The sequence below is a fragment of the Mchenga conophoros genome, linkage group LG16 (genome assembly GCF_057382185.1).
Source record: "Mchenga conophoros isolate Kocher_MC1m ecotype Shallow Benthic linkage group LG16, M_conophoros_male_GT1.1, whole genome shotgun sequence".
Taxonomy (NCBI): Eukaryota; Metazoa; Chordata; class Actinopteri; order Cichliformes; family Cichlidae; genus Mchenga; species Mchenga conophoros.
Window position 1 is genome coordinate 34,842,039 of NC_140541.1, and position 270,411 is coordinate 35,112,449.

The 270,411-nt window shown below is 40.5% G+C and overlaps 5 protein-coding genes and 2 non-coding genes across 7 annotated transcripts; all 7 read right to left on the reverse strand.

The window, feature by feature from the left end:
- Nucleotides 1–2,923: 2,923 nt before the first annotated feature.
- On the reverse strand, nucleotides 2,924–7,829 carry LOC146557211 (C-X-C chemokine receptor type 2-like). Its single transcript, XM_085249095.1, has 2 exons — nucleotides 4,622–7,829; nucleotides 2,924–4,521 (listed from the first exon to the last, which is right to left on the reverse strand). The coding sequence occupies exons 1-2, from the start codon at nucleotides 4,626–4,628 to the stop codon at nucleotides 3,446–3,448; spliced, it is 1,083 nt and encodes a 360-aa protein (XP_085105221.1). The 5' UTR covers nucleotides 4,629–7,829; the 3' UTR covers nucleotides 2,924–3,445.
- A 150-nt stretch (nucleotides 7,830–7,979) lies between these two features.
- On the reverse strand, nucleotides 7,980–11,900 carry nabp1a (nucleic acid binding protein 1a). The gene is made up of 6 exons (XM_085249096.1): nucleotides 10,835–11,900; nucleotides 10,478–10,616; nucleotides 10,307–10,378; nucleotides 9,824–9,908; nucleotides 9,570–9,639; nucleotides 7,980–9,038 (listed from the first exon to the last, which is right to left on the reverse strand). Exons 1-6 carry the CDS (start codon nucleotides 10,926–10,928, stop codon nucleotides 8,836–8,838), a joined length of 663 nt encoding a protein of 220 aa, XP_085105222.1. The 5' UTR covers nucleotides 10,929–11,900; the 3' UTR covers nucleotides 7,980–8,835.
- A 562-nt stretch (nucleotides 11,901–12,462) lies between these two features.
- trnas-cga (transfer RNA serine (anticodon CGA)) lies at nucleotides 12,463–12,544 on the reverse strand. The gene has a single exon. It is a non-coding gene; the product is annotated as a tRNA-Ser (tRNA).
- A 1,447-nt stretch (nucleotides 12,545–13,991) lies between these two features.
- On the reverse strand, nucleotides 13,992–36,675 carry cavin2a (caveolae associated protein 2a). The gene is made up of 2 exons (XM_085248804.1): nucleotides 35,899–36,675; nucleotides 13,992–18,043 (listed from the first exon to the last, which is right to left on the reverse strand). Exons 1-2 carry the CDS (start codon nucleotides 36,493–36,495, stop codon nucleotides 17,198–17,200), a joined length of 1,443 nt encoding a protein of 480 aa, XP_085104930.1. The 5' UTR covers nucleotides 36,496–36,675; the 3' UTR covers nucleotides 13,992–17,197.
- Nucleotides 36,676–45,532: 8,857 nt separating this feature from the next.
- trnas-aga (transfer RNA serine (anticodon AGA)) lies at nucleotides 45,533–45,614 on the reverse strand. The gene has a single exon. It is a non-coding gene; the product is annotated as a tRNA-Ser (tRNA).
- Nucleotides 45,615–49,032: 3,418 nt separating this feature from the next.
- Nucleotides 49,033–184,036, reverse strand: LOC146557216 (tomoregulin-2-like). The gene is made up of 10 exons (XM_085248842.1): nucleotides 183,114–184,036; nucleotides 169,546–169,655; nucleotides 131,686–131,815; nucleotides 115,821–115,847; nucleotides 81,519–81,615; nucleotides 68,357–68,505; nucleotides 62,744–62,800; nucleotides 62,441–62,567; nucleotides 51,919–52,077; nucleotides 49,033–49,641 (listed from the first exon to the last, which is right to left on the reverse strand). Exons 1-10 carry the CDS (start codon nucleotides 183,301–183,303, stop codon nucleotides 49,545–49,547), a joined length of 1,143 nt encoding a protein of 380 aa, XP_085104968.1. The 5' UTR covers nucleotides 183,304–184,036; the 3' UTR covers nucleotides 49,033–49,544.
- Nucleotides 184,037–219,492: 35,456 nt separating this feature from the next.
- Nucleotides 219,493–221,996, reverse strand: LOC146557217 (uncharacterized). The gene is made up of 4 exons (XM_085250187.1): nucleotides 221,592–221,996; nucleotides 221,004–221,345; nucleotides 220,055–220,847; nucleotides 219,493–219,982 (listed from the first exon to the last, which is right to left on the reverse strand). Exons 1-4 carry the CDS (start codon nucleotides 221,994–221,996, stop codon nucleotides 219,537–219,539), a joined length of 1,986 nt encoding a protein of 661 aa, XP_085106313.1. The 3' UTR covers nucleotides 219,493–219,536.
- Between the last annotated feature and the right edge of the window lie 48,415 nt (nucleotides 221,997–270,411).

Here is a 270,411-nt window from a genome sequence, read left to right on the forward strand (position 1 = left end):
ACCAATGAAACAAATATTGTAGGAATCCTTAAGTATTTAGTAGCAAAGGTAGCTGAGGTGGCGTCAGAGGTGCTAACCTGTTGGCTGATGTTGGCTAGTATGTCGCATAATCCCCCCCCCCCCAAAAAAAAAAAAAAACGTAGCAAAACTGTGCACATTGTTTTCAGAAACCATAGATCATATATTAAAAAAATATTAACGTGAGTGTTAATGTTGCATAGCTTGCCCTCCAGTTGGCACTTCCAACGCACAGGACTTTGTAACATCTAGTTATGGTAGACCTTAAACAAGTCAATTTATTACGGTCACAAATGTTAGGTCAAAAGAAAAAATATCTGTGGGTTTATCGGAATATCTGTTTTTTTAAATCACCAAATACTTCTATCGGTGTTGTTCTTAAAAATCCTTTAGTGGCTGGTCTTATTTTTCTATTAGTCATTACATTCAGTTTGCCATCTGTAATTTATGACTGATATTGAGTGTTATAAGTGTTGATGGTACAAAGTTTGCCCACCAGTGGGCCCTCTGGAACTTCTCTGTTGGCAATACACATGTTTGAAGTACCTGACACGCACTGTGGAAACAAGTAACTACACGAAACAAATGGTGGAGACATCTGTTCATGATTGATGTGTCTGAATCATGGACTTAACAACTATCAGCTGATATTTCCCAGGATATTGGCTTTTTAAATATCAATTTAATATCAGCATCTTAAAAAGTCTTTATCAGTCGAGCTCTAATTATCAAGCCTGAAGTTGCATTTGCATTTTCAGCATCGTAAGTTTGCCTTGGAAATGTCGACATGCCCTAAAGCAGACCTTCCCAAAGTGTGGGGCCCGCCCCCTAGGGAGGGGGAGGGGCGCAGAGCCATGGCAACAGTATCCCACATTCTTGATTTTTAGTTCACAAACACTTGTTGTAATGACTACTCCTGACATTTTGGAGATGTTAGCGCTTTATACAGTAAAGTTACAGCGGGATACAAATAACATCAGGCTGATCCTGCCACGATTTGTCACAAATCACAGACAAACAGTATCCCACAGTTGTTGGTTTTTAAACCCATTTTGCACAGAGAGGCGTTTTTTTTTATTTGATAGCAATGTTGAATATTATTACTCAGGGAAAAAAACAACTACACAAACATAATCACACTGTGACGCCTCTGCCTTTGTAAATGGAGGGACAGTAGCTGCCTGTTTGTATGTAAGCTGTAAAACCTGAAGATAGTCAGATTAACAGAAACGTATTTTGTCTCTATCTGCCATTCTGCAATTCATCTCATGTAAACAAAAACGTGGCGCACAGCGTGACGTGAAAAAGGGCACATACCTTTGACGTTGCCTGGCGAACTCTGTATTCCTTGTTCACATGTACACGCAAAAAAGGAGTTTTAAAAAGATCTCCGTTTTCGGTGATTCAAAACGCTGTTCACGTGTGAACGAAACAGCTGCGTTTTCAAAAATAGCCGTGTAAATGTGGATGTAGCGTAAAAGAGTTAGTAGTTTATTTTCTTACTACCTGTAATTTATTGCAGATTACTTGTATTTGGTTAATTGTTTACTAAATGTTTGAGTTGTGAAATAAACCACAATGGAGCAAAATATGGGTGTGTGTGGTTGGAGGATGTGTGCGTGCGCGCGTGCACGCGCGGGGGGGGCGAACATTTTTCTTGTAAAACAAAGGGGGCCTAAAGAATTTATTGTTTTGTTTGTTTCTTTATTTTATTTACTAATGTTCGATGTTTATCAAACAAATGGTTTACTTAATAAAGTTTAACATGAGAGACTTATGACTCTGATGTCCAACACTCTATAGACAAGGAAATAAAGTTAAACCTTATAAAACTGACACAAAAACTGAATCTGGAAGTGGCTTTCCATCAACAAACCCAAATTTAAGTTGTATAATCGTGTATATAATTGTACTTTTATCACAAACCGTGCCCAAAACAGCTCAAAAAACCTGCGGTCTCCCAGTATTGCTACACATTTAGTGCTAGCATGCTAGCTTTGCACATGTACTTGTCCATTTATATTTATATGTATATTTATACCTATATCTCTATCTTTATCTCTTTATCTTAATATTTATCTATCAATATCTCTGTTTTACACTCATTTTATACGAGTGCCTGATGTTTGAGATATATTTGCTGCTATGACAACTCAGTTTTCCTCCGGGATTAATAAAGTCTCTGATTCTGATTTACAATATACATGAATGCTGAAAGAAGCTGCAAACTTCAGCTGCAATGAAAACAAAAAAGCCTGACATACATGGAGCAGTTTTGTTGTAAAAAAGGACAAAGCTTGTAAGACCTGGGCAGTGAGAAAAACATGAACCTTTTAATTAACCTCTTACACCTGGTAGGAAAAAAGGAAAAGCACAAAACCCAAGAAAGCAACGTTTTGGGCTGTAAATGTTAGATTAAAAAGTTTGAAAATCCACTTTCATAGCTTTTGCATCCTGGATTTGTGAAAACTATTTAAAGTTAGACACAAGTTCAGCAGTAGCAGTTGGTTAGTTGCACACCTGCAAGTTCTTCCCGGCAAAATAGGAGTTTCTGTGGATCATCCAAACTGGCGCTATTTCTGCAAACCCAACAGCCAGTGCCAGTATTGAACCAACATGCTTGTCAGTTATCAAGTAAATTAGATGTTTTTGATCATTTTGTAATCAAGAGGGAGTAGATATCGCTCCTCCGATCTCAAATATGGCTGCATTTCTGTGGCTGCAGTCATCAAAACTTCTGCTTTTTCTCCCCTATACAAGCAAAGTTCACACCATTAACCCAATGGTGGGAACCTTGTGGAGGGGGGGGGGGTTTCCCATCATTTGACTGTGGTGTCTCAGCTGATCAATGAACACGTAAACCTCCAATGACTCTGCGGTGTCATATCAATCACAAACAAAGGAGCAAAGTGGATGGTTTTATTCATTTCTCATATATACAGACGTTGATGGCAACCATATACAGATACAAAAATGTGAATGCATTTCTATAAAAATAACTCAATGTTATGTAATTGATGAACTGATGTTTCACAATCTACCGCCGAATTGTTGCAACTCAGAGTTCACTGGCAAGGGCTCAGTGTTAATGTTGTAATGCTGCGATGTCGTGTTGAAACGCGACATTTTTTATTTTCTCTTTCTTCAGAATCGTCATTGAAGATGACGGGGCGAATTTAACAAAAAAGTGTGTGCAGCAAATCAAAGTTAAATAATAATAAAATAGAATCTAAAGTCTTAAAAAGTATGTACACTAATAATATTATTACACAAATTATTTAAAAATATTTTGAAGTCTTTCTTTGACAAATATTAGCTGCAGTACAAATATGAGGATTATCAAAACTAGCAGTTTTCCACACTTTAATCCCCACATTAAATCTCCCTGATCAGCTGATCTGAGTAGTTTCAAGTGTCTCTGGTGTTCTCACATGATTGTAGGCGTGAGCTCCGATGACAGCGAAAATCTGCTGCTTCTTGATGTTGACGATCTTTCAATGATTCCTATCTTTGCCATTAACTGCCGTAGCCTCCTTCTGAATTTCTCTCCCAGGAAAGCGTACAGCACTGGGTTTAAACAGCTGTGAAGCAGGGCCAGACTCTGGGTGACAAACATGGCCTGGTCCACTGCTGTCCTCGCTGGGCACTGATACTCTACTATCTTTGCCCTGAAAAATGTGTCCACTATCACTACTAGGTGGTACGGCGTCCAACAAAGCAGGAAAGCAAGGACCACGAATATGATAACTTTCATGGCTCGCTGGCGTTGAAACCCCCCACGGATGTGAAGGAGGCGATGGATGGTGATTCCGTAGCAGGGCAGCATGATGGCCAGGGGGATGAAAAAACCCAAAGTGTGGCGGAGAATTCTGGTGGCCAGTCGCCACTCATCAGCAGTGCTGGGATCGTATTTTTCAGTGCACAGTACGTGACTAGAGTTGTAAGAGGTGAAAGTGGAGCTGAACAAGCCCGGGAGGGACAGAAGCGCTCCGACAATCCAGACGGCGGCACAAACTCCCCAGCTGACCAGCTGTCGATTAGTCCTACGAACCTCCATGGCGCGCACAATCACAGTGTACCGGTCCACACTGATGCAAGTCAAGAAGAGAATGGTTGAGTAGAAGCTCACCTCTTGGAGGACAGTGACTATTTTGCACATGGCTTCTCCAAATACCCAGCCCCGAGTAACCGAGGTGGCCCAGAACGGGAGGGTGATGGCGAGCAAGAGGTCTGCGATCGCCAGGTGGAGGAGGTAGAGGTCAGAAGGGGTCAAAGGTTGCTTGCTTAAGCTGATCACCAGCCCCACCACCACGTTACCGGGAAGTGCCATCACAAAGATGAGGACATAAAAGACACTGACAACGATCATCACAGTATCTGAGATGGTGTGAAAGCTACAGGGCTGGGTGGCGGGGTCAAGTAAAAAGTCTGTGTAATTATAGCTAAAGTTCAGAGCATCGTAAATGGCACCAAAATCCTCCCAGGACAATGATGCGTTTGGTTCTGAGGACAAAAAAGAAAAAAAGAAAAGAAAGCATTAAATTATTACAAAGACTTTTCCCAAACAGATTTAAGTTGATGAAAGGAGGATGAAAAAACTCACCAGTCATTGTGATGTCTTCTCAGCGGGACGCACTGAATGTGTCACACAAAGGCATTTGTCTCCTAAATGATGTATCCCTCTAGACCCCTCCCACCAGGTCCATTTTCCTGTTTGCGTCACACACACAGACTTTGATTTGCTCAAGAATCCAAACATGAAGGAAGTCTGTTTCCAGTCCCATTTACATTTACACATAGCTGCAAGCATATAGCACAACGTCACTGTCATTTATTTCTTTTTACAGCTTCATGTGTTGTTGTTTTTTCTTTTTAATACATCATTACAGAGTATTTTTAATAGTCTTTTTTTGTTGTTGTTGCTAAACCACAGTGCTTCCCCCAAAACAAACCCAGGCCCATGATGTGAATCACTGTGTCATGGGATTACTGTCACACTGGAGGCAAAATTGAAACAGAAACCACTTGTTGATGTGGTCTGTGAAATCTGTGAAATAAAAAAACACTGTTTGTTTTGTTTTGTTCCATGCATCGCGATCGTGTAAGCCATATACAGAAAAAATGGGAAAATAAGGAAAAAAAGCCTGGGGTACCGTTCAGCCTGTCGACAGTAGGATCTTTAGGAGTTGCCAGATCATCTTTTACCGCAACCATCAACCTGTGCCCTGGCCTGAAAATATGAACAGTTACAGCAATCTGACAGCAGAAGGGTTACCGTCATGATGATAATTCAGTGATTGCAGATTGGGGAAAAGCCTTGAATGTCGTGCACCTGAGTGCACAGTGATGCTGGTATAGCTACAGGTTATACATGAGTTGTATCAGGGTTGCCAGATTCCCAAAAGAGATTGTCAGTAGATGCAGTGAAGCTGTCAGCATGTGAGGCTGATAAGAGATCCTTCTTTGTAAATAAACCAATGGTGTGGCTTAAGAAAATCCTACGTGGCCTGCTTCTAGAGCTGTTGTGCTCAAAAGATTTCCAGTAAACTTGACAATAGCCTTTCAGGCCGAGGGGTAAAATACAAAATGAAGCAAAACACACCACAACATTGCTCCACCTTTTCCGACTCAGTTTAGAATCCTATACAAATGATTTTGTATGTGTTCAAAATTTTTTTAAATTAGTCGATATGTTCAAAATTTATTGATGTAACAGGTTGAAATCCTCATGTCGGCTTCTGTGGGTACAAATCTAAAATATGACAAATCACACGACGCTACTAGACTTCTGATGAAACACTGAGGAAGTTCCCAGCTCATCACATTCTTTGTCAACACGAGTGTCTAAGATCACATTTCCTGCCACACTTCTCATGTGTGTGTCAACTTCCAGTGTCACAAGCTCTCGGCTTTTATCATAAACATGTTTTGAACATATGGTTCTTTGAAAAAAATAATAAAATAACTTTAAAAAATAGTTCTTTGAAAGGTGCTCAGCAGTGACATGATTGCAAAAAAAGACTAAGAAAAAAACACATCTTGGTAAATAAAAGTAGAAATATAGAGTTACAGTAAAATGAACAAGTGATTACAACACATGAGCAACACAGAAATGAATTCTGAAACAGTGCTTTAAATATTTGAAATGAGCCTCGACCTCTGATTGAGAACAGGATTAGTGTATCAGGAGCTGTAAAAATAATCTTTTGGATTAGGGATGTTAAAACTGATGGGTTGTTTGATTGGATTTACTTTGCAATTCTGGACCAGGTCAACTTAGATGCTCTAAGATACAGTGGGAATGTGCAGCAGAAATCTAGACTCACTAACCCGAACACTGAGCCACACTGAAAAAAACCTGCCTGATATCAAAGACGACAGACAGATTCTCACTTTTATCATCTGTGAGACGGGATTGTATTTGCAGGATCTTATTGTGTTGTGAAGACTTTAATGGGGGGGAAGGAACGTTAGCCATTAACATCAAAGTGTACTTGGCACGCCAATCTAACTTGCATGGTGTATTGCAGGGGTGTCAAACATAAGGCCCAGGGGCCAAAAATCATCCTGGTGAAGATTCCTATCCAATCACAGCTTTTCCCCACACATAAAATCCTCCCCAGCGGCCATTTATACTAAAGTAATTAAATGATAAATTTTACCCATTTACTTCTTACAGGCCAAACAGTCGTGCTGACAGATATCTTCCTTTAGAACTGGATGCAAAAGCAGAATCATTATGAAGAAGTGCTGTGTGTTTGGAAACTTTTTTTTTTTCAAGGTCACACAAAAACAGAAGTTTAAAAATTTGAATAAACGTTATTTAAACTCAACAGATTTTTCTCCACGGGGGGGAGAAACTCTTGCAAATGAAATTTGCAATTTTAGTAAAGACAAGTTGGATGTGCAGTGCTAATGTATTTAAGAGCTGCTTATTCAAAGGGGATTTTGTGCATTTCCCACTTTGCTGAAATTAAAATAAAGACATTCAGTGGAAAGACGATGATTCGGGGACGGGCATATTTAAATTTATCTTTATGCAGGTGCTCAGGATCTAAGTTCACCCTACAATGAGGTTTGATACCCTAAATTTGTCTTACTTTAAATATGACGTGAAGTCCAGCTGTTTAGACTAAAAAAAACAAAACACTCCTACAGCTGCTTTAGGGATCTCTTGTAGTCCCAGCAGCACACGGATCAAACAGCTGGCCTCTACAGGCAACTACACTTTTGTTCCACTTGTGCACACAGAAGACAAAGGTGGTGTCCCGGTGTTTTTGTGCAGCTTGAAGTCTACATGTACGTAAACTAACGTGAAAGGCCCTTTCACCTTTTGACAGAGAGTAAGAATCAAACAAAAAAAAATAAAAAGAGAAAAACCACAAGTGCGTCAGAAAAGTGAGACTGGGAAATTGCGCCATCCTGAGGCCATAACGTTTAGGTGCTTGGTGCAACAGAGGATATGAAGACAGGGTTTTGTCGAAAGCAACACATTGCTTCAAAACAAAATTCTTAATGCAAATGCTTTCATTTGTACAGACATAAGGGTCCTAACCCAACTGTGATAAAGGAAGTTAAACAATAAAACTCCAGTTCCACTTCTGCTTGAGCAATCTCGCCAAAAACCTGAAGTAAAGAAAAGTAAAACGGTAAAGTAACCATTGTCTGGGCAAAGCAAATCATGCGAAGGCATGTCCAAAAATAACATAATTTATCAATCTGGGCACTAGATGGTGCTGTAGAGTGCAATGATGAGCAGAAAGGTGGTTTATTTTGCCGTTGGTGGCAGTGTGGAGCTTTAATAGAGGTGGCAGCATGTTTACAGGACGATGAGTCTTTTGGGGTGATGTGCATTCAGGCCCCTGAACACTTCTCATGTAGGCTTTAAACTGCAGTGTAAGAATATATCAGCGACAGTACGAGTAACTCAAGCTCTCAAACAGACTACAGAAAAGCAAATGTGACAGAAAATTGCTCTAAAATTTATTTGGTGAACTGTTTTTGCCAGTATTTAAGTGGTCCCTAAAGGTACAGTTGATGGCCAACAAAGAAAAAAAGAGAAAGAAAGAAAACAACAAAACATGTCTTATTGAAAAGAAAAAAAGAAACCGTTCACTATCAGTCTACCTACCAATAATTAAAACTCAAAACTAACACCTTTCCTTTCACACAGTCACTTCAGAAAACAGTTTGGTTTGAAGAGTTTCACGTGGGCAGTCAGTTCAACTACTTATTTTCACAACTTAAGGCCTTTTTTTTTTCCTCTAAAAAACTAAATAAAGCAGAAACTGATTTCCTGAATTAAATGACAGCTAAGCCTCGACATAAATTAAGAGAAGAAAGTGCATCAAGTGTTCAAGTAGGGTGTATAGTTTTAAAGAACATGAAGAGGGCAAGGGTTCAGGTTGGTGTTTGTTTGGGAGTTGGGGGGGTAACACTGGCACAGAACTGGCAACTTGAAGAAGAAGGGTGCAGACTGGGAAGCTGCCCACACCTCAGCCACACCAGGTCGCGACTATCTAAGAAGCCCTGAAAACGCATAAAGTGGTAGATCATAATCACACTGTGCTGCTTATGAGAGCACTACCTGCACTACGGATGACAGACGACACATCTGATCATGTTAGCCTGGATTAAAAAAGAAAGAAATTCTGCAAGTAGTCAGTTGTTTGGTTTTTTTTTTTTTTTTTTTATAGCCAACACAGGCTGTGATGAAGACGGGGCAGACAGGTCGGAAAGCTGTAAGAGGGGGGGTAAATGGTGACGTCCATAGATTTCTCACATACCACCCTCCCCTGCACCTTCTAACCCCCAATTTCATCTTTTGGCACGTCGTGGGTCCCTGCCGTTGCTAATTGTAACTGAGGACTTTGTAGCTGGTGGGGCTCCAGCAGCAGTAACCGAAGGGGCACCGTTGCCAGGCGACCGTCCATTGGGCCGCCCGACGTTCCCAAACGTGGGGTCACGGGGTGCACCAGGTGGTTGATTATTGTTGGCATATGGCGGCATGGCACCGTTACCTGCAGGTTAGAAACATGAGTCAGTCCTCACTCATTTCTGTTTTTTGTCTCACATTTGTGGGTGCGACTGAAGTGTGTTTTGTTTTAACATGTCACCTTCTTCCTTTTAAAATCACAACATGAGTCATTTGTTAGAAGCAAGCTCATGATTGCCACCTCATGTTTGGTGTATTTTCTTTATTTTACCACCAAGTTGTGTTTTAACTCTAGTTAAAACTAAACTAAGTGAGAAAATTACATAACCCTTGAAATGCCAGCCTTTTCATCCCTTAAAAGATTATTAAGCACATTTGTGAATAATTCAATTGATGACAGACGAACTTCTTTTAGCTGCTTCGCCTTATGCCAGTCCCTGTCTGGAATCTGAGTTTTTGAGGCTCCATCAGTACAGACATAAAGCTTTGTAAATGCAGGTGACTACAACAACAAACCCAATGTTAGCATCAAAGTGTACAATTACATAACACATGCACACAAGTCATCAGTCAGCTTGTGGTTAACTCAAAATTTGCATTAGGAAAATACACTGACCTGGTGGAGCAGATGTACCTGAATTCTGATTGGGTGGAGAGTTCCCCCTCTGATTCTGGTCAGGCTTCCCCTGGTAGACAAAGAGGAAGGCCACCTTAAATATATTTTCACTTAGACTGAGGCATGCAGAAAGCTTGCAGAAGATAGTTTAGCTTGATTTATTTGGGGAAATGCACAGATCTGCGTGAGAACAGGACAACCAAAGTGTTCTTGAGGGGTCTGCACCAGCTGGCCAGTTTCCTAAGAGTACTCACAGACTTGTTTTGCTGGTTTGCTTGGGCTAGCAGCTCTGGGTTTGGTTCACTGAAGTTGGGCACTTCTGAATACACCATACAGAATCTGGAAAGATATTAGAGAACATTTAATCATCTTGTATGATCGTTTCAGCCATCAGCTGTATTGCACTCATCCTTATGAAGAAATGCCCCACTATTCACACTTTATCAGCCAAGGGAAAGCCAGACTGTAACAACCACAAACTGTACTGTAGTAGAGGTCAGTGTGCAAACTTATAAAATGAAATTTTATTCGCTTTAGAAATAAACTTCAAAAATGCTCCAATCATATTTTGTGAAATGCATTAAAATGCTTGACTGTGTTTTAAAACTGCCTAAAACTAAAAATGTTTTACCATTACATTTTACAAAGCATGACTCTGGAACAGAGTGATACGCTAAGCAGAATTCCAAGAGGGACCGGAGCATTACATAAATAGATGTGTGTGACCATCTACTTACTCTCCAATCTTCTGTAGATCTCCTCCTCTTCCAGTGTATAAGGTCAGGCAGCCTTTCCATATAGATGCATAGCTAGCAGAGAAATACCAGGTTAAACTGGTGCAGACATACAAAATATGCAAACACCGATCTCTCTGGCAACATTGAAGATTTCTACATCCGCAGTCTTACCCTCTGGTTAGCTTGATGATGTCCCCTGGCTGAATAAGGCTGCCGAGTTCATCCCAAACGGAGATAGCTATGCTACCGCTCTTGTCTGCCACCTTGCATGAGCGCACCTCATGGCCATCTTTCGTTTTGGTTACTCGACCTAACAAAAAAAAAAAAGAAAAAAAGACTCAAGGTACAAATAGCTCTACCAGAGGCCAACTCTCAACTTTCACATAGAACAGTATTAAATCAAAGCCTCACTGTATTTAGGCTGTATCTCTCATGGCTTTCACAGCAAAGCTGCCGGTCCCTTTAAGAAAAAGGAGCACGAGTTGATGTAGGGAGAGACCGCTATAGCCTCACAGTCCAACTACTCACCTATTTCCAAAACGATGAACACGATATTCAAATTTTTCGAGCCAGGCTTCACATCCTTTATCAAAAACAAGGCCTCGTTTGTTGGTGCTGCCATTATTAGTGTCGAGGGTGGAAAAAACGGACCACTGATGTCTCTCTTCCTGTCACTCAAACTCAGCAGCTATAACTGTCGTTACTATGTAATGGGGAGCTAAAACCGTTAGCTTCAGCTTAGCTAACTAGTTAGCCTGTCAGCCTTGCTACTTCTAACACGTATCTTAACTGTTTATAACATAAAACACAGGGGACCAGCGCCTTAGATAACCCACATTAAACTTAACACAAACGCTTGTGACAGTGGTGAAGGACAACTATACTCTTTACAGCTAACTGACACTAGCAGGGTGACAAGATAGCTCCGCTAAGGAACAATTCGCTAAATGTTTGCTAGCTCCCAGTTAGCTACCTTATTTTAGTTTCAGAATACGAGTGTCTGGATATCTCGTTTTTCGCGATTATCGCCATAATGTCAGCTTCATTCTTCTCATAAAATTAGCTAACGTAGAATCCGTTGCAAAGTAGCTGTCAAGTACTCAAAACGATGTTTCGAAATCAGATACCAATAGGCTGACAAATCCAGAATCCCTGGTTCAATCTGAGGTTCCTGTTTTAACAAATACCACTCCACTGACTGCAAGTTACATTACAGCTTAATGTGCTGCCTGTACTTCTAGCCTTTTTTAGTAGACCCACTCGATCATTTAGACACTTCTTTTTAATGCTTTTAAACTAATCGACCGCATTTCCTTTGTGTGCCTTTTGTAAGTATAAAGAACTGTTAGCCTTGTTAGCGCGCAGTCTGGCCAAATGCTTTGTTATACGACTAGTGTGTCTATTTTTAACTATCTGTAGCCCCAGTAGCGTTGCTGTTGTTCGAACAACACTTATTGTTAAACGTCCGAGGTATTAATCCCTAAATACTACGGCCCCCAAAACGCTGTTTTTAAAAAAAAAAAAAAACTGTACACACTGCCAACTACACGGTTTAACCTTCCTGAACAATGCCCCAAAAACTACGTCAGCTGTACTGCCGGTCAGTTTTATCTCCACCGGACGATTCCATTTTTCTACACGGCGAAGGGGTATATTCGTAAAAGTATATTTTAATGTGATTTTATATAGACAAATCAATATATAGAGAACAATTGTATAGTTGTATTCTTGTAAGATACTGCATCCAAAACCATAAAAAGGCACAAAACCTAGCTGTTTAGAGTTGCAAATGAAAGCAGTTGGTTTTTACCATAGCAAATGAATTCCATTCACAAACAACGCGAGACGAGAGGAAATGTGAGTTTACTATCAACCGTAAAACGAACGGTGGTTTGCTTATTTATTTATTTTTAATAATGTCGCATCCGTTTTACTAATCTCGGTTTATCGTTGTTTTTGTCTTCAAGGTGTCCCAGTTTAAACACAGATTTCACTCAGAGTGTAGAATCCGTCATTTAGCACTAGGTATCGTGGGTAACCCTTCGGGGACACACATTGTATTAAATCAATAAATTGGGTCCAGTTTGACAAGTTTCTGAACGATTGAGTGTGAGCGTGTTTTATAAGAAGAAATTTGTGGCAATCAAAAGTTTTATCGTCACGAACAGGATTCGAACCTGTGCGGGGAAACCCCATTGGATTTCGAGTCCAACGCCTTAACCTCTCGGCCACCGTGACTATACAATCTGGTCCCACATATCTTTTTCACTATAAACATAAGCACTGCCGAGCGTTTACGTTACATATATATTTGGCTGAATTGTGCAAACAAACAGTTGCGTTTCCTACCGTGCTACTTACTACTGTGCAGTGAACGAGAAGAAGGATGGGGCGGTGGAAGAAGCACAGGGTGTTTGCTTGATTTCGGACATAGGAGGGAGACAAACACCATCAAAACACCCCGCTCGCTCGCTCACAAACGTCGGAGAAATAAAGCTCATTAGACGTTTTAACGATGTAAGCAAAAGAGCTGCGTAAAATATAGTGATCTTAAATAAGTTTTTTCTTGTGGATTTTATAAACGTTGTATCGGACAGTAATAAAAGTAAGGTTACGACTGCTGTGGAAATTTCCTTCCAAAGTTTATTGTTGGCAAAGGAAATGCCGGTATCGATGTCCTCTTATTAACAGGAAGATTCCCTCACTTTATTGGTAGAAATCAAAATTAAAATCAAAAGGGTTTTTATTGCGAATCGCTTCTACAGAACATTTTGGTTAGTCTCCGTTTTAATTGGATTAAACTGTGTTAAAGGAATAATGTGATCTTATGTTACTGTGCAATCCAAATTAATGGAAATTTGTATTTCTACAGTATCTGATTACTGATCTTGCTACTCAGTGCTAGTGTATATAAAGTCAATGGTTAATATATAAAGTCAATAGTTAGTGCTAGGGATCGGGGGTTAAGGTTGGTCTAAGGTGCTGCGCAACATTAAACCACAACCAACCTGGATTTTGTTGTTTATATAGAATGAGAATGAATAATCTGATCTAATCTCTGTATCATGAATCCACACTGTGTAAATAAGGGTTGAGTAACCTCGCCACTCCTTTCAGATATGGGTGATACACAGCCCTGTCTGCTCTAAAGTGTACTAGATTCCAGCCCTATGACAAAACTAAACAACCATACAGCCCTGTCAGCAACAAGCTTAACTAGCCTACATGTTTTCTACGCAATTTTAGGTCAAAGGTATTGAATTAAAGGAGACTTACTACTAGGACTCTACTAGCTTTGTAGGATTCACATTTCACAATAATGCATATTCATCTTATACTGGGTCATATGGAGGCCCTTAATACATTCTCTCGCTGAAAAGGGTAGCTTGCTTCTGAATGGCCATCTCCAGGTGGTTTGAAAAGCAACTTTAAGCCTGAGCTATCTATAAACATTTAGGAATACTTGCTTTTAATGACCTCATACAGATCTAAGAGCAAGGATTACTTGTACACACTGCATACCTCATTATTTACAACTATAGTCGTATTTTATATGTGCATTCACACAAGTTTGACAGAAAAACAAGGAAAAGCACAATAGATAATCTTTACCTACCTCTATGTAAGATCTACACCATTATCGTGTTTAACCTTAACATAGATTAAAAGAAAACAAACAAAACAATTTCAGTGTTATAAAATGTTTATTAATGTATACAATACTAAAGTCTGCAAAGGAAAGGTCAGCATGTTTACAAGATTGGTGAGGGGAGCACATTTAAGCCCTCAAGTGATGAGTAATCTTCTGCCATGAAGGAAACTTCTTTGGTTTAAGTGGTTATCTAAGTCAGCCGGCTAAGAAGCAAAACCAAAGGTTATGTTAAACACAAGATCACTACCTGACAGTGCTCAAAGTGTGTAGCACACCGTGGTCCTCATAACTCGTAGATTTAACAATGCAAAGAACGAAAAGAAGACTTTTGAACAAATACACATTGTATACATTTATTTTTTAGCAGACCAGATATCACCAAGTAGCACATTTGCATGAATAAGCAGAAAGTACACATACACCTAGTGTTCAATCCATTTTCATCTTGGGTGATTTATATGAAAAATGTAAATGAAAAGCAAAGGTTAAACACACTCAAGTTGTTCAAAAGGATACATATCAAATTGCTTTACGCATTTATTCTTAACAGATCTTATTCAATAAACGTGCAGAGTATTGCTGTAACACACAAAGCACTTTCTTTTTCTCCAAATACTGTAATACCAAAATGTGCTGTGTTTGCAGGGACTGTTATTTGGCTTTGAATTTTAGTGAAAGATAAAATTCTTTACTTTTACTTCAACCTACAAACCGTTTTGACGGAAAAAAAAAAAAAAAGCTCTGAAATGCAAGCAAGCTGCAGAGGCCATTTATAAAAACAGAGCCATGAATACCCTTAGATTACTGCTTAAACATAGTAACAACAATAGTTAAACAGCATATTTAACAATTAACATACTTTATTTGTTTAGTTGTATTTCAACAGTGGATAGTAGGTTTTCCCCCACGTGGTGTAAACATACAACACAGTCTATACAGCTTTGCTGTAGTAAATTCTCTATTTAATCTGATATCTGATGTATACATAAGATTTTTTATATTGCTGTTCATTTCCCATGTTAAATATTCCCATTGATTTTCCACAAATGAAGCTAAAACAATACATATGTTCCTGCATAAAACATACTGACTGAATACAAGTGTAAGAACTTCTTTTTTTTAAATTTGTTTTTATTTTTAAAATGTGGCACATATATGAAGCGAGTCACCTGAATGATAATCTTAAGCTCAACTATTATTATAATTAGGAATGTGTCCACACTTTTAATAAATTGATCTTTAATGTATAGTTTAGATTTTATTTTTTGACTTAAGACTAAAGCATTATTACTCACTTCAATCAGAAGCACTGTAACACATCTGGTTCCCACAGTTTAAACACAATCCTACTAAGATGCACATACTGTTGCTCAAAGGCAACTTTAGCATCTTTCCCAACAGCTCAAGTTCTATCCTAGACATCTCACCTCGCCCTCCACTATGAGCTCATGCCCAGGAGCCTCTGCCGGGGCATAATACCTGTGGCTCCACGTACGCTGTTCCTCTCTCTGCACTCCCAATAAGGAGGCCAAGGGCATGAAAAATGGGCTGAGAAAGAGTCATCCGTCAAACCTAGGAATGCTGCCTTCTGCCTTTATCCACTTCTGTGACCTCTCTGGATCCACTGCACTTGGTTGGGCTTGCTAAATTATTTTTAGGAAGTCATGGCATTGGACAGCTTGGGAAAAGCTCCAAGGAAGAGCAACAAGAGAAGGGTCACTTTACAGGAACTTGAAGGAATGACTTTCAAACACAAAGTTGATGTTTGCACCTCCTTTAAAATGTCTCATGGAGTTAATTTCAAAAAATTAAAAACTCCACGGAATTTCCGGCATGGTTTACTATCACTCTTATATACAAAAAGCATAGTAATCCAAGCCTACTGGGGAGCAGTTCCTTATACCAGCTGGTGCATGATAAAGACACTGCAGGTGAATGTCTGTGCAGCAACAAGACAGACGGGCTTTAGTGATGAAACAGTGTTTACATTTTAAACATATGAATCCCAGTAAACATTTCACCATGAAAGTTAGGAACGCCTTCAAGACAAACACTTTAGAATCACCCAAGTATCACATAATGACAGAAATCTCACAGATACATTTAATTTATGTACTGAAGGCAGTTATCGCATAGCAGTGTGCCTCACATAGAAAAATATAATCATTTCTCCAAAAGAGACACTTAGTGTCTCAGTATTAAAACGATGTCTTCTACATTTCAAGCAGCTTCTATACTGCAGTCGTATGCTTTATTTGCATCAGCGTGACTGAACTCAAACTTAATTCAACCATAATAACCACAATTTTTTAAGGATGTTCTGAGGGTTTTAAAATGTATCTATTACATTTCATTTCTATGTGATGCAACAGATAATTGTTAGAAGTCAAATGGCAGCAGTATGTAATTCAAATAGTGTTTCAGATAGTCAATGTTTAAATTGTTAGGAATGACGAAAGTGGATCTCACTATGGGACTATATGCAATGCGTAAAACCCGAAGTGAAGGACAAGAGGCAAGACACAACCACCTGTTAGTCTACATCAGGTCAGCATAGGCCTAAGATTTCAGTGAACAAGCTCTAGTCCACTACTTAAAAAAAACAAAACAAACAAAAAAAACCCACCCCAAGACCTTTTCACTAAAAAATGCTGAAAAGTCCCATTCCAACTATTGCACAACCTGGCAACACACTGCCTCACCAGGCTGTGGGCAGAACCACGGTTGGCAAAGATTTACTATTTTTCACAAAAACACAAAGAACAAAAGAAGCTATCTGTCAGTGAGGAAGAGCGGGCCAGGAGCAGATAAACACAGCAGGAGGGAGGTATTTGGTCCCGTGCCCAGGAGATGTGCACCTATTGAAGTGGTAGGCACCAGCTGAAGAGAGTAAATTCTGCAACGTTGCCTTATTTGGACAACTTAACTACAGAGTTCATGGAGCAGTTGCACTAGAAGCTTCAATCTGAACTCTTCACAACAAGTACTGTCCGGGGTTGCTGACCACATCAGGGTTTTTAGACTTTTCTGGTGATAATTAAAGGTAGTGTTGTGGGAAAGGTTTGGGGGTGGACTACCTCGAGAGGTCGAGAGGACATTTCTAGTGTAAATAGGTGCTAAAGACGAGAACATGAGACAGTTTGCGGTGGAGGGATAATTTGTGCCTGCTGTGTGCTCAGCAATCGGAGAAAGAAAAGAATAAACGGGCAACTAGAGCTTGTGATCAAAATTCAATCAGATTAAGAAACTTGCTCCAGAGCAACTGCCGCTGCGGTAATCTGGGTATCTGCTGCCGTCTCAACAGGAGTTTTCTGTTCCTCTTTTTTTTCTTCTTCTTCTTCATCCTCTTCATCATCCACACCAAGATCATCTTGCTCTGGAAGTGCCAGACCAGCAACATGATCACCATTAATCTCACTTGATGCTTTTCCATTGAACTCTGCCTTCAAGCTTTCTGGGCTGGAAGGGCTTAGCATCTCCTCCACAACCCCCTCATGGGTATGCACTTCTGCCCGGTTGAGCTTGGCATCCATGCTTCCCAAAGGAGGAATCTCTACGTGGGCTCCTCCTATAGACTTGGGCACATCTTGTGAAGGAGACTCCCCGTCTCTGACCTTCTTGACATTGAAGGTCATGGGAGACACCTTAAAAGAGGAGCTCTTGGCAGTTGGGCTCTTGGGGTGGTTAGGGGTGAAGCTCTTCTTGATCTTCTCACGTTTCTCTGGTGGCACAATCTTGGTGGTGATCTGGCTCATCTTTTTTTCGATGCTCTGGCGTGAGAAGGCCTTCTTGAGGCTGTCGACCTTTTTCAGGCTGGACCGTTTGAACCTGTCAGACCTTCTCTCATAAAATACGGAAGTGGCCCCTAAACCTTCACAATCCAGACTATCTTGTTCCTCGTGTGTTGGAAGCTCATCGTCGGAGGACAGGTTAACGCTCTGGAGGACCTCATCTTGGGTATGGATGCCATCAGTGGAGCCTGTAACAGATGGAGCAGGCCGGGTGGATTCTGCATCATACTGGCTTGGTTGTGGGGTCTTGAGGGAGTCCTTGACTGACACAGTGGTAGGGATCTCATTGTCTTCCTGGTGGAGAAACAGAAGGATAGAAAGAAGTTTATCAAGAGGGCAATCATTTTGATGAGTAAAAGAAAACTATGAACAAGGGCAAGTCTGACAAGCAATGCGCTAATGCTGTCTGGATTGGCTATGGCTGGTTTATACTTAAATCTACTGATGATTGCTACCACAGTCTACATCCTGACAATTTAAGTACAGAAGGTGTGCTTCAAACTGCACTTTCAAGCACACATTACTGTGTACTTTTTGGTTAAGCACAGTTGTTTCTGATTCATCGGAAACTGACGTCTGTGTTTAATATTCTCAGCCTGCTGAGGACTGAAGAAACGAGTCTCTGCATGCCTCCCAGATTTTCTCCTCAAGGTGCCTGAGGAATTCCACCTGTTTCTTTGCAGCAGTCAAACACTTCATACTGTCTTTTATACCGCCGACCTCCCCATCCATAAACATACCGATAACCACTAACCCGGTAAAATAAGAAGCAATCGTTTCCATATGCAGACATTCATTTTGTTCAACTCTCTTTTTCTATGAGCTCCCCCGCCTCCGTTTGACTTCGTCCCCACCCATCTGTGCACAAACATGCTATCACACACATACACAGCCAATGTTCTCCTCCACTGGGGATTTATGAGCCTCAGTGCCCCCCAACCCCTGCCCCTATCCTTTCACACCCAGGAGTGAGTGCAGAGTGAAGGTGAAGCTTCAGTGGTTGACATACCCCACTACACATTTGAAATGCTCATAAACAAACCCTCCCTGGAAGAGCCTAAATATCGCCACTGTATTCTCATCTTTGAGCTAATTTAATGTAGCACAGTGTGAAGTTTGAAATGCATTTTAATGCTTTACAGTCCATAACACATGATGTATGAGCTGACTGACTAAATTAACTTCTATAATTTCTTGAAGCAGACCCATTATGGTTTTGAGTGCTTTTCTTTATTTTGTGACACACGCACGCACACACACACACACACACACACACACACACACACACACACACCCTCTGAGCCAAACCCTCAGGTTTCAGAGTGTTCTGAACATATTTTAAGACACCCTTTTCTGCTCCTCAATCTGTATGATGTCAGAGTGGATGTTCCTTATATGGTAATTTCAGCCACATGAAGCCCCTCCCACGTTCTGCTCAAAGGACGCAATTACGTGTACATTAAGTTGATCGATTTCTTTGAATATGTGAACTTTGTGGGAAATCTGTCACTGTAATGTGAGGTCACAGATCAATAGTGGAGGAGCACATTTTTGAGATCTTTAACATCTACATATATAAGTTATAATAACCAGTAAAGGTGCCATTAACCTTTATAGCTGACTAAAAGTAAAGCTGAACTAAGCCAAAAATAAAACTCTGGCTAGAAAAAAAAAAAAACTTACAATATTAAATACAATAAAGATCTCTTTCTAGTCTTTGTCGGTTTTGGTCATTTCTTTTCCAAAAGAAAGAAAGAAAAAAAAAAAAAAAAAAAAAAAAAAGGGCCCGAGGAGACCTTGACAAATCTTTTTTTATTGCAACTAGGGTGACTCAATAAAAAGACAAGACTGTCAGTCAAGTATTTGTGTTGCAGTTCCTCTTCTGAGCTTCTTGAACATTGCCCACTGCCAAATACCACTCATATTATCATAAAAAACGAAACCACTAGCTTTTTCTTTGCATCTTGCACGTAAGAAAGAGTCTTCATTCAAATATGACTACACTTTAAAGAATGCTCTTGGGTATTATGAGAACGCTTAAAGCATCAGGATGGTTTGTTGTTGAATGCCACCATGCATCTTTCTTGGAGTGGACTGGGCCAACCACACTGGAACAAGGCCAACAACAAGGTCTTTGAAATGCCTAAAACGTGCCCCATTCTGTACAATTCTGTAGCCCTTTTGTTGATGCATAAAAAAGATGCAAAATGATAATAATTATAAAATGAGTCATGATATAAATAAATTTTGCCTTAATTAAAAAGCCCAATCAGTTGCAACAATATAAATTACTGTGATTGCAGTGTTTGTATGCAAAAGATTTAACTCTTTATTTGCAAGAAAACATCCTCACATTTTCAAGGTCATTTCTGAATTCGTCTGATCTTCTGCACAAACTCAACCAAACTGGGTGACATGAAATCTGAAATACTCCAAAACACACCATTTGCCGCATGCTCGTAATTTCCCAATGTTTAAAATGTATATGGCCCATTTCTAAACGTATTCATGCTCTGCTGTCATTTATTGCATCCTTTGTGGGAAGGAAAGTGAATTTCATGAAGCCTTAGTGAATTCTTTCAGCTGTTTATCTGTCATGCCATAGCAGATAAGCATCAATCTCTGTCATCGGTAGATGACAACTTCTTTAGGAATAGGCAGATAGCGGCCGGTCAACGATATAGCAGTGTTCACCTGAACTGTACATTCCGAAAAAATGAAGACAGGCTATGTTCTGCTGCCGTAGCTTTTCCGAGCACCTAAACTACAACTTATGTAAAGCTTTTGTGAAATGGTAAGTAATGCCCTCCTGTTTTTAACCACCTTGCAGATGCCTGATATCTCCAGCTTCATCTGAAACATGCAGCTGTGATTCGCAGTTGAGGTGTGCCAAGCCAATAAATCTGTCAGCATGTTATATAAAGCACAACACCCAGAAAACCCAGGGACACATTTTTTAAGGTGAAGGAAAAGAACAATGCATGTTTTACAGCTTCAGAATATAAAATGCAATATAGACAGAGTAAAGTTGATAAAGCAGATTCATTTCAGAAGTGCAAGCCAGTTACAACAGCTTCCAGAAATCATATGGCAATTTCTAAAGAAATTACACCTCATGAAATTTCTTTCTGGGATGTTTCTAAGAAATACAAAATCTCAAAGAAATCATGATCTGAGAATGTAGAAAGTCTTTATTCACCACCAACCAGTGTTAGGTGTAACCCTTCACAAAACACTGTTATTCTACATAATAGTTATAGTTACTTTTTAAATGCTAGTAATTATTTGCAAGTAAGGTGTCACTCTGAGGAAAATAACAAGCTTGACGCTGGTTATGTGGTGCAGAAAATGCTACAAATATCAACTTACTATGCAATGGGGTAAAGTCAGTAGACTCAGAGTTAAATATACAGTAGAGTAGATAACCTGCTGGCTGTGTAACCAACCTGTGCAAGAAAAATGCACTTGGGTGTTTACTTTTCATCACGCAACTAACCAGTTACTTATCGATATGTAATGCTGTAATTTTAAAAATTACATTTTAATAGAAGAATTCTTTCAATGCAACCCAAAACGTTTCTTTAAAAAACAATATCAGCCCAAAAGTGCCCTCAAAAACAAATGAGGGTTGCCATCTGTCCTACAAATTGGGAACTGTGATGCACTCTGGATTTTGGGCTTGAAATCCCCCCAAAAAAAGACAAAGAGTGGCACCTTGGGGAACAGCTCTGGTTACCCGCTGCCTCTCAGTTGGTTTAACTGTAATCTCTCCCTTTCAGTTTTGTTCTCTGTGGCACTTCATTGTTGTTCGTGAATGGGCAGAATCTGAATGCCCTATTTTGGTGCTGGTCTGACACTGCAGGACCGCCACAGAAACATGTTCATGCAGACACAAATCAGAATAGCCAGGAGCTCTGAGGGTGACAGCTTAAAAAAAAAAAAAAAAATCAAACACATTAGAGATTACAGAGAAATGCCAGAAATCTCACTTCTAGGAAGATGATGGTGCTCCAGGCTTTGTGCTTATCTCCTCTGTTCGTGTGTGTACACTTCAGATTGAGTTGGGCAGTTTTAATCAGCATGATGTATGAGATTTCTTAAGGGTTAATCACCCATCTAAAATCTGACCAGCTGTGATTAGCAAAAAAATCAGAGCCAATATGGCCTCTCCTGACCCCCAGTGGAGCATTTCCTGGTAATAAACACTAATCTTCCCTGATTGTTCTGTGCAGTTAAGGTTTCTAAAGATTCAATCTTGACACCTCTGCACCAGTCTGGGCACGTCACAGACTTTGTGATTTGGCTCAAACATGTTTGGGGTAATCAGTGTGGGTGCTGAAGTGTGTGTGGGAGGCAAATTAAACACAGAGACTGAGTTCTGAGCCCACCTGTGACTAAATCTACAAGAGTTTGTTCAGTAACACTGTTATTAACTGAGACATGCATTGCTCAAAATGTATGGAGATGGCTTTAAATCCAAGAGATGTACATTGCGCTATATTTATGGGACTCTCTATAGAGAACAACAGGGTAACCAGTGCGATTGCTTAATCTAAAACAACTAAAGTTGTTATGAAGGGGTAAACTACCTATGGAGGACAATCCAGTGTTTGTGCCAGGCTATAAACATGCTTGTAGTGCTTCTAATGTAATAATTTTAACCTGGGATTTGTGGGACAATTTGTCAGCACATAAGGGTGAAGTAGCTTTTAAAGAAAGGATCTTTTTATTACTTCGTGAATCAGAAACTACCGTCTACATTTTAGGCCCTACATGTTATTTGAAAACTTTGTGAATATAGATGGGAATAAAAGCAGAAAGTTGGGTGGATTTACACTCACTAGTCACTTCTTTACTTGCACCACTAGCACTGGGTTGGACCTCCTTTTAAAACCGCCTCAAATCTTTTTGGCACAGATTCAACAAGGTACTGAAACATTCCTCAGAGATTCCTCAAGTCAGCAACAGCCTGTGGCATTTAGATGATCAGTTTGTACTAAGAGGCCTGACCTTACCATCTGAATGTCGCAGCAGAAATCAAGACTAATCAGACCAGGCAATGTTTTTACAATCTTCTGTTGTCCAGTTTTGGTGAGCTCGTGCAAACTGTAGCCTCTAGTCTGCATCTAGTGTGGTTTTCTGTCGTTGTAGCCCATCTGCTTCAAGATTTGACGTGTTGCGCGTTTAGAGATCCTCGTCCGCATACCTTGGTTGTAGTAAATGGTTGTTTTGAGTTACTGCTGCCTTCCTATCAGCTCAAAGCAGCTTGGACACTCTCTTCTTAAGTCTGACATCAACAAAGCATTTTGCTCAGAGAAGCTCAGTGAAATCTTTGTCTTTTTGGACCAGTCTCCAGAAATTCTGCAGATGGGTGTATGAGAAAATCCCAGCAAATCAGCAGTTTCTGAAATACTCAGAGCAAACAATAACCATGGCGCATTTAACGTGATTAAAATCACCTCTCTTTCCCCATTCTGTTCAGTCTGAATTTCATCAGGTCATCTTGACCATGTCTACAGGAGCAGAGTTGCTGCCATGTGACTCGCTTATTAGACACCAGCATTCAAATGCAGATTAATGGATGTATGTAATGAAGTACCTCATAAGAGCTACCAGAGATGAAATTTGAGATATAACTTTGGTTTGTTTGGCTGCCCAAGTATATTAAAATAGTGTGATATTAGCTTGCCCTCAGATTAGCTCCCAACAGTGTTAGCAAGCAAGCAACAAACAAAATTTCCCTAAATACCATTTGACCCATGAGTGTCCTGTGTGTGTGTGGACCTTGCATTCTGGTACAGGGCTCTTGGGAACCCTCTTAATTAATGCACCATCTAAGCAATCGCTCATTAGCCCCCGAGAATGCGATACAGCATGTGTGTTTGAGTGTTTGTGTGCAGCCATGTAGGACGCCAACCATTATAATTAAAATATATTTGGAAGCAACCACAAAACAAAGTTAATTTAGTGTGACAGGCGGTTTACTGTACATTACAGGGCACACACTTCAAAGATATCTTGTACTAATAATTATATAATGTAGTTCAAGAGCCCATGTAACTGTTGCATGTAGGCCTGTCAAGATAATTATTTCATTGACTGAATATATGCACATGAACACATTTTTTTCTTCGTATTGTTGACCACACATTTGTTTATGTCAAATTACGAGCAGCCTTTTAGCCTACACGATGCCACAATGCACTACAGGATTTTCACCACCCTTCTACGACTTGGGGCCGCGCCTACGCGGGATGAACGGGAAAAGAACATGCCGAGACACGTTTTTCTCTCATACCTTCCCATACTGCTTATGTTTTTTCCCCTCCTTCCTTTCAGTCTTGTTTTCAGACAGCTCCTCCACAGACATGAACACCACACACCATAGTAATTCACGGAATATTGCCTATAAAACAACAACTGTGACCTTGGGCACATTTTGGATGATCCATTAGGTGATCACTTTGTACAAGTGTAGAAAGAATAGATATTCTTGTGAACTGTGGACAGATTACTAGATACTTTGCTATGACATGAGCTCATTGGTATTTTGGCTAGATGAGCTAAAGACAGAATTATCCATTATGTCATCGATTGTTTTATTGACTCTGTATTTACAGATTTACACTATTATTAGTGCAGCCTAGACTTAAAACTAGTAGTAGATTAAGAATAAAATTCTGCACGTCAGTCAACAAAACTGAAGCACAGACTCCCTGATTACATTAAAATATGTCAAAGGGCACCAATAGCACAAACAGGGTTAAATGCCAAGGGTAAGTAAGTAAGGTAAGCATGTTGACTCACTATTGAAGTCAACCTCAAGTCCTAGAGAAGCTGAAGAGACATCAAAGTAGGTGCAGTGAAGATAACACATTACCAGTACCTAAAGCTCATGTTTCTTCCCCTCCCTCTGTCAGCTGCCTATTTCTACTCAGAAAGTTGAAAAGATTGGGTTCAGAGCTCTCCACATCTCTGCTGTTTTGCATTAGAGCCAAATGAAAGAAGAAACATCATTTTGATTTTGTCTTTGTTACCTCTATCAAGGCAGCTAGGTTTTAACTGCCCAGTCAAAAAGCAGGACTCAATACATTTTGTTATCAAGGAGTGGATTAGAAGGAGTTTTTCTTAATTCAACTCTTAATTCACCACCAGAGACAACTGAACAGGCATCCACAGAGGCCCTCTATAAGCAATGTTTGATAATTCACTGCTCTTTGAAAGGTTGTATTAATTCATTAACATGTCACCCATGCTACCAAACAATACGGTTTTTCCTGGGACATGTTTTTTAACAAAAGTAGCAATGGTGACAGGACAAGTTGGAGGGTAGAGTTACAATCTAATTGCAAGCATGCAACATGTTGCTAAGCTTCAAGAGTCACTTGCTGTACTCAGATAAAGAGATCAGGGTGGGGAAAGGCAGAGTTGCAACTGAGTGAAAGAAGTGAACTGGGCTCGCATTACTGGATGAGTGACTTCATGTTTACACCGCATGCACCATGACATCCTATACTGTTTCTTTTGTATCTCTTCTCTCCTCTTAGTTTACATATGCGTGCACGTGAATACAAACATCCGTTCACATATTCAGAAAGCACAGGATGGACCTCAGAGGACAAATCCAGTCTTTGGCTTTCTCGACATTCACATGAACCTCAACTGGAGTTTCTGTTTAGAACTTATTGGCAAACTTCACCATTAATAGCTCACGGAAAGAAAATAATCAGGACACCAAAGCACACAGCAATTAAATGTGTGTTTTTCTGGCTCTTCAGCTGAACGGGGTTCCACCAGGTGAGGCTGGAGCAGGTGTGCTGGTATAGTTAGTCAGGTGGCCTCCTGGGAACAGCAGCAATGAGAGGGCACAGCATCACCACCACTCACACAGAAATCTCTGTTACTCTTGTAATTTTAGAATGAGGAAATCTGGAAGTTTATTTTAAAAAGAATAAACAGACGAGAGAGCGGAATGACTCTGTGCTGCTCGCACAGAATGGACAGCTCCAGATACAGAGATTTTTTACCCCCTTTTTCGACAGTCAAAACAAAAGGTCAAATACAAAGTTGTGAAAGATTTCCATCTTCCCACTGTTTCAAAATTTGCCAATCCTCACCATCTGTACAATACCACTGTCCATTACACCACAGCCACGCTCGTCGATTCCCAGAACAATAGCAGTGTCAAGTCCACCTGGAACTCACATGATTGCGCACATTTGCAGTCACTTTCACCCCTACCCAGCTTTTTCCAAAACCTCACATCCCGTCTACCCTCCAACCCAGTGTGAATGAAGAGCCATCTGTGGACACAGGAAGGAAATGAAGAAAAGGAAATTGAATTCTACTATTCTGACTGTAATTTTACCAAGAGACCTGATAAAATACCACTGTGCTCTACACATTCACTTCTGAATGTAGAAACAAGGACTGTATTGTAGCCCGTCATTCCAAATATGTATCAATTATGACAAACATGATCATAAAAACAGAAGAAAAAAAAATCTCATCAACGACTTTGCTCCAATTTTGAATCCTGCCCCTTGGCGTAATACCCACAGAGCTTTGCAAACAACTCGGAGCATTCTTTTGCATTTGCACCCCTCCCATATCTGCCTCACCAAAAGAAAACAGCATGTTTACTGGGCCTGCGAGCTTGTGTAATTGCACAATACAATAACCAATTGAGCCACGATGTCATGCTTACGTGCTGGCAGAATGGAAGCTGTGGCAGTCTAGAGAAGCTGCCATTATTGCTGTTGACATAAATGATGATGTTGAGGAAACCTGTTGACACAACCTATTATTTACAGGACAACCGTGAGTGCACTTTGGCTGCTGATGCGCTTCATATTCTGTCACATAAGCTCTCCAGTCCTAATTAATTCACCTATGGCCTCGTATCCATTATACAAACCCATTATTGACTTGATCTCTGGAGCCTTGTCGCTTATTGTACTTCCTCTGTATCAACCAGATCCCAAAGTTTAGCACAATCTACCCAACAGAGAATGATGCAGAGTGCTAAATAATATCTTCACTAGTTTGCACTCTTGTGTTAACCCCCCTTTGCTTTTTTGTTCGAATCTCTCAAGATCCTTCTTCACACAAAGCTCATTGTGTGCGTGTGTATCAAAACCATTGTTTGATAAGGGCTGTGGGAGCATTTTTGATAAGGCTCTCTATTTGTCACAATGTTTACTCCATACAAAGGTTAAAGGGCACATGTGTCCGCAGTACAGACAGGAATGCTAACATGTCAAATTTTCACATTCCGTTTAAGAGCAGAGGAATGAGAACAAAATAGTTATTGTTGTCTCTCTTCCGGGCATGAATGTAGAGGCCTAAAAGAAGGGATTAGACAGATCACAAAAGTCAGAAACGGCAAACGACTCTTTACCCCTCAAAGGCCTACTAGGAATAACGCTACAAGCGCTTTCCTGAACTCAATTATTGGATTTGCAATGGAAGCAAAGCTACTCTTGGAAAAAATAAATAAATCTACAGTAATGTCATCACACACACGTTTTTGCTGACATTTAGTGACATGTCAAAACCTGTCAAAAAGGTGGCATTACCCTTAGTCTGTACTTAGTTCAATGTGTGGGCAGGGTGGGGCTTTACACACATTGTGAAACAGAGAGCAGAGGACACAAGTGGCAGCTTTGGCAGCCAGCCATATAAATTAAATAAGTGCACATTATTAACAAACCAAAATGTTCCGTTTCTTTTGTATTTAGTTTTTTCCCCCTCCCTTTTAATTCGATTAAGTAGAAGAGCTTCAGTCTTTCCATGTTTTACACTGATCAGCAGTTGCTGAGAAGCTTTTGCTGCACTAGCAGTGAGATTATAAGGCAGTTTCAACTCCAGTAACTTCCTCCTCACTTCAGTGGTCTCTCCTTTGCTCTACATGGACATGATAGAAGGTGATGGGCATCTTGTAACAGAGCATATCATGAAACTGACATATACACACTGAAACCAAGAGCACAAAAACTAGTGAAACTGTACACCGCACAGAAATTCAAGAAGTGCACACAATCCACTTTTTTGCCTTCAGTTTCCTGGAGGGATGTCCAACTGGGAAGATGGGGCACCCTTCTAAATCCACGGTGGTGGAAACACTGAGCTTCATTACCTTATTAATAATCTGAGATATCATGGAAAATGCTCCCGGCGCTTCCCAAATAAAGACGTGCATTGCATCATGCAATACACTGAGAGACTACTACCTTTGTTGTATGTCTGCAAGCATGACTTTACTGCAAAAATATCATAAATTAAACAGTCAGACCAGATTATCAGTCATACAGTATCAGTCAGTTGCAGATACCCATCCAGGCTCTAATGTTACCACCTCTTTTCTGCGTTATTAAAGCTGTTACAGATGCTATTTTACTCAAACATTCTGCGGTTGCAAACTTGCCTTTGCCTCAGAGGCTGAAACTGTTGAGCCGACTCGTCAAACCTGAATGTTACATCAGGAATAAAAGTAAGCACTTAAGGTAATAGATCCCCATTCTGATGCATGGGGTTTGCTCATTTACAAACTTCTGTATAATCTCCACACTCGTTCTTATACTATCATTAACTGACAATTGCAGGCCACGTATTCACTTTGCCTTTTTTTCTGACTTCCTATCATTTTTCACTCTATATTTATCCCTTACTCGCAGTTCTGCCATTTTTATTTTTTGCTGTCAGGAAAAAGCCAGAGGATTATCTGAGGAATGAACCCCAAAGGAAAAGAAAGAATGATAACAAAGCGAGAACCCATGCTGTAAACACAGTTCATTATTCAACTAGAAAGCACGCCTTAAAGGCTGCACACCCATTTGAGACTATTATCACTGAGACCAGTTTTACTCTTTAGAGTCTTGCTTCAAACAGCACTTTCTAAAAATATTCCTAACAGAAAAAAAAAAATCTCACTGTAGAGGACACAAGTCATACTCGTGATCACATGATTCCTATCTAGAAATGTCAGCATTGTACATGTGGTCTAATTCAATTTACAGCCAAATGTAGCCAAAAATCTACATTTTGTGCAAAATGCATTATCACATGTTGATTCGTAAGAGGCAAAAAAACGCACACATGTAATTTGAGTCATGAGCTTTATTAATCCATTTCCTATCTGTTGAACTGGAACATGATAACAGATCTTATCTGTCAGTCACATTTAAAATCAGTTCTGTTTAAAGTAACTTTTCCACAACTGCAAAGCCACCACACCCACCTGTTGCTTAAAGAAATGGGAAAATAAGACTTTGATTTTAAATTAAACTTGTGCTCAGCTTGAGTTGCAGTGTTACTCGCTTACTGTTGAGTATGAGCATGTATTATACAATAGAACAGAATAGCTCTTTATTGCCCTTTATCATCATTGTACATGTATAACATTACTAATAAAGTCACTAATGGAGCAATTTGGAGAAGATGTATTGTATAGTTACTTGTGTATTATGTAACATTAGATTACAGCCATCATCTCCGTAAATAGCTTCAGATATTCTGCTGGTGAGCCAAGCAAAGAAGCACAATCCTCAGTATTAGTGAGCTTCTGACGAGCCTTTTTATTAAAGTGATTCTATGAAAGCACAAGAAACGTGTGTATGTAATTACAATAATTAACCATAATTATTCAGCAAAACTCATGATAGTTATACTAATCAGCCATACAGAGTCATTGTGTTGGGTTTAATATTAAAAAAAGTACAGTTAAAGGATAAACCGGAAAACTGGTTGAGAACTAAGCCAAACAATGGACGCAATACATCCAACAGCTATTTAAGCCCCATTCCTCAACCAAGTACGATTCAGAATAAAACATTAATGCAGGTTTGCAAATGGTTAACTTTAGGCCTCAGTCACAAAGGCCTACAGATGTGCTGATGATCATCTGGCAACCACCTGTTCCTAGGGAATGCGAGTGGTTGCTAGTAGTTACTAGCATGAAACTGGTTGCAAAGAGGTGTATGGTGCTGCATTGGTGGGTTGCAAGCAGAGTGGTGTGGTGGTCAGTAGTTTGCATGGAAGAAGCTTATTTATCTGCAAACACTCAAACTACTTGGTAAGAGGCACTAAAACTGAAATGTGAAAAAGTAACAACATTTGTCTTCAAAGTAAAAGTTGCACGTCGGTTGTAGCACAAGGTCCAGCACATTCTTTGTGACCAATCGGCAAACGATCAGAGAATACACTTGTGCCCGGGGTGTGACGGGGGTCTACAGGGCTACCTGACTGAGGCCTTAATAAAACTAAAAGGACAAAAAATGTCATCACTTGGATCTTCCGAGATGTGAACTCATCTTGTGACTGAACGTTTGCGGTTCCATCTTCAATCTGACAAAAAGTTCTGAACTTACACTATTAGTTGCTAAGAAAGCCAAATATTACTTCAACCTCCTTTCCCTGCACTGTAGATGATTTTGTCTTTACCCATGGCTGCATAAAGTAACGTAACTAGTTACTCACTTTAACTACACCTTTGCTGTATTCAACATCTGCGGCATGTATGCACAGCAGGTCTGAATGCACTGAAACAGCTAGCACGGCTTTCAGCCATAACGTGGTGAGATCGACCACGTCAAAGAGGGAGACATACAACAAACCTCGACTGTAGCCTGCAGACAGCTTCCTGCTCCAACCTGTAAAAATACTGTGAACATACACAATACGTACTCCAGTTGCACTCAAATATCTAATTACTCTTGTTAGAAAACAGATTTTATAAGGAAAGCTAATAAGAGAGCCACCCTGAGTTCAGCTTGAAGGTTTTTTCTGTTCACTTGAATATACAATTTGGGACTTGAATAAGAGTTTAAAGTTGTGCACTACAACTACTACCGTTTTGATTTTTTTCCAACCCTGCTCATTCAGCTTCTTTGAACTACCAGTACAGTTACAGTGCAGGGCTTGGAACGTTACCTGTTTTTCCTCCCTTTTAGAGAATAACAAAGCAAAAGAAAACAACCTTTTCTTCCTGTTTGGAAAGCTGAGATTAAGTCACAACCTTGTGTCGCTGTATAAAGGCTCCAAATCAACCGGTAGCAAAGCAAACAAAATGAAAATGACAAACTCTAAACCAATCAATCAAATGGTAAAAGGTGGTAAAGAGGTTTCTAGCCGATGCGAAAAAGAGTGAATATAACTACATGAACGTTTTGTCCAGTTGACAGCAGCAAAACACAGTAAGTGTGTTTATTCTGGCCTGAGAGCCTGTTTGTCTTTCCTCGCAGAGCAATATGAAGGTTCTTTGATAGGTCATGTAAGTGTGACGGTGTGAGAGACGGGGCTTCTGTTGCTCCCACTGGCTCTCTGCGATTAGCGATCCTGCAAACCCAGACAATCGCCGAACATCCCCTTTCCCATCCCTTCGAGGAAAGAAGCACAGCTGTACTCTCGCTGCTAAATATACAGCAAAGCTCTGCACACATGCAAAGTGACAGAACAAATAAAACCCTCACGCCGCTCAAATTCAATTTGCCACAGAGGTTGACGTGGTTGTTGCAAGGCTATTCCACAGTGAAATAAACACAGATGGGAGCGTTATGATCTACTTAGAATAAATGACTTTTCTGTCGCAGCAAATTAAATTCCAAATACAGCGCGTTTCATGTAGCGTGCCACAGAGATGCAAATTCAGATAAGCTATAAGATCTCCAAGACCCCTCAGGTAATGAGCCTTTGAAGCGCGCCTATGTGACGAATAATAGGAAAAGAAATTTTAGCGATCCAACGTTTTACCTCTCCAAAGAGAAATTACCAAAACAGTCTTGACACTGTACACAGCGGAATCTCTGATGACTTGGAACTCTGTCTGTTTTGCGTGTGTGCATGTGTGTGTGCACACAGCAACAAAAGGCCTGGAGATGGGAGGGCGGTGCGGAGACAGGAAAAGCACTGATGCACAAAACAAACAAAGCCCAAGCAGCAGTAATTAAGACCTCGTTAGTCCTCGTTATGCGCAGGAATGCAGCAGAAATCGCTGCCATTTCTGACCGACCGCGGCCAAAGCTAGTATGGGACCCCTGCTCCGTGCAACTGAGGGCATTTAACCAACAGCCCTCTGTGTTTCCGCCTCATCTAGCACGTACAGGGTTTTGGATCAATTCTGCAGAGCAGGGAGGTGAATAGAAGAAAGTTTGGCTCTAGTGTGGGCGGCAAAATATCAAAGAGCAGCGTGAGACGTGTGGCATGTGCTTTAGCGAAGTTTCAGGGAACCAGGACAGGTGGTTTGACCAGAGAGAGAGAAGGGGGAAAAAAAGGTGGATTTAGTTTAAAAAACAGAAACCGGGAGTGAAACAGAGCAGATAAAAAGATACCAGACAAAAAACAGAGTACAGCACTAGATGGAGAAAATATGGACCTACTGGTACCAAATAAGAGAGATTAGGAGAGGTGTAAAGCGATGGAAGAGTCAAAACAGGTGAAGGAAGAAGGGCTGCATTTAACTTCTTTTACTACCCACTCCCCTGGGGGCACTCTGAGTGTCATTTACAAGCTCTGGAGCTGTATACACCTGACCCAACATATCAGCATGACATCCACTGGGCAAGTTGCAAGAATGCACATGTTTTGCACACACGCCCTTAAGGTCATTCCTAGTCTTTCTACACCCATCTGCAAACACTCCACCTCTTAGCCTGACGTGAAATTGGGGGGAAAATGAAGGAACATTTTAAGCAGAACCCAAAATAACAACAGAAACTCTACTCGTGCTCATTTATATGCTGCTTAGGTGAGAGAAACTCGAGCACATGCAATTTGACGGTGCATCGAAAGCCAGCAGCACTGTCCACTCTCATTATCTCCAAAGCAACAAGTCACTCCCTTCTAGCACATACATACTAAACGATCTTGGCACCTGCTGCGTTTGAACAACAGAGCCTCAGTACCTGGGAAACCAGATAACAACAGCGGTTAAAAGCTTGCCGAGGCTCTGGCTGTGTCAACAGTGCCCCCTCCCACCACCCCCCCCTTTTCACTACCTGGGCACAAACTAGTACACACATGCTCACAGGTACCCACGCACACGTGAAAAACCATGCACGAAGACTCCCACAGCCACGCGGCAATCATCAGTCGGCGCAACAATGTATGGAAAACAATTTTCAGTTCTTTTAATGTTCCTTGATAAGTGAGGGACGGTTTAGGTGAAGAACCATTAGTCATAGTTTTCACTCGAAACCATCTCCTGGAATTACAGAAAGTGGAGAACTTTTTTTCCTTGCCTGAGTACAGGTGTGATATGGCAGTAAAAGTGGGAAATCCATCCAAAGAAACCACTTGTCTCTCTGAATTATGACTGTGGGGTGTAAACAGATCCACTTAAAGTCAGAGTCTGAGCCCTCCTCTATTATCCTGTGCAGCTCCATTCCCAGACACACCCTTCTCCTCACAAACAGGACTCAAATGTACTCGAAAGGGCCTCAACTCATAAATAATCTGATTATATTTTGCGTTGGTTTTTCGCTCAGACTTCTTTTAATGTGCACACGTGTTTGTTTAAAAGCCTGCTCCGCAAGTTTTGCAGAGCTGAAAATGAAAATGTCGCAAATCACTTACGACTCGTCACGTGTCAGTGCCAACCAGGCACATGGCGAGTGTGCACACAACCAAACACACCCAAAACTGCAGTCAAATGTAAATGCAAATAAAGCCAACACACACAAGTTCACTCATCTACCTTAAAGCAGTAGTCCAACCATTGAACACTGAGTTTTAAACAATTTAAAAGGTTACTCGAGTTACACTGAAGATGTTCTCATTTTTTCCCTCCGTTTTCCTTCTAGGAGCAGGTCTCACCACTCTGCCGCCATCTTGAAATGTATCCAGACACTTGTTTAGGCAGTTATTTTGGAATATTACCAGGTCATAAAAATGGCACGCATAGGAACCACAAATTTGTCAAATCTGATAAATAGTGCTTAGAAATCTGCCGACTTTACCCCCAAAATAAAGGTTATAAAAATGATTTTTTCCCCTCCTTTTGACATTTTCCTTCCAAACCATCTTTGTTGTTGCTGAATTCATGATGCGTTTAGTGCTACGTCTCCCTGCCTGATCATGTCTCTGTTTGTAACGCCATATTTTGCTCTGCTTCAGATACTGTTTTAAACTGACTGGTTTTAAACTGCTGACGTCACTATAACGCCACCAGCGTTACATTTTCAGAGTGTGCAGTATTCCAGCTCATGCAACTAAATTAACTGTCTGGCTGCGTTTACAGACTTGGACTTAGAGTTTGTGAATAAAACGAGTAGTGATGGGATTTCCGGCTCTTTTTTTTTTTTTTTTTTTTTTTTTTTTTTTTTTTTTTTAAATGACATCAGAAACAGCAGTATGCGACATTACGTGATGGCAGAGCTTCAGTTCATCCTTTGTCATTTTTTTTTTTTTTTTTTTTTTTTTTTTTTTTTTTTTAATAAATAGGACAGGGGGAATGAATGAGAGAGAGAGGGGGAGAGAAAGAAAGAAAACCCAAGGGGAGAAGAGACGGTGAGAAGGGGGGGGAAGAGAGACAAAAAAAAAAAAAAAAACTCCTGGGTCACCTGTATGGAGAAAAAACAAACAAACAAACAAACAAACAAACAGAGGAGACAGCAAACAACAAAGAGCAACATAATAATAGAGAAAACAAAGCACCATCACAATAAACTAGCTAGTCATAGATATCAGTATTTACTAAGTAATAAACAATATTGTGCAGCACGCAAGATAGACAGCGCACAGTGTGCTTTGAGGCAGCAGCCAAGAAAGCTTTTCCGGCTCTTTTTAGAGATCCGGCTCTTTTGGTTCGGCTCACTAAAAAGAGCCGGCTCTTTCGGCTCCGAACCGGCTCTTCAGGTTGTTTTGTTGCTTTAATTAATTTATTATTAACAATAATATAAAATTATGCACAAAAGGAATTACTAACATAAAAACAAGTGGTTTTATTTATATATGTTTATATATAAATATATGCGGTGGCCCCTAGAGACAAAACACGTACAAACTCCAAAATACATTTCTAGCATGAACTGAACTTCCAAAGCAGAGCTACTAGATCACTTAAATTACACAATTGAAAGCATGTGTGTATTGTTTGTGTATTTATACACAGGCACTCATATATATATTCAAATAATTTAAAAAAAAGTTCATTTACCTGTTATTACCACACACCAAATCCGGTCGTTGGTACTTGCTGGCTTGTGTAGCCACAAGATAACAAAGGCTCAACACTGCGCCCAGCATCCTGGAGCACTTCTGTTGTCTTTTGTACGTGTTTTGAGTTTTTATGTGCTTCTGAGTTTTTACGTGCTTCGGAGTTTGTACGTGTTTTTACGTGTTTTGGAGTTTTTACGTGTTTTGGAGTTTGTACGTGTTTTTACGTGTTTTGGAGTTTGTACATGCTTCAGAGTTCGTACGTGATTTGAAGTTTGTATGTGCTTTGTCTCTAGGGGCCACCGTAAATATACTTTTATTTATTCACTCCACATAAAATGTAATAAATAAATCATATAATACAAAAATCAACTATTCACATTTCAAGTTTTAACTATTTAAATTTTCAGCTTTTTCCTTTCACAAATTTAAAGTGAAAAGAACACAAAACACTGCAAACCACAACACAATTAAATATAAATTATAATATGAAAACTAAAAGAACATGCATATTCTCTGTCGTATGGACCTGCATGAATAAACTTTCTCAATCCTTTATCATCTGCAACTGAAAATAGTTGTGGATGATTACTATACCTTTCTAATGTTGTTGTCCCTGCCTCTCTTTCTCTCTCTCTGGCTCTGTTCCTGTGCTACTGAGTGTAACTACCGCCCCTCCCCCCTCTGCCCAGCATAAAGCACAAGGCTCGCGTGCAGAGTGAAGCGGAAAAAAGTGCGAGAGAGAGGCTGAGAGAAAGAAAAAAAAAAAGAAAACCCACGTGACGGCTCGCGATAAGGAGCCGGCTCGCGTCGTTCACGTCAAAGAGCCGGCTCTAAGAGCCATTTCGTTCGCGAACGACCCATCACTAAAAACGAGCTTCATATAAAAACTCGGGGGACTGCACCTTTAAAATTAGCACAAAGGGGCGTTTATTCTGGCTGGAATGCTGTCTGTGCGTCTTGGACACAACGTTAGTGTTTCTTTGTGCTTCCCTTACCTGGAAGATGAGCACTTTGAAGTGGTTCCTCTTCAGCAGGTGGCTGTGGTTGTTCTCCAGCTTCTTCACCTGCACCGCCTGCTTGTCCAGGCGCACCCTCACTTCCTTCAAGTGCCCGCTGGTTTTGCGAGAGCGCTCCAGCAGCTTGTCCACGTTTAAGGCGGTGGTGAGGTGGTTCTTGGTCAAGCGGGTCACGTCGCCCTGCACGCTCTGCACCGCGTTCTCCAGGTCGGCCTGCCGCTGCTCCATCCGCTGCTGGTTGTCCTGCACCGCCTCCATCATGTTTACCAGCTTGTCCAGCAGCGCCACCACCGTTATTGCGCTCACCTGTCCGCGGTCCACCGGGCTCCCAGGGGCGACCGCGCCCGGGCTGGTTGGCATTTTAAAGCCGAACCTGGAGAGGGTACCGGTCGGGGTCGGGGTCGGAGAGGACGAGGTGGGCGGGGAGGACGCCGGGCAGAAGCTCGGGATGAGGAGCTCCGGGTTCTCGGACTGCTGGCTGCTCTCGGGCTGGGGGCTGCCCTCGGGCTGCGGGATGGTGTGGGTGCTGCCAGAGGCGCTGCTGCTGGGCTCGGCGTGGGGCGCTTCTTCTTCCATGGCTCACGGGTGGTCGTGTGTCCCGCAGTGACTGCGTGTCTTAGAGGCACACGGGAAAGTTTTGCAGACTCTCGGATGCTGCTGCTGCTGCTGCCACTTGTTGCAACTGGAGAGAGGTGTAAACTAATTCCTGCACTTTTCTCGGCCTCCACGCCCCTTTGCCTCTTTCTCTCTGCACCCCACACACGCACAAACACGCCGTGAACTTTCAAAACACCTCCCCTGCAGGGAAGGAGGGAGGGGCCAGGCTGCTATGGTAACCGTGAGGGCCTAGCCCAGTTGACAATATAGAGGTAGAGTTGCAGTGTGTATGTGTGTGTGTGGTGTTTTCGTGTGACTGCCACCCATTCTACATTGAACAAGCCTGGCTGCATTTGAAAAATATCTGTGAAGGCTACTATTGTTTACAACAGTCAGGTGGTGTGTGTGTGTGTGTGTGTGTGTGTGTGTGTGTGTGTGTGTGTGTGTGTGAGATAAATCACATACATTGTTTTGTCTAAGCCAAAGCCTGGCATGTGTCTCTATCCTTATATGTTGGTGTATGATTTGGTGTGTGAGTGCCCCGTGTGCCCCCTGCTCTTGTTTTTGACTTTGGCCAAACTGACATGGAAATGTGGAAATCCCTGTTTCAACAGTGAGCTCATCTGTTGCCTGGCACGCTGCCCTGGCCTTTGTGTCAATCAGCCTCTTTGTCGCTGTGACTGTAAATCTTACTTTAACAGTAACACAATTGCCTAATCTGCCTTAACATGTTGTATCAAGTAAATATGCCACATTTATTAAGAATGTGTCACAAAACTAGAGACAGAAATTTGAATAAGAGCAGAGAAGCAAGTGTGTTCAGCCAAGTCATTGGTTCCCCCCCCCCCCCCCCCCCCCCAAACAGAAAAACTGCTGTACATCAAAGCTAATAAAACAAGGTAGTCAAGCCCCCGCCCGAGTTTTATTGGATTCTTCCTGATAGAGTAAAGGCTTGGTTGGTTTGGTTTTCAACTGTCTCATCTAAGATCAATACTGTCCCACCCCTAAGCTCAGATTAGGTTTTCCACAACTACTGTAGCTCATGCAAAAAGCCACACCTCAAAACAAGCATAAAAAGAAAGCTGGCAGAGGCCACCGCCAAATCACATTCATAAAAACAGTCATCTCTCTGTTTTTGATAACAATTATTACATCTCTGTTACTTTAATATGCTTATTTGCTGCCTTGGTAAGGGTTGCATTTGAACATGTGGTTCTGCTTCTGTTGTGCATTTCTGTAAAGAAGAAGCTGCAGTCAGGGCTCAGTTAGCTTAGCACAAAGATAGAGTTGTAAAATGCATGTCCAGTGTTTGCAAAATATACCGATCAGCGCATGAAACTTCATTCATTTATCATCCATTAGCACGTAATTTGTTTGTTCATTTAAAACCAAAGAGTACAGAATGACATCATGGAATTTTATGAGGGAGGCTGCAGCATGGACTATATTTTGACCAGGTGCAGTGACCTGGCCATAAAGGAGGTATGCTAATTAGTGAGCTTTCAAGTCGCTTTGTTTGCTTCAGTCAACTCTGTGTCTCCAAATAAAAAGCAAAGGGAAGAGTGGCATCTGTCTGCTCATCCAAGAACTCGTTCATTGCCAGCATTAACGCATATCGTGGGTGTTCCACTCACAAGAGAACAGTACCTCTCCACATCCATCTTGTGTTAGCACCTATGATCTATCCCTACTATATGCAAACAAACTCATTTAACATATTATTTGAAATGTCCGAGTCAATCTGTAGATTCTATCTTCTGTTCCACCAACAGCACTATAGCTCAGAAGCTGCCAAAACTAACGATTGTACCTGCGATTAGGCTGCACAGCCACTCATGCTGTGCCCTGCTTTCACTTCCGTAACTGATCAGCTTATATTTGCCTTTATGCAAAACAATTGCTAATAATTGTCACCAGCAGTAAAAGCATTTTTGGAACAGCTGAGCATTCAGTGCCTCTGATCCCATTACTGCAACCCCCCCTCACACACACACACACACACACACACACACACACACACACACACACACACACACTGTTGCCAAGAGCTTGCTCATTGCATCTTTCATACTGAGCTCCCTGCTCAAGATTGAATGACCCTAAAAATTCGACAACTTCTGCTCTTTCAAAAAGAGACTGCTGCCTTTATTTACAAGACAACAAAAGTTTTCCATTTTCCTGTTCCAGCTCCCCGTTTTCAGTACATTCAAAGGTGACAGATTCCCACGCCAACATCCAAGACCAACACCTCTTCTCAAGGTGACTTGCCCAATAAGCCTAAGAGCTGTCAGAGCAGTGTGGAAGTGCTAGACACAACTCGCCCAAACAAATTTCCTTCCTCATCTAACTCTGGACTCCAGTTTTTCCTACCTCCTCTCTCTGTCACTTCTTCCCCTTAGAGATGCACACTTTAATCAACATAAAAGTGTGACCTCTTGTTCCTAGCTTTTGAACTCTGATTTTTTCCCACTTTCACCCAGGGGACAGAGTGAAGGGAATGGTAACCCCATCCTGTCATTTTTCCAGCTGTCCCCTTCCTTTCCTTTGCTGTCCTTTCCTCTGTTCCCACTATTCCTCCTTTCCTCTTTTCTGTGATCTCTGTAACACGTATGCTTTCCTGAGTCCCTCCAGTGTTCTTTATGGTCAAATATACATTTCACACTTTTCCTCTGTTATGTGAAGGAATTTTGCGTTGCTTATTTTTGCCTTTAGCTTTCCTGCAGATAAGATGGAACCAATAAAGAGGTCTTTATTGGAGCTGGTGGGAGTATATCTATACAACTTGATGTATTTGCCCTCTGGAGGCTGCAAGTGCATGACCTATTTCTGACCATTCAGTGAAGGTTTTTCCTACATTACAACTGGGCATTTTTTATTGAATTGAAAGGTGCAGTTTCGGTTAGTATTTTCCTTGTTTTTCATGAAAAAAAATTTCCCATAATCAAACTTTTAACTGCAGAAACAAGCAGTGGTTGAAAGTACTGCAGAAAAGAATCATAGTCCCAATATCCAATCCTTTGAGCAAACAAGCCTCTGCAAGTTATATTGATTAAACGAGCTTTGTATCCTTTGTATCTGGGAAACATACCTGGAGTTGCTTGAAAACCAGCAGCAGGGGGAGTGGCTGTAACCGTTGGCTGCTGGCAAAGTATCTGGGTGGATGACTAATCATTCAAGAATAGTTGATGAACTAGTTTCATTGAATCTGACATGCAGTTTCATGCATGGGGGATCATTTAGAATCTCTTTGCAAAAAAGTCAGCAGTTTTGGTTCACTTTGCTCTTTTTCTAAAGGCAACGTAACCAGTTTGATTACCGGTAATTAAAAATGTGCCTTTTTGTTTGCAGTGGTGACAGACATTGACTTTGATGTTTGCAGACAATACTGTAATCCATAGTGATAGTGGAGACGGGTGGAAGAGAGCCTAGAGAGGAGGAGGTATGCTCTGGGGAGAAGTGGAACGAAAGTCAGTAGAAGTAAGACAGACAATATGTATGCAGAAAAGAGATGAAGAAGAGAGTGCAGGGTGGGGTAGGTGGAGATGAGTAAAAAGGAAAGTTTACAAGATAGTGATAGTGACACCTGTCGTGATGATAAAAAGACAGGAGGCTAAGATGAAGATTTTCACTGGGAGAGACCAGGATGGACAGGATTAGAAATGAGAGGGACAGCTCAGATCAAGTGGTTTGGAGACAAAGCTAGAGAGACAAGACTGAGATAGTTTGGACATGTAAAGAGGAGGTGGTTATACTGGACAAAGGATGTTGAATGTGGAGTTGCCAGGGAGAAAAGAGAAAGACCACAGAGAAGATTCATCTATGTAGTGAAGGAGGACATGCAGAGGGTTTGCTTGATAGAATAGGATGGATCAGGTGAGATGGAGGAAGATCATTTGCTGTGGCGACCTCTGCCACAAGAAGAAGAAGAAGAAGAAGCCTGTTTCACCTTAACATTGTACTTTTTGACAGGGATAGCTTCTCAAACAATGGAGCACCTCTAATCTTTCTTCCTGCTTTTTTGTACCGTGCTTCCTTGTCATTGTTAACTGTATCAGTTTGTCAGCTTTGAAAAATGGCGCCCATCCTTTGCATGTTGTTTCAGGACATGTTTGTGGATGCAAGAATGCAACTGAAAGACCCTGAGGCAGAATTTGTACCACATTTAATGACAGACTCTTGTATACTCTCAGATATTATGCTCTGAAATGTCAAGTGTTCAGCTCTCGTGTCGAGCTTTTCTGACAGATAGTTCAGTGAATCTTTGCTTTTATTTAACTGCTGCATGTGCATTATGGATACTGAATTCACAGTGATGTTTAAGTCTGGGACCTTTGTCAGTGGATTAAACAAAAACATTACTCATCATCTTAAATACACGTCAGTCTACTTTTTAGGAAAACCTGCTCCAGCATTAGCAAGATACAACACACTCTTCTATTTGCTCAGTTTTTTGTCTTGACTTTCTAAATCCATTTGATCATCACTTTGGTGTTAATTACTTCGGTGACCAAGACAAGGTTTTGCTGCCCCACCGAGAATGGATTTTGCAGGTCCTAAATTCAAAACAACAAACAAAAAGAGGCTAAAAAAAGTTGCGTAGAGATAAGGAGAACAGTTGGGTGGGGGGATATTTTTGTTACCAGCAAGTTGGATTTTTAGAGCAACATCTGCATGAGACAGTATTAAATTATTAGCTGACGATAGGAAGACTTTCCAGGTTTGTCACCAGGACAGATACTGTCTAACTGGTGCTTAAAAATATTGGATATAATTTTGCATGTTATATCTATAACTGCATCTAAATTGCTCCAAAGGGCACCAACAGAGTTGAGTGCTAGTGATCATGGAGTCCAGTTAGTAGTTAGACCTAGAAGACAAATTGCACCTACAGCTGCCTGTGTCAAAACCTGCTGTCCCACCAAGTTATTCATGAAGACAAACCTTAAACCCTTTAACAAAATTTAAATGGGTGAGCTTGGGAATTAGCTATAGAGACCAAAGCTCAAGACCAAGACAAAAGACCTAAATTCCTACCAAAGTAGGACCAATACACAACAGGACACAATAGATTTGTGCTTTTGAACTAACTCATATGTTGGAGATAATTAGGCATTTTGAGGCCTTTAAATCTCCCAAAACATAATTTTGGATTAACAGATTTTGATTTTTTGGAAACCACAAAACTGATTTTCCAGCAAATCTGCAAAAAACAAAAAAAACCCAACTGTATTTCAAATCTAACCACCCATCTGTCTACTCAAACTCCATAGTTAGTTTTCTCTGGTTATGTGATATTTGCAAGAACCACAACAAACAGTCCCTGATCAGTGTTTAAATGGGACCCCTAATGTTTGTGATTACCAGCAACAATCCCTCACAGGTGGGCATACCTGTGATGATGCGATGAATGCCCGGCAGTGTTTGATTTGTATAACCAGCTATGACTGGATGTCTGGTTGCACAGTGGGAAGGAAGGAAGCAATGTTACCCTTTTGTCGTTAAATCAAAGGCCCCCACAGAGGAGAAAATGGCATGCTGGGACCGTAACAGATGGCGATGGATCTTTAAATGACCCTTTTTCACAGACCAGCGTGTGTTAGACACACGCTCACTTAAAGGTGGCCTTGTACGTTGCTAGAGTGTGTGCGTGTGTTTTCTTTGGTGTGTGTTTCTGCGATGCTATCAATTCTGGAGCTAATGGACCAATTTCCAAGGTGGTGAGCTTTACACACATGCCCTCAGAATGTGAGGGAATGCCTGGCATTTGTGTACTTCTTCGTTGGTCAAGTGTGCATGTTTTCATGTGTACAACACCATCAATTTTCAAACCAATGAGCCAATTCTTCCCTGCAAAAAGTGGTTGAAATGCCATTTGTTGATTGTAAAATCAATGTGAGGGCTCTCTTGCCCAGTCATTCAGCTTGGTGCTTCCCCCGAGTGAGGGTTCCTGAAACACAGCCACGTGCCTCCTAGCAAAATGGTTTGATTTCACTGTTTTCTTTTTAATTCATCACGGGTACTTCTCTCAGCACCGCCTGTAATTTTCCAGAGGGAGATCTTCAAGTAGAGAATATGTTATTATTATTATTTTTTTTAGTGGTATGTAGATTATTCGTGTTTCATTACCCTGGAAAGCAAGACTGCATGTTTGAACATGCTGTTTAAAAAAGGAGCAAGATGAGGAGTCACGCATTTCTAAGAAAGGTGTCAGATTCCAGTCCTGAATGCGCTCTGGTCTACAGGGTTTCTTTTTGATGTGCGCAGGTTGTTATGAGGTGAACATAGAATCAAACCGTGGGTGTTATTGTCCATTTGGGGTCTTTGTTCAGACTCACATTAAATTTGAAGTTGCATCCACAGTAAAAATTGGCAGTGTCTTCTTCCTCCGCTCCACTATTACGGCTGCAGCTCAGAGGGGTTGTAACGGGTGAGAGAAAACAAAACTAGACCTGACAAGCTCAAATCTTCTGCAGAGTCTGCTGACTTGCAAAGAGAAACAGGAGGCCTTTAAATGCTTGTCAATGCAAATAGGATCAAACAGTTTAAAGAAGCGGGAAAATAAATGTTCTGTTCTTGCATAATCTTCCTGAAGAAGATGAAATCAAGCAGAATCATTAGTTTTATAACTAGGCTCTTTACAATAGAAGTACAAAGCACCAAAACTTAATGCTTAGACACTGTATGGAGTGACACATCAGTGTCCAATGTGGTGCTTTATGTGCAAGTATACCATCAACACTGACACAAATACAAGAAAACAGCCTTTGAATAGCTGTTCAATGTAGTGACCACTATGGGTGAGAGGGTTAATTACTCCCCAGAAAAGTAATTTGATACACTACTCATTATATTATTTTTTGTGTTACACATTGCCACATAACTTCCAGTTAGCAACACAAACCTTAGACTACAGTTCCGCACACAAACACAAATCTCTGTGCTGATGAGAACACGCATCTTTCTCTTAGTTTTTATGTATGAACACAAAACTAACAATGCAAAGCAGAGATGAAAACCAACCCAGAGAAACTTCAAAGCAATCGTCACAGTGATTCAAGTAACAATGGAGGCTATGCTGGTGCAATGCTGACCGCTCATCACTGCCTTTGTTACCTGCTGAAGTTCAGGCTCTGTCTGCTGGCCTGGGGTCAGCTTATACTCAGCTTTATCATCACTCTGGGATCTTGGCTTGCTTTGTGTTAGCATGCTGTCTGTGCAAATGCTTGCAAAGAGCCTAAGTTGTGTTATCAGTATGAAACTGTTGGTTCTGTCCTGGACGCAGTTTGCACTTTACCATCCAATGAAATAAAAGTAATGTTCATATCACTTCTGGTGATAAAACAGACAGTGCATGCAATACAGAGCACAGGTTAAAGAAAATAGTTTCTTTATTTTTACTGTATCTGTGCGTAACCGAACAACAGGTGAATGCCAAGAGCAAGAAGAATTGTAAATATTGGAGGGCGAACTTGTTATCAGCTGTAGCATTTGCCAGACTCCAGGGTCTCAGCTGAGAGCAGATACTCAGACATTCACAAAGATTTCCTTCCTGCTCCTCCCTGGCCTAGAGCCCATTGGATCTGAGCCTAAAGCTGCAGGGGGAGACAGGAAACTGACAGGATTACACTGACTGGGTCCTGCCAGGTTCTGTGCAGACACATAAGTGGGTGTACCAATGACTGAACTGCAAGAAACCATGACTTTTTACTTTGTAATTTCAGTGAGGGTGAAGGGTAAAGTGTGTACTGTGACACTACACAATTTCCATTATGAGATACTGATACAACAGCAACCTTGCTCGCCCTTCCTTATAGGTTTAAAGAGGTAAAGTTTGTTGCAAGTGGGAAAATGGAGGGAAATGTGAGTGCTATTAGATGTTGTTGTTCTTTGTATACTTATAATTACTGCTACGTGAAATGTATCCTTTCCTGAATATTCCATAAAAAACTCTGCATAGGTTATGTAATTGTTTAAAGTTATTAGTTCTATCAAAATGACCCAGGATTTTCCAGAGCAGAATTCTAGGATTGTTAACTTTTCCTTTTTTGGGATAGTCTTTTGCCGATTCCCATAATAATGTGACTTTGATGTTCTTAATGCACTAGGTGGCGCCTGGAAGAAGTCTCAAGAAGTGTGCATTCTACAGTTCGCCCTTCAACAGCCCCACAGGAAAAAAAAAAGTAATTTTGTAACTCATTCTGTAAAAAATCGGTGGTTTAATCAATACTTATAGGGTGACCAACCATCCTCTGTCTTTTGCATTTGTTGACTTGGAAAAACCTATATGACATTTTATTTCACCATTCACCATCAGAGAAGGCATTGTTTAAATATGTTAAAGTTTTCTTTAAGCAAACAGTATTATTATTAAACTTCATCATGACTGGGCCAAGTGTCCTCTTCTTTGGAAATCAAAATATGGTCACCCCATAGAACCTATTATCATATTAGATATCTGTAAAAAAAACAAAAACAAATAAACAACGCCACCCCCCCCCCCCCACCCCAACTTGTAAAAGCCTCAAATATGGAGGACACAGTTAAATCATCTGTACAGGCAACAAGAAGGCTACACGTTAATCGTGACTGGATGAGTCAGGTCCAAAGGAAATCAGCTTTAATCCTCGAACAGACCTTTTTCCATGCAGCAGACGTTTTGACATAAATAAAGACAGGTGTTACTAATCACATTTATTAGAACTCTGGGCTTAAATAGAACAGCACCTACAATGAGGTTCAGTTCAGTTCAGTTCAGTTCCTTTTTATTTCAAACATTTCAAACATGTGCCTTCACAATCATTACAAAATATCATTCCATTATTTGTTTGAAAAGGAGTAGGCTGAAGTATTTACTTATTTGTCCCTACCCCCTAGGTTATTAGTAATGCCAGTGTTTTATACTATTTAATGTCAAACAGGTGCCGTGAAATTGATACAATGACAGAGAAACATAGCGGTTCTAGTAAGCAGTAATGATTTCCTCACGTCCCTATTACCGGTTTTTAAAACATCAATTCGTTGTCGGCAGGATTCGAACCTGCGCGGGGAGACCCCAATGGATTTCTAGTCCATCGCCTTAACCACTCGGCCACGACAACTACACAAACAGTTTCGATATGAGAAATGAGTTCTGATGAGTCCGTGATTCCACTTTTTAGCACAGCTCGTCAAACACACACTTTCTCAGTGATGTTACCGCATCTGTGACGCGGCTGTGTACAGAAGAGGCGCATGCTGAGGTCAAGTTCCGGTGAATGCAGCGCCATCTGGTGGCGGCTGACACCTGTTGCACTGTGGTTACCTGTTACTGTTAAAACAGTTTTTAAAAAGTGCCCGTTTTAACCCAAGGTTTATTTTCGTCCTTTATTATCTAATTGGTGATTCAATGGAAAAAAATGGAGAAGATCAGAATTTTACAATAATACAACAACACGTGAAACAAAGTCATCTCCTCAGTAAGCAGATTCACCAAGTTTCTGATCAAACTGACCACAACTAAAATAAATAAATAAATAATAATTACACTTAATACATATTTATATATTCACAGTAACAAAAAGTAACAAAAATATTTTTTCTCTCCTAGTTTTAGTTTATAGTTTAGTTTTAGGAATCAGGTGAAAAAAATCCCAACAACAACAGCTGAGCAAACTCGCACTGAATTCATTGTAAGTGTATATTAATATAATGTTGGCGTATCAAAAGTAAATGCATTCAGTGCAGAAAGGAACTCATGTAAGAGTAATTAACACCATCAGTAATTATGTTCATGTGTCAGTAGCTGATGTAGCACTGTATAGTACTACTGTTGTGGCTGGATAAGGTGGGTGGAGCCTAATTTACTACAGAACCGCATCCCCTTCTTACCATATGTGTTTAATTAAAACTCAGATTTTAGAGTAATTTAGAAAATTAATACCCTCCTCAAAAAACTGAAGGGCACACTTGGCACTCTGCACCAGAGACAAAGATGTTTTGATTCCTAACTGAGCAGACTGATATTCCTGAAGTTTAACTGACTTTGTGATCATCTAGTTTTCACTTAATAAAAAAATAATAAACTTTTTAATTAGTTTATAATACCAGATATAGCGTGGAATAAAATTTTATGAAAGTCATAGATATGTAATTTATTCAATGCAAAATAATTCCAATATGACTTATAGTGTAACTGTAAAAAAAATTAAAAGGCTTTATGTTAAAATTTGGCTTTGAGCTGTGTTTGGGGTTTTAAATTCCCTGCTTCACAAAGATGCAAAGCAGAGGGTTGCTTCCCCTCATGGGAGTTCAGCTCTAAGAAGCAAAGCGCCGTTTTCATTCTCCTAATGCTGAAAAGGCATTTTATTTTACCCCACCTCAGGTCTTTATTACTTTCTTGAAAGGTAGTTTAGAGATCCTTCCACCCATCAGCACTTCACAGTGTTTTGCCATCTTTCTTTAATTCTGTGTGATGGCTTTTTTCTCTGTCTCATCAGAGTTTGATGTATTGATGTCGGTGTGTTCATTTTTGATCTGTCTGCTTGTGTTTTAGATAGAGCTGATGTAGTCTCCACAGTGTTACAGAGTTCTGTGCACTACCAAGTTAGAAACTTTCAGTCTGGAATTACAATTGTTCTGAGCCCAGACACACCAATGTTCTGCTGGAAGTTTGAGGCAGATGAATAATGACTGCAAGCTGATTTGCACGAATAAGCCTCTGATGAGTCGATCAAAACCACCGTTATCAGTCATCTGAGTGACATCTGAATAATGGAAGGGCAATAACTCACGGAAATCTAAGCTTTTATACAAGGAAGCCAAACCAAAAGAAATCATGCAGACCCTAAATCTCTCTATGCCATTTCCCCCTTTCTCCTCAGGGACAGCTGCTCCTCCCTGAGCTCAGTTCAGAGGTCAACTTAAAAAGAAGTTCCTCCTCCGCACATTTGACAGGCACATGCTCAGATTTGTCTTAATATTAAAGTTTTTACCTCTTTACCCTGCAATATAAAGTAGTATGAACTGGCAACTTAGCCTTCCATCCTCTGTTGCTTCTCCCGGTCTGGGTTGTGGGGACAGAGATACCCAGGCCTCCTTTGTCCAGCCACCTTCTCCAACTCCACCTGAGAGACATAATCTCACCAGCACGTCCTGGATCTAGCCCAGGACCTTTACCCATTTGGAGATGCCCAAAACAGCTCAACTGGGAGGTGTCCAGAAGGTAATCCTAGTCAGATGCATTGAACCACCTCAACTTGCACTGTTGAGTAGTCTACTCTGACTCCCTCTCAAAACACTGAGCTCCTCAACCTGTCAACTTGTTTGGTCACTACCCTCCACGTGCAGCCATAGATGTGGGTGAGAATGCTGATCTGATAGTGAAGCTACAGCTTCACTTTCGTGCTCAGCTTTCTGTTCATCATAACAAACCAACACAAGATCTGCATTACTGCAGATTACTATTTACTCATCCTATAGAACTGCAATCACAGCACAGGTTTTTGTGTCACTTTTTCTATGTGGTACAGCTGAGTGTGAAGCAGCTGGTTTGAGTTCCTGTGGCTTTGGTCTTATGCTTCAGAATGGTGGATTCACTGTTAAGGATAGAAGGCGATTAAATGTCTCCCAACCTTACCTGACTGATGATTACCTGATGATACTGATTCCCTGACTGAGCAGATTGGTGTGATGTCAACAGTAACTCGGATCATTGTGATGAAGAAACAGCTAAAACAAAAAGTAAGGCTTTCAATCTCTGAGATTATGTAAGTTCCAGCCTCCATCGATGGCCATGAGCTCTGTGTGCAGAGTCTACTTCAGCTATACCACAGGGCCAGAAGTGGGGTATACCTATATCCATCCCATATTGACACAAAACAATCACACAAATGAAACTGTCACATGAGAAAAAGTGAGATCCAGATCATATGCAGTATGTGTATGACCAATCCATCCTTTAAAATTGACTTAAACTGGCCTATTTTAACTAAGTCTGAATAAGGTAAGAGTGATGTGTGTAGGTGTGGAACTAGACTGTTGCTTCATGTCGTAAAGAGCCAGGTGAGGTGATTCCAAAATCCAGTCAGGATGCCACAGGCATTCTCTCCTTGGAGATTTTCCAGGCATTTCCACCTGGAAGGGGGACACTGGTGTAAACCAATAACTCACCGTGCCTCAGTATCCCCCTGGAGAAACAGGAAAACACTGAGAAAAATGGATGGATGGTGATACAGATTATGATTATGACACTAATAAACACTACCAACATGTCATTGCTTCAAAACAGACAAAGACCGACACAGAATATGTTACATTTCGTGATATAAATTATTTATTTACATTTACAGAAAAATTACCCCATCAAGACAACGTAGTAATAACTATTGGAAATAGAACCCAAGATACAGTAGCTGACGTCATCGTCACAACCGAACAGAGAGCTCTATAATAACATTGTGCCCTCTGTCAAAGGTCTCCTATAACACAAGGTGCAAGGCATCACGTGTAGCCCCCAAACCCCCCCACCCCCCTCCCAGGCTGAACACACACCTCATTAAAAGCCAGATACCCTGCTTTGCACTACCCCGATTTGCTTTGTACCCCTCATCTACAAAGAACAGCTAGCCCACCTCTACCAAAGTGCACACATCTAATACACATTCACACACACACACACATTCAGTATCCTCCGCACCCCCCCCTCCCGAGTCCTCATAGTTCGTGTTTTGTTTAGTTTTTTTCAGGAAAAACCTTCAGAAAAAGGTGCAAGGAGACACATGGGCATGGGTAGGGGGCTGGCGGCGGCGGTGACTGATGACAGCATTTCTCCAATGTGTAATCATTGTCACCTCACTTGTGTGCCAGCTCTGTCTTTGCTTTGCCACCATCCTCCATGGACATTCTTTGAGTTCATACTGGGAGAGAGGGCGAAGAGTGATGGGAAGCAGATGCTAATTTTCAGGGTTGGCCTACTTGGGGGCGGGGAAGAAACATCTAACGCCACAGTGCTCCGTAACGTGGAGAGGGGACTCTGTCTGGTGTGTCTGGGCTCAGATCAGTCGGGTGGAGGCGCGCATGGTATTCTCTGAACTGAAGTGGACATTGTTCTGCTTCTGCCGGTTGATCCTGTTGGTCCGTGGGCACTTCCTGAAACACAAAATCACGAAGAAGATGAATTACTGTTTTAATATTAATCTAATAACTCAGACTTTAAAGGGAGAAACATGGATGGCAGACTGCTGCTTTAATACAATACAATACCTCTGCTTTAATACTTTAAAGCAGAGGTCCCAAACCTTTTTCATGTAAATCACCTGTCAGGGACACAGATGTTAGCACACGATTATAATGACCAAAAGAATTCATGATACACGCAATATGACTGAAAAATGAGTAAAAATCACCTTTTTTAAAAATGACTACAGTTTAGAATGTAACAGCACCAACAAATTGAGTATTAAAAAAAGAATACTAAAAATAAAGTAAAGCTTAATTTGTAACCTTAAACAAGCATGAAGAAAAACACATTTGTAAATCACAGTTAGAGCCTGCTTCTTTCTTTTATGTTGCATATGTTCAGGTTCACTGTTAATAAGTCTGAGTTTGGGATTCATGTGCTTGCTTCTTTGACTCGTGCAACCCCCAAAGGCCACATCCACCAGGCCGAGAGACCGGAGAGTCACACCTACTGAAAGGTTTGCATTCCGCGATCGATTGGCGAGTGGTTGTTGGCAGTCACTGAGAAATTTGTTAAAGCTCCAGTCACGCCAGGGACCAGTTAGTGGCCCCCTGGCAACCACAGGTTGCTAGGGAGAAATGTATTCCCTGACAACTGGAGACTGAGCAGCCTCTTTGCGATTTGTTTCAGCTGTGTCTGATTGTGTGACTGCAGCTACACTGATGTATGCCGCATTCACCTCCAAATGGGGAACATAACAAAGATCCCAGGGCATTGGAAGGACTTTCAAGCACCTCTGATCCCAATTAGACTGCCAGAAAAAGACCGATCCATGGAAGCCCCACCCAGCAACCCCACAGCATCCAAAGGATCTGTGCCTGACGTTCTGGTGCCAAACAACCCAAAGCACTCCGTGTGATTCGGAGTACATAGCCATGCTATTCAGCAATACTCAGCGTTGCTTGCAAAACTTATTGCTGCAAAAACAAAAGAAGCATCTGAAAACAAATCAGATGAACACCTGTTTGAGACTTTTGTAGCGGGAAAATGAGAGGACAATCTGTAGAGAGATGATTTTCTTTTTTAACAGAAACAGAAAATAGCATTTCATAAGATGCTGAATTTGTAGGAAATGACTAACATCTTCATCTTTGAAAAATCAAACAAAATATTGTCTTTGCCAACAATTTCATAGGAACCAGAGGGCTTGGGCTCCACAGAAGAAGTTCAAGTTATAAAAGCCTTGTTTGTTCTGTTCATTTTATAAGACAGAAGTAACGAATAATAAAAATAAAATGGTGGAAACATGGTATTTTGCAGGGAAGTCCTTTTGAACAGACCTTTTCCAAGATGTCACAAAATCTCTTACACAAGAGGCAAAGCATAGGGATGACCTTTTCCACTTCCCCCTGTTTGTCCTTTAACTGAATGGCAAATCTTTACAACAAACAGAAATCACATAAAACTCCAGCAACATTCATAAAACGCAACAAATGACGCGCAAATTCGATCGGCTTGACAGAGACGGAGCGAGTCAGTAACCGCTGAAACGCTCGCCTGCGTCGATTCGCTTGGAAGTTCATTCCTTTCGACTCGTAGAAGAATTTTCAAGTATGTTTTTGTGTTAAATGGATATCGCTACGCTGCAGGACACATTAGTGTTGCTGTCGCTGTATTTCGTGTTATAAATTCTCTCTTTGCTTCTTTATCTCCTCTCCTTACCCTCTCACCCTGCTCCACTTTCTCATTTCGCCCCTCCTCCTCCTCCCTCCTTTGCTCGGAGGAGCAGTTTTGTCTCGGTCAAAACTCCTTTAAAATCTTTTATTAAATGTCATAAATTGCTTAGGTCAGCCAGAGGCAGACAAGCTGCAGGCTATATGTGAATGTGTGTGTTTGTGGCTCTGAGTGTGGGTGGGTTTTTATAGTGAATACAAAATGCTTATGTTAAAACACAAGTGTCTGTGTGTGTGTGCATGCTGGACTATACAGATATGTGTGGGTTTCTGTGCTTGCATACACACCTGCAGGTTTTCAGATATGTGTGTGTGTGTGTGTGTGTGTGTGTGTGTGTGTGTGTGTGTGTATGTGCCCCCTGAGAACGTGACAGTACTTTCTATGTGTGCCCAAAACCTCGGTGACCTTTCAGCTGTTGCCTACATGCTCAGGAGTCTGTAACTCCCAGATACACACCCAGGCTCATTAGTAGGCTGTTTTTGTATATGTGTGTGTGTTCGAGCATGACTCACCTGGTAATGCAGAGCACCACCACACAGATGATGACCACCTGGAGTGCTCCGATGATAGAGGCGATGAGGACATAGTGCAGTTTGCCGGAGCCTGGCACCACATAGAGGACGTTGTACTCCTTGATGTCACAATGGGGGCCCCTAAAACCCGAGTGACAGCTGAGATCACGCACACACAGACGCACAAACGCACAAGAGTGGGGGGAAAGTGAGAGAGAAAGCGAGTCATTCCTGTGCACGGAGTGACAGGTTCATTATTTTTAGCATTTCTAATTGAAACGTCACCGAGTGTTTGATAAAGACATTGCGGTGGAACGCCGCATTTCTGTGACAGTGTGGTGACTTTATTTTTTCCTTAGCTGTAGCTGTTCAGATGAACATGACTGATGGGGTTTGCGGTTAGCGGCATAAAAATGCATAATCTTCTCTTTGTTCTAGGCCTGTGGGCATACTAATGCTGCCATTATAGATAGTGTGTTAAGCTGTGTGTCTGTATAGAACATACACATGTAGCTGCCACAGTGAAGTGCTGAAAGCAACCAGATGAAAACGTCAAGTAGTGCGATTGGTCAGGTTGGGCTCCTTGTGTTTTCTCTTACAAGCTTCTGATATCAGGAGATTAATAGGGAAGACACTCAGGGAATAATGGAATGTAAGAACAGTTACTGCAGGGACTATAATTAAAGCATGATGCAATTCGGTCATGATACATCCATCTTGTGGTGCGGCGCTGGTATCAGTGTGTGAAATCAAACACTGAACGATTAATCAAAGCTTTCGCTGTGGGGAGCTGTGGCGCTCGAGCTGTCATTGACACCTTAGGACAAAAATAAAATCCAGATTTTATTTTAGAAAATAGAAAATCTATAGAAAACCTTCTCAGGAAATGATCTTCGGGGTGGATAGATATTAACTATTTGTTATCTGGGGTGCCAAACTCATTTAGCTCATCCCAAGTAGGTCAAGCCACTTGAGCCACATTTCAAGAAAAGCCACATACCATCTTAAAAAGAGAAAATCTAAAATGTGTCCTTTTTTGATGTAAATAAGGACATAGGTACATATATTTAATAAACTATCCGCTTACAAAGATCAGTAACAACAGAATAAGAGATGCAAAAGCAGCAATAGGTCCCAGCTTTTCTACATTCAGTTCATTTTCTGTCATTATAAAGAACACCTGCTCCTTGGATTCATCACTTTACTTGTTGTTTGTAGCGCTTTCTTTGTGCATAGGAATTTGCTAAGAGTGCTGCCCCCTGGTGGAGGCTAAAGAATCTGCATTTTCAAATGTGCACATTGAAAAACAAAGATGCAAACACAGAGTTTTGTCTTGCAGGTTATGGTCGGGTGAGCTGGTGAGCTGGTTAGTACTTGGATGCGAGTCAACATGGAAAACCTAGGTGGTGCAAAGTTGGGTGACGTAGTTGGTTGAGTGGTTAGGAGACAAGACACACCTTTCTGTGTGGAACTGGTGTGCCTGTGTGGGTCTTTGCCAGCATGACAGCAGTAAGTATGCCCACTTCCACAGCTCAGTTTCTATGTATTCAATGATATTGTCTCATTTTTTATACTGTATGACAGTTTGAGCTTTGCTATCTATAATTAGGCATTTGACATCTTTATACAACCAAACTCTGAAAACAATGGATAGAAAGCCTGTTTGGTGGCATCCTTGTCACATTTTAAAGAAATATAATTTACTTAGTTTTGAGAGATTTATTCATTTGTCTTTTCTTAACTTAGTTTTCAAATGTATAAACAGTCTGGGTCCAGAGTGTTTTTCCAGACACGTTCAAAGAAAAGACAGTGATAGCATTACTGGGAGGCAAGGTGTGACTGTGAAATACCACATCACAGATCTAAAGTTGGACAGCAGCAAGCCACAGCAATTTTAAATACATCATAAATCATAATTTCACAAAGATTCATACCCTCTAGCATGTATACATGCTAGAACATACCTGAAAACATGCACAACCAATGTGCATTTTACAACATATCTAATTTATACTAATCTTTTCCATATGGGTGTTGAACGTGTGTCAAACCCTGAGTCCCAAATATTGCTTTGAATGACACCAGCTCCTACTTGAAAACATGTTAGCGTGGCTGTGAAGAGCTCTAGACCTCAGGCTGGGGCGAGACTGACAGCCTTCTGGGCCAGATGTTTGGCTGGATGGTTCCAGCCCACTGGCTGTATGGTTGATACCTCTGCGCTTATTTCGAGGGTATTTTCTGACATCTGACAAAACAAAACAAAAAATACCCAAATTTCACCACCCTGCAAAAAAGTGAAGTCAAAATGAACAATGCTGGGTTCATACCACAAGTTTGTTTTGCTACGTTTAGTCCAAAATTATTTCAGAATTTAAAAAAGTCCAGCAAATATCAAAAGTGTAAATTAGAGTCCAAACAACAATGACCCAAAACATCTTATTGAACTTGTTACTCTCACCAAAAAACCTGATACAAAAGAAATGAAGACAGGTGTTGCAAGCTTGGCTACACTGTTGCCTTTGTGTGTCAGATACAGCCTGGCTTCCATACAAGGACATGTGGGGTAACACAGACAAAAACCCTTTTGTATTTAGAGCATTTTGTATTTAGAGGTAGTCTTTTACGGATGCAATCGGCAGCATAATACTACAGGTTTTGCCAGCTTGGTGTAGACCTTGAGTGGGAAAACACACACAAACACACACAAAAGACTAATGGAGATGATCTTTGTCCTCAGAGACGAGCTAAAACAGTCCCCCTTTTAATCTCCCCTTCTCCTCCATCTCCTCTTTACCTGCTTTTCCTGTCTCTGGGGAGGTTGTTACCCACCAACACCTGCACATCCTTGTTTGGCACAAACACACACACACAAACACACAACCTGCTTCACATTCTCTATCCCTTCGACCTGACAGCGTACGAGATGAACATTGCAACCTTGTTCTGTTCGGGGGTTGTGCTTGGTTTCCACACTCGTGTACCGCACAAACACACACACAGTCACAGACATGCACCACTCCCACAGAGACCGCTGCGCTTTCCTTCACATTAAGATACAGACTTTGCCTCGTACAGCCATCAGGGGGCAGCAGAGACCCTCCGCACTCCCTGGCTGCTCAGCATGCAAAGAGAACGTCTGGGATGATCGAGGTTAGAGAGAAAGTAGAGAGAGATAGCGCCAGCGAGAGACACCGAGACCCCCTGGCTGCTACACTATCAGGCTGTAAAAGATGGCAGACCTGAGCAGCACACATGTATACTGGCTTGGTGTGTGGGTGGTGGGTTTTAATATCATTCCTCAGTGTGCCTTTTTGTAAATGCATATCTCTGCTGCCTGTGTTAAGTGTATTCTGTGTGCCTGTATGAATATGAAATTTGCACCTGTGTGGCCAATTCTCAGCTGGTGTGTCTGTCGGCAAAATAGGGGCACAGGGGTGCACAGAATTCACGGTTTCGCATGAACTCTGGTTTTAGAGTGACAGCTTGATACACACAGTGAATGCATCAATTTATTTTCAAAAAAGGAAAATGCTCTAAAGTTTGTAATTGTCCGTAATTCCAACGTTAAATGCTGAAGCAACTAAATGCTGCACTCTCTCAGTACAGAATTGGACCTGTTTCTTCTGTGACGGTAAAAACATAGACTGTATATAGTAGATGGATGTATTTAAACCCACCTACTACCATTTTCAAACAGCTTCGAGAATTTTAGCTGTGACTGTTTTGTTATTTAGGGCCACAAATGATCATACTTAATTTCCAGCTAGATAGCAAGCTTTTTTAACTAAGAGTATTGGATTCGTTTTTCAGTCCTGGAGGTTACGGCTTGAGTAAAAAAAACATTATGGGACATAATATACTTTCAGCTTCTCTCTTGAATGGACCCAGATGTTTGACTTGGTACATTATATATTGTATCATAAGCCACGACCTGAACACATACATGAAAAGATATTTGCCCTCTTCCTGATTTCTTCGCACTTAAATGTTTTAGATCGTCAAATAAATTTCATTTTTAGACAAAGGTAAGCTGAGTTAACACAAAAATACATGTTTGAAATGATAATTTAATTTATTAAGGGAAAAAAGTCTCTTCAAACCTACCCGACTCTGTGTGAAAAATTAATTGCTGCCATTGTTAAATCATGAATTAACTGTGATTATCCACATATTTTGCAAAGCTGGGTTTAATTTCAATAGGTACACCCAGGCCTCATCACTGCCAGACCTGTTGAATTGAGAAGTCACTTAAATAGAACCTTTCTGACAAAGTAAAGCGGGCTAAACAATCTCAAAAAGCAATTCATAGTCCTACAATCTCAAGAATAGCAGAGAAGCAAACTCACATCTATCAAAATCATTTCTAAGGTTCTGGGACTCCAACGAACCATGACGAGAACCATTATCCAAAACTGGAGAAATCTGAAACAGTGGTGAACGTTTTCAGGAGCAGGCAGCCTACTGTTGAATCAGGAGGTCACAAGAACTGCAGAGTTCATGATTCAGCACAAGAAAGAGACGATGATGATCCCCAATATGTTTGGGAAAATACTCTGTGGACTGTTTAGACAAAAGTTTTACTTTTTAGAAGGTTTGAGTTCCGTTATCTGGCATAAAACTACCGCGGCACTTCATAACAAGAACATCATACCAACAGTCAAACATGGTGGTGGTAGTGTGGTGGTCTGGCGAGCTGCTTTGCTGCTTCAGGATCTTGAGGACTTGCCACAACTGCTCTCTGTCCGACCACCAGTTCATGCCCTGAAACTAAAGTGAACTTGGATTATGTATATCTGAAACACACAGCTCTCCGTCTGAATGACTCAACAAACTGATGGTTTTGGACTTAAATCGGATGGAGATGCTTTGGTTTAACCTTCACCACCTCCAATGTGGCATCGCTGTGAGATTTGAAAGACTCATTAGCAGTTGCAGTTGTCAAGGGTGACACAATGACTTATTTCATTCAGGGGGCTTTTACTTTAAATTTAAATTACTAATAAATTACTAATAAAGTCGATCATCATTTGAAAACTGTATTTTGTATTTACTTTAGTTATGTTTGCTAATATTACAATTTATTTGATGACATTTTTTTGTCTGTAAATACCAACTTAAAAATCTCAAACACTGCACGAATCTTTAAATAATTCATAGTTTCCTCCTTCCACATATAATATGTTTTTTTATAAAGATTTGACTGAGCTGGCACAGAATGACTTGCAGCGTCTGTCGCTTTGCTGTCACTTTGCAGATTTTATCAACAATAACAAATTTAATAATTCCAGCAAATACGCAGTAATAACAGGATAAGGCTTTCAGGGTTAATAAAAATAATAAATCATTTAAATTGATCACTTTTATTCAACATCATAAATGAACATGGATGAAGCAGGAACGCCAGTAAATCCATCTGCATTTATCTATGATTGAATGTGAGAGTTTCTTAAAGTGTCTGTTATCAGCAGCTGCTTCAAGTTTCTGCTTCAGTTCATGAATCCCCTGCAGCCATCCAAAGGCAGCGGCACAGATATGTTGATACATCTGCAGTTTATGATTAGAGCACAGCAACACAAGAGCGCCGAGCTATTACGCACACTTGTACACAGTTACATGCAAATGACACTAGGCTGCTACAAAGTAACCACACATCCCCACAAATCACTGGTGTAGTACTACATGATTTACTGCTTTATACCACATCTGCACCAAGAAGATGCCTGGATTTCTCTGTAGCTGCTTAAAATGCCCCAGGATATGTCCTCCCTTTCCTTTATTTTTGGGCTATATTTTTGTCACAAAGAAAATGGGCAGGTAGACACGAGCATTGTACTGATCAAAGTTCAGGCAACAGAGTAGTCTGTGTGCATAACAACTACAAAACTGAGTGCTTCAGCTGTATGATCACACCCAAAGATGGAAAACTAAAAACTAAAAATGTTTGTATATAACAATGTGACATCTCCATCCATCCATCCATCCATCCATCCATCCTCTCATGCTTCTCTAGCTCTTCTGGGGGCATACGAAACCATTCCCAAGCCAGTGTGTTCTGAGTCGGTCCAGGGACTTCTCATAGTAGGATATGTCTGAAACACTTCACCTAGGAGGTGCCCAGGATGCATCCAGATCAGATGCCCACAGCATTGTGATGGAGTCCTTTCGTTGTGGAAGAGTAGTAACTCTACTCTGAGTCCCCCCCCCGAATGTCTGATCTCTTAGGTTGAGCTTCTACACCTTACAGAGGAATCTCTTTTCCACCATTTGTTTCCATTCTCATTCTGTCCATCACCACCCAGATAACCTGACCACAGGTGAGGGTGGGATTATATCAACTGATAGACTGACGGCTTTGTTTTCATGCTCAGCTCGCTCTGCAACACAACAGACTGGAACAGCTTCTTCATCACTGATGACTGTGCTAATTCATCTGTCAGTCTCTTGTTCCATTCTTCCTTCATTCATGAACAAGACCCCAAGATACTTACATAAGATATTCATCTGTTTGGGGTAGCAACTCAAGGGCAACCAGTAGTCGGCACTCCACCCTTTTCCGGCCGAGAATCATGGCCTCAGACTTGGAGATGCTATTTTTTACCCCAGATGCTTCACACTTGGCTGCAAACTGCCCAGTGCAATCTGGAGGTAATGGGTCAATGAAGCCAACAGAACGACATCATCTGCAAAAAGCAGAGATGAGATCCGAGACCGTCGTACCCGAGACCTTCCAACCCTTGGCTGCACCCTAGAAAATGGTTTGAACCTGCAGGGGTCTCGAGGCGCTCTGGCTTTCTCCCAAACTCCAAAGACATGCATGCGAGATTATAATTGGAGATTCTGAAATTGGTGTGGATGTGAATGTGAAGATGACTGGTGACACTCACACTATGACAGCTACAATAGGCTCCTCCCCTCTGCGACCCTGAACTGGATAACCAGTTGAGAAAAATGGTGGATGGAAGGATTTTTTGACAGAACTTTTATTTGAGTGATTTTGTTTTGTTTTGCAAATGAACAGAAACATGATAATGGAATTAACTATTATGCTAATTTACCCAGTTATTTTACTTCAATTTTCAAGCAGACATTAAACTATTAAAAACTGAACAGTTTGTGACTAGTTCTAGTCAAAAAATATATATTACACTTGTTTAGAGCGGCACATTGTCAGATGTAATCCACCTCAATTCTGATAAGATGGCAGTTTGCAGACTAGCTCATTAAAGAACCAAGAATAAGAGGCCATCGCCGGCCGATACTTTCAGAATGCTGCAACTGGTGCTTCTTTAGTGCTCTACAACAGCAGCATTCTCCCATATGATATAAGCATTTGGAATTACACACTGAAAGTCAATAACTATATGCAAATAAGAGTATAGTTAGTTTACGACCAGTTATTGTAGACTTTCAGACTCGTAAATTGTTATAGAATATGTTGGATGTCAACAGCTGTCAGACCATTATAGCTATTGAAAAAGTGGGACATCTATCTCACTTGGCCTGTATATTCTGGGTGTTAGGGAGTTTGGTGTTTATGAGGTGCTGCTCCATCATTGGCGTATACATTACTGCGAGGGAGTATGCCTACTACAGTAAAATAGACTACACCACTGCTCCACATACAGTACAGCAAACTGGTCTGTTGGGACTTTTCATTCAGGTTATGATCAGATACTGGATTAAAATATTTTTCAAATAAAACCTCCTTTCCAACTCTCTCTTTTAGTAAAAGTTAAGCACGTTGCAAAGCAGTCATGGCTGTGTTACATTTCATGACACAATGTAACCATTTATGATGTGAGCTGGAGTCGAATTAAAACTCAAATCGCATCCTATAACAAGTGATGCAGTCGTATACCGCAAATTACTCTGTTTTTTTACAATTAATTTTTTACTGTAAGTTTCTGCCATCATTATACAAATACAGTAAAACCAATAAAACACACGCCATCTGCACTTCTGTGGCAGTGCGGGCTTAGGCTGTGCCTCTCTGCGCTGTGCAGACAACAATATGAATTCCCAGAGTGTCTTTGGGATTGTTAAGGTATTCAGGGTTTTTTGTAAATGCAGGCTATCCTCTCGAACCACTTTCGCTGTGAGCCAAAGGAAAATCACTGGCATTCTAATTAAATTATTTTTCTAAAGCGTTTTATTAATTGGGCTCCATTTACTCAAGCTTAATAACCAGGATATTTAGAGCGCCCTAGGGTATTATTTTCAATACTGTGAAATCTTGATAGGTTTTTGTTTATCAAACGACTAAAAATAGCAGGAAATGCACTGATTTCTGTCCAGTGAGGTAAACCAGACTCACTGCCTTTATTATAAGTGGCTCGCTCATCCTCAGGAGTGCACCTCCCCAAAGGCTCATTCTAAGCTGAGAAAAATCCCTGCCTGTCTGTGAATAGCACAGCTGCAGCAGAAGCTGACACTTAAAAAAAAAACAACTATAATCACAACCCTCTCTGATATGTATATATCCCCCTTCAGCCTCTTACTGTGTGCTGTATGGATGTGAACCACAGTCAAAGGCGTGATTGCAGATGGCACAAAGTCTGTGGGTCCAAGACCCGAAGCCCACCGCACACCGCAAAATAAGACCCTAGATCATAAAGCATGGGGATGGAAACACCAGCATCCTCATTAAGCAACAACAAACCCAACATGGGATTAATTTGAAGCAGTGCAGCATATTTGACTGGTCAACAGCCCGTCCTACCATTACAGCAGGAGGGATCTTAAACACATCTCGCTCTCAGCGCACTGGCTTATATTCATTTAAAATAAACAAGGCTGATTAAAAAATAAATTTGCTCCAGCACTTGCCAAGGAATTTCTAAATTTTACAGCTGATTAGCCGTCTTACATTCCACACTTCCTGTTAGTGTCTGCAGATCACACAGAGAGAGAGGAACAACAAATTTGTGATAAAAAAGACAGAACGGGCCTCAGTCATCTCGCTTCGTGTAGGGTTTGTTTGTTTGAGTGGAAACCTAATGAGTACGGTATGCTCGACTGATAAGTAGAAAATGGCCAACGCTCTGATCGTAATAGTTAACATAAATATAAAATTGATGATGGGAAGCTTTTTAAAATCCATTTCTCTCATTATAAATAATAGTTAATACCATCTACAATCCAGAATACTCTGCTACAAGTACATCATATTTAGGAAACAATGGTGGGCTGGCTAGCTTTTAAGTCAGAATGTCAAACTTGTGTTCAAATGTTGCAACTTGATATGTCACATGTGTATCTTTGCTTAAGACGCAAACCACATTTGTTGTCAGTCTCACAACACACCACCAACAGGCTTCCTCCACTGGCTAACTCAGAACTCAGAAGCCTGTTGTCATTGGTAACCAGTGATAGAGAGTGACCAGTTTATGTGGGAGGCATCTCGTGGTCATGGGAAGACACGAGATGCCTGGCTTTTGACATGGCAAATGTCAAAAGCCAGAAGCCAGACCCTCACAGAGATAATGAGACAGTGGTCAGCTACGTTAGGCACCGACACTAACCTAAAGAACGCCCAGAAATGAAACCAAACAAGTGCAAATATCATAATTTGACATCAAAAATTAAACAGCCTTTTACCTGCTCTGTGCATTGTCTGTGTGACCTGTTGTGCTCATACAACAACAGAGCAGGTAGGCGAGTGTCTGGCTTGTATACTGATCCTGCACATCTTACCTGTGACTTGAACAAAGTTATGTTTTTTTTTTGTTTGCATTCAGGGACCAATTGCAAGTAGTTGCAGCAGTTAACTGATCACCCAGAGGCCCACCAAGTTATTTTATAGTTAAATGACCATCCTGCAGCAACTACATGACCATGTGTGGAGAATTTCTGATATTTTTTACGTCTTCAGATCTTTGGGATTGTGGTTGGCTTCTGAATGTAAGCGGTTAATGTGAATTTCTGTGCAACAGATTTGCAACAGATGGCAACAGATTTGCGATTTTTATTTTTTTATCACACTTAATTGCCGTTTTATCACCCCACAGATTGCCTGTAATTGCCAACTTGACCCTATTCAGTGCAAACTAACAGCAGACGGACTCCATCTTACCGCCACTTTTAAGCGTCATGTCGCTGCACCAAAGTCGCTTTGAAGACGGCAGCTGACTGCGAATGGTCTTCGAAGCAGCTAATTCAAAAGCAAAGAGATTCCGAGTTCACTGCACACAGACCCAATGATTTTGGTCATGCCTATTTTCACTGGTGTGACTGCAGCATTAATCAAATTCCCAGAAGTGAGAACGCATCTGTGAAACAGACTATCTCCTGCAGTGTGCTGCATGTGAGAAAGAAGGAGCACGAAAAAGCTCCTGATTTAATTCTCCTGACGTTATCCTCTGTTCATGTGCGAAAACATGTATTATCACTTTGTAATATCATTGTCGTTTTTCTGTTTCCCCTCTTCCTATGAACCTCTCTACAACTGTGTGTGTGTGTGTGTGTGTGTGTGTGTGTGTGTGTGTGTGTGTGTGTGTGTGTGTGCGCATGTGTACATGTGTACCTGCAGGAAGGCTGAGCCAGGACGCTGGGGAACTGACACTCTCCATGGACGCAGTAGTTTTTATAGCGATCTGGACAGGGGATGGACAAACCGCGGGCCAGTCCGTTCCTGGTCTCCTCTTTCTCCCCTACAAACACACGAGACCCTTAAAATCTGCCACTGCCCCTCAGGAAGAGATGAATTATAACAAGTGGGAAACATGAAAGGATGACGAACAGAGGAAAGTCTGGGAGCAAATCTAATTCATCTTTGAATGACAGCACATGTTATGTGCTTATCTGCCACCATCATGGAAGCACTCACCCGTGGGGTCGGTCCGTGCGAAGTGTCCATCTCCGCCTTTGTTCCCAATTATGTCATCTGGAAAGGCCAAAGACACATTAAAGCTGAGCTCAGGTCACCGCAACCTGTCCTACAGCTCCATCGCAGGTTACTCATGCACAGTGATGCTACTGCAGGTAAAGAGGACTGAATGTGAATTATCATCTCAACAAAAGGTTCATGTGCAGTGTGCGCCTGTGTGCTTAATGCGTATAAATGGGAGCCATTCTCTTCAAGTCAGAAACCGCCACCCCTAATGTATTACACCGAACAAAGGCCAGAATGGAGCAGAGTCGGGTGGAAAAGATCAGACGGAATAATGCATTTTTGCTCACCCCATTGACGCTGCATCGAGTTCTACTTTTCACAATGGCTAGACAAAATCACCTTCAAATCATTATCATTTTATTGCGATTGATTTTTTCTTTTTTTTCAGAGGTCAGTACGATCGTTCCCTCAAACAGAAGCTGTGAAAGCATTCTTCAGATTCATGACGCAAGACTTGTGGCTGGATCTGTGACTTAGAATTTACTTCTTATTTTTCTTCTTTTATTTATTTCTTTATTCACAAGAACACCCGAGGCACAGTAAAAGAAAAGAGACTCAGAAAGATTTCAGTGAGTTCAGAAGCTCAAGTCCCGTATGCGTAACATCCACTTAAGAAAAATCAAATGAAGAAAACAAATGAATTTTAAAACGTAGCCAGCGGCGAGACGCTACAAGCTCAACAGACTGCAGCTCCAGTGGATTCAACGAGTATCTGGTTAAATTTGTCTGTGGAGCTGAGGTTCAACAATATCTTCACAAGGTTATCTGCGCTTTTTGTTGAGCTACTGTAGCAGAAGCCGTTTCCTAATAGCATGAAAGTGGAGCATAATCAGCCATCTAAGTGCCGGGGTGTCACTGTGAGTCCTTGCTAACATGAGGTCGTCTCAGTGCCTCCATTTCATGCTATTTGTCTTTTTCCTTGATTGAAACAGAATCAAACGGGGTGGTCTGACCCACAGGACATAACATGAGGGAATACAGATTTCTGTTTGTGTTCCAGGGCTCGTTAGCCCTGATTGCTTTACTTCCCATTACTTCTCAAAAGACCTATTTGTCCTGTGTGTACTTAGAACCTCTCAAATGGTCTCTTACACTAAAAAAAATAACTACAGATCTTAAAAGGTGCATTTGACTCCAGAATCAAAGCCTGTAGTGTTTCTTTTAGAATGTTTAGGTGTAAATCACCTAGTTTGGGAGATTTCTGTCTCTTCTTTCACATAATGGAACTAAATGACTCTCTGAAAAAGCTTTATTTAAAAACTCAGCAACTATTTCTAGAAATCATCACCTGGTTAAAAAAAAAAAAAAGCACTCACAACAGGATTTACTTTTGTATGAACTTTTTTCCGCTACCAAACGACATGTGTCAGGTGTATCAATCTGCAAAAGGAAGCTTTTGTGACAATAAACACTGATGTTTCTGCGCTGAGCTGAGCTACAAGGTTACCGAGTTGCATTCTTGTATAGACTGGAAATAATGCCTAAAATAATTCCAAAATGAAAGTTCTTACATTTCCATGGGCTTTTGGAAAACATAATGCTCTCAGTGCAAAGCAGTCTTACGTGTACATACAGCCCACAGAAGGCAGCAATAAAAGCAACAGACAACAAATCCATAATTAAAGTAAGAATAAGGTCGTCAGCGCGCCGTCCATCTCCAGTGCTTCACTCAACATCTTAACAGAGCCTAACTGCATCTGGTGAGTGACTCAGTCTGACTTAGTGGGTTCGCTGTGGGAAGTGAGTCTCTCACAGAGTGCAAGGGAATTAGCTGCGACTACGGTAAAGTGAATGTTGGTGGTGGTGACCAGCCACAAAGTGTGCAGACAAGCTCAGGCTGCAGTAAAGTCTGTTACATAATGAGAAGAGAGCCGCAGTAAACTGGAAAGTGAGGCTGACACTGATTCTCCTCAACACCTTTGCAAAGTGTTCAGATGACCAGCAGACCAGAAAACAAGACTTTCTGGCTAAGAGGTTAGTGCTAAGCACTGCACCACTGTGCTGCCTTCGCCTCTGAGGACACTAAGCTTTGACTGTCTACAGGCCATGGATATACACTCACTGGACACATTATTAGGTACACCTTGCTAGTACTGGGTAGAACCCACATTTGCCCTAATTCTTCACTTCACAGACTGAAGAAGCTTTGGGATATGGTGTGTTACCCTGCTGGAAGCAATAGATGAAACACTATGATCATAAATGGATGGACATTTAAACGATGGTCACTTGGTGCTAAGGGACATAAAGTGCTAAGAAAATATCCCCCACACCATTACACCACCAACACCAATCTGAATCACTGATACAAGGCTGGATGGATCCATCGTTTCATGTTGTTTACACCAAGTTCTGATCCTGCCATCCAAAAGTCACAGCAGAAGTCGAGACTCAATGGACCAGGTAACGTTTTCCTTATCTTCTGTTGTCCAATATGGTGAGATCTTCTGTATTGGTTGTAATGACTGGTTTGAGTAACTGGGGTTGCTTGAAGCAACCAAATAAAAGTTAAATCAAATTTTGTATTAAGATGTGCATTTGCAATTTTGAAACAACTCAGGTGTGATTTAAAAGTTAATATTCAATTTTATTTATATAGCCTCAAATCACAACAGTTGTCTAAAGTCTACTAAACCTGATGTTTTGAACAAAATGTAACCTTCAACTATTCAACAGAATTAGCAGAATAGCAACAAAATTGCTAATTGTTAAAATCTGGTTGAATTCAAACCTTTGTGATAGTCTGAAAAGATTTTTCTAACAAACTTTAAACTGAAAGGAACTGTGTTTTTAAGGGCATGACTTGCTGAGCAGATTCAGCTTGGACAAAAAAGGTCCATGGAAATCTGGTGCTTCAAATCTTTCATATCTATAACTACAGCTATATTTTGGTAGTTGGAGCTCCACATGAATACCATTTAGTTCCATTATAGTCAAGAATACTCAGTACTATAATACTGATTATACTGATAATACGGACTACAAACACGCACATTACCAACTCCGGAAGACGATCAAAGCAGCCAAACGTGAGTACAGGGACAGGGTGGAACAACAGTTTGACAACCCTCGGAGTATGTGGCAGGGACTAAACACGATCACAGACTTTAGAGGGAAAACCAGCACACCGCAGACCACGGCCTCTCTGTGTGAGGACCTAAACGTATTCTACGCTAGATTCGACACAGCGAACACCATGAGACCGGACAGTGTGCGCACCGCGGATGACGTCAGTGCGCACACTGTGTCTGAGGAGGATGTGCGGAAGTGCTTCAGGAAGGTGAACGCACGCAAAGCTACTGGTCCGGACGGGATTCCCGGCCGCATCCTCAGGTCATGCGCGGCTCAGCTGGCTGGAGTGTTCACGCACATCTTCAACCTTTCCCTCTCTCTGTCTGTAGTCCCAGCCTGCTTCAAAATGGCCACCATCGTCCCTGTACCCAAATCCTCCACCATCTCCTCATTGAACGACTGGCGACCTGTAGCCCTGACCCCCATCGTAAGCAAATGCTTCGAGAAGCTGGTCAGGGACTTCATCTGCTCTGCACTACCCGACTCACTGGACCCTCTACAGTTTGCATACCGCCACAACAGGTCCACTGATGATGCCATAGCCCTGACACTACACACTGCCCTGTCACACCTGGAGAAGAGAGACACGTATGTGAGGATGCTGTTTGTAGATTACAGCTCAGCATTCAATACCATCGTTCCCTCGAAGCTGGACAGGAAACTGCAGGATCTAGGACTGAGCAGCTCCCTCTGCAGCTGGATCCTTAGCTTCCTGTCTGACAGACGCCAGGTGGTCAGACTGGGCAGCATCACCTCATCCCCCATCACACTGAACACTGGTGCTCCACAGGGGTGTGTACTGAGCCCTCTCCTGTACTCACTCTACACCTACGACTGCACAGCCACTAACAGCTCCAACATCATTGTGAAGTTTGCGGACGACACTACAGTGGTGGGTCTTATCACCAACGGTGATGAGACGGCTTACAGGGAGGAGGTCAGCGCCCTGACCCACTGGTGTCAAGACAACCATCTCACCCTCAACGTCGCAAAGACAAAGGAGTTGATAGTGGACTTCCGGAGGTGCAGAGAAGTACACACCCCCATCACCATCAACGGCGCTGCTGTGGAGAGAGTGAGCAGCTTCCGGTTCCTTGGCGTACACCTGGCTGAGGATCTTACGTGGTCAGTACACACAAACAAAACAGTGAAGAAGGCGCAGCAGCGCCTCTTCTTTCTCAGGAGACTGAAAAGATTCGGCATGAGCCCCCGCATCCTCAGGACCTTCTATCACTGTGCCATTGAGAGCATCCTCACTGGATGCATCACCACCTGGTATGGCAACAGCACCGCCTACAACTGCAAAGCTCTCCAGCGAGTAGTGCGGTGCTCTGAACGGATAATTGGAGGTGAGCTTCCCTCCCTCCAAGACATCTACAGGAAGCGGTGCCTGAGGAAAGCGGGGAGGATCATCAAGGACTCCAGTCACCCCAGCCATAAACTGTTCAGACTGCTTCCATCAGGAAGGAGGTTCTGCAGCATCCGGTCCCGTACCAGCAGACTGAGAGACAGCTTTTTCCATCAGGCCATCAGACTGCTGAACACGTCATAGACACCTCAGCTTCACTACTGGAACTTCAACATTATGCACTCCACACTGTATATAAATGCCACTTGTTTTGCACATATTCAACTCTGTATATTTTATATATTTTATTATTATTATTTTATTTTATTTTTTTACTATTTAATTTGTAAAAGTGTGTATACACACACACACACACACACACACACACACACACACACAGGAAAATATTTAGTATACACATCCAGAAATGCATACACTATTATATATTGTACATATATTTATTAGTTTCAGGTTGGCCATTCTTGTATTTTGCTCGTTTGTGTTGTTGTGTTTGCACATCTCTGTTGCTTATGGGGCTCGCACACAAGAATTTCACTCGCATGTGCTGTGCCAGTGTGCCTGCACATGTGATGTGACAATAAAAAGTGATTTGATTTGATTTTAGGTTTTAAACCACACAAACCGTAAATGACATTAAATGAAATAAAAACACATTTGTCTGTCTCTGTCTTCTACATGTATTCGAACTATAACTCAGTTTAAGGATTAAAGCACTGAGATTAATAAAAAAAACAACTTTATCCCCAGAAATAGTGCGCCAAAATCAAAGATACTACATTAAAAAAAGGAGGGATTAACATTGTGTAAAATTATCTGTATATGTAGCAGCAGCGGCTCTGAGGATTATCTTTCCACACCATTCCAAAATTTGATTGAGTGAAACTTTCTGTAATTATAAAATGTGGCTGGAACTGCAGTTGGAGGGAGATGCAAAATCACGCCGCCTGCATTTAGCTCTGCACGATGCCTCATTTGCCTCCGTGTTTTCACTCCAACGTGACGCAAACACCTGTTCATGGAGGTACACTGACGGCTTCCGCTGTGTTTGTGAAAGTGTTGTTGTGCCTTTCAGAGTCAGTGTGCTAGTGTGCATTTGAGAGTCTGACCGTGGCAGTGGCCCAGGTACTTGACCTCGATGCGCTCCTGCTTCTGACAGGATGCCTCCTTCACCTGGCAGGGGTTGTCATAGGAACGACCATCTGAGGCGCACACTGGGTTGAAGCTGATGTGGGAACAGTCGATGTTGCAGACACACCTAACGAACAAAACAAATATCCATGTTACAGCAAACCTTCTGATTATCAAAGTCAAAAATCTAAAATAATGAAAACAGAAATATTAATAAAAATGAGAGAATCCTTATTCTGGAAACGCTGCTTTGTGTGTTTGGCTGCCGGAGACAAATTCATTCAGGGATTAAAGGTAAGACAGCAAAAAAACCCTACATTTGCACTCAGACAGAATGCTGGACCATGCATAGTAATCCTGTTCAAACTGGGGTTTCGGCTCATTCAATTTGACACAATAGCAAATGTATTTAACTTCTGCAAAAGAAAAAAAAAGAGAGAGGCTGCACCGAGGGCTTGACTGACAAATGATGTTCTCTTACAAAGGCAGGAAGCAATTAATAATGAAAGAACTGTAGATAACAAAGCAGTGCATTTTAATGTTGTGGAGAAAACAGCACACACTCACATACAATTCAAGCTGTCGGGTGTGGAATTCATTGGAGATAAGATAGAATAGCTTAAATGTAAAATAATAACAACTTATATGTTAATATGCCAATGCCATTGTTGAAAATCCATTGTACTATGCAGAAAAGCTTGTTTCTTGTATCTGGCTTTATAACAAGCTAATATAACGTCCTTCAACTAAACTTAAACCTGCTTAGAAATTCACAAAATCATAATGATGGGCTCGAGATGCGAGGCAGGCGTCACAAGGTGTGACCTACATTTTTTTTTAAAAACGAAGCAAAGTAGTTTAAAGGCCTGATCTTTCACCTCTAAAATTAGCCGAGTTTGTTTTCTCTACATAGTCAAAGGAGCTTGCAAAGAAAAGCGTCTGGACTTCTTTAAGTTACTTGAAGACGTTTCACCTCTCATCCGAGAAGCTTCTTCAGTTCTAAGGTCAAATGGTGGAGAGTCCCAGATATAAACCTAGTGGGAGTGACCCCCCACAGAAGGACAAAAGGACCCCCTGATGATCCTCTAATCGCCTGAGCCAAGGTGTGAAACTGGGTGTGGGTCCCAATCAGCCAGAGTTTCGGGTGAGTTCATTGTGAAACCTGGCCCCACCTTATCATGCGAATTCCTGAGATTGAAGAAGCTTCTCGGATGAGAGGTGAAACGTCTTCAAGTAACTTAAAGAAGTCCAGACACTTTTCTTTGCAAGCTCCTTTGACTACGATGACCTGGATGACTGAGAACCTTCACAGACATTTCTCTACATAATGAATTTGTTGCTTTCTTCCACCGAGCTGGCGTTTCTGCTGTGTTTTTGTGGCAGACTGAAAAAAACATCAATTTCTCCAGGAATCTGGAGCTTACTTGATGTTTTTAGCTCTTGCAAATTAACCAGGCAATTTGCTGGCGTGCCACAATTTTCGATTAAATTTCAGTGCGAGTGTTTGTGTGTCTGTTTGCGTTCTTCTCCCGGCCTGACATCTGCATAAATGACAGCGAGAGCGAAGCACCGCGCACACCTGCGTGCATGTGCATATTTGTGTGTTTGTGTGTGTGTATTTCGGCATTAGTGTAGTGTGACCCTTAAGTCTGTGACAGGCCTGATCAGCAAAAATTACAGCCAGATTGCCTTCCCCAGACAGTTGCTGAGTAGCGCTGAACGCAAGATTCTGTAATTATAAATCTGTCATTATTCTCCCGGCCTTTTCATTTTCCCCTGGTGCCAAGCTCTCAGTAAAGCACAGGCATTCAGCTGTCTTACAGCAGCATTTACATACACGCCCACATGGGCGCCCGCCAACACATAAACAGATGCCCACACACGCACTCACACACACACCTTGACAATCAGCCGTGATGATTCGTACTGCTGACATTGATGTTGATTGAAACGCCGTGCAGCAGAGTGTGGCAGCGCTCAGCTACTGTTGTAATGATGGATCAGCAAAGTAAGAATGATGTGAAGAAAGGCTTCGTTATGCATCAGAGAGGACGCGCTTGTGTTGAGGCTGCCGACATCCAAAATCCCACATGACACTGAAGGTGAGCTGCCACAACTATGAATGACCCAACACTCCTGAGGGCTGCTCAATGAAACTGTAACGCTGTGATTCCAAATACCATTTCTCACCAATGACAAGAAAAAAAGGCCAGTTTTCGTCTCTAATTAGGGGTACAAAAATAACAGTCTGAATCTATGCACAACCACAGACATGACACACAATTTGATATAGCTTTAAAAAAACAAAATGAAAAAAAAAGCCCTCTCTGTTCACTCTGTTTTTGCTGTTGGCGTGTGTGCACCAAACAACCTTCTCTTGCTAGTTAGCTCCATTTTCAGATAGAAAAACTACAAAGAAATGTCACATTGTACCATATACTAAACTGCCTGAAATCCTGACACTGACTTCTCCTCCTGCAACATGAAGAGTAGCTTTAAAAATGTACCAGAACTCTACATGTCATTTAAGAAATGTGTGTGAACCGAATGCAGCTAATGCTATTTTAAAACTCTTCCTGACTGACGTCAAATACAAAAGAACTACATCGTATGGCAAGCTAAACAAGCTAGGATGCCGTTAGCAGCATATGTGTTTGATTAATAACTGATGAAATACTGACCTAGTTTTAGTTTAGTTTTCACTTTTCACATAATGGACTATGGATCTGGACAAGATCAAGAAGCAACCCCTGGGAGTGAAAAATAAAGCAGACACAGAAACAGCAAAAACTGCATTTCCTCGATTGGCAACTTAACATTCTGGCCACTGTGATCTTAGATTTTTCAAGCAGGTGTCACGAGTTTGTGCTGGATCTTAATAATGAGAGAGACACTGCACATTCAAACTTAGCTGGCCTGCCCTAAATCATATTCTACACTAATGGAGACCATGATTTACAAAATGAGCATTATGCTGTATTTAGTACAAGCACAGACTCCTCGGAAACGTGCTTACTGAGGGAATGAATCAGTGTAACTGAGGGCCTGTTTTTTCTATAGAGTTCTACACAACTGCACTTCTTTTTGCAAACAGTTGCCATGTGATAAAGAAAACATAAGAAAGAATGCAGGTTTAAGGTGTTTCCATATAGGTTTCACTTTTCAGGCCCAGAGGCAATATATAAAGTTATAGTAAATTCCCTTAGACCAGGGGTGTCCAATTCCAGGCTCAAGGGCGGGTGTCCTGCAGGTTTTAGATATCATCCTAAATCAAATGATTAGTTCATCACCAGGCCTCTGGAGAACCTCAAGACATGTTGAGGAGGTAATTTAGCCATTTAAATCAACTGTGTTGGATCAAGGACACATCTAAAACCTGCAGGACACTGGCCCTTGAGCCTGGAGATGGACACCCCTGCCTTAGACCCTCATGTCAATGCCAAGTTTTTGAGACCTCTACTTTATTGATTGTATTGATACCAACTGTGATAGGATTGAAACTTTGTTTCTTTCCTATAAGTTAATTTTTTTTGTTTAGGAAAAAACAACAAAAAAAACATACCTTTATTTAAAGCCTATACCGAATATGTGAAAATACTAGCTGTGCATTTACTTGCAAAATTTGCAGTATGGCATTACATAAATAAAATGAATTGAATTAGATTGGACATGTTAATCATGTTTCTGGTGTTTGATTCCTTTTGGAACATTTGTAATGCAATACAAAATAAGGTGTTGATTTTCCAAGCCAAATGGGTGTAGTCACAGTGGTTGTGTTCGTCTTCTATATACAATCTAATCAAGACAATGATTATTACACATCCCATTGCATTAAGGTGGATGCAGATTATACAAATAGGACTCTCAGCAATCAAGCTCAAATTATCTGCATAGCTAGATACCACTGGAGGCAAGTGATTTTTATTTTTTTTTGTCATTTGTGTTAACCTTTAAAGATTATACAGCACAGGCTTTAATTTTTGCAAAAGCTGCCCTGAAGACAAGATTAGGCTTACAATTATAGTGCCTGCGTTATCATAAAAAGTATCTAAATGGGAACAGTTTCAGCATGAAAGGAAGCAGCAAGACTCAAAGAATCAAAGCACAGTCTTCCCAGCTTCTGAACTGAGAGCAAGTGTCCAGACATCCATCACCAAAAAACATAATATAGGCTTAACAACACGGTCGTATACATGTGCACATGCACACCACTCATCTCCCATCGTAGAACACTTTCAGACTGTTGTCCATCCCGAGAGGCCGCAGTTGGTCGGTGGCTGATATCTGTGCTCCATACATTTTTAATGAGGCCTCTCACTTTCTCCACAATAGGCACTATACCACCAGACTGCAGTGCGTCAACACATCCTAGTGCTACCCGCAGACAGCCATGCACAAAAACTCATATGCATAAAGAAGACAGCTATCGTTTTGCCGTAGTCTTTGTTTTCCCCATTCTCCTTTTCACACACACCAAGCCATTCCTTCACACATGCTGCTGAGAGGTACAGAGGGGTAAAGAAGTGTTAAATGAAAGGTAGCAGTGTGATTGCAAATGTGCGAACTATATCCAAGTGTATGCACAACGTGTGTGAGAGAGTACTTTCCTAGCAGGATGTGTAGTATTGATTAGTTTCTGGCGATTTCCCTCCCATCAAAGCCTCCCCACCTCCAGACTGTCTGCGGGCTCCCAACTGAAAAGGCCACTTTACACACATTTCAACACTTACAGCAGCTGAGGACAACATATCCACTGACTGCCTCATGTTGTGTACAAATCCTTAGCAGCTAACCTCACTGCAACTGAACACAGCATTGATTTTCATAATCCTCAGCCTCAAATTTCACTGTAATCCTTTGAAAAACTGTGCGAGAGAAGCAAATAGACAAACAGAGCCAGAGAGAGAGATGTGGAGACAGGGAGAGCAAAACAGTAACGGTGCAATGCAAAGTAAGGAAGAGAAAATATACAATAAAACCCAACAGGCACAAACAGCAAAAATAAATTGCAATGCTCTGTGACACAAAATGTTATGAGTCCAGTAGTCATTGATGGATTGCTGAACAGGTATACTGGGCGCAGACAAACAACTTGTACAGGTGCTAGATCAAAAAACAAATTGAAGACAGAAGGTCATCACAAAGCAGAAAAAGCTATTTACAGACATAAACACATTCATCATCTAGGTCGATGTGATGTGTTATCTTCATGAGATGTACTCGCAGACGTCACCTGACAGAGCAGAGCTGGATAACACAGCTGATATTCCCATGAGAAGGAGAACATGGCGGAATGGGAAAAACAAAGCAAAACTACAGACTGATAAATAATAACACTGCTCGGTCTGTACAGTCATCTCTGGGCCAAAAGTCAATGTAAACATTTAATATAAGACATAAAATCTAAAGTCTATTCGTACACGCAAAGAGATCACAAAGAGTTACAAACTAACTAAAAGTAAAGTAGTTATCCAGTGCTCACAAAGGGATGTCAAATAACCTCAAAAAGGTCTCCAAAGAGATGTAAAAAATCTACATCAAAACACAGAAAGTTAAAATATGACTACACGTGGAGGTAAAACTTCACACCTCCACAAAAAGATGCAGAACAATGACAAAGGGACAAATAAAGTCTATGAAAAGTTAGAAAAACCCCTATAAACCACATCTAGGCATTGTACTGATAAACTCCCTGATAGCCGATTGTTTGGTGGACTCTCTTATGCCGTAACAAGACGTTGCGGGAAATCTGGAACTTCAGTTGACATACAGCGGACAATTTAAAATGTTCTTCTTGGTCCTTGATGACAGATGCAATGTTTGCAACACAGTCCAGTTAAAGTTTGAGATTACAAAGGGGATGGCAGCAATGCACTCAGTGACAGGGACCGCGTCAGGAGTGATTCGTTCATGGGGGAAAACGAATGCTTCGATAAGCTGGGGCTGTGAAAAACTGTTGCATTTTTAAAGTAGATGCATGAGGAAGCTGTCAGGTGGCTCAGCCTGGCCAAAAAGCTAACAGAGTGTGGGACCTGAGAGCTGAAATACGAGTTTTGTGAGAAGAAGGACAAGGACATTCCAGAGCTCTCAGATGCAGAATAGAAGGCAGATGCTACATTTGCTGTTGATGTGACCGTCCTTCATGTTTTCACCTCGGACATTGATTTCGCTCACTGAAGAAAAAAAAACAAAACAGACTGAAAAACTGCAGATTATATAATTCAACTACAAGTAAAATAGCAGTAGCACTTTGTATAAAGTTAAAAGTCCTTTTTTTGCAAAACCATGCACATTTTGTGCACAACAGTTTTTGTCAATGTTGATTAAACTGCAATAACACATTGGCATTTTAACTAGAGATGGACCGATCCGATATTACGTATCGGTATCGGTCCGATACTGACCTAAATTACTGGATCGGATATCGGAGAAAAATAAAAAATGTAATCCGATCCATTAAATATCACGAAAGCACCTCACAAAACTTGCAACACGCTGTAACTCACCTCAGAACTTTAGCACGTCGGAGCAGTATGCATCACGTGATAGAGCGGCTGTGGCATGCGGGACCTGTCGGTGGTCTGGATAGCATGTGGAGCTTCCCTAGCAACCCGGCATTTCATCTCCGACAAAGTTATCCCCGAGAGAAGTAAAGCAAGTGTGTAAGTCCATCTCTGAATGTTTGTAAAGCATTCCTGGGTTAAGCTTAACAAGCGACTGCCTCTTCTTGCTGCTACTTCAATCATGAAACTGCTTAACGATCAGCTGATCGGCTTTTCTGTCGCGAGTCCGTGTCTCTAGTTTGCTTTTGGCCCACTTTGCACCAGAAAGAGGAAACCAGCGGCTGAACAACAGCAGCACGTTTAAGCTTGATCAGCTGTTGTTAGAATTTATTTAATATTACTTTCTACTCGAGGATCTTTTCTGTGTAGCTGACGGCTGGTAACTGTGCAGGGGCGGATCTAGCAAAGTTTAGCCAGGGGGGCCGATAGGGCATTAACAGGGAAAAGGGGGCACAAAGACATACTTTTCTTTCTTATTCTCATTTAAAATGTCTAGCTTTAAATAAATAATTATCTAACACCCAAAGTTTTAATTTGATGTAAAATGAATAGAAGTCAATTACTGTATATAGTAACTAGTAAGTCTAATATACCCTAGTAAGCTATAGTACTTTTTCCTTTGGGAAGGTACCATCTGTGCAGTCTGCAATTTTGTTGAAGAAAGATGTTGAATCTATTTAATATTTCTTGAAAAATAATTGATTTCTGTGCATTTTTTTTCACACTGCATCAAATTAAGGTTGATTACGTCGATTAAGCATCATGAGGTGGAGCGTGAGGGGTGGTTCCCTATTTTTTATTTATTTATTTTTGTTGTTGCTGGGAGTTGGAACCCTATTAGTTAGGTTGCTTAATATTTCTGCTAAGTACTCTTTAAAATACCAGAATAGGGAGGATGGTGTAGGTTTAAGTTTATTAGATTGATCAGTATTGCTGAACTATGAAATACTTTTTTTTGCATACAGGTATAACAGAATAGCTTTAGTGTAGTTGTTGTTTTAAACTTGAGTATGAACTTATACAAAATGCAGCAAGATATTTAAAAAACAGTTTTGTTGATTAAAAAACACTATATCGGATTCATATCGGTATCGGCAGATATCCAAATTTATGATATCGGTATCGGACATAAAAAAGTGGTATCGTGCCATCTCTAATTTTAACTGTGCCTATTTCACATTTTCACTGCCTGATTGTAACAGCTACTCTTACAAGCAGCAGTTTCCCATGTGAGCCTTTGGGAAAATGAATTGCTGGCACGTGATTTTACAAATTGGAAACAAAATAAAATGACAAACGAATGAACAGAGTCTATTAAAAGTTACTATATTACAATAACTGGGTGTAAAACAAATGAAAAACCAGAAAAGGACTCAAAACTTCTTTAAAGAGGTGCCAACCAGCATCAAAGACATACTACAACAACTTTCAAGGTCACCATTGCTGCAAGTGAAACAACAACAAATGGATTTAGAAACAGAACGAAGAGATGAGAAGTGACAAAGCCTATGAAAAGTTCAAAAATGTACATTATGCATTACATACAAATGTTATCAAAAATAGTCTAAAAACTAAACAAAGGGATGCAAAGCAGAGACCAAAGAGTCTATTGTGAAGTTACTAAATTAGTATAACTTTATATAAAATAACAAAACACTCAAAATTTCTACAAAGAGATGCAAAATATCTACAAAAGGCCTCAAAATATCCAGAAACACACTATTAAAACTATAAGAATGTCACATGACAAAACACTACAGAGGTCTAAAAAGTACTAAAAGGAAATGTAAAACAACTAGAGTGATAAGTACGACTAAAACAAAGAAAAATGAACATATAGAAATTGCAAATGAATGATAAAAAAAGCAAAGCTCTGGTTTCCATGCAGGAGGGGTAGTTTGCTCTCCACAGAATGGTTTCAGTGAGGAGATGAGTGCTGGCTTTTAAAAAACCCTCTCAGGAGGTCTAACCCCAGTGTTCGTGCAGCAAGTGTCCCTTGCCATGACCGGTTCACTCGCTGCTCCTCCTCTTCCTTAATTCTATCAACACCGATGGGTGCTACTGATGGGTTTGAAAGCATGGATTTTTCTGGGTAATTACAGTTTTACACCACAAATGGATCTAAATGGATTTTTTTGTGACACTGTATTGATCCCTCAGGGGCAAATTTGTCTTTTTTTGCTTGCTGTCTGCCTCCAGAATATAGAGAGGTGGAGTAAGGCTACTAAGGCTCTTTGATACAGCAGGAACAAGTGCAGTAAAGTTTACCCAAAAGAGGTTCTTGCAAACTACACAGAAAGACTAAGCACATTTCTCCTTTTCCTATCTGAATCAATAAAGAGAAGAAGATTGATTTATGAAGACTGATTTATGGTGAGTCGAGATAGACTTTATTGATTCCTGCAGGAAAAAAATGTTCTCTCTCTTTAACCCATCGCAAAAACTAAGACCAGTGGGCAGCCCCTATGCGGCAACAATAGAGTTTCAAGCAAATGCCTTGGTCAAGGGTATTTTTAACCGAGTATTTGATGATGAATCATAAATGATGACAACTGGAATTATCTGAACTTTGTTGAAGAGGGAAAAAAAATGCTGAAATAGTTTTTATGTTATCCTGACCAAGCAAAAGCTGAACAGCTTATAACATGCTGGCATGCATTCTATTATACTGTCAGGATGTATAAAAATAATAATCAGGTTTTAAAACAACAAAAATTAAAGATGCAAATAGCAAACTGATAAATTCATTTTAAACAAAGCAAAAAATAAAAAGTGCAAAATCACGTCATCACCATCAGCAATTTATTTCAAAACAGCTTCTAGAATAGTTTTAACCATAGCCTTTATCCGGACCTCTAAATTGCTGCACACATTTCAGACCCTTTTCCATCAGGGTTTCACATAAATTTAGTTTTGTGACTCAGTAATGGCTGCAACCGCAGTTAGAAAAGCAACTGAGCAAATCACAGCTTTTTACGAGAAATTACAAATGTGGAAGTTGTGTACCTGTACTGAAGCCAAAAAAATCTGTGACAGGAAAATTGGTACAAAACAAGCACTGATGGGCTGTTTGGAATACTGCCAAGTTGAGACCTTGTGCATCCGGGTTGATTGGGACAATTGCTTGTTCTAACAACTGCAGCGTGTTATAGTGTAGCAGGACCAATATCCACAATAACACAATGAAATAATTTTTCACTTTCTCATCAGGTTTACCATTGTGTAAACCAATGACGGTACACAGAGTGCTTCGTTGCATAACAACAAATGACAAATTTGGTTTCTGGCACCAAACTAATCACCAATGTTGGGATGTGATTGACTGGAAGTCTTGCAGCGATGTTGGCGAGCTAACTTATAGCAAAAATGCAACTTTGTAATTACTTTATCTGACCACAGGACAGCTAAAGGAGCAATATAATAATATATAAAACTGCAATACAGTAATATCCACTGATTAAAATTCAAATTACAGTAAGGTGACAATATTGATACTGCTCTTCTGGCTGATAATCATGAAGCAATAACAGCAGCTAGTTAGCTTAAATATGTAAGAAAACTTCAGACCTAAGAATACATAAAATGGACATAGCCACCATAATATTCTTTGTTTGTGGACTAGTGATCATTTGTAACAGAAAACACTGTTATATTGCATAGAAAATGGTTGTAGCAATCACCATCTGTTAGTGCGCTATGAGATTGTACTCGTGTAGTGCACTTCCTCAGTGCTTTCCGAAAAGTACTGATGTTCAAGCATAGACTGTAATGCATCAAGGAAAAGGAGAGAAACATCTCAATATGAAGCGGCACTAGGCATTTGTTTTCATTAGTTTGGGAAAATATGCCGATATGCTATAACGATATGGAATATGCATATAACACAAAAATGTCTTTGTTATATTCAACTTGCATGAAAGAAATGAAAAAAAAAAGCAGAGAAAGTGGCTGAAAGTCTTGTTTTCATTTTGCCAATGAGCTTAATTTTTCTACAAAACAAGTAGTGAATGATCAGTGCTGATGTATAAAGGTACTTTCAACTGTTCTCTTTTCCCAAAGGGTTGCTACAATGGATGGATTTGAATAGTTTTCCAGGACTGGGACAGGGTTTGTGTCACATCCTGGTCTTGAACTGAGGATCACTCACATTTAAGGCAAAATGTGTTAACCACTACACTGTGGAGCCACAAACTAGTGCTAATGCATAAATAAAGTAATATTAGAATTTTACTAACTGAAACGAATCCCAGCACAGTGGAGTATTTATTGGCTGGTCTCTCTCTCATAGAGGGCCGAATGACTTGTGAGATAACTGCACTGAAAAGCATCAGCAAATGCCTTAGCGATGGTTAAATGTAGTAGACAGTTAGAGGCGTTCAAACATCAATCAATCAACGTCAATAATACATAACTCTAAGCCTTCACACAGTGAGTGTGATGCACCATAGTTCATAAATGTGTTCATCTCTTCCATAAATTCTTTTAACATGGGAGTGTATGTGGATTGTTGAGCTTCTGAAGCCAGCTTCAGGTGGATATCAAAGGAGGTGCAGTTTTAGAAACTTCTCCTGGGCTTTGTTTTTTAGGCCAGGAGTTTGTCATTTGATTAAAACTGAAAGCAGGAGGAAACAGTTAACATAGGCCTGTCCAAATATGGCAAAATCTTCTTACCAACCAACACCACTTAACCTCGCTAATTAGCTAATTAACGCTAATTAACAAGAAATAAACACGAAACTGAATAATTAAGTGACAACGAGACGCCACTTCATTCTGATTATCAGCCCACGTCAGGTCCCATATATCTGAGCGTTGCAGTGCTTTACATGGCAGCAAACAATTTGCAGAGGAAAATTATTCCTTAATTATTCATATCTGCATTTCTTGTGCGAAAATAGGAAAAATGTTTCACGTCACATCACTTTATCCTCACCTGGTATTTGATTACTTTCTTCTCTCTCCACTCATTGTTTCATCAGCTGACGGTTTGTTTGATTAAACTCAGCTTCCTCCTGATTGGAATAACCTGTCATTTTAATCAAAATGATCTTATATTATGCCAGTTGTTGGGTGCTGTTTGATGAAAATTACCTGCTGTTGGTTTGCAATTACCTTTCTGATTATTCGCCAGAAACATTCTTATCAAAACACCTTTGGGGCTTTTGAAAGATTAAAGGGTACTTGCTGTTCCTGTTTTTACAAGAAAGGACACTGAAATATTCATACGTCTGTTTATGTCAACTGCTTTTTTAACGAGATGCATTATTGACTTTCGCTGCCTCTCTCGCCCGTTGTCTCCTCCCTCCCTGCATTATGTAGAGTATAATTGTCTTTATTTCAGCTTGTGCTAAATATGCTCAAGGCTCCTCTTGCTTTAATGTTTTTGGTTTTCTGTGCACAAAACCATTGACAGCACTTTGCTGTTGTGACCTTATGGATTCTCCCTTTGGATATTAAGAAATTGCCAATAAATCAATTTATGTGCTTTAGCAGAATATTAAGGTGCATTTGTGGAAGTGGGAGGCATCAGGAGGAGTGGACTCCAGCTGTTCAGTATTTGCAACAGGGCTCAGAATGCATCATGAAGCCGTTCCTTGGCATTACGGTTATTGCACACCCGGGTACATTATCTTTCCATTACATCAAGCAGTTTGATAGAGTCATACTCTCAGGGCACTTCTAATTTCTAGCGGTACATCTGGGATTTCTTAGAAGCGCTACCTTCCTTTTTGCTGATACCAGCTGACGGTGTTCCACACCAAATCTGTACCGTCGGTTCATTTAAGCCTCATTCATGCTGCACAAAGCACTGATGCTTTCGCTGGAACAGTTGAGCCTTCTTCTAATTGGCTTCTGAACACGCGTGTTTTTATGTACCCCTGAGGATGTTTTTAGTGCTGCCTACTTGCTAATGCATGTGGGCGAGCCAAAAAACACATTACCTGCATCCATCTCATCTGCAGTAAATGGTTAAATCTATGACAAACGTTATTTCATCACTGAACTAGTTTTTCTTGTGTAAGTCAAAGTCATTTTTGGCCTGACATTGCCAAGTCCTGTAAGGATAGTAATTGGATTTCCAGAATAAGCGAAAATCTCCTTTCTCTCCCTGCCCTGCTCTAGTAATTGAGGTTAAATGAAATGGTCAGCCATGCACTAAACCTCAGTGGGTGTTCAGAACTGAGCGTCTGCAGGATAAAAGAGGGCTCTTATTTGAGTTCTTTGTGTTCAGACTTGCCAAAATGTCTCAAATAACAAACATAAGGGGTATATTTATGATGAAAATAACATGATTTGTGTGACAAGGCTTTGACAACATCAGTGATGTACCTCATCTGACTCACCATCACCAGTGAACCTATAATGAGTGAGGTTTTCTTGTGGTTGGCTGTACTGCACAAACTGTGACCTTGACCATGGCTTAGGTGAAGAGCCATTAGGTGATCACTGAGTGCAAGTTTGATTAAGTTGTGACCACTTCTCTAGAAGGAGTACTGATTCTTGTGGACTGTGGACCGACATGAGCTCACTGGCTTTAAAAATGGTAGATGCAAGCGTTTCGGTTGGGAACACTAACCATACATCTTCTGCGTCCACATCGCACTCTGCCCCAAACTGGCAAATGTCACAGGTGGACGTCTCCTTCAGCCCAGTCTCCGCTGAGCCCTCTCCTCCTGCAAGAAACAGAGAGAAACAGAGGAAAACATGCGATGACTGATTCGTTGCTGCCATTTCTTCTCTTACTTGTTGTCTAAAAGCCAGCAGGCTCTTTCCAACCTCTCACAATGTGACCATGAGAAAGCAGACAAGTGCATTTACATTCTGCCATATCCCGTCATAATCCCAGCGAAGCTATCTCCTTCATCCATTCACTCTTACCCCCTTCCTCCACCCCTTTCGAGTCCCTCGCCTGACTCTCATCTATCTCTCTCAAATCCCCGCTGATCTCTTCGGAGTCCCTCTTTTATTTCATCTCGCTGATTTTCTCGCTCTGAGAGTGCGACGACTCTTTGGCGGCGGTGTAGGTACTGGCGTCAGGCTTATGGTGGCTTAGGGACCCCACCGGTGCATATCACGCCTCATGAGTGGCCGAAGGGGAGAAGAAAGGGGGGGAGAGAAAAGTAATCTGGCCAATCTCAAATTGCATTCTCCTACCACAGAGGATTCTGCACGCTCTTTCGTGCTTTTTCTCCCTTCCCTTCGGCCCTCTTCTCCATTAGACAAGCTCTATTTTTAAACTTACCAGGGCCCGTGGGGACAACTTTGGAAAAGAAGACGAAGAGGTGGAACTTGGCATCATTTCCCCATGTCATATCTTTAATCTCCCCAACACACACACACGCTTGCACAGACACCCACGCTGCTGCCACCACGCATTGCTCCCTTGTGTCACGTCTTTCATTTTCCCTTCAGAAACTTTTGTTATTTCTTGTGATCCCTCGCGACACGCTGGATTGAATTGGAAAGAACTCCGGTAGAAAGGTTTTAACCTGATTTTCCACTAAAAGGCTTAAGTTGAGTTTGACTCTTCTTTTAAGGTCAAAGTCAGTTAGGTCTGCTTTGTTTGACTGTTAACATGTGAAGTTCCTTATCCATAACTCTCAGCTTGAATTTTGTTGCTATTGGTCAGATTATCCCAACAGCTTTGTCCGTGCCTTTTGCTTGTGTCCAATCCCACAATGCAGCCTACAAGAGTGAAAACTTCTTTTGCTGAGGATGTTAAGCTCCTTTCAAATGCTCTGCCTTTGCTTTCGGTGTTTTTTCCCCCCTTTTCTTTTGAAGCTGCGTCTGATGCTGCTGCAGGTGTTAGACGGCAGCCATGGCAATGAGGCAGCATGTCCTCTGAATGCTGAACATCTGCAGTCATGTGAAAAGATGTACATTTTGAATTCACTGCTTTACCTTCAGGTCACAGGGCTGGCAAGAATACAAAATGTGAAACGGTGTTGATGTTTAGCCATCGAGTTTAATGTGAATGCAGAGAGAAATCTTTTGCTTAGTTTGTCTTTTTAAACCTCTTTCAAGTTCCACTTTAGGTTAACTTTGAAATGCCTAATCAACAAATAGCACGCTTACTTTATAAATGCTTTAAAACATAGAAATTTTCTTTGTAAAAGTTTTGTTCACCTAATTCTGCAGTAAAAAAAAAATCAGTAGATGACTTTGAACTAATAAATAAATCTTGGACTGGCTCTTTTATAGTGCTTTTCTACACCTGAGAACTCAAAAGTTCTTTATATAGCATTTCTCATTTACTCAAGCACTTTTTTTCATCTATATCTGCTCATATTTGAAAATATTCATCCTTTATCGTATTCTGGGTCTTTGTGTAACACTCACAGGTTGTCTTCAGTCTGAAACAAGATGTTTTAGCTTCCTAGCCTCTCTGGCTTGTCTTCTGATTGGCTCTGCACTGCAAACAGAACATTTGAACAGAAGTTGGCTGAACCTCCTTTAAAAGCACAGTTTTACAAATGTTTTATAAAGTATTCTTGCATCTGTATGATAGCTTAATGTATGTGAGAGTGGATATCCTTAGTACAGTCACAATATCAGACACACAGCTCTGGTGGTGAGCACAGAAGTTGGCTCAAAGAGTGCTACAACAGCTTGTTTCAGGCTGAACAAACTAAGGGCTACACCAAGGCTCAACACAGGATAAATAAGGATTATTTGAACTATAAATGCATGTACCAAAGGCACTCTAGTAGAAACCATGAATAAAAATATGGAACTATAAATAAATTGCCTCTTTAAAGTGATAATGTTCAGCTGTTATACTGATTTATTCCGGTGTATTTATCTTGTTCTTAGATATACAGTGTAACCAGAATGGACAAAACATGATGCCTGCCTACAAATTGCATTCAATTAAAAGTGTGTTGAGAGCCCTGTAAGAGTAAAATGTGTCATATAAATTCCAGTCAATGCACCACTTACAATTTACACCCTCAAAGGTAAACATTTATCTTGTTTTTAGCTGCTAAATAATATATTGATTAAAGTTTTTATCTTCTAACACATTTCTTCTTCCCTTTGGTAAGTCAAGCTCCAAAACTCCAGGAGTTTCACTTTGCACAATGTAACTCATTAGTATATTTTCTTTATATCCTCTTTGCTCTGGTAATTGCCATCTTGTTCAAATTCTTCAGTTTGCAAGTCAGAGGTGTTCTTATAAATCTACGTAAAGAATAGATGAGATGTATGCAATGCGCAACATCAGAGGCCGAATACAAAAAAATAAATAAAATCTGCTAACGTGCCCTTTAAAGCCCATTAACAGGAAAAAGAAATCCATGTCTGTGAATTCATATACTTCCAAGGACTTCTGTCAGTGTTGTTCTCAAGTGTTCAACAGCGCATAGCAGTTCAATTATATGGACTCGGGTTTTGTCTCACATCAGAGTTTAGCGTATTGTCAGCGCAGACACTCCAGCTGATTGAATTAGCCAGTTGTGACTCTTTGACCACTGATGTGAATGTAATTTCCCTTATTTCCACCTGTCATGTATGTTTTGGTGTGTGAAATTCTCTCTCCCTCTCTGTTACACACACACACACACACACACACACACACACACACACACACACACACACACACAGGTTGCAGCAATTTTCAGTTCTTGGAGGCACCAGAACTAGCCAGCCTCTCCAGCCTTTCTGTACTCTGTCAAATGATCAGCTTCGAATAAAGGCTTGTGGGCAGGCGAGCATGTAAGCTCTCCCACGACTCTACTCTCCCACAATTGCACACGGGAGAAGGAGAGGGAGACAGAGAGAGCGAGCCCATGCATGTTTCTGTATCGCCCGCTTGTATTTCTTACATGTGTATTCGCGCATACATGGCACAGATGCCAGGATTATCTCCATGCCTGCTTCTTTCTGTCCTTTTCTCCATAGAACTGCAGCCAACACTTCACGCACTTTTCCCCAGATCCCCATTCTCAGTATTGCAGACACAATTACCAAAAGCAACTTGGGACAGGCAGTATTTTCCACATTCCAAATCCCCGATAGAGTCTCATGTAGCACTAACACAACATCTCCCGTGTTTCTGTGCCTGCTAATCCCAGGAATCAGGAGACACGGCTGCGTAATAACTGAAATGATTAGCCCCTCTGCTGCCCCCACAATCACCCCCCACCGGCTCCTACATCACCTAATATCGATCCATGCCTGGACCAGAGCGGTCGACCGGCCTCCTCTATGAGTAAGATCCTATAGCCTCACCTTCATCTCTAAAAACCTGCCTTCCCTTTGTTCCCTTTGTTTTAATGCTTTCAGGCTAAATAAACACATGAAATGTAGATTTTGTGCAAGACTACAGCAAAAGGAGAGAAGAAGGCACAGAAAGAAGAGAGAAGGGACGTTTAGGATTAAGTTACTAGGCAGAGAAGAAGAGATCAGAGTGAAAAATGTGCGTTAAAGGGGAGATAAGCAGGATAAGAGATAAAATGACAGAGGAGTAAAAAAATGGTGGATCAGTCACAAAGGTGCTGTGGACCTTCATCCGGGGGTTAGAGAGCATTCTTAATCCCCTTAGTACTGTGTATGGAGATTAGCCATGCATGCATCCACGGAAATTCACATAAAAAAAACCAGCAGAATTCATCACTCCACTGGTGGTGCTAGCTATGCATTCTCCAGGCTGCCGTAGAAAAAACGGTTTGCTGCAAGGGAGGACACCAGCGACAAGCCTGGAGCTCATTTAACTGCAGCAGCCGCCTGAGTCAGTGTGCTGAAAGCAGGCGCTGGTCGATTTGTTCGGCTCCTGTAACTTGTGAAATAAAAGCAGGGACATCCAGTGTGCAGTCCCCGAAGCATATTTGTGATTCTGGGTGAATTGCAACTGAGGTCTAGCAGTTAACCACAATCATTTCTCACGCAGATTGTGACTTTACGAGCATATTATGACAAAAGGAACATTGCCGTCCAATCTAGTGGTGACATTTTTGTGCAAATGTGAACACAGTTTATTCACCGCCAACAGCAAATAGATCAGCTGCACAGATGTAGCTGTTAACTACCAACATATGTAGCAACTGTGCGTTTCTGCGACTGCACACACGCTTTCGAATCTATAATAATAATTTCCCACCAGTACGCGCTCATTTCGTTTTGTTTTTTATTACCTACAAATGTTCATGAACTGGAGTCACAAAGATCAGGACAACATGTTCTTTACGCATTTCAGTTAAAACATTTTCAATTCACATCCTCCGCTGAAAATTTGCATTTGTCTATTTGTGCTGTGTGTCTTTCTGTTGGCTTCATTTGCAATGACGACACATCTAAAATTCACTTTGCATTCAGTCTAAACACACCTTGTGACACAATCGTGTTTAAAGTACCTATCAGAGAACTAGCATGTGAACTAAATTTAAACACATTCAAAGGAAAGGCTGATGTGGAGCCACCGAACAACACACAAAGGCACTGAATAGTAAAGCAAAAATATAAGTAGAGGATAAGTAGCCCGTCCTCCAAAAATGTCCACGAATGATCGGCTCTGAATGAGCTACAGGCTTTCATAGCTGAGATAGGACCTGCTAATGCTGGAGTGATTTTGCCTGCCATTGCTTTATGCCTATCAAAAACGAGGCTAGTATTTGCCAGAAGACTTAGCAGAGACTCGGTGAAAGAGGGTTATATGGTTAAAAAAAAAAACTCTGCAGCCCAGATTATGACAGTAACACTGGATCTGAGTGTGATGACTTAAAAACAACCATCTCTGTCTCAGACCGATCCAGATTTCACGCTCCCCTGATAGAGCTCAAGTCCTTTGGCAAGCGAAAATAGAGGACAAATTGCATCGTCCAGATGTGCCAAGCAGATAGAGACCTATTGATATTGGCCCAGGGCTGTAACGGCTGCCAAAAGCGCCTCTACTAACTATTGACTTGAGTGGTGGGAGTGTTACTTTTGTGTTCTTTGTTGCTCTTATTTTCTTTCTTCCTCCCTCTCATGCTCTTCCTCTCCCCCTTGGTTGAATCTCAGCTTATAACCATGCATTGGTCAGAGGGCCCGGTGGCGCCAGTGTCCGGCAGCCTCACCTCTGTCAGTGCGCCCCAGGATGGCTGTGGCTACAATGTAGCTTGCCATCACCAGTGTGTGAATGTGTGTGTGAATGGGTGGATGACAGGTTGTGTAAAGCACTTTGGGGTCCTTAGGGACTAGAAAAGCGCTATACAAATACAGGCCATTATTCCTGAATGAGCATATTCTCCACCACATGTGCGACAGTGTGGTGCAGTTGCATCTTTCTTCATGTCGATGCATTAGTGAAATAAGAAGGAGATTAAGAGAGAACAGAGGTGGGGGTCGTTGATTTGAGCGAGCGTACAGAGGGAACAAGAGACAGGCACAGGCTTGCACAAACAATAAGACAAACACGCAAGCACGCACGCGCAAAGACACACACCCAACGCGCCCATCATTGGGATGATGAATGAAGCCCACACAGCCCTGGAAAACAGAGCAGGACCAATACGACCTTGGTTGCAAACACACTGGGGAGAGATGGAGTGTGGTGGAGAGGGATGAGAGAGAGATGGAGGCTGATATATCCTACATGTGGCTGTGTGTGGCTGCTGAAACATACTGGGACGACCCCACATTTTGCTGTTACTGCAGAACGCCTCTTCAAATGGTTCTGTTTACAAAATGAGGCTTAAAACTTTTCTTTTTGATAGTTAGTGTTGGATCAAGTGACAACTCCCTTAGTTACACTGCAATAGGTCTGTGCTGCTGGTGTTTCTTCTTCACTCCCATCTTTATACATCACTTTACATCATTATTTATTATTAATCTCTGGCTCTCTTCCACAGCATGTCTTTTTGTCCTTTCTCCCTCCGATCACCCCCCAACCAGTCACAGCACATGGCTGCCTCTCCCTGAGCCTGGTTCTGCTGGAGGTTTCTTCCTGTTAAATGTTTTTTTTCTTTCCCACTTTTGACAAGTAATTGCTCAAAGGGGGTTGTTTGATTGTCGGGGTTTGATCTATATTATAGTGGGGTCTCTACCTTACAATATAAAGCATCTTGAGGTGACTGCTGTTGTAATTTGGCACTATGTAAATAAAGTTGAATTGAATTGCGTCTAGAATTTAGATCTAACATGTTTACTGCAATTTATTTAAACCCCCTGTTTATTTGGCTAAGATGGAAGGATGTTTTGGCCATATATTGTAATAACAAAATATAATATTACATAATTAATAAGGATTGAGAGCAGAAAAATTGCAAAAGTAAAAATGATTGTGGAAAATGTGACGATGCCTAATCAGTGATAAGGGAAGTTGGCTTACAAAGAAATATATAAAAGGTTTGAATGTTGGGAAACCTTTGATTAGTGGTTCAAACTAATGGTAATATGTCAACTGTTAGTTACAGTCAGTTAAAGTTATTTATGTTCAGCCATCAACATGTTGTTGTAAATAACATGGGCTTGTTTCATTTGATTATTTAAAGTGTCCATGTTTTGACATTTGGACTTTTAAGCATATGACAAATGACACAGCTGACTGATTACTAATTATATTTAGATGTTGAAACGAATGCGGTTAAGGTTAGGTTAATTGGTGATTATAAATTGATTATAGGTGTAAGTGTGAGTCCTGTGGTACCAAGACTGGACCTGTCAGACTGGACAGGTCTAGGCTTCAGATGAGACATTAGTCTGTCAAGTAGGATTTTTCAAAGTACACATCATAAACTTAATCAAGAGCTGTGCATTAATGTTTTTAGTTATGTGTACCTAATGAATTACACCTTATCCAAATGCTTAGTTGGACTGCGTGCGCCAAATGTCCTGTGTACAGGCTACTAAATATATGTACCATGCCAGCAAAACAAAATTATGCCTACTGGCAGGTGTGATAAATCTAACCAAGGGCTGTTTTCTTCCCGTAAAACGACATGCGATCCATGAAAAGTGATCCAGGAAGCAATGAACATGAGCTAAGTAGCTGATAATGGCCTGGGATGATGATACAGAATCTATTGTACAGTATCACTGTATCAACATCGCAGTGCAACCTTGCACACAGTTTGAACCCTGCCTCATTTAAGATGTAATCTCTCTGTTGTGTGGAGAGCTCCATTAAAATTAGACCGTGCTGACAATTAAACTATGAAAGCCATCAATCAAAATGACATTATCTACGGGGACACTGCCCCAAGTGGCTGATCTGACAGGGCGAGCTGGGCCAGAGTACAGAAGACAGCCAAATAATCCATAAACATAATGGACATCAATATTGAAAAGATGACAGATGAGACTGCCGACAGAGGCCAGGATTCAATTTCTATTCTTTTTTTTGCTGTGGGAGACCATATCGCGTTTCACAAAGTCATTTGTCAGCCATAAGGCCAGTGAGGAGAAGCCAAGCTTCTCCAACATGTGAGCCAAGGGCGGTTGTTCCACTGACGCAAATGGCAAAATGAATCAGGCATGGGACAATAATGACAGTGATATAAATAATGAAACCATCAAAGTGTTTGGTGGACATTGGCACAGAAACACATCATGTGAACTACAGTGACATAACATAAAACCGATTAAGCTATATTTTCTAAGGCTGTGAATGAGCGTATTTTATTTGCAGTCAAATAATTAAAAGGCGAAACTCTTCTTAAGCTCTGGGAGCTTCTTTTATTAACAGTGCGAGCCGGCAAAAAAATTGCTTGCAAATAATTTACATGTGGAAGCAGAAAAGAAAAGATTTACTTCCAGTCTCGAACTGATCCAGCCGGAGTTCAAGGATCCTCGTTCTCCAGCTGGTTTGAGAAATGGGCTTCTCCTTCAGAAAAGATCGATTGTTAACATGATTGTTTATCACTGCAAGTAATCCATGCACCAACGAAGAAGCAGTGCTGTTGGACTGCATTGGGTTTGCCACGACAAATTTTGCTCGCCGGAGTCTGACCTGATCACACAATAAGTCAGACAGTGTCCACACCAGGATAGATTCACTACTGGTTTTATCATTATTATAATCCAATTGCAAATAATTTGCAATTAAAGAGATGATAAACATGCACAAACCCGGCCCTACCCTGTAACAATGGGATAAAATATGATTTGAATTCTCACTTGACCCTGTAAGAAGCACAGAAACAGAAGATATATTTTATTGTATAGTAATAAAGTTGTGTTGCTGGAGTTCTGAATTTACTAAGGAGTGATACTTGACTGTGATATGACAAGCTGCAATATTTGAGCTTAACTTTTGTGAGCATGCTGACCTGATGTTTCTCCAAAACCACAGTTTGATTTTTTTTTTTTTCGGAAAGGAAAAAATAATAAAAAAGAAGCAGTTTTAAGTAGGCATAAGAAATTCCACATGGGTCTCATAGTATTAGCATTAAGAAACCAAGAGACCAAACTGCTGATGTTTGTATTATTTTTGGATTTGTATTCAGCCTCAGTTTCAGAATTGTTCCACCCCTAATGCTAACAAATGAGGTAGCAGTAATCCCTTATAGCAGCCACTCTGGAAATCATTAAAGGGAAATGCTCATTTCCAAATCCATATGTTTTTATTCTTGGACTCTACTAGAGTAGCTTTGCATGTTTCACAGTGCAAAATAATCCTTATTTATTGCACACCAGTTTTGACAAAGATTTTGCAAGGCTGTACAAGAAAAGCCTGCTTAAATCTTTCTGTGAATGTTTGCAAAGATCTACAAAGGATTATTCCTGAATACCCAGATCCACAGCGCCATGTCAAAGTACCATTCCTCGCCTAACCAAGAGCAAAGTTCGGCCACGAATGAGACTCAAGCTGCTCCTGGACCGAGGTCAGCCTAACTGGTCGTGGGAGAGACAAACAAGTCAGCCAGATCATTCTCACAGTGCTGTGGTTATGTAAGACTTAACTCCATGAATTTTGTCCGTCAATGTGCATGCATCACATAAACCTGCCAAAATTGAAAGTGCAATACACACACGGTGACCTCTGTCGAAATCCCACAAATGCTAGGCACAGCTTCAGCCAGGTAAAACTTCTATCAGCAATAACAAAGGGGATGTTAATGTAACATAATCCATAAACAATGTTCCCAACTGGGTCAGAGCCTTTATGAGTGGATTAAAAATATGAATTATGGTTCTAAAAATCCATCTCTCCCTGCTTTAAGAGGATTAGATCACACATTCTGTTCTCCTCACACCCAAATGGCCCAGGATGTGTCACCTACAGTCTCTGTAGTCAACCAGAGCTCAGGGGAAGTGCATTCAGGTTACTAACATAGGACTTTAGTGTATGTTTTATATATGTGATTTCACTATATTCACTTGTTGGAAAACAACAACAACAACAAAAAACCCACAGGTATTAAAACTCTTTACTAATTAAAATAATTATGACTTAATTGAAGGCATCTAAACATCCATCCATCCATCCATCTTCATCCGCTTTGTCCGGGGCCGGGTCGCGGGGGCAGCAGCGGGCAGGGGCGGGGGCCTCTTTGCTTAGGCTGCTGCTTAGGCATCTAAACAGAACAAATAATAATGGCACGTGCTGCAGTCTTACGAGAGAAACATACCATAAAATTAGGATTCATAAAGTAACACTGAGAACTTGGAAGAACATTATTTCACACTGCACTGATTCCCCAACAACAGAGTGTGGAATCAGCTTTTGTGCCGTTTCCCTGCATATTTGCAGCGGTTTACACCGACCTTTTTCTGAGCAGCCCCTTCCTTTGTTGTGTCCCAGCTTTTAATCCGGAAATATGCTAAACTAGCCTAAAGCAAGTCACATTGGGCTTTAAATAAGACAGGGAGAAGGCGCTGCACACTGCTCCCTCTTTAAGAGGACACCCATCTATTTTAAGTTTGTTATCACTAATGCGTTATGACAAAGCAACATTCTGGTCCAAAGCACTTACTGTCTATTAAGGTGAAAAAAATGGATTAAAAAAAAAAATCAACCTCACAAAATCATTCACGCCTTTGTGTCTGCTTAATTTCAGTTCCATTTAATTTGATTCAAATGTGACAGCTAGCACCATCGGGGCAAATATGCAAGCAGTCTCCATTACTTAGCCAATGATTTTCTTTCTTGGTGTATACTTCCCTCCATCATGCCATTGTTTGTCCTCATATACACAGCCCACAAGGATTCTGAATTTCCAAGCCATATCTCACATCAGCATGCTCGTTGGAAATTCAATTAATTTCCCTCTCAGCTTGCACTAGCAGCTAGGCCTCTCTAACCTTGGCATATTTACACTCAAGCCCCTGCACAAGGTGAAGAATATACAGGAATGAGCTGGCAGCGAGTAACACTCTCTCTGTGTCTCTGGCTTTTTCTATCCGACCCTTGTGGAAAATTGTGATGCACTCTGGTTTGTTGAGTGGTCCTTCTGCAAAAATATCGTGTCCTATGCGGCTTGTTTGGGACACAAGTAGCCCATCTGGACCAATGCTACAGTGTGAAGCTTCCGTGGATAGGTACTGTGGCACACTTCATCCTACTGTGATGGTGTAAAGTTACCTAAATATATTAAGGCAACATTTTAAATGTCTGCTAATTAGATCTTAGCTCATAACAACACAGACAGGCATTATTCTGGCTTGACAGGGGGCTACAAAACTAAGTAAAGCAGGCATAAACATGTCAATCAGGCACAGTGTGTACACATCCACGGTGCTGAGAAGTGATCTAATTAGGTATATGAAGTGGAAACACCTGTAGGGTGAGGCCTCTAAGCATCTCGACAATACAAAATCCTGTAATGTTTTTATTCAACCTGACAAAAACTACAGCTCCTGCACATTTTCCATGTGCAGCTTAAATGAGGCAATCATTTGGCCAAGTACACTTCATCCCTTTTTCATTTATTTTTGGTGACGCTTAATGAAAAGTCTTTGCATGTGTTTGCCTCATCTATGTAGTGGCAGCAGGGAAAGAAGCTGTTGGCATGTCTCTGTCTATTAAGCTTGCAGACAAACAAGACACATGTTAAAATGTCTATAAAACCATGCATAAAAATCAAAATTTGTGACTTAATGGGGAGTTATGTTCCTCAGTAGGTGAAGGGATGTTATACAGAGACAGACACAGAGAAAGTAAATTAGAACATTTCTCAAAATGTCACACTGTTCCTTTAAATTAATTCCTTAGGCAGCATCGGATGATAGCAAAAAAGAATGATATTTTACCCATTAATGGCCCAGTCGCACCGGAGAAATATATGACAGCTACGTTCTTGTCACAAGGAAGGATCATTAAGGGTGATTTCACTATTTCTGGAGGAATTTCTGCAACAGATTTGTGATTTTCCCCAATTTATCACAGTTGATCTCAGTATCAACAAACAGATTGCGTCTAATTACCAACTTGAGCATGTTCAATCACAAACTGCTAGCAGACTGACTCTGTCTTATTAACATATAATCGTGACCTTGATGCACCAAAGTTGCTTTGAAAAGTGTCAGAGACCTCTGACCAAGTGGTCAGAGACCTCGTCCCTGTCTTTGCAGCAACTACTTCAAAGTCAATGAGACTGCAAGTTAGTGTACATGGTTACAATGATTTTGGCTGTGTCATGGTCCCTAATGTGACTGCAGCATAATGACCACAACCCAGCATCATATTTACGAAAGTGAACAGCCAAGTTCAATCAGTGTGTAAACAAGTTATGCTGAGCCATAGCCTCTCTCATTTAAGATTAGTTTAAAATGACCCATTCATGCTAATTTATACCAATTATATTCCCAATGATAGGCTCCAAAAATGACTGCGGACAGCCAATTGAGCCAAAGCAGTGCAGTAAAGGTACTGTAGTGCAAAAATACATATGTAGATTTCCTTCATGTTGCCACAGGAATTAACATGGATTAAGGCGTTTCTACCAACATCTCTTGTTTTTGTTCTTTATAGATCTTAATGACGCGTTTCTCCTGGCTAACCAGACAGCTCTCAGTTGGTCCATGTTTTGCAGAAGAGGAGTCAAATGACATGTCAGATGCTCCCTTTCATGTCTGTGTTCACATACCCTGAAGCAGGAAGCCAGAGTTGACAAAGAAAGCCGATAACCCCGACACATAATGCCCTTTATTTTTGACTGTGGTTTTAGGTCAAAGAAAGCCAGACTATGTTGAACTTTCTTTGTTGTGCACCCCTCAGAAGACCACTGAACACAAGCTGTCTGACTGTCGGAGCTGTGACTGCATGTTTCTGTCACCTTAGCTAATAGTGCTACTTCGATTTTCTGGAGCTGCTAACACTCTGGTCTGGTGAAAAGCTAGACCAAAGGTATTATCCAGCTCCATCTGGAACTCGAGACAAATCCATTCATATTTTAATGCTTACCCATGTCCTGCCACTCAGCTGGCAACACACCAGGCTTCTTGCCTTGCAAGTGGCGAGCCCACATGGCAAACCAACAAGACAGCAGCTGACTAATGACTGTTTCTGTAAGCTAATGCTGCGTTTGACCAGCAGTGTAATTATATACTGTGTCATTTGTTGTTGTTATTACTGAGGCTGCAGCAACACAAGCAGCTTTTGTTTGGTTGCTGAGTAGCTGATAATGACGACAGTACATGATATAAATATGCTCAAGCACAATATCAGTATGTGCTTCTTGTATGGTAGTTAGACACCTTTAGCTATGCTACAAGGAGTTCTTTTAAAATTCCCTAAAAAGGATTACCTGATTAACAGCAGAAGTTGCACTTTAAATCTGTCTGTGGCTGTCACTAGGGTGGGAAGAAGCCAAAATGACAGCAAAAGAGAGCTAGGATACCACATTCTGAGTTAGACAGCATGTACTTTGTGTGAATCTCTATAGCTATGAGCAGTGTTGGGGAGTAACGGAATACATGTACCGCCGTTACGTATTTAAAATACAAAATATGAGTAACTGTATTCCGTTATAGTTACCGTTTAAAAAGGTGGTATTCAGAATACAGTTACTTTGTTGAAATAAATGGATTACACTGCGGTACTTTCCTGTTTCATTTTGTCGCGGGTCAGGACTGTTTGGGTTTTGTTTGACAGCTACGTTCTGTTGTTCCAGGCGGCAGCGTTACGGTTGCCATGGTTACAGGGCGACGCGCGCTCTCTCTCTCTCTCTCTCTCTCTCTCTCTCGCGCGCGGCTGTGTGTTTCCTGGGTGAGAGAGCACCTTTTTGTTGTTGTTGTTGTTGTTGTTGTGCTAAGCTAACAGGCAGAATGCTACAAGAATAGCTCTAAAGAATGTAGCCTCATGGGCAGTATAGTCCGTGTTGCAGGGAGAATGGACTGCCATACACGTTATGTGTCTGTGAGCAAGAGGAGGGAGAAAAAAGGATAATGGAAAGGTACGAGCAGTCATCGAGAAAAAACGGGAGCTGGAAGCATGTAAATATAATAATAACCACTGCAGCCAAGAAGAGAGCCTGACGAGCCCAGTTGTAAGTAAGCTATTAAGACTCGACTGTACACCGTGTTCTCCTCCGAAAACAATAAGTTCCGTTGGAGCAGTCTTTCAACGCCTCTCTCTGTCTCTCGCAAGAAAAGTTGACCCACACAACAAAGTAAAGCTATTTTTCGGCTAAAAGCCCAACACGGACCCCGCCGTATTAGTCAGAGGTCCCTTTACTAAGGTTCGGAGCCGCGGACCTTCAGTAATGGTAATAAATCACACAGCAATAGTACATTCACGTTGTTGTAAAAAGCACGATAATATGTTAAGTAATCCAAAGTATTCAGAATACGTTACTGTCATTGAGTAACGTAACGGAATACGTTACAGAATACATTTTGGGGCATGTATTCTGTAGTGGAATACATTTTAAAAGTAACCTTCCCAACACTGGCTATGAGGTCAAAAATCTCCTAACAGGGAGAAAAATGAGCCAGGCTGAGATTTATGTTTGCATCAGTGACACAGCAAGAGCTTTTGTAAACCACAGTTAAGTTTAATTTATGGTTAGCCCAAGTCCTGCTGTGGGCCTAAAAACATTGGGTTCACCTATGACAGCTAAAGTAGTGCAAACACAACACTTTCCTTTTTATGTGTAGAGCATAGGTGTGGCTAAAGATATGGCAAAATATAAAATATAGCGTAAGGCACTGAATATCTATATCCTTATCAAAACATGCATTTTGTAGCAGGTTTCACATACTGGAGTTTCTGCTTCGAGACTACTAGAAGCAGTGCTTGTGAGCAGGGGTCTACTGACTCACATTTACTGCAGTGAATAAATACATAAATATTCTTTTTAGCCTCTATAACAATATACGTAAATGATGTTGCTTGGTCATGGAGGTAAGACAAAGAATAAATCGAATTAAAGACATGGACAGAAAATGGATTTGAATCACAAACCATTTTAATAAACATCAATATTTAGTTTGAATTTTTAATCAGCCCATGGCTGCCAGTAACCCTGCAGAAGATCTGAATTTACAGAAACTCTTTTGGGCATTTTGGCAGTATTAGTGGTTATTTCCAGACCCATATTTACAATAACTGTCTTCTTCATTCTTAAATTAAAAATCTTCCATCCCTAAAAGGGCTTGGTTGCTTGGTTATTAATGTAGTTTAAACATGCTACATTTGACAATATACTGGCATCTGTCCAGGCAACAATTGCATCTAAGTGTTTGTATTTCAAGCAGACAGGCTCATCTGCTAAAACAACCTGCTTAAAATAGTGTAGGTCGCATGTGTGCTCCCAAATCAGCTCTGACCTTTAAAGGCATGAACTTCACACTAATTCAGGACCTCGGAAGGTCTCCTGTCGTATCCGATATCAAGACTTTAGCACCAGATTTTTTTAAATTCCTGTAAGGTGCAAGGTGACGCTTCATGGATGGATTTGCTTTGGGTTTTTCTTTTTACTTGTTTTCCCAATTTTATTCCCAATATACCCTGCAGATATTTGATTAAAATTCACGAAAGTGAAGTTTTGCTTTTCAATCATACCTCTGCATGATGCCCAAATTACAACACTTTTACACTCAGATATTGCGTGCCAATTTTCCCAAGTAAACAAACAAACACACAAGCTGTCCATATGATGTAAAAGAAAGCTCGATTCATTAAACTAGGACATCGTCTTTTATTGCTCCTCTTTTATGGAGTCAAATGCCGATTGTAGGCACTTTCTGCGGGCTATACAGCCCAATAAGTGGTGCGCAGTTTTCATCAATTTGTGCTACAGTAGCTCCTTTGTGGGATTGGGCCACACGGGCCAGCTGTTGCTCCCGACATGCACCAGTGAGCCCATGATCTTGTTGCTTGCTTCCCCCTGAGACACTTTTGCAAGGTCCAAGGCGCCTGCACGCTGGAACACCTCACAAGACCAGGGTTTTAGAGATGATTTAACCCAGTCCTCTACCTGTCACAATGTAGCCCTCGTCAAAGTCGCTCAGATCGCCAATTTCTTTCTGCATCAAGCACATTGGCTTCAAGAAAAGACTGTTGGCTTGTTCGCTAATATATCACACCCCTCAACAGGCGTTACTGTAACGAGATAATCAACATCGTTCAATTCAGCAGTCAGATGTTTTAATGTGGCTGTATATACTAAAACATATGATCAAAAGCAACTCATCAGAAAGGAGGCAGTTCTGTGGGAATCTGCGATTACAAACGTTTTGTGCTCACGGAAAAATATCAGTATCAGACAGATGTTTCACAATCTCCATTTTCATTTTGCTGCTTACCGCTCTAACCCATTGAGAAGCACTTCAGGCACTTGTATAACTGAAGAAATTTGCTCAGCGCATCACTCTGAGAAACCAAAATATGCATTCAGCAGGGCTTTCGGAGTGCAGGAAAAGACATCTGTAGTGTCATTTTAGTGGGCAGAGCAACAGCTTTTCTCTTGAGGACTTGGAAAATATTTGTGTGACATGAGTGACTGGAGCTCCACTGCGCCAACAGCTAATCACATCACCAATAATGCTATTTTGAGCCAGTCATATGACACTCATGTAACATGACTGATCATCTAAATAAAACTTCGAAAAACAAATGTGCTTCTGTTGTGGTATCACACATCGGATAGATGAGACAGTGCAGATGGGCATTCTTTTGGACATGCAACTCCAAATCTACTGTGTTCTGCTTCCAAGCACCAAATTATTTTGACTTCTGAAATCAGAAACAAATCCACACTGAATTAAATCAAACTCTACAGATCACTTCTGATTTTGGTTTGAATGTTTTTCGGGTCATAGTTTTCCTGGTCTGCAACTTTTCTGCTCTCATTCACTCAGCCGCTCTCCTGGTGAGTCTCATTAGGGAGCCATAGGTGTTACCTGTCCACACCTCCTGTCCAGCATCAAACAACTGACAGACCTTAGCCACTGAATTGAATTGGCCACCCCAGAGCCCAGACTTCACCATTACTGAAACAATGTGGATCATCTTGACAGAGAACAGACCAAAAAGCAGTCAACATCCAAAGAAGAGGTTTGAATGTCCTTCGAGAAGCCTGGAGAACTATTCCTGAAGACTCTTCAAAGAAATTACCAGAAAGCTGCCTAAGAGAGTTCAGACTGTGCTCAAGCATAAAGGTGGTCGTACCAAATATTGACTCTCAAGCTTGTTAGAATAAAACAGTGTCTTTCATTATATACTGCATTTCCGTGTGTGTTTTAATAAATCCCAAACCTTGGCTCAAGACTTTTGCACAGTGCTGTAGGCTGTCATATCATATAATAATGTGATGTACAAAATTTAAGCCAAGAGAGGAAAAAACATCTTCACAACTTTAAGAAACAGGTTCAGATGGCTGTAAGTAATTCAATAGACTACAGTCATCAGAAGTCGGCATAATTCATATTATGCGTTGATATAATCAACATAATCAACATGACAGTGTTTTTTTTTTTTTGTTTTTTTTTTAATAGCAACCCTGCAAAAAAACACCTTTGAGAACACACCTGCCAGACTGTCACCATCTAGTGACACTTCTGTCCTTGGGCAATGACAGACATTGGTGATTTTGGCATAGTAATGCCCCTTCTGTCCCCATCACCTGCTTGCTCTATTATGCAGCAGTGTCAGAAAATCCCAGGAACTGTCAGGCTCCAGCCTGCTATTTCTCTGTTGCACCAGTGTCAGCTTGCTGCCCACCGAGCCCCGCCATGCCAGGTCTAATCTCGGCCCCAGCCTGCGAGGCCAATCTCCTGCCGCTGAGAGTTGGATTGGAGCCCTGGACAGTGATGGCGGGTGAGCAGTGGCGGGGTATGATCTTAGGAGTGGAGGAGAAAGAGTTAATGACTAATCCTGTGGACACAGGACCACCAGAGAGGATTGGCTGGGGCTAAAGAGAGATATGGGGACTAGAGGGAAATTGGAACTAGATCAAGTAAGAAGAGAGGAGCTGGAAACATGGGAGGAAGAGCCATGCCAGGATGTGGAGAATATGAGTCTGGCTTATTTTACCAACAAAAACAAGTCTGTTAGCAAACTGTGTCCTGATTATAACGCAATAATCTGTTACTTGGCACCATCAGAGTTCAAGGTTTCCACGTCATTTTGCCTTGTAAAGATAAGATTTTATTAAAAAGTAACATATGGAGGAGGTTGGGGTGGATGGATGGTTTGAGGCACTTTGATGCACAGGGCAGCTGCTATTTTTCTTTCTTTTAACATTATGATTTTAAAATTCATCATGTTTTTTATTATTTTAACCACTGCACTGCAATAAAATCCAAAGACAATGAAAACATAATAAACATAATAATTTTAATTGTGTTCTTACACTTCACTCAGTCAGTTGACCACGCTCGGATTTGTCCTTAATCTAACCCTGAACTGCAGAGTAAGCTTCATAAAGATGTAGAGCGGTTTATTAACTGAATTTTAAAAAGTGTTACATTTTTTACTTCATCAACTGCAGTATATGAGAGTTCTCCAGATACCAAAAACCCCTAAAAAAAACCGGCACATTTTGCTAATAACAGTCTGCTTATGGCCAGACTGAGTTGTCCATAACAGTGAAGAGCAGCACTGCCAGAAAGAAAAATGTGGATGGACAATATTCCAACAGAAAGAAAGAAGCTTAGACATCGAAGTGAGTTCAGTCAGACGGCTCACGTTCAAAATGATTTACAGCGGTGGCACAATATTGTTAGAGTCTGGTGTCTAGGCTCCAAGCTCATAGATATGTCATATGTAGAAATTGGTGTTACAGAAACACTGGTTAATTATAGCATAAAAGGTCTACAGGAGGCAAAAAAATCTACAACACATGTTAATTGTCTCAGTGGCCTTACAGTACCTCTAGTAAAAATGTCATCAGCAGCTCTGCGACACTTCCTTGCTGTTTCATTCTCTTAATTTGTGAAACTCTGATGGAGTATGTAATGAGAAAGGTGAGGTTAGCATGGCACCATTTGCAGCTTGTATTGAGAAGCTTGTACTGCATGACGGGCAGCTACAGGTATAAAAAACCGAACACCTGAAAGCAAGTTCATAAACCTGCCATTTGCTAATTGACCTGTTCTTTTTTCCCCTGCATTTAGCCGTGACAGTGATGCTCCTTTTTATAAGTGATTCAGACGTAATAATCAGTGCAATCTTTTGTTTAATCGCTGAACACCGCTAACCGTCCCTGCATTCACAAATGCATACATTTCCCCCTGTTTTGATTCCAAATCCAGCCTCTGCTCACGTATGCAACGGATGAAGTGTGATTGGCAAGTTCTTTTATAAAGTAGCTGTTTAGGAAAGTGATAAGAAGGTAACATGCTGAAAGCAGGAGAAAATAAAGCATGAAAGTGGGCTTCATTTTCAAATACTGTAGCACATTACAGCGAGGCTACATTTTATATACGTCCTTCAGGAGGAAATTCAAAGTAGAAGCAGATATACCAGTTGCTCCGCTGAGAGAAACCTAAATAGATGTCTTTGAGGATGTGACTCAGAGGCTCGCCATTATCTCCACCAGCAAATTACAGCTGAATACACACACTCGGGAGGATTTTAAAAGGTATTTGGGGAAATATTAAATTTAAAAAAAGCAGACTTAGAGGAGAAGCGCTAGATTGATTTTAGCTGTGTACACTGAAATAACTTCACTGGGTATGTTAGCGAGGACAATAGAAAAAGTGTGTCGAGCTGTTTGTTTCTTTACGGCATGTGACTGATGCGTCAGTGAGCATCTCAAAGCTTTTGCTTTTCTCGCAATGCCCTTTGATATTTAGAGGACTTTGTGTGTGTAGTGATTTTCCCTGAATAAACAAGCCAGCTGTCCCTCTGCCAGTCTGCCATTACAACAATCAAAATGATCAGTTTCTCTGATGTAAACAAACCACGAGCCACTGTGGGGTTTCCCAGAGCACAATGTGTAAGTTTGGCTTTCAAACACAAAGCCTTTAGCACGCGCACAGTCCCCCCCCCCCCACACACACCCCACTTTAGCGCCACGAGGGATTGCCTGCTCCTCCTGAGATGAGTGCTGAAGCCCACAAATAAACAGCCTTCAGATGTTTACATATGGAGCACAACACCGTCGAAGGCCTCCGGAGAATGAGCGGAAAGCTCATTTGCACTGTTGATGAGAAGAATCAGAAATTGCTGTGTCGGTTCATGATGACTGATTAAGAGAGGAATATTACAGAGATAAGGAAAAAAAAATGAGTGTTTATGCAGGAATTTTCATATTTTCAGTTATTTATTTTAGGTTTTGATGAAATAACGATGAAGTGCACAGAATTTTAAACATGTTTATTCTTTAGAACATTTTTTCCAGCAGGTCTCCAGGTCTCGGCATCTCGAACAGTGATGCTGGGATATTGCTGGTGATGGTTTTCTGTCTGACATGTAAGAAAGTCTGTTACATTTAGCTTTATAGCGCTTGCTTCATGCAGTTCCTTATAGCTGTTGTAATATCAGTATCTCTGCAATTCACACAAATTCAAGCATGTTGTCAGTGGGTGACTTTGACAAAGTTGCCCTGCTTTTACTTTCATGGCACTTAAAGATAAGGAACGGCCAGGGCAAAGAGAGTTACCGCAGTATCGCAGCTTTTTCTAGCTTCTCTTGGCTTCATTAGAACCTGCATTTCAGCACTGGGGTGGTTTGCAGCCAAGTGTGAAGTGGCCAGAATGAAAGTCAGCACCTCCAAGTCTGAAGCAGTGATTCTCTGCCAGAAAACAGTGGATTGCTCCCAATGGGTTGGGTGAGAGTTGCTTTGGGTGTTGTACTGGGAGAAGAAAGAGCTGAGCCAGAAGGCAAGGCTTTTGATTTAGAAGAGGAATTAAATACCAGCTCTCACCTATGCTGAACAGCTCTGTGTAGTGCTGCAGGAATGAGTTTGTGGATACAAGCTGGTGGTCTGGTTCTTTGCCTGAAAACAGTGGCTTGCTCCTTCTGGGTTAAGGAGACATGCCACACTGTGTAAAGCAGTTTTAATATATCTGAATCTTATTTATGACCAATGGAGAGGTGGAGCATAATGTAGCCGTTGCGTTGAGTGTGAAGGTAAAGCTTTTGGTTTACTTTGTCATTTGTGTATTTCACCTCTCCCCTCTAGGCATGAAGTAGAGGAGGAAGATGCAAGAGGCTGTAATGTAAGAAGTTTCCTCTGTATGGTGGTGTTCAGCCTTAAGGACAGGAGAAGGAGCTTGGACATTTGGAGGAATTGTGGTGTAGGAGCCAGCTGAGGTAGTTCAGCATTTCCCCTAGTGCTTTCTGGGCACGCCAGGCTGAGAGCAGACCAATTTTATATGGCTTAGGAACACCTGAAGGTCCCCTAGGAGGAACAGGAAACCCCATCTGTCTAACCTGCTGCCTCTGCAGCTCAACTTTGGATAAACAGAAGCAAATGGGAGGATCATTTTTCCCCCCTCCCAATTGCATGAAAAAGGGACATCTGAACATATGCTTCTCTATGACTTTACCATTTCATTGCCCAAATGTATAAAGAAAATACTCAGATTAATCCAGAATAAAACTTTTATTCTTTGCACTCCTAAATGCAGCCCACTGTTAAATCACCGACTGTATTAATATAATTGTGGGTGCTGTTATCATGCCTTACTTTAATAATGGCTTCTGTAAGCAATAAGATGAGACAAAGACAAACCAACAAATGGCTACAGGGTGTCCAACAGATATTACATCTTAGCAGTGCATAGAAGTCTCATATAAAATGACCTGCTCTGGTTTAGTGCTTAACTGAGCATCAGCAGAATAATGAATGCTGCAATTATCTTCAAGCAAATGAGAAAATGTTCTTCTCCCCGCAACAATGACCCTCATGAGGAACCGCTATTGTGACCTCTTTCTTTATTTCCTTTTCCCCCTCCTTCCTTAATTTGTTTCTATCTTCCTTTCTTCCCCCTTCTTTCCTTAAATAACTCTCTTCCTTCCTTCTTTCTGTTCTTTCAGGGTTTCCTTTTCCGTCCTCTCTTTATTCCTTTCCACTTGTGTCATTCATTTTTATTTTTTTCTCCCTCCTCCTCTCTTCCTTTCTTGCTTCCATCCCAAACTCATCACACTGCTCAAATTTTTTCCTAAAGTGTCCACCTGATTCCCTCGCTCCCTCTCCTAATCCCAGTCAAATCCTGTCATTACAGAAAAAAGCCCAGTCCTGCCATCTCTCTATCCCGATATCTGCTCTTCCCTCCTTTTCCACAGGCCTTGATTTGGCAATCTTCCCCCCCTGCACCGCTCTCCATCTCAGCCTCGTTCCATTATTTTCAGGATGACAAAAAAATATATGACAATAAAATCCCCGATGCCACTGAGAGCGAGGGCTGGCCCTAAGGTGACCTTGTTACTCTCATCAGCCTCCGTTCCACTTTTCCTTCCACCTTCACTGATAGCTCTGCCACACGGCGGCTGCCACTCTCCGTTTACATTATTCCACCCTCACACCAGATACCGTCTGAACCTCACCACCGCCCCACTCCAATTCATTTCATTCAAAACCCCTGCTGCGCACACACATATGCACGCGCACACACAGGCGAGGGAAATTTCAATAATAATTTCAGAGTGGTATGATTGGATACGTTCCCATGGAGAGACGAAGGAAAAGCAAACCCGCAGAGGTGAGAGATGGAAATGGGAAAGGGAGTGAGCGCGAACGTGTGTGGATGAAGGGATCTAACAACTTTGCTTCTATCTCATTTGCAGATCCTATCCCTCTCGGTCTAGATTACGCTGTTATCCCCGTGCCAAAATAAAGGCTTATCAGCCCAGCCTTTCTTGTGTGCTCTGCCTGAACGTATGCTCCGTGAGACCGGAGAATAGATCTCTTTCAATACAGGGACGATCTTCATGTACACTGTAAAAAAAAAAAAAAAAAAAAAAAAAATCAAATGCCACTCATTTTCATGTGTTGTGGACTGTAGGAAATGGGGATGCCGTCCAAAACCTTTTAACTTTGTTTTACCATCATTAACTTGAATCAGTAAACTATATTATGCCGATACGGTCATACAAAGAGACTTACCTACAAGTGAAAACATTATTTTCTCTACAGAAGTAGCACGCCTCGGCATCATAGTATAACACACAAATTATTATTAGTTGTAGCGTATTTATTCACAGTGCACCACCAGACTCTAAAGAAAACAGTCAAGTGATACCTCACAGGGTTAAATCTGAAATTAATTTCAATGTTTCAGTTTGTTATCGATCTCGTGTTTGGAGTTTTCTGTGGTCACTGTTCACAGCTGTGGAAATGTTCGCGTCTACCTCGGCTTTTAAGGAAAAAACTTTTTTTTTTTAAGTGGCCTCACTTTTCTTTTAATCATGTGTTAAGGATGGTTTATACTAATTTAAGCACTTCGTAAAATTTGTTTACAACATCACACAGTAAACACAGTTTACATGAAACCGTGAGATATATTAGCCAAACATTTGAAGGTAACTGCTTGCACTAGCTGGGAAAGACACCAAGATTTTTTTTTTGCTGTTTAAGAATAAAGGTACATATTATGTATATTTGCTCCGCTCTCAGTTTAATTCAGTTAAATTTTATTTATATATCAACAAAAAACAACAATAGTTGTTTCAAGGTGCTTTATATTGTAAGAAAAAACAAAGGTAAGGTTTAAGCCTAATCTTAAACATTTAAATGTAAAAATCTTAAAGTCTTAAAATCTCTCTGAAACATGAAATAATATAAGGTTTGTTAACATTAACCGATTCCTGTTGAATGTTGAAGACCAGGGGTTTGGAACTCCAGGCTCAACGGCCGATGTCCTGCAGGTTTTAGATCTCACCCTGGGTCACCACACCTGAATCAAATAATTAGTTCATTACCAGGCCTCTGGAGAACTTCAAGACACTTAGGGAGGTAATTTAGCCTTTAAATCAGCTGTTGAATCAAGAACACATCTAAAACCTGCAGGACACTGGCTCTTGTGGCCTGGAGTTCCCCTGCCTCTGTTCTATCACCTCACTTGCGGTGCTTTCTGATTTACTACATGAAAGTCGCACTTTAAAACAAACCACGCCACGATCACTAAATGTGCTCGATGTTATTTCTGAAAGATTAGTCACAGTCAGTGTGGAGATGGTCAGTTTATGCAGTTTATATGCAGCTCTTCATTACTATAAAATGTTTCAGGCATTTAACTAGAGCAGCTTATTGGGGCCGTTGTGGTTCAAATAATGAATGATGTGAGGTTGTACTCTCAGAAAACAAAAAATAGAATTTATACACAAAGTTGTAATTTTCTTATATTTAGACTGGTCAAGAGCCACTTTGCTATTTCTAATTCACCCTCAATACACCAGAGCAGTCACCACACATTAGTGCTGATCTGCTGCAGTAACAATGAGCACGTTGTTTTCTTCTGGAAAGGCCCAGTTCTCGGCAAACGTCTCTTCAAAGTCTAAGTATGATACAGATCTAGGGGAAAAGAATATTTCCTCATTTATAAATTAGACTGCAAAGGAAAATTTGATTTCGTTATCCACTGCAAGCGGCTGTGGCGTGATGACGCTGATTCAATCTTGCAGAGTGAAGCAAAAATACTCCCTGACAAAAAGATCATTTAGATTTGCCTCTTAGTAGGGTGACTTTAACTTGAGATTTCTTTGTTCTCTAAAACATGGTTTCATAATCTGTTTTCTTTTGCTTGTATGCATACACACACAAACACACAAACAGCACGTTAGCCTCCACCTCACTCTGGAGCAGTTTGCAGGGATGAGAATTAGCACATCCAAGTTTGAGTCCGAAAAGGGTGGATTGCTCTCTTCGAGTTACTCAAGTGTGGGAGTTCAAATATCTCAGGGTCTCGTTCATCACTGAGCGGAGAGTGAAGCGAGACACTGACAGACGGTACAGCAGTAACAGAAATGGACTGGCATTTATATATAACACTTTTCTAGTTTTACTGACCACTTATACAGCACTCTGTTCATTACACTTTGAGCACCTAACTACCTCACATCCATGACCAATTTAGGACCAGCAATTATCCAAACATGCATGACATGTGGGACTGTGGGAGGGAGCCAGAATACCTGAATGAAACCCACACAAGTGCAGCAAAAACCCTCCCCTGTGCTCAGGAGCTGTGGGTAGTGATGAAAAGAATGAGAGTGCAGATAAAAGCAGCAGAAATGAGCTTCTTTTAAAGATGTTAGTGTAAGTGATTTGGGAGGGGCTCAGAGTTCAGGTTATGGCATCTCATCAGACCACCTCCACCCAAAGGAAATGGTTGAGAAGAGGGAGGTGATCTGGATGGATTAATAGACAGCACGAGAAATGAGTCCTCACTGAGAAAAGAAATGCTAACCTTAAAACTAAATCCTATCTTTTGGGGAAAAATAAAATGCTTCTAAAATAAATCTAAATGATTTTTGATCTGTGCCAATCAGAATAAAATTGTTTGTCCCCCAAAAAACATTTTCTGATAGCACCGGGTTCAGGTTTGAGCTTTGGGCTTCTTAAACCACACATTTGTGTCAATTTCAGACAAAAGAGAGATTTTTTTCCCTACAAAAGGTGTCTTGTGCCATTATTTTCCTTTTGTCTTTACGGTGGCACTGCAGTGCAGTGGTTAGCACTGTCTCCGCACAGCAGAAAAAAAATATCAGCATGCCTTTCTGGTCGACTGTGCTCTCTTTGTGTGGAGTCTTCATGCCCTCCATGTCCCTGCATGGATTTCCTGCGGTTCCTTTGGCTTCCACCACCAAACCAAACAAAGGTGTGTTAAGTTAACGGGTCTCTTTACATTATAAACTGTGTATAGATGTATATGTAAACGACTGGTGACATGTCCAGGGTGTAAAAATAGTGAAACAAAATCTCCCCTGTTTATAGTCATGGTTCATAATAAATGAGTGACACTTAATGTCAGCTTGAGTGAGAGTCAGACTTTTCAACAAGGCTGGATGCCTATCTGCCCCTTGGCTTTCACCTGCCTATTAGGGTGGAACATATTGGTTCTGTGTGTGAGTCTGTGCATGTAAGCAGTGCAGCACAGAATAACTGAATAGGACACACATACACAGACACACACACACGGGTGGGCTAACGGTGGCGAGCCTTATCGCTACACCACAAAGTGGGAAGATTAGATTACTCACTTCCCTAAACCTCTAACTTGGTTACCATAGCAATAGCAGTGTGACTGGGGCAGCGGTTGGTCACTGTGGAGGCTGCTGAAGCAGGAATGGACGTAACAATTACCGGGGGAACCGTGGGTCAGCCGGCGGCTTTACCTCCGCTTCTCGCCGATTCATTTGGTTCTATTCTTGTGTTTTCTAAATGAGGTCATCCTCTGGTCGTGTGCTTCAACGTGGAGAAAAGTGACAACATCGGCAGAGCAGACATTCTTCTTCATTTCTCCTAATGGGGTGTGCTGTAGCTACTTTAAGAAGCCCTGCACGCATGTTGATAAGATATGTTGCTGCAAAATATTTGGATGGTTGATAAACGGTAAAACATGAGGTCCCAGCTCGCGTTGCCATTTCTGTGCACTGCTGCATAGCGGCTAAGGAAGATCAATTGATATTGAATTCATAATTGCACTATAGTGGAGCCTCGCCCTTAATTCAAATTAATGAAGTGCTTGCAAATCCATAGTGTTTTGGGTTTGATCATTAGATTAATTACCCCAATAAGGCTATTGTATTTCAATTAAGTCAATTGCAGTGTTTATCTTTTCATTAGTCAACACTCAGAAAAATACATTTTACACAAAGAGTGGAGACAAGGCTCGGCACGTGTACTTATGGAGAGAGAAATACAAATCAAACTTCAGTATATCAGCATTATTGTACTTCAAATTCTGTTTTTAGGGTTAACGTTTCGATTTCAGCTCACAAAAACTGTCATCTTCCACTGATTTTTGCTGAGTACGCGCACCAAAAGTCCTTGCTGTACTGAGTGATTTGACTAAATTGACAAAGACTACAAAACACGGACCTTCCATTCAGTGTATTTTCTATTAGAACTGAAAGTATACACTATGATCTCAGTTTTTGTCTTCATTTTATTTCAGTTCATTTTAGTCTGAGTTTACTAAGATACCGCCAGAACAAGTGCTTCTAAAGTGTGAGCCTAAACAAAGCTCGGGAAATAATTAGAGTGACACACAAAAGAAGCAGGTAGGTGAAAAAAAGCAGGAGAGACACTTCGAAGAATGCCCCATAAATACTGGTAATTACAGTGCTGACAGCCCTGATGCTCTCTCCCTGCTGTTAAGGACTTATAATGGAGTCATTTTTTACTATTCAAACTGGGAAAAAAAAAAGGCTCTGATAAGTTATGGGACACTGTTTTGACCTTGACAAAGCACTTAATTCAGATAAGAGTTACCCTCGAAACTGTGGTGAAATTAGGTCACTACAATGCCGGTGGCTCACAGAGCATGACAGCGTTTAAATCTTTGACTTAGCGGCTCGAGTCCAGCTGACTCCTAACCAGTATTCTTGCAGGTCCAGCTGAGGACTAGTTTATCTCTACTAGAACACTTTTCAAAAATTCACTGTTTAATATTGGATTGGAGAAGCCACAGTGAAGCATAGACCTAATGTACTTTTGGGTCTTGTAAAAAGACAGTGAATAATTAAAGTCACCAGTTGGCAAAGTAGCAATTTTACAAAATTAGTTCCCTGTATGAAGATGCATTAGATGACTTCTGCTTGACATAAACTGAAAAGAACAGAAATGTTTTGTGCTTCTCAGAAATTGATTCATGACAAAGTTAAGAAATGTTATGCAAGCAAATAACTCTAATTTCAATGTGTTTTTACTGCACAATCACATCTTGTGGTGTTTTGCAGTGACTGGGCTGCAGTGTTAAAGACCAGTTAGCAAAGATACTGTATTGAGCACTGAGTCTTTATAGCTTAGCTAGAGCCAGCAGTGCTGACACTGTGACAGGACGTGCTTTTCTACTGTTCCTTCAGTGCAACAGATGCTGGCCGATGACGGCTTTGCTGCAACTTGTGGAATAAAAAAACATTAAAGTTCAAACATGGAGATAGTTTGCATTCATGCTGCATGCCAGTCACATCAGCGCATCAAACTTATCTCAGCACTGCAAAGAGAGACACTCAAGTCTGTGCAACAGAATCCACTGCATCTTATAGTTTTTAAGTCACAATGATCATATACTGGAATTTTACTACTATTGTTTGTATACTAACAGCTGGCATCTGTCAAAGCAACACCAACATATAACATGAGCTGGGTGCTACTCATTGTTCCTGGAGGCTGCTTTCATGCCAGTTCAGTCTGTCAAAGCTTTGCTTGTTAGCCCACATTAAATTAAAGAGTTTTAATAAAATGCATCAAAAGGAACTTGTGATTTTTCTTATTTTATGTAAAAAAAATTGGGGTGGACAATTAAAATAAAATGGCCACAGTTTCAAATAATGAGACAGGTAATACATCGGAAATACATTTTCTTCATGAGTCATTCTGGACATTTTTTGTACTCCTGTTTCTGGAGGATGTTATTCATAGGGGAATTCCTAAAATGATCATCTTGGGCACATGGCTCTGCCAATATTACACTAAAACCATCTTTTACAGGGAGTGGCTAATCAGAATACAGGTGGCTTAAAGAGAGAAGTACTAAAACTGTTTGTTTTAGTACTTCTCCCTTCAGAAGAAGAACTGAAGGGCTTATCCTGGTTCCATAAGATTTATGACCTGCATGCAAAATGGCAGAACATTGTAGTGCAGATAGATATTTTCTATTTGTTACATTCCTGGTTGTTGCTGAGAATTACTGCCTCTCAACCTTTAAGAGGAGAAAAGTACCATCTTTGTCAATTCCTTGCTGCCACCTCCTGACAGAGGGCATGTTTTACTGCACCTGCCCACCAGACACATTTGATCATCCACACGCACACAAAAAAACCCATTTTGGAATAGACACCCTCTGCTAAACCTGATCTCAGAATCCACCTCTCGCTCCACCTCCACTGCTGAAGCTGTCAATACTTCTAACGGGTATTTTGTGATCAGCTGCTGCGTGCAAGAAATTTCAAGCCAACCCGTCCAAATCTTCTGGAGATATTTTTGTGTGGACGAAAGCGGTGGACTGACATCCAAGAGGTGGTGCTGCTTCAGTTCTAAAAATAAGGACTGTATTTTTTTTCCCCTTTTACAACACTTCAGCTCCTTTTTTCGAGGTGATATCATGCAAGAGTAGGTTTTATCTCTCTTACAGTTTGGCATTCTAAAAAATGATCATCTGCCAGCAGCGCGAAATAGTCTGTCTTCTTTAAAAATATACTTGGACTGTTGAGATGCCTCGAAATCTTTCAGGCTCAAGGCTTTGCTCTGTCTTTGTTCTTGCATGATCATGTGAGCGCAATTCAATTTCTCCACTGTGCAATTTGATTTGGACAAATGGTTGATTCTGACTAAAGGGGCCATGTGACTCGACTCGTGCCCAGAGGGCATCTCCCTGCACAGTTGACTTGTGTACTTATCAGATAAAAAAACAGCAAACACAAAGGAGAACACACACTGACGAGCATGAATGCATCCGCGCTTGCACTGCCACTGGTCTGCATTACACACACACACACACACACACACACACACACACACACACACACACACACACACACACACACACACACACACACACACACACACACACACACACACACAGAAACTGGCAACTTCCTGGCTGACCCAAGTTTTATGTGTGTAGATTTATCATCGGCCATTAAAATATATTTGATTTTCACTGAGATGGCTCTCTACTGCTGACTTCTTACAAGTCCAAGCCGTCTTTTACAACCGCTTGCTTTAACCGTCTCCCCTGCTCATAAAACACCAGCATCTTCTTCCACCTCTGGCAGATCCCACTCCTCCCTCCCCTCCATCTCTCCTACTGTATCTCTCCATCTATTGTGACCTCTGCTATGATTCTATCTTTATAGGGTGTGTTTGTGTTTCTCCTCCTCCTGTCCTTGCCCTCTTCTTTCCCTTCTTCCTCCTCTACTGCGCAAATACCCTCTCCACCCTTGAGCTATTTTTTCTTAATTGTCTCTTTTCCTCCTGAATGATCGATTCGTCAGATTTATCTGACATTTTGAGAGTGAGGACAATTCTCAGGCTTCTACTTTAAACCGCCCAGGGGTCTTGGAAGGTGAACATTTATAATGAGCTTTCATGAGGATATTCAGAGAAAATCTGTCTCACTTAAAGAAATATGTGAACGATGACTCTATACCTTTCACCTTTTGATCGTCTGATGCTACACTAATCATTCCTGTTGGTTTGGCTGGGATACTGTTATTTTTTTCATGATGACACATGAATTTTATGAGATTTTTTATTAGCTTTTTAAAGCCCGCTGTAGCAGTCTGTATGTCGTGCTATGTTATGGAGTGATGTCCTGTTGGGTAACTATTTTGAAGGACACATGAAGCATGTGGAGTATTATTTTTCTGTTTTATGATACTTAAACTTTAGATAAAACATGTAAAATAAGTAAACTATTCAGTCTGCAGTTGCATCAGTTTGTTGCTGTCACAGCACTGCTCTTTGGCTTAAAGCTGCAGATAGTCAGTAGGTGTCATTTGGCATTAAAACCTTGATACACCGGCCACAGTTAGAGTTTGCTCAGCCAGAACACTGCTGTTTGTTTAGCTTCCACTCACTGCTCGGTTTGCTATAGGCACCAAAAACAACCTGGTTAGTTCTAAAAAAGGTCATAATCTGGGTTCAAATATTCACCTCTCGCTACCTGCATGATGATGACGCAGACCAGTGCATTTAAATATGAAGTGTCACTGATCGAGAACACTTTGTACATATCTCCTGTGACTGCAACTGCAACAAATCAGTCCTTTTTTGTTATTCAGATGTTACACAGCATCGGTAAGATTTTTTTTATTTTTCCATCTTTAGACTAACATAAATAACTGTCTAACAAATTATTTGCATGATGTGTTGGTTGAAAACTCGCTGACCTTTTAATGTTTTCAAGCAGACTGATTTTACCACAAGTAAAATTAATTTTAAACATGCACTTACTGAATGAGGTAAAAGAAGTCGGCAGACTCTGCGCTTAATGGATGTGTAAATTAATAAGTAAAATCCAGAAGTCGGAGGATCTGGCTGTTATTTTTCACTGCAGACAATATAATTGTCAAACACTGTATGTCTCTGATGGCATTGCAAGAGAAATGCTTTTGAAAAACGGATTAAAGCCCTGTAGCACAACTCCAGGCTAACGTTAGTCAACTGAGGTGTCAAACAAATGACCTGCAGGCTAGAACCTGGACCAGCAAGGGGTCCAATTTGGCTCATTGAAAAGTCTAAAAACTCACAGAAGGAGAGCATTACTTTTTGGGGATTTTGCACTGTGTTTTGCACCAGGAAGCTTTGTGTTGTGTAAGAATGCATTAGTGGATCTGAGTGGTTGCCTCAACTGTAAATTTAACCTGAGCCAGAGTTCTGAATTGCTGTCAGGTTAGAGCCTCTTACTGAAAAAGACATACCGCGCAGCAATAAGGTGCTGAAGCCAAAGAGCCACTCTCTTTACAAAGAGTCTTGGTAATGACAGCAGGCTGGCTGGGAAAACTAAAACATACTGTTGAAACTGCACTTTTTTTTTCTTGAGACATCTCATGCTGTTAGTCTTTTTTGTAATTAAACGGTTCATTAAAGGTGAATGTTTTCAGAAAGTGCTAATTTGCACCCAAACACTTTTCGTTATGGATTATTATGCAGTGGTTTACTGTTCCAACCAGCTTGATCAAATTGGTCTGTAAATGGCGTGTGAACTAAAACATTTGCCACCTTTAACCTGACTTTTATGGCTAGAAATAATATATGTACTACTGTAAACAAGCGCTGGGTTTGGGTGGAATAATAGTTCTGTAAATTAGAGCAAACTAACATAAGCTATTCCTTCCAATTTCCACTGAAGTGCAGCTTTTCAGATTCAGAGTTCTTAGCGTTATAGGACTAAAAATTCTCGGTTTTGTTATTGAATTCTCTTCTGTGCTATTTTGGTTCTTGTAAGGCACCGAGAGCATTAAGGGAAAAGAAACCCTCTGACTGCTTTCTTTCACTGCAGATTTTATGGTGGTGTCTTGCAATGAAATGCCGAAAAACAGCCCGAGGAAGTGTGATCGTCTATACAACGGAGCTCAGAGATAGACCGAGCATGCATGGCATTACAAACAAATCACGATGGTACTGGCCGTGCCATTTTTCCCTTTAATCCCATGCAAGTGTAAGCACATTGTGTTCACGGGACATGCATAAAAATGTATGTTTCATTTTGCTCCTCCTTCCTCCTGCTTCTTAGGGCTGTCTGTCCTCCTCTCCCTCAATCTCTACACCACTCGCCGTCTGTTTCCTCTGCTCTGTTATCTATTTTGCGACTTTCCCCAGGCCATTTCTTTGTCCACCCCCATCTTTCCTCTCTATCTGTCTTTCCCTCTCTCGCTTTCTCTCTCTGGTTGACCTAGCACCAGTTTCATTTCCGCTTGTTCATCCGTCTATCTGCCGTCTTTTTGGGGGGCACTAATCTCTTTTTCAATCTCTCTCTCCCTCTCATATATGCTTGGGAAAGCTCCATGCATCGGAGTTAATGAAGTAACTGCATGGGCAAACACACGGGAGGATAGAGAGGCTGCAGAGTGGGGAGTGTAAATATATGCATGGGTACAAACGTGTTCTGACAGACGAGCCTGACTACTGTCTGTGCTGATGTTAGAGTTGAATCTTGTTAGTCAATTAAGCAACAAATTAGAGACTTAGCTCAAAGACACGTTATTAATACGGTGGGGGTTTATGTGATTAGTTACACAAAAGTTATTCTTCATAAAGTCACTCATGGCTATAAGCTCATCTCAATCTTATTGCAATCAACTCTCACACACTTGTCACTCTCTCCCCAAGCTCCACTGTTTATCAGCTGCAATGCTGCCCAGGCCACCATTCCGCCCTTTCACTCGGCTTCGTGAAGACGGGCACACAAAGCTAAATGAGGACTTTCTCCAGCATGCCGTCTCTGCAAATCTTGGCTTTCAATGTCGAATTTGCACAAAAAAGTAGTCAGATGAATCAGCGTGAGATTAGAAAGGTGAATTGTGTAATTTCTGGGCTTTTGCTTAAAAAAAAAACACTTTCAATTTTTCAAATAATTCCCAGGTTTTTTTTAGGACATTATGCAAATTTTTATCTGGCTGAGACTTGAAAAAAATCAGTTGTGATTGAAAATCTGTTACAATTCCAATTGTTCTGTGTTTTAAATGTATTTTCTGCTGCAGTCACATGATCTTTTACTGCAGCTGTGAGAACAGCCTGTTCACAAAAGTCTAGTTTTGACAAAAGGACAAAAGATAAAACACATGCTGGCAACATCACTTCCTTCATCTTTATCTGTGTTTGTTAGCACCCATCACGTTATGTAAACTCAGTTTCCCATACACGAATGGCTATTTGATTACAATGCATTACCAGTAAAAGTTTACTCTGCATGTTAAAAATAAAAATAAATAAAATGACTCCATGCTCACTTCTTTTGTCCACTTGTTGCATTAAATAAATAAATAATCAGGGATGAGCAGGTTGAGTGCAAATCAAAGCCATCAATCCAAAACAATGAGCTAAAAGAGCCTAAAACACTACACAAAGCTAGAGGCAGCTCAAAATTAGCACTTAATCCTTTTTAAGTTTATCAGCAGAAGTGACCCTGTTTGCTGAAAGTTATTGAATAATTGATGGTCATTTATAATATCCCATAATTGTTTCCCAAGAAACAATTATTAACAAAGAGTTAATTAATAAAACACTATAGTCCCTGCATGTTTACATGTAGGATCTCTCTGACAAGCTCTTTGAACCAGCCCGTTACTGCAGGTCATCAGGAACGCACCACCTGGTTACTCATCAGGTACCAATCAATACATTTGTTAGGACCTTGCAGTAATAATAATAATAATGGATTGGATTTATATAACGCTTTTCAAGGCACCCAAAGCGCTTTACAATGCCACTATTCATTCACTCTCACATTCACACACTGGTGGAGGCAGCTACAGTTGTAGCCACAGCTGCCCTGGGGCAGACTGACAGAAGCGAGGCTGCCATATCGCGCCATCGGCCCCTCTGGCCAACACCAGTAGGCAAGTAGGGTAAAGTGTCTTGCCCAAGGACACAATGACCAGGACAGAGAGCCCCGGGATCGAACCGGCGACCTTCCGGTTACAGATACGCTTCCCAACCCCCTGAGCCACGGTCGCCCCTCAGTAGTAGCGTGAATAAAATAATAAGTGAAGCTAATGATGTTAAGAGAACATGTTTTTAATTGGTTTATCATATTATGAAATTAAAATACATTGAAGTCAGCCCCTCATACTCAATAATAAATACAGTGCTGTGGAACACAGCGGGTAGAGAGCAGCATATTAAAAAGCAGTATGTGAGGAGTTAGAGGAGGTGGAGGAGGAAGAGGTGAGTAATCTTACCATCGTCTCCTGATCCTGAGCCAGCATCTGCAAAGGAGAACAAACAGTTATTAACCAGAGGCTCTCACAGACACAAGCTGAATAATGTGTGTCTGCATATGTAAGTGTGTGTCTGGACCTATTTGAATATCTGCTTGTGATTGTGTGCACAAGAGAGAGTCTGTGTGCGTGTGGGTGCGTTTAAGCGAGATGAGATTTCTGTGAAGACGGTGCAGAAAGTGATGCCGAGAGACAGATCTACAAAGAAAAAAAAACAGCTGAAAAACCAGAGAGGAGGATGATAGTGAGGTGGAGGATGCACTGATGTTTTGAGCATCACGCAGCTCCCGCATTCTGTACCACAACACCTCCAACTGTGGACCTCTCAGTGGTAGGACTGTGGGAAGGCGCACTGTTGCGAATGTGTTTGTGTGTCAGCGAATCCTTCTTCATGGCTTTCCCACTGAATCTGTGTAAACCCCCTTCAAACACACTGAGCTTACTGAGCTGTTCAACAATACAGCTGTGAAAGAGATACTCATGAGCACTCCGAAGCTCCGTGTAACTCGAGCTGCTGCACAAAGTGATCTGCTAAAACGCACAGTGCCAGAGCACACGCAGGCCCTCCGAGGACTGCAGGGGGGATGAAAGCGCAGCTCCATATGAACACCCATGTGAGAGGGTTTTATAAGAAGAGGTGCACGTCATGGGGCAACTGCAGTCCCAGAACACATGGAGTCTAACCATCAAGCTGACACTGATACTTTCGTGACACAAGGTTTGGATCAATAAAATACATTTTTGATGGGAGTCGGTATTGCCAAGACTCTCTGAGGTCAGAGCAGCAGACGCGCCGATGTGTCAGGGGAAAGTAACTCTTACACTCTTGTTTGACTGATATTTTCTATAGTTCAATGATCACTGAATAATTCACATCGTTATAATCGTGAGTACTGTGTTATGCGTTCACACTGGTGATTTTGGAAGCCCTTATGCATAGAATTAGTATCAGTTAGATAGGCAGTATCAAGTAATGCTTCGAATGCTATGAACCCTTAACCTGGCCCGGGGGCCAGAATTGAACAGGCAAAGGCTCTAGTCTGGCCACTGAACAGGTCTTGGAAATGTGAAAAAGTGCCCAGACTTTTCATTTTCATAGGTCACACAGCTTTCCCCCTGCTGTCAATTCCTATTCATACTACACCAAAATAATTTAAATAAAATGGGCATTTTTTAAATTTATATTTCATAACTATGGGACGGTTGGGGCAAGGGTAGTAGTAGTTTCACTTAAGATCAAAGTAGCCTTTGTGCGCCCCACGATGTAAAACGAGTTTGACATCCTTGCCTTAACCCCTCAACCGGTTGAACTCACTAAGAGATATAACCTGGAGTGAAAGAATTCATCATCCTCAAAAATGCTACACTTCTCTAAAAATACAATCTACTGTGAGAACACCATCAGCATCAGGAATAATGCTATAATAATATTAATTTTTAAAAATTGACTCCTCACATAATGGATACAAAATAAACCAAGTAGGGACGAATTTTCATTAGAATTATCGACATCCATCAGCCTGATTCTGAGGTTTCGTGTAGGTGATGTTGGGACAAATGGAGTATGGTTGTTTACTAGGATTACTGTAGCAACGGGAGCTGAAAGCAGTATTACAGTGCAGTGAACTGGGCTGAAAAAAAGGGATCATTAGTGATTTGTTCCCCTGAGGACAGTTGTGAGATAGAGTGAGAGAATGGCCAATGAATATTTCAAACTGATACACTATCAGAAACAACAGGGGTTGTTTATGACGTAGGGCCATTGTCTGACCAAATCTGGTAAAACCTCAACACAATGACTGGAAGAGTAGAAAAGCGGAGTAGAAAGACTCTTCAAAGACAAACACACAACAGAGTGCTTCAAATCCTAAACCCGACAATGACTTAGCATTTGCACACTTTTCCACCATCTGTTATTTGGTTAGATGCCTGAAATAAACCCATTTCTTCATGTTTTCTTTTACATTATGACATAAGTGTGAATTTCTAAGCTTTTTGTGTCTCAGAGAAGACATTTTCTAACAATAGACTACAGAAGTTGTCATGGACTTTCAACATGATCAAGCTAAACACACAAGCTCAATGGCAGTGACAATGACACGTACATATACACCAATCAGGCATAACATTATGTCCGCTGACAGGTGAAGTGAATACTGTTGGATGGTGGGATATATCAGGGAACAAGTGAACAAGGTTGTTCAAACAGATGTATTAGATTTGACTGCAGCTCTGTTGGGTGTTCCCAGCCTGCAGTGGTCAATATCTATCAAAAGTCCAAGGAAGGAACAATGAACTAGCAAAAGGATCATGGGGGGGGCTAAAGATCACCGAGGGGAATAAAGGCTGGCCCGTATGGTCCTGTCCAAGAGATGAGCTCAAATTGCAGAAAAGTTGTGATAGACAGGTGTCAGAATTTACAGTGAATCACAAATCGTTGCATATGGGGCTGCAGACCGGTCAGGGTGCCCGTGCTGACCCCCGTCCACCACTTAAAGTGCCAACAATGGGCAGGTGAGCATTAGAACTGGATAATGGAAAAATGGAAGATGCTTTGGGAAATGTTCTGCTGGGAATGTTAGGCAGGTGGTTAAATGTCGTGCCTGACTGGTGCATACGTACCATACATGTGGTAGCTCGTATAGCTTTTTCCAACTGCCTTTGCAGTTCAAAAATCCTAAAAGTTTCAGTGTGTTGAGATTTTCTTGCTGAAGAAAACCCGTAAATATCATTAACTTAAAAAAAATTGCTTATTTCTGCGTTAAATCAAAAGGCTACACACAAATCCCACTGGCTTTTGTTGCTGACCTACAAGGCCACACTTCTTGTATCTTGCTTCCAGCTCTGAATCTTTAAAAAACACCACTTAAATGAATAAATATTAGTGAATCGGATACAGAGATTTCATGAGGAAGAAAACGTGTGAAGTCAAATTGTCTAGAACCCCATAGAAAATATGACAGATTTTCGGTGTGGAAATAAAGGAAACAATGTAAACAAACATAAAAAAAGGAACTATTAAGGTTGGTACACTGATTCTATGTCAGTAGTAAAGTGTAATCTCATCAGTGGAGCAAATCAAATAAAAAGTCAGATTCCCTTGAGTTGTATCCCGTCCACTGAAGTATCTTTTGGATAAAAACTGAGAGGCTTTTCCATATAAATCAAATAGCAGCCATTGTTTACCTGGTATAAATATGTGTCTTCACATTTCCAGCCAAACATTGCTTACTAAGCAGCATGGAGATAGTGGGCCCCTCAACATGTCAGAAGTCAAACTGTTGTTCTCAGCAAAGAAGGGATTTCTCAGCATCAAATCACAGCACGACACATGGTTCCTCCGGGAGTCAGTGCACGGCACTCTAACATGCTTTATGGAAATCACTTGTATCCAGAAGTGTAAATCTCTATATCTGCTTTGTTAAAAGATGCTACAGCAACTTTACAGCAGATATGTAATTAGCTAAATCAAGAGACAAAAACTCTAACAAGTAAAAATCCTGTCAAAACAACACTGTGGTCCCAGAGGATGAGGAATGCGTCTAAACCACTTCTCAGGAGAGAACACAAATCAGCACTTCGCAGTGGATGACTGGAAAAAAAGTTATTTTTGCTGATGAATTCAGTTTTAGATTTGTGGTAGTAAACAGAATGTGGTACTATATGACAGGAGACAAGCAGGAGGTAGTGGGAATATTTAAGTCTGGCAGTATTTGCTGCTCTAGAGCTGGAGAGCTGCACTGAACTCCAAGCAGTGCTTGATCCTTCAGGCCTCTGCATGTTTGCGTAGAAAGATTCCTACTGCACCGCCTGAGAACCAAAGAAGACCAAGGAGTGCTGATTTTCAAAGACCTTCCTGCACAGTCACTTCACCTCAGCTCCTTAAAACATTTACAGAGGCACGTGAAGCCTCAGAACGAGTTTTGCAAACTTATGTGTCTGTGTGCAAAAGGGAAACAGAAGCCACATTTTTGCTGTAATCCATGAACATCATTTGGAGACTGAATACTTCTTAAATGTATTAAACAAATCCAAAATATTTATCAAATTAAAAAAGTATCTTTGCTTAAAATCACTGATTTTGGAATCCATGATGTATACCTTTATTAAACTTCCAGAACAGAAGCATTCAGTAATACTGACCGTAAGTAGAAACTTTCTTTTTTGTTTACAAGAAAACTGTACAGGGCACCTTTAATATATATATATATATTTTAAAAACAGCCTCTACAAAAACTCCTCTGCCTTTCTCCCTACACAATTCCAGTGACCTTGGAGTGTGTGGGACACTAAATGTGCAGTGTTTCATGAAAAGGCTTAGCTTTAAGGATCAGGCTGAAGTCAGAAGGGGTTCATGGGAGATCAATAAAAACCTTTAGTATCTGTACAAGGGTAAAGGCTTGAGGAGAAAAAGACTGACATTAGAAAATAGAACAAAACAGCAGGGGAGAGAGGCACAAGCTTACATTTCTTCCCATTTGTCTGCCAAATGAAGGGTCAAAAAGAGGAGATACCACACAATTTTATTTTGTGAAAGGCACTGGAGGGTGAGGGCGAGAGCAGAGAAGGACTGCATCAATAGATGATAGAATTTTTTCCTAGTTTTAAAGCAACTGATTGGAAGAGGTGCAAAGCAGAAAGAAGAAGAGGAACCTTCTAGGGGAAACTGTTATTAACCTTACAGAGCTGCTGAGTCTGTACTGCATTGCACACAAACTGTACGCACACACACAGACCTCAGTCCTTGCACATAAACACACTTTTCCACTTTTTACTGTAAATAAGTATTTCAAGTTAGCGTTGAATAAGAAAGAATCGCTTGCCTTTACAGTAATGCCATCAATGTTTGCCCCGAAACACACAATCTGTGACATGAACCTGTAGGAAAACCTTCCAATCACTACACTAAGATATCAGCATATATACAAAGACGACCTGTGTGAAACGTTTTTCCCTTTAAATAGCAAAGCATCGTTGTCAAATGATGTCCTCCTTTTAAAAGAGCCTAAAAACACATCTGATCTAAGTGACCATTCTCTTACTTGCAGTGATTAACAGCAAGTTCTGATTCTGATTCACATCAGTGCAGCACATGAGGAAGGAAATTTATATCCTAAACATTTGAGTGCTAAGTCACATTTGGAGTACGTATGTGCAAACTGGATATTTTGGGGCCAGTATCATCGTGTCATGAGGGACATCAAAGTATACAAGACTGGAGCACTTTTTTTTTTTCCTGCCACACAATGAATCTGCTCACCTGTGTGTTTGTGGCCAACAAGTGTGCTTTCTCACAGAGCAGAGGTTTAATTGGAGCTGTTAAAATATTGTGTGCAATCCAGTATGCTCTGTCTGGTTGGTATGGTTCAGACCATACAAAATAAACTCAGTTATATCCAGACACAGGGGCTGTAAATTAAAATGGGTGGAGTTACAAATGTATCTTCTTAAAAAGCGTGTCACAGTGGGCAAAAAAAACTAATGCTGCATCTAAGTTGCTACACAATATCCTTACAGAAATGCTAGCACGTGAAACTTTTAGAATATGAACGTCACAACCAGTCAGTGAATTCCTGCTGCGAAGCCCCAAGCTAAAAGTTTCTCTGTTGCCATTGTTAGCAAATGAGCAAGAATAATCCTCCTTTCTGACTCTAATAATTACTGAAATAAAAAAAGACCTGAATCCAGCTAATGAGATAATAAATTAATCAGGAATGTGTTTACCGGGAGAGAAACGGAGCCAAGGGCCGTTGTCCCATAGGCTTCAATACAACTGCAAGTCTTATTGCAGTCGCCCCCTGAAGGCCACTTTTATATCGTCTCCCACGTGACATTTCCTTCTCTTCTGCGAGGTTGATCAAGAGAAGCACTGGCCAGTGAGTCTTTCTTTACTGCCAAGCGCTGCATCAATGCAACAACGGCAAAGCAAAAGAGGAATGAGTTTAGCAAGATAAAAGTGTGAAATGAACAAGACACCCAGTATCACACATGCCATTGTTGCAAAAGCCAGTGAGACTGGCTGATCGGGGAGCAACATGTAGTCTGTCATGACTGTCAGTCATGAAAAGGACAGATTTCTGTGACTCTACAACTCCTTTGTCCTAATCTGACAAAGTGGCCATAGAAAAAAATATTATATAGCCTAACATTGCCACTGAGGATCAACAGATGCAAGTTGATGTCAGAGGATCTGTTCTCACATCTAGGGTTGGATGCTATTTTAGTTAATTTAAAAAAAAAAAATGGATACCTATGAGCTTACACCTGTAAAAGACAGACTGTTTTAGGAAAAGATGAAGTCTTCAGAATCCCCAGTTTTTCATGACTGAATGTGCAGGCAACTCAGGAAAGCAAACCTGCATGGGAGGTGTGTCAGGCAAAAAAGTAGGTGCTATCCAAAAAGACTATTAGCACAAAACTCCAGGTTGATGATGGAAATACAGGGAAAAACCAGCAGCCTTATTTGTAAAGCTGTGCATAAGAGCCATACTAAAAGTGTACACGCAGAAATGCTGAAAATAATGTGCATAAATAAGGTAATTCGATTTATAAAACCGTGTGTACGCACACCTCCAGGCAATCTTCCATTTATACATCACAGTCCACACATAGTCATCTGTGCCAGTGCATCAATCATGCAGCATTACGCATGAGTGTCACAGAAATATTTATGTTTATAGCAACTAAACTGACTGCTTTACAACTTTCCAGAATGATTGCAACACTCGGTGCTATCAGGCCCCCTGAGATGTGAGGAACTATGATATGTGAACTTTATTTATTTATTAATTAGAGTTTTGCTATTGTGAACTTGGCCTGCAGTATCGGGGCATGGAGTGTGTTCATTTTGCTGTCAGAGCTGTCAGCAGCTTTGTTTCCAGACTTTGCTAATTTACACAATCCATATGTGCAGGTGGTGGAGTTTTGCCGGGGTGAGGTGTCCAGAGACGGCAGAGTGTGAGCAGCGCTGTGGTGTCTACTGTGCGCCTGACAACACCGTCACCTTCACTGCTGCGATTTCCCACACGAAAACTAAATGAAACACTGTGTCCTTGGTGATGCGGGTGGAGAATTAGAAGATATCATTAAAAACGAATTATATTCTGTTGCAACAAGGTGAAAAGTGAGGGCCTGGAGCCTAGATGGGCAGGTAGCATGTCAAAACTAATATGCAGAAAGGGTTCCATCGCAGACTGGGATCTTACACCGGGAATGTCAGACTCATCTTACATTATAGACCACATACAGTATATTTTTTTAGGCTGGACCACTTAAAATATGTTTCTCTCAGTGTAAACAAGTTTAACTGACTTGTAAAAACAAAAATTACCAGATTTTTCTTTTTACCCGAGTTTTGTTTCTGAGATAAATGAGATGAACATAAGAGGACATTCATTTTAAATTTCAAGAGAACGGTGGCAGTATAATGTTTGAAGGTGCACATCAGGCCCTTGTAGAGTAAAATTGAATATTTTTGTCTATACAACCCAAAATGTGATGTCCACATATGTGGACGCCAGGTCGTAGGAGGTTAAATCCGTAAGAAATATGGTGTAAAATTACAGAAAAAGTTCTGGTATTTCATTGCCCAGACTTTCCTGTAATTATAAAATACAATGTTTTGTATCATATACTGTGAAAAAACGAGAACGTCACCGTTATTTAAATCCGTATCTATTGCTTAATTACTTAATTACCTTTGCTTTGGTGTAGTATGAATTAGGGGTGGGTTTTGATGATTAAAATCGATTCTAGCTTGAATAACATGATATCGATTCATTAAAATCCTGAATCGATTTTTAAATATAAATTTATTTTGCCCGAAACACCAGAATCTCAGGTTAAACTTAAAATTGTTCAGCTCTGGTTATCGCCTTTCTTCACATTCATCCCTTTAGTAATCCTCGATATTCAAAGTATCCTCACATTGGAATTGTTTGTTCCTTCTCATTTTAGAAAGAAGAAACAATAAAGTACTTGAATCCTACCCTTCCTGATAGAGCTGCTTCAAGTTAATCAAGTTAATATCTCTGCTGCTTTGTGGCTCATCTTGGCCCCTCAGCTTGATGTGAGGCAGCAAGTTGAAAGATCTGCAGTGATCAATGATGTATTAGATTATCACTACTTAATGTAATTGTAATTTAAATTAAGATAGACTTCTGAAATAACTAGAAATGACAGTGTTTTTTGTACACAAAGAATGAGCAGTGCATTGACTCCTCCTGTACTGTGTGTGAGATTATGCTGACACCATTGGACTGATTCTAATGTCTACTGATAGCACAGAGAGAGCTCCTTAAATCATTTGCCAAACATATGGCTCCTGTCATCTGTCAGTGCTCAGGCATCGCAGTCACACGAAACGGTGATTAAACATGCCATCGACATTTTAACAATGTGTCAGTTAAATGCTCTCTCACCTTTCCATTTAATGACTTCCTGGAACTTATGCGGCACACTCCACAAACTGAGTTGGAAATACCGTGTTTCTGCTTGCCTTAGCTCGACTCTCTCCTTTGGGGAAAATAGACTGCTGGGTTTGTTTTGCTTTGCTAAGCTAATGCTTAACTGCTCCTTACTGTGCTGGGCTAGCACCTGATGGGATAGGAAAGCGGTGCCATCCTGTTCTAATCAGCTTTCACTAGCTTTGTAATCCTAAGAGCTCTTCCTTCTATCGAATTTTAGATCAGGACTTCCTTATTTGTTGGTGACACAAAGGTAATAGAGTCCAGAACAGAGTGTAAATTAGCTTTTTCTTCTCACGAATGTTTCACTATAAAAGTCAATAAACTAAACGCTAAAATAACCACATTGTAAAACGTCACAACCTGTGGTGCAATATCGCGGCTCAAATCCTGCTTTCTGTTCAAACTTTTTCTTCCCAACAGCAAAATAAATGTCTTCCACTTCTTCCTCGCTTGCTCTGTTTTTTGGTCACCACACAGCGCCTTCTTTTCTATAGCAACCAGTAAATGGTGCCATCTTTATTTATTACAAAAAACAGAAGGCAACACTATCAAATCATGTTTGTCTCTGCCTCGGTGTCCTCACAGCATGAAACGGGCACCTCAGCAGGCCTCTTGTTTACTGTTTGGAATGACAACCGACTCCAACGTCTGCCCTGTTGGCCTCGGCAAGATCAAAGGGGTTCGGCGCAAGGGAAGCGCGGACGTCGCTTATGTATATCACCAGAAGAAAAATGGTAATGCAAGATGTAAGATACAAGTACAGCACATTTATCTTTCATCAATGTAATTAACATCAGTACGCAGGGGATACATTGGAAAGTGTAATCTGTAGAGAGCTCTGTGGTTTCAGGTTTAGTATGGGTGAGCAAGAGGAAGCCACTCATGATTACAAAGGAAGGGTCTTCTCCCCAGAGAGTGCAATGTTGTGCCACCATGTTTCCACACAGGGCCTGAATAGACAAACACTAAATCTAGAGAGTGCACTTTGTTGATTTCACGCTGAAGTGATGGCATCTGCTCTAAATATTTTGGAAAAGATGATCTGAGATCTGCAGCTGGTTATAATATATGCCACAAGATAGATAGACACTGACACTACTGAAAAAGAGAAATTTGCAAAAGGCAGGCCCTGGGCAAGCTGTGAAAACGTCTTTCTACAATAACTGCTATATGTACTATTTCCAACCAGTTATGAAACCAGAATTTAATCAGCCATCTCATTTTTAAAATGAAAAAATTAGAACGGTAATATTCTAATCAGTTTATAAAATGTTTAGCGCCTTTCAGCTCGTCTTGTGGTAACGCTCATCTATAACGTTCTTGTTCAATCTCACCAGTATCCTCATTGCCATTTCTTAGAGCAGGTTGTTTTCAGCTATAAAGCTTAAATAAAGCCATTTCCCTTGTGAAGACAGCACTAAACAGCAACAGACATTCAGTGACTGTATGATTCACACAGTCTAGAGAGACAGGCTTTGGGTTTATTAGAGACCAAAGCGTAACTTGAAGGAATCACGAATGTTGTGCTAAAGTCACACTAGAGAAAACTTCGCTTGGAGACCAACCAAATTTTTAAGAGCTCGTGCAATGAATTTGTCTCATTGCCTTTGAAGACAGGGACCAGGTCTGTGACAACTCTGTCAGCTGCTGTCTTCAAAGCAACATTGGTGTGTCAAGATGCGAAGAAAAGTCCAGTGAGACAAAGTCAGCCTGTTATTAGTTTATGATTGAATGATGTCGAGTTGGCAACTATGTGCCATCTGTTTGTGATAGATCAAGAGAAATTGCAAATGTGTTTCAAATTCTCATCAAACAGAAATTCACATTAACTACAACCGGAATGTCATCGATTTGAAACAGAAATTCTGAATTCCCTCAAAAAAAAAAAAAAAAAAAAAAAAAAATAGCGACATAATCAGCAACCATGTTTTCATACAGGAATACAACAAGAACAAGGTGGCAACCAGGTGATTCGAATCGCTCTTTACAAAAAGACACATCTCAGGTGAGTTGTGCTTAATGGTGGAACTTGAGTCAGACTGAACTGTCTGTGTTATTTGCCAGTCTTCCTTCACCATCATGTCTGAGAATGATTGCAATCAGTCTGAACGGGACTGGGATTGTTTGGAGACAGGCTGCCTCTTGTCTCTGATATCATCTTGTGATCGAAAGTGGTCGCCCACAGTTCAACCATCAATGGCAAGGAGATCGACGTCCCACTTTTACTCTAGTGTGACTGATTTATCAGGCCACCAGAAACGTACGATCAGACCAATTCTATTGTTTATTCATGTCTCATTGATATTAAATGGGCAATGGTTGTAAACATTGACACCAACAGAAACTCTGTCTGCTAAGAAAATCTTGTGATATGACTGAAAGTTCCAGAAAACAAACAAACATCTATAGAGGTGAAGCTGTTTCCCCCCAAAAAAATAACATTACTTTATCTTTTATTTTTCTCCAGCAGTCTGGTGCATGATATCTCTCACCTCAGCAAGGGAAACAAGTATTGGTGCCAGCGACTTGACATATATCCATTATAGAGTGTACTGTTGCCGCTAATGGGATTTCTGAGGATGGAAATGGAAAGGAGGACAGGGAGAAGCTGCGAAAGGAACAGAACGGGAGGAGAAAAAAGAAGGCTTCGCTGCAGTGGATGTACGGTTAGATAGCTGCCGCTCTTCAATTCTTTACTCTCAGTATCGCTCGTATTATATTCACAGCATTTTAACATATTCACTGCTGAAGTGATTTTAAAGCTGAAAGTATCAACAAAATGCAAGAGAGCAGAGAGAAACTATCCAGAAGCAGCTGCCTACCATGCTTTATCACATGAAAAGCAATCATATAGGAAGACGTGTCTTGGTGAGGGAAGTAGCTAAATTAATTTTAATAGGCATTTCACATGGGAGGCCCCCCGCAAAGCCTTACATTGAAAAACTGCTTTTTAAAACATTATATCTTTAGTACAGTAAGTGAGCTAACGTTTCGCTTACATTTAGACATTTAGTCTCAAAGCGCGGTAAATACACTTATATTGATGGCGAAGACTTCAGGACAAAAACTATCAAGGGGAAAGCAGATGAGACAAAGTTAGCGGCCATGATGGAATTACCCCATAACAGGAGGTCCAGTGAGACTGGGTTTTCTGAGTCCCAGTTCCTAGAGTGTGCCAAAGGCCACTGTAACTGCTCTGGAGGCACATGCAGAAAAAAACATCTGGGTAAAAAATGTTTTTTTTCCCTTGGCTCAAAATGGGCCTTTGGGGTGTGACTATTTATTTAAGCATAAGTGGTTCACTTACAGGAACTTAAAGGAAAGAGGCTGTATTACCTTAATTAAAAATGTTTATTTAACTGGAAATAGAAAGAACAAGACTAAAGTGGCAGAACTGAGCTTCCTCTGAAGGGTGTCTGTGCTCAGTCTTAGAGATGGGATGAGGAGCCTAGTCATTAGCAACAGGCTCAGAGCAGAGTCGCTGCTCCTTTGCATTGAAAGGAACCAGTCGGGGTGGTTCAGGTGATGGAGACTCGTGGGCAGACCCTGGAGAGTTAATGTCTCACAGCTGGCTCGGAAACATCTCTCCTCCTTGGGCGAGCTGAAATCTTTGCTTAGACAGCTGCCACCATGACCTGGACTCAAATGAGCAGTGGAAAATTGGATGGCTGGATGTTTGAGTAAATAGAAGCCCAAAATGTTCAGTATGCAGGATTAACCCTCATCTCTCAACTCAGTCTGAATTTAGTCTCTGCAGAATAAAAGTTCTGACCAGGATATGAACTCAAATGCAGGTAGATCATACCCGCTTTCCTTTTATTTGTTCTTAAAATCTTAATATCCCAAGACAGCTGGCCAACCACGCCACTATTTTTTTAAAAAACAAAGATAAGGCTCTCCACTCAGCCTGTGTGCTTTCACTAATTATATTTGTCTTTTATTTTAGTCTCTGAGCCGCTGCTGTATAAATGGAATAGATTTTAATTTCTGTGAAATTTTGTTTTAATTTATTTGTTTGTCTCAAGCGCTCGCTGCATCATTTTAAATTACATTCTTCCTTTTTACTGCCTCCTGCTTAATTTATCTGTTTTCTTCATCCACATGGAACAACAAATGACACCAGAAATGCTTCAAGTCCCAGACAAAAAATGTAAGTTTGAGAGTGAAAGCGTAGCAAATGTCATACCACTTTATTTGGGTGAAATAAAGAAGAGATTTTGTAATAAGTTTCAGTTATTTCTTTCAGTGACCACTTACAAAATTATATATGCTTTTTTTACCAGATTTAGCTGCTAGCTAATTTGTCAATTATGGAAAAATGAGCCACATCTGCCTCAATATCTGACCTTACTGAGCTTTTTTCTGATTAGATTTTGGCTTTAGTCACTAGTTTTAAATGTTATTAAGTGGAACATCATATTCTTTGTGTAAATTATGCTCTGATTTAGAGTAAAACATAACTGATTAAGTCCCTAGATAGATTAAACTGCTATCCTTGTTTTTTTAGTCATATCCACCCCCAAAAAACAAAAAACTACACATGCCTTTACAAGTTGTCTGTGAAGGTTCTCAGTCATCCAGGTCATCACAGTCCAAGGAGCTCATCCGAGAAGCTACTTCAGTTCTACGGTCAAATGGTGGAGAATCCCAGATTTGACCTCAGGAAATCACATGATAGGGGTGTGGCTATGTTTCACAATGAGCTCACCTGAAACCCTGGCTGATTGTGACCCATACCTGTTTTCACACCTTGGCTCGTGTGATTAGGTAGAGGATCATTAGGGAGTCCATTGTCCCTATTGGGGGACACTTCCACAGGGCTTAAATCAGGGACTCACCACCATTTGACCCTAGAACTGAAGAAGCTTCTCGGATGAGAGGTGAAACGTCTTCAAGCCATTTAAAGAAGTCCAGACACTTTTCTTTCGAAGCTCCTTAGAATGCCTTTTCAAGCTGACCAAAGAAGTTATTGTCACTATTTCCATCTTTTACATACAGTTTAGAATAAAATTTGACTTCTCCAGTCTTTACTTTCTCAGACACCCCCTATTTGTTTACTGGGACCTTGTTCTGGACCGACATGAGAACAAAGCATACATAAAAACAAAACACAAAATACCGAAGGGAAGAATATAAAACCACTGTTCTGCTCTATTAGTAGTCTGCACAGCAACAAAATCCTTGTGTGAATGGTGAATTGTGTCCTCAAAAGTACTGCATGTTGCATGGAAGAAAAGAGTCCTTATCTCTTTCTATTTCAAAAGATACGGAAATTCATATCAGACACCCTGGCTTACAACCATCACATGTCTTGAAAAGAGGACCTCATACACAAGCAACAAACAAGCAATTTAGAGAGCGGACCTGGGGAATTTCATGTGACCGTGCACAGCCCTACTTACTGGCACACTGACACCACTGCTCTTACGGCACAAACATTTCCACCTCGGTCTCAAAGTTTCCTCTGCTGAGCTGTGCCCATTCAAGGGGACCTTTAATGGACTTGTGCCGGCTTTCTGTCAGCGAGGTTAACTGAGTCAGCAACTGCTCAACTTGAGCCAGCAATACTATCTTGGCTTAAGCAATGATTCACACATGCCTAACAGCAGCCAGCATCACATTGCCAGTGGATTCACTCATTCACAACTAAGCACATTATTCAGAACATGACTCACTAATTGATAGAATCCTCAGTAGGCGTTGCTGCTTTTCCTTCAAGTTTATGCTCATCTATATGAATTTGTCATCATAGGATAAAACGCGTTGCTCTGGCCAAAGCTAATTTTACATATTCTGATAAAATGTGCATGTGAAGAACAATTTTACAGACTCAACATGCAGTTTAATTCATCATTAAATCAGACTGCAGTGTTTTCATTCATATGATACATAAAAAAAAAAGTGTGTATTTCAAGTGAAACCACTGGCCCAGGGCGTTAAATAGCTGATTATTGCAGGAGAATGATTTTTCACTGCTTCCATTGAGAGAGTTAATATGGCATTTTTAGACCTTGCATGTGCGCAGGTCTATAATTCACGTTCATTCAGTGGACTGGTATCCTCACAAATAGCAGTGCACGCTCTAAGCACCAATACTGGTCTCCACATCATGGCTAATGAAGTGCCTGACCTTTTCCAAATGAAGACACCCACTCAGCAGCTTAAACACCAAACGATAATCCCAGTTATGTCTGATAATTATGCCAAGCACTTTTACTTTTCAGTCAGTGGAAGGGAATACACTGGACATGATGTATATAACATGATGCCAAAGCTGAAAGAGGAGCGTTTTTAATGCAGCATTTATGCGTCGGAAACTAGCCCTCGATGACCAGAATCATTCAAATGAATAGCTATTTCTATCTATTCGCTGTCAGTCAACATGACTGTTAGTCCGGCCATTCTCCTTTGAGCTCCTCCGAGCTCAGACACACGGCTGCTTCTGAGGATAGAGACGTCACTCAAATCTCACGTTTAATGTGGATTCTCTGTAACGTCAGCATGCTAACGTGTTCACAATGACAACTTGCTGAGGCAGATACTTTTTATCACAGTATGGCTAACAAGCAGTGTAGCTATACAGCACAGTGAGGTTGATGTGAATAGGTTTAGTACTGTTACAGTCCCTCAACGTAGTATTAAATGATTCTCTTAAAGCTACAGAAAGTACTCCTAATAACATTTAACAGAAAAAAAAGTGTTAAAAAAAGGAAACGGCCATCAAGATGATGTGTGATTCAGTGATTTCATTTTCTGCTTTGTTGAGCATGCCTCGTAGCAACAGCATTACAGTAACTACCTATGACAATTTGGCCAATGCATTCTATGGCTTTTGACATTTATTTAAACATTACGTAACGAAAGGTCAAAGCTGTCGAGATTTCTTTTGCTTCTTGTTAAACACACCTAATTTTTAATAAACTGTAATTTAAAAAAGGCCTTGTGGCCAAATGCTGTGTTCATTTTCTTGAGAGATGGTGCCGTGCTTGTGATGAAATCATTTTTTTGCGCTTCTCACATTTTCATTACGCAGTTTTTGTAACTCCTTTGAAATAAAAGATCCGCTGGTAATTACTGCATCCCAGCTACTGGATGCAGATTAAAATATTGATGAGAGTAATAAGGAAACATGAAATCTATGCTGCTGCATATAAAACGTTAAAATTCATGTGGAATTGCATTTTCAGCTTTATATTTGCTGTTGCTGAATCTCATATGCATGCTTACAGATAGCCGTGTAACCTCTTGAATATTTTAAATCCAAACACGGCTGCTTGCGCATGTGTTCAGTGTGCTGGTATCAGAACTCCTCTGTTGTGTGTGTTTGTGTGTAGGCACCATAAGGTAAATGTACATACCAGCAGGACAGTCGCCTTCTGACACAATAAGCACTTCAGACTGCTGCTTGCAGGCATCCCTGCGCAGGAAGCACTCGTTCTGGTAGTTCTTATTGTTGGAGCCACACACAGGCACATAGTCATTGTTGCACTGCAGAGAGGAGAGAAGAAAACAGGTAAGAAAAGGAGCATGTAAAAGAGACAAGGTTAAACTAAAGTGATATAGTGAGTCTGTGTCCTCAAGTAAACACTTGAGCCTTCAGAATTCTGCAGGGAAGCCACTGCCTTCAATTTCCAATTTGAATACGCTTCAATCTCAGCACTGAAAAGAATGACATGTATGGAAACGCCACCAAATACATAACCCGCTTGGCAGAGCAATAAAATACCAGAACTTTAAAGCAACAGCTGATGCCTACATCGCTCACATTGCACATTTATGGAGCGACCAACAGCACTGAGCAGACCACTGCTGAACAGCACAAACAGGAAAAAAGATCTGCTTTTAAATCCAATACTTCAAAAAGCCTGATGATCAAGTTGGAATACTTTTCTTTAATTCCAGCGTTCTCCTTTGTTAAACTCACTAAGTTCTTCAGTATTTCGGTTAAGGGGTTTTGGCGCACCTATATACTGAAAGCTTCTTCTACAAGGACAAACCATAGCAGGTTCATTGTTAGCTAAGAAATGAAATTGAGATTTCCATGAAAACAGTGCAAATCTCCACTTTGTTCTTACCCAACGTGGTACAGTCAGATAATATTATAAGAATCTTCTGCTTCCTGTTCGAAATTATAAGCAGATTACAAATTGGCCACACCAGCTTGAGAAACTAGCCATTGTTACCAATGTCAAGTTAAAGAGACAGTGGAGTACGCTCTGACGTATGTAAGGATACATGAATAAAAATGAATGGTTATCCAGGTTGTTGAAAGAAGCTGGCGTATTTAAAAGAGTGTGACTCAATTGGAAAAAAACAGCATTCATTGTTATTACTTGAAGAAAGTGAAAAAATTGAGAAAATGTCAAACAGCACAGAACTAGTGCCCTCAAGAGTTTAAGTAACAGAAACATCTTGACATCCCCTGCTCCTCAACACTGGTTTTCTGTCCACATCTGCTTAAGCCGAGTAGCAAAGTGCAGCGTCAGATGCACGTAAGATAAACTCAAGTGAGATGGGTGGAAGGAAGAAAAAACCCTGCCCAGAAGAACTCAGCAGGAGTGAATTCATAGTATGTACAGCATGTTAACCAGCTAAACTGCTTAGGATAGAGTGTATTCACAAAGCTAAAAAAAACTCATTTTCAGTGTAACATTTCTATACTCCTTCACCATTGCTAGAATTACGATTAAGCACCAGAAACCTAACCATGCAGTACCCTTTTTAAGGGAAATTAACCCCAATTAACCTTAAATATATCTGCCTCACATTAGCGAGATCATACGGTGTTTGAAGTTCTTTAAGACTGCCTGATGAAGATATACCAGTGCTGATTCTAACCGTGATACCTGAAAAAATTAAAGCTGGCACATTATAGCGGATTATAGGATATTACAGTACAAGCACCAGTCTAGTCACAGCTACAGTCACATGTTCCAGTTTACTGTGACTCACTTCCCTTTCATTAACTACTAAACTGCTCTCACTTCACGGGTGACTAAAGAAAGGTAACGTCATTCACTTTCCTGTTGCCGTGGTGACTTCATTCGCTCACTTTGAGACAACACAAACCCCAAAGTCAGCTGAGATCCTCACACTCATGCTTTTTTATATAAAAGTTAATATGCTGCACAGTCCTTAATGTCCTTTTTATACTTTTTACTCTGATTTGAATGAGCCATCTGTGGCTGCCACCAACACCACCTTGCACCTACCCCATTCACACCCCTGCATTAAACCTCAAGATTAACAAAACATGGTAACAAATAAGGCTAAGAATGACTTTGTCTCGTTGACTAGCTTTTGTATTATTAGGTATTCTTTCTGCCATGATCATCGTCTATTGAAAATCTGAAACTGCCCTTGAATCAAAGCATATTATGCTTTGTTCACACTTTGTCCAACAGGAAAAAATGCAAATGGTAATTTACCAGCGTAGAAAAGGAGTAGGTGAGCTAAAATCTTATCACACATCGCACATCTGGCAGATTGTCATTCTACAAACTAATTCAAAAATCGGTCAAACTTCAGTCCAGCGTAGGTGTTAAAAAACAAGAAGCGAAAAGAAAGAATAGCTTGGCACGTCCTCCTCTGAATTGTGTTTAATTATGAGCGGATGCGCACATCAAATCAGTACAAGTCTAAAAACAACTAGCACCATGGATTTTGTTAATAGATTATATTCACACTGCAGACTTCTGAAAAGCTGCACACCTCTTGTTGCTCCACTGGAGCAGTAGGAGGTTAAGTGACTTGCTCAAGGGCACTCAGCAAAATAGCTACTATGGTACATGAGAACATTACTCATTCATTTTCCTCACATGGTTTGTTGGCTATGGAGTAAGTCAAGATTTTTCAGATGACTGATGGCACTGGAGGGTCGAGTCTTAGTTTTCATTTTTTTGGCTGTAGAGGAGAGATATGCATTTGATTTGAAATCGATTCACTGCTGCCGCACTGTAGGAATAACAAACGTGATTATTCAATTGAAAAATATTACCCACTATTCCCTGGGAAGAAGGAACAGCTATCAGAAGGTCCAGAGAAATTGTTGCTCGGTAGTCACAGCCCGTAACCTGATTAAATATAAAAGTGCTGAAAAATGGGGAACGTGTGAAAATGTGTTCCTGCTGGGTGTGACATCGCAAGGACAAGAGGCTCACTGGATATTCCCCACAGGGATGAAGCTAAGGAGCTCACGGCTCTTTGTCTCCACTTCTTTTTTTTTACTCTAAGTCTCTAATGGATTGCTCTGAAATCTGTTTTCTCATAGCTAAATCATCTCTGTGCCCTCACGGATCGCTGCATGGTTTTCACAAATGGACATATTGTAGACGCAGACAGGCATTAACAACATATTCAAGTACGTCTGTGTTTATGGTCACATGTCAAGCCAACTTTGTAAAAGCTTAGTGTTGGAGAAAAATAATATTTTTATCCTCTTCCTTCCTTCCAGTAAAAAAAACCCATTTAGTCTAATATTGGTTGAAGCAAGACACTTGAAGCTCTGACTTTTTCACTCGTTCCTCTTCACACCTGTCCATTAGCACAATATTTTTCCGCTGCTAGTTACAGTGGTTCGCTTTAGCAGGTGGTTAACAAAAAAGGGGTCAACAGCAAGATGTCGTGGTGTGCTAAGCTGCCAGCTTTTGACACTTGTTATATGCTCCATTGCATATTCTAATTTTTAGAAGGAGTAGGTCTTCGAGATCTGGAAAACAGCAAACCGCAGGCGAGAAAAAGCCATATTTTTCCACTTTTCCATATCAGGGTTATGGCGGTGCCTGTCCCAGTTGTTACAGGGCAGGAGACAGGGTCCACCCTGGATAGGTCAACAAGCCATCGCAGGGCTAACACATGGAGACCGACAACTATTTACAGCCAATTTAACTAACTTGCATGTTTTTGGACTGCAGGAGGAAGCCAGACACTCTGGGACAACATGCAAACTACATATTGAATTGCTCGGCCTGGATACAAATCTAGCTAGTGCTACTGCTGACTAGCTATGTTAGCTAGGTGCATCCCTAGATTGGGGCAACTGTGGCTCAAGGAGCAGAGTACTCTACTAGTTGGAAGTTTGGTGGTTTCTTTCAGCCCACATACTGAAGTGAAAGAAAACCCCAAATTCCTGCTGATGCAACTATTGTGTGAGTGTGGCAGAATAAGAGAATAGTATAAATGTATATTTGTGAATGGGTGAATGTGACTAGCATTTAAAATGTCTCTGAATGTTCAGTTAGAGGAGAAAAGTGTCATATAAGTACCACATCATTTACAATGTGTGCATCATCTGAGTGCATACTTCTTGGATAGTCTTTCAGTACAATAAATTATGTGTCATTATACATCAGATCATTACATTGGAAATGATTCAAAACAACACAAATATAAATAAAAAGGCCCTGCTAGCAGGTTAAGCATCAAAGACTGATCGAAAACAGGCATTCCTTTAGAAAACTATAACTCTGAACCTTATAGTGTTTTTTAAATCAGTTGTCATGATCAATGAAATTATTTTTGTATGAGGTTACATGATGTTTAGTTCTCCTGTAAAGTTGAGATACTTGTGAGTTAACACAAGCATCTCACTTCTGAAGCCAGCCTCAAGTGGCCATTTCTGGAAATGCGACTGGATTAATTTTCCTCTTTATTGCTTAGTACAGCATCAGTAGAACGAGGTCTGAACATTGTCAGAACTTGTGCTTTATTATATTTAGCGCACAACAGGACACTCTTCATGTCGCCTGTGTACTCAACTAGAGAGAAACTCCCATTAGCTTAGGTAAGGGGCGGTGATTATGCTCACTGGGAATTCCCCAGACAATTGCCTCCATGGATTTTATGCAGACTTTGTACTAAGAAACTGGCACAAGAGTAGAGTAAAGTAGAGTGTGAGATCTGATTTAGCTGATTCTCTCTACCTTGCAGTGTTTGGAGCTTTAACTTAACTTAGCATTTTTTTTTTTTTTTTTTTTTAATAAATAGGACAGGGGGAATGAATGAGAGAGAGAGGGGGAGAGAAAGAAAGAAAACCCAAGGGGAGAAGAGACGGTGAGAAGGGGGGGGAAGAGAGACAAAAAAAAAAACCTCCTGGGTCACCTGTATGGAGAAAAAAACAAACAAACAAACAAACAAACAAACAGAGGAGACAGCAAACAACAAAGAGCAACATAATAATAGAGAAAACAAAGCACCATCACAATAAACTAGCTAGTCATAGATATCAGTATTTACTAAGTAATAAACGATATTGTGCAGCACGCAAGATAGACAGCGCACAGTGTGCTTTGGGGCAGCAGCCAAGAAAGCTTTAGTCCGCGTCTGTGAATACCCATGTGTGCATACCTGTGTGGATCAGCATGCTTGCATTCCAAAGGTTTCTCCATGTAATGATCTGCTAGGGAGTGTGGGGGGGCCACAGCCCCGTCCTCCAGGGTGTGAAGCGGGTATGGAGGAGATCAAAACTCCAGACATCCAGAGGCCCCCAGAACACAAGAGACCATGGAAGACCAACAGAGGGGCAGCCGCGCCACTGTTCCAGTAAGAGCTGAGGAGAGTCCCAGATGAGGGCTCACTCAGCAGCCGCGGAGCAGAAGCCAGGGGGGGTTGCAGTGACGCGCCCGTGAGCTCCGCCGGCCCCCAGCTGCGCCTGAGTGACCGAGCCCTAGGCCGAGAGGCCGGGGGCACCCCACCTCCAAAGGGGCCCGAGCGAGCCCCAGGCCCCAGGCCCCGACAAGCGGCCGCCAAGGAGTGAGCCGGTGTGTACCCGGACGCCCACCCCCAGACACAAAGAACCACCAACACACCAACACCTGAGGGAGTCCGCCACCGGCAGGGGAAGTGGTGGTGGGTGGAGATAGGCCTCCAAACCTTGGAGGGCCTGAGGTGTCCCCAGAGAGGTGGCGTCTGATACCCAACCTGACATATAGACACAGACATACAGGCACACACAGACACAAACATCCATTCCCACCCTCATGCTCTCATATGCACTCACTCCACACTCAACCAACGTGGAGACAGACATAAAGAGACGCTGTACACACAATCAACTTAGCTTAGCATTTTTGACGCCCTTCAGCTTCATCTGACCCACCCGGGCAAATATTAACCAATCAAACCTGCATTCTAGTAGCTACAGGCTAAGATGATGTTCACACTTAATCAGGCATGTGAGTTGGTTGAAAATGGCTGCCAAAGTGAATTGATTTTGAAATACCATAATCGACTCTTAAAACAGTATGAACCAGAAAAAGTGACCTTGTTCAAAAGCTTTTAGACTTTAGACTAACAACATTAGTGGCCTCTGTACTGAAAACATGCTAAAGATGAGCAGAGAGAGCACCCAGGAGAGAAACTTGGCTGCCCCACGCTTTACCACATGTATGAGTTTAGCTGTTTGGGGACAAAGCAGAAAGGATTCAGCGAGTCTGTTATTTAGGGGGCTTAATTGTGAAAGGCCTGAAAGGACCAGAAAAACAGCACGAGGGCATAAACTGCATTTCAGATTAAGCTAACTAAGTGTGAAGGACAATTGATACACACATACCCATCTGATACCCACAAGGAAAAGAGCAAAAAATAACCATCCATTCAGGAAACCAGAAGGATGATAATGATCAAGTGTGAACACTTTTTAACAAGCTGGGGGAAAGAAGATGGCAGAAAGCACACAAAACACAGTAAAAGGGGGGAGTATAGTAGGGAAAGTGAAGCTGCACACTGGCTTCTGATCAAAGGGATTGGAATGCAGGAAGGAAAGAGGCTGTAGAAAAGACGATAGGCAAAAAAGATGGGTGAAATTGGGCTAACGGGGAGAAAGAGTCAGTGGAAATGGATGAGGCTGAGACAGGAGGAGACTGAGGGGTAATGAAAGAAAAGTAAAAATACAGAAATGAGATGCAGACGGCCAGAAAGGGAGAGGCAAAGACAGGGCTCTGGCTCAACAAACTTGGCACGATAAAAAAGAACCACAGCGCCTGAAGAAACCGAGGCATACACGGAAAAAAGGGAACATCATGAAATAAAAAAGAAAGAGGAGAAGAAATGGGGACACAGACTGAGAGAAGGAGAAGGATAAAAAAATCCCCTCAAAGGCGACCGAGAGAGAATGAAAAAAATGGCAAGCCCACAAAGGCGCTTGGAATAGCTTACTGCAGGGCCTGCGCTGCTTTTGCCATCCACTATCACTCCCCTCTGCCTAACCCCCCCACCACCAGCAGCACCACTCTCACACTCTCTCCCATCTGGCTTGGGTTGTCCTTAACCTGGGGACTCTCACTTCATGCCAGGCGTGATGCAACCGAAGGGAAAGCTGCCCGGCAGAACCCTGCGGGCGTCTTTTAAGAGTGCCTTCTTTCCCGTGAAAACTCCCTCAACCCATCTCTTGATCTTCTTCAGTATTTGGCTCTCACCCCCGTGGAAAGGAGAGAAGTGATGAGAGGATGGGGCGAGGATTTAAAACCTCACTCTCTCTAAGAGGAGATGCAAGACGGAGGCTGCAGCTGTGTGCAAATTAAAAGTCTCACCCAAAAAAATACTCAAGTGTTGGCTTAGAGGAGCGTGTTATTGGTCCCTTACAGCATGTTGGATCGGATCTCTTGTGTTTTAGGTGAGGCGGACCATATGTAAGACAGCCAGGGAGCAGAAATAGATTGCCAAACATAAAGTAAGACATTCGGGAAAAGATGTGAAACGTTCGACTTCTTCATCTTGGTTGAATCTTTCAACTTTTCCTCAGCTATTCTTGTTGGAAAAAAGAAATGTTGACGCTCATCTGCCAACTTCTTTTTATTCTTCTGGGACTTCTCTTGAAGTGACAGCGAGGCAGGGAGTGAGCTAAGGTTACTGGTTTCAAACTTTTTCCTGACTCGTATTTCTCCACACGGCACTTCTTTAAGCAGCGCATGACCGCATCGGAGACAAAGGCATCCTTGTTGTAGCCCTTGTCAGAGCCCTGCAGCTTTGATCCTTTAATGTGTTGATAACAAGCAGCGTGTGACGTTAGCAGTCTGCAAATATAAGCTGTCAGCTGTTGCACTTAACTCTATGCCAGGCAAGATTACTGTCAGCGGAATGGAAATGAAAAAAACCAAAAACAACCAAAAAAACAAGACAAAGGTGTCAGAAAAGTCTGCGATGTGCGCTTGAAAAACAGCACCATTGAAGGGAAGATTGTGGAGGAGGAAAAACGATGCGATTATGTTAATGAGATTGGGTGAACGAGACAGAAGGTGAGAAAATTTGATCCTCTGCAATTCTCTGCAGACAGAGAAGTGGGGGCCAGTGGCCAGAGCCATATGGCGCAGCCTTATGTGCCCGCTGGCTCAAGTTTTGCAGAAGTCGCAGACGCTGCCCCACGGCTCCACTTTGACAAAACCCGGACAGTTGTGTGGCGTCTTGACAGAAAATACCACGACAGAAGAGGTGCTAATGGTTCTGTTTACGTGTGTGAGAGAATATGGGATGGGAACGGCTTATTGACAGGAAAGGTGGAAGACAACCACACGGGTGAACTTAAATGCATTTGATGATACGTATAGCTCTTCAGAGTTACATTTGCAGCATGTGATCCAGCATGTATGCATACATGTAGACCAGTCTCTAATCTTCCACTTCATATCATTTGCACCCGTTCTGCATTTTGTCACAGTAAATCTAATTTCCACAAACCTCCTGCAGGGGTTGCTGTGGTTCTGCCTAGCCTTAGCCCTCCTCATTTGAGTTTGAAATGCTAAGCTTTGGGACTGCAGCCAGGACCTGTTGTCTCCCTACCTGCCTGGGATCCTGCACAGACACACATACACAGGCAAAGCAACCAATGCATCCACTATCGGAGCACTTTGTACTAAAAAAAAAAAAAAGCATCTGCTCCTTACCAGGTCACAACACACAACCTAGCAAAACAAGCAGAACCATCATCATTCATCCTGTGCCTCGATAACAGCTCCCAGTGTTCACTTCACCATACATCCGACATAACTGCTGGCTGACAGGGGTGGAAAAAAGACAGGTGGTGGTGGGAGGAGGAGGGGGTGAGAGGAGCAGGCACAATACGGAGTTAAAAAGCAGGAAGTGAATGTGGAGAAGAGAATGGAGGAAGAAAGGAAGGACAAATAGTGTAAGAGATGTGGATGATAGGGCGATAGCAATGATTGCAATTAAAGAACGAGGAGGACAGTGTGCGGGAGTGGCGAGGGATACGCATAAGTGAAACCACACGAGAGCAAACCACGCGAGTGGGAGACAAAGGAGAGGAGAGATACAAAGTGAAGGCGGGTGCACGCATCAGTGCGTGACTATGTAGCAGAGGGAAGGAGCGTGCCAATTTGAGGGGTAGAGCTCTGCAAAACGCAACAAGAACAAACATGACAGGATATCAGCATCAATAAGTGAGAAAACAAATGACACATCCATCCGTCCAGCAGAGCCCCCCCTCCGCCTGAACCCTGCTATCTCCGCATTCTGAAAAATGATCTTCATTACGGGCAAAAATTAGTCCCACATTGCAAATCTAACGAACTAACGCATTTGTCGGTCACACAGTTACATTCTGATGATTAGTGGAAGTCCAAGTTGAGGCAAAATGAAAGATTTTTCCCACTAATGCACTCATTTACATGTTGGAAATACACTTTTCTCTTGCTAGGCTGGAGCTTATCCTAGCTGTGATAAGGTGAAAGGTAAGGTACACCACGAGCAGAACACCGGTCCATCACAGGGCTATTATGTTCTCATTACACATACATACATACATACATACATACATACATACATACATACATATATACACACACACACACATATACACACACACACATATATATATGTATGTATATGAAAATTTAAGCAAGCAGACAAACCTCTAACAAGCCAAACTCTCACTTTTCTTTATTGGCTTTAAATGTGTTTCACAGTGAAGCTCCTTAGTACTGTGTGTAAACATTAAAACAAACTTAATAGACTGACATTTCTCTCTGATGATATTATGAAACACATAACCAGAAATGTACTAAAATATTACAGTCACGGGGAATCGTAGTGCAAGAGAGTAGAAAGCCCACACTGAAATGCAATATGAGAAAATTTCAGCAAAAAAACAGACATTTAAGCCCTTAAAGTTTCACAGTGTTTTGCTTGTTTTTTCCCTTTTTATGTGTTAAATTTATAAACCAGAGTTATTCTGCAAAATCTATGCACAGCAAGCACATTTGGTAAGCTTGGTGTGCACCTTTCCAGAGATGTAACTACACATTGGAGGGACACACACTGCAATAGCTTTAATAGATCTGCTTGGTAGCATGTAAACACAGTATATTGATTATCACAAGGATAATGGAATAGTCTGCAATTCTATCTTGCTTGCTAACACAATCCTCAGTATTCTGCCGGTGTGGACATAGACCATTTTTTTCTATTTTTTTTTCATAGCTCTGATAGTCCATGTGCAGACTCCATCATTTCTTACTCTGCATATCAGGAAAATTTGCTTTTTCACGATTTTCATAAGCTCCAAGTCCAATATGATCAGCAATGCAGACACACCAACACAAGTATAGGTTAAAAAATGTCACCTGTTACGGCATAAGGGCTGAAGAATTGGGAATAAAACTTTCCAGAACTGAATAAAGAAGTGTGTCAGTATCTGTAGAACACATGTAGAAGTTCATAACCTAATCTAAACACAATCAGCAAAAATATTGTGGGACTACTTCATTAAAAAAATGAATCAGATTTTATCTAATCAAAAGAAAGTAACTTAATTTAGTCGTCACGATTGCACCAGCAAACTCAGTTAGTCTAAATCATCTTCATTTGACTACCCCCAGCAGCAGGAAGGCTTCCCACCAGTATGAAAAAACACTCATTTATTTGGTGTAACAAATCCCAAATACACAACTTAAATATTTAAATACTAAATAATAGCATTTTATAGCTCCTCTGTGTCTCCAAATAGCCTGAAGATAAGGATAGTTTTGGAAATAAACATTCTTAGCAAAGACAGGAATATCAAACACCACCATCCCTCCTACATAGATGCAAACATTCAATCCATTATGGTAACATTTATCTGATTGGATGGTGAGGTGCAGGTGGCCTAGCAGGGCCTTCCACTCTAAGTGGAAGGTTCAATCCCCAGCTCCTTTTTTGCACATGCCAGTATGTCCTTAGGCAACACACTGAACCAAAATTGCTCCTTAAATGCATTCAAACATCTTCTGCAGCAGCCATAAGTATACCAGCATGACTGGTATCCTCATGTGGGAGGAGGGCAGCCCATTTACTCTGTGTCTTTGTTGATGTTTTCACATCTCTTTTAGTTTTTCATGTTGATTTCCCAACATAAATCGCTCCGAGTTAATTTGTACAAATGTTCTGCTCCAGGGTCAGTGGTATGTATGTCTGTGCCTCGAGGCAACCGTTGAGAATTCCATTTGCTGAAATAAAACTGAATGGATTTGAATGAGACCACTAAGTCATCTAACAAGTTTTCACTTTCTGATTCTTGTAGCAGGATACCAATGAAAGCCGGTCGGATTTAAGGACCTACCATCGACAACTTAATTCCTTTTGTGTAGGGATGGGAATTGGTAAGAATTTAGCGATTCGGATTCCATTATCAGTATCACTTATCACTTAGATTCCTTATTGTTTCTCATTCGTTCTGCTTTAAGAATCACCATCATCTCTAAACCGCGTATTAAAGATTCGTACAAATTGATCGCACCCTGTGTGATTAAATGTTTGCATATGTTGGAGGTATTTCCCCTCTTTGTTGTGATCAGTGTTGGGGTTGTTACTAAAAAACAAGTACATATTTCACATATTACACTGAATACTTTTCTTAAAAGTAATGCTATTAATCAAGTTATAGGCTCTCAGAATGCCCAATTCATGTTTTGTAGGCTTCAGTTGTTTAAATTTTGACAAATTTGCAGAAAAAAAGGATTGCAACATGGGTGTTGTCAGTGAGACTCCTTATGGGGCATGTATTCAAGACAAATATTTCTTTTTCAGCTATGAAGCAGTCACAGAGACTGATGGTAACCTAATGTGGATTAAGTCAGACCTCTTAGGTTGCCAGAGGACTTCAGTGCAAAAACTGCAGTTCATGGACTGGCCACTTGAGGCTGACTCCTTTTTTGTAAAATGGCTTTTTGTAAAATGGCTTTGATCTCTTTGAATACTTTCCATTTCATGACAACCATACAATGGATGATTTCAATGAAAAAAAAAAAACTACTTTGTGTGTTTTCTTGGAAATTTAAAGGGCATGCTGAAAGACAGATGTGCTGGTCTCTGAATATAGCACCTTACAGCCACTGGTGACACTGAGTCTTTGTTAAGTGAATGAAAATATATCTGTGTAGGCTCTCATTCATCTAGATCATGCTGGCCCTTAAGCACTTGAGCTGAAGGAAACTTGAAAAAAAAAAAGTCCTTTAACTCAAGGAGTTTTAATGAAAACACTGACTGGAGCAATAACAGTGTAGGAGATACAGTGCAATAGGGCATCTACAACAATTAAATAACATCCTTTTCCCTTAATATCACTATCATTATTCTTCTTATTATCATTAATATTATCATCATTAACATCATTATATCCTTTAAGCATCTAGAACTTTATATTTAGTCATCTAATCACCAGGAAAACCAAAGATATTGGATTTATCAAAACTGTCTCTATCCCGGCTGTTGTTTTGATATATTTCTCAATTACATTTTTGTTTATGCATTTTCTTTGCAGATATATAACTGCAAGTTTGCTACCTCAAAATTGGCAACACTTGCACAGAGCTGGCATTTTGCCACTGTACATAAAGACTCATGGCTAAACCACAGCCTCGTGTTAGAGGTTTGGGTGGAGTTCGACATACAGATGGAAACAAACTAAGACCTTACATCCACCTTGAATTCCATGACATCAGCATCTAAACTTAGATTTCAAACTTGAGTGCAGTTTCTCCAGTGGAAATTAAACATCAGAGACAGAAAGGACAGTAATTAAAGACAAAACATCATTGATACCTAGCAGTCAATATGTTGACCCAATGGAATAAGCTACCATGTCAACCAGCAGAGGCTCCCTGTTGGTAATCACCATTGATATACTCATGAGCTGCTATTTGCCTGCTTATTTACTCTTCATCAAAGGCCTATTATGAGCTACCAGCAGGCGTTCTACCAGTAAGCTCCTAAGCAGTAGGCCTTAAAAGATGTGAAGAAGCGTTTGTCTAAAATTTTTACTAATCAGGTTTTCTTGATGTTGGAAGTGAAAAGTTAAAATATCACAACTACAAATACAAATTTGAACATACTGAAACGTTAGTTTAAAAAATATTTTGTACGACACAACTATTTGAATATAAAATATTGAAATGGATAACTCATAATGACACATTCAAATAATGTAATAATAATTATTCAAAATAATCCATTCTATTTTGTGGCCTGATCAAGCATGACAGTGTGTCACTAAACAGATGCTCCTGTCATGATAATATTTGCATAGCCCTTATGACTTTGCAAGAGATTTAGAAAGCAGCTGTACTACTATCAACAGAGACCATTTCATAAGCTAATGATATGACTGGCTGTGTTGGGCAAATTTGCTGCCAGGCTAGCACAGCGAGAGATTGCTGTGTATGCACTAAACCTGGCAAACAGTATTCCCTGAGAAAGCCTTAGCTCCAATGGACTTACTGCTAGCTTACATTTAGACAGATGCGCCCACTCTCACTGTATCACATAAATGACTAATGCCTAACTATGACCATTCACTCACATGCTGAAACAGCTTGTAAATCCATGTAAAGTCCTTGCTGAATTAAAATCCCCACGTAAAGCATTCCAAGACGCTCTCAACAAAAATTGCATTTTATGACTCTCCTAAAAGCACATAAAAAAAAGAGAAGTGCCAGCTAATACTAAAACTAAAAGCAATCACCTGTTAACAACACCTCTTCACTGCTCTGTTACATAACACAAAGTCACACTCAAAGCTGGTGGGCACAGCAGGTTAATTCAGCCGTTCTCATCCAAAACCACTACACAAATGCAATTTAAAGAGCCAGTTCAGCCCCAAATCAAGATCACATCATTTTGCTATTTGCAATATATGCTATTTATTAGTCTAGATTATTTGCAGAGGCAGGCAAGGTAAAACAGGTTGGGGCCCCAGGTCAGCAGGGCACCACCAAAGGCTGAGAAAGTGTAAAGTAGAGCAGTGGGAATATGTCAAGTTTACGGTTACCATCAGCGTGGAAAGGCCCAAAGGAGCCCACCTGAGTCCACTGACTGCCATTGTAGCTAATAAATGAACTGGTACTTAGTCTTCTTTTGTAGACTATTCCAGCACTTGAAGCACTTTCTTACTACAAGCCTCCTTTGCCCATTCAAAGACAATTGGTTTTAACCAAACATTCAAACACTCACACGGATGCTTCGGGGGAAGTTTGGGGTTTGGTATCTCTTGACTGTGGATACCAAAACGAAAAGACTAAAGGATCAAACCACGAACCTTCAACTGAACTGAAAACAAGTGAAAAAGCAACCAATGGCCAAAGAAACATTTTGAAAGAACTTGAGAAAGGTTGGAAAATTATTGCTCATGACCACTTTCAAAAACCCACAATAAAGTCTGACTCCTTGGAAGAAAAATATTAACAATACTAAGAAATGACTCGAGACGTTTGCACAATTCTGTAGGTTTGACCTGCTTTAAATGATGAGAAATTCCATGTGATTTAAATTTAAGTTGATTTGAAGTTTTTATGGACAATTTAACAGTGGAAAACAATTACAAATGCACAACAGCAACAGAGAGGAAAGCCACAGCCTACACGATACTGTGAGCACTATACCAAGGCAAACTTAACTTTTACTCACATGCTCACATCTCAAGAGAACAACAGTGCATGTGGGCCCACTCACTATCCTCCTAAATACAGAGTCAGTGGTTCAGAACTGCTGAGAAGGGATTTCATTTGTTGGAAGGACACTCTTGGGAACCTTTCTGTGCAGGCATCTCAGGCATTACCCCAACATAAAACAGGGGTATGAAATGCTTTGCTACACTTCCCTCCCTTCATCAGCATCTGTGGCATATAGAATGAATTTCAATGACAACTTTGACATTTTCCTGGGGAGCAGAAAACTGTTTCAAGGGCATGGAGTCCACTGATCCTAGCTGGGAGTCGAGGTGCTGCACAACAATTTATTACATGGCCTTCAGACACTTCTTTTGAAATGTCTGAGTGTATCTGAAGCTGTCTGACGAGCGACACATAGACATATGGATCTGAGAGCAAATCTGACACTGTTTGTGCATCGCTGAAGTACACCTAAAGAAGTAGACAAAGACATGTGAACTCTACCAGAGTCTCGGAGATTGTAAAAGCCTGTGTTAAGAAGGCTGTTTGATTTTCAGAGCCACTCACATTTTCTAGTTTCCTTCACAGCCTCTCAAACTTGCATGATAAGACTCAACGGCTATTGTGTTTACCCTAAAATGAAAGTGTGTAAATCTGGGATGTGGCAGTCATTCAGAGGTCTAAAACCAGTTCACATACTAAGTCTCGCCTCCTGGACCACCCATCTGCCCATGAGCGAGGAATTCGGTTTCAAAAAACACAGCAATCATATAACATAAATAACATAAACTGTGACTTTTACAAATCGGAGAAGATGAAGCTGAACTGAGTTATGGGGAAGGTCATGACAACTCTGGTCCAGTCGTGTTATTTTCTTCTAAAATGACCACAAATGTTCAACAAAGTATTTATCACTTTAACCCTGACGATGAATGTGCCTAACACTTTTTTGTTGGCCAATCCTAACCGAGCCCTAAGTAACATGCGATCAGATCAGAACACTGATTATTTTCACAGAGGAGGTTATGTGACTGTATGATTGGTTCGGCCTATCTTTTTGTATTTTTAACATTAAAATTGCTCATAAAAATGTAATTGCATGGAACTTTTTTAACCAGAGGCAAACTGTACTGTAAGAACTGTTTATTTTGCATCACATCAAAATAGATCCATGGTATGAAATCATTGTAAAGACCATTTTGATGGGGAAAATATTTATTTTTGCTTTAATAATGAGATCTCTGTTTTGCTTGTACGATTTCTGTGAGCCTACATGCCAAGCTGACTGTCAAGTATTTTGTTTTCATATGATGCTGTCAATCAATAAGTACATATTGGACATATTTAAGTAAGCTTCAGATAGTTTTTTTTTCTTTTAACTTGCTCTGGATTTTCTTTTGATTCATAAATGTACACCATGTATGGTGGGTGAGGTGCAACTTTTGTTTGTCGTGGTAAAGATTGGGACACCAAACTAAGTACTAATTACCCATTATGTGGAAATATGAGCAACAAAAAGTTTATAAACAGTAAAAATAGATTCAGTGGCTAACCTCACGCTACAAAAGCGCTTTAGGCAGACTGAAGGTTTTGAAGATAGTACAGTAAATATCTACCCCTCAAGGCTGCGCTATCTGGACAGTAACACATTACAACAGATGATGTAGGGACATCAAAAGAAAAATGAGTTGTGTACAAAAATGCTACATTAATGCCTAAAGCATATCCATTTGTTCCATCATTTTTAAAAGGTGGCAAAGGTCACCTGGAGTGATAACTGCATGGAAGTAAGAGGCTTGTATTAAGCCTAATCCATGTTTTGAGGATGGTTCTCTCTGTATTTTTAGGAGAAAGTAGAGATAGAACAAGCATACAGACACATGTGCAGTATATACAAAAAGAAAAAAAGAGTAGTAGTAGATGCTTAGCTGCATTAGAGAAGTTGTAAAAGACAGACAAGCAGTATACATTAGAAATGCAAAGATTTGTGTATTCGCCTTGTAGTTGGTAAGGGATGAGTCTTGAGGATAGAGAGTATGAGATTAGAGCAGAGTTGAAAGAGTTGAAAAAGAGTCTTTGAAAGAAAAGCTGGAGTTCATGGAATTAAGACCTCCTCAGTGTGAAAAGAATTTGCCTGTCAGAAATTTGGTTACATTTTCCCACACGAATTCTCAGAACCAAAAATACGAATGCTGTTTCAGATGTAACAAAAACACACATTTTGAACATTGTATATTATCTATGAGTTAACTGGATACACAAGTGGTGATCTGTGTCACCATAAGCCTCTATTATACACATCAAACGGTTTTATACTTCCTTACTGTTTTATAGAAACAGGAAGTAACTACAAACATTAAAAACAGGAGGAAATGGTGAAAACAATAAAACAGAATAGGACAACAAAACCAATTATACAAGGATGATGACAAAGTCAGACTGAGTATGTGAAAGGACTTTGATAGACTAGACTAGAATCGCCTGGTCTGGTCATTGAAGTTATCTTTATTCATTTAAAGAAACAGCTTGCTTCTCAGTTTGCTAAATTATGCTTCCTTGGATCCTTTCTCCTTGCATAACCAGGAAATTATTCCCGATCCACTGAGAATGAGAATCACTGAGAATGTTCCAATCCCTTAAATGCACCTTGTGAAGACAAGAAACATCTGTGGCAGTGGCTCAGGAGGTAGAACAGGTCATCTCCTGGTTGGATGTCAAAGTGTCCTTGGGCAAGATACTGAACCTCAAATTGCATTCGTCGGCATGTGAGTGTATGTGAGAGATAAAAGCTTCTAAGTGCAGTGTGAATGCGGCTTGTAGTGTAAAAGTGCACTGAGTGGTCGGTAAGACAAGAAATGTGCTATGTACATACTAGTCCATTTACCATTTACTAACAGAGAGAAGTGAAAGTGAGGAAAAACCGATGTGTCCTGCATCAGATGCACACTGAGGAGAGGATGCAAGGAAGTGATGATATACTGTATATGTTAGGATGATGAGAAGCACCCGCAGTGTTTAAAAATGTAATGAAGGAAACGGGTGGATATTATGTTCTCTCCTGCATTTTCTTTTCAGTGGTAAATGTGACATTGCTCTAAAGTGTGGCTAATTGCTGGCTTCACTTCTGTAGGATAAAAAAAATGTACAGACAGTCCCAGTCTGTGCAACAGCCCTGCAGAAAATAGCTCCACATGCTGAGTGAACAGCACTGCTGCAGGTAACTATTGATTTTTTATAGATGCTTTAATGCTTCCATTTCCTTTTGGCTGCTCTGGTACTTTTTTTAGAAGTTTTTCACAAACCACCCTGATGCCAGTTATGTCTCACCACAAAATTGCTGCTTTGGTTTGTTTTCCGATAAATATTCCCAGATATGTGCGGTTATCTTAAGACAGGCTACATGGGTGATAAAATCGAAATAAAAGTTGACATTAAACATGAGTAGTGTCTCTAGCTTTGCTAAACACTGAGTTTTGACTGGTCAGAATTAATATTTTAGTTTATCATGAATATCTATGTGTTCATATATGATAATATTGTAGTCCGATAATTTAAAAATCCTATTAACCCTACAACATAGAAACAACATCAAATTGACACATTTTCCTTAAAAAAACGGTAATTGGAATGTACCATTTAAGAAAATATTTGTTTATTTTGAATTTAATGGCAACAACACGTCTCAAAAAAGTTGGGTTGGGGCTACAAATGGGTGGAAAAGTGAGTGATGCTAAAAGGAAACAGGTGGAAGAACATTTTGCTATGCATAAAGTTCACTGGCAACATCATTGGGTATAAAAAAGAGCACCTTAAAGAGGCGGAGATTCACCAATCTACAAAACACTGTGCCCATCAACTTGAATTTCCAAGCACTTAGAATATCTCATCATCTACAGTCCTATGTGTCATTGAAAGATTTCAATAATCTATAGAGAAGTCTATTTGTGCAAGTGACAAGTTTGAAAAATTAATACTGGATACTAATGGTCATTTCCACATAGTTCACAGGTTAAAGCTCTATCATGCAAAGAAGAAACCATATGTGTTTTTTGTTTTGGAAAGGCCAGGAGGATAACATTTCAGACAAATCAAAATTCAAAATTATTTTTGGAAAACACCGACAACATGTCCTGTGGTTTAAAGAGGAATAAGACAATACCGGAGAAGATGCTGGGTGCTGAACTGGCTTGGCAGTCCAGACCTTTCACCAACTGAAAACATCTGAAAACTAAAAATATGACAAAAACCCAGGACTGTTCAGCAGCTAGAATCCTCTATAAGACAAGAATGGAAAAACTTTCCTCTCCCAAAAGTCCAGCAGCTCATCTCCTCAGATGTTTCTGGACTGTTGTTGAAAGTAGAGAGGATGCTACACAGTAGTAAAAAAACTTTTTTGAGCTACGTTGCTACCAACAAATTCAAAATGACTTTATTTCTTTCTTAAAATGAAACAGTTTAATCTTTGATGGGTTCTCTTGTGAATTAAATATGGGTTTATGAGATTTGCAAATCATTGCATTCTGTTTTTATTCATAGTGCTTTATCTTTTTTTTGGAACTGAGGTTGTAGTTTCTCAACTGATTTCCTTCAAGAATTTCAGAATTTCAACAACAGAACAAGCATGAGATTTTATTTAAACCGTCTGAAAAATAATGTGTCGTAATAATATGCTTCCTGGGAGGACAAATTTAATTACAACACAAAGACTGCCCTGACTGACATAATTAGTGTTCTGACATTTAACACATACTTCTTATAGATGTCAGTGAACCATTTGATATGCATGCTTGGGCACTCAGTTGGTCACTCTCTCTGTTATTTCTGTTTCTAACGGAGCTTTTTCTTCCTTATTTAATCATTATTAGCAGTTATTTGGAGTGCCTTCTCTAAAGATCTGATACATCCACAGTCCACCCACACAGGTGTTTTTTTGCTTCTTGTACCTGATTTAATCTATTCTGACAACTGTGTGGGTGACTCAGTTGACAACTTTCTGACTCACCTGCTCACGTTGTTGCACCTGATAGGCCGGAAGAATTTCACCTTTTTAAATGTTTATTATGTTATCCCCGGTCCTCTGGTTAACATGTGCAACGCTGAGGTTTTCATTTCCATTTCCAAAATAAGCTCATTGCAATCACTTGGACAAAGAAAGCATGCATGACAGTCCAGTCTATAAAATTTAGTTTGAAGCATTATAATGATCAGCTTTTCTTTTAATTAGAAAATAAGAACCTTTTCTTCCTTCCTGCACTGACGGCCTCACCATAGCAGCAGCTCTTCTGTCATTTAACTGTGGACAACAAAACCCAAACTTCATGACTCAAACAACAGCACAGCTTAACAACTGACTCAAAAAAACTGTTGGGTCTATTTTACAAAATAAAGTTAAATTAAAGTTCCATCTGTCGCGTATTAAGTGCATTTAGATTCCAACCTTAAAATGTGTTTTTTTTCTTTCTAAAAATGTAATTCTAAACTGCTAATTCTTATTTTGTCTGAAGATGTAGGTGTGATGAAGATGACTACAGATGCCTTTCATGAACCGTGGCATTTTGATATTTTGTAGCAGCTAAAAAACAATAATGATTTTTATTTTCCACTGGGGAAAGTCCTGATATTGTGGGTGTTGGCTCACTGGAACAGGACGTTTACCAGATAGTTGTCAAGTTGGAAACTTGTTTATCTGACATGGACACCTTTGGTTCTCTGAACAGAAAATGGGTTAAATTTCATTGCTTGGTGTGTTTAAAAAGCACACTAATTACCACTTACGGTTACCAGAGATTAATGGTAATAAACTGTTTATAACTAGTATAACTACTATAACTAGATAGACAGAAATGGTTACAATAACAGTACCTAAAAGCGTATCTCAAAAACGATCTTAGCAAAGACATGTGACATGCAATATTCGAATTTGCACCACTAATTCAAAGGTTTTTATCGTTATTAATGTTTTATTAATGCTTATTTTCATCTGCCAGGCCTGGTGCATGACATTTTTTAAACTTTATGGGCAGTTGACCAGAGTTTTCTCATGATCATTATCTTTGTTTTTCCTTTATTGTTTTTCCTAAAGCCAACATGTCTGATGTGAAAAAGTTCCCTGTTTCTACACAGGGATTATTAATATTTACTTATTTTTAAGCACCCAGCTTTAGTCTGACCTATATATCTTAAATTTAAGGAAAAAACTAAATAATATATCATTTTTATACTCATTAAACCATTCAATGACTGCTCGTGTGCTAAAGGAGAGGTCAATCTAAAAAAGACCACTCCACTCAGGATAAATATGTTTCAACAAAAGATAAAAATCATCACACAGAATAACTTCATATTCATTTGCAATGACCCTTCAGTCTAGTAGGACAGGTGGAACCAAAGCATGCCGGCGAACACCCCCTTCCTGCCCGCCGCCACACAATCCTCTAACTGTTGGGCTCAAAGGTTCAGTTTTGTTCCCCTTTAATTTGTCACACGCCTGCAGTTCACAGTTCTACACGATTGCACAGACTTACTGTGAATACACACATACACACATGTGCATGCACACAGAGAGACACATACAAACACAGACACATCCTTCATCCACAGGGACCTGACTGATAGCCTGATCCATTTCCTGTATCCATTAGAGGCGGCTCTAGATTATGCAATTCATCCCAAGGCTATCATCCACCTCTATCAATAATAAACATCTCCACGAAACTAGGGCTAGCCTCAGAGGATGGAAACGCCACCGCCCAGCACGTTCTACTTCTAATGAAACCCTCTGCCTGCTCGGCCCCTACTGAATGCCACATTTGCTTCCACACTACTTGTCTTCAGTTGCTGAGACCCCCAGGTGCAATCTTTACTTATGCTTATCAAAGCTGTATCAAGTCTCACTGAGATGGCTCAGCGCCTGTGGTGGTGATGGCAGAGAGCACCTGTGGCTTATGACAAGAGACAGACGCTCTCGTCCGAGATTCCGCCACGCATGCGACGCGCCCTCTTTCCATCAGCCTGCCTTGACGTCGGTTGATTGATGTCTGCAGCATTTGTGATTTGACCTTGTAGTGAAATGAGGTAGTAAGGGAGCTCAGAGGGGGAATGACTGTATATAATAATGCATAAATACCATGTTCGATTTTTCTTTTGCTTCCTGAGACTCATGTCTCTTTTCCTGTCACATTAGTGCCAAACACAGAATTATCCTTTTCTTTTTCAGTTTCAGCTTCAGTTGTACCAGTGTATCTCTAAAGGCGGGACAATAGTCACAAAATGTGGACTAGAATTGCCCTTTTCTTGTGGCATTAACAGGGGAGTGGCTGAGGAGGGCATAGGGTGGCACTGTCTGTCTGTAATGTGATTGCCCCCTCATGGTGTATTATATGATAATAATTATAATATAATAAATGAATTATTGAAGTTGCAACGTTTCTGAAGCCAACTTTCGCAATGAACTTTCAATGGATGGATTGAATTTTCTAATTTCCCATGGGCTTGACTGATTCTTGATGATTCTCCCTAAGGCCAGACCGTGCAGTGCTCAGAGAACTTGAAAAACACCAAGAGCTAGAGCTACATCTCAGACTCTACAGACCTCAGTTTGGATGCTAAACGTTAAACTTCATGACCTTGGCGCCTTGCAGTTATTGAGTTCTTCATAAGCTCCTCTCTATACTAAAACATTCTAGTCAAATATCAGGCAGCTTAAGCTGGGCCAGAATTGAGTAATGCAACAAAACAATGATCCCAGATCTACAACATTGTAGCTGAAAAAGCTGGTTCAATGGTTTAATCAAAGTCTAGACTTCAACCGGACTAAAATGCTGGGGTGGACCTTGAGAGAACGTGATAAAGCAGAGCTGACCTAAATTCCTCCACACTGGTGTGAGAGAATGAAAAAGTCTTACAGACAATGATTACTTCAGGTTATTTCTGCTAAAGGTGACTCTAAAAGCTACTGGAGTGAACCAAATACCTGACATTGTGTGTTCATGAACAAAATTAAATACATGTGCTGTTGTGACCATTTAAAAAAATCATTGCAAGATTGTACAGTGAAAATAGGGAAAGGAAGAGGCAACATTTGTGGCTCATTAGGTCCTGATGTAAAGCTTCTATCCATCCATTCAAGCACTGAGAATTGTTTTTAAGAATTATAGCAATTTTTCATATTTCATTTTCAGAAAAATGTTCAAGGGTAGCAGAAGCAATTCCAAGTGAAATCATTATACTATTCAAATAATCTACCTGTGGTTTATTTTAGTGTCATCTTTTAAAAAATACTTCAAAAACATGTGTTTCTAAATGCTTTTTTCAGAAAGTACATTTTGCACATATTCTAATGGTTAATCCACAATTTGGCTGTAAATCAAACAAAGTAATTGCTCAAAACCTTTCCATAAACCCTTTAATCTCAATCAGTGTTCAAGATTGTTAATTCAGCATGTTCACTGTTCTATTGATTACGTATTGTCCAATATGGGGATAGCAGGAGAAACTTCATGTATGATAAAATATGTCTGGGTTTTATTTAAACATCAGCACAAATATTTATTTTATCTGAGAAATAATGTATTTTCCATACATTTTAATTATTCATCTATAATGTTTTTGCAGAAAGAATCATATCAGGCCTTCTGTGATATGATTTACTCTTTAATATCAAATCATTAGCACGGGTTTGTCCCAAAGTCAAAATTCACAACATCTATTCTGCTGCATCACTGTGCTAAAAAACATTTATCAGATTATCAGCTTCATGCAAGGGGCTGACCTTCATCCATGCAAGAAAAAGAGACAACCAAAACACTAACGATGGCTCACACACGAAGAACAAAGTGTGGTGTGGGCTGCTGCATCTGTAATGGTCACTGACAGGCTTGGGCTCAGCTTCATTTCAGATCCAGTTATATCAAAATTCCTAGGGAGAATGGAGACCACGGAAGTTAGCAGCAACCAAAAGGCGAGTTGCTGACAAAGGCAGTGTCCCATAAGTGTAGTAAAGTTTTATTTTGCTGAAGATAAACTTTAACAAAGCCGGATCGCAAACACTTAGAACAGTGGATGTCATATAAGGTGAATGGGGAAAAAAAACAGCAAAAAAACCAACAATGAATCCCAGTGGAGTGCTGTCAGAGTGACAAATCTTTTCTGTGCCTGACAATGTGTTGTATTCCACAGACCTCCTGGATAGAGCAGTGTCAAGCACTGTCTGGGTAAGTGACAAACTGTTTTCCCGTGATGCCTTGCAATGTTTACGCACACTGGTCAAGTCTTTACAATGAAGGAGAAGACAAAGACAAAGTAGCACAGGACGGCAACAAGGCAGGGCAAGTTGTTTGGACAAGTGAGAGGGAGACAGAGACGGGAGTTACTGTGACAACAGGAAGATGGAGAGAGATACAGGAAGACTGGGAGGTGGCTTGTGCTTCTGCTCTTTAACCGCTTCGCAGTCTTCTCTTGATTAGGGCCTAGCCTGCCAGTCCCTGTGGAGTCTCCCCAGCCGAGTCGCTAGAGACAGACTCCTCTGTAATAGTGTCTGACAGGCCAGCCAGAGCCACAGAGGAGCTGACACAGATCCTCCGTTTTTCAGGAGAGACACCCAGCGCAATTCCTCCCCGAGTCCAGTGTCTTCCTTCTCTGCCTTCCCGGTGTAACAGGAACATATTTAGGCTGTCATTGATATATATCACATGCACTACATCTGGGTATGAGAGCAAACAACCTGAAGAATTAATTGACGCAAACAACTAAAGAGACATATTTGTTCCACAGATGGTGCTTTGTCCTGCTTAGTTGACCGTGCTGACATGTTGACACAGCCAATGCTAATACTTCTGCTGCTACCATAATAAGTCAAGCATCTGATATCAGCTTTTGCTAACTTTTACATAGGGTGAACTGTTAAATCTACTTTAGCCTGCTTACAGCTGTTGCACATCTGCAAGTCACTTTGCAACCCACCTCCACAACAGCAGCTCTTTTCAACCTGTTTGACTAATCAATTTGAAGTCAGTGACACCTACTGTTTTCTTAACAGCCAGCTGCTTTCTTTCTATGCACATGGTAGGATGTGTCCTCTGCCCTATGTGTTCTATGTATACGAGAGCTCAAGGTCCGAGAAGAGCACCCTAAGACCAAATATAAATTGCTACAGATGGAAATAACCATCTTCTTTTAGTGGTCCTTTCTGATATAAAGATTGGAATTCCACTTGTGCTTCTCAAAGCCTCCTACTCAACTAAAACATAATAATTCAGAAACTAATCTTTACAGAAACGAATCTAAAAATGTTGCTTTTCGTTATGAAGTACACTCAAGCATTTCGAAGCAGAACAACATGCTTAGAGCAATAACATTCCATTCAACACTTTTGTGTTGCACTTGCAGCAGGAATAGTTCAAAACCTGAGCTGAAATAACAGAATGTCTCCTCATGGAGTATAACCACTTGAACCAAAAGTGTATTTTGTATTTTCTTTAGGAATGCCTCCCACAAAAATGCTGCTGCTTTAACTGATGTGCTTGTTCAACCAAAATCAAAAGTTCAAGCTAAGACTAATGTAATTTATTCTTCATCACTGTTAAAGAAAGTAACTTAAACACATGTAACTGCGATTTTGTAATATGGGTATTTCTAAAATCTGTTATATTAAAAGGTAGATCATATCCAATCATTGTTTTAGTGATGACTTCATAATATATACATGAGAGCTCTCCAGTCTTTTTCCACCATCAAATTTCACCAACTGATTTCCATGATGTGAAAGAAAGTCACACTGCTGTCCACTCGCTGCAGCGAACGGCCAAATCTAGATCACTGACAAAACTGTGATACTGGTCAGCTCGAGGAAATAAACTCACTATTATTCAAAAGCTCACTCCCAGTAGGTACACATGGCCCTGGATAAAATGATTATAAATGAATGCAAATATATGGAATGGGGTCTACATCAAAAGCTACTGTCAGTACCACCTGGGCCTGTGTGACGGTGTGTGGATTTCATGATTTTAGCTTATTTGTGTGGAAGTGAATGGGGTGTTGTGTTAATCTGTTGAAGGAGGAAGGTGGGGAGAGAGGGAAGGCCAGGTGTGTTTCCGCTGTTTAAGGTGCACTCAGGCATTTGTTGCTGTGTGTACGTGCTTCTGAAAGGTGTGTGTCAAAACGTTTTCACAGCTTCTTGTTTAGTGCAATATGAAGGACGCAATGCCCTTCCACACCCTCCCATCAACATCATATGAACCCACATTAGCTCTCATCCCTCTTTGATGTGCTGCGAGCTTCAGCAGTCTGGCCATCACAACCCAAACATTAGACGGCTTCCGGCGGTGAAAAGTGGGAGAGCAATTTGAGGTCAGGCATAACAACGAGGAGTGGCCACATCAAACAACCAGCAGGGAACACATTGAGGACCAAATGTGCTGCCAACATTATCCTAAATTCTTTTATATAAAGTCAACAAATTTGCTTTGCAGTCTGAATGTACAGTGTTGGATGTATTTAGAGAGGTCAGACAGGATAGTGCCTGCATGCACAGATTTTACACCACACTACACTACCTGCATACACAACATTTGTGTGCTCTGGCCTGAAGTATTGCTCTGTATATCTTTCTAACTTCAAGTCAATATTTGTCTCGCTAAATTTTAACTCTCTTGTACTTCAAAAAAAAAAAAAAGCGAAATTACTGACACAGCAATAGGTAAAAATGTCACTCCCCTTCCCTCATTGCAGCGACGATCCACTAGAGGGCAGGTAATCTATACAACCCAAATTTCACAAAAGTTGAGCTGTGAAAATGAAACTATTTGGACATCTCATACTCAAACTTACAAAAACTGCCATTTAAGAAAAAAAATAGTTTGCATTGAATTTGATAGTAGTGACAGATCTCAGAAAAGTTGGGACGGGGGTGGCGAAAGGCTGGAAAAGTAAGTGGTGTGAAATAGAAACAGCTGGAGAAACATTTTACAACTACGTAGGTTAATTGGAAACATCTTGCTGACAGGATTAGATACAAAAAAGTATCTTACAGAGTTTCTCAGAAGTAAAGATGTGTACAGAGTTCACCAATCTACGAATTTCAAAATGATGTTCCTGTAAAAGCGCACAGGCTGTAAATAACTCCTCTTCTACAGTTCATAAACTCAAAATAGAATCTGGAGAAATCACTGTACGCAAGGGACAAGGTCAAAAATTAATGCTAGAGGTGTAGAGCACTACATTAAAACCATTTATGCTTCTGTGAAAGAAATCAAGGCATGGGCTCAGAAATTCTAGAAAACACTGTCTGTGAACACAATTTAGCATATCATCCAAGAAGCAGGTAAAATCTCTGTCTTTTAAAGAAGAAGCCATATGTGAACCCAATCCAGAAATGTCGCTCTCTACTATGGGCCTTCTATTCTCATTAAAAATTGACTTAGGCAAAATGAAAATGTAATCTATGGTCATATAAATTATTTGGAAAACATGGATGCCGAATCCTCTGGAGTGAACAGAAGTGGGACCATCTGGCTTGATATCAGCACTCACTTCAAAAGCCTCCATCTCTGATGATATGGCAATGCATTAGTGACTATGGAATTGGCAGCTTGCACATCTGGAAAGGCACCATCAGTGCTGCAAGGTATATACAGGTTTTAGAGCATCATGTGCTCCCATCCAGACATTATGTTTTTCAGGGAGCGAAGGCATCTATTTAAACAGCATGACTTCAGAGCAGAAGAGTCCACATGCTGAACTGCCCTGCCTGCAGGCCAGACCTTTCACCAACTGAAAACACTTGGTGCATCATGAAGTGAAAAATACAACAAAGAAGACCCAGGAATGTTGAGCAGTTAGAATCATATATCAGAAAAGAAAGGGACAACAATCTCTCCCATAAACCCAGCAACTGATCTCCTCACTAACCAGCTTTTATGGACTGAAGAGGGGATGCTCCACAGTGGTAAACATGGTGCTGTCCCAGCTCTATTAGAGATGTCTTGCTGCCATCAAAAGCCACAGCAACTTCCCAACTTCTTCAGTTTATATAATAAAGGTGCTACATATGCCTGATTGTATACAGTTGTGTTATTAGCTAATAACTAGTCTTATTTTTAAACGCGATATTAATAGCTTTCCACAGATAAGGATCTCAATTACATATAATATACCATAAAATAGCAGTTACAAGTCATAGCAGGAGACAGGATGGGAACAGCTGCCCCCGCATGTCAAAGCACACTGTCCACCCTAAACCTCCTCTCTAAGAGCGTTTGCACTGCTATGACGTTAAACTACTTCTGTCTCAGACAATGTGTTATCTCCATGACTACAAAAGGTCATTTATGAGGAAAACACATACACGTAGCGCTCAGAGGTCGTTTTGCCTATTTGAATGAATAATGTTGTTGTTTTTGTGGAATATACAAGGGTATATAAAAGATTGATGTAATAGGGCTGGACAACCTCCTTCTTAGTCAAATCATCCAATATGTGCAGCAATTGTTTGATAACCATCTGATAGCGTCGGTGGCAGGGTAATTGAACAGAAAGTGATAACAGGGAGTTTGTCTCCCAAATGTATTTTTACATGTGTAGAATGACTCACAGAATCCTCCATATGTGAAGCATAGTGTTTCATCTTCAAACAGACAGTAAGCGGAAAAGTTACAAAGAGGTGATAAAGAGGACAGAGGTGCCACGTGGGGGGATGTACAGAGAGATATGATCCTGTTGCAAGTGTTGGTTATATACTGATATGAAATTACAGGAGGGCAATTTAGAACTGAATATGAATTTAATAATCAACCCTCATGGATTTCCGAGATCATCGTCTTTTGGCTCAACCCATGAAGTAACCCATTGGTTAATCTTATTATGAAAGTGAATGTTTTTGCCATTGCTGTCTTGGTGAGAGGTGAATTTGTATTTTTTTAAAAAAGCCAAGGGACACTCTGTATTCATAAAGTACCAACTTGTCGATCACAAAATAGGCCAATACTAAAACTGTCGTCTTTATCATCATTTTTAATTCTAATGGGAACTAACTGGAAACTAATGACTGAGATCATAAAATCAACACAAAACTTTTTACGAAGACATAGACATGAAGACATAGACAAAAGAGTCAACTACTTTTTTCCTATATTTATTTATTACTATGACATTTTTATTTAAACCCACACAGACAACGTTGAGACTTTGTGAAGCAGTATTAAATGAGATCCTCAGAGCCAATGTATTTTCAAAGCAGCCTAAAGGGAAAATGAGCTCTCAGTTATGTTGATTTTTAGCACCTATTCATAAAACCTTAACCGTACATACACTTTCACACTGTGGCATTATGATTATGAATCTAAAAGGCACTTTTAATATAAGGATTACAGTGTTCCCTCGTTTATTGCGGGAGTTACATTCTAAAAATAACCCGCGAAAGGTGAACTGTGCGAAGTAGCCAGCATTATTTTTTACAATTGTTATAGATGTTTTAGGGCTATAAAACCCCTCACTACACACTTTATACACTTTTTTCAGACAGGCATGAACATTTTCACACTTTTCTCTCTTGTTTAAACACTCTCAAAGTTCAAACCTTCGTAGAAAAATAAGTCCAGTATTATAGAATGAAACCAAAGATGAAACCCATGTCCAGGTTACCATCTTCCTCTGTCTCTTGGGTGCTACCGCAGGTGCCTTTGATGGTGCAAAATGTTTCGTCGACATTGTTTTTGTTGACCCTTATGAAGAAGACATTGAGGGAACAGTTTACCCTGCCCGGGATAGGGTTACCGGGGCCCCACTAGGGATGGGTATCGAAACCCGGTTCTTGTTGAGAACCGGTTCCCACTGTTTCAATTCCTTGGAATTGTTTGCCATTTTTGCAAACGATTCCCTTATCGATTCCAGTCGCCCCAAATGACGTCACCACGTTGCGGAGCGTCGCTTACCTGGCAGGAAACACGGTACCTAAGCGGCTCAAATGCTCAAAAGTTTGGTTATACTTTACGAGAATGGATGACAACAGGGCAACATGGAATACTTGCAAAGTAGATATTTCATTTAAGGGAGGAAACACTACGAATATGCAAAAGCATTTGCTCACAAAACACGCGATGACCTTAAATGAATGTCGTGTTTTTAATTCCGCTCCGGACTCGTGAATCTCAACCCAGCAGCAGCGGTAACGTTTGCACGTCCTCTCCCGTTAATGCGGCAGATAAATAATCAACTAACAGGTGCATATTATGTTAGCGCGATCTGCCTTATTACAAAACCTTCCATTACTGTGCATTTAGGTGACCACGATGAGAGACACAGACAGAGTCTGGCTCAGATGCTGGCAGTTCTCGCTGCAGTCTACCGGTAGCGTCTCCTTTCAGGCCAGGATAGACGAATGTCACCGAGCAGTGAGTAAGTTTGTGGTCAAAGGCTTGCACCCATTTGCCACAGCAGATGCCCTGATTTCACTTTGGTAAGTCAATGTGTTTAATTCTAGGCAGGGACATTACTGGATATTCTTGTGTAATTGCTACAGAATAATTTATGTTACACTTTGTTATTGCTACAGAAGAATGGTTATTTTATTATTTTACATTTACATTTTTTTTCCTGGGGACCCTGGGACAACCCATTGAAGAGCCGTAGGCTGTGGATCTCTTAAGATTTCACTGTTGGGTTTGTAAGGCCATGTTACTCCTCAATTTCTATCTTGTTCAAAGAGAAGATATAAAACAAAGTTCTAAGCTAATCGATTTTAGTGTTCTCCTTTTTTAAAAATAAGAATCGATAAGAGAATCGATAAAGACTCGAATCTTTAAACAGAATTGAAAATGGAATCGGAATCGTTAAAATCTTATCAATACCCATCCCTAGGCCCCACCCTGGAGCCAGGCCCGGGGAGGGTGCCCGAGGGCGAGCGTCTGGTGGCCGGACATTAGTCCATGGGGCCCAGCCGGGCACAGCCCGAAAAGGGGACATGGGCCCACCCTCCCGCAGGCCCACCACCCGCAGGAGGCGCCATAGGGGTCGGGTGCATTGTGTGCCGGGTGGGGGCCAGGAGCAGAAGCCCTGGCGGACTGATCCTTGGCTACCAAGACTGGGAATTGGGACATGGAATGTCACCTGTCTGGTGGGGAAGGAGCCTGAGTTAGTGCATGAGGTTGAGAGGTATCAGCTAGATGGCTTGGTCTATGGAACCAGTCTCCTGGAGAGGGGCTGGACTCTGTTGAGAGGCGGCTGGCTGGGGTGGGTATTCTAATATCCCCTAGGCTTGCTGCCTGTACGTTAGGGTTCTTCTCGGTGGATGAGAGGGTTTGTTCCCTGCGCCTTGGGGTCAGGGAATGGGTCCTGACTGTCATCTGTGTTTAAGCGCCGAGTGGCAGTTCAGAGTACCCGGCCTTCTTAGAGTCCCTGGGTGGGGTGTTGGAAGGTGCTCAACCTGGAGACTCTGTTGTTCTACTGGGAGACTTTAATGCTCACGTGGGTAATGACAACGAGACCTCGAGTGGCGTGATTGGGAGGAACGGCCTCCCTGATCTGAACCCGAGCAGTGTTTTGTTGCTGGACTTCTGTGCAAATCACAGTTTGGCCATAATGAATACCTTGTTCGAACGTAAGAGTGTCCATAAGTGCACGTGGCACCAGGACGCTCTAGGCCGTAGGTTGATTTTCTAATCGTATCACCTGACCTGCGACCATACGTTCTGGACACTCGGGTAAAGAGAGGGGCTGAGCTGTCAACTGATCACCACCTGGTGGTCAGTTGGATCAGGTGGTGGGGGAGGACACTGGACAGACCCGGTGCACCTAAACGTGTAGTGAGTGTGGTGTGCTGGTACCGTCTAGCATAGGCCCCAGTCCGTGAGATCTTGAACGCACACCTCCGGCAGAGCTACAACAGCATTCCAAGGGAGACTGGGGACATTGAGTCGGAATGGACCATGTTCAGCATCTCTATTGCTGAAGATGCTGCATTGAGCTGCGGCCGCAAGATGGTTGGTGCCTGTCGTGGTGGTAATCCCCGAACCAAATGGTGGACACCAGAGGTGAAGGGTGCCACCACACTGCTGACTTCTCAGTCGAAGTCAGCAGCGTTGTTGGGCAGTGGACTTGGAGAAGGCATTCGACCGTGTCCCTCGGGGTGTCCTGTGGGAGGTGCTGCGGGAGTATGGGGTGTCTGGCCCATTGCTACGGGCCATTCGATCCCTATACATCCGTTGCAAGAGCTTGGTTCGAACGAGATCACGGATACAAGCGGCGGAAATCCGGGAGGGGCTCAGAGTAGAGGTGGTTCAGGCAACTGACAAGGATGCCTCCTGGGTGCCTCCTGGGTGAGGTGTTACGGGGATGTCCTACCGGGAGGAAGCCCCGGAGCAGACCCAGGACACGCTGGAGAAATGATATCTCTCGGCTGGCCTGGGAATGACTTGGTGTTCCCTCGGATAAGCTAGAGGAGGTGACTGGGGAGAGGGAGGTCTGGGCTTCTCTGCTTAGGCTGCTGCCCCCGTGACCTGGCCCCGGATAAAGCGGAAGAAGATGGATGGATGCTTTTGTTGGGGGTGAAACTTACAAACATACAATACAGCACTTCAGAGTCACACTGCTAGTGATCGAAGATTTATGTAAATTTGACAAACTGAACGCATTCTGCACTGTACAGGAGACACGGCATGGAGGAGATTGATTGACAGTGGTTTACAGCCGATCAGAAAGCAGAACACAATGCGCTGGAAAAAAAAAAAAACACGCAAAATTGCACAAAAATAAATACGTGAAACAGCGAGGCCGTGAAAGGTGAACTGCATTATAGCTAACCCTAGCGGAACACTGTACTGAAAGGATGACAAACAGAAACATGTCACTCATGTTGTAGTTCTAGTTGAATGTCACTCTGTCAAACTCATAAACAGCCACACAGATAAAATCCTGCAAGAGTCTTTTATGCGATTCGATTCTTAAAAAGAAAAAAAAAAGTATTTCTCAAGATAACAGGGCTAAACTATCCAGAGCAGCAATAACCTTCAGTGTACTGCTTCAGGAAATGTATTACTGGTGCCAGGCAATTTGCAGAAACTTTCATAAACTAAACATGACCTACCTGGAACACTACAAGGACTCTGGGCTGGTAGTCATCAGCCTCGAGTAGTACATAATCCCGAGATAAATGACCCATCACATTACTTACATCTGCTGTGTTAACATCTGCCTCTCATTCATCTGCAACACCTTCGGCGGGAGATGCTTGGATGATTTTACACATATTCCATTCACATTCAGCTGTAATGTAACATCTTACTCATAAACAGAGCTGCTGGATCTACTCACGGTGCTTTCCAACTCTCTGCCCTTTGAGACTTGAACGCCTTTCAAAAGGAATTTCTGTCAAAGATTTGCTTGCACACAGTCTATCACATGCTTTGGTCATGAATTTTGCCAACACTTTGTTTACTCCAAATTTTTGTAAAAATGATTAAATTTTCTAGCATTTGCATTTTTTTATTTTTAACTTGTTCCCAAATTCTTCTACTGATTCACTTACCTGAATAAACACAGGCTTAATAAGCAGTAATTGATAACGTTGGTGTCGCCAATGTTTTTGAAAGGACATTTGCCTTTAAAGTGTCATCTTATTTTGTTTAATACACTAAGCCACTGAAAACATTTAGTGGTAATTTCACTGACTTTGATAAAAAACATTTATTAAATTATAACGTGAGAGACAAATTCATTGTGTAATTACACTGCAGATAAATAAAGCTTCCTCTGCTACCTAAAACACTCACTCTCCTTCACACAAATTAAATTAATTGATTGACCTGTTGCACTAATTTGCACCTAAGTACCAGTATTTCGCTGCCATTAAAAATTATTTGCCATCATTACCTTTTGTCGATTAAATGCATGAATCCAGCAGAAAATTAAACAAAATGCAAAAAGTGTAAGCTAAGTAGTGTTAGCTTGTGTTACAGAGCTGCAGCTATAATGTTAATGCTGTTTTCAGCAGGAACAAGAGCATGACTGTTCCTGAATTTGTTCCTGCTGTAGGCTATGACAGATTTTGAACTTTCTCTGAAGAATATTACTGCATTCATTCTTGACCCAAAAACCTTGCTATTGTGTTTGGAAGAGACTCATGAAGGTATGCTATGCACACTTATACTACTAATTACACCGTGTGGGGAAAAACTCATTATTCTTTGAGCTATTTTATTCTAACCTACCAAACACTGTAGCACTTTGTTCTAACTTTATCTGATTACAGATATATAAAAAAAACAACAACACTTTATTTGATTCCTGTATTTTTCTAAGAGTCTATTGAACATGTAAGAGCTGATACATTAAGACGCAGCATGTGCCACTAGCTTCAAGCTACAAACCATTTTTATGGTGGAGAAAACGGGATAAATGACAGCACAATTCAGTTTAAACTTTTCTTTTAGTTTCTCATCAGTCTCCTAAACAACACTAAGTTATACAAACCCTCCACCCCAGTATTAAATCCATCAGTATTGATTGATATTAATGTCAGGATGAAGGTATAATTTCATGGATACCTTCAGGCTATTGATTTAACAACTTTAATCAATTATTCATTTAATAATTCTGCTTGTATCTTTGACTTTATGTATGTGAAATGCTGTAAAAAATATGAATGACTTGGCTCAATAGCCTTTAATCTTATTTGAATTTACGTGATAGATTTCTTCCAATCTACAATGTAAACATGGGAAGCGTATGAACATCTGGATTTCATGCAGGATCCATTTATCATGTTCTCTGTGGGTTTGTGTGTTTTTTTCTACTTGAAAGTGCAGTTAATGTGGTTCATAAACATTTTCCCAGTATTCTATCAGGCAGTCCTGTCCTCCTCGCTAACTAACTTCTTGACGATCCTCATAGCAGAACATTTCGTTATCACTTGCTCAAAAATATATGAAAACCTTTAACTGCAAGGACTGCATTTTTTATTTTTAATGCCATTTTTGGCCATTTCTTATACTCAATTGTACAAATAGCCCTAACATGCAAAACTTGAGTTTATCTGATGCATTTCTTGTTTTACGAGAGAGATTCAGTAATAATTAAAAGACTCCTAATCTCTTGCCAGCTTTTGTAGAGAAAATATCAATGATAAAATGACCGATCTAATTCTTTATGTGCTAGACCAACTTTAGTGATATAGGCGGGGGATTCCCTCAGGTCATAGCATCCATCCAGAGGCTCCAATATCAAAGCTGTAAAAGGTGCAATATGAGTCTTACTTTTAGAGCAGATTAACTTGATGTTTATCTAATTTCATTTGCTTAACAGTTAAAACGGGAAATAGTCCCAAAGGTCCCAGTAGGCTACTCCAGCATCACCTGCCACATCCATCTTTTATCTTTAGCCATGACAGTTTAGGATAGATGACTCAAAAGTGTGGTTTCCTGTTGGAATTACTACAATAAAATAAATAAATAAAATGAAAATTCATTAAATTATTTTTTTTGGGGAAAAAAGCCCAGTAATCAAACATAACAAAGCAACAAAAAAAAAAACCAGACATTCCTGCCTATATTTAAAGCTCCTTTATTTGCTTCCATGATGTCTTATATCTTTCAGAGTCTGAGAACAGCTATATGCAAATTTTGTGTCTAGTTATTGGATATTTTTCCAGCAACTCCCAACTTTTCTGTTAAAAAGAACCATTACTAAGAATAATAAATTGTTCCAGTTACCCTTTAGTGGACAGTTTGAGTTGAAGTATTTCACATCGCCGTGAGCGCACATACTTTTAGACTGGACGATCCCTTTGGGAATCAGCACTGTGACCTGACATTAACAAAACCAAACCGGCAACAATAGCTTTGCCCGGCAGCTGCTGTGAGATGAATTACCGGCAAACTTTATGTGATTAGTCAGGGCATTGCATTAGCAAAGACAAGACGTAACTCATTTTCAGGTACAAGAGCGCACGCTGCTGTGTAGCAGTTTGACTTGGGTTAGCGAGAGAAAGTCTTGGTTCTTTAAAGAGTCAGTGTGAGGCAAATCTAATGCATCTTGGCAATGAATAGTGTCCATTGATTCCACCACATCAAACTCTCTTCCTCTTCACAGTCCCTTGCATGTCTCTTGCTTGGGGTTTTTGTGTGCGAATGTGTGCACACATAGATTCCTCTGGAACAAAGGAAATCCATCCAAGATGAGAATTTATGCAACGTTCCCCTCTGAAAGCTTGAACAAACTGCCAACAGGAGAAAAATCTTGGATCCATTTATTTGACAGTGATTAGTAGTGACTGATTATTTCAGGGCATGGCATCGCCTGCTAGGCTAGGGGGGTCATGTTTATGTTGACTGATGAAATAAAGAGACTGACATTAGGAACTCCTCCACACAAACAAAACAAAGATGCATAGAAAGTTGCCCTCTGACTCATGGTATTAAGGCAGAAATTGTGGTGTGACCTGTTCTTTTCCGAGAGCACAGAGAGCGCCTGAATGCACAGCGACAGCAGTATCAGTGTGAGATCTCTTGAAGAGGAATGGAGCTGTAATGTCATTTATCTGCAGGCCTCTGTTAACATTTGCTCCCAGGGAAGTACGAAATTGAGATAAAAACTGGTGACCAATCGAGTGTCAGCCTGCCTAGTGCCTGCTCGCGCTGATGACGTTCTGATAAAAGCGACAGATGAGAACACGTGCCACATCCTCAGATCCCAGTGGTTTCTATTATCAGGGGCTCTGTATAGCATATTCATTGGCAAAGCTTGCAAACGTTATACAAAAATCAATACTCTGCTGACTGGCTTGCTCCTTTTTTATTATAGGTCTGGCCATAAAGTTAAGTATGAGTCATTATCAAGAACAGCCTAATTTCCTAGATTTATGCCGTTAACGAGGGCCTTTCAGTCTTTGGTCTCATCAGTGACAGTCTTGTTTATGAATGTGGAGAGTGTAGTATACCAGGATAGCGATGTCAAATTTCAGAGCAAGCTATAAACTGGGCTCATGGTATGCGAGCACCTCCCCTTGGGCCTAATATCGTCTAATAGACACAATGGACTTCGATCCAATCGATTCTATAAATCTTTAAATTCTTTCTTCAGACGCATCACAGATTAACTTTCAAGTTATTATAGGTGTATATTTCCAATAACACAAGTGTTTTTTTTGCTGTGTTTCATTATTATTTTTCTTTATACGTGCCATTTTTACACTTATACAAGTGCAATTTTAATTAGTTTCAGCATTTGATGCTCAAATCATTTAGATTTATTGTGCTGAAAGCAAGAAAACACACACACTCCTGGCCTTTGACTGTTGAATATATTAAAATAAAGGAGGTTAGACTAAGGGCCCTGGTTTTCACGACTGTTGCAGCTGTACTGAACTGAGATTTCAGACACTTAGTAATCATCATTTTACATAACACTAATCAGATGTTTAGAATGATCATTTGTGCATTTATAAAATGCAGCAATTGGATTGAGGGATTATAGTGTACCATGCACACTATTTATTTTGTTCCAATGAAGCATTTCTTCAAGTGCTACAAATTCACACAGTAACAAAATGAATACTCAAAATTAACATAGATTTAACATAGATTGCACCAGCCAGGTAATGTCTCAGTCATGCTAGAAAAACAAAACAACAAAATAGAACAGCAAACTACTTGGGACAAAATTGTTATTCGCCAATCTGATTTACTACAGTTAATTGCTGTTTCATCACAAACACATTCCGTATAACTGCCATAACTGGGTTCATCTTATTCATCTTACTGCTGTTTTATTGCTCTCTTACACAGCAACTAACCACAAGTGGTTGCAGACCTGGTCCCTGTGTTAAAAGCAACTATTTCAAATCCAAAGAGATTAAAAGTTCATTGCACAGAGTTGTAATTATTTTGTTTGTGCCACAGTCTATAAACACTGTTTTCCCTTGTGTGACTGTAGCATCGATGCTATAACCTTGAAACTAGCGCCTGTTTTAATGGCTACCATCTGGACAAGGACAAAAGTGGAAAGTTAACTAACATGTGTCAACATATGGTAATTAATGGGCACAATCCCTGAAAAAAATATAGCATGAAATATGTAGTAAGCTAGTTAGCAGATGTGCTAACTATTCTGTATGTTAGCATAAATATTGGCAACATTTTGGAAAAGCTGGAAAGGCAGACACTATTACAATTCTTCAAATGTATAAATAATACAATTAAATCAAACCTCCGCCTTACATTTATTGTTATAGATACCATGAATGAACTTTTAATAAAGACAGGGGCAGGTTAGCAGAGAGACATTTAACACCAAAAGGAAAAACGTTGTAGTAAAAAGACACAATGAAACAGTAACAGAAACGTCACATCTTACCTTGAAATCGCAAATGCATGTCACCATGTTCCCGATTCTTAGACATTCCCCATCAAACTTGCATGTGTTGGTGTCGCACAAGAACAGGTCTGTGTCCCGGTCATCGGAACCTGGAGGACCAAAGCCAACAAGAGACAACAGTGACTAAGTGCTTTTCTGTCGAGCCTTCAAGCAACTCTAACCTGAAACCCATTCAGGGTCGTTTCTAATGAACCTCTGCCATTAGTCATATCTCCCTCAGCACGCTGCACTCCTGGAACATAGGTCTACTGTGCAAAAACACAATGCTAGTGCAATCCTTCTCCTTAGCTGCCAGAATGATCAAATGAAAAAGCAGTAGTCGCTGCTGAAAGGTGAACAAAAGATTTTTTGTTGATGGTATATTACATGATGTTCTGATGATGCTGGAGATATTGAATGGTAGATAGTGCTCTTTAATACATCGTTTTAGAAAGCACTCAGATGTTTAATAGAGGTGACATTTAGGTTCATTACTGAGGTCATGGCGTATAATTTTGTGTCCTACACAACATATTTGTTCTGTTTCTCCACCCATTTATTTCTCTTTAATATTTGTTTGTGTACAACAAGACTAACTCCTGGGGCGTTGTCCAGCAGAGGCAAAACTGGGCTGTGATCCGATTCAGGCTGCGTTAGGGAGCTCAAATGACTCCAACATAGCTTTCTGAATCAAATCAGCGAGTCACATGGGCCTGAGACTGTAGACTGAGCTCAGGGCTGTTAGCTTACCTGAAGTGATTGCTTTAAAAAAAGGCCACGTGCACAAAGACCGTAACATGTGCATGAAGGCTTTTTCCAAAATACATTTAAAGTGTATTCCACCAAATTCCAGCTGACATAATCGTGCAGTATCTATTTGCACAAAGATTATTTTAATGCATTTTATTTTTATTCCTATTTATTCTATTTATCCCCTTCGTATATTTTATTTATATTGTCTCTGTATTTATATATATGTGTGTGTGTATAACTCTGTAACTTCTGTCGGTGCTGTGCTTTTTTGGAAATCGAATTTCCCAGAGGAACCCACCCGAGGGATTAATAAAGTTCTATCTTATCTTATCTTATCTTATCCAAGTTAAAAGTTGAAAAACTGACCTTTTTTTTTTTAAGATCACTGAATAAAATTCTATAGCTTAAGACATTTGTCAGACAAACCAATCTGAGAACTTTTTGCTGAGAATATTTATGAACCAAATGGCTTAAATTATATAAACATGGCCATGATGCCCAGGTCAGACTGTAGTCTCACTACAGAAGATTTTTTTATTTACGTTTATATTGACATGCCTATCATCCTTATTCAGCTATAAATTGTTTTACATCATCATGAATCAGTGAATATATTAGACATGGCATATCACAGACATGTCAGTAAATTGTCTTATATGCAAAATGAAATTGCATTCATGACTGACAGGCTGCTTTCTATTGCTCTAAGCCAGGGGTCAGCAACCTTTAACACCCAAAGAGCCATTTGGACCCAGTTTCCACGCAAAAGAAAACACTGGGAGCCGCAAATACTTTGTGGCATCTAAAATGAAGATAACACTGTATATATTGTTTTTTCTACCTTTATGCTTTGTGTGAACAACTAAAGTGTGTTGCTTATGAAATCCATGAAGTGCTACAGAGAAAACTACATTATATTTATGTAATGAACACATTTTGAACACTTAAAGAAACATAACAAAAAGGAAAGACACCTAGCTGAACTAAAATGATCCATGTAGCAAAGAAAAACTGTTGTGAACCGCCAGCCTTATATCGCCTTTGGGCTTTTGGAGCATAGCAGAGCCTTGACCTGAATTTTAAATTGGAAAAAAGCACTATACTACTAAAAAAATGAAAAATAAATATTTGCAAAATTCTGCATAAATATTTATGTATTTATTTATTTATTACACAATTAAGTCACTTTCATCTTTACGCAGGACTGTAAGCTGTCATCTGTGAGGCGGGAGCGGTGTTTGTTTTTAACATAGTTCACGGTGGAGAATAGTTGCTGACATAATGTGGATCCGAAGATCCATAATTGGCCTACCTGGGGTCTAAAGTCTCGGTAAATGCATGGCGTTTCGGCGAGTGTACCGGCTTCCGCGAGTGTGACGCTTATTTTGAGCGACGAAAAATAATAAAATATAATTTTATTTTTATATTTCAATATCACAATCTTTCAATTTAGAACTACAAGTTTAAAAAGAACTAATACAAAAAAAATACACTTCAGCTAAATACTTGTAATTTATTTTCCCAAACCACGCGGAGCCGCAGTATAAGGACTAAAGAGCCGCAGGTTGCCGACCCCTGCTCTAAGGATTTGCATTTAACCCTTAAAGTCCAATCTACTATATTACTCGTGTATACATGTTTTTTTCTCAAGAAATTATAATGTGTTTTCTAGCAAAATATCCAGCTATTTTATTAATATTAATTACTAAATTAATATTAATCCTCCCTCTGCAAAGAGTGAGGTCCTAACACTGTTTTCAGCCACAACAGTCAGGTTAAGCTTTAATAATTTGCTGTACCCTTCCTGGTGAGTACTGAACATCAACAGAGCAGTTGTTAGAGACCAAAAGCAGAGTTAATATAGAGTGCATGCTAAATCTAGAGTCATGAATCACATGACATCACACCAGATGAATGAACAATAGACCTCTGTACATTTTTCACATTATTTCACTGTTTCCATTTAAAAGGTTGCATGAACAGCTGGTTTCCACTCCACCCAAACAGGACAAAAAGACTGTGATTGGAGATTTCATGACTTCGGCCAAAATAACTGTTTTTCTGATGAGAACACAACACTTTTTTAATATCAAATACAAACACTGAGGCAGTCGTATCATGTCATTTGGCCATTTATCAGTCCATAGGTGCACACAGAAGGCAGAAAAACAAAATAACAAAAAGCAGACTAATATAAATAATTAATATGATATTGTCAAATTTTAGGATGTAATTTTAAGCAGCAGACTATTTTCATCCAAAGCGTGAAGTTGGTGGTTTTGAATTCCCATGATAGTTAACAATAAGAAAATAAATCTAAACCTTTTCAGAAGGAAGGAAACCAGTTCAACTAAAGTTCCCACGAACTGCATACGCAGTATAGATTAGTGGAATGACAGTATTTAGGTACAGCACATTATATACACGACTAAAACCTGGAGAAAAGATGCAGTTCAGTGTCTTTTAGCAAGCATTTTTAAAATATTTAATTAACCATTAAAAAGAAAAACATAGTTAGAAGGTCCACAAGGCATGGCAAAATTGGAATTTGGAGCTAAATATGAACATCAAACGGATTCATCTTTGATGTTCAAAGACGAACAGTGTGGGTTTTGTTCTTTTATGTCTCAGTTTATACTTTGCAGCCTTAAGGGAAAAGCAAATAGGCGAGTGACGTTTTATCTATTTCTTTCTTTTAAACACGAGACACAGATGAAGCAAGTATACGATGAAGATGCTGAGTATTTAGGTTTAAACAACGATTAAAACACATACATATTCTTTTATCTGCGACCATTATGAAAGCCCCAGGGAAAATGCACATTTCTTTGGGATCAAATGTCTCTTAAGAGCAATAAAATTTAATTTTAGGTTATTTTAATCAACCTTATTTAATCAAACAATTAGAGCATGAAAAAACCCCTCCTAATTGGGTGTTTAACTTTTCTCACAGAGATATTCTTTATTACCACACCATCCTACAGGGAGCACATTACACTATCAGTGAGTGTTCTGACTTTCATTTAGCCTGGCTTTTACGATCAGCCCCCAAAAAGTTAATCAAGCAAACTCTACATTAAGAAATACACAATTTAAACGATGAAATCTACACATTACTAAAATAAACTCTTTTTTTTAATTCTCTGGACTGGACAAATATCTAATCATTAGGGAAAAGATGCTCGGTATCAAGTGAATGTATCCAAATCAAGTAAATGTCATTTGACTAGATTCCATTAAATGCAACATTGTACACTGAACTTACAGGCGTAAACTAAACGTATGCAAAAAAAACCTAAAAAAACATTATCAACCACAAAACTGCCAACGTGCTATCATGACATTGCATTAAAGGTAAGGAGCCAGCCTCGTTCATCTCACAAAACAGCAAAAAGTTATCATGTGAAATGGCACGTGTGATATTCATACACATCATAATGCCTGGCTGTCTGTGGATGTTACAGGCAAGATATCTTACAAAGCTATTTTCTATTCATAGATATCTTATTATAATGGACACTTAGACACAGTATCTCCTGTAACCTGTCATAACCAATGACCTTCTCCACTTCGAAAAGCCCTTCTTGGCATAGAACAACCTATCAGGCAATAATACCCCATGGAATAGAAGTCCATGCTAAAACGAACCTGCTATTTGCCAAGGTCCTGAATGACCATAAGTGTAAGCTCTCTGTGAAAACATACAATCACTGAGCCAAGAACAGTGGTATGAGAGGTCTCCAAGCTTGGAGTGCACGGATGAAACAAAGCCCTCAGCCTGAAGAGGGCCATACAAGACAGTCTGGAAAACCACACACAAAAAAAATAATAATTAAAATTGGCACCCAGGCAACTGGCATGTTGATGATACTCACTGGAGAGAAGCATTGTTAGGATGACAATCATACAACTGGCTACGTGCATACAAATGACTGGAAAATATCAGATCATTTTCAAGCCAGCTAGTAAAGTCTTTGAAAGATTGGAAATGTTTTTGTGTGTGAGCGTGAATCTGTGTGTGTCAAATCAGTCCAAGCTACAAATTTCATAGTTTGATATTTTAGCTCTTTTTCAAGGTTCTCTGGGCAACAGGCTTATGGAAAACAAAGGTGGGGAAAAAGCAGAAACTCGATTTTAAATGAAAAAAAAAGTGACTCCTCCACAAGTCATTAAACTGTCTTCTTTACCGAGAAACAGATGCGAAGCTTGGACATCCCCAGGAGCCAGGAAGCAAGAGGAATACATCTATCACTTGTAAACAATAACTCACAGGGATTCATTACTGCTGGAGACATTCTTATCATCTTATGAACAACAGTGCAATCAAGACTTGCAGATGAAGATGCTTTGTCTACTGGAATCAAAGACGATTGTTCCTGTGAACTGTTTACAAGGATGCGAGTGGCACAGCTTTTGTAATAGCTGTAAATGTCTGAAAAACAATCATCATGTGACATAAATTATGTTATGTTTTATACTTGCTTCTCTTACATCTTCAGAGACACTGGGGCCAAAAGGGTTTAGACTGCAGGGAAAAACGGCACCAATCTCAGTCATTTGAGAATGATTGCCTACAAGTGGTATTTACTGCGGTGGTACAACTTGAAAAATGTCTTTGTTTACACAATAATAAATGACACAGAATCAACAGGTTAGTATTCATCACCTTTGTTTTTTAATCATAAAACCATTTTGCCTTTTGGTGCAATCTGATTTCAGATTCTCTTGTGTGGCAGCGGCTTTGAATTCAAAAATTCAACCCCACATGTTTGGCAAACATAAAAAAAATAGAGGTGTTGGAAGTTTGAAATGTATCCATTTTAAGGGACCTGAAACAGGATTACAGTGATAAGCATTACTGTTATCAACTAAAAATGTTGTCAGTATCCCGTACAAGTACCTACATGTTCAGTCAGTGGATATTAGCTAAACATATTGTAACATGCTGTGGGATTATTATAATTGTAATTGCCTAATATGTTATTCAAAGTCAGTAGCTTACAGAACATTTAGGTTGAATTTCTATTTTACTAATGTGAGACTGGTTTGATGAAGTTCATACAGACTTCAGAAACATTTCTGTGACATACTTTACCTCGTAAAAACTTTGTAAAAAATGTATATGTATCAAGAATGACTGAATACAAGATATCGCCTAATTTTCTTTCAAATGAAAGCTACACATCTTTCGTAAATGTCCTCCCTCCATAAGCACATTAAACCAGTCGTAACCAGGATTCCTGTTGAGTTGGCTGGCTTCCTGCTGCTTTGCGGCAAACATGAACAGGGGTAAAGTAAAGTAATTTTATGCCTTATCCAGATGTTCTGAATAAGATCAGATCAAATGGATAAAACTGAATCCTCAGAACAATACCTCACATACCTGGTTTGGCCAAGCTCAAGAGGACAAGTTTGATCAAAAAATATGAATTCTGAAACTAGTTTTGACATTGACGAAGTTACGTATTTGAACTGAACACATTTAGGGAGTAAAAGAAAAAAATACCAGTGGATTCTTTACATGTCAGAGTTATACTGAAAAGTGGGGACCTGTTAATTACCTTTCCAGCAATGTATTTTTGGAAATTTTAAAAGCTTACTGCAAAAGTGCTACTTGACTCCACATTACTGTCTGCTCAGCTGTGAGGCAGACTATGCTTCATTTATTTGAGTATTGCAAGCAACAAAGGCCCAGCTTGTGTACTGGACAAATGATGATTCCATTTTATAATTTTATATGACCCCAAGCATTTTTCTTTTTTTCCTTTCTTTTTGTTTTCATACCCGCAACATATATGCCTGGATGGATGGATGGATAGATGGATCTGGCAAACAACTAAAAAACAAAAAGATATAACCCTCAAGTGTTAAATAGCAAACAGTGCTGAAATTAAATGTGCACCATGGCTAAGAAATTATGCACTCAACATGTGTAGTCTGGATGTCACCCTTAATTGGCCCATGTGGTAAATAGCACATAAGGCCTGAATATAACAAAAGAAATGTGGGCCTGGATTTGCGGTTAAAGTTGTTATAATTTATTTGTGCTTGGTTGATGTGCAGAACTGTTATGGCTAACACTTGGCGCAGATCTGATAAACAGTAGCAGACCATCCAACTGATATGAAGACCAAATTAAAGTGTCTAGTATTAGTCACATCTGGTAACCGACTGATTAACAGATAATTAGCTATCTGTTAGCTAATCTTAAGGACATTTAGCTAAAGAAATCAGATGTGTTAGCAAGCAAGAACAAATGCTCATTAATCAGCAGGCGAGCTAGAGTAATTCTGGTCCTACCCCAAAATTTTAATTTAATGTTTTGCATAAAGCACAGGTTGTAAAAGCTAGGACCACTTCTCTTCCTTACACTTTAAATCCAGGGTTCTAAAATTGCTGCTAATGGGCTAATGTTGCAGCTTCTCACAGCAGACTAAACCTTCCTAACAGTGAAACATATAACTACTGCAAATAAATACCACCTCACAAACTGTTTAAAAAAAACTACAATTACTAACAAAACTGCCACTCTGAAATAACACATTATAAACAGAAATGTGCAGATGTGTGCAATTTCCTGTGCGCAGCAATTTCCTGTAGCTGCGTATAGCCTTCAATGATTTGTTGGCTCCCTAAACATGCAGTCAGTCAATAAAAATGTGAAAACCACAGCTTTAAATAGACCTGCTCCAAACCCAGCATCACCAACTTTACCAAAGGTAACTTTAAGGAGAGAACAGAAAACAGATGCAATGATAAAATCATTCCAGCTGTTATTGTTTGCTTTGGATGTGTCGCTAAGTGTGCTGCACGCTCTCGTGCTTCATTCCCAACCAAATTTAAATGGGACACGACTGATACAAGTTCCGTGCACGGCCCAAGCTGCACTGTGTCGGAGTCCAGGAAAACGTATACTTCCTGCTCCTGCCCTGTCGTTCCAGGAGGAGATTACAGTGAGCTGAATAATTAACGAAAACAAGCTGCCAAACATCAAATATTGAGAAGGTAATGTTTATATGCTAACGATTAAGATGCCAAGCGAAGCACTTACTTGTCTAAAAGAGAGAACTTGTTAGCCAAATGCATCTCCTGCTACCTACCTGGAATTTCACTGCACTAAGAACTATGCACTAAGAAGAATGAAGAGTTCTCCACCCAGGTTTTAAGCATTGTGCTGATCAATAATTAAACAGACTAAATGAATAATGAAGGCTGAACAACCACAGTGGTGAGACATCTTCTCCTGACCTTTCTCGTACTGGAGGTCTTTTTTTTTTTTTATAACTTTGCAACAGGTTTTTTTCCACATGTTTGTGAGGGAGGAAGTTACAGTTTAGTCTTTTTATATCAGATTATTGAACGCTGAACACCAAAAGCAAGTCATAGTTTGTTTGGTCTGAAGCAACTGATGGGTTTGTAAACTTGTAGCTCTTTCTTGTGGTTTGGTTTCTTTTTATACAGAGAAAACTTGAAGTGATCCAAAATTTGTCATTGCAGCATTCAGTTTGCTTGCTGGCCAGATGTTTCTGTGGAAGGAGCAACAAACGTAAATACAGGAAGAACGTATTGTGTTCTGGACTATTGAGACCTCGGCTCATTTTACAGCTAGCAGTTACAATTTGTGTACTCTGCACATCGATGGTACTTCTTTGCATCTCAGAATACAAAACATAACGCAGCTAGGGGAAGATGTTTAGCACAAACTTGCAGTGTACTTTGGGTAGCTTGCTTGGCGCGAGGTAAGATCACGTTCTAGTCATAAACAAACCGCTCTGGAGGTTGTTTGCAACTGGACTGAGACCAGCTCCTCCAAAGGATGTTGATGCAGATGTTTTTGAGTGTGATCTGTGTTCAGTTTGCACAGACAAACTGCAACAAGGAGGGAAATTACACTAGACTTTGCTTTAAATGGTCTAAACCATGCAGGTGTGAAAACATCCTGAAACTTTAAACAAATTTTCAAGATTTTTTTTAAATAAAGTAAAACATAAAGCATTCTTAGTTGACCAACTTTCATTTCACTACTTTAATAGAACCAATTAGCAACTTCAGATTGGTTCGATTAAACCAAGCCAGCATTGCTTATCTCAAAATTCATCTCTCATTGCAGTTTATTGTCAGAGGTGTAAACCTGCATGCAAGTATGTCTGACTTCTGTCTTGACAGATCTCGAAAGCAAATGGCCAGTTATCCCCTGAATGCTCTTAAATTCCCTCCACTTGATGGGATTTGCAGAAGGCTTTGCATATTCTACACTTATCCCTGTCACTATAAGTCTCAAAGCATCACATGGACTTTTAAAGTTAACAATAGCAAAGTACTCACTGCAGAACAGATTGTCTTTATCACAGAAATGTCCCCACAGGAGATGTAAGGTATAATTAAATTGTGAGCAGTCATTCATACAGTTTATTATTACAGTAGAAATGTGTGATAAAGATAAAACTGAATTGGACTGAATTCCTTTCAGCAACCTATGAATGCATTGTTCTACTACTTGTTTTAATATGACCAAATACAGCCAAAAGCTTTGAGCTGATCGTGTGTAAAAGTCTGCAAGTACATCTGTTAAGGATGTCTATCAGCCAGCTGATGTGCAGTCGGTATATAACACAGACGTTACTTGCTTGTTTAAAGCAATACAAGCCCAAAAATTGCAGGTTTGATTGAGATAATTACACAAAATTCTAATTATATAGTTAACTGCGTTGGATGAGTATGACATCTTGGATAAAGCAGCAGTTTTTGAGTGCATGCAGGTGAATTGTCACCGGAAAGAATTTTACCCAGCACAAATCTGTACAGAAATGTGTTTCAAAGAGTCCCAACATGACAGTAGTAACATTAACACATTACTGTAGTGTTAAGGCAATATTAAATGACAGGTGAGGCGAGCCTTCAGTTTGGCTATAGGGAACCTTTTAGGATCTTAAAACTCAATGTACTTGTTGCACTGATCGACATCATCACAGGATCAGGCAGCAATAAATTGTGCAACTTAAGGTCCGTGTCCAGCAAGCTACTATCTAGGAACTAGATGTTCCTGATTTTGACGATACTAAACACGAGACGGGTGTGTTTCATTTGTTAGATAAAGGACCTTTACAAGGGAAAAATGACTATAAAGTAACAAAAGCCACGTCCAAGTCCTAACATATCTGACATTTAGTCTCTAGTGAATATTCCACATATCCTACGCCCCCAAGTGAAACAACAAGTTCACATCTAAAACCACCCTCTTCACCTTGTTAACTCTTTTTCACTTGTTATTACCAAATACATCATACTATAAGATGTTGAATTTTAATCGACATATCATGGTCTGTTTGTCATTCCTACTCTTTTCTTATGTTTAAGTCTGTCTACAATAGCAAGTAGGGCCAAATTCAGGTCTAACTTCACAGACAGAAAATTACATGCTATGTGGGCCTTTATGTCTTTAATAGGTGCTGGTATTTTAGCTAATTTGTTTCACTTAAATTTAGAAATACCTTGGTGTTCTTTACATATGACTGCTTGTTTTCTGATAATATTGCCTAGATGAAGGATGTCGAGGGTAAAAAGTATTGGCACTGAACCCTGTTGAATGCCACAACTACTTCATGCGTCATCATGAAGTGACACAAACACCAATAAAGAAAAATAAGCATCCCCTCTTTTCTCTTATGGCTTTTAATGAATCCCTTAATTCTACATCCTGAAAATGATAACCTTTTACTGGACAAATAATGATGCAGCAACAAGTATAAACACAAATCAATAGAAAATCGACCAACTCGCAGATCAAATGGGCCCTTTTTATAGCAGTCATTATGACTTGTCATGGCAGGAAAAAAATCATGTGTTTTTAATTACGTTAACAATGATGCAGTTACACTCAGGTGTCCTAGAAAGTCATAACAGTGTGACAAGGAGTCTGCACAATACATGCACAGCATCAGAAACTGAAGCAGCTAAATGGAATTCAGCACTCGTTAACTTTATAACTGTACTGTTCCTAACCTATTGTGATGTGTCAACATGTCAAATTCTTCATTTTCTGTAACATTACTCCATCAATATGGTGGCAAGTGTTAAAAAACATTTCACAGCTCAGTTATCCCTTTTAAAAATCTTGGCACATAATGCATGCAATGATTATAGCTTCCCACGCGCCTAACTCAAATATAATTAATTAAAGAAATATATACTATATAGGACCTTAAGAAGTGTGGAAAACATTTCTTTCTGCTGCAGCTTCACAGAGCCACAACTCGTACATTCAAATCTTTACACAAATACTACCTAGTACAAGATGACACGAGGGATTTGAAGAACAATTTTATGTCTGTACTCGCACTCAAACATTCACTTGGTGCCCTTCTAGGATTGAGATTGAGCTGTTCTGCCTCCTCGCTGGCAGTTCCTCAAGCCATTAACAGATGCAAGCCAAACAGAATGGCAGTCTTTGTCAAACCAAGTTTTTTCTAACTCCCTTTTATTCCATAAAACAAAATCGAATTCATTGCTTTTTCAAAGGCGACGCTGTTGAAACTGGCAACTCGTTTTCTTGATACTACTGCCCATAATTATCTGTTTCTTAGCACTGAAGTGACATTGGGCTCATCACCAAACTGTTTTTCAGTCAGTGCCATTCTCCCTGCGCTGCAAACTGTCACACATTGGTGGTGTTGTTAGGAAGAAGTGGATAATTAAGCCCTGTGCCATTACTGCGGGTTTATTAATATCATTATCTTATTTTTATTATCTTTCAAAGGGTCTTATCTTTTCACGGTGGACTACATGTCACTTGTTGTGCTCTATTAATTGTAACTGATGCTGGGTGCATGTGAGTGCCTGTCCATTGTTCTATCATATGCACTTAAACCTCCTCAAGGCATGCAGGATAAAAGCTTTCGCTGAAATGCAGATGAGAGTGTGTCAGGAAGTGGGGAGGCAGGCGAGTGTGTATTGGGACAGGATGTGTACCATTATCAGTGATTACGTGCTGATCACCACCATCAACAGCGGCGGCACAAAACCAGCCTCCAGTAGGTTACAATGCAGTAATCTGAATAAAGATATGATCAATTATCGGCCTGAATCAGAGGAGAGTACTGTTCAGATGAACTCATTCATGACTTCATCTGCATGTACTGTAGATTCTTGGGCCACGGCTTCACTTGATACCTGGGCTTTTCATTACAGGATGAATAATAAAACAAAAACAAGGGAAAAAAATTCCTTGTACCACACACCTGATCGCTTGTCATTAGTGGATCAATGACATAAAATTATCCTCATGTATTTCCAGTTCATTCATTACCTCAGTGATCCTTCAACATTAGCACTTCAACATGGGTATCACGGTACAGGAAGATAGAATCACGGTCTGATGTTGCGGTTGTTTGCATCACGGTTTTGGTCTCAACCCTATGAATACCAGAGATGCTTAGAATAAAGACAGCAACCTTCGACAGGTTACAGTAATACGATAGAGTTCAATCGCTTCTTCTTTGCGTGTACTTAATTAAGTCTGACTTAATCCGCCCATTATCATAATCAAATTCATTTTTAAAACTTTGATATCCAAATTAGACATCCCCCTTTCTGGTTGGCAGTCTAGTTTGTAGAATCAAATATAGATCTGTCATGTAGCATTTCTTAATATCATTCCTATACATGTCACATGTGCATCAGTTATGCTCTTTGTCATAAATGACTTCCCCTTTCTTTTTATTGAGATGTCATCCAAGCAGGCTACACTGATACTCCTTTTTTCAAGCAGCAAACAGCAGTCATAACTCTCATATTGATGTCTGGCTGTTATGAGCTATAATATCAATACTGCTACTGCCCATGAGTGTGTGGAACCGGCTTAGAGCTATTTTAAGGGTTCAGACTTAGACAGGCGACAGGGGAAATTTATGGCGGCACAGTCGGCTGATTTACAAAGGGAGGCGAGGCGCTGCGCTCTGCAGCCCGCTCCGCTTCTTTTATCGTTTTGGGCACCAAAGGGAGAAAACAAGTTTATAGCTCAGTGGTCTGTTAAAGAAACGACAGCATTTTTTTTTTAATTTAAAGGTGTCAATTAATTAAACAATTTGCCTGCCAAATAAGCCCATAAAACTAGGCTGTAATTTCCTGCTGCGATCGATTTGCTGGGTTAGAGTTAATGGTCAATCTGAGCGCGATAAAACACCCTAGAGTTGACTAGAATGTGTTTTTGCTTCGGGTTACTGGCAGATAACACGAAAGAAGCCCGTTTGAACTCAAACGGAATTTCTGCGACCTCAAACTAACCGTGTTGTTATTGTGGCGCACGCCGCCTTATTCCGTGGACAAGCTTCCCACAGACCCCAACTCCTCCCCGCCCGCTCTATTTCTCGTTAAAATGATCCTTAATGTCGCTGCTTCCACTTCGTGTCGGATCGAAATCATCGACCCTCCCGCTCGCCTGCCCGGTGACATGATCGCCGCTGCATGCTTTGCTGTCAAGCTCCGAGGCAAACTCAGCGAGGCTAAATGCACATCAAGCAAACCCCCTCCAAAACTCTGCATCCCCTCATCGTCGGGCTTTTGCAGTCGGTATCTGCAGCCAGAGTGCTCCACGGCTCCAGCACCGACCCCGGGCATGCTAACAGGACACAATCACAAAACTACAGCGAGGAGAATGAGGCGTCTGTTGCAAGCGCACTCCTAAACTTTGATCTGGTCGTGCTGCTCAGTCTCGGGGATCTAACACTAGTCTCACATGAGTTTAACTTCGATGTGCGTCTAGATATTTACTGCACACAACCTGGAGCGAGGCTGCTATTGAATAAAATGACTCTCACCGGAGCAGTTCCAGCCGGTCGGCGTCTGGCAGTCGCTGAGGGAGGAAGGGAAGGCGCGCAGCTGCTCCACAGGTAAAGTGGCGAGAAACGAGACGAGTGTGATCCTGAGCCAGCCCCCCGCTGTCCCGCTCCACCGGCGCAGTCGTCTGGGCTCCTCGAGAGGTGCCTGAGCCGCCACGGACAGACCCATCTCTCACTGGCCCCGACCGCACAAGCGAGGTGGGAAAGAGACGCAGACGCGCACCGACAACTCCAATCCCAACAGGTTCAGCGGGGCGCCTAGAGACCTACAGCAGAACATTTTCCGAGCGAGACCGTGCGCCCCATGTAGCAGTGCCCCGTGTAGACCGGCCAAATAGGTTCCGCCCGATCCAAGCGAGAGTGCGAGAAGGAGAAAAAGAGGTCTAGTGGGGGCACTGCCGAGGGGTTGGTGGGCGATGGAGGAGGCGTGTGGGATGGAGGAAAAAAGTTAGCGACGCAAGCGAGAAGACTTGCGAGCAGGAGAAGATGCTCAAAGATGAGGAGAGGGGAGAAAGATGGCAAAGGGGGAGAAAAGGAGGGTGATATAAAAGGAGGTGATAAAACTGCACAGCAGAGAGGATGAAGCCAGAGTATCCCACGGGCAGGATTTGGAGACGACGGCACTTGTGTAATAGTATCCACGGGTGAAACGAGCAGCGGTCCTCCCGATTTAGTTTGTATGTGCGGTGCGTTCAGAGTCGCGGCGAGTTGGTGTTTCTCTCTCCCCCTCTTTCTCTCTAGCTTTCTCAGCAGCAGCTGGCTGTGATCACGTGGAGCATGATGCGAGGAGGAAGGGGGCGCCCCTCAGTAACAATTAGAACGGGTAACTGGTGGAAAAGGCAAAATATAAAAACACGCGATAACAAAGGGAAGAAAATAAAAGATTTTTTTAATGAATGAAGATAGAAAACAAAGTAGTCCGGGCTTTGTCCCGGTGCTTGCTGATGGCTTCCCCACGAATAAGCAGCATAAAGGAGGACAGACTGCCTTTATAATTGGCCAGGAGCATTTAGTGTCTGCAGGAATCGATTCGTCCAGCCTGGCCTGGGATAATTGCTCCGCTTTGAAACGAAACTGACGCTATTCCTGAGTCTCTGCCTCCAGGCGATCCACAGAGACCTCAATAGTATTCATATATTTTTGGATACTGCTGTCACGCAGGGCGGGGCGGGATGGAGCTGGTAATTGACGTGCTTTTGGTCATGAAAGAAAGTGCACAGCATCTGCTGGAGCGGTCAAGTCCAGCGTCAGGCTGAGAACGATCACCCTTTGAACCGAGGAAATTGGAAGCCACGCGCGTGGAAAAGCCCCATAAAGCAAACAAAGCAGGTATCTGTTAAGATCTGTCACAGTTGTGAAGACGTTTGACTTCATGATATTAGGAGAACGCTGCAGTTGCTTGCAAACAAATAAACCCCTTATTCTTACTTAAAGATCATTACATTTTTCCTCTGCTGATGGGCTTCTTGAAGACCATCTGCGACAAACAACAAAATGCAAAATACAGAAACTTCGATACTTTTGGGTTCTTCTGGGTCATCACAATGAAAAAAGCAAAAACAAAAAACAACAACAAAGGGCATTATTTCACAGACACCTGCACCTGCGTGGGATACGGTGGGAATGACAATGACTCAAGAAGCTGATAAATAAAGACAGATATGAAATATTAAAATGAGCAAACACTTTTACTGGCCACAGGGGGCAGCTGAATCAAGCCGCAAACACAAACCTGACATATTCTGACCTCTGAGGCTGACAGCTGTTTTACCAAACAGTGAGTAATTCAGCAAAATCATACCTGCTCTCAAGATAAAAACACCAAATAGTCACCAAATGATCTGTTTCTTTGTCAACACACATTCTTGTTATCATTTTTTCAGGGCAGTTAACGCATTTAACTTTTGAAGAGAGTTCTGTGCCTCTGAGAGGGACAGGTGAGTGAAAAGAAAAGCCAGGTTTGTAACAAGTAGTAATTGTTGTACTTTAAGCAAGCAACGCAGACCTCAACGACTGCAAAAGGTCAGTTTGGCAGTAATATGCTGCGTAAAACACAGGATATTGATTAGGACTGTGAAACTAATTGTAATAGGCTTTAATGGTATTTCGCTTGCTCATTATTCCAGTGCAACAGTACTATGCCAGTGTTTTTCTCTGCAGACTCAGTCAGCTCTGTAGTCTTCTCTCTTTCCTGTGTTTCAGTAAAACTGTTCAAGATGTATTTGCTTCGAGGCCAACATGAATCTTAATCATAACCAAATAATGAATGAAAACCACTTTATTGTTTGGTTCTCTGTACAAAGCAAGAAAAACATAAAAACCACTGGTCCTCTGTGGGACTCAAACATAAGGGAATAATGAGTAACTCTTGCCACCGCCAACACCTTCTGCCTCCTACTATGGACTCTGTTCTTTCAAAACACCAAATAAGCACAGAGATCTTTTTTTCCAAAAGAATGAACTAATAGACATAATTTTGTGTATCGCAAACATCTCTCAGACTGTTGCACAAACCAAAAGGAAAATCATGAACACCAATCAATAAATTCATTTCGTGACTGTTTCACAAATTGCAGTCAGAGTGTGTGTGTGAAGTGACACCGGCATTTATTTGGAGTCATGTTTCTGCATTCTTCAACACCAATTCTCAGGTTCTTTATATGGATTTTGTTCATCTTTTAAATTTATTTTGGGGTAATATATGTTGCCCTACAAACATAATCAGGAAGGGACCGTTGTTTGAAGAAATATGACTTCATGAAGACAGGTTCAGCTAATTTGGATCTTTGTTTGTTTCTTTTCATTTTGCTGCCAGCTGTATATGCTCACTGGAGCATCCGGGCACACTGTACAATTGCTCCTTTCCAGTAAGGTCTGGTATATAATCCACGTGTCAAAGGGTAAAATGTGACAGTTTTAGTGTAATGGAGCTTGTCAAACCACTTTGATCTAATTTTCAGAAAGCAACAGCAAGTCCTTCATATGAAGTGTGTGCTTTTTCAACAGCGACACTCTATAGAGGAAGCTGTAGACCTTGGTTACATTAATGATAGTGAAACTTACTTTCACCATAAATTATTCTGTTTGACACGCGCGCGCACACACACACACACACACACACACACACACACACACACACACACACACACAGAAAAGCTAAGAATCTATTTAACATTTTTATTACCATCAAATTGTGAATAATGAAAAGGTAAGGATGGCGTTAGATTTAGATATGAGTGGGTTCTTTCATTAGAGTTTCATTTTGTTGGCAGGATATAAACAAAGCATCAAAGGATTTTAGCGCCTAGAATTTCAGCTAGGCTGTAAGGATGAGTCAAAACGGCAAGAGGAATCTTTGAAGAAAATGACTCAAAGGATTTGGACCACTGTGACAGCGTCTGGCCCTGCTGGCACGTGAGGTGATGCCACACACAAAAGCAGACTTTAGACTTTTTCTTTTAAATTAATGAATAATAATCCTTTTATAAATGTGGTCGCTGATGAAAAAAATACCTTGTTGGGTTTTTTTTTTTCAGAACTGATAATGGGATAAGTGCAGAAAAGATCTGAAGTTATTCAAAATGTCCATGAGAGAACAATTTTATTTTTTGCTTCATGGAAATGATTTGGGCTTTGAAATTGTTAAAATGTTTGTAAATAGTTTGTTAAATATAACTATGAATGTAACAAAATGATCTTGACAGAACTATTGTTTGCTATGCAATATGTCAAAGCTTGTTTAACAGTTTAAGTAAATAGATTTACTTTACTTGGAGTCCAGGGTTGCACATGAATTATCATAACAGAAAGTTTCTCACTAAACTACAACTGCACCAAAAGAAAGCAAATAAGCTTTGGGGTTTCCAATGCTGCCAAAACCAATAAACCAGCCTTTCCGACAAAAAGAACGAAACAAAAACTAAGCAGCAAGAAAACCTACAAAACCTGAACCCAAGGTGTCTGTGTGAATCATCCAGGCCCTGGTGATCTAAGGAGCTCGTAAAGAAAGTGACTGGACTTGTGTAAGTTTCACGGAACGTCGTCACGAAAACTTAAAGAAACTTGCAGAAGTGTAGTTGATTTCTTTTTTAAACTCCTTAGACCTGACCCAAGGGTTGACACAAAACAGAAAAAAAGTAATTAAAATATAAAATGAAAGAAAACATGTAGTGAGCAGCCAAGAGGTTACAGGCTTTCCAGCCATTTGCAAGAAACATGCTGAAGATATGCTAAGTAAGCCTAAATCTAATGCCCAACAGAGGCTGTTAGATTTGGCAAGGAATTAAACAAAAAGGAGCGCTTGGTGTTTAATGTGCAGCTTCACTAACAAGGAAATACTACTCAGCTGTGGCATTCACGAGTGGAAGACCTGGAAATCACAGAGAGGCAGATCCTTCCCAGATAAGGTCAAAAGATCAGTGGACGCAGCAGAGACACATCTATTGATCTCATAAACAAACATACGCATCATTTATATGCTCTCCATAGCACGCTATCCTTAAAGTTTGTTTTGTGCTACTTATGATAACAGTATGCTAAACAGATAGCCACCAAAGCTGGTCAGTAATGCTAAAGCAATGTATGAGAAACACTTCTGAGAATGTAAACCAAAGAATTAATATTTGCCTTATAAGGTTGTTCACATCATATTTCAGACACGCGATTTTTGAGGACTCTGTCAACTAATGATCAATACTTTCCTCAAAACCTGTTGAATGAGATTGAGCTCCATACAGCAGTAATGTCCTTGAATGTCAAACCCCAAATTACTGCTTTCATGTTATGAGTTGCTGTTTTCTTCATAATAAATCTTTGTCTTTGTAAACAACTTATGTTTTAATATGATTATTCTCTGTATTAAAGAAACTTGCAGGTAATTAATATGCTGCATCTGGTAGACCAGTCTACGACCTATAGCAGTGAAAAACACCGCTTTGATTTATTTAAACTAATTAAAGAGTGAAATTAATCTTATGAAATATTTTGAGTGGAAATTCACATATTTATGTGTTCTTCTTATTATATGCGTAAATATAATGTTTTGAAAAACATGTTTTATGAAAAGGAAGCAGTCTAGTCTTCCAAACATAATGAACAATATTTGGATTTTTTAAATTTTTGTTTTCAAATATAATCTGCAAAAATGCCAAAATTGCCAATGATCATTCAGCCCCCTTTTTTATTTTGTATTTTGTGAAAGTCAAAAAACTATAATTTTCCACCCAGTATTTTACACCAAACACAGACTTTACCGAAAAGTGCATCCATTAGCACACCACACAGCTCTTCCCTAAATGACTAACATGATATCTAACACATGGCACATATCAGCACAGCTTGGTAAAATGTGAGCTGATGTAAAAGTATGAACAAGTTGGTTTGTCTAGTAAATATCATAGTACAGCTAATGTTGTATGTACTAGTCTATTTTTCACAAGAAAGATCTTTGCTTCTGCCTCTTGCAATTGATCTTGAAACTGACTGCTGATCAACAAAGCAGGTTTCAGGTTTGAGTCTGTAAAAGGGCAAGCTTTACTCCAGAGAGACATGTTCACAAACCTAGCTAAGGCAATGATGGATGAGTTAATAACAACAGTGATGGCAGCAATAGCATTAGCTGCTGGCCTGTCTGAAGAGTTTTGTGCCATCAGCAGTAGGTTGCATCTTGACTGGAATAGTTCTAAGAGTGCTTTTTCGGCCAGTTTATGGTTGACCAACAGACGATTTGTCACACACACTATATCATTCTCGCTGAAGTCCAACTAACCTATCCATCTTCCTTAGGTACCTTTGCAGACACTTCTTTATTTCTGATGTGGCAGCAAAACACAACGTGTACTTTAAACCTCTCGGACTAACATAAGCAGGCCAGGACAAGCACTTTAGGGTTCATAATCGAACTTGGAAATTCAAATTTATCAACTGAATCATGCACAGTTTCTGGTTCATCCTTGAGGAGTAAATTTATACCAGACCCCACCCTGTCCTGGCCTTCATTCTTGTCCTTGCAGGGAAAACAACTGAACATTTGGTGTGTTTGGTCTTGTTACTTGCTGGGATTAGAGCTTCACTTTGTTTTTGGCCAGCCCAGTTTTCCTTCTACAGACATTAGAGGGAAAATTATTTATGCCCGTAGTCACTGCAAACTATCTGTGCACAGATCACAGAAAGGCCACCCAGCACAGAGTTTTGAGAAAGAAATGAATGAACAAATGTTTTTCTTTTTCTTTAATATGTGATCAGGATCTTGTTTATAAACTCCTTGAGTTTCTCTTAGAAGCCAAGTGTGTGCAGCCACAGCACACTTTAGTCCAATCCAATAAAAAATATTAGCCCCACTTGAATCCAACTTTGTGCAAAACTTTACCCACAAGGTTTTGGAGGGTGTCAAATGAACTGTCTATAACAGCTGGTTTAGCTCAAGGCAAAACTGTTATCCAGCACAGCTCCACCAATAAAAGTAGAATAACAGAGCAGTGTCTTTCCAGCTCAGCTTAGAACACATTGGTAAAGTTTAGTCCTCTTTAGTTTCATCCACGAGTTGAGGTTTGGCTCCATAATTTACACAGAGTTCAAGTTTTAACTCAGCTTTAACAAAATTTGCACTGCAACTAAACAGCAATTTCCACAACATTTCCTCCTCTGTCTTTGACTCATTTATCTGCGCATTAGTCTGATTGAATACCTGGTGTGGTATCAGTGACACCCATGCAGGCTTGGTGAGGAGGAGGTCGGCCTAAACACAGCCTAGCCGTGGGCTAAAGGCTAATTACATTTCTGACTTGCTGAAATGTACACCGTCTCCTGAGAGAGCATTCTGGAATAACACTCAACCCTGTATCGGATATCTGATGATTGATTTTTACCTCATAATTACTTTGATGTATTAATAAATCATCCATTTCTTTTGTAAATCTAGGACCTGACAGTGTCATGGGAAACATTCGCTGGTGTATGTTACCCTTACCAAAAGTTGAAAGGTTAGAGTGCACAGTATGTATGTAATTGTGTTAGCCTGTGACATGATTGCCAAGAATTTGTGTGCATGTGTGTGTTTATAACTAGCAATCAGCTCTTCTTTAAATCATTGAAACACAACTCTGTGCGATTTTTTCTGCTTATCAAACTTTAATTGTGAAATTGTGATTATTTCGGTTTTATTTGGAGAGTTTGATCTGCATAGATGGGAAAAGAAATCCAGATTGGTTTAATATTTTGTCTAATATAGTGTTCTACAAATTTGTTATACAGCAATTCTTAGAATTCTGTCTACTCTCTCTGTAAAGTGGATCCGTTATGTCGATTTTAAGCTCCGTATTTTCCCTGGAGTAGTTTTGCATGACTTACACTTAAAAATGCTCCATATATACCTCACTGGACCTTGGCCTCATACAAGAAATCAGTTCATCTTTTTTCTTAAATGAGCTGTTTTTGTTTCTCTCCCTTCAAAGTCACTCTCCCCTTAAGCTGACTTACTTCTGACTGTCTGCCACTCCTAAACAAAATGTTTGAACAGCAGATGGGTGGAGATGCTGTGCTAATAACCAGAGCTGTGTGTCTGAGATATTGAGGAAACTCCTATCTTTGAAATCATACAGAACCAAGAGTTTCTAAAAATATTGCTAACTGAGCTCTTAGACCAGTCTAAAGCCTGAGGGTTTATGCTCATTGGGATTACTGGTACGTACTTCATTTGAAACTTTGCCTATGTTTAATACAAGTATCATCCACTGTAATATATATGACAGGAAAATAGGTTTAACAGTTAGTTTTGAAGTTAAAGTGCCTGCTTTTCAATATGTATGTTTCTCATGACTCTTGTTTACCACTGCACCACCATGCCACCCAGTGGGTTTCCACGCTGGTCTAAAAGAATGTAAGTAATGAACTTACAGTAAGTAAAACTGGGATTTATGGTGACTACAGGAAACGGGCCAACTTGAACAAATGCACTTGGACTCATTCTTCAAGTATTACATTCTGTCCATACGTTTAACTGGCATCCAGCAGGAGGCAAAACACATTTTCCTGTACATTTGGGACTTGACAGCTGGGAGATTTTCACTGAGATGTCTTTTGGGTTTGGTTGTTGCACACTACTTTGACAAATATTTGGTAGAGGAATACCTTACCTCATAGAAATGGAAGGGATCAATAGAGAACTCCAAAAACTCAATCAGTATTTTTGCCATGTATTTGCTTTCCTTGTACAGGGAGTGCAGAATTATTAGGCAAATGAGTATTTTGTCCACATCATCCTCTTCATGCATGTTGTCTTACTCCAAGCTGTATAGGCTCGAAAGCCTACTACCAATTAAGCATATTAGGCGATGTGCATCTCTGTAATGAGAAGGGGTGTGGTCTAATGACATCAACACCCTATATCAGGTGTGCATAATTATTAGGCAACGTCCTTTCCTTTGGCAAAATGGGTCAAAAGAAGGACTTGACAGGCTCAGAAAAGTCCAAAATAGTGAGATATCTTGCAGAGGGATGCAGCAGTCTCAAAATTGCAAAGCTTCTGAAGCGTGATCATCGACCAATCAAGCGTTTCATTCAAAATAGTCAACAGGGTCGCAAGAAGCGTGTGGAAAAACCAAGGCGCAAAATAACTGCCCATGAACTGAGAAAAGTCAAGCGTGCAGCTGCCAAGATGCCACTTGCCACCAGTTTGGCCATATTTCAGAGCTGCAACATCACTGGAGTGCCCAAAAGCACAAGGTGTGCAATACTCAGAGACATGGCCAAGGTAAGAAAGGCTGAAAGACGACCACCACTGAACAAGACACACAAGCTGAAACGTCAAGACTGGGCCAAGAAATATCTCAAGACTGGTTTTTCTAAGGTTTTATGGACTGATGAAATGAGAGTGAGTCTTGATGGGCCAGATGGATGGGCCCGTGGCTGGATTGGTAAAGGGCAGAGAGCTCCAGTCCGACTCAGACGCCAGCAAGGTGGAGGTGGAGTACTGGTTTGGGCTGGTATCATCAAAGATGAGCTTGTGGGGCCTTTTCGGGTTGAGGATGGAGTCAAGCTCAACTCCCAGTCCTACTGCCAGTTTCTGGAAGACACCTTCTTCAAGCAGTGGTACAGGAAAAAGTCTGCATCCTTCAAGAAAAACATGATTTTCATGCAGGACAATGCTCCATCACACGCGTCCAAGTACTCCACAGCGTGGCTGGCAAGAACGGGTATAAAAGAAGAAAAACTAATGACATGGCCTCCTTGTTCACCTGATCTGAACCCCATTGAGAACCTGTGGTCCATCATCAAATGTGAGATTTACAAGGAGGGAAAACAGTACACCTCTCTGAACAGTGTCTGGGAGGCTGTGGTTGCTGCTGCACGCAATGTTGATGGTGAACAGATCAAAACACTGACAGAATCCATGGATGGCAGGCTTTTGAGTGTCCTTGCAAAGAAAGGTGGCTATATTGGTCGCTGATTTGTTTTTGTTTTGTTTTTGAATGTCAGAAATGTATATTTGTGAATGTGGAGATGTTATATTGGTTTCACTGGTAAAAATAAATAATTGAAATGGGTATATATTTGTTTTTTGTTAAGTTGCCTAATAATTATGCACAGTAATAGTCAGCTGCACACACAGATATCCCCCTAAAATAGCTAAAACTAAAAACAAACTAAAAACTACTTCCAAAAACATTCAGCTTTGATATTAATGAGTTTTTTGGGTTCATTGAGAACATGGTTGTTGTTCAATAATAAAATTATTCCTCAAAAATACAACTTGCCTAATAATTCTGCACTCCCTGTAGAAACAGGAAGTAACTACAAACATTAAAAACAGGAGGAAATGGTGAAAACAATAAAACAGAATAGGACAACAAAACCAATTATACAAGGATGATGACTTGCCTAATAATTCTACACTCCCTGTATTGCTCTCTCTCAGGCAGCCAAAGATATATTCAGCAGGATTGGACTCCACACAGTGGTAACCCAGGAAATGGCGCAAATGTTCTTAACTGTGAAATGGTCTAATATAACTCACCTGTGACTACCTGTGTGTAAACCCTTTGTCTTGTATTGTGGATTGTGTGACTGTCACTGCCCAACACCTGCAGACTTTGTCACCATTTTAGATTCTAAGGTATTTTGAGAAAATACTTTTCCCTCCAAACATAATTGAGAATGGGGTTTAGCTGTATGGGAGACATGGTTGGCAGGAGAGTGAGTAGCTTGAGGGCACTGGCTGAAGACCATAACTCAGTGGTGTCAAATTCATTTTAGTTCATGGGATACGTGATCTCAAGTGGCCAGAGCAATAAAATAATAAACATTTTATAATAACCACATATACTATATGCTTTAAGGTTTAATCAAAAGTATGAAACAGTCTGAAAATGTTTGCATTTAAAGAACAGATGATAATGCGTTTAGATGTCTCGTGTAAAAAAGACCACTTCTGTTAGTCTCCTGTCATTAAGCACAGATCCCAGGTTTAACCACCTTCAGTGTGGTATAACAGGTCAGGGGGTAATGTCTTTGTCACTTAAAATGATGTGAAACAGACAATTATGCAGACTGCTGACTTAGATAAAATTAACAATTTGGACACCACGCTCGTGGCGTGATCCATTCTTAACGCCAGCACAATGCCTCTGGTGCAAAATCGAATAAAAAGTCTCCAAATCAACCCAATCCACAGCAATTTTCACACTTTCCAAAGCCAGTCAAAAGGGACAGATTAGGTTCTGGCCCATGGGATATATGTTTGACATCCGTGCTGTAACTTCCGATTTCAGGGCACAATCCAAAACTACAATGGCAAGCATTGTTCTCTATAAGAGAGCGAGATAATCACTTGGAGCAGAATTTAATTTGGGTTGTTTAAGCAGACAAGAAAGAACTTAAACATATAAAACATCCTTTAATTCATCCCAGTAATTATACTCTGTGCACGAATAAATAGAGAACAGACTGAATCCATAACTGATGTGAATTCGTTCGGTCCATAAAATATCCATCATAAATATCCCAGTGTGTTTTGAGTCAGATAGATCTTTGAAGGGAATAAGGAAGTAGAGTTCTCCTCTTTCCCACTCATGGGAACTAATAGAGTTAGCCTGAGGATATTAGCCTGCAGTAGAGGAGAAATGCAGCTACAGCACAGTTCTTACAGTCAGGCTGAAGCAGTTAGTGGATACTTACACCTAAAGCAGTGCAGGTCTTCTTATACATTTTTAGTATGGGTGGCACGACTGGTAGTGCAGACACTTCTGGCAATATAAGTTCCAGCCAACATAGTTGTGCATACCACATAATTGATGTTGCCTACAGTGAGTGGACAAGCTGCACTTTTCCTTAACTTTCCAAATAAAATTTTTTAATATTTTAGAATCTGTGTACAACTCACTTGTCAAAAAAATAAAAATAAAGCATGAGCCTCACCAATTTTCAGGTTTCCTCGAGCATCAGCATAAGAAACATGATAATTATATCCATCCCTTAATTTATTCACATTAACTGGTGTTTGTTTGACTTTAATGCTTCAAATATACAAGATGACAGTCGCGACTTTAAAGTAACGCTTGCGTGCATGTTGGTCAACTAAAAAATATAATCAGGGCGGAATATATTTACACCTGAGACATCTTTGATCTTTGTGTGTGTTTGCATGTGCATGTACTGTACAGTAATTACATCAGGACAGATGTGCTTATATGTGGATGTGGCTTAGTGCATCAGGAGCTCGAGTACAAAGTCTGCCAGCCCGCCTCAAACCAAAACTGGCCATGTCTCTCTCTCTGAACAGCGATTTTAATGAGCAGGTGCCGGGAAGCGGAACAAAAGGCATTAAGCAGCTCGTCTCTCCTGATTGCAGACAGTCATGCTCCTCTAAGTGAAGGATAAACGTGCACTCTCCACCATGCTCACTGCATCTGTGTACAAGTGTGTGTCACCTTCTGTTTGAATCCACAGATTCCTTTGGAATAACAACCGGTAAGCCACCGCACAAATTAAAGATGGAAGTTTCATCTTCATGAAATAATTCCTCAGCAAGAATCAGATTGCTCATTACTCCATGAAAATCAGCAGCTTCATATTTTCATTTTTAAAAAATCAATGTTTATTGATAGGCAATACTACACAGTGGAGCAGCTAATGAAGCGGTGATGGAACTGATTGGCAATTATCCGAAATACAATTTTGTGTTTGTTTTTTGAGGCAAAGTGATTAATACAGAATTTGAATTTTGTTCAGTACATAAATCACTGTCTGTGCAGATGCACAAAAGTTTTATACACTAAATACATTATCACTGTGTATCGTCACTCAAAAGAGACAGAAACAGAACTTTTTTATGAGTCCTTCATCTGATTGCTCACCTTTGTTCACCAAAACACTGCAGCTGTCAAAAATCCCTCTGGGCTCCAAGCTTGCCTGGCGCCAGATCTCAAATCTTCTTATTTAAGCAACAACATAGCTCTGAAGACAAATTCTCAAAAACAAGCAGACAAAAAGTGGAAAAGCAGAGGTGTGTTAACCCCAAATTCTTTTTAACAAATAAAAGTGGTCATAATAAATACTGACTTCCAAGCTCTGTGGATTTTACAAACCCTATTATTGCCATGTATACTCTACTTCCTTTGTAATAAAGCTTGTAGTTCAGCCTGGATCAGGTGACCCGGAACCATCCCTTAAACTGCTGGAGGTTTTCCCATGATGCACTGAGCATCTATTTCTTCACTCATCGCTTTTCAGTCTGTCTGTTTATACATCACTGATGTTTTTAATCATCAGTTATCATTAAACTCTGTCTCTCTCTCCTATAGTTTGCCGTCTTTGCCATCTCTCTCTTTTCCCTCACCCCAACGCTGGTCATGGCAGATGGCTGCCCATCCCTGAGCCTGGTTCTATCAGAGGTTTCTTCCTGTTTCTTCCTTCCAGTTAAAAGGGAGTTTTTTCTTTCCACTGTCGCCATCTGCTTGTGCATAAGGGGTAATTGTTGGTGATTATAAAGTCTTTACCTTCCTGTATGAAGTGCATTGTAGTGACTGTTGTTGTGAATTGACACCATATAAAACAAACACAACTGAAATGAATTATTATTTTGTGTTTATGTGTTTCGATAAATCGCTGCACCTATTTTCTATTTCCTAACAATATATAAAGAAATAAGGGGTGCCTCAAGACTTTTGCACAGTACTGTAGCTATTTGTTAAATCATCATTGCGATGTGTCAGGGAACTGCAAGGGTGACAACAAGTAAAATGTCATGCATTAATACGGAAAGTGGTTCTGTATGATAAGAAAATATCACTGGTAATGCCGGTGTGAGCATCAGAGCCATGAGGCAGAATAGACTGAGCTCACAGTCTGTGCCCTTATTTGCTTGCTTGAGATTTGCTCTTCAGCAACAAAAGGGAATTTAAAGGACATCATGACAAACGCAGATAAATGTCAACAAGATGCACAAATGCAACCACAAGCAACATAGAGGGTAAGTGAATGAAACAAAAAGCCATGATGCACGTACTGATACTGACACTGTGCGTGCCTGTGAGAGACAGAGAGGCTGACTGGAAAGACACGATGTGTGCGCAATGTACACGATGAGATTTGATGCGCAATCACTCGTAATGGTAGGATTCATTAGCAAAGTGCTTGTACAGTATCAGTCCAAAATCCAGTCAAGTGTGAAGTTCATTCAGCTGTAATTACACCGAAGGTAAATCTCGATGCACTACAGGAGACAAATGCCTGCCTTTAAGTACAATCCTGGTGTATATGTGAAGACAGAGGGGATAAAAACCACAGTTGGTTGTTCTTAAAATCAATGTGCCCCACAGCACATCAAAAATATGCAACTGTTGGCTTCATCAGTGGTTTTTCAGCATCAATAAGAACAAGAACAGAAAAGCAAAACGCAAAAAAACGTTCTTCATTTGCATCTTTATCACTCAATGAAACATGAGGAACGTTTTGACTTCTTTCAGCAGGGTAAGCACAGGTGGGTAGCACTCAGAGAGGTCCTGCTTTTGTGCATGCTGGTTCACTGTCGTGGCTTATTGGGACACTTGATCCGTCACCCACCTGTGCATTTCCCTGCTGCGATGAGTCAGAATGTCTGCTGTGAACATGGTCTGTGGCAGGCAATGGCTTGTTTACCCTTGTGTTATATTATAGTGCTACAAGAAAAATAAACAATTTGTCAAACAAGTAAACGTTTGCCTTCACTTAGTGGTGAATGCAGTTAATGTGATTATGTCTGTTTGTATAAAAATAACTCAATAAATGAAGAATTCATCATGAATTACAATGCCGGAGATTATTATGTATATAAAGGTAAGCTTTGTCCCCCTGAAGTGACCCTTGGATGTTTCTGCCAGAGTGATCTGACACAAATTATTTGTGCTGACAGTTAATGCTATCCATGCCAGGGCTGCAGAGATAAGGTCATACAAATTGGGCATTACGGTGGGTGGGATCAATTATTTTATGAGTGGGGAATTCCTCCTGGTTTCTGACAGTAAACAAACTGGTTGTGTTGCTGGCTTTTAAGATAAAAACACTGGTTGTATAACTGATGACTTTTGAGTTTTTGTGCTTTTAATTTAGTTATCTGCCAAGATAACCTTGTCAGCGTTCGACACAGCTCTGAAACAAAATCCCGAAAGGTCAGTGAGGACAGGAGTGAACAAAAATCAATACCAGTGGCTGTGATCACAGAGGACACTTTCAGTTACAAGGGTTTTGTCACTTAGAAAATAACTTTATATGGCTTTGTTTAGGCAAAAGACGAGGTTATAAATGAGTACTGCAGTGTGAATAAGTGTTGGGGCCACACTGTAATGCATCAAATTGATAATAAAACAATAATTTTTTTATTAGCAATGATTTGTAGTTGTACCTTCATTGCAGCATATTCTCTAATAAGGTTTGTAGGGCACAGACACTGTGAGTGACAGCATGCAGTTATGAGAAATTAGTGCAATAGCCAATGGCAACGGAAAGAACTATATTGAGATATTATCTAGGCTACATTTCAGACAGATGTAGTAAAGATCTGTTGTTGGAAAATATTTTCTCTTAATTTTCTGGGCTGACCTGGTTGATTTGTTTTTGGCAACACAAACTTGCATTTATGCCCCAAGGCCTAAAGTGAATGCAGTCAGTAGGTGCTGCTTTCTTTGAAATTGCATGGCCTTATTTGAGATTGCATGGTCTCTCTGGTGTGCAGCATGACCATGACTGAAGTTACTGTCACTTTGTAAGTGATTTTAAACTGGGAAAAGGAAGCAGCAGAAGTATCTTGTGACGAACAAAATGATAACCACCCTCGGTGCAGGTGAGAGGACAAAAGAACGACAACAAGGCAACAGGTCGGCCAGTTCACATCACAAGGACCACATGTTTAGTCTTAAAAAAAGCACACTGCTTACTACACTTTCCAGATAAACCCCTGCGACAGTAGCTTAATTGTAACACTTATAATTGATTTTTTTTTAAAAAGGAAGCAAGGATCACTTAATAAAAAAGAAGTCATCTCTCAGGCCTAGAGCAAATTCTTCAGTGACAACACATCCAGTGTGTGCAAGTTTGCTTAAAGGTTGGGTCATTCTGAAAATAAGCCTCCATCAGTCAAGCTTAGACCTTGCTCACCAGTTTGCTGTGGCCTTTGGGACCTGGAGGAAAAATCTATGGTGCCTTCATACTGTGCCCAACACGTGGGCACATGTCTTTTATTCAAGCAACAACAACACTTTACATGTAAGTCACATTTTGTTTGGTTACAATTTAGCTTTTAAATTCCAACTCAAAAGTTTCACACAGAAATGCAGACACTTTCTCAAGACAGCACATTTATAAGGCATCAAGCATGCCAAAAGTATATAAAAAAACCCTCCTCACACACACACTGCATGTGTATGAATAAGTGTTTTTGACTGACCTTGTCTCTTGCTGTGAGTTCTGTTGCAGCATTTAGCTGCCTTTTCAACATTTTTTGCAACTGTGCACTTCATTTTGCCCAGTGACACCCTTTACAGTCACTCCTATGAGTGTCATTGGGCGCCTTCACACATTATGGCGAGTGTGAGAGTCACGTATGGGTCTGAGAGGTCCGTCACCTCATTTTTGCCTGTCATATTATCACTGTTCAAGCTGACTGTTCACAACAGGACAAAAAGACTCTCGGGCCATCTGGAAATGTCCCAGCCTAAACTGCAAAAGAGAGCACAATGACAAAACTTGCAGCACAACCACATAATGAAATATCTGTAATATCAGCATGTAGTGGTGGTGTAGTATACCCGAACTTAATATTGTGGTGTTAGGTCATTAGCTACTGAATTATAATACAATGAAACTGCTAGAAGATTGATGTGGCCTCATTATTAGTCACACTACTACTAGAAGCTGCTTTTAAATATAAACCAACTGACAGGTACCTGTTACTAATGTGCAGAGCCTTGTCTTTGCCAGGATATTGTACATTTAGCACTTAACATTTATGCATTTAATGTAAAAAATCCTCTTTATCTTTGGCGCATAGATCATTTCTAAAATTGATTGGATTTTTAATCTACCAAAAGTACTTTACAGTCCACTTTCATGCAGAAGTATTTGTCTGGCGTTTTCACTTTTATGGCACCTGCTTCACTTACAGCAAACTTCACACCGATTTCTGGAACCTTCTGGAGACCACTTTTTCCTCCACCTGAGGCTGCTACAAAAACACAGCAAGAGGAGAGATCTCATAATAAAAGGAAATAAGCTCATCTACTTGGTGCTTAAGCAGAGGTCTAAATTGCAGCTATTATAAGTCTGAATTGCATCATTATATAGCAATAAGTAAAAGCTTTACAATCTCTCGCCAGTCCTCATGGTCATTTCAAACTCTTCTGGTAGTGCTCGTTTTTAACATCAGTTTGCTTTAAATGTTCTGCTACAGGTCAATTGAAGAAATTCAATTGTGGCCCCAGAGGGCGGAGAAGGTACATCATACTCCCAGGCCCCTTAAAGTAATTAACGCTGCAGTTGGCTCAGGAACTGAAATCCTTCTTAAATCTCCTCATCTGTGAGGGAGGGATCCTGCAGACCTTAGGGCCTCCTGTAGCAGTGAAGCAGCCACAGACTGTCATGTCATTTGCTTGAGCAGCCCACTCGGCTAATTGGTTAGGCAGAGTTCATTTGGCTTCCTCTCCGATTTGGCTAGCCACTGGGGATAGGAGGGGAGAGTAATTAGAAACTTGAATTAAATGCAGTTTTCACAAATGGCTCGAAGGAGACTAATGGGACATAATGTGACCGCAGGTTGGCTTAATGGGTGGTGAAGCTGTCATAAAGTGAAATGGCCATAAGTCACAGAAGGAGTCAATAAGATAAAGATTTTGGTTGTGCTGTATATGGTGGTGCAGTTGATTTGGGGCATGAATGAGGAGAGGTTCATTTAGTACTTGTTCTGACTGATTGTGTTTGAAAGATTTTAGGAAACAAATATTTTGCTGAAACTGGCACTATAGTCACAGTCATGCCCTGCTCACTTCTGTGTGGTAAATACTATAAAAAGCTTCAGCTAGAAGCACATCTGAACATCACTAAACAACAAACACACCGCCTCATTTGTTTCATTTGCAATGAAATCCCAAGTTTGAAAAGCTGGTACTTTACGGAGGGTTAAGAGGTGGAAATAGTTATTTTGAGGTAGAGTCGCTTCCTGAAACTTCCCAAGCAACCACTGGAGATTCCTTGAATTAAGTGATCAAGCCAAGAAAAAAGAAGGAAAAAAAATCTTCAGAAGCAAATACATCTTTCAAAATAAAAGATGTAGTGAGCTGGAATTCCTCAGGCAGTCCATTCCACATTTGAGGAACCGTAAGATAAACACCTCATCCTTTTCATGTTTAAGCATGGGAATAGTCAGCAGGCTTCTGGCTGAACACCAGTTAGCTGGTGGACAGCAGTTTGGATATATATTCTGGCTCAGGCCCTGAATGGCAATAAAAGTAATAATTAAAATCTCAAAATCAATTCTTAAACAAATGGGCGTCCTGCATAGGGTCATTAAAATCAGAGTGATGTGATTACTTTTCTTGTTTCTTGTAAGATGCTATGCCAGGAGATGACATATTAGTGCAGTTTATCAGGACCGGTGTGCAAAGCAAAACCCACACTTTGGATTTTTGATGATATATCAAATCATCTATGTGAAGCTAACCCTCCCCTGGCTGTAGCCTGGTGAGTGTACAGACATAAGGATATCGATCACAAAGAATGATCGGCATACAGTATTTGCAGAAGGGGAAAATACTATGAATCCTTCTCTTTAATAGATAGGTAAAGATTATCTTTGGTGTAAATTATCTCAAGTAAGTTGAGTGAGATGACTTGTGTGCCGGGTGGCGGCCAGGAGCGGAGGCCCTGGCGGACTGACCCCCGGCTGCCAAGACTGGCAATAGGGACATGGAATGTCACCTCTCTGGTGGGGAAGGAGCCTGAGTTAGTGCGTGAGGTTGAGAGGTACCGGCTAGATATAGTCGGGCTCACCTCTACACATGGCTTGGGCTCTGGAACCAGTCTCCTGGAGAGGGGCTGGACTCTGTCTCAGTCTGGAGTTGCCCCTGGTGAGAGGCGGCGGGCTGGGGTGGGTATCCTAATATCCCCTCGGCTTGCTGCCGGTACGTTGGGGTTTTTCCCAGTGGACGAGAGGGTTTGTTCCCTGCGCCTTAGGGTCGGGGAACGGGTCCTGACTGTCATCTGCGCTTATGCGCCGAGTGGCAGTTCAGAGTACCCAGCCTTCTTAGAGTCCCTGGGGGGGGGGGGGGGGGGGGGGTGCTGGAGGGTGCTCCACCTGGAGACTCTGTTGTCCTGCTGGGAGACTTCAATGCTCACGTGGGTAACGACAGCGAGACCTGGAGGGGCGTGATTGGGAGGAACGGCCTCCCTGATCTGAACCCGAGCGGTGTTTTGTTATTGGACTTCTGTGCTAACCACAGTTTGGCCATAACGAACACCCTGTTCGAACATAAGAGTGTCCATAAGTGCACGTGGCACCAGGACGCTCTAGGCCGTAGGTCGATGATCGATTTTGTAATCGTATCAGCAGACCTGCGACCATATGTTCTGGACACTCGGGTAAAGAGAGGGGCTGAGCTGTCAACTGATCACCACCTGGTGGTGAGTTGGATCAGGTGGCGGGGGAGGACGCTGGACAGACCTGGTGCACCTAAACGCGTAGTGAGGGTGTGCTGGGAACGTCTAGCAGAGGCCCCAGTCCGCGAGATCTTCAACGCACACCTCCGGCAGAGCTTCGACAGCATTCCAAGGGAGACTGGGGACATTGAGTCCGAATGGACCATGTTCAGAGTCTCCATTGCCGAAGCTGCTGCATTGAGCTGCGGCCGCAAGGCGGTGGGTGCCTGCCGTGGTGGTAATCCCCGAACCAAATGGTGGACACCAGAGGTGAAGGGAGCCACCAGGCTGAAGAAGGAGTCCTATCGGGCTTAGTTAGCCTGTGGGACTCCGGAGGCAGCCGACAGGTATCGACAGGCCAAGCGGAATGCGGCTCGGGCAGTGGCTGAAGCAAAAACTCGGGTGTGGGAGGAGTTCGGAGAGGCCATGGAAAAAGACTTTCGGACTGCCTCGAAGAGATTCTGGCAAACCGTCAGACGTCTCGGGAGGGGAAAGCGGTGCTCTACCTGCACTGTGTATAGTGCTGGCGGAGCGCTGCTGACGTCGACTGAGAAAATTGTCAGGCGGTGGAAGGAATACTTCGAGGACCTCCTTAATCCCACTGACACGTCTTCCGAGGAGGAAGCAGAGTCTGGGGATGAGGGGAATGACCCGCCAATTTCCGGGGGCGAGGTCACTGAGGCAGTTAAACAACTCCTTGGTGGCAGAGCCCCTGGTGTTGATGAGGTCCGCCCCGAGTTCCTGAAGGCTCTGGACGTTGTAGGGCTGTCCTGGTTGACACGCCTCTGCAATGTTGCGTGGAGATCAGGGGCAGTACCTGTGGACTGGCAGACTGGGGTGGTGGTCCCCATCTTTAAGAAAGGGGACCGGAGGGTGTGTTCCAACTACAGGGGGATCACACTCCTCAGCCTCCCTGGGAAAGTCTATGCCAGGGTGCTGGAAAGGAGAGTTCGTCCGTTAGTCGAACCTCGGATACAGGAGGAACAATGCGGTTTTCATCCTGGTCGCGGAACACTGGACCAGCTCTTTATCCTCTCCAGGATACTTGAGGGTGCATGGGAGTTTGCCCAACCAGTCTACATGTGTTTTGTGGACTTGGAGAAGGCATTCGACCGTGTCCCTCGGGGTGTCCTGTGGGAGGTGTTGCGGGAATATGGGGTGTCTGGCCCATTGCTACGGGCCATTCGATCCCTATACAACCGTTGCAAGAGCTTGGTTCGCATTGCCGGCAATAAGTCGGACTCGTTCCCGGTGGGTGATGGGCTTCGCCAGGGCTGCCCTTTGTCTCCGGTTCTGTTCATAATTTTTATGGACAGGATTTCTAGGCGCAGCCAAGTGGCGGAGGGATTTCGCTTTGGTGGCCTCAGAATCTCATCTCTGATTTTTACAGATGATGTGGTTCTGTTGGCTTCATCGGGTGAAGGCCTCCAGCTCGCACTGGAACGGTTCGCAGCCGAGTGTGAAGCAGCGGGAATTAGGATCAGCACCTCCAAATCTGAGGCCATGGTTCTCAGCCGGAAAAGGGTGGAGTGCCCACTCCGGGTCGGGGATGAGTTCCTGCCACAAGTGGAGGAGTTCAAGTATCTCGGGGTCTTGTTCGCGAGTGATGGGAGAAGGGAGCCCGAGATCGACAGACGGATTGGGGCTGCAGCTGCAGTAATGCGGACGCTGCACCGGTCCGTCGTGGTGAAGAGGGAGCTGAGTGTAAAAGCGAAGCTCTCAATTTACCGGTCGATCTACGTCCCTACCCTCACCTATGGCCACGAGCTGTGGGTAGTGACCGAAAGAACGAGATCGCGGATACAAGCGGCAGAAATGAGCTTCCTCCGAAGGGTGGCTGGCCTCTCCCTTAGAGATAGGGTGAGAAGTTCGGCCATCCGGGAGGGGCTCAGAGTAGAGCAGCTGCTGCTCCACATCGAAAGGAGCCAGCTAAGGTGGTTCGGGCATCTGACAAGGATGCCCCCTGGGCGCCTCCTGGGTGAGGTGTTCCAGGCATGTCCCACCGGGAGGAGGCCCCGGGGCAGACCCAGGACACGCTGGAGAGATTATATCTCTCGGCTGGCCTGGGAACGCCTTGGTATTCCCCCGGATAAGCTGGAGGAGGTGGCTGGGGAGAGGAAGGTCTGGGCCTCTTTGCTTAGGCTGCTGCCCCCGCGACCCGGCCCCGGACAAAGCGGATGAAGATGGATGGATGGATGGACTCACAGAAGATGATTAACTGTGTAGCTGTCAGGTTGAGTTTCAGCTTAGATACATATCTACATTGGAGATTTGTGTATTCAAAGCGACGCAGTTCATAATATTTAAGCAGCCAAAGTGACAAATGGAGAGGCTGAAGGAGTAATGTGATGCATTTATCAGTTATCATCAGACCCTTGTCTTCTCAAATTGTAAAGGATGTAAAATAAATTTAAATGCATTTCAAAATTTCAGAGCTTCCTTTTTAACAAGGGCAAACAAAACTAGCAATCCACTGTCCAATTACTGAAAATTAGTCTTTTTCATCAACAGAGTGCAGTAAATTAGTGTAAACTTGGTGGAAATAATAATAATAATAATAATAATAATAATATCCCTTCTGTTTGTATCTTCATCAAGCTGACAATCTATGACCACATAAAACGGGTTGTATTCTTCACTGCTGTGACTGTCAGAGAGTGAGACTCTTGTACTCTGACTCACCTTCCAGTCTTCCAAACATGGTCTGCAGTCCTCACTCACCTTAATCTATAGAGGTAACGTGGACACTAATTTTTCCTTTGCACTTTTAGGATCTGAGCCACTACTGCATCTTTTAACCAGACTGCGTACTGTCACTTGCTCCTAAAAATAAAGATGCAAATCAGTGGACAGAAATTTGACACAGATCATCTCTCAGAGGAAACTGAACACTTTGAGGCTGGCTCTGTGGGATAGTGGAGCTGAGTGTGCCCCTGCAGCCCTTCCACAATAATCTGACATATGCAGTGCTTTGCACTATTACAAGCTTTGAGGCAGTGATCAAAGGACTGAGCTCTAACAGGGCCAGGAAACAAAAACAGAAACAAAGGAACAAATGATTTTGTTCCGACCCCAGTTTGATGTTTACCTCTTGCTCATCATGGCCTCTCCGCCTACTGACTTCACACAGCCATCTCCCAGTTTCATTTTCTTCACAACATTTTTCCCCCCACACACCCTCTCCACCAGCCTTTCCCTCATGTGTTTGACAAATAAATATATTTTGTTTCCCCAAAATATGCAGTTGAAACTCACCAGATTTTTGTCCACTTGGAATAAGACTGTTCTCCCCCAGAATACAACAGCATGGGTCCTTTATGCTTTATGTTCCTATTATAAACTACAGTTACATTTTAAAGCTAATTTGAAATATAGCTTCTATCTGACTATAAAATGTAATCTTTTGTTTGGATGAAAAATGTCATCCTGGTAACTTTTTAACATGCAAATTTTAGTTTTGGCATCTAAATCCTGCAAAACAGTGAGCGCTTCCATTTTGAAGTATTTTTATGCCACTGCCTTCCCATTTCCCTCTAATGTTGACTTCTTTTGGTCCTTTTAATATGAAACCCTCCACTATGTTGTTTCAGGAAACACTGATGTAGGTCAGTTGGACAGCTGTAACTACTTAGTTGGGGGACCTTTGGATAAAGCAAAATATTACTGGCCAAGTTAAACTCATTAAATTATCTTGGCCTATGCGGTACCCTACCCTACTGATAAGAAATGAGAAACTGCATCCAAGGAAAGCTGACACACACTCAAAAAATGTTTGTGACTATTTTGAACGAGTGAAAAGTTTTGTCCAAAGAAGAAGAAAAAAAGAATTCTTATATATCAAGTGCTTTTAACTCTCAAATATTGATATTGGTAGGAGCCTCAGAAATATAGAATTACTCTGGCTTCGGTATTATATAACTATACTTTAAGTTAAAAGTTTATGTACACTGGGCTTTCAGTTATTTCTGTGAGCCATTCTTTTTTCTGAATCTCAATGATTGCACAACAAACAAACTTTCTTTGAGTTCAAGAATTTGGGGATTTTTTTATTTATTTTGGCACATGCCTGTACGTAGCTGGAACCTAATGCTTCGTACTTCAGAATCAAGGCAGTCAAGCTTGACTGAAGTCTGTATCTGAGAACATGGAGAACGAAAGCCTTCTGGATCAAAGTTTTATGGTCAGATGTGACAAACTGACTCTTCTAAATAATCAGTGGTGTGTTAAGAAGAATAAAGAATAGTTATCCAAAGCCAAGAAAACTGCACACGCTACGAAGCTTAGGATTGATAATATCTTTCTTTGTAGTTGCTTTGCTGCTAATTCTGCCTAGAAAATTGTTCCAACTCCTAAACGGGATTATACCAAAATCTTGGTGCTAAATATATTTAATCAAATATTAAGTGTAATGCATACTTGTGTTTGTGTTTGACCCTAATTTTTTTGACTTGCACAACAATACAATTTGTATTTGCTTAATTTTTTACATGTAGATGTATGTTATGCACTAAATCTGCCCATTAAAAAGATCAAGTTAAAGAGAAATCCTTGAAAGGCTGATATTGCCTTGGCATTCCTGATGATCATGAGTGTACATAGACTCTGTATTTCAAATCCTGTTCAACAGGCATTTCATGATTACTGGTTACTTTAATAACATAAAAACAGTCAACAATACATAATGTCAAGGTCACAACAGATGGGACCTTTTAACATTCTCTAACAATAGGCACCATTCATGTGAGCAGAACTGTTTTCAGATGATGGTAGATATGTGCATTTTTCAATTATAGAAGAAGTATTCAGAACATTTACTTAAGCTAAAGTATAAATACTATGGCTTAAAACGGAAAATATTCACAATTTATAAAACACTTTGATATTACAGTGATACAAACATAGTAGTATAGACACTGAATATGGTATGATTTGGTTATCATTATTGGATTACTGGTGGATTTTCATGTGCAGAAGCAAAAAAGTAAATTCAGTTCGAGTATAAGCAACTCAAATTTGTACAAAAGTGCTTTCTTGAGTACTGACATTATAACAATGACCTTCATGGTGAAAGCCCTAATAGCCAAGGTTAAGCTTGCATGTTGAGTTTAATTTAATAAAATAGTGCCTCCTACCATTTCAGAATCACAGTTAGGGGTGTCTCTGTTATTATTCCTTTTATCTCTTTTAGTTTTGTGCTGTTTGTAGAACAGGGCGTTTTATGTCACACTCAGAATTGATGTAATGGGCTGTCATTGTGAAGTAGCTCTCTGTACCCCATTGGTGTGGAGAGTAACAGCTAGTGCAATGGATAATTGCTAAATAGCTCATGCTCTGTATACAGGGTGGGCACCATGGACTGACTGAAGTACATACTTGAAAGAACATTCTGTACCCATTCAATGACTTTGAAGATATTGAATTCTGTGTTGTCTATGGATGAGTACGGTTACACATCTGCAGACACCTTGTTGCTTCAGATAAAGTCTCAGTGTGCATCCTATGTGTTTTTCACTGAGTTCTGTGTAGAGAAGGACTTGTGCCCGCACTCTTTGACTGTCAAGAGACAAGTTCAAGACACAGTCGGACCGGTTTTATGTTGGAAAAGTGATATTTTAGTCAGTACGGCTTTAAGGCAAGGAGTTGTGTTGCGCAAAAAATGACAGAGTTTGGACGCCACTGAGTTGGGTCCTTTTATAGTGACCCAGCAAGTATTAACACAAGTGGGACCACTCATGAAAACCAGTGGCTGCTACACAAACAAGCAGAACTGCTAAGGAGGGTGGTGTAATGGCTGGAGCTGCACTTAAGACGCTTACGAGTAACACTTGAAGGAGATAGAAATAATCACACAGGAGTCAAAGAAACTAGTAACTCAGTACTATCAAACATAAGACACCTGATTATTACAGAGCGCACTCAACTATACTGGGCAAATCCAGATTCTGGAGTGTTGTGCTCAGAGAGATGCTGCTATCTATCAACACGTACACAAGAGTAATTATAATACACAGCTGTTTTGTCATAACTGGGTCAAGAGTGGAAGTTTGAGTGCCCACAGTTTAAGCAGCTCAGTAGCCTTAACAACTACACTCATAATAGATGTTTCTGCATGTTACAACTTATATCCCTTACCAGCATCAGACAACATCAGACAAAGTGCACCCAATTTGCAGTAAGGTAGGCTGTAACCCAATTATTACACAGGCTGTGAAAGTGTTATATTAGCAGAGCAGCGGCAGCTTTTGTGCTACATCTGTAAAGAATGCTTTCTTACCTACTGTTGAGTGCGGTTAGAGCACAAACTACTTTAGTGACATGTTTAAAAAGGAGGCGATAAAGTCAAGAGAAACAAGCTGTAAAAGTGTCATTGATACAAGACAGATCACAGTTTGCTTTTAATCAAACATTTTCAATATTATTAGAGAAAAATCGGACTCCATAGAATTAACTAAGTTTTCCAAAACCCAAACCCTCACCAAATCCAGGGAGCATGGAAATCCTAGCATATCATTTGAACATACCTATGTTCAGACGAGAGTGTGTGTAAGGCAGATGCATAAAAATATAAGAAAGCATTCACAGAGTCAACATGAAGCCAATTCAGATGTGCATAAAACCTGGATTCTTCCTAATTGCCAGCAGGGTTTGAAAACTGTGATTGCTTAAAGAAGTGTAGATGTCCATAGCAAAACAGCTCTTAGCATCCCTCACCCATGTCCTCAGTTAACATTTTTCTGATGAGTTGATAATGTCAGTTCCTGTATTCAAGGCTTATTCCTCATTTTCCTCATTAGGGTCCAGGAGAACAGTACACCAGGACATTTCACTACCTTGAAGCTAGATTTTAATGTTGGGTTAAAAACAAAACAAAAAAAAAAAAAACAAGCAGGTAATCCAAAAAATTCTTAGCTTCACATGCGATGTCAACTTGGCTATGTCCACTTATTATGATAAATCAAAGTCATGTGGGATCTACTCGAAGCAAGATGTGGCTGATCTGAAATTAAGTTTCCTCAAATATGTGAACAATTTTAACAGATGATCTGTTCTCAGTATTACTAAGAGTATCATTCCAGAGAAAATGCAATTAAACAACTCTTTTACACATTCCAGTCTCACTCGCTGATGAGCTTTAATTTCAAAATAGGTTTACTGATCTGAATTGAATATGTTTAATTACTTACAGTGCTTTTAGGAAAAAATCATTATGAGTGAAAAAACACAGAATATCTCAAAAACACCTCTTAAGAATCAAATGACTCAGACTGAGATGATGAACCTGGGTATGTCACTTATCCTAAGAACATAAGAGAGAAGCAGGGTCATATGAGCTGCATAACAAGCTCAAACATTTTATTTCTTCTACTACATTACTTCAACATGCTCACGCAATCTAACTCGTGTCCATGTCTCCGTCCGCCAAATCCTGAGGTGTAACATATCTCCGATGCACAGACCCGCTTGTAATTAAACACCTCAATGAGCAGATTACGAGTTTCCCCATTTGGAAATTTCATTACCATTCCTGTAATTGGATTCCAAATTTAATTAGTGTTCCTGAGCTAAACAGCATGTGATTCTAGGGTGAATGCAGTCGGAGGTCTTGAACGCTGGTTTAACCCCTCTCACTCTTCTGACACCTTGGCAGCAAACACACTGACCACTATGAGAAAGTAGAATAAACATTTTGTACTCAACATTCATTTTCTTTTCCAAAGACTTGTTGAAGGAAAAAAAACACACTAATGTTGTCTGTACTGGTCATTTTTTTTTTACTTTGTCTGCTATTGAACTTTCATTTTGAAGTCCAGCCATCAGAAAACAATCTAAAAATAACTTTCTACTGATGACCTAGAACTGAAGGAATTAGCTTAGATTGATGAAAGTGCAGCAATTTAGTTTCTTGTGATATGATATTCTTGATAAAATAATTTCTGCATCTAATTGAGAAAGAAATCTAATAAGTTTAGAGGACTTCCTCTGTCCCGCAAATGTGCACATGGTTTTATAAAAAGCCATCTGTGCGAGATATAGTGAGGATGTGTTTTAGTGCCTTATTTTCTTTTTGCCAAAATAAAAGACACATTTCTACGAACTAAATTAATGCTCAAGTTGGTACAGCTGTTCACCTGCTTGTTAATGCAAATATCTAATTAGTCAGTAGCATAGCAGCAGCCCAAAGCATCTAAGCATGTACACATGGTCAACAAAGCCTGCTGAAGTTCAAACTAAGAATCACAATGAGGAAGAAAGGTGAGTTAAGGGATTTACAGCTTGTTATGGTTGCTGGTGCCAGACTCAGACATGTCTGAGTATTTCAGAAAATGCTAATCTACTTAGTGATATGATGTTTTCCCACACAACCATCTTTATGTTTTACAGTGAGTGATTTAAGAGGAAATATCCAACGAAAACACTTCTTTTAGGAAAAATACATCGTGGAGAATGTCCAGGAAGCTGATGGGCAACTCAAATAACCACTTCATCTCTGAATGAGCAACACATCAAACCTCAAAGAAGATTGGTGACAGCAGCTGAAGACCACTCCTGTCAGCTGAGAACAGGAAACTAAGCTGACACTTCATGCAGGCTCACCAAAACTAGATGACAGAAGATTGGAAAAATTCTTGACTCTTGTCAATATTTGGTATAAATGACATTAAAGCATGCTTTTTGTGACTAGTTATGACTGTTAGTTGTTGTATAATGTGTGGGGATATTTTCTTGCAACACTTTGAGCCAAACTGAGTATTGTTTAAACTCCAAATGCTACTTGAGTAGCATTTGGAGTTGGCCTCCACAGACTTCATACATCAATCCAAAAGAGCACCTTTGAGAAATGAACCAATGTGGACCAGAATCTGAGGCGAAAAGGCTCCAGATAGCTAATAGCAAACGTTCTAAAAGTATCCAGTGAACTGCAGGGGCTTGTAGGGGAAAAAAGCCTAATAAAGTAGATCTTGTGTACTTTTCCTTTTTCTTCTGTCGTACATTTATTGTTGCAATTAATTAACTTTAAAGAAGTCAGTACATATGCATTTAATACTTATGAACAAAAACCTTAGGTTTCAGGGTGCTCTTAGCATCCTCTTTAAGAGCTATTTCTCTGCTCCTGGCTCTGTGTGATGTCAGAGAAACAATTTTCTTAACATGATTGTCTCAAGCACACAGTTCTAGTAAACAAGCCCTACCAACTGTCATTCAAACTTCCTGACAGAAAAGAAAGATGACTTAAAGGAAGTGGAACAGACAACAGATAAATAATTGAGGGGCTCTACTAAGGCATAACTGGCTGGACAGTGGTGGTTGCTAGGTAGCCACATTAAATATTTCACCAAAAAAAGTTTAAAAATTCAAATCTTTTCTGATATGGACTTCCTTTTTTGTATTTGGACAGTGTTCAGTGACTGTTAAGCCACTAAATAGGAACTGAAGCCTGCGCATGTCTAAATGTGTTACACAACCTGCTTCACATATATAATATTAAGCATGCTTTCACTAAATTACAGAGCTTCCTTGGTTTAAATTCAACCTTTTTTTAAAGCAGGGGCCATAATATGTTTATATAAAAATTGCCTCACATGGGATGCCATTGAGGAAATAGCAAACTTAATATGTGGAAAAATCCTGTAGTATACTGAGTGAAGCAGAAAATGTTGATGAGAAACCTTGCTGGTTTACCTCATACAGTATTTGAATGGGACCCATTATTGACAATGATTAAGTATAATAATAAAGCAGACTGCAGGCCAGACTAAAAAGTTATACAAGGATTGGTTAACATGAATGGAAGAGGAACTCAAAATTCGACAGAACTACGCTTCTTTGAGGTGCACAGAAGCATGTGAAAAGTCTGGGATATATATTTTCCAACCAACCAACGGCTTTTGTTTCCAGTGAAATTCATTTCCTTAAAAGTAAAACATGCCTTCTTTTTAATTGTACAGAGATTATAAGGTTAGTTCTACGGCTGCCAAACATTGACAAATGAACATCACATGTTTGTGCTTTGGAATGATTGCAATAATAGATTAAATTAAAGGGGAAAAAACTGCCTCTTCCATGGTTTGCCTGGAATTCAGAGTCTGCTTTTTCAAATTAAACTGCGACATGACATGTCTGTCTCAAGTGGCTGCAAAGACTCTGCAGTGAGATGAGATGTACAGTATAAGACCCATGAAATTAGTTTAAGGAATGAGAGGAGGGAACCTAAAAGAATTAAGTGGTACAAGATGAAAGACAGCTTTTTCACATCTTGGCACACGACTGAGACTTTCAGGAGGCACAGGAGCCAGACAGCTGCAGGCCTGGACCTGACCTCCACAGGAGTCGAGCCTAAGGCAACACGACTTTGCCGATGTTTATCTGAACGATGGAGCAGGTCGGGTTACGCATTACATTCCAGCATGTGTACGTAACCTATCCACCGAACAGCAACACAGCCATTTGTCAGGTGGCTTGACATCTAGTGTTGGAGGGTTTATATATATATATATATATATATATATATATATATATATATATCCATAGGTCCCTCATCCTATTGAGGGACCTATGGATGGTGGTGGCTAACCAATGGTGGTGGCTAACCAACCGGACATAGTGGTGGTAGACAAACAGAAGCAAATCCTACCATGTGGATTAATGGTTTTTTTTTTCACATTCTGTCTCTCACAGTTGAAGTGTACCTCTGGTGCAAATTACTGACCTCTGTCATCATTTTAAGTGGGGGAACTTGCACAATCGGTGGCTGACTAAATACTTTTTTGCCCCACTGTATATATATATATATAAAAACACCCAGCACGCCCCCTGCGGGCGGTTTTATCCTTCAAGCTCGGGTCCTCTACCAGAGGCCTGGGAGCTTGAGGGTCCTGCGCAGTATCTTAGCTGTTCCCAGGACTGCGCTCTTCTGGACAGAGATCTCCGATGTTATTCCCGGGATCTGCTGGAGCCACTCGCCTAGCTTGGGAGTCACCGCACCTAGTGCTCCGATTACCACGGGGACCACCGTTACCTTCACCCTCCACATCCTCTCGAGCTCTTCTCTGAGCCCTTGGTATTTCTCCAGCTTCTCGTGTTCCTTCTTCCTGATATTGCTGTCATTCGGAACCGCTACATCGATCACTACGGCCGTCTTCTTCTGTTTGTCTACCACCACTATGTCCGGTTGGTTAGCCACCACCATTTTGTCCGTCTGTATCTGGAAGTCCCACAGGATCTTAGCTCGGTCATTCTCCACCACCCTTGGGGGCATCTCCCATTTTGACCTCGGAACTTCCAGGTTATACTCGGCACAGATGTTCCTGTACACTATGCCAGCCACTTGGTTATGGCGTTCCATGTATGCCTTGCCTGCTAGCATCTTGCACCCTGCTGTTATGTGCTGGATTGTCTCTGGGGCATCTTTACACAGCCTGCACCTGGGGTCTTGCCTGGTGTGATAGACCACAGCCTCTATGGATCTTGTACTCAGAGCTTGTTCTTGTGCTGCCATGATTAGTGCCTCTGTGCTGTCTTTCAGTCCAGCTTTGTCCAGCCACTGGTAGGATTTCTGGATATCAGCCACCTCCTCTATCTGCCGGTGGTACATACCGTGCAGGGGCCTGTCCTTCCATGATGGTTCCTCGTCTCCCTCCTCTTTCTTGGGTTTCTGCTGCCTGAGGTATTCACTGAGCACTCGGTCAGTTGGGGCCATCTTCCCAATGTATTCTTGGATGTTTGTTGTCTCATCCTGGACTGTGGTGCTGACACTCACCAGTCCCCGGCCCCCTTCCTTCCGCTTAGCGTACAGCCTCAGAGTGCTGGACTTGGGGTGAAACCCTCCATGCATGGTAAGGAGCTTTCTTGTCTTTATGTCAGTGGCTTCTATCTCCTCCTTTGGCCAGCCTATTACCCCAGCAGGGTACCTGATCACGGGCAGGGCGTACGTGTTGATGGCCCGGATCTTGTTCTTACCATTCAGCTGACTCCTCAGGACTTGCCTGACCCTCTGCAGGTACTTGGTGGTTGCAGCCTTTCTAGCGGCCTCTTCATGGTTCCCATTTGCCTGCGGGATCCCCAGGTACTTGTAACTGTCCTCTATGTCTGCAATGTTGCCTTCTGGTAGTTCAATCCCCTCAGTTCTGACTACCTTCCCTCTCTTTGATACCATCCGACTACACTTCTCCAGTCCGAACGACATTCCAATGTCATTGCTGTATAGCCTGGTAGTGTGGATCAGTGAATCGATGTCTCGTTCACTCTTGGCATACAGCTTGATGTCATCCATGTACAGGAGGTGGCTGACAACTGCTCCGTTCCGTAGTCGGTATCCGTAGCCAGTCTTGTTAACGATCTCACTGAGGGGGTTCAGGCCTATGCAGAACAGCAGTGGGGACAGAGCATCTCCTTGGTAGATCCCGCACTTGATGGTGACTTGTGCTATGGGCTTGGAGTTGGCCTCTAGTGTTGTACGCCACATCCCCATTGAGTTCCTGATGAAGGCTCTTAGGGTCCCATTGATCTTGTACAATTCTAGGCATTCCAGTATCCAGCTGTGGGGCATTGAGTCATAGGCCTTCTTGTAATCAATCCAGGCAGTGCACAGGTTGGTCAGTCTGGTCTTGCAGTCTCGGCTGACTGTTCTGTCTACCAGTAGCTGGTGTTTTGCGCCTCTGGTATTCTTGCCAATCCCTTTCTGTGCCCCGCTCATGTATTGACCCATGTGCCTGTTCATCTTAACCGATATGATGCCTGACAGGAGCCTCCATGTAGTACTGAGGCAGGTTATTGGTTATATGTATATATATATATATATATATATATATATATTTATATATATATATATATATATATATATATATATATTTTTTGTTTGTTTGTTTGTTTAATCAGTCAATCTATGTGTTTAGGCAGATAAACCGCTCTATCATTAACATCTACAACACTCGCTGTCTCCTTGGTGATCTGTTCTGTTAGGTACTAATTACAATTGGCATAAGTCTTGTCTTGTTAAGTTGGATGTAATTAAAACTTGTAAGCCTGACGGTCCATGGGAACAGCAAGAACACCCCACAGCACCATGATGTCGAGCATGCATTCAGAAACGCACAGAAGGGATCTCAGTAAACTGCTGATAAAATGCTGCAGACAGACACAGAACTATGCACACCTCAGGTGCTCAATGCAACACTGCAAAACCTACCAAGGTTTAGCTTGAGCTACTTTTTTAACCTTAAAGAAAAACTGTATATTTCTTCTCTTTTGCAGCGTGTCGAGATGTCAGACAGTTTAGTTGCCTCTGGCAAAGTTTGAATTACTTTCAAGTGACTTTGTTCCATCCCTGATATCACCTTAGCCTAAACTTGTCTTGAAATCTGCAGAGAGAGGGCGGGAATAGAAGCAGATATTGATTAGTGTGCTTCTCATGAAAGGCTCTGGGGTGAACAGTAAATGCTTATGGAAGGAAGCAATAGCACATCAATGTAAAGTGATGAAAAGTCTCTTCAAAGACTCCATCATATCTAATGAATTTAAACAGCACTGCAAGTGGGTGGTAAAAAGGAGAAAATGCTTAAGGCCCTTTGATAACAGTTGATGAGTGGTTTCTAAAGCCATGTAGAGTCAGCAAACTGGGGTGTAACTTTATAGTGGTTAGGAAACTTGAACCGTAACTTGATAGACTGATAGTGGAGTGTGTTGCTTCTTATATTTTAGGAATAAGATAATTGGTGTTTAAAGGGACTACAAAAGAAGTAACATGAAGAACCCAAACTGTAAAGATACGAGCTGGGAATATTGTAAAAAGTCATATCTGATAAGTATTCAAGACAACCTTTGCCAGTTCAAGCCAGAAGCCCTTTGGATAGTTTTGTAAAAGCTTTCTGTTGATGATCCCTGTTCAGATTAATGAGAGTATGTCAGCATAACCCTTACACCCTGACAAATGAGAAAGTTTGCAGAAATTCAAAGAAACTGCAGCTGATGCCCTTTTGTATAGAACTCACATGGGTCATATGGCACATTTCCTGTGAGAGTAGTGTGAAAATTTCCATTGGATGAATTCCTGGAACTGAAAAACAATAATATCAAATAATATTAGTCGGAAGCTCTAAATGTTAGTTTCAGTTTTATGACAACAGCTTGCAGGAAAACAGTCTTCCTCTTATTTTAGCTGGATGAAAAGTTTTAATTTATATGTTTATTCCTGAGCATGTCCTTGAGTAACTTATTTAATTAGTGTTATAAAACTGACGAATGCGGGTATTTGCTCATCTGCTGTATCTGTGCTTGAGGTATCAAAGGGACAAATGTTTGTTTCGTTGCAGTAGAGGGGAGGTTCCACCAGGCAGACGAAATGCAATTCAGAAAGTCATTATTAAACAAAACAAACAAAACTATAAACGATGTGTACATGATAGCTGTTTTTTCTCACTAATAGCTTTAAATGATCCCCTTTCTAAATCCCAAGATATCAAATGTGATCTGTTAGAGGATTTTGCCCCTGCAGAGATACTTTCCGTTTCACCAACGTGTTCGGTTATGGGGACTAGAACTTGGTTTATTCCAAGAACAGATTTTAGTTTGATTTAAAAATCGGATGTTGAAAAGATCCAGTGTGTTTATTAAATGTGATGCCGTAGGGTCCCTTCACAAGTATCCATATGTGATGAGGTGGCATGAGTAGGAATGTCAAGACACTGAAGCCAAAGGGCTTTTTTGTGGGTTTGTGTGAGACGACGGCCTATCTTAAAGTAGTATATTACAGTCAGTAACTAAAGTAAGAGAAGTAGCATATTTAAAATGATGACAGTCCCTTCATGTTTTCTGGATTTCAAAGAGACGCCAGCCCCTGAGAGCCTTGTTGACCTCCGCAGTAACTGATCTCTATTAGGCTGCATACATAGTTTTGTTTAAACAAATGCGTGTAAACCCTCACTTTCCTTAACAAGCATACAAACACCCTCAGCACTGTTAATACATTCACCCAATAGCTCTGGAATCTATTTAAATCCATCATCATACTATTCTTTGCCACTTCCACTTTGAGGCATAATTAATATGCAACAACAAAGCCACGGATAATTGAATTTTCGTTCCATTTTCATATTACAGCAAGTGCCATCCAACGTGACACTTGATCAAAGGAGAGCTCCTGCTGTCCGCATATGCTGACAGATGTGTTTCAGAGGAATATTCAGCATAGTATGAGGTGGATTTTTAGCTTTGGAGAGTTTATCTTCTGTGAGTCAAAAACTTCAGTTAAAAATAAAGAATTACTCTAAATCAAGGTTTTTACAGCTTGCTATATAATCCACTGCACATCAAGCTGAATACTTGTGAAGGCTATGAAATTCAAATGCACTAGAGAAAGTTTGCATAATTAATGGCAATATAAAAGATCAAAAATCGTATGCAAAAATAACACTAATGTGATTAACAAGTAATTAATTTGTAGTCTGTCAGAGTATATGAGTAAAAACTGGGTTCCTTGCTTATAAAAAATGTCTGGAACAGCTGATTTTACAGCTGCTTAATGTAATGTAGTATTTCTGTATCCTTCTGACTAACGTTTTTCTGTCATGTAGTGCTGACGAGTAGGGTGTCTCTTCTCCACGGAGAATCCTCAGTGAGTGACAGGAGCATTGGAGGTCAGTTGTGTACATCACCACTCCTCAGGTTATGAGTTCATGCTGTGCGTGCATCCAGACAAATGAACACCTTCAGCAGCAACTGAAAAAAACAAAACAAAAGACAAAAGTGCTGCCTAAAAGAGCCAGCCCTTGTCAGCAGTTTCATGCAGAAACTATTTTCTTTCTACTGAACGACACCCACTAGCTGTATCACTCTGCATCTGCCCGTGACAAGAGGCTCTTGTTAGTGATGGTGTAACGGAATGTAAACAATAGTGGGGCCCCCTCTGACTGAGCTGCAAAGTTAGTTAGCTGCGAGCGTCTTCTTTGGCAGATGTGGACAGTAAAAACCTACAAGAAACTGATCACTGCAAAGTGCTTGGATTTTATTGAATTACCAGGTCGTGATTTCTGGAGAGGCACACCACTGCTGAGTTTCCCTATGCTTTGAGCAACTTGGGGTAAATATTATTTAGTTTATTTATATTCAAAAGAAGGCAATTATTTCTGATAATAGAAGCAGAGACTAGAAGAAGGTGGTAAAAAGAAAATATACGCTCTTTTAATTCTAAGGTTCTATATTACAGAATATATTAAAAACACATCTAGTCATTCGCATGCTTTAATAGGGGGTAAATGCAACCTCAGACCAAAAAACACAGTGTAATTATTTACTTAGCAAAAACTACAGTAGAATCTCTCCAGGTACTTCAACTTCCTCCCATAGTTCAATGACATGTAGATAATGGGGTTGGCTATTGCTGATAGGTGTGAATGTGAGTGCAAACAATTCCCTGCCTCTTGGGCTCCGTCTACACTAATCCAGATAAATTTGAAATTTTTCATCTAAAAACACTCCGCGTCCACACTATCATTTTCAAGCTTTTCCGAACAGTTGTTCATCCAGACTGAAACGATCGAAAACGTTACGTTCCTGTATTGCGCATGGGTGAAGTGTAAGACGATTTGAGCTGCGTCATTTCTGTCTGCCGTTTATTTACTTTCTGGCTCTTTGAAACATCGCGAAATGTTGAGGAAAAGCACCAAGTTTTTTAAATGGATTGACAATTAGGTTGAGTTGTTGCTGCGATTAACACAAAAGTATAAAGTTGCAAAGGTGAGTGAGAATTAAAGAATCTGAAGAAAAGCTATGTGTCACGGCTGGCGGAGGGAGCCGTGTGGTGTGGAGGAAAAGGAGGACCCAAGATGCAGCAAACTGATGATACGAGTGATGTTTTATTTACAAAGGTGGTGGTGACAAAAACAGGCAACGAGGTATGAGTACTTTACAAACGGAAACCTAAACTGGGAGAAACTAAATAGCAAACCTGAGACCGTACAAAGGGGGTGCGGGACAGAGGGACGCAGAGACAGGACACCATGGAACGCAGATGAATGCAGAGATACGCAGAAATACACGGATGAGTGCAGACGACCCGACGAGGAGCACAGGCAGACACCAACTATAAATACACACACCAGGTAATGAGGAAATGGCACACAGGAGGGGACACAGCTGAAACTTAATGGGCATAACGAGACACAGACCTACAAAGTAAAATAGGAAATCTAGAACCCGAACCGGACACAAGGGGGGAGGACACAGAATAACTAGAACAGAGGGAAATAGTCACAAAACACAAAACGCTGGGTCAACGACCCAGGACCATGACAGTACCCCCCCTCCAAGGGCTGGCACCAGACAGCCCAAAACAAAAACAGACGACCAACCCAGGGCGGGCGGCGGGGGCCCAGGACGGAGGGACCAACACCGAACAAAACAAGCTCCAGCGGACCGAGGGAATTGTCCAAAACAAAAACACACATGCTGGAGTACTAGGACAAAACACAGTTCAGGAGGCCGGCCCAGAGGCTCACAGCTCAGAAGTCCAGGACAGTTTATCTTCTGAGGCCGGCCACGTCGGCGACGCAGATCCATAAGCCGACCGAGCGGAAGGCAGCGGTGGCGGAGTGGAGGCAGTTCAGGGGGCCGCCCGTGCACACGGCAGCGGCGGCAACAGGGAAACCGTTCAGGCGGCCGACCGTGCGGACAGCAACGGCGGCGATGACAGAAGTCTGGAGGCCGACCGTGCGGACGGCAACGGCGGCGATAACAGAAGTCTGGAGGCCGACCGTGCGGACGGCAACGGCGGCGATGACACAAGTCTGGAGGCCGACCGTGCGGAAGGCAGCGGCGGCGTCTAGGAGGTCGTCCATGTTGACGATGACGCTCCACCAGCGGCCTGGCAGATGACCGCCGATGTCGAGGCGGCAGTTTGGGACCCGAAGGTGGCGTGGCCGTCGCAGCACCAGACGAGACCGAAGCAGAGGCTGGACCAGACGAGGCAGCTGATGAGGATGCTGAAGCAGAAGCCGGACCAGGCAATGCTGACGAGGATGCTGGAGCCGGGCCAGGCGATGCTGAAGACACGAAGGCTGGAGCCGGACCAGGCGAGGATGAAGCAGAAGCAGAGGCCGGACCAGGCGTGGGTGAAGCAGAAGCCGGGCCAGGCGAGGATGAAGCAGAAGCAGAGGCTGGGCCAGGCGTGGGTGAAGCAGAAGCTGAAGCCGGGCCAGGCGTGGGTGAAGCAGAGGCTGAAGCCGGGCCAGGCGTGGGTGAAGCAGAAGCTGAAGCCGGGCCAGGCGTGGGTGAAGTAGTGGCTGGACCAGGCGACGGCGTGGGTGAAGACACAGAGGCCGCAGCTGGCGAGGATGGAGACACAGAGGCTGCAGCTGGTGGCGATGATGGGTCTTGGGGCTGGACGGGCTCCTCGGGCCCCCCAGCAGGCGAGACAGGAGGCTGGACGGGCTCCTCGGGCCCCCCAGCAGGCGAAGCAGGAGGCTGGACGGGCTCCTCGGGCCCCCCAGCGAAAACAGTCTCTGGACCAGTGGGCACCGGGGCCCCTGGAACACACAGGTCAGAACCAGTAGGCGCACGGGCCTCTGGCAGGCACAGTTCAGAACCAGCAGGCGCACGGGCCTCTGGCAGGCACAGTTCAGAACCAGCAGGCGCACGGGCCTCTGGCAGGCACAGAACAGAGCCAGTAGGCGCACGGGCCTCTGGCAGGTACGGGTCAGAACCAGCAGGCGCACGGGCCTCTGGCAGGAACAGATCAGAACCAGCAGGCGCACGGGCCTCTGGCAAACACAAAGCAGACTGCAGCTGCACAGAGCATCGACTCAGCTCAGGCAGCGACAGCCGGATGCAGTCCTCAGCTGGCTTCTTAACCTCCAGGGGTCCAGAGTCGGCCGGGGGCTGGGACCCAGCCTCTGGGGAGGCCCTGGAGTGCGTCACAGTCTCTGGGCTGGCCAGCTGTTGCGGACTGACTACTGCGTTATGTGGTGTGTCTCTCTGCTTGACATGAACAGGTGAAAAACAGTGCTTTTCCGGTTGGATGGACTGGACTTGTAGTACAGGCGGAGCTGGTGAAGATGGTGGCTGAGCTGGTAATAACGCTGATGAGTCTCTTGCCAACTGAGCTATTGACTGAGCCACGGATTGTAACAAGGTGTCTAATAGGTCTGGCTGTGACTGTAATGGAGGTGGAGATTGAGTGGCTAACTGAGGTAGCGGCTGCAGGGCAGCTAACCGAGCTACCGGCTGGGCAGCTGGCTCAACAAACACAGCCCCGGAATAAACAGTCATGCGAGCTGGCGAAACAGACGGAGTGTCTTTTCCACTCACCACAGCCGGCAGTTCTGAAGTCCCAACCTCCGGCTGTGGGGCGACGCGCCGACGACGCGATCGTCGCTTCCTCCCGGGCAAAACCTCCGGCGGGCCGGGCAAAACCTCCGGCGGGCCGGGCAAAACCTCCGGCGGGCCGGGCAAAATCTTCACCGCCGGGCTGGGTTGGGAAGCGGTAGCGGCTGGAGGGTGGAGGTGAAGTTCGTTAAGGATGAAGTCCTGTGCGAGCGGGTGAAGAGAGTCGAGTAGCCAGCAGTGAGCAGACATCAGCTGCTGTAGCCTAGCTTCTACAGCGTGGTGAAGCTCTTCCTCCTCATGCTCCAGCCACAGGTTGACCAACCTGGAGACGCTGTCGATCACTTCCTCCCGAAACTCCTGGGACGGTGCGGATGCTGCTGGGTCCATGTTTGGTCGGGTCGTACTGTCACGGCTGGCGGAGGGAGCCGTGTGGTGTGGAGGAAAAGGAGGACCCAAGATGCAGCAAACTGATGATACGAGTGATGTTTTATTTACAAAGGTGGTGGTGACAAAAACAGGCAACGAGGTATGAGTACTTTACAAACGGAAACCTAAACTGGGAGAAACTAAATAGCAAACCTGAGACCGTACAAAGGGGGTGCGGGGCAGAGGGACGCAGAGACAGGACACCATGGAACGCAGATGAATGCAGAGATACGCAGAAATACACGGATGAGTGCAGACGACCCGACGAGGAGCACAGGCAGACACCAACTATAAATACACACACCAGGTAATGAGGAAATGGCACACAGGAGGGGACACAGCTGGAACTTAATGGGCATAACGAGACACAGACCTACAAAGTAAAACAGGAAATCTAGAACCCGAACCGGACACAAGGGGGGAGGACACAGAATAACTAGAACAGAGGGAAATAGTCACAAAACACAAAACGCTGGGTCAACGACCCAGGACCATGACACTATGTGGAGCATATAACAAACTGATATTAATCTTTGACAGGGCTGTCAAAATTGAGAGCAAACAAAACAACTGCTGTATAATGCCCTCCGTAATCTTAGTTTAATTGGTCACATGACTGCAACAAATGACTAAAATGCGTTATTGTTTTCAAAAAGGCTCCGGCTTCGCTGTCCACGCTGCCACGTGAAAGCGGCGTTTTCAAATGTATCCACTCTGGAGAGCGTTTTCAAAAAGCTCAGTTTTCCTTGACCAAAAACACCATCTCAGTGTGGACGGAAGGCCAAAACGGAGAGAAAAAGATGCGTTTTCAAACGAAAATGTATTAGTGTGGACATGGCTTTGGTGTTAGTCCAACCTGTCTAGGGTCGGATGGCTAGAAAATGAATCCAAAATACAGAAAACGCCAAAAACCTGTACACCTCATGATTCAATAGCTTGTAGAACCATCTTTTTCTGCAAGCTATTGAAGTTACTGACACAGAAAGTGCCTCACATTTGATTGTAGAATACTTTGGTATACAGAAGCCATGACTGACTTAGTGACAGCAAGGTGCCCAGGACCTGTGGCTGCAATGCAAGCCTAAATCAAGAGCCCTCCACCACCGTGTTTCACAGCTGGTATAAAACGTTTGGAGTGATATGCTGTGTTTGTTTTTTGCCATATGCCAAACATTTGACACTTTGCTCCCTGTTTTAAAAGTCTTATGGTTTGTTCAGATGCAACTTTGCAAACCCAAAGTGTGCTGCTGTTGTGTTCATATTTCTTCTGAAGGAAGCACAGGAGAAATATCTGTTACTTAAAAAGGATTTAACTTGCTTCGGCAGTTGAAATTACAAGTTACAGCGCTGGACCTCGATGTGAACACAGCCATCTGTCTTCACACCAAGGATGACCCTGTACAGGTTTTATAACCCAACAATAACAAATTATTATTATGTCTGTCTTCTTCCAGAACCAGCCTGATGTCTCCATTTTGTCTCCTCTTCGCTCACCCCCAACCTCGTTATCTGCTCGTTTTTCCCAAAGACAGACATGAAAACACCTCCTGGACTAGCCTTGATTATTTTAATATTATCCTAGTACTGATTCTATATATCTGGTTCAGGACATTCTGTTTGGACTCCCTTTGGTCCAGAGAATATCATTCTAATCATTATCAAGTGTGATGTGTAAGCACGTAGCAAAAAAGACCCTCAAGCATGCCACGTCCATTCTCAATATTTCAGCCCAAACATAGCGCTGGATGTGGCTTTTGACCCTCAAAACATGAAGCGCCAACTCGTTTATGAGCACATTGCATTGTGTGTATAGAAAAATAATAAAAAACAGCATTTTCAGCTCTAACACTGCCATGTCCTATAGATAGAGAGAAGAAACATTCTCCTGTAAATCTTTCCAAACAATTGATACTTGTTCGGTCTTTTCCTAAATATATTATTGTCATCAACTTCAACACTTAGTATGTTCACTGAGGCCTGTAGAGTCTGAGATATAGCGCAAGCTTGGATTCTTTGTAATTTCTCTGTGCATTGCATGGTCTGACATGTCACTTTGCTGGGACATTCACTCCTGGTAAGACTTTTCTTTCTCATTGCAGAATAATGAACTTAAGATTGTTTGGACAAGTCCATAGATTGACCTGCAAACTGATAAACCTCTGCTTTTATACAGGGTGGGCCATTTATATGGATACACCGTAATAGCATGTTTGTGGCACATTAGTATATGTGAGGGGGCAAACTCCTCAAGATGGGTAGTGACCATGGTGGCCATTTAGAAGTCGGCCATCTTGGATACAACTTTTGTTTTTTCAATAGGAAGAGGGCCATGTGACACATTAAACTTATTGGTAATGTCACAAGAAAAACAATGGTGTGCTTGGTTTCTACGTAACTTTATTCTTTCATGACCATTCCCATGTTATTACTGTGTATCAATGTAAATGGCCCATCCTGTAGAGGTGGTCACACTTGATGATCAGTGAAACACATGCATCTCATTAGCAGCTTTTAGCTGTTACTTTACCCTCTTTATTCCTATATTGCTTCTGGATTTTGGCTTTTTTTTTTCTTTTGGTCGAGTAAATAATGACATTGTGTAATATGTAATTTTTTGTAGCTCACCTGAAGTTGTACTTACCTAATTTTAAGGACTTGATTTTATGTCTTGGTACTTAAAATGGTAGAATTTAAAGAAAGGGTATTTTCTGTTCCACCTTATACATTTGAGATTAAACTCTATCTGTACAGCTGTTTCTATATTTATGTAGGCAAAGAAAGGTTGCATTTTGGAACTTACTTTGGAAATTACCACACGTTGTTTGCAGAATAAGTTAACGGTGATGACTTAAATGAGTCAGCACTTCTAAATTAATCCAACTTGAAAACTTTAGCAAAATTAATTAACAGTTTCAAGTTCGTTTAAAGCTGTTCTAATTAATATTTTTTACATTAATAGTTAATTCTGTTACCCAGAATAGCAAAGCCATAGTGTCAAACCGAACAAAATTAAAAGAGCAAATAGCGACCTGAGAGCCATCTTTTCCCCTCTGATTTGGTGGAGACTAGACCAAAGAAACAGAGTAAACATAGACTCACGTCTGTTAGATGGACACAGATCTGCCAACATACTAAACTACTACAGAATTTCCAGTTTTGGAAAATAGCCTACTCCCCAAAGTGCAGAAAAAGGAACAGTCTCAGCAAATCCTGTACGACAAGAATTATGGTAAAACACAATACACTGCTTTAGGCTGCTGTGCCTTTGCTTTATGGAATTTTACAGAACAGTCAAAATAGCAGAAACAACAGCTTTGCACAGTAATTTTAACCAAAGCTTGTAAGTCGCTACAAAGTCATCGAGTAGACGGGAATTTCTTTCACATTTTAGATTACAGGGTTTTCATATTATTTCATGCAAGTATAATTTCACACACATTTTTTTTAATAAGTTTGGACAATAAAACTATTTGGTTTAGTTAGTTTTGCAAGGCTATCGATTGTTTATTATTATTATTTGTTGTTGTTTATAAGCATTTGTTTATAATAAACCATGATCATTTCATGGTGGTAAATGTCCAGATTAAATAAATCACACTAAATGGTGCAGTATTATCATGCGACACCAAGGGATCACAACTAAGCAAAGTAAAGAGTTTTAACTGAGAACGGGCATAGAGTTTTAAAAGTTTCTGAAAACACTCATGGCATATATTTTTTATTATTATTTTATTAATGAGTCTGACTTCTTGTAATAATGTAATAGAGTTTTTGGTTTTGTTTTTTAGAATGTGGGTTTCCCTTAAATTAGCACTTTCTTTCATTTGCTTGTGGTTTATTGTCATTCCAGTATGTTGTGCTTTAGTTACACTGTATTACCTTTTAGATGCTTTGACTTGTATCTCCTGCCTCTTTGTCTTCCTCCTTGTCTCTGTTGGACTGTTTGTTTTACTGTATTTCCTTGTGTCAGCTTTCCATAACCCCATTTCCTGTTCCTTGTGAGGCTTTTAGTTTCGTACCTTTTGATTCAGTCACCTTTGTTGCGTTTCACTTTTATTATTAGCTTTAAAATAAAGTCAACTTTTTGCCTTTGGTTCCACATTTGAAGTGAAGCATAACACACTCTTGTTGATGTCTTGCAGACTATTATCAGTGCCCAAGAATCCAACAAAGAAAATATTTCTAAGCTTTTAGTCTTTTTATTAAAATGACATTAGCATCCCTGTGTCCGTGTGTCATATTATCTAGAATTAGTGTAAAAGCTTTTTCCAAAAAACTATAATTATTTATGCTTTTATTTGTCTATAAAAGGCCCGTCATGCACAGTTGAAGAGGAATTGCGCTTGTGGTAAATATTACTTCTGTAATCTGATATTTTTTGCAAACATATAGCCATATACTGATAATGTCCCGTGGATTCTCAGTACATTCATGGTACATTAACTTCAGCTAATACAGGTATTTCACTGGAGTTATTCACAAATCTATTTCTCTCGCTCTCTCTAGCTTACTCCACTCATGCATTTCGAAAAACTTGAAATAATGTGACACTTGATCATATATGTACAAGAAAGCTAACTCAAGAACTGGCCCCACTCCAAAAAAACACAGAATGGTGTGAGCTATCTAATATCTTAATATCTCCAGCACATGCTTGACTATTATGAGAGTGTGGAGAGTTGAAGTGCAATTGCCTTTGCATTAGTGTGAATTATGAGCTAATCAGTATTTTGGTGAGCAGGAAAGCAGGCCATAAGACGAGATAAAGGCCTCTCTTTCTCCCCTGGAGATGCATGCTGGTGCCTCGCTAATGGTGGCTAATTTGCTAGTGAGGCATAATTGGGTTCCGGAAGCATAAACTCCACGGGAATTTTGAACACCAACAGAGATAGTAGTAGGGCGATTGTGTGCGAGGGTGTGTGTGGTTGGGCTAAATTGCCTCACAGTATGTGTGAATGACAGATATGTGTTAAGTGTGTGCATCTTGTATCCTTTAGTGTTTATTCAAACGGTATGAATATTATTTATAGTGTATTTACAATTACCTTTTAATGATATTAGTTGTTTGTATGTGTGCTTGAATCTGTGTGTAGAGTCAGAGTGGGAATCTTTATGTAAATTAGAAACTGCAGGAAACAGAAAAAGGCTTTAAAAATATTCTGTGCTGCCTAAAGAGGATCTGAAGATCTCATAGCTACAGAGATGGCAAACATACATTCTTTACTATAAGCAGAAGTATATATAGTTGTGTTAAAAATATTCTGAATAATCCTGTTTAAAACAATATAAAATCTGAAATACTGATCAAAGTTCTTTACTCAGTCATGTCGGTTGTGAGCTCCAGTTCAAGCTTTGATCAGCTGACCTGTGCTGCTGGTGCTCTGAAGTTTACAGCTCTTTGTGGATTTACACATCTGAATTCTGGAAGATGTAAGCAGATGTTTCACAAACTATCTTGACTAATTTTCATTCCCTACATAAACACTATGATGCAACAGTTGGTATAAAGTTCAATTCAATGAATGAATCTAAGCATAATCAGTCTAAATTCAGATTAATTTCTGTCGTAGTTGATGTACTTTAACATTGACCATGAACAACACAGCCACCGTGCACAAGTGCAGCATTTTACTTTAAGTTCATCAGAGTACAGCAAACTAATCTGTTTATCCTGCACTAAACTGCCACCTTTGAATAATGTTCAACTTCAGTTGGTTTTACAAGACGTTTAACAATATGTGAAAAGTGTAAAGAATAGAGATACATAGATAGATACGTAGATAGAATACACCCATATGGAAAAGATATATATAAATCTTAAAAAGTTTGTATCTGTCTTGTGTGAAACTTGTATGAAAAGCATATAAGAGTGAAAACAGATATAAGATCCCTTGAAAAATGATATAATGAAACTTGTATGTTTTGAATACTTACTAAAACAATGTATGAAAGTAATGAGAAAGTGGCCACTTTCATGAGTAATCACATATAAGTTTTTACTATTTCTTTTCCATATGGGCAGATATTTGTGTTAACCTGTAAGGACAAAAAATAAAAAGTTAGAAAAATAAATACAGAATCAAAGTGCAGGTACCTAAAAATTCTACTGAAAAACGGGAACAAAGTATTTGTACTGTAAGATATATAGTGTAGTATTTACTTGCCAACTGTGCTTACAGACTATAAACAGAGACAAAAAAGTTGGTAATAAGAAGTGTGCACTGTTTGTTCATTCCCGGTTGTGTAATCTACAGTATAAACATGTTCAACTACCACTACAAAATTGGATCAATTTGCCAGGTTTATGTCTTAAACCTTAAACCTTACAGCAAAAGTGATTCACAAAACTGATAACACATCTGTGAGACTCTGATGTTTCTATTGTTGACCAACTTGCACCACAGTAAAGCCAGTACTTTGTAGCAATTGTCAATTTACTTTTTTCTAAATGTTCTCTCACATTTGTCCCTTCTCTCTTTCCAGAAACAGTTAAGTGCAATGAAAGCAAACTGCACTGCAGATGACCCCTAAGTTTCAAATCTCAGTCATAATAACCTTTCCACCATTTTTACTACATCCTGACTCAAAATAGAAGACTTGTCTCCAACTGTGTTGACAAAGGAGGGTGTGCATTTCATTTGCTCATTTCTGAGAGTTGCAGAGATACTTGATGTCTGCCATACTCGGTTCCTCTTGTCCTCCTCAATTACAAACACCCGGAAAGGCTTGAGGTACCCTGCTCACTTAGAGCACAACACTGAAAGCTCCGTTTTTGAAAAATGAACAGTATTGATGTTACTTTATGGCTGCTTTACTGACATTTATTTAGCATTTTAAAATGTATTTAATCTAGAAAGTGCATTGATGACCCTGGTTAAATTTGCTTAGGAAAAAAAGAGGTCAAGCTCAGAGTTAGCTTTTATTAAATGTTTATATGTTAAAACTTAAAGAAAATACTTTATATTTCATATTTTCTGTGAAATGAAATGTTACCTCTAAAGTGCCTTCCCTTTTGTGTCACTCTCACAAAAGTTTTACTTCGAGAGTTTGGACAGGCCATGGAAAAAGACTTTCAGACTTCGAAGAGATTCCGGGAAACCCTTAGCTGATTCAGGAGGGGCAAGCGGTGCTCTCCCTGCACTGTCTAGTCAGGATGGAGCTCTGCTGACTTCAACTGAGGATATTGTTGAGCATCGGAAGAAACACTTCGAGCCCCTCCTTAATCCCACTGACACAAGGAAGCAGAATCTGAGGATGAGGGGGATGATTAATCCATCACTGGGGGTGAGGTCACTGAAGCATTTAAACAACTCCTTGGTGGCAGGGCCCTTGTGGTGTATGAGGTTCATCCTGAGTTCCTGAAGGCTCTCGATGTTGTAGGACTGTCTTCGTTGACACACCTCTACAATGTTGCTCAGAGATGAAGAGTGGGTACCTCTAGATTGGCACATCAGGGTAGGGGTTTCAATCTTCAAGAAGGGGGAAAGGAAGGTGTGCTCTAACTATGAGGGGATCACATTCCTTAGCCTCCTTGAGAATGTCTATGCTAGAAAAGAGAGTCCGTCCATTAGTCATACCTCGGATGCAGGAGGAACAATGCATTTTTCATCCAGTCGCAGAACACTTGACCAGCTCTTTACTCTCTTCAAGATACTTGAGGGGGCATGGGACTGCTCATCCACTCTATATGTGTTTTGTACACTTGGAGAAGGCATTCGACCATGTCCCTCAGTGTTTTCTGTGGAAAGTGCTATTGGAGTATGGGGTGTCTTCAATCCCTATTGGTCAGCATAGCCAACAATAAGTAGTACTCATTTCTAGTGGGTGTCAGACTCCGCCAGGGCTGCCCTTTGTCACCAATTCTATTCATAATTTTATGGACAGAATTTCAAAAGGTCTCAGAATCTAATCTCTGCTTTTCACAGATAATAATAATAATAATACATTTTATTTAAAAATAGCGCCTTTCAAAGCACCCAAGGACACTGTACAACAGATAAAAACACAAAAACTGGAAATATACACAATAACAAGAATAACAGAAAAAAGTTAAGAGCATACAGAGGTTTAAACATAAGCAATTTTAAACAGATGAGTTTTGAGGGTGGACTTAAAAAGAGGGAATGAACTAATATTTCTGAGGTCATGGGGTAAGGAATTCCAAAGTCGAGGGGCAGAGCAACTAAAAGCCCTGCCCCCCATTGTAATCAGACGAGCGGAAGGAACAGAGAAAGAAAGAGAAGATGAAGATCTGAGGCACCGGGATGGGAAGTTCATCTGTACTAAATCGGAGAGGTATGGTGGAGAGAGAGAGAGAATGAATAGCCTTGTATAAAGGACTATTTTAAAATGGATGCGAAATTTAACCGGGAGCCAGTGAAGCTGCTTCAGGATTGGGGAGATGTGGTGGGTAGAGGAAGTCCTAGTATTTAGTATTTAGTATTAGTATTTATTTATTTATTTATTGTCATTGTCAAGAACAATGAAATTGCGTTTGGGGCTTCCATACAACCCAAAAAAAAGAAGAAAATAATAAATACCCCTTAAAACCCAAGTGTACATATTTAACCCAGTGTGACTCCAATGCAATAAGACAATCCTTAGCAATAATGTTCGTAGAAATTCAGACAAAGACCTGAGAAACATGACAAAATACAACAATGCAACCCATTCAATATTATTGTACTGTGAGATATGATATCAGATATGATAGTTATCTATTTAAGAAAGAGGGGGGGGGGGGGGGGCAGGAGGGGGAAGAGAATAAAGATATGATGCACCAATGCAGACCAGTTCATTGCTATTAAGAAGTTGGATATGGTTATTGTCCGTGAGAGGGGGGCAGAGAGTTCAGGAGCCTCACAGCCTGTGGATACAGGCTGTTGGCCAGTCTGGATGTTCTGGCCTGTATAGACCTGTACCTTCTCCCTGAGGGCAGCAGATGGAAAAGGTGGCGCGCAGGGTGATGTTGGTCCCGCAGGATACTGTGCACCCTCCTCAGACAGCGAGTGGGGAAGATATTACTGATCTCTGGCAGACTTGTTCCAATAATTCTGCCAGCTTCTTTCACCACCCGCTGGAGTGCTTGCTGATCGGCCTTGGTGCAGCTGGGGAACCACACTAGAAATCCATACGTCAGAACGCTGCTGATGGCACAGTTGTAGAAGTTCAACATCAGAGATCTGGGAATGTGTGCGCTCCGCAGTCTCCTCAGGTAGTAGAGGCGCTGTTGGGCCTTCCGTGCAACTGAGGTGATATGGTTGCCCCAGGACAGGTCCTCGGTCACAGTTACCCCCAAGAATTTAAAACTGCTCACCCTCTCCACCGCCTCACTGCCAATGAAGAGAGGCAGATGGTTGTTATGACCCCTCTTCCGGAAATCTACAATGATCTCCTTGGTCTTTTTGGTGTTTAAGACCAAGTTATTGTCGTGGCACCATGACTCTAGTTGTTGCACCTCTGTCCTATAGTTAGTAATAATACGAGCAGCAGAGTTCTGGACACGTTGGAGCTTGTTAATAGATTTTTGTGTAAGGCCAAATAATAGTGAGTTACAGTAATCAATTCGAGAGATAAGAAGATTATGGACGAGAATGGCAGTGGCATGAGGAGTGAGGAAAGGGCGGAGGCGATTGATATTACGGAGTTGAAAATATGCTGCACGTGTGACATTATTGATATGTGAATTAAAGGATAATGTGCTATCAAGAATGACACCCAAGCTTTTCACAGAGGGAGAGATAGGGACCAGCGAATTATTGATGGTGAGAGAGAAATTGTTAATTCTGGATAGCAATCGTTTAGTGCCGACCAGGAGAAGTTCTGATTTATTGCTGTTGAGTTTAACCCTTTAAGACCTACCATAGAACCAAGTCTGCCAGAGCTTATATTATATTTTTACATGGTGTGGTGCCATTTTTGGGAACATTTCAAGTTGCTATACATCAATACAACAATTATAGCCCAGATTTTAATAATATGTATTCATTAAGTGCATAGTAATTACATAAATTGCAAAAAAGTGCAATAAACTACAAAAAAATTGAAAATCATTTTTGCTTTTTTAACATATATTTCTAGTTAGAGAAATTTAAGAGGCTTATCCCATAAAACTGTAAATACAAAAAAGTTGCACAAAATAGTTTCCTACCACAGGAAATTTATTTTGAGTGTCTTCATAGTTTTATTTTTGAAATACACCAATTTTTATATACTGCAGGAAAAACGAAAATAAATATTATAGTGCAAATTTGCAAAAAAGCAGCATATGCATCAAAATAAACTATTTCCAGCAGTGCAATGTGAGTCCTAAGCATCCCAGAAAAGACACAGAAAGTCATAAAGTCAAAGATAACTTTTAAAAATACCAGTATAGGCCCTGAGGCCCTGATGGTAAAAAAAAAAAAAAAAAAATACATTTCCGCGAAAATGACGTCACTTCCGGTTTCGGGCAGGTAATGGCAGACATGCAAAAGTTCGTGCTGACGTCTATTCCAACGTAGGAAGTGTTATGAACAGCTGATCGGATCGGCAAAGCGTGTTTCTGGAATATTATGCTTTTGTTGCTGCAAGTGCTTTTTATGCAGTTTTTGCAAAGCTATATGTGGAAGGAAAAGGTGACCTAGGAGAAGCTGATGGCATAAGATGTAAGTACAACTCCTCCGGTTTCATATGCAAAAAAAATTATTATGCTAGCTTACGTGGTTGCAGAGCTACCGGGATTTAAAAATAGTTACGCAAAACAGAGCGTGCCCGCTCCGACCGGCTCTAAAGGGTTAAGAAAGTTGGAGGAGAACCAGGAATTGAGTTCAGCTAAGCAGGGGGTAAGGGAGGGTGGAGGAAGAGTAGAATCGGGTTTGGTAGAGAGGTAAAGCTGGGTGTCATCGGCATAGCAGTCGAACTGAATATTATATTTACGAAAAATATGTCAGAGTGGAAGAAGGTAAATGATGAAAAGAAGGGGCCCAAGGACAGATCCCTGGGGCACCCCAGTAGATAGAGGAGAAGGCTGAGAAGTGAAGGATTTTAATTGAATGAACTGAGTGCGGTCAGACAGGTATGATTTAAACCAGGCTAATGGAGTATGAGAGAGACCAACAGAAGCTAATCTGCTAAGAAGAATGGGATGAGAGATGGTGTCAAAGGCTGCACTCAGATTAAGGAGAATAAGGATGGAGAGGAGACCAGAATCAGCTGCCATAAGAAGATCATTTGTTATTTTTATAAGAGCAGTGTTGGTGCTATGCAGAGGATGGAAACCAGACTGGAACTGTTCGTAAAGGTTATTATCAGTTAGGTGTAGATGGACTTGTGAAGCAACTATTTTTTCAAGAATTTTTGAGGGGAATGGTAGATTGGAGATAGGACGGAAATTATTAAAGTTGTTGGGATCTAGACCTGTTTTTTTCAGGATTAGGGTAATAGCGGCAACTTTGAAGGAAGCAGGAACAGTTCCAGTGGTGAGTGAAGAGTGAATAATAGCAGATATGAGGGGAAGGAGAGGGGGTAAACAGGCTTTGACAAGGACAGTGGGGATAGGCTCAAGCTGGCAGGTAGAAGGCTTTGATTTGTGGATGAGATCAGCAATATCAGTTAAAGACGGAAGTTGAAAAACAGAGGAAGTGAGAAGGGGGTGGAGTTAAGACAGAGGAGCTACATGGAGCATTAGGGTCCAAGTTTAGGTGTATTTTATGAATGTTCCTGTCCATGATGTGGCTTTTCAGGATCTATACACTGTCTGTGTGGGTCTGGATCTTTATGTCATCGATCTACTGACTCGGCACTGGACTCCATCAGTATACAGCTGATGAGCTCCTCCGGCTCCGCTTCTCCCTGGCTGCTCCGCCGCTGGCTGCTCTTCATCTCCACACGGACATTGCCTTCCTCCCTCGTCGAAAATACGTACATCGGGGCTCCCGTCGGTATTTCCATCAGGATAATTCCAAGCCAATTCAGTCCTTCTGGTCCACCTCTGGTCGCTCTCAACGGAACCCCGGCAGGTCTGTTGACCACAATGTTTTGGCTAACCTGCCTAGGTCGGCCAACACTCTCATCCAGTCCGACAGTACTTCTGTCAACTTCGGCCTGCTTAATATCCGTTCACTTACGAACAAAGGACATCTCATCCAGGATCTCCTAACCAGAGATTGGCAGTAACGCGTTACTGTAATCTGATTACTTTTTTCAAGTAACGAGTAAAGTAAGGGATTACTATCTCTCGGCTGGATGGATCTAGTTTATTTAAGTAAACAGAAGTTAGCAATAACTCCCCAAAAGTAACCAGAAAGCTGAATGTTAGCATAGAGCAGATGAGTTAGGTGAACTAAACTCTGTTGAGGAGAATCATGCTTTCAGGGATGCTGATGAAAAGAGTACCTGCACTATATTCCATACACACTCCTATTCTGGAGGACCTGAGTTTTGATACTGATATGCAATAATTTGTAACTGCTTAGCCGACAAGCCAAAATGTGTTATCTCAAATAATAAAAACACAATCATACCCTTTTCCTATTCTACTGATATGCTTATGTGTGGCTGCTACATATATTCTTTCCCCACTACACTCTACATTCCGGTAACAGCATCTTGTCAGACTCTCTAAACTCAGAACCTGATACCATCTAATGAATCTGTCTGGATGCTTGAAGTAAGACTGTTGTTGATTCAGAATTCTTGCATTTCTGTTCACTTTAGATAATAACAGAAATGTGTGTACTTGGTTTGAATAAAATGAATATTTGAAGAATCAAGGGTGAGTCTTGGGTTGGTGTTTTTAAATCAAAACTTCTACCTGAGTCGCTCACAGTGATGGTTCTTCATTTCTCACACAAAATGTCCTGCAGTACATCTCTGGTCTCTGACACAGCTCCTGTGTCTCAAAGTACCTCAGAGGACAGATGTTGATGCTTGATGGGTTTTTTACTCTGTGAATGGTAACTGTGAGGCAAAGACAACAACAAAAAAAAAACCATAATGATCATATGTGTGTGAGAGCTGCGCCAACCTTCCACTTGTTTTTTTTCCATCAGCAGAGGGCCTGGCCCTGGATTCTCTACTGATATTTTGTCAATTTACCTCAAACTCTACCTTCATTTCATTCCTTTCTGCTGCAGCTGAAACTGTGTCATGGCCTTTATATTCATCTCATCATAATATCTTTAACACCTTATGATTACAAAACCAGATTGGAGCTTCTTGGAGGGCACCAGCTAATGTTTCTTTAGCTGTGTCGCATTGATCACAATAACAGTTGCCTCAAAGTGCATTGTAATGTAAGGTAAAGAGCCTATAGTATTCCTGATAATCCCCCAGCAATCACAATTGTCTGATTGTTGGGGTTTCACCAGTAAGTGACCACAGAAATTAAACAGAAGTTGAAGATTTTCAATTTTCTGTCATTTTAAAAATTACAGGTTACATCTTCAGGTCAACCATAGCAATAATCAGCAGGAACAAGTTCGAGTTCAGTTTTCTTTGTCTCCTCCACCAAAGTTTCTAACATGGTTTTTCTTGCCAAGTATTCTTGTTCAAACTGAGCTCCTTTCTGTGGTGTTTCACCCATCACTGCATTTTTCTTCAGTGTAGGCGGTTACTTGTGATGGATACAGTTAATGAAGGTCAGGTTAGGACTAATATTTTCAAACAGAAATGTGGCTGCTACATTGACTCTAAAGCCAACACATTTTGTATGAATAACATTTCTTCAGGAAAGCCTTTAACTACCCCAGTGTTAAGGCCTGGTGTATTACTGCGATTTAACAAGTTGAAATAATAAGCTGTAAATGATAAAAAAAATTATTTGATACGCATTAGGAATATTTCTGAGTTTTTGTGAATCCATATAACATCTGATGCTCAAAATCCTTCATATTTTGTAATTATTTAGTTGTAGTTTATACTAAACAATCCTATCGGTGTTTTGCACTAACAGCGCGCAGGGTGGCATACTGAAGAGTTAGAATAGAACACAATCCTTATCACTTCCCTTTACACAGTTTCATCTCTACAGTTATGAGCACTGAAAGTGAAAGTCACTTTCTGATTTTATTGTTGCAGACTGTTTTCAAGTGCAGATTTTAAATGGGAGTAACATTTTTATCCCCACAGGGAAGAAAAAATAATTTAGCAGAGGCATGGATGTGTGGATACCCCTTGGCAAATCAAACTTTGCCTAAACCCCACAATAATTATTCAAATGTGCTCAAAATGTCCCCACCAATATACTGATACACAAATAATCTAATTGGGAGGTTTGTTACCACACCCCAACAGAAGCTACTGCTTGACTGCATTGGTTAGTTATGCTAAGATCATTCCCAAACACTCCATTCTCCCCTATTGTATTATTTTTAAATATAATACAATGGAGCTATACTGTTTTTGCATATTATATCTGCATATCTATTATACTCTACATTGCTCTCTGATTCATCTATCGGAGTGTGAATGTGCGTGAATGTTAGCTAGAAAGTACTTAAGCATAGAAAAAAGTGCTTTTATGGTTAGGTATTAATGGGCGAATGAAGCATGTTGCATAAATCTCTTTGGGTGTTCATGTAGAGTACAAAACTGCTATATAAGAACTAGCCCACTGCCCATTATATATGCTTCTCTTAGGCAGTATTATTAGAAGACAAAGCATCATTGTCATTGCTATGCAGATGACACCCAGATTTATCTATCCATGATGTCAGATGTCACAGATGAATTAGTTAAACTGCAGGAATGTCACCAGAACCAAAAAAAGTAATTTTTGCACAAGACTAACAGTATGAATATAGTAAACAATTATTTTGGATAAAGTGTGGTAATAATTGTGCTAAAAAAAAAAAAAAAAGACAGCATAAACATAGAATGGTTACTGTGAAACAGATTGAATAGGTGATTTCCTGCACTTCAAAATTGACCAAACAGCTAGCTACGAAAATGTAAGAAACACATTTTAAATAAATATTGTAAAAGTAGAACTGAACAAAGTTTATCATCTTGTCCACATTCTGCAAACATGCAGTCTTTCATCCAGCTTCCAAACAACTCAGTCTGAAGCTTCACCTCTCAGCTCTCCTGCTCAGGCCTGAAACCTTTTTTCTGCTGTACGTCTAGATTTCACTCTTTATTTGCTTGGATTAGTTCCCCACAAACCAGACTCTTTATTCACTTCAGCTACAGTTCCCCTGCTGCTCGGCGCAGCCATCAACTTGCTTGCTCTGTCCAGCTCTACTCCGGTTCAAAATCCTATCCTTCATCTTTTATTTAACTATACTCTTCTATATATTTATTCATTAATCACATATAGTTAGCTTTGAGTCTTCTTTTATAGTACCCTTCACATCAGAGTCTGTGTAAACAATCCTGCTGCTAAGCAACCTGGAGTGGTACAGCAGTGGTTTTCCATTAATTTCTCTGGGGGTCAAAATGACATCCTCAGCGTTACCGGGTAAAATTGGTCATATTTTTACTTTTGATCCCACTCACATCAAAATTCAGTATTTGATGTATAAGGCTATGTGAATGAGCCCATTTTAGGAAAAGTCATGAAATATGAGATGATGACACCAGTTATATCTTTCCTCTCATGCTCAGCTGGTCACAGTAGGTGGTTGTCCCTCCCTAAACCTGGTTCAGCTGGAGGTTTCTTCCTTTCCACTGTCACCAAGTGATTGACAGAAGGTGATCTGATTGTTGGAATTTCTCTTGTAGTATCTTTACTCTACAATATAAAGCACTTAAGGTGACAGTTGTTGTGATATTGTTCTCTATAAATAAAATTGAGTTGAATTAAAAATTGAAGTATGGTGATTTTACTGTCACCTACTGAAATATTATTTGTTAATTACTGAAACATTTTTTTTTCTGTTGCCGTCTTCCCATCTGCTGGTTGAGTACATTTCTCTCTCTTAGTTGCTTAAGCTACTAGTGTATCATTTACCCACCTCTGTAAAGAAATCCTGGATTCTAGTTTGATAGTGCTGCACAGGACATGTCTCTAATAGTGTTTGATTTAAACCAGGTATGAGAAAAGTGCAATCCAGGAAGTACCAATAGACAATGCTCTTGGAAACCTGCAAACTTATCTTGTTTTCTTGAGGTGTTAGAAATCGGGTATTGGTAAATTCACTATGCCAACACCAGCCTGGTACAGGAAAAGGCTATTCAATATAGATCTTGACAAGCGAATGGAGTTACTGCTGCTTGTGTTGGGCACACAATAAAAACTTTTCAGATATTATCTTCATCGTCTGAGAAAAAAACAACAACATTACAATGTTGCACTGTTGTGTGTGCAGCAAGTGTGGAGGATCTTAAATTACGTCTTCCAGAAAGCCAGAGGAAACGTGTGTGTATTTGTGTGTGCGCAGATATATAAAGGTTGTAAAGCAATCAACTACTTTACAAAAGATGTCATGAAAGCTTACATGCTTTGGTGGGATTTCAGAATCCTATATATGTGCTCATGTGCACCATGCACATTGGTTTGTGTGCATCTATCCATATTACACAGTATGTACCAGGCTGTAAGGCTCAGGTGTGGGTATGTAGGTGTAATCAGACCTTCATTCCCTTGGCTGACAGGTTCTTTACCCTCTGTCTGAAGTCAGCTTCTTTTCGAGGAGCCAATATATTACTGTCTGCCTGGCCACGGGGTCGTCTTTGAAGAGTTTCAGTTTTCTTTTTTGGGCTGAATTTCTTCTGTGACATTGTGTGTCCTTCCTCTTAACCTTGATGCTAACATATTGTTACCTCATGTAAAGATCAGCTGTGCCTTTATTAAAAGTGCAACTGCACACATTATTGCTTGCTTTAAAAGGTTAGATTTTTATTGTTTCTGATAACATGTTAATGATATATAACCAAAACTGATTTCTCATGCATCCTATATCAACCTTCACTGGGTTAGCCAAAATTTAGGACAAAGGGACTCTTTCATTAAGTCATACTATGTATTAACATGTCTAAATACAGTATGGTTCCAACCAAAAGGAATGATTGCTAAAGGAAAAAGCAAAAGATAAGTTTAAGTTTCAGACAGAGCAATTAATACATGAAAACTGGTTCAGCATGTTCCAGCTTGTTCTAAATAAAACTGAATGAATAATTAAATTTGGTTCCAGTTGCATGATTATTGGTGGTTGTCAAGTAAATATGCAAGGCTTGCTTGCAACAACAGCTGGCTTTATGTTATTTTCTGTTAAGATGTCAGTTAACTGAAAAATGGGAACAACTGTTTGCATGACATATCCAGGAGAAAATAAGTCACACATGCAGCATGCAGACTATATCCATGTGTTTCCATTCATCTTTGGTGAAGAATTAATCAGCCTGGCTTATTAGCATAAATGTGATAGCATGGATCGGTTTTGCTTGCAGAAGTCCAAATGGAAAAAAAAGAGGTGCGGATTGATTTGACAGCACAACTTTTGTGTTTTTTAAATAAATAATATCCTTGTACCTTTATACTGTGAACTGTTGCATCTGGGCAAAAAGCCAGACACAAAGCAAAAGTAGCAACACTGACTGAAGTTGCTATTTTGAATATTTATCGCTATTGGCTACATTATTACACAATTACCTGCTTCGCAAGCCACCATTCAAAGCTTAGTAAACAGAGGTGTGCTGCCTTAATGTCTGGTTTTCTGTTTATATTTAGTTACTTAATTAATCTTAAAGTTACACCAACTGCCAACATCCTATTAAACATGTATACTATACTACCTTGTTCAAATACTTGATTGAACAGCATGTAATTGTATATAAGAGATAAGATAAGATAAGATAGAACTTTATTAATCCCTCGGGTGGGTTCCTCTGGGAAATTCGACTTCCAAAAAAAGCACAGCAACGACCAAAGTTACAGTTACAGAACTGTTATATATATATACACACACACACACACACACACACACACACACACACACACACACACACACACATATATAAATACAGAGACAAATATAAATAAAATATACAAAGGGGATAAATAGAATAAATAGGAATAAAAAATAAAAATACAAGTATCAAATATACAAATATCACTCAATTATATACGACATCAATTATTTAAGCAATTGCTTGGGCACAGTATAAAAGGAAACACCTTGCAGTCAGTGGCTCATGAAAATGCATAAATAAATATCAAAATAGAAGGCTCTGTTCTTTGTTAACTCCCTATGAGCCCTCTGATCCACTTCGAAGCCCTCGTAGCTGTTTCCAAATCTCACCTTATTACAGAGGATGGCAGATTCACCAACTTATGGGTCGGGCCAAATTCCCTGCAAATCCCCATGAGTGCTGAAGGCTGTCCAAATCCAAAATTCATCAAATACACAAGGGACCTCAAAGTACACTTTCTGCCTGCTTGGGGTGCAGATTCAGCAACGTCTGCTCACAAAATTCCCACATTATGTAGCGATATGAATGTGAAACTAATAATAACAATAATAATTTGTCTTTTTGCACATTTTTACTTATTCAGTATTTAGTCTTACGACATTTAAATAACTAATGTAATTCTGTTCCTAGAATAATTTAAAAAATTACATAAAGACAACACTGTGATCAAATCAAATGTGGTTATTTCATTTCTGAATTTCTGTTAGAGTATGATTTGTATTGTTTATATATAGACATCAGATTGTGCCATAAAACACATGTTTTAATCTAAAACTTTTTCTATTGGTAATCCTAGAACCCAAGAAAAATGTGTGAAGCAACCAAAAGTAAACATCAAAATGAAACAAAAGTAAAATCTAAATGCATGTCTAGGATCACTGTCCCTCTGGGACTCCTCTGCACTCCACATGCAAAATGTTTTATGTTTTTGCATTTTTTTAACCTGAAAATACCACCCACTGCTCCCCCCACCCCACTGAGGTAGGCGGAATATCCACAATTGAATGAGGTGATAATGACTTTGTAGGAGGTGGAGGAGACCACCTACTGGCAGTATGCACTGGGCTGATAACATTCAAAAGTAGTGAACCAATGGCCTAACATTTTAACTTGTAATTATAGCGATATGAAATCAAAACATTCCAACAGAGTGTGAATATTTCTTTCTCGTTTATATCAGGCATTTGATTGTTAACACAAAACTCAAATCCTCAAGTTCACCTGAAAGTAAGACATTTCAAATAACAAGGTGAAAGCAGGAAAGGGGACTATGGAAGTGGTGTCTCCTGTCTGGGACAGTAGACTAAAGGAAGCATATCTGATCCAAGTCAAAGATGAAGTGAGAATGATGGATGAGAGCTGTGTCAGGGCTCCACAGTGAGAGCCACACTGTCCAATGGAGCATAGAAAGGCAAAAGCAGAAAATAGGAAAAGTGCACTTGTCTTGTCTTTTGTGACCCTGCATCACTAGCTACAACATTGACTGTCTCCTTGTGGACACTGGAAGGACAAAAGCTGCTGAAAGTTATCTATTGCCTGTAGACAGAGCTTAATGGTGTGTTTGATTTGAAAAGTGAAAAGTAATGACAGAGTGTCTTCTTGGTTGATATTTCATTTTAAGTACTAACATGTATTACAGTTTAAGGATGAAGCATGTGATTAACTGGTGAATTTGCAGGATCCACTTAAGTAATTGGATAACCACACTGAATAAAGGCATGACATACTAAACCACAGCTCTGACAGCTGCTGGGCGATGATTTTCAAATAAACACTTCAACTTAGATGACTAAGAACAATCATGAGCCAAACATGAGGCTATCTATTTTAAAGAATTATGTCAAGAAAAAATGTCAAACTGGGATTTAGTCATGCAGAACACATTTCTTTTCCCCGTGCTTTTTTTTTCTTTATCTGCGATTCCCTCCTCTCAGCATCTGAACAAAGAACAATCTAGATTTAGAGAGAACATTAAAGATCCTGCCCTCAGGACAAAACCCCTGCTGGGCTTACCTGTCAGTCAAAACTCTCAGCGCAACTCAGTGAAGGCTGATTTTCTGTTTGACGATGACATCAGTGATAAAACGATCACCCATTTATCTTCAGGTTGTGCTAAAAATTACCAACGAGACATTTGCCAGCGTATTTGGGGTACGGTTGCAGCGCCTATTGATCCTTGTTAAGATGAGACAAAGAGGCAAGGATGAAATGAAGAGAAAGAAAAAGGAATGTGGTCTTTTAAATCTGATTTCAGATAGGCTGCTTCTAAAAGCCTTTCCTTTACCCGAAAAAGTGCCACTAGAGGTAGTTGTGTCACTTCCCACAGTCAGAATAGGCAGCTTCCTTTAAAGTACAGCATGTTCACTAGCCACAAATACAAAATAATAATTGGAATATTAAATACTAAATCAATTTCAGACACATTTGGATCACATGAATATTTACAAACTATCACACCAAAATCATCCAGTTTTGGAATAAGGGAATATTTAGCTAATAATAAGCCAGATATAGCCACAGCCACACCATAATAGTGCTCAAATGAGAGTAAATAGTTGATTAACACATGTTAAACCCGACTGGCGACCTGTCCAGGGTGTACCCCGCCTTTCGCCCTATGACAGCTGGGATAGGCTCCAGTGCCCCAGTGGAAGCGAATGGATGGATGGATGTTAAACCCGCATACATGTTTGAGCAATTTCAATAACAGATTCAGTGTAACAAAAGATAAGATTGAATTGTAGGTATCGGTGACAATAATGATACATTTAGATGCATGCAAACATGCATAAAACTGTGATTTCAATACAATATGAAGAGTTAAAAATAATGAGGAGGAAGGCATGCAGAGACTCGCAGGTCTGCAAATAATCATTCCTTACAGGACACAGGCCCAAGGGGACGGCAGCAGGGGGTAAGAGAGCTGAGTCCACCCCAAAAGTATAAAAACAACCTGGATTTGATGAAGTGCAGAAAAACCTGTCAAGAGTACTGCTGAGCGTTACACCTTGGACCACCACAGACCTTAATGGGATCATTTATTAATTAGTTAGTTTTTATTTATTTATTTACTTTAAAATTGTATTGGTTTGCTCTCTATTCCAGTGTTCTTTATTAAATTCTTTCCTTTCTTTTCTTATCCGGCTTGTAGTTACATGCCTGTCTTATTGTGTGCTCCCCACGATCTCAGTAAATCCAACCTGTAATGACTGCCAAAGAAGAGCATGCACTGGCTGGGACTGGGTTCAAATATTAAACACTGTCTATCAAATGTGTCTTAATGCTGTCAACAGCTTTTATTACCGGTATAAAACATAATCTCAAAATAAAAGACCAACATAGCTGCCCTGATGTCATCTAATGGTTTTTGTTGGGACACCTCCCAATCAAAGCAGTAATAATCTGAAACTTACTAATGCCTTACTAATATAACTCCACAGTGGTTATAAAAAAGGAAGCTAAAAAAAACAAAACAATTTTTTTTATTTTGTACCAGGCTGTAAACTTTGTTTTTACTTCTTTCAGTCGGGCATTTTTACATTGGAGTCAATAGGGACTGACTTGGCCCTAAAGAAAGCCTCAGAGCCTCATGTGGGTGGCAATTAGAGGATTTTTTTTTATTTCTGTGGCACTGGGGGCAGCATAATTAGGTTCTTGATATAACTGATATAACACATAATCATGATCATTTAAAATTATGATCATTTAAAGTCATATGAGAAACATTGACATGTTTATTCATCTAGCTGTTCAGACTGGTGAGCATTCGCATTAGCCTCTCCTAGTTTTGCCTCTTCCAAATCCTTCTTTTTACTGTGACAGTATACCACGCATATATGAATGTATTTTGCTAATTTTTAACATGACATGAGATTATAGTTAACTTTATCAAGCATTTTGAATAATATGCTCCCATAAAAAAGCTGTAACAAACACAGGTTTCTTTTTCAACATTTTACAGATATGCAATCATATAAAACAGCTTTAACTTTGCGGCGATTCTTGTTTGGCCTTGAAAACTGATGAAATACCACTCTCTCTGATATTAGTGCAGTCATTGTGGTCTTCACTTTTTTTCACATCCGTTTCTGCCTGTTACCCTCCTTGAAGATATGAAAGCTTCTAGTCTTGGCAACGGGGCATATACATTGGTATTAAATCTGTCACTTACGTCAGGCACTTCTCAGCACTTACAGCATGCCTGCAGCTTTGTACCTACAAGTCTTACAAAGCAACGATCTAATCTGCCTCACCTGCCGGAGCCGCTTTGAAGGTCAGAGTTTCCAGTTTGGCTCCTTGGGGGAAATGCTACCTATCACTAATGAATACTCAAATTCAGCCATAGAACCATTTCATAGATGCCTCTGCAAAGTCTAACTAAGCTGTGTCAGTGTGTAATGTAGTATAAGTGGAGATACCAGGGAGGCCTTGAACCCCACACTGCTCTGGAAAACAGCTGGGTGTTAATTGAAGGGAGACCCTTGGAGGTACTGGACCCAGCTGCTGCCGAGGTGCCTCAGGGTTCAGACCTTTGCTAAATCCCAGGTTCCCAGCCCTGCTGTTCTCTTCTGTTAGTCAGAGCACAGCAGTCAGTTTGGGTCAAGAGTTCCTTGAGCTGAACAGTATAATTGAGTAAAACCTTGTTTAGCATCTAGAATATGCTAAAAATGAATTATGTTACACAGGATGAAAAAAGTAAAAAAATAAAATCTATTTCTGGTGTTATTCCACAGTTGGATCGTTCCACTTGTTTAACCACTGACTTACACTTATTTTTATTTGCTTTTCAGAAAATACTTAAATACTCATATTGAAATATATGTATTTTGGTAAATGCTGTTTATTGTAAATACAATATTAAATTGGATTTTCAAACAATCAATCAATATTTTATTTCTATAGCACATTTAAAAGGGACAGTGTCCATCAAAGTGCTTCACACAAGGTAGCAAAGCAGATTACAACAAAGCAATTAAGCTCGGTCCCCTCCAGTCTTTCGTCGGGGCCTTTGATGCACTAAGAGCAGTTGGTTAGAGGACCTGAGTGCTCTCTTGGGGCTATACACGTTGAGAAGGTCTGTTAGGTAACTGGGTGCCAGGTTATTTAAAATTTTTAAAGCATACAAAAGTATTTTAAAAATGACAACAGGGAGCCAGTGTAGATTGGCTAGAACTGGGGTGATGTGCTCATGCCTTCTGATGCCAGTTAAGAGGCATGCTGCGGCATTTTGAACTAATTGCAAACGCTGGAGGAGAGAGAGAATTGGAGGTCCATGTACAGAGAATTACAATAGTCTAGTCTCAAAGTAATGAAGGCATGAATAAGCTTTTAAAGGTATTTATGTGGAATATGTGGATGTGCCTTGGAGATTTGACGTAGCTGGTAAAAACTCGTTTTCACAACTGAGGCAACTTGTTTGTCTAACTTGAGTGAGCTGTCCAGGACCACTCCAAGATTTCTAACGGTATAAGAGAGATGGCTGGCATAGGACCCCAGTGTATTAGTAAGCTGGTCCAGTGGAATGGGACTGTCAAAAAATGTCATTTCCGTTTTATTTTCATTTAGGGTTAGAGAGTTTTGTAATAGCCAATCTTTAACTTCCCGCAGATAGTTGATAGTTGAACAAAGGCACTAATGAAGACTGGACATCCTGATTCATGAGGAAGTAGACTTGGATGGCGTCGGCATAGCAGTGAAACCAGATGTTATGCTTTCTGAAAATGACTCCCAAGGGCAGCATGTATAAAGAAAATAACGTAGGACTTAGCACCGAGCCCTGGGGCACACCACAACGGAAAGGGGCAGAAGAGGAGGAGTATTTCCCCATTGTGATGGACAAAGACCTGTTGGATAATTATGATTTAAACCATGAAAGGACATTACCTTTAAGTCCACATGTTCTAGCCTTGCCAGGAAAATATTATGATCAACCGTATCGAATGCCAACGTTAAGTCTAATAAAACTAGGACCACTGAGCGCCCTGAATCAGCAGTTAAAAGGAGGTCATTAAAAACTCTTAATAGCGTGGTCTCGGTACTGTGACGCTGTTTAAACCCAGAGTGACTTTATGTAAGAAACAAAAAAAAAACTAAACAGATGTGGCATTAATGAGGTTACAAATAAGTGTGTGAGTCCCTTAGTCCATGACTATCAATGTTTTTGTTTTAATTTTGACTTTTGCTCACAAACATATAAGATGTTGTCAATTAATGTCAGCAAATGATACTGTGACAATCAAAGCTGGTCTTGTACCGTGGCCAATGTGCATGCTAATCTCGGCTTGGTAAAGCGGGCTGAGTGACGGGTAAGTGCAGTTTCTTTTTTGTGTTCAAAGAACTTCTGTTTTATCACTTAATTCTTCCTCGGTGTACGTTGTTAATCTCCACTTTGCTATCAGTGAAATATTGTTTTTCTTCTTTATGCTCCAGATTTTCTGACCATGAGTATATTCTTTATATGAACTGCGTTTATCTAAATAATTGGCATGCATTTTAGGTACAGCATTAGAATGACTCAGAAACATCTCCGTCTCTGTTAGAGACTTGTACTTAATTCTTAATCTCCTGTGGTGCCTCCAGCGGGACCTCTCACATCTGACCTGCAAAAGACACAAGTTCTTACTGAGTCACCAAAATTGGGGCCTAAATTATCAGAAAGAGTCTCAGTGCCCTGTCTTGTGGTTATCTTTGACAATTGTTTAAATTGCATTTGGTCTTTAATATGTCCTGTCTTTTTTTATTATTATTATTTTAATTGTTGTAATTCATAGACTACTAAAAAGCACTTTGTGACTCCTGTCTGTGAGAAGTGCTCAGTACATATTGTAGATATTGCTTGCTTGCTTGGAAAATAAAACTGATTGCCTACACATGAGCACAACCATTTACAATACTTTAGATTTATCACTGCTGATGGCGCACAGCTATAAATTATAGTTCAGATTACAAGTTTTCTTGTGTACTGCCAGGTTTTACTCAGTGCTGCTACTCATTCTACATTTATTCTCCTGATAAATGAAGCCCCTGGAATATAACCACACTGCGCACATACACCACAGACTGTTAAAGTCAGCACACACACACACATGGAGATGGATGTACAGACAGACATATGTACAGACATTCCTACATACAAACATGCAGAAAGTCAATGGTAAAAATGCTCAGTCAGAGTTTTTTCTACCTTTGGATCTGTAGGTTGCCACTTTCAGACTTTCTGTTTTTGACTTTCTGCTGCCAATAATAAAGAAGCTTGGTTAAGAGGAGGGGGAACAAAGCTAAACAAGCTCATTTCAGAAAGAGGATGAACTGAGGGGCTCCGCTGATACTTGGATGTGGCTAGGTATAATCAATTTGGACAGCATTTGGGAAAAAATCAAGGTTTTGGTTAATTATTCAAGCATAATAGTCACTTATGTTTTTAGAATCCAAATTTGATGATTTCACAGGCAGGCAATCATAACTGAATGAGTTTTGCTTAATTAACATTCATTCATAGCACAAATAATCATCACAAACAATAGGAGGCTTCACTATGACCTTTTCTCAGCGTGAACATGTTGCAACTTTGCAGATAACGTAACAGAAAATCTAAATGTTATTGGTAGTTGTATCTCCTGAATGTAACAGCACCATGCAGAAGAACGTTTCTGTCTGTAACTTTGACTGTAATCTGAGGACTGTGCTACGAGTTATGTCTTATCCAGGTAACTTTAGGGTGAGCTCCGAGTCTTCAGTTAAACTATAGTCTTTGTAAATAAACTTCTCCAGAGTAGGCTAGGTTCCAGATTAGAGACAAACAGGTATGAACCACCTTATGACAAATTAGTTCTCTCAAAAATAGCATCCCCTTGGACCTCTGTGCACAGATAGTATAGAGTCTGAAGTTTTTCAGTACCACGTAAAGTTTTAGTGTTAAAATACAGAAAAAAACCCTCTATTCTTCATTTTTTCAACTGTTGGCTGCAAATAATGTTACATTTGTATTTTTCCATAACAATTGATATAAGACACCTACTTGTACTTCCTGACCTTATCGACCAAGCCAAATAATTATTCTTTCCTCTCAGGCTGTTAAACATCACTGAGGCCACAGTTAAAAGAATTAAAACTAAAACTGTCCTACAAACATTAATTTAATGGATTAGAATCCATCACATTTTCCCATGTCTTAAAAACAGAGTTGTGTTATTTGATAAGTCTGCTTACTTAACACAGGATTTTTTCATTTTTTCTGGCTTCAAATATTTAAATAATAATACTTCAAATATTTTTTATCAGTATAGTAGCTCTTTCCTAGCCTATTGGGCAAAACACTCAACCATACATAAAACTCTTCTAATGTTGACCTGCTGTACAACCTTTCCTGTCATGCACACTAATATTCTTTTAGAAAATCAGCTGCTCTGCTGCCATTACATTTATTCATAACTGTGGCTGTCAAATGTTGCAAACACCACCTCTTTCAAGGGAAACCCTGGGTTGACTTGTTGAGTAGACCAGCTTCATGTGGCCTCTTATTCTGATTCAGTGTTAAATTAAGAAAAAGCAGAGAAGAGAACGATAACCTGGGTAAGTGGCACAGGGCCCTGGTCCTTTCGCTTTTGTTAAAACAAGGCCAGCTGTGAATATACATTTCACCCAAAAAAGAAAAAAAAATTACAAATTGTAGTTTTGGGTTTATGGGTCAGGCCATCAAGTAAAAGTTCCAGCAGTGTATATTTCAAAATGTTGCAACTAGCCAACGCTGCTGCTCTCTCTCTGATGGACATTTTTCTTTTGTGTGTTTTTTCTCATAACATGATGACATATGGAGAGGCCTCGCGTACGTAGTTCGTGGGCTTTAATACAGGTGGAGGCATCATTCTTCATCAATACAAAAATTAATTTGGCTTTTTCATCTGTCAGGTTCATGGATTTCTGTCTGGGTTAAATTACTCACTGGAGCCGCAGAAAAAAAAAGCATGCCTCCAGGTTTATTTACAGATACTCCCATTAGACATTCCTCATATACATGCTCCTGTCTTGTTTGCTGTCTGTGCCCTCTGCCCATCAGAGCTCCATTTGGCCTAAACTCCTATCAAGAAGCAAATGGAAATGGAAAGGCTTTGCATACGGGGGGTAATAAATTCTTTTTATGTGTAGTCACACATACTATATTTTTCATATGGTGTTCCTGGTGCATTTCATTTTTTTAGTTACTTTAATTACATAGCTTTAGAGCAAATATATGTATAAATGCATATTATGTGGCTCTGCTGGTGTAGATTGTCCATGTCTCTCTGTTGATCACTGTAAATCATTTCCAGACCCCCAAAATATTTATTTTAGACTTTTTCTACGCTGTGTCACCTTCCTGGGTACACTTTCTTGTTTTTACTTATTCGGCCTCTGATCTTTAATAGTGGTGTCTCAATGTGCAAACCATGCAACCAAGGATGAAAAATGATACTTTGAGTAATTGTACACAATTGCTCACAGCCCTAATTAATGTTTATAGACAATGTGAAATTAATAGGGCTCTGTTAAAGCCTCTACTCAAGGCCTTCTTTGTTATTCTGGTTCACAAGGTGCAAATCAAAGGAATGTGAACCCATGCTGAAGCTGGAGAGTGAAAAATCCACTCTAACTCCCACGCTGAACATAACATTTTTCAATAACTGTTCAATTTCCGCTGCATTTGGCCTACATCCAAGAGGAGCTTTAGCCAAATATCTCAGCCGAGTTCATGATTTAAAATCGCTGCGAGCCTCGAGAAATAAACTTGTATTGAGAAAGAGATAAAAGATTGATAATTGCAGTATTGTTCTAGCTGCAGTGACCCAAGGGCAAATAGTGCCTGCAGTATATAAAGAAGTAATTTCTGCAGTGTAACAGGACAAATTTTAGTGCTTATGTTTTTTTCTTCACTCCATTTTTATTCATTCAAGTAAGCCCTACAGAGGCAGTACTTCTTTTGCAAGATAAACCTGAACAAGACGTTTGCTGGCTGGTATAAATGTTTCCAAAATCATCACAAGTAAAATGACAGCCTCTGTTGAGCTATCAGTTCCCCAAACATGATAATATGTTAAGGTTAACAGCACAAAACGCACTGGATGTCACGATCTGAGGGGACAGACCGTGCGGGGGTGGGTGAGGTGGACCCAGGTGCGAACACAAGAGAGTAGACCGGAGTAAACTTAAACTGAAAGCGAGCCTTTATTGTGGCTGATGACAGGTCTCAACACAAAGCAGAAACACCGTGACTAAACTGAACCTAAACTAAACTGGGAAACAGATACTGATAAACCAAGGAGACTCAGAAAACCATGACGATGATTGTACAGACTGACCGTGAGGACATGGAGGGTAGGAACACAGACGACATGACACAGACCGTATGAAACACAGAGACTAAATACACATGAGGGATGATCAGGGGAAGTGGCCACACATGGGAGCACAGCTGACACACATGAACCTAACGACAGGACGGGAGAAGTGAAACTGAATACACTGACATTGAATACAGACTTTCAAAGTAAAACAGGAAACATGGAGATTAGACATGACATGAACTAAACACAACCACGTAGACATGACGCATGAACCAGGGAGACTTAGTACAGGGGGAGACAACAAGACTAAACAGCAATCTAGAAATTAACTAGGTGAACTAAGCTAAGGCACAAATAAATACAAAAGATACATAAACTCAAACACTGGGTCGCTCGACCCAGGACCATGAAACTGGGAAAGAGTGTGACATTATTACAGCTGCTGGAGAGGTTCGATTGTTAAACAAAATGTCACTTTCATTGCTTCTTGATTTCTTGTGAGTCTGATCAAGACCACTAAGTTTACCGTGTCCTGTTTGAGCATCTCCATTCAAACCTTAACCATAATGTTTTCACATCAGACATGTGTTATTATTTCGAAAATTTTAAATGTTAAGTGTTAACATAATGCTCTGTAATTGAAGCAAACAACCCACCCACTCTAGTTATTAGCAACTGGATTATGAGTTATTACTGTAAGAGGCATAACACTGACTTATTATTGAGTGATTTACCTGCAGTCTGTCAACTTATCTGTTAGTTTGTGATTCTTTTTCTGCAAGCTGCTAAACTCAAATGTCATCTGTAGAAAAACACAAAGTACACAAGCTGAAAGTGATGTAAGAGCCACTGATCATTCCAGCCAACAGAAAATCAGCGGTTAACAGTTCTGTTAGGTGTGTATTCATTAATTACCTGACTAATTAATTAGACCAAAATGTCAAACCCGTTACTGTTAGGTCAAAGTCATCTCTAAGTTATGAAATTAAAATAATTATAGAAGTTAACTGAACTGCTTCCACATCTCCTGTACAAGAACCAGTCCAAAACAGATGTAAGATTTCTCTGTTTTTCCTTTCTGTATGTGTGAAAGCTCACCACGGTTCGCCAAGAGTTTCAGGGTTTTCCATTAGGTCATTGTACCCGATACCAGGTATTAAAATAGTACCTGCTCGCACGGGGTTCAGAACGATCTGACCAGGTGCTAAAATGTGACGTCGTCAGACTGCATCCTGCTGATTGGCTGGTCAGTGGCATCACTCGAGGAGTCACGAGAGTGTATAGTTCACGAAAATCAAAACCACAATTTTTGAAACCCAGTAATGAGGAAAATGACTACAAAAAAACAGCATGGTGGTCCGTGAGTCTGATGAAAAGCCACGGACCAAGCAGCAGGTATATCGTCACCTATATCGGCCGAGGGTCGAGGGACACGTTGCTATTTCGATGACCACGTACATTAAGTGGTACTCGATTATTAATTGAAAATCAGTCAATCTGAGTCGAGTCATGGTGAGTCAAACTGCGTAGGTACTAATGGAAAAGGGCTTAAGACTGAAGCAACAACAACAATGAAAAGTTAAAAAGTAAAGAAAAGATTAAAAAAAGTATTATCTCTTATACAGAGGTTATGTTTTTGGTAGCTTCTTCATGTGTGTCATCCAGTCTGTCTTCAAACATGATACCTCAGAAAGTTCTGAATGAATTCATTAAAATTTAGGTTGCATCCTCCAAGGTTTTCAATGACAAGTTAACATTTTATTTGTTGAAAACTCACAAAAGGTCTTACAACTTAGAAACTATGCTTCTTTCAAAGCTCCTTTAAGGTAAAAAAAAAATGTTCCGAAGTCCATAGCGATAACAATTTTCTATACTGCATTCCTGTTCCACTCAGGCTTTAATTTACGACATGACACAGCAAACTTCTGTTGTACCCTCAGAGAGACATAACTCCATTCTCCTTTTGACAATTTTATTTCCCTCAGTTCTGTTATGGCATTTACATGAAGCATACCATGCCATCCCTAACCTATGCGCCCGTTTCTCACACTGTTTACATTAATGGATTGGATTTATATAGCGCTTTTCAAGGCACCCAAAGCAATGCCACTATTCATTCACTCTCGCATTCACACACTGTTGGAGGCAAGCTACGGTTGTAGCCACAGCTGCCCTGGGGCAGACTGACATATCGCGCCATCAGCCCCTCTGGCCAACACCAGTAGGCAGTAGGGTAAAGTGTCTTGCCCAAGGACACAACGACCAGGACAGAGAGCCCGGGGATCGAACCGGCGACCTTCTGGTGACAGATGTGCTCACTCACGTTCTCCCCAATGACTTCATGAGCCAGTCTGAACTCTAACCTCTCAGCAACAGTAAAACCAAAATTAGTTTACTCATCATATGTCTTCCAGAAATTCACCGAATGTATAGTATCTCAACACTTCTACGTCTTCACATCAGTTATGTCCCATGAGTGTCTAGGGAGTATTAAATGCTAATATAATGAGTTGAGTGAACTCTCAAAGGCTTGTTTACTTAAGTTCAGAATTATACAAGTCTGAGGAATACAGTTTTAAAAAAAGTTAAGAAAAAGACACTTGAGGCAAACATATACATTATGTTAAATAAGAATGTAACTGAAAGCTGGTTTAACCAAAATCTCTCTCTTTCTTTCCTTTATTGTGTCAACCACAAACATGGCTGTGTAGATAAGCCATGTATATGTGATAATCTACCAATACCCTTGGCAGCTGGTATACCATGCCTGTCACGCAAGTGAAATATTCACTGCTCTTACTGTAGCGCTTTTGATCCTCAGTAAGGATTCTGTCAAATTCCAGCACTGATTCAGCTGGTTTAGTAATGCCATGTGAATTCTTGCAGTGATTTATTTTTTATTTTTTTATGAGTTGAAAGAGCATCTCCCCACACGATCACCCACTAAACTGGCTCTTGCAACCTGAATTCCGATGAGCCACTTTGTTTGACATTTGTGAACGGAGCTATTGTGATGCAAATGTACATCGCAACATGTGTTTAGGACCACAGAAAATGTGAAATACCTGACATCAGATTTTTCCAATTAAAGTCCCGATGATTTGCTTATGAAATAATCCCACCACACTTGCATACTTCAAACACTATAATGATATAAAAACATGGCGTGCTTTCATATGCAAATGTTGTGTAAGGGGTATAAAGCATTCTGTTTTCCTTCTGTTTACCACATCAGGCTGCGACAAAGATGCAGCTTAGTCTCATTTCTAACACAAAGCACTCCATTAAATCTATTTAAGATGGCTCCAGTGAACCCATTTGACAGCACCTCCTACACTAGCTTTTAAAAATCAGTCCTCATTGTGCCTTTTTTGTGTGTGTGTTTTTTATGTGTCTTTGTTTTGCCTCTGGTCGTCAGTTGCACATCTAATGTTTCAGGACTACAAGATCTCAAAAAAAAATATAAGGTCTATTAAAGCTAAATATATGCCGCGACACCCCATATTAGCGGAATAGCTTCATTTGGCAGTGCCAAACCAATTACGAATCACATAAACAATACGTTTTGTGTTGTGATAACACAGTGGTGTAGATTTGGTTTACCTTAGGGATGTTTTTCTTCGTTATGATTGTGTTTTTATGCTTATTATAATTTTCTGTATTTTCTGTTATAAATCATATATACAAGTTGTAACCACAGTAAAACTGTGTATACAGCAGTTTTAAATAATTCGTTCAATGCAAGAAATTCACATATAAGGCTTCAAACTGACTGTCCATTCCAGACAACTTTTTCTGCTCTTGCATCTTTATGATGTCACTAAAATGGGGTTGGTGTGAGTGGGGCACAGAAACCCCAACCCCCAACCTGCTGTTTAGCCAATCAGAAGAAAGTTGGCCTTAAACTGGCATGACAGCACTAGTGTCAGTCATAAGATAAATAAGCATTATTTTGAACTGTCCGTGACACAAAGCTACTCCACAAGGGTCAAAAAATAAAAGTGTAAATAACCATAAAGCCACTGTAAGGTTGTGAAATCAGTGTGGTTACCCAATTTCCTTCGGGGTCAACCTTCAGAATCAATAAAGTTTTATTTAATTGCAATTGAATTGAATTGGTCGGGGTATTGTCAAGATCATCATGCCATAATTGTCAATTCCCACTTCCATAATTCTGATATTTCCAGCTCCAGATCTACCCACCCGCTAGTATCTCCACAGACTTGTTCTACATAATAGTCAGTGATGGTCAGACTTAAGCAAAAGAATAAATGTAATCTTATAAGTAATATAAAGAGAGAAAGTATTCCTATTTGTGTTCTTACCAATAAAGGAGGAAATAAGTAGCCCTACAATTTCCAAACTTAAAATTAAATTAAGTTTTAGGTCTGTAGAAAAATTGAAAAAATATAAAATGAAACGAGATATAATTTCTCATTAAGGTGAGCGTCACAAGTCATAGTGGGCTATTTTTGTTTACTTTTCGACACTTTAGCCTTTTTTTATGTTTTCAGTGTGTTTGCCAAGCTAAGCCATCCAGCTGCTGGCTGTAGCTTCTTATTCAACAGACATAAAAAAAGAGTATTGATCTTCAAATCTAATTTTCTGCAAGACAGCAAGTGCGTTTCCCAAAAATGTCAAACATTTTAAGCTTGGAGAAAGATCATAGTCATGGTTAAAAGGAAACAGGCTGACTGTTGGCATGAAAAGACAAAAATACAATGTTCTCCCATCTCGAAGTCACACACTTTTTGTTGTTAAAACAGTGCTGGCAAAAGTATTTTACAGCTGTATAAAGATATATTAAAGCATAAGCTTAAAGAATTTGCATAATATTATATGTAAATTAGTAAGCAAAGGTTACACTCTTTTTCTGTTTATTCATCCACATCATATAACATGAAATTAGTGTAGAGCCCTGTATTCACTGATCAAGTTAATCATATATGCATTTTACTGATATTAAAGTCACAGTAGTAGTAGTAAAAGTAGGTCAACTTCATAGCTTCATTATATTTCATCCAGATCCTCTGCAACGAACCTGCATTCTTACCTGCAGTCTTACATACACCCATAGCACTGTTTTTAGGAGCAAACCATCATTTTATGGCATGAAGAAGGAAGGTGAAAAGGGAAACATCGGCTTGGTTAGTGATGACCCGAGCAATCTCTCGAATTCGGAAGCACATTAAAAAATTACGAGAGCCCAACCGAGCACTGGTACTTGACAACTTTCAGTACTATGTGATTCCTTGACCACTGTCCATGGACCAAATACATGGATTTGGTAAAGAAGGCCTTCTTCAAAACAATTTTTAAATAGTTCTTTGGTTATATTGTTTGGGTGTACGGCATTAACTCCATCTGATACCTTCTATCAGCAAATTAGAGGGGAAAAAAATCTTCTTCTGGGTCTTGGATGACACACATCATGTACATCTAAAGCCTTGAAGAATTAAAATGAATCTCTGCTTTAATTGTTGTAATTGGTAATTAGAGATTAACAGACTTGAACAATCTAACACACTGCCTTTTTGCAATGTGGTGTTTCCCAGTTTCTTATTCAGGCTGCTCTTTAACAGGACTGTGCAATATCATATCGCCCATGATAATAGCTGTATACATTTTTATGTTATATAAACATATCATATCATGATATCAGTGACATAGCAATATTAAGAATTTACATTTCCTGCATGCACTAACTGGACAAGCTCAGACATGACTGACAGTGAGAGCTGTGTGTCAGCATCTGACAACCATTCAGTAAAAAAAAGCAGCTACTTCATCAACTTCAAGCAAAGCACAATACTTTGCAAAATATGCATGAAAAATATTCCTGCTAAAGGTGGAAATCTCAAATTTGTTTTCCACTTGAGGCAAAAACACACCAGCAAGTACAGCCAAGCTACAAAGGAGAGACACTAACAGTTGGTGATGTGGAGAGACTCAAACATGACTCAACTGAGCTTTCAGAGCACACTAACTGCAGTGGGCCATATGATATGAAGAACAAACAGTGGATGAGAACTATTGAAAACGTTCCATTGTGGTAAAATAGTTTAATGTTGTATTTTTCCTTGAAATTTCCTCTGAAAGTATGACAGAGGCTCCGTTTATGCTCAAGTTTGACTTGGTTGTTTCATTGTATTCATTGCTATGTCACTACTATTGCAATTTAATAATGCTGCTGGTGTTACTGCTTGCACATTGTGGCAATAGATTCACACTTTGAAGTAGGTAGTCTGTCATCAGTGACAGTGGCTCGCTGAAAAAGAAAGATGGAAAAGGATTTTTTTGGTTGTTTAATGCTGGTGCCTACAAGCTGCAGTCACTCATAAAGTGTTCACTTTTTTTCTACAACATCAAAATATCTTTATTGCAAATTTCCTTACAATATCCTGATATCATTTTGAGGTTACTTCTCCCACCCGTGCAGTTTAATAATCACTCTCACATTCTTCCAGACGTTCACAGGACTCTAACAGTTGTGTTGAGGGCCCATTGGCCTAATGTAGCCTGATTGAGGTTGTTGTGACATCAGTTCATTGGGAGCCCTCATAAACACGAGGAGCAAAATGAATGCAGGCGGAAGCTGTAGCCAGACAATTAAATGAAGAGCAAAGCAATTGGGATAACAGTTTTCTTAGAATGTTTGTAAGTGACGTCTGAATGAGTGTGAATATGACTGCATGTATGGCGCCTTCACATAGAGAGTGATAGAACGACATTCTGCTTCCTCTTTCATAATTGCTTTGTTGCTCTCAGTCCTCTTTGTTTTCAATCTCATTTTAAAAACAGAGTGCGATGGTGGAGCAGGAGATAAAAGTCAATGAAAACTGGGAACATGCAAACGAGGTTATTTGTGGAAGCTGTTTTTGATCATTTTTCCTGTAAATGGTAGTGGTAAGTACAGTCGTGTGCATCTCGTGGGTAAGCAGAATAAAAGACAGGCTGGGGTTTTGTGCAGCAGGGGTATTGGATGATGTGTTTGCAAAAGGAATAATGTTGGGATTCTGTGGAGAGTTTGAGCAGGAAACTACTAGCAGAATAGTCCAACTGGCACAGCAAGGAACAGAGTCTGTTCCCGAAAGCTGTAAGATCGACACAGCTGGGAAGACTATTATCTGGCTGGGGATGGGACTTGTTTACTGCTGGCTATTGCTCACGCTGCTAGTGGGCAACATCTCAGCATAGAGATGAGAGCCACAATTCAGCTCTCCCCTACCAATATATTTAATGTACATGGAATACCTGCTGGGGTCCCTGGGGACCACAAGAATGCATTTCTGTTAGGAGCAAATGTAATAGCAAAATAACAATAATAGCAGAACTTGTTTCTTTTCAGAGCAAAATTAGTTGGACAATTACAGCCTAAAAAGAGCATTGTTGTTATTATTGCAGATTTACAAATAATTTACATATTTTTGTACTTATCTTAAATACAACTTATAACTTGTTCAAACACATTATTACTTACAAGCTTATTAACCACCCTTTGATTCGTGCATCGCTGGGTTTTCAGTAATTTAAACTGAACATTATTTTTGTCAGATTTATATAATGAAAGCAGTAAGGGTCATTTTGAACCTACACTCACAAAAAAGAAACAACAGGCAGCCCAGAGATGGAGCCTAATCTCTCCATGTGTCCCAGGGCCTCCTCCTGGTAGGTCATGCTGAGAACACCTCACCTAGGAGGCATCCTGGTTAGATGCCCAAACCACCTCAGCTGGCTCCTTTCAATGAAGAGGAGCAGCAACACTACTCTGAGCCCCTCCTGAATTACTAAGCTCCCCACTCTAACTCTAAGGCTGAGCACAGACACCCTTCAGAGGAAACCAATTTCCCTTGCTTGTATCTCATTCTTTCAGTAACTGTTACCATAGCTGTGACCATAGGTGTGTTTAAGAATGTAAATCAAGTTTTAAATTGAGAGCTTTGCTTTCATGCTGAGCTCTCTTAGTAAAACAGAGCAGTATAGCACGTGCACCAATCTGTCTGTCAGCCCTTTCCTCCATTCTCCTCTCACCCATTAACAAGAACCCGAGATGCTTAAACTCCTCCACTCGGGGCAACAAGTCATCCCTGACCACTCCACCCTTTTCTGGATGAGAACCACGGCCTCAGATTTGGAGGTACTAATTCTCATCCCAGATGCTTCACACTCAGTTGCAGCAGACCACCCCAGTGCAAACTGGAGGTGGTTTACAAGCCAAAAGAAGCACTTCATCTGTAAAAAGCAGAGATGAGATCTTGAGTCGAGTGACAACCTCTGCCCTCCACCCTGACCCCTTGGCTTGAACTAGAAATTTTGACCATAAAAGTTAACAGAATCAGCGACAAAGGGCATCACCTACCAGGAATGAGGTTATGTGAACCCAGTTGCACAGGCAGTAGACAAAATACTAGAGCTAATAACACACTACAGGCAGTTATAGCACACAAATGAGCGTACTAGAGGAGCAAACAGTCACAAACCCATGAAATATGATGAAAAATATACCTCTGCCCTCTTTTCAGATCCGAGTTTGAATGATGAGGGTTAAAAAGTGATTTGACACACATGGTTTGTTTATGATAGACATATGTGAAATGTTGTGACAGAATTTTTAGTGTCATGTTCAGATTTGGTATATAACATTTTATATTCACAGATTATTTCTTATTTTTTTGTATACTGTTGAAACAAAAAGTCTGTCACAACAATAAACAAACTGCTAATGCAAAAAATAAATGTATTTTCAATTAAATTATTAAACACACTAAGTGCCTTTAGTGAGATTGGAAAACGAAAGTCTCCTTTTTAATTTAGTAAAGCTTTATTTGCATGCAGAAGTTTAGGCAGGTTTATACTTAAATGGGAAACTGAGTAAAACAAATGAAAAAAAATAAAAAATAAAAATAATATACTATAATAATGGAAAAATTTCAGTTTACCTAAAATAGATGATTTCCAAAATCATGGCTGCGAGCTCAGACAAACAAGACAGTGGTGAAATCTTCATGGATACACAGAAGACTAATAAACTTTAAGTTACCTGTTAGGTAAGTCTGATTCTTTGTCAACCCATCATACACCCCAACCTCCTCCCTAAGGTTCCAATCACTGAGGCTGAGAGACTGGCTGGTGACCCCTTGGTAACCTTGCTAGGGAAAATGTGTTTATATCTGTTGTTTCCTGGAGGTTGGAAGGGTTGCGAACTAGTGACAAGCACAGCAACCTGCTAGCAACCAAAGCAATAGCAAGAAGATTTTTGGTGCATCCAAAACCTCTGAATAAATCAGGACTTACCCACAGGATCTGGGTGCATCACACTTTGTGACCGCTTTCAACCTAGCAACTTCCAGTGTGACAAAGGGTTTTGTAATCGATTTCACAGCGACATGAGCAACCTCCAGCAACCACTCGCTGAATAAATACCTTTCCCTAACAATCATTTGTTACCAGTATATGTAACGTATGGTTATGATATATTTTGTTCAGTGAAGAAAGAACTGTGGTCTTTCAGATTCAGATCACATAAGCACCTTACAACCATAAGGTGTGTACGGGCAAGAATTACTTCAAGAACTGATAGAAATTCTTTTGTGATTTGATTTTTCTTGTGTGTTTTTATTTATTTTGAGAGTATTATTATGAACAGCTGCAGGTTATAGTGGAAGAGCAGCCAACACATACCAGGTGTTCGTAAATGATTGCTGGTTTTTTGTGGACAGTTTCCAACTTGGCAGATAATAAATGGAAAATTTACAAAATCCAATCAGCTAGCGCATCTACTATCTACTAAGTGTTGTTTCGCTGAGAGTAAAACTTGGTTCCCAGATGTATTTGTTTATTTTTGGTCTGAATAGCTTTCCATTTATGTTATACTACTTTGAGGCAGTCTCTTGGTTGTTCCACTCGCTCAAAGAAGCAGTTTTAACTCGTTCTCCTTTAATGCCAACATCTATTCAAGACAACTTTCTTCTGACTGGCTGCCTCTCATAAACAGGAGACTATCAGGTGGATTGGGCTTCTGAGCTCACAGCCAAAGCTGTGTGCTGAAGATGACAATATTGAGGATATATCCCTCATTGAGATCAAAGAGATCTCAAGAGTAGAAAAGAAAAAAAACTGTCAAAAACTAAGCACTTGGAGTAGTCTGAAGCCTGAGCATTCACCATTGTAGCTGTGAATATATGACACAAACAACACGCACAATAAATCTCAAATAAGGAAATATGCCACTCATACGTGCTAAATATCACCTCCTGGATTGTGAAACATCAATACAGTCTGAAACGTATTACTTGCAGTGGGCTTGCACTGTCTGAGTATAGAGAATATGTCTGACCTCTGTAAGTGCCACGCTTTATGAGACTTTAAAAAGTCCAGTCTGTTGGATAAAGTAAAAGCAATGATTCCACCTTTCTCTAAGGCTGCAGATCTAAGCTATAGCAAATCTCACATGTAGGACTTGTATAAAACATTTCTATATGACTCATAAACATATACGAGTGATAACATTAAACAGACACCAGCAGAGAGAGTGAGAGAATGTGTGCTAGGGAGCTGCCCACAGCCACAATGACAGTGAGCTCAAGCTTGTCTTTGACACTTACACCAAGGGTTACTTATGCATTGCTTTGAGTCATACTCAGAAACCATGGTGTGTGGGAGTGAGATGCATCTGTTATTGATCACGCTGAAAACAGCTATGTCTGAGCTAATCCCTGGAGGCAAGAAAATAACTGCTGAATGTCAGAAAAGTTCATCATACAAGTTTAATTAATCATTAATCCCCAAGTACAAATGCAGTTCATACATTTTATTTATGATAGTAATATGAAAATTTGCATTTGAGAGCATCTTTTTTGTGAGCAATCGATGAGAAACAATGCATGCATGAATGAATGATTTTAAAGTGTTTCCACATTTCTTTAAAGTGAAACATGGAAACACTAAAACCTCCACAAGCCACAAAAGAAACAAACGACATATAGCTCAATCTGTTCCTTGGCTTTGTTTCTTTCATTTTTGGCAGATTATCTAAAAGGCTTACCAGAATAGGCCCTTCTCTATCTAAATAGCTGCCAAATTTAAGAACATTTAGGATAATCCCCAGTGGAAAAAAATATACTAATCTGCTCCCCAAAACCTGCTAAGGGTTCAATCCAATAAAGGAAAAAAAAAGAGCAATGTTTCCTCACTGAACACAGTTTACAACCACCCACAGAAAAGTCATCAATAAGATCAACGGAAAAAGCCTAGAACTGCCGAACATCCATTATTCCCAAAAACACATATTAAACAAAGCTGAGACAGCACTCGGTTTAAATAAGATAAACTGCTCAAAGTTTGATATGCCCAAAGCAGCTCCCACATCTTTGCATATGGAGGAAATCATTATAAGAAAATGGAGAAACTGTCTTTCTTGAAAGTCTCTTTGAACAATATGCTATGAGCTTCCAATTAGGCTGTCAGAATGGCAAAGAGCAGCTGGTACGGTAATGTTCTGGATATAAGAGTTACTAATTGCTGCAGCAAAGTGCTGCAAATGAAAAATGAGAAGGAACTGTGTACCATTCCTCCATTAATTAACTTGAGATTTATTTTCTGTGCTGATGACTACTATGACCAAAAAATATAATAATGATAACAATGCGGGGTAAGAAACAGGACTTTTGTGAACATAATGGGATACAATTAAGTTTATTGGTTGTGTGGTGGAGCTGAGATGAATGAGAAGCAAAGCGGACACACACCCCTTCTGGTCTTTTAACTTTAGTGGCATATTTTAATTAGTATGTATTTGCAAACAGGGCTGGAAATCACAAATCTGGTCAAAGTTAATCCACTGCATACAGTACAACAGTAAGTGAACATGACTTTGTTTACAGTACATTTCATGGACCATATGCTAAAGTCAGTTTCCCACTTTTTTTAGTGCAAAAATAAAATAAAAATAAAGATGTATGTATGAGGCTCTGTACAAAAACATTTCTAAAGCGTAATCTCGTGAACTTGTATAATTTAAAAATGGGATTGTCAATATTTCTTACCAGACTTTTTTTGGTCTGCTTTTCTTATGTAACTAATGCATTAGGATGTGCCTGTTTGTAATGGAGACCGGGGGTTCCATTACCTTTACTTATATTTTTATTAATTGATTGAATGACTGGGAATTAAAAACAATATAATAAAGAAAAAAGATATTTGTTCTCATGGATTCTTTATTAGGTTTATTTGATTTAGGATATAAGTGACAGCTTGTAAAGGGGAAGAGACAAGGGGATTGGCCATGGGTCAGAAAAGAGCCGAAGTTAAAGCTTTTCACATTTAATCGTTTGTCTGTGTCCTAAACTTTTTTTATGTGTAAAAAGAGAATTTGTAACAGTACTCACCTGCCCTGGTTGCTTATTACAGGATGTGGAGCAAACGGGTAAAAGCAGCTTAATCACTTGTTTATGAGCTCCTGGAGCAAACCAGTGTGCCAGGTTAGGGGAGTATGGTTAAGAAGGGTTTTAATTTAGATAGTAATGGTTGAAGCTTACGTTATTGATTTGTTATAGTATGTGTTGGAAATACGTATATGTTTGTTATGTGTTCTAATGTTATTGTATGTTTGTTTGTGTGGAAGGTTATGTTTTCATTTTGATTGTTTAACCCCCATACTTGGGCTAGTCTGGATGCTTACCACATTAGGTAGGGTATAAAAGAAGCCATTTTGCTTTTAGGTGCTGTTGGTGTTTGTGCTGTGTTAACTTGTACCTTCTTTCATAAAGTTTTCCAGTCTATGGATACATTTTATTCCAGTCTTGCATCATATTATTGGAAGGGGTTAAAAAAAACACTGGTTTTTTAACCCCTATGACCTTTTTGGACTTAGAAAGCTTTCCATTTGTGTAAGGAATCATGAAGTCCAAATCATGAAGGCCTGGCAGTTTCTTGACTCATAACTTAACATTTAGCCTACAGACAGATGGCCTCAATCCACCTAAGTGTAGCTGCTCAAAATATCTTACATCATCAATAAACTTTTCTCATAACCTCAGAAAAAAACAGACTGACATTTTACATAAGAACAGCTGTGGACATCTGTTTCTACTTTCTTGATTTTCAGGTTGAAAATGTCATTTATAATAAACAGGTGCTAATCAGGATTTTGCAGACAGGTGTATACATGTGAAAAATGTGTTGGACTGAGGTATTAAAGTTATTCGGCATGCTGCTTTTTGAAAAGTCATTCCTGGATGACTTTAGAGTTCTCCCTGACCTTCTTCTTTTTCAGAATGGAGGGTATGTGGTTTAATTAGCCATGCCTAGAATGTGATAGGGATAAATTGCATTACATAAATGATGTACTTAGCTCAGTGGCCTTGTCTGAGGTGAATTCTCATTTTACACAATGCTTATGCTAAAGAAGACTGGTTTAGGAGAGGGAACGAGTCCAAACCGCAAAAAGGGTATCATACATTCATCCTGGGAGTTGATCAGTCTAGGAGACGGTTGACATAAAGCTGTGGAAAAACAAAGAAAACAAAACACTATTTTTCTAACGTCATGCTTTATGGCTCCCACGTATTGCAGTCATATACTATATTTATTAACTCCTGTATGCTTTGGGAAAAAGCTTGTCCCTATGATAGCTATTCCAGCTGTCACAATGCGTGAGGTGGGCTTCTCGCCGGACAGGTACTCGGAGTATTGCAGAGTTATTATTAATTATTGAATACCTTGCATGTGTGCATCTTTATGAAGTGATACCATGACAGCAGTGTACTGTCACTTTATTATGGCCAGTACATGTAACAGTAAATCAAATATAATAATATGTCAAATGTTAGTGAACAAGATGGCTTTGTACATTTCTGAAAATCTAATATAAAATCTAAAAAAAAATAGCTGAAACTGAAATTGGTTCATTAGTTGCACATTCACTTTTCCTAAGGGGGAAAAAAGGACAATGCAGGTGGTTTATTTATAAAGCTTTTAAAACAAAAAAGACAAGTACTGCCTATTCTTTTGGCTTTATCATTTCATGACTGGTCATAAAAAGAATGAAAACAAGTTCAAATGCATCTTTTAATTGGAAAAGTAAAAATACATTCAATGACTAGTTACATCATTAGCCTGCAAATGTTGTTATTATTCTGACAATAGTGCTCATTAAATGATTTTGACCTCCAGATGGACATTTTCTGTCTTCTCCTGTCACTTTTTTGCCTTTTTTCTCCATTAGCCTCTGCCTTCGTCCATCAAACACGACTTGAATTGAATGCAAAAGTTAAAAGTCTCTCACACGGTGCTGCACAGAAAACTGACAGCTCATTATGGCTTTCAAAATTGAGTTCAATTCTGTGTGATCTATTAATCTATTCTGTGCTCCTGCCCATCCACAGTCATTCTCTTTTCATTAAGCAGAACAATGGCCCCGATGCCACAGAATTCATTACACGTAATCAAAAGCAGATCCTAAGGGCCCATTTAATTCGCTTTCATTATTAACATTACTACTATTATTAATATACTTAAGTAGAAGTCTGCTGTGTGTTGCTGAATTGAAATGTTAATTCCCCTTTTTGGCAGGTGCTCTTTTCTCACTTGATTCACAGGTTCGCTAAAAAAATGAAACTTTGATATCAGCATATCATAGCTGACATTTTACATATTGAATTAAAAAAAACATTATTTGGTGACATATTCAAGTTATTCACATATATTAAAAATATTAATATACAAACTGTAGCTATATTTTTGACTATATTATGCAACTGAATCAACTTACAGACCTTTTGGTACAGGTTCTCCATCATGGCCTCATTTAAATTGCTTATACTTACACACTATGCATATACAGTACACAGTAAAGATTAGATGAAGCACTCTTTGCCCTTTGCATGCTACCAAATTTGTCCAACAAGGAGGAAACGCAGGTAGAAATTTGGAAAACAAGGCTGGTGCCTGTTCAACGATGCTGTCTGTTCATACACTGTGCATGTGTCATGAGGTGTTTGCTTCTGCATTCATTTTCTGCTGCTGCTTGGCCTGGGTGATGGTGGCTGTCGTGCTGTCAGCTGAATGAACAAAAGTACTCCAGGTCACAAGATACTGCCAAGCCACAAGAAATAATCTGCCAGCATGCTTCGGATCTTTCACAGTTGGAATTTTTCAGGAAATCTTGAGAGGGAAGCATCCTGGATACACCAAAACCAACCTCAACTGAGTCCTGACTGGAGGAGATTTTACTCTCAGGCTCTCTGCAAAAGTCCAAGCACTATAGCCTGACTCGAAGGAGTCAGGTTAAGGTGTTTAATGTGCTAATGCACATCTGCATTCTTTCAGTCACTGCCAAAAGCTTTATGACTTCTGGTAAAATGATTCAGTTCACTCAGGGCTGGACTGGGACAAAAAAAATCGGCCCAGGCATTTTGACTAGAGACCAGCCCACCAGGTATTGTAGGAAATAAAGCCTTTGAATGAAAACAAACGCTGTTGTGACAGTGATGTACACTGTCTTGTTGGTATATGTATGATTTCTATACATTTTACATCAGATAAAAACTTTGGTTGTAAGATTCAGATAATTCTTTGTTAAAAGCGAGACATTTTAAATGAGTACAAGAAAGAAAAGTATTTCTTTGTGCCCACCTTTCCCTGTTAATGCCCTACATGCTCCCTGGCAAAACTTTGCTAGACCCGCCCCTGCATGGCAGCTGTCAGCTACTTAGAAAAGTATCCTGGTGTTATTTGTCTCTAAGAAACTTCCCTTCAACTCATTCATGTCACCTAAAAGGTAAATATGTTTTCCCATCACCTGTTCAGCTCTGATGATTCAGTAAGAACATCTCCTGGTTTCATCTTCATTTCCCTCTCACCAGATATGCAAACCGATATCATGACCAGCAGCTTTTACAGCTGTGGCTCCAGCAAACATCAGCTGATACTAGAAAGTAATATTAAATCAATTCTAACAAGAGACGGGACTTGCGTGTTTTGTGTCTTTTTCCATTCTAGCTGAAGTACGGGACAAACTGTGTTCCTTTTCGACGCAATACGAAACGCATAATATTTTCTCTTAATACCGGACGATTCCATTTTTTATGGGATGGTTGGCAACTCTACTAACTAAACTTATGAATAAAATAAAGTTCACTATCAGTAACATCCTAGCACTCGCCCAGCTGTATAGAAACTCCGTCATGCTAGCTAGTACGCAGTACGAGTTATTGTAACTGACTGTAAAAAGTCAGACAACAAAAATAAACTCCACCTAAACTTGGTTTATATCTGGCCCAGACAGACTGCTTCTTACCTGAAGTTCAGTTCACCTGACACTCGGACCGGCGGCTTTCTCGGGGCTCTCTCCTCCTCCTGCCTCCCCTTTCCCTCATCCACCTGCTGGCCTCTGTGGAAGCTCCCCATAGAAACCACCAAACAACTGAGTTATTTTTACACTTCGGCCAGCATCTGGCCAATCCACCATCTTTCATTGTTTATACCGTTACAAAAACAAAACAAAACAAAAACATCGGCCCATAAAAACGAAAAATCACCATCGGCCCATCGGGCAAATGCCCGGTATGCCCGATGGCCAGTCCCGCTATGAGTTCACTATGGGAGCCCCACAGCAACAGTCACTCCACCCTACTCCTTTTTGCAGCCAGGCTTGGGACTGTCCATGCTGAAATTATTTGATAAAAGGTAGTTTTTTTTTAGGATCTCATAAGTAATTCTGTGCAAAGTGTAGGATAAATAACAGTATGCTCTTTTGCAATAATGGAGTGGAAATCAGCTCAAACAGACTGGATAATTAGCAATGTAATAAAGTCATGTTGAAAGGATTAGTCCCTTGAGGACACACGTCATGTAAGTATCTTAAGTGTTGTGCCAGATGGGACTAAAATCTACATTCTTTAATTATGGCATGTGACCTCTTTGTGTAAAATTAATGAGAAAAATTAGCCCAGACATGCTCTAAGTCAATAAAAAGGGAAAAACCCAGGCAGCTGAAACTGTTTTCATGGGCTGAATAATTGAATCCGACCATTGTTTATACAAAGTGTGGAAAAAAATGTGAAACGAAAGGTTTATTTCATGTGAGAGAAAGAGTCACAAACTATAAAAATATACATTTTCAGATCATCTTTGTTTCATCTTTCTCTGACGCTGATACTTCTCCTTCAGCGCACATCTAGGTGGACATGATCTTTCAAATGCATAGTAATGAATCAACCCGCAAACGCGTGCATCACAGCCTGTCAGGCCAGATGGATGGTTAACTAAACATACTCAGACAGGCCATTAAAACCATAGATAGATGGATAGATCAGTGAATACAAAGACAGACAAGATAAACAAAATGAAACCTTCAGTGTGGACATTTGAGTGAGACTGTCAGATGATCTTTCATACACATTCAGAATACACAACCAGGCCACGGATAGCTGTTCCTTGCATTTCTCTTTTTCGCACACTGTCTATTATTCAAAACTGTAGACTGATGCAGTTGATATGATTTCTTAATAAAGCTCCAGAAGCTGTGAAATGATGGAAACAAAAGGACAGGGCTGTCATGGTTGACCAGCTCATGAACCTTGTGCTGAGCTGTAACACTGAAGAAAAACTGAGCTGTGTGTTCCTGAGAATCACTAAAAGCCACATTCAGCTCATTCAAGTGCAACTCTTTTCATTCTTTCTTCAGTTCAGGGCTTATTGAAAGCGCACAAAACCGAAGACAAGTGGGAATATGTATGTGTGTGTGCATGTGAATGATTATAACTAACAGCAGAAATGCTAATGGGAATTACTTTATATATTCTTTATATATTCTTTTTTTTTTTTTTTTTTTTTACCTCAGTTTGAGCCACTGTTGTTTGAGAAGTATGTCTGGGTCTCTGGTTTGGTTGATGTTTAAATCTCATTTTACCCACAGTTATCTCACATAGCGTAGGTCACAAAGAGCTTTTGAGGTTGTGTTTCAAAACTGCTTCTTTTGGTGTACATGGGAGCTTTTATAGTTCAACTAACACACCAAAACACTGACATGAAAGAGACGGAAAGCGGAACAATCTGCAGGGTTGGATTTTTGATTCTCAGTGGAATCAGCTGTTCCAAACATTTCACATTTTCCGAGGCAGGCTGCAAAGTTATTCTTCTTATTCTTTTTAATAAATAAGAGTAACATTCAAGACTGGCTGTTGTTGGAGGTTTAGATAGAGGTGACATAGTGCCTGACTAATTGGCTGAGTCATTCATGACTTGGTTAGTGGACGGTCAGTTGTCAGATATTTTGTTTTTTCTGCTTGAAGCAGTTCCTCCATCCCATTTCAGTGGTTGCTGCTATTTCTGTAAATAAATATGTGAATATCTATATGAATATCCAATATCTATATGCAAGGGACAAGATCTATGGGATAGAAATCTTTATGTGGTCCATTTGTAGTCCACGGTACATTTTGTACTCTGATAGTGTTGAGCAGTTGTGTTTGAGCTCGCTGTTGGAATGCAATCAGAAAAGCCACTGGATATTGTCTGATTATGGTTTAACTTTTTGCATTCTTATTTGCATTCTTAAACAACAGCTAGTGAACAGAACAGGAAGAATTGGATATGCATTATCAGCCATGAAGATACAGTCACGTTCTAAGGTTTTACGTATCTGGACATAATAAAGTCGATCTGGTCCTTAGGAGGTCTTAAAACCTCAGATGAACTACAAAACATGAAATTATTGTTATTATTTACTGCCAAAAAATGAACCTTTAATATTCAACAAGCAAGAAAGGTTAGCAGGACCTGCCTGCTACTTACCCTCTCAATTATAGTTCCAATTATAAAAAGATGATGGCTTGTTAGAAGTGTTACTGGGAGAAAGTCTCCTTATAGCAAGGCAGCTTGGCTTAGGTTTGCAAAGTTGCATCTAAACAATCCATAATCCATCTGAAACAATATGTTCTTTGCACAGACAAGACCAAAGGGGAGATGTTTGGCTATAATGCACGTTTGGCTATAATGCACACCATCTGTGTGGTGAAGACCAAACACATGATATCACCACCAACTGTAAAGCCTGGTGTTGGAGAAGTGATGAATTGGGTGTGTTCTGCAGTGAAAGGACTTGGGTTCATTACAGCCATTGTGTCATCTATGAAGTCCTCTGTACACCAAAGTTTTCTAGTGTCAGATATGACATTGGGTCAGGACAATGCAGCAAGACAATGATCCCAAGCATTAGCTGAAATGGCTAAAAAAAGACTGGAATCAAGGTGTTGCAGTGATGCAATCAAGTCCAGACCACAACTCACTGTGGTGGGACCCGAAGAGACCTGGAGGTACTTGAAGTTTTTCTGCTAAAAGTGGTGCTACAAGCCACTGAATCAAGGGATGAACTTTTTTCATTGCTTCTTCATTTAGGTTCAGTTTATTGTTAAACCAATAATGATACAGGGTGATGTGCCATTTGTTGTCCATCTGAAGTAGCATTTCCCTAATTTTAAGACCTGGTGAAGACTAGATTAATTTTATTATGTCCTGATATGTAAAATGCATTTCATCTTATGTTAGATTTACGATTGCATGGTGAAAACTCCCAACCCGAGAACGTCTTTACAAAAGGCTTCTGAAGAGCTCAGGAAATGACCAGAAGCCACTAACAAGGATAAATTTAAACAAAAAAACAAACAAGACTAAATCAAAAAGTTAAACCAACACAAGCAGGAAGGTAAATAGACAGAGAGCAAAGGTTGAAGCAGGACAATATGTACACACAGGAGGAGGAGGATGACAAGATCTGGGTGGGCACATACAGAGCAGACAGTCATGGAGATGGAAAAACTAATGGTGGAAAACAAGAAGGCAAAAGAAACCAAAGATGCACAAAGGAAATAATTAACAAAATAAAACAGGACAACAGTATTAAAGTAATGGCACAACACTGCAACACTCAGATACACAAATAATAACCATAAAGAATGGCCATGCTATGTTCTGTTGCTTTGTTTGGAATTATATTCACATGGATGCAATTTTCCATCTCTGGTGAGTCTAACTTGTAGTATAAGTAGTTATTCATGCACCATCTCACTGACTCTCCCTCAAAATTTTTGCTCACAGTATATCTTCAGAGCAGCTGGAACCGAGTTAGATTCACCACAAGGGGTACAGCACTGTATAAGGCTCCA

What these genes read in the sequence shown, in the direction of transcription:
- nabp1a (XM_085249096.1), bottom strand. Translation starts at nt 10,928, where the DNA reads ATGGCAGCACCAACAAACGAGGCCTTGTTTTTGATAAAGGATGTGAAG. An exon ending in GATCTACAGAAGATTGGAGA is followed by an intron (nt 9,909 to 10,306) that starts GTAAGTAGATGG and finishes ATATCTTTCCAG; the next exon opens with ATTCTGTATGGTGTATTCAG. An exon ending in AGGTACATCTGCTCCACCAG is followed by an intron (nt 9,039 to 9,569) that starts GTCAGTGTATTT and finishes TCTAACCTGCAG; the next exon opens with GTAACGGTGCCATGCCGCCA.
- cavin2a (XM_085248804.1), bottom strand. Translation starts at nt 36,495, where the DNA reads ATGGAAGAAGAAGCGCCCCACGCCGAGCCCAGCAGCAGCGCCTCTGGC. An exon ending in TCAAAGTGCTCATCTTCCAG is followed by an intron (nt 18,044 to 35,898) that starts GTAAGGGAAGCA and finishes TTTCTCCACCAG; the next exon opens with GAAGACAATGAGATCCCTAC.
- LOC146557216 (XM_085248842.1), bottom strand. Translation starts at nt 183,303, where the DNA reads ATGGGTCTGTCCGTGGCGGCTCAGGCACCTCTCGAGGAGCCCAGACGA. An exon ending in CATGCATTTGCGATTTCAAG is followed by an intron (nt 131,816 to 169,545) that starts GTAAGATGTGAC and finishes TCCTCTCTGCAG; the next exon opens with TGCAACAATGACTATGTGCC. An exon ending in GTGGACGCAGAAGATGTATG is followed by an intron (nt 68,506 to 81,518) that starts GTTAGTGTTCCC and finishes TTTGTTCGTTAG; the next exon opens with GTGTGTCTGCAACATCGACT.
- LOC146557217 (XM_085250187.1), bottom strand. Translation starts at nt 221,996, where the DNA reads ATGGACCCAGCAGCATCCGCACCGTCCCAGGAGTTTCGGGAGGAAGTG. An exon ending in CTTCAGAACTGCCGGCTGTG is followed by an intron (nt 221,346 to 221,591) that starts GTGAGTGGAAAA and finishes TTACCAGCTCAG; the next exon opens with CCACCATCTTCACCAGCTCC. An exon ending in CTGATCTGTTCCTGCCAGAG is followed by an intron (nt 220,848 to 221,003) that starts GCCCGTGCGCCT and finishes TGCCTGCCAGAG; the next exon opens with GCCCGTGCGCCTACTGGTTC.